The sequence below is a fragment of the Cynocephalus volans genome, chromosome 6, assembly GCF_027409185.1.
Source record: "Cynocephalus volans isolate mCynVol1 chromosome 6, mCynVol1.pri, whole genome shotgun sequence".
In the NCBI taxonomy this organism is placed as follows: Eukaryota; Metazoa; Chordata; class Mammalia; order Dermoptera; family Cynocephalidae; genus Cynocephalus; species Cynocephalus volans.
In genome coordinates, this window is record NC_084465.1 from 120,329,856 (window position 1) to 120,567,705 (window position 237,850).

Here is a 237,850-nt window from a genome sequence, read left to right on the forward strand (position 1 = left end):
CTTTCCCTTCAGAATGTGGCTGCAGTGTCACTCTTCACCAGCAGGTGCCTCCACCACACCAGCTCTCCCCCTGGGGCCAGAAACTTCAAACTGAGTACAAGCCAATGCTCTGCTTTTTCCACTCTCAAACTGATAACATTCTGTGGGAAAGGACACGGGGCACACAATTCCAGAATTGGTAGAGATGGCACCCACCCTCCAGAAGAGATGAAGTAATCTCACATGCAGTACACACCATACCAAAAAACCTTGAAAACTGCTTTATACTCTGAGACCCTGCAATTCTACTTCTAAAATGTTAACCTAGGGTAATAGGATAATTTCACAAAAACGTGTGAAGGAGATATCACATGGTTATTACACTGGAATTCTAGGAAGTCATCTTTAAAGTTTGTGTGTGTGTGTGTGTGTGTGTGTGTGTGTGTGCAAGTACAGAAAATAAAATTTCCAGTGAAAGAAATCCATAAGTAGTAGTAGACCTCTGGATCCAGAGGGCCTGACTTTGAATCCCAGCTCTTTTACTTATTAGTTGTGTGGACTTGAATAAACTAAACATCCCTGTGCTTGGAGTAATAATAGCACTTTTCTCATAGGATTATTGTGAAGATAAATGAGATTATGCATTCATAGTTCTGTATATTTGTTGTATGAAGCGTGGAGGGCTATAGAGTAATATGTATAGTTTGAATTTATGTTTGTAAGAAAAAATATACAAAGCTATTCATAGGCTTGGAACAAAACCTGGAAGTCTATATGCCAAAATGTTAATAGTATTTATCTCTGGCTAGTGGGATTTTAAACATTCAGCATATATTGCTTTTACGATTAGAAAAGATAATTCTACTTAAAATTAACTCTCAAGTTTGAGCATTTGGGTCAGTGTTTTATCCTTTAAATGTAGCATCTATAAGATCTGGCCCTATATGAAGCCAGAACTGGAGAGCTTGATTTGGGATCAGGGCACTGTTAACTTGAAGCTCCTTTGTCAGGAGAAAAGTTCCCCAGGTGTACTGCCAACTTCAGCTGCAAGACCCTGAGAACAGCTTGAAACTGTTGCTGGTTCCTTCCAGCCCAGCTAAGCTCCAAAACTGTGGGAGCTTACCTGCTGTTTACCTCTCGAGGCTGCAGTCCTGAGACAAAGCACATGCCTGCTTTGAATATGGATAGTTCTGGGATGGAGCTTCCACTCCACTCCTGAGTATCCTTGTGCAAGTCACTTAACCTCATTTGAGTCCATTTCCACAGCTGTATATAGTGACGAAATAACTACTTTTAAGGATTATTTGGAATTCATAGATTCATTTTGTGGAAAATGACATGATAGTGGGCTATGCATGAGTTATTTTCCCTCCCTGGGCCTGAGTTTCCTTACCTTTAAAATGAGGAAATTAGTACCTACTTCATAAGGTTGTTATGAGGAGTTAATTAGGGAAAGCCCAGATTAAGTGCTCAGTAAATGACAGGAGGAGCAGATTAGGGCTCCCTGTACCAAGAGCACGTCCCTTGCTACCAGGAATAGCCCAGGCCATTTCCTTCTCTTGGATGGGTAGGGCTGGAGCTTTCCTTCCCCCTGAGCACCAGTGCCAATGCCGAACTCTGCAGAGATGGGTCTGGCCCACAAGGCCTCTGAGACCTCAGTCTGCACACTCTGTTCTTTCGGCTAATGCTCCCACACCTTTTGGAGGCCAAAGCTGCCAACTTGGCCTCTTGCAAAACACACATTCCATTCATAAGTGCGTTTGTGCATTTTCCCTCCCACACCCTTCCAGGCAGCCAGTGCAGAGCTGCCAAGGCAGCTGCTGGAGAGGCAGATTCTCATTTGGGGGAAAAAGCAACCCCAAAGATTTTTACAGAACTCATGATTTAGGCTTTGAACATACTGTTCCCATTTTCTGCCCATAGTGAGGTTACTCAGAATACTCAACTGTTTGTTTTCATTTCCTTCATCCTGCTTTTTGTAAATAACCTCTTCCCTATTATAAAGGAAAACTCATTAATGGAAATTTGAAAAATCCAGAAAAATTAAATCACACCTAATCCTTCCACCCACAGTCAATGACTGCCAATATTTTACAGTCTTCTATCAAACTTTCCATAATTATTCAAAAGTGGAATTTTTAATAGCTGCATAATATTCCAATATTGATGTGTACCATAATTTCTAAAATAGTACTGTTTTTGACATTGGTTATTCCCAAATGATGCTGCCGATTATATCCTTGCACATACATCCTTAGGAAAAGTTCCTAAGTGAAATTATTGGGTTAAAGAGTATGAACATTTAAGGTTCTTTTAACTCCAGAAAGGCTTTCATCTGTTTGCTAGCATGGATTTGTTTCAAATCTTTGCCAATTTGATAGGTTAAAAAAGTTTTTCACTGTAGGTTTAGTTTCTTTTTATTTGAATACCCTTTAGATTGGCATCTGACTTTTTTTCCCAGAAGCTTTTTGGCCAATTATTTTTCTTTAGTATGTTGTCCATATCCTTTGCACATTTTCCTGTAGGGAAGACAAGTACCTTTCCATACTGAATTTTTAAGGGCTCTTTATGGAATGAATATAGTGTCAATTTGTCAATTATCGCAAAAATGTTTCTACTTTGCTTTTTACTTTAAGGTAAATAAGTTAGAAGTTTATTCTTTGAACTTAGAAAGTCCTAATTGATCCAGAGGTCAATTTAATATATACTGACAAGTTTATATATTTCTAATGATTTAATTTTTACTTATACTTTTATTCTTCGGAATTAACTTAGGCATATGTTAACTTTTCCTCAAATATTTAGATAAATTTACCCAATTATCTACTTACAAAATAATGGAGGATGCCTCCTTTATTATGTAAGTCCATGTATGTACTAGGGCTGTTATTTTTTCTTTCTCATCTTGCACTAGTATCATATTTTGTAGCTCTGTATTTTAATATACTAGCAATTTTAGCAGCATCACCCAGATAAGAACAGGGCCCATGGAGGGTGCCCATCAGCATGGATTACAAAACACTGTAGTAAAGATGTGTTGCTGCTGACTGCATTACTGCTGCTATATTGCCCTGGGACTTTCTCAGCACCCCTGAGGCAAGAGACTGAATCCGAGGTCAGAACATTACATAGAATATTAAACTCAGGTAGGAGCTGTAAGACAGAAGTCAAAGTGAAGGAAGGGAAGTGGAGAGGCTCCCTAACCTTTTCTCCCCAGGCAGACTAACCCTTTTTGTCAACTAGGTCAAAACCCAGAGCTAGAGGATGACGTCCAGAGCCAACCCAGCCATGTGCTTTGGCAACTGGAATTGAAAGTAGGGAAAAGGCCAGTGCTGAGGTGATTCTTCTGTACTCCTCTGGACCCTCAGCACCACCTTCAGTATCCCTTTCTTGTTAAAAAAAACTCCATCCCACATGGAATAAGCTCATCTGGTAATTGTGTGAGGCTGTTTGCCCCTTATCTAAGAACTGGATTTTGGCCTTGTAATCTGTACAGAACTCTTTGGATAGCTCCAGGCTCTACACAAGCACCCAAGTCAGTGTCCTCTACTCTGTTACTCCCCAGAACTGTGAGGCCCTGGCTGGCTCGATACCTCAGAAGGGCCAAAGCACAGAAGAAAAAGCCCAAGAGCCAGCTGTGGAATAAGTACATGTTTTGGACGTATACTTTTAAGTGGGGAAAAAAGTCACTCCAGAGATTTCCTTCCAGCTCCCATATGATCCCAACCTGCTAATAAGGGAGGAAGAGAGAAAAAATTCCAGTTAATGTAGGAAACCTAAGAAACCTCTCCCTGGCTAGAGAATGTAGCCATGACTCTCAAGCCCTTTGCAACTGAAAAGAAAAAGCATATCTAATCCTACCTCTGTACTTATTTTTAAGAGATACCAACATGAGGCTGGGAATCTTTGGGGAGGCCATTAAGGCCTCCATCAAAGAAATGAGTAAAATGGCTGGTCAGTAGCTTTCCTGAATATAAACAATAACTAGACAGAAAATACAAGAAAATAAGCTTAAGTGGTCTACCAAAATCAGACTTCTAGGATGTAAGCAGCTGAGGGGAGCCTCCTAACCCCCAATTTGGCACAGAGGGAAGTTAAGCCCCTAAGGGGTACAATGATTTGTGAAAGGCCATATATGACCCTGCCAATCCCCATCTGTTGTTCTCTGGATTCCCTGCATTACTCACATAACATCCTTTTGGGGAACCTTAAGAGAACTTATGACTGAGCACTTAGGTATCTTAGATGCTCTATAAAGCTTTTAAATCCTAACAATCTGATGGAAATAAGAGTCTCAATATTACAGAGGAGTAAAAAGAAACTTACGAGGCTCACTAACATGCTGAAGGTTATATAGCAGTGGCACTTACCAGTTAAAGCCAGGTTCAGCTTGTCTCCTTTGCCTGCATCACTGCCAGACAGATCTAGGGGTGCTGCATTTAACAAAGCGCTTAAAGTCACTTTTTATTCCTCGTGGGAATTCACATCAGTTGCTAAGCTATTTAGGTAGTGGCTCTATGAGGACTCCTTTGCTCTTTGCCTGTAAGTACTGGGCTCCCAAACGCCACTCCATTTAGCTTGGTGTATGGGAGATCAATACTCATCTTTGGAGTCTGGGGATCCTGTACTATCTGGATTACTTTCCAAAGCATAGGAATTGTTCAATATCATGTTTGTAGAGGCTCCCAGGGGGGTTAATCTTGCCCCAGAATAAAGTCACTGTTATCGTTTGTTTCTTCAGAAATGTCAATAGGCAAGTAAACAAATTTATTAAATTCAACAGCAGGTAACCTTCCAAATAAAAAAACATCAAAGGAAAAAAAAAGGGAGACATCCAAGACAAAAATGTGGGTAACAGTAAAGATATTCAAGGGGCCATTTGGAGAGTGCAACAGTGCAGAGAATACAAACAAAAGTATTAACTTCTATGAAATTTGTACAAACTCAAGAAACAGATACACTCGTCACAAACCAAGAGGGATCCACAAAGGTGGAGGGTCACGTGAGCAGTGGACTCATCACCTCGGCGGCTTAAGGCAGGGTACCTGCAGGACCAATTCATCCAAGCCCCATTTGCCTATTGCTTCAACTTCCCCCTTTGAAACTTAGGATCATATTCATTAGTGCAACAGGTAACAGCAAGTAATCGGACTGGGGACCAGGGTCAGAGGGAAGACACTTTTCCCAGAGAAAATGTATATACGTTGGGGGAAAAAAACCACAGCAGTTGCTGAATGGCTTCCTTTGGCAATATCCAAGACCTGTGTCGTAAGGAGTGGGGAAAGAAGGTGGGTGGTGGAATTAAGTATCTATGGGAGCAGGCCGGTTTTACATGAGAGGAATAGGGAAGACATGATACCCAGCACCTGAATCAGAAGCAGAAACCAACGGTTACTTAAAGCTATTTGAACCATTTTGGCTTCTGCAACTAGTGCTCAAGGAACAATTTATTTTGTCTTTCAAAAAGGGAAAAAAGCTGATCCTCCCTGACATGTACTCCTAGTCCAGGTTAATCTGGGCATATGCTGAGTTACAGCTTACCATGGGAATAAACTGTGAGGGGGGGTGAGTGGGAACCCCCTCTATATGTGACTCAGAAAATTTGTGGAATAAAAGGAGGATCAATGTCAGATGTCCTCAAATGATACCCTCCAATTAATACCCTTCAGTAGCTTTCATAGTCCTTTCAGCCATTTAAACAAGACATTGGTGGAATCCTCAAGGAAGACCTTTGTCAATTTACCAACATGTTCAAGTCATCACTAACCAAACATAAGAGACAAGAAAAATACCAAAGCAGGAAACGAAAAAATCTAACAGCAGCTTTCTTCTGGCCCTTACCTTATAATTGTATAATTATGGCGGCGTTTGGGCTTCACTGCAGTGAAGACTTGACTTGAAATATAGTAAACCAAACAGTCCTAAACAGAGATCTGTTTTGGTTTGTAAACTTTTAGACAAGTCTTCATCCCAGTTATTTCCCACCACCATTTCATACAATTTGGCATAGTATATTATTTATGAGGCCATCAAGTGAACTATATAAGGTCCCACACCCTGCAGCCTCCAGCACTGAGGACTGAATTTTGGCACCAGACCCTGGCAGATTAGTACTGCTTCAAAGACTGACTAATACTGTGTGGCTTAATCCTTCCTGCCCAAGAAGGCTAGTTTGCACCTTACTTTAGGGAAGTTTAATATTAAAAACACTACTTTGTACATTTTCAGTTGTATTTCCCCGGGCCTGGGGGTTTACTGACATTTAGATCTTCACCCAAATCTATACTTTTCTTATTCTCTTATCAGAAAGGCAGATATGGATTCCTGGACCCAACTCACACATGTGGGCACATCTGGCAGGATAAGGGGAGAGCTGCTGAGGCAATCAGCTGAGTTCATTACAGGAGGTGGGGTTAAGAATGATACATTTAAATTTGGCAAGGGCAGGGGAAAGAGCAATTCAATGAAGTAACACTTCATCTCATACCAGCTTTCTAACAAGTTGCTAAAGAAACACCACAGAAGCTCACAGACAAAGCCATTTGCCAAACCAAGCAATTTCCCAGCACATATATTCACTTTGTTGTAGTCACTCTCAGGTGTTGCCAACTTTAAAAGTAGCATCCACAGCCTGCCCCTCTCCACATCACCCTGGTGTTACACTGCTAAAGTGAGGGGTGCACTGGCTCACCTGAGGGGTGTGCATTTGGCCTCCACAGAATTACTGCTCACTCTTTAAGCAGCAATCCTATTTCTAGGTTGAGAGGAACAAGGCCTTCCATTTCCTAGAAGCATAACTGCAAGCCCTATACACACCTCACCCTGGATCCCTTTGCAGAAAAACTGCTTTTCCTGTGGTCATGAGTCAAGCACTGGCCCAGAGATACTGCAGAAGCTTGAAATCCTTGCTCAGCATCAGGGACTCGAACCTGTAAGGAACCTATTAAGTCCCCTCCCAAACTGCTCCCTTTCCTGATTATCCACTTGCATCTTTGTAACAAACAGATCATTAAAAATATAACGAATTTTTTAAATGGCTCTTTTGTGGGAGGTAGGGAAGTTGAATAATTAAAAAACAAAATAAAATCCACCCATTCTAGTACACTTAATTCATGGAATGCCTTCTTGTAAGCTGGGGAAGGACTCTAGTTCCTGCAGAATCCTCAGCTGCCTCCATCTTTTGGGCATGTCTCTTGCACACCGTCCTGATCTGGGATAGAAAGAACTTCCCTAGCGAGGAGCAGCCTGCCTTTTCCCTCACTGAACCTCTACCCAGTCCAGGATGAGGAAAAATGGGGGGTTGCAAACTGGCTGGGTGAGAAGGTAGTCTAAGACTTATTCTGGATACCCCAACTACAGTGAGCCCACAGAACCTGCTGGGGCCCCCATAGACTCTTATGCAAGAATCTTGTGTCTTATTTAGCTAGAACAAAGTCAGACATCTAGCCTAAGAGCCCCCTTCAGCTTCCCAGCAGTGTTGCTAACCTACTGAGGCTGATTTTAAACTTTCCTTTCTGCCCCTCTACAAGGGGCAAAACTATCAGATTTAAAAACAAAATTTAAAAAAAAAAAAAATCCATGCATGTTCCCTATGTCAATTATCAATTTTAGAAAGACACCAACTGCCAAAACTCCTCAATCATCTTTATAAAGATGGGAGCCCAGAGCTGTCAGTCTACTAATAAAGGAACTCAAAAAATGGAATTCCTGCCCAGGCTGAGAAACTTATACCTGGGGAGGAAATGGGCACAGTTAGGGGAGAAAATTCTAAACATTTAATAGATAAGCTCTCATTACCTCAAGAGTATAAATATTTTTTAAATTTTTATTTAAAATAATCCTTTTAATCTGTTCCAAAGTGTTGGAAGCTGAACTGTACAATTTCCTGCCATCGACCTTCCATTACAATTTTTTGAGGACATATTTTTTTAAGTGATAAAATAATGAGGACTCAGTACTGAAACCAGGTAGGACCAAAGTCAGCTCCTCAGGCGCCTGTGGCAGTTTTGCCAAAGCTGGCCTTAGGGAGTGAGCACGAGTGCGGGACGAGTCTGGGGAACTGGGCCCTCTCTTGTGAGGAAAGGGCTGAGCAAACTCGTGTTCTCTTTACTGAAAATGGTCCAAATTCAGATTCAAAAGCCTCCATCATGAAGTTCCCTGGCACTCTTCTTATACTTTATATATCGAAGGCAATTCCCTCTTTTATGGCCAGTTTTAGCAGGCAAAGAAACAAAGGAATATAGATACATATATGTGTATATATATATTTTATATAGGTAAAATATATACATATTTTATATATGTATATATACATATTTGGGGGTAGGGAAAGGAGAGGAGGGTCATGTAAACCTAAACAGTCATCACATTACCCCAAATGAGTCTAACATTAACAAAAAGGTAATAAATAACTCCTGGGGGTTAAGTGACAACATGGGTGCAGCAAGAAGGGAAAGGGCACACATTTAACTGTTAAATACACTTTGATATTTGTTTGGCAGAGTTCAGGCCAGCCCCAGGCTTCTGCACTTGCCAGACAAGTAAGGTGATGATACTCAAAGAAAGAAATTAAAAAAAAAAATTCAAGCAGAGCTCCATACCACAGTTTTCCTTCAAGTCAGGTGGCCGGCAGGCACAGTTTTCCGACCCCCAAGAACTGAAACTTTGGCTCCAAGGCAAATGGGGAAAAAAAAAAAAAGTATTTCCACTTACAACATGAAAATACAGAAACTTCATCAAAGAAAGAAAACTATCAAAGAAGTCTACTTCCAGCAAAACTGAGGTAGCACTGCTTTCTCTGCATTCAACGCTTAAGTGGTTCTCAATACAATGTGTTCTAAAAAAAAAAAAAATTGCTCACTTGACTGACAGGTGCAGCATGTTGGTGGATATACTCAACATGCAATAGGTCAAAGAAGGAATGAGCAAGTGAGGGGAATAAGGGTTTCGGATCAATTAGCTTTAAAGGGGGTTGTCACCAGACTACAAATGCTCTTGGCTGGCCTTGGCTCCCTCTCGAGAGCTCTAAATCATCTGGGATTAATGCAATATGGTTAACAGTTAACACTGCTATTCAAATCTGTGTAAATCCTTAAAAATAATTATCACAACCTAAATTCAACCATGTAAACAGCACTACACACAGTACAGACCTGCCCTGAAAAACAATATGCAAAACTGAGATCTGGCACAGGCATCATTTTTGTCATGTTAATTCAACCTAACAGTCCCACTCCCTCCCCACCCTGCTCTACACCCTCCCTCACCAAAAAAAATCTAATTTGTGCAAGAAATGGCAGGCTTATTCTATCTGAAGGCTTCAAAAAAAAGGTACACAACATGTAACCAGGTTCAAATATTTTGGGGGATCCCCCCCAAAAAGAAATAACCAAAATAACCAAAAAGTGAAGAAAGTGCCTAAAACATGATACAGCATTTTAGAGCCCTTTCAGATACAAGGCAGAGAAAGGTGTAAAGTAGAAAATATCTGGATCTTTAGTGATTTCCAGAGAGGTCCAACTCCTCGGCTGGCTGCAGGGCAGCGGGCAGAGTCTTGCTGCTGCTCCTGGGACAGAGCCACTAAGTCTGCTCATTGGGACACAAGCCCTCGGGCCCTGAGCTGGGTGCGCCTCTTCCGTCCCCCTCTCTCTGACGTCGCTGCATTTCCCACTCCACAAAGGTATCGAAGAGACTTGGCCAGGCCTCATCCTCACTGTAGTTGCTGAGGTCGGGGCCAATCACCTGAGTGAAGTTAAGGAACATGTTCCAAGTGTCCCTGGAGATACCTTTGATCCCCGAGGGGTTCTCTGTTAGGAAGTTTAGCCACTGGTCCAACACTGGAGGATTGTTTTGGGTAAAGACTAGTTTCCACAGGGCAATGGCTATTTCCCGATGCAGTGACCGCTGCCCTTCTTCGGAGTCCAGGCCAAACTGAAATGTAAACCGATAGAGATCCTTGAATTTATCCTCTTGTTTGGCTTCTGTTAAGAGGCTAGGGAACCGTGCACAGATCCCATCAATGCTGTCTGCACTTATTGCTTTGCAGCCATCAAAAAACTCCTTCCTGCAACAGGAAAGAGAGGGCACAATGAATAATTCTATATAATACCATCTACAAGAGGCAATATAGTGTAGTGATTAAGAACATGGCTTTGGGGCTGGACGGTCTGGATTTGAATCCCAGCTCCTCCACCAATTCGTCCTATCCCTTCGTCTGTCAAATGGTGAGAATGCCACCTTCCTTCACAGGTTCTAGTGAAGACTAAATGAGTTCATAAATGTAACCGTTTCTGGCAGTGCCTGGCACATGGTGGGCGGCAGGTAATGGCTCACTCATTTACTCAGTCATCTTCCCGAAGCTAGACTCACGCCTCCTGCCCCCTGCCCTGCTGCCCACTCTGCAAAGTGACGAAGCTGTACTCTTTCTCCTCCCAGACGGAGAGGATTCCTGCTTCCCTTCTGCTGCTCTATGGGTTGTTTGTTTTTGGTATATTTTTGGTGACTGCCAAGGGAGATTTTTGGAGCCAAAGATTCTGGATGAATGTGCATAACACTGCCACCAGAGATCAAAGTTCTGCGATTAAAAAACAAAAATTGTGTATGTATTTTTAACATCTGTACAGCACGTTCAGCTTACAACATGGTCTCACATGGCTCATCTTCCCAGGGACTGCTGTGTCCGCTGAAGAGGGGGGCATCTGAGGTCTGCAGGGCAACCTACTGGGGGGGCAGATAAACTAGAAATTGTACAGCTGGGTCTCAAAGTCAGTTCTTATTCATAACCCTGTGCTCTACAAACTGCACCTTGGGGTGACCCTGCCATGTCCTTGCCCACAAACGACCCCTACAGGGATGAAGGACTATATGACATGGACAACCACTGTTTAGTAACTGGGGCCAGCTGACCTTGTTGCACACAGGTTTGACTGAGGGCAACGTGCTCAGGGCTAGAAGGGGCCACTGGCTTCATGTTGTGACAGAGGCACATTCCCAGAGGCACTCACTGCATTGACACTTGCAGTGCCTGGCACATCATCAATAACTGCTGAGTGAGAGAGTGAACTGATAAGGGAGGGAGTGAGAGGAAACAGGTCAGGACAGCAGAGGCGCTGAGCAGCAGCCTGGCAACAGCAGTGCCCTGGATCACTCCTCATTTAACTTAAGGCAAAGCTGACCAGTGCCCAGTTACTCAGAAGCTGCCTGGTGATGCTACGGTACGCCTGAAATGTGACCTACGAATTAGGCAAAGGCTTTACTCTGCAAGAAGAAACCTGGGGTACACCTCAGAGCCAGATATGAAGCTTTATCAAAATGAAATGTCCAAGCCTTACCCTCCCCCCATTCCTATTCAGTAAGTCAGCTGGAGAGCCAAGTATATATTTTTTAAACCCTTAGGAGAGTCTAGGGGGGCTTCTGTGGATCAGAACCACAACTTATTAGCACAGAATATATAAGCTTTAGAGGAATTGGTCATAAAAAGAAAAAAAGACTTACCCCAAATCATAGGAAGCCAGCCCAGTACTCTAGCCTAGCTGGGCACCACTGCCCAGTGGTGTTCCCTTTCCTCCCTGCTCAGCTGGTGACATGAAGTACTGGTGACTAACCTGGTAAATTTGCACATGGTAGCAGCCTGGAACTTCCAAGCCAACAGCAGCACTCGAAATTCCGTGGGGTCGACACACAGATCACTGCAAAAGCGCTCCATGCCCTCCTCCAAAATTGCATCCTCCCGCTCGTCCTTATATCGCCTGAACAGTTCTTCCAATCTCTGCAAAGAAGACTCCTCAGCATTGGACTTGGATTCCCTCCCAGCATCTCCTGAGGATGTCGGCAGCTGGCAGGCCTCAGTGGCGGCCTCTGCCTTCTTGGTCCCATTGACGAGGATGTCCCCACCTGGTTTGCCACAGGGTGGCACCTGCTCCTCACGGTGACCTGCACCCCGCCTGCTGTGTGACTTGCTGCTGGGGTCGCGGTCTCCATTCTTGCTGCCTAGGGTCGATGAGGGATTCTTGCACTTGGTGACACACTGCCCCATGGTGCTGGTGGCCTGGCTTCTAGAGTGGCCCTCTCTGGATTGGATGCCCTCGCTGCCACTGGCCCATGTACCTCAGCATGCCATCAGTCAGAGGAGCCAGGCAACCTGAAGGAAATGAGAAAGCAGTCACCTCTGGACAGGGGAGATGGGGTGTGGACATCACCCTACAGGGACTGGGCACTGGTGCACCACTGCTTTAGTGAGCCAACAACGAACTGGGGAGATCCTCCGAGTTCACCATCTCCTCCCTGGTAAACCAGATCTATAACTTCACCTTGGGAATGCAGTGGCTAGGGCACATATGGAGAACCAATAAGGGAAATTCCTAAAATTCTTTAGGTAACATGGGTTACAAAGAGGCCAATTCATGTGCAGAACACATCAAAGACCAGAGTTCTGACAGAAATATTCCAGAGGAAATCTGTCCTGCCAACTCACCATCACATAAGAAAGTTACTTGGACTTGTGTTAAACCAAGAGGTGCAAATAAACAGTTTGTCTTCTGGTTCCTAAAGCCGACATTCTCACATTTTCTTTTAAAGAAGGATGATTAGGGAAAAGGGGTGGCCATATCCAAGACAGTCTCATAATGGCCTTACAGTGAGGTAAAGGATTTGCATTGTCAAGACTACAAGCAGGGGCCCAGCCAAAGAGCAAACTGAAATTCGTCTGTGATCTCTTCAGATTCTTCCTTTCTGAGCCTATCCCATCCCAGTAGGTGAAATAATGCTCTTTCTTCACCCTACTTCACACACCTGCAGAAGCCATCCACCAACTCCACGCCAAGCTTCCCAATCGAGGAGCTCATGTGTGTCCCTCCCTCTGGCCCTCAGCAAGGCTGCACACAGAATGTAAGCCAAGTTCATACTACACTTGACTGTTCCATAGGATGTACAGACTCATCTTCCAAATGGGTGTCCCCACTTCAAAAGAAGGGCTGATTTGCTCAAATACAATCTCTAATGGTAAGATAATTGCTAGATGAAAAAGAAAAATCTGAACTGATACATAAAACTCATCGTGGTGGTTTATTAATTACTTGTGTAATTAAAAAGTGTTTTTTAGTATAGTTTAAAGTCAACCAAAACAGCATGGTCCTGGCATAAAAACAGACACACTGATCAATGGAATAGAATAGAGAATCCAGAAATCAACCTACACACCCACAGCCATCTGATCTTTGACAAAGGCACCAAGCCTATATACACTGGGGAAGAGACTGCCTCTTCAGCAAATGGTGCTGGGATAACTGGATATCCATATGCAGGAGAATGAAACTAGACCCATACCTTTCACCATATCCTAAGTCAACTCGAAATGGATTAAAGAATTAAATACACACCCTGAAACAATAAAACTTCTTAAAGAAAACATAGGAGAAACACTTCAGGAAGTAGGACTGGACACAGACTTCATGAATACGACCCCAAAAGCATGGGCAACCAAAGGAAAAATAAACAAATGGGATTATATCAAACTAAAGAGCTTCTGCACAGCAAAAGAAACAATTAACAGAGTTAAAAGACAACCAACAGAGTGGGAGAAAATATTTGCAAAATATACATCTGACAAAGGATTAATATCCAGAATATACAAGGAACTCAAACAACTTTACAAGAAAAAACCAAGCAACCCAATTAAAAAATGGGCAAAAGAGCTAAGTAGGCATTTCTCTAAGGAAGATATACAAATGGCCAACAGACATATGAAAAAATGCTCAACATCACTCAGCATCCGGGAAATGCAAATCAAAACTACACTGAGATACCATCTCACCCCAGTTAGGATGGCTAAAATCCAAAAGACTCTGAACGATAAATGCTGGCGAGGTTGCGGAGAAAAAGGAACTCTCATACATTGTTGGTGGGACTGCAAAATAGTGCAGCCTCTATGGAAAATGGTATGGAGGTTCCTCAAACAATTGCAGATAGATCTACCATATGACATAGCTATCCCACTGCTGGGAATATACCCAGAGGAATGGAAATCATCAAGTCGAAGGTATACCTGTTCTCCAATGTTCATCGCAGCACTATTTACAATAGCTAAGAGTTGGAACAAGCCCAAATGTCCATCATCAGATGAGTGGATATGGAAAATGTGGTATATCTACATAATGGAATACTACTCTGCTATAAAAAAGAATGAAATACTGCCATTTGCAACAACATGGATGGACCTAGAGAGAATTATATTAAGTGAAACAAGTCAGGCACAGAAAGAGAAAAATCACGTTCTCACTTATTTGTGGGAGCTAAAAATAAATAAATAAATACACAAACAACCGGGGGTGGGGGGGGAAGAAGACACAACAATTATGATTCCTTGAAGTTGATACGACAAGCAAACAGAAAGGACATTGTTGGGAGGGAGGTTTCGGTAATGGACGACAATAATCAACCACATTGTATATTGACAAAATAAAATTTGGAAAAAAAAAAAATTACAATGATAAACTGATAATGTGATAGATATATTAATTAATTTGATGGAATCTTTCTACAATTTATACATAGAACAAAAACATCAAGCTGTACACAAAAATATACACAATTATGTCAATTAAAAAATAATTTAAAGGAAAAAAAAAGTGTTTTTTAATGAATTGCTAGAACTTTCTGAGCCAGAGATGAGGTTATTTCTCTAAGACCACTCTGTCTAGTCGGGACTCATTCTTACCTTCAAGTAGTTTGCTAGAAAATTCATTTCCAATTTAGTACTTGTAAAATCTGGCAGCTACTAGAAATGGCAGCCACTGAAATTATGTTGCTGATAGAAATGTGGACCAGGAGCCAGAAATGCAGTAGGAAAAGCAGACATCAGACAGTCAATGTCAGTCCACATGGGTCTCCTCAGCTCTAAGGTGCCTTTTAGGGACCAGCATAATTGAAACTCAAAGCTAATAGATGACTGGCAGTGGGGGAAAAGGTGGTTTTTATGAAAGGCTGGAACTTTAAACTTTACTTAAAAAACTCAGCTTCCTCTAAACAGTGCCTGAATAAACTGGGGTTATGTTCAGGAGGAATTCTCTCTAAGAGTAAGCTCTGAATGTACAACCGTAAAACAAAGAGCAGAATCATTCCTGTACTTACTGGAGACTAATCATATCAGGGTGTATCCCATTCTCCACCCTCAAAGAGAATAAAGGACAAAAAGACTTGTCCACACATGCCCTCAAAAGACCTGCAGTTTCACTTTGGCTTCAAAACACACTGAGACCCTTATAAGGGCTTTCGGTGTGGAAAATGACAGACCCAGGTAAGTTTTTTAAGTCTTTTTTTAGCTTTAGGAGTATAGCTAGTAAGCCAAAGCATAACCTATTAAAATTTAAAAGGCAAGGGGTTGATTCTTAGAAGACCATCATACAAAAGGGAAGCAAGTGTTGGGAGCTGAACTATCTCAAAACAAGAAGATACCATGTGGAGGGCTGGTTTCCAGATTTGTGTTTCTGAAGGTTGGAGTGCTGAAAGAAACAAAAGGCCCAAACTTACACAAACCCCACATGTTCAATGACTGGCAGCTCTAACTCCCAGGCACGCTGACTCACCAGGGTTTGCTGCTCAGCTGCTGCTGCTGAGGGAGGCCTGGGCATCCAGCAAGATAAGAGGATTTCCTGGCCTCCATCTAACCCACCTAACCAGTCCACTAAGCCCCCCCCCGCCCACTGGACGGACACTTCATTACAGCAGCTTCCTCCAAACCCTGGCACCACGGCCTTCAGGTAGGGACAGAACAGATGCGGCTCCCAAAGAGGCCCTGATCCCATTCACCCAACGGCCTCCACGTAAGAGCATCTTCTGATGACCTGACACACCAGAACCAGCTAGAACCTGAAGGCTTTAACATAACTAGCAGATGAGAAAAAGGGTGAAAACCAATGTTGACAGATGATCAATCAGCCATGTGCCAGAAGATCAAATCCTTCTTCTATTATGGTTTCTTTGAAATGCCCCCATTCCAGCTGAGTGTTGAGTGGCAGTCTCAGCCAGAAGAAAATATTTTCAGATCTGATGGTGAGAATGGCCCCTGATTACTCTGATTACTGCCCAGTGGGCTCCCTTCTTCTGTGCCTACCCTCTTCCCCAGGAAAATACTTTCACTCCCAGAACTTTCCCCAGGCTCAATCACAGTGCCCAGCCCTGTGTCCCAGGCTGGCAGCATTTCAAGTGTTTTAAAATTGAAAGTCTCCATGGACTCACTAGCTATTGGCTAATAGCTAATAATAGCAGTCATCAATTCTTGAGTACTTGATATGGTGCCAGGCACTATGCTAAGTACTTTAGAGACATTAACTTATATATCCTCACCACAAGCCCATTTAAAGACAGGAAAACTGAGGCTCCAAGTAAAGCAAGTTACCCAAGATTACATAACAAATGGAACCTAGTATGTCTGGCTCAACCATGACCTTTACCACTAGGCTGGACTGCTAGCCCACCCAGAGCACAGCGTCTAGGAATGGCACATGAGGAGATGAGCCGGAGTCCAGGAGTGACACCATGGCGGCCCAGAGCAACAAATCTTACCATCAGCCACTGGAAAGAGAACAACATGCGGTCTGTGCCCAGTGCTCGAGAGGGACATCCTATCCATGGCCCTCTTATAGACCAGCCCCGCCCCCACCATCCAGCCTCGCAGGAAGACCCTGGGCTCAGCCTCATCAGAGGAGGGGACTAGAATTAGTCCAGATGCCCTAAACCTGTGGTGTTTCAGTCCACCAGCATGGTTAAATGTTCCAGCTCTGAAATCAAGACCTAACTCTGCCACTTGCTAATTGTTTGACCCTAATGGAAACCTGAATTTCCTCAGTCTGCAAAATAAGCTGTTGTAAGGATTCAGGCAGGAAATGCAGATAAAGCGTATCTGGCACACATCCCCCCCACCCACAGAAAACACTTGATATTGTTATTAGCAATCAGGTAGTATATCTGGTTAGCCTGCTGGAAGCCCCAGCTTGTCCCATGTGAACAATGTGCTCCAGACCTGAGGCCCAGCCAGGACTCCCACCCCGGCCGGCCGTCAGTCATCAGCTGGAGTCTTGTTCAAAGACGGTTTCTTACACCACAGCTTCTTACACCACAGCGCTGACCCTACTCAAATGCACCACCATCCAGAACTACCTAGAGGATCAGACTCCACAGGACAGGATTTCCTTCTGATTGATTGTGAACAGAATCAAGCTGTGCCCCATGGACACTCTGAATTGCTGGTCACGCCCTGTCCCTAACCTGGGGCAGGCTTTTAGCCAGTTCCAGACTCCTTCCCCTTTCTGCTTAGTCCCAGCTCTGTAGGTTTGCAGAAAACAGGACTTCCAGCTTTCCTCTGGCTTAGATGTCCCAGGTAGTCCCCCTCCCTATCACTGCGATCTCTGAAGTGAAGCAGAATCCGGGTGGTACCAGCACCAAGTTTTCAACAGTAACAGAGCATTATTGCTAATGAATATCAGTTTGTATTTGTTAGAACATTACAATAGCTGTATATAAAAGCTCTGTGAAGTAATAACCCCCGTTTTACAGGAAAATAAATGGAGGCACACCAAAGGCAAGGACCTGATGTAGGAAGGGAGAAAACAGAGCACAGTAATTAGGAGGAAGAGCTGACAAGCCTGGATGTGAATCATGGCGATGGCACCAACTAACTGTAACTGTCAGCACGTAACTTTAAAATGTGGCAGCTGTACCTCAAAGGCCTGTGGGGTAGAGTAAGTGAGATAATCCATGTAAAACGCTCTGCTTAATACCTGGCTCATTGAAAGCATTTAGTAAGTGTTAGCCTCTCTAATAGTTATCATTATTATTATCACAAAGTTGGTGACAGAATCAAGCCTCCCTCTTTCTGGAGCAGTGCTCTTTGCAGAAGCCAGCCCAGCTCTCGCGTGGCATTCAGGGACGCCCAGCACCAGTTCTCCTCTTCCTAAGTAAGTGACTCTGCTCTCCAGCTTCAGCTAAGGGGCACAAATGGAATGAATGGAGCCAAGGACAAGGAGGGATAGGGAGAAAGGAAGGGCAGGAAGAAGAATAAAGGTGAAAAACCCGCACAAACTGAGGAAACCTACTTCTAAGCAGTTCAGGTGTTTACCTGAAAGATCAAAGACAGTAACTCTGCTCAGCTCTGCTAAACTTATGCTGGACCAAGATCAGCCTCCAGAGTTTCCCCCGCAACCTCACTTTCAAGTGCTTCTGGTGCCTTGCCTCCCGTCTCTGCACATCAGCCTCCAGACTCCCTCCTCTCCTGTGCCAGCCCTGGCTGCTGTTCCCAGGGAGGGCTTACCTGCCTGGCCCTGGCCCTGGCCCCGGAGCAGGCACGGCTGGGCCCAAAGGGCAATCCCAGAGGCTGCGGTCCTTGTGGATGCTCTAGCTCCACAGAAGGATCAGAGAGCCGCTCCTATTTCCTATGCAGGTCCGTGAAGTAACAACCAGCAAATGCCTGTCTTCTAGGGGCTTACTCTCACTCTCCTGCTGAGACAGAATTGCCTCTTAGGGAATCGAACTACCATGGTGGCCTAACCCACACTGAGACTCAGAGTGAATAGAGAAGGAAAAGGAGAGAGAAGTGTGAATTATTTATTGAAAGAAAGCTAGAGAGGGACCAAGGAAGTAAAACCAGCATTTGTGGAGCCTGGGGCTACACGCTTCCTATGCACCATCCCAAACAACAACCCTGAGAAATAGTTTGTTATGGCTTTTACAGATTAAGAAACTCAGGTTTTGTGACTACTAAGTAATGGGACTGGTAAATAAAACCAGTCTGTCAGACTTCCCATGGGAAGGTTTCACAGAGAAGGTAGGTCTCATTCTGTCCTTTAGTGACTATAAGCATGAAATGGAAGGAAGGAGGAAGAGGGCCAATATGGTGGGTCCGTGTTATGAATATATATTAATAACTATTTTATAAATAATTACATATATTTATTGAAGCAACTGACATGAATTTAATCCACTAGAACTCTATAAGGAAGATAATACAATCTTCACTTTACAGGGAGGAAGTGAATAGAGTTTAAGTTGGCCTGAGGTCACACAGCTGGTCTGTGAGGCAAAAGGGATTCAAATCCAGGCAGTCCAACTCTCCACTCTCTGTCACTGGCCTCATTACTGTGCTCTGCCATGATGTGTGCCAGGACCCCCCGCCCCCCCACCAGCACCAAGGAGATGATGACGCCCCAAGAAGAAAACATACTCATTAACACCCAAGTGTACTCCAGAGGCACCGAGTCAATACAAACAGAGTAAACTCCCAGGAAGCCTTCAGTTCTGGTCTGGGGTCCCCCTGAGCAACGTGGGCCCTTGAGCAAGTCACTTAACCTTTCTAAGTTTCTGTGACCCTAACATTAAAATGAGGGATCTGAATTAGTCTTTCCAAAGTCTAATATTCTGGGGCTACCTTCAGCTTTTTGGCATTCAAAGAAGCTGAAGTTCTAAATTTGCAACCCTTCTGAGGACAGACACTTTGCCTCCTTAGTTAAGTTTTCACACTTCCGCCCAAGCCTATCAGAGCCACAGGGAGGTTAGAAGTCCAAAAGAAGAGAGGAAGCAGAGCTACTCCAATTTGAACAAGGGGTGATAGATAACACTGGCTTTACAGCCTTCCCTCTCCTTAATCATCTTAGTTTGATCTCTGCAGGGTCACTAACGGGACCCTGACATATGGAGAGCAGATCAGAACGAGCTGGTTCTTTGTTGCAGCTCGTCAGGTCAGAAAGCCCACTCAGAAGAATGCTGTGTTGGCTACTGATGGGGAGCCTGTCACCCAAGGAACAGTCTTGAGAAATGAGGAACTAAAAACACAGGAGGCAGGTTCTAGCCAAGGCTGAATAGATGGTTCCCAGTGTTACTCTCTCCCACCAATCAACCAATTTACAACTATAAAATGCCACATCAGACAAGCTGGGGCTACTGGAGCTCAGGGGAAGAGGAGGAGAGACCTACGGAGTTAATGAAGGTGGGAGAAGCCACGATGAGAGAAAGAAAAACTGCTCTTGAGTGTTTTGGGCCACGGCCACTTTAAGGCTAGAACTGCTGAGTACATGGAGCAGGAGCCGGCAGAAGCTGCAGCTGTGCCCTTCACATGGAGTTACTTGGAGGCAGCAGGAGAGAAGAGGGCCTTGGCAGCCCCCAGGACAGCAAGACCACTAATAGGTTTCCCATGGACCCATGCACGAGTGAGGAGCCAGAACAACTGAAAAAAGGGAGCCGTTCAGAGGCTGGTGAGTCATTGCAAGGGACCAGCGCAGGGCCCGTCCCATGAGAAGTGTTTGGAGCACGGGCGGTGGGGGAGATGGGCCCACTGGGAGAACACTGGGACACAGCAAGGACAGCCGACCCGCCTCCCCATACGGCACAGGACCACTCAGAGGAGACTGGTCAGGAACGCAGTATTGCAGGGGGTGCAGTTTGATGAAAAAACTCAGGCCCAGATCAGAGATTCTACACAACACAGATCCACTGGGTCTCTGGAGAGCGGGAAGTACCTATAAGGTCAACCATTAAACCCTGTGCTACACAAAAAGCCTTCCCTAGGGAAACAGCAGCAAAGCAGCAATTTAGCTCAACCACACAGCTCAAGTGCTGGTTCCCACAGGAAGTTCCCCCGTTTTAGAAGTAAACAAAGGACAAAAAATTAGTTCCGGCCCAGGCACACCACCAGCACCTTGGGGCCTGCCTGGGAACTGGAGGCTTGGCGCCAGGGACCAGACCCCACTCCCACATCCAGGCTCACCATGCTAGCGCCTCAGGGCCTGCCCAGGGACCTGAGGCATGGAGAAAGGGACTGGACCACCCTCCCACAAGCAGGCACACCAAGTCAGCACCTTGGGGGCCTGCCCAGTGACCTGAAGCATGGTGCCAGGACCGGACCCTCCTCCCACAACCAGGCACACCGTGCCAGTGCCTCGAGGCCCACCTGGGGACCAGAGGCATGGAGAAGGGGACCAGACACACCCCACAACCAGGCACACCACCAGCACCAAGGAGCATACCAAAAACATCACCTCCATGTAGGTGGGCCATCACGGCCACCACAATAACCATGGCTGCCACAAAAGCCACTAGACACCACAACCACCATGCAGATGGTCCGCCAACCATTGGAGTGCATTGACACAAGGAGAGTCACTGGCAGAGATAAAGAAAAGAAGAGGATGTCTCTCTCCACAAAGCCCATTTCAGAGTGATGGAAGAAGCATCTGCTCTATGATAATATTGGGGGACCTGATCACACCTCTCAGCATTGGACAGATCATCTAGGCAACAAATTAACAGAGTAACCATTATTCTTTCAGAAGGAGAGAAGAAATCTAAGGTAATTAGAGGGGAGAAGGGGGAGGCTGTGGGGGAAAGGGAGAGAATGGACAAGGGGCATAAAGAATAATTACGATTTGTAACAATATATATGCTAGTAATATTGATTTGATCAACATATCTCAATGTTGAACCCCCAAAATATGTATAATCAATTGATTCAGTTTAAAAAAAAAAAAAAAACAGGAGGCAAATGCTGGCACCAAACAAGAGTGTCAGCAAGGCACTGAGATCTACTCTGAGACAACCTTGACCAAAGAGACCAATCCAATCCACTCCATTCCATTCGCATTTAGCCTATTCAGTAGCAGGGAACCACTGACAGATGCTGGTGTTCCTATATATCAGCAATATAGGAAACCCATCTTTTCAACTTTCACCTAAGCAGTCTGTAGAGCTAGCTGGGTGCACGTTTTCGTTTCCTACTATATACACCGAACACCCAAAGCCCAGAGAACAAGAGTACATGAACTCCTCAGACAGCTTTCCTACAGTTGCCAGAGGCTAAAACTGCTGTGCTGGGAGAAGCCATCCTCAGGGACAGTCTCAAGGCACGTCCACAAGAGCCCCTTGATCCCATCTGGCAGCCGCAGAATCTGAATGACCTGAGAAAAAGATGGAGAATGGGTGGTGTCCATTTGTAAGCTACTTCCTACAAAGTAAACTTGCAGAAGCTACAAGGAGAAAAGATTGAGGGAGTACCTTAAAAGCAGAGCCTCTGCTGTCACTTGGAACTCAAAAGATCACCTTTGAAGATTAGGTCTTACCCAGAGCTCCTTGGGAGGGGAAGCTATTCCCTCTGCCAAAGTAAACGAGACCCGTCTGCTTCTATTTTCATGCTTTTAAAAGACTTTTTGTCCTAAAATGTACTGCAGCAGCAAGCTAAGACAGCAGTTCCAGTTAGGGTTGTGTGAGAATACATGACTTTCTACATCAACCGATCTCAAAAGTGTAAAAGAAAAAAAGGGATAAAGGAAGGGAGAGAAAAAAGAGAAAAAAGAAAAATAAAATAAACCAACTGGTTATATTTCTGTAAAATAATCTTAGGTGACATGACTAAGACCATCCAGCTTAGCACAAAGTAATTTCTTTTCCTTTCAAAGTGTTCTCAACTGTCCCTTACCTTGCACACCTCAGAATACACCCAGTTGAGGCCTGAGGCCTGAAGCCAGTGAGGGCAGCTAAAACAAATACTACTTGCCAAATACAACAAAGCCAACAAACATGTACTGCGTTTTTGGTCCCTGGGATTCAGAACTCAGCTACACTTTTAATAACACATGACTCAAAATAACCAAAAAAGGGTTCTGTCATTTCACTGACCCACACTTGAAATATTTGTCATTATTGATCTGGGCAGGTATGACTACCCACTTCTGTGCAAAGGGGGAATCATTAAGGGACACCAGATTTCTAGGTTGGCTGCTCTTTTTGTTTCTGCACCAGCTTTTTCAGTGACTTTCCCTGTTTAAAACCAGAGGGCCACCTTAGACTTGTGCTCTGTGGTACCATAATAAAAATGGCATGGCTAGCAACACTCTTCATCTCTGGTTTTATGCTTGCAGTTTGTTTTGTTCCTTAGACAGAGCCTCCCTAGACCCCATTGGTTAGGCACTAATTCCCTGCTTCCAGTTATCACAGTTCACCCTGGAGGTTTACCTGATTGGTGCTGATTAGCCTTCAAACACCCAATTACCACATCAACTGCTCACTTTTTAGTCACCTTCTGAGGAATTCAGTAGTCAGCAACTGACTGAAAAATAGATGGAAAAATCTAATGTCATTTTTGACTAAGTAAAAGACAAGAAAGGAAATTGTCTTTTCAATTCAAACGAGTCAAAAGATGAGGAAGGGACTCAATATAAAAACGGTAAGTGACTGCATGCAAATGTCTTAAAGGAGTACCTGAATGAAAATATATAGGTGTGGTTTCTAAAGCCACACGGCCTCTAAGTAGGCCTCAGGTTCATCACATAGTAAGTAATCAATCTCTTAAGTTTTGCTAATTCTTAAAAAAAAAAAAAAAAAAAACACCTAAATCCATTAAGATCACATTTATCAGCTTTTTCCTAAAAGCCCATGATGGGGTCTGACTGCTAATGCATAGTAGACAGGAAGAGAAAGAGGGACAGAAAAGACCTGTACAATAAAAGAATTCCTGCTTTCAACCACATCAGTAACCTACTGAAAAGTGAGGCCACTCAGGCTTTCTTTCCTGCTGCCAAATTCAAAAGTACTACACAGTTATTTTGTGAAATTTAGAAAATATGGAGAAGCATAAAGAAAAAAACAGTCAACTAGTAATCCCACCCACCTACAATAAATATTTGAGTATATCCTTTCAGTCTTTTACATAAGCACATTCGCAGAGCACACACAAATATGTACACATATACATTATGCACAGGAACTTTTAAACAAAACTAAATGAATAGGATATTATACATTCTATTCAGCAATCTTTTCTACTGAACACTTTTTCATAAAAAAATCTTCCCCTCTTGTAAAATGTTTTTAAAAGAGCAGCAATTCAAAAGCAGTATTGGTATCACCACTAATGCTCCAGCTATGTCAAGTAACCCACAGACATTTATATCCTACTATTCAATCTGTTAAAAATTTGATTCTGCACTGCAGAGGGGAGCAAAGAGGTTGAGACTCTGTGTTAAAACATTTTTAACAGCCAGATAAGTCTTCCACTGAATGGGGGTTACACAATTTGTCAATTTAATCACTTATTGTTGGACATTTTCTTCCAATAGTTCACAAACAACACTGGATGGGTAATAAACAGAAAAATGCAGCTAAAACTCAGCACATTTATAATTATTTCCTGAGAACAAATTCCTAGAAGAGAAATCAATGGATCGAAAAATACACAAAAACAAAAAATTGTACATATAATCAATCCTACTTTCAAAAAAAGTAGTCAATTTATTTTGGCTGTGTGTTAAGAATGCATATTTCTCTCAACACCTTCCTGTAATATTTGCCAACTAATTCAATTCTTAAAAAAAAATAGCCTTACCAAAAACACATAAGACATTATATTTAAGGAAAAATATCAAACTGCCAAAGGATATAAGACAGGTAAAAGAGACCACTTGCTTCACTGTGAATCATATCAAAAAGGCTAACTAATCCAACCATTCTGGCTACAAAGATTTTCAGAAAGTGCTTGTTAAAGGATGGCAGGGGAGGGGGACAGCAGAGAAGAGATTACTAATATCATAAGGACATCTTTCAGTTACATCTGAATTTCCCCAATTTATTCTTTCAAAATAAGATTGATCTTCCCGCTACCTGCCCCTCCCCCAACAAAGAAAAAAATGATGCTCATCTTAAGGTCTAATGACTAATGAGGGTACTTTGAAAAGTTCATGGAAAAGTAGAATTAAAGGACAAAACAAATCCTTCCATGAACTTTTTGAAGTACCCTCACAGATCCTTACAAAAAGTTTAGCATTGGGGTAGAAGGGTCTGACCCAAGGACTAGCCAGAACCTGAGTGAACTGCATTCCAGGGGTCAAAAGACTCATTCAAAAGGGAACTGTAGAACCTCTGGAAATGGCCAGTGGGCTGGATTTAGCCCACAGACTTATCATATTGGCTTTTGAGCTACAGATTGGATCAAAGAATATTACTGTACGTAGCAGAGACTTGTCTGCCTCCTCAAGTATCTGGGCTCTTCTTCAGGTGACTCCCCAGTTCTCACCACAAGATTCTTCTCCCTCACTCTTGGCCACAGGGCTGGATGGAGTTTGTAATGGAATATATGACTCAGGCCCACCAAAGCCTCACATGCCCCTAGCTCCAATGACTGGATCAGGGACATGCAGGTGACCTAAGCCAGCCAGGATGAATCTCAGCACTGAAAACATAGGAGGTTGGAGATTCTATAGTAATCTTACCAGAAAGAGCCACCAGGGAAAATAACAATGACTATCAAAGGGTCACTGTGAGGATTAAATAGTCCTTTTTTATCAGATGGGTCTCAGCTCAAATGCATGTAGAACCCAAAAAGGAAATCACCAAGTGGTAAGCAGAGCCAAGAGACAAACAGAAACTTAGTTTTGAAGGTATTATTTGGACCCCGAATCCAACTGTCCCTAGAGTCAAGATCAAAGCCTGAACTTCACAGATATGTGAGCCAATAAATTCCCTTTTGCCTAAGCCTAATGTAAGATTTTCTGTCACAACTGAAAGAATCCCTACCAAGACACAGCTGTATCACTCAGACCTCTTCTATTCACAGGGCAAAGAAAGAAAAGATCTAATACCTAGACGTTCAGAATCATGATCTGGGATTAACTTACTAGGTCACAATTTCAACGCAATACATCACGGGAGGCCCCAGCTAAATGACAGGACCAATGATCCCCAGCTCACAAAAGCTGTCCAATTTCATTACAACTGGATGGACCATGAGGATGCTATTTAAAAGCTAAAAAAACCTTCCCAATTGTCAATTTTACAACCTCAGGCAGCCTGAAGTAGATATGACACGGAGTAGTTACAGCTGCTTTATTCTACTGTGTATATATTTTCTGTCATCTTCATGTTCCACAGGAGGAACCTCCTCCTAGCATTCAGACACCACGTGAAAAACTGTAGAGCAAGAGCTCCTGGAAGTCCTTCTTTGTGCAATTATAACATGATCAATCTTCCAGCTGAAACAGGTATTTGAACTAAACCACATCCTATGAAACTGAAAGACCAAATCTGACCAGAACTTGGCTATCCTCTAGGTTTCAATAACTACCACTGAAACAGCTCTTTGATTTTAAGTGCTGAAGAGGTTATTTAGAAAGTGTTCAGGTTTCAAAGATAGTGACAGGAACTACTCATGTTTGTGTGTCTATTAGAAATACACTCCTTGCAGGCTGAAACTTCAAACCCAAAGGGTTGGCTCTTGCTTTTTTTTTTTTAAACCATTACTTATTTTCACAAATGTTTATATGGCATGAAGCCCCAGGGTACACTAACATGTGTAAAGATAAGCAGAGAATTAAATCAAAAATAGGGCTCTATACCTGATGAAAGGCATTGTGGTATTGCAAAGTAAGACATCTAATGATTCCTGCCCAGTTCCTGCCCACTTCCCACCCACATGACCTACCAAAATTGCCACCTCCTAATGGCTATTGCAATGCCACCTATTAAAACTCTGCCCTAGCCGCTAAGTCCTAATTTAAGAAAAACGAATATGAGAAACTTTTAAAATAAGGCAACAGCACCATAAGCTCTTTTGGTCATCAGTATGTTTGAAAATCTAAACTGTACAAACACACAGACACACACACATACATACACACAAATTTTGCATCTAATGACAAGGGTCCACGGAATTACATGAAACTTTTCTGAACTGCCATCAGTGTTTGCCGGTGCTGCAGCCATATTCAATCTTGTCCGTCCCTCAAGGTGCAGCTGCACAGATACTGCAGCTCCTCCAGCAGCTCCAGCAGCTGTGCACCTTCTGGGAAGGACAGGACATGCTTTAGATGCAGCAGACTGACTGGGTTTGCCCAGCCCAGTCTGTCAGCTCTCCTGCATACACCTAACCACCCTCTACCTCAGTTTCCTCACCTTAAAATTAGGAAAATCAAAAGATCACTGTGAAGAATAAATGGCTCCTTCATATCAGATGGGTCTCAGTTCAAATGCTGAGATGAGTTCCCTGTCCCCCCAATCTAAGGGTCATTTCAATCTAATCCAGCACCACACTGTTTTATTTGTTCATAGTACATACCACTCTCTAAAATTCTTAGCTATGTGTTGACTTATTTGTTGTCTACTCCCCCTATTAGGAGGGATTGTATCCAATTCATCACTTTATCCTGTGCACCTAAGCTATGTGGCACACAGCAGTGTTTGGTAACTGTCTGCTGTTTGAGTAATCACCCATACTTAGTGAGCACTCACACTGTACAAGGCACTAGTCTATTGCTTTGAATGTATTAACTTGTGATTGAATACATGACGAATCTGTCATGCTTAAGCACTTTCCCTAGCACAGTTAGCACTCAATCAATGGTAGCTACTTAAACCAATTCTAATTATATGATGATGTTAACAAATACTCAACAGTGAAGGAAGCTGAGCCCTAAGGATACAGAATTCAATTTCATTTCTTAAGAGCTGGTTCTTAAGCTCCAATTTCTCCCAGACCTCTCCTCTGTCAGCACCTCACTGCCTTCAGAGGGAAGAGAAAAGAGGGAATTGTCTCATTGCTCTAATAACTCCCTACCTCGTCAGTTTCTCAGATAATGGGATACAAACACCGCTTCTCAGCTGGCCATATACAGCTCCATCTCATCACACTTTACAAGCTAATTTTCACCTCAAACACAGCCAAAGCCAGAATTTGGAGCTGAAACAGGGAGATGTTCAACCTATTTTGTCTCTTTTTGACCTGCAACTCAGTCACTTGGAAAAACTTCGCATTGTTAACAGAAATCACTTCTGCCTCTCCTTTTAGCAAAGATGTAAGACCAAGGGTTTATTGCAGCTATAGCCACACAGCATTCTAGGACGCCCCAGGGGCTCACCCATCAGGCGCACTCTAATGAAAAATCTTCAGGTGCTGGTCTGAACTGCTTTCTTCCCACCTCAATAAATAAAGGCATCATATTTAAGGTGTTTGGAGATGCAAGAGCAAAAGACGGCAACTTTTTTGAATACTGCATACTATTCATTTTAAACAGGAATTTAACTACTTTTTTTTTTTTTTTTTTTTTTTGGACAGCTGGCTGGTATCGGGATCTGAACCCTTGACCTTGGTGTTATAACACCACACTGTAACCAACTGAGCTAACTGGCCAGCATCAACTACTTAAAATACAAAGGACTCATGACTAGCTTAACATATTCTTGAAATATGTTATACTGCTGTGATATTTACTAAAATTCCTTTGATGACAGGGTGGTTTTTAACTCAGAGGGCTAAAACATGTACCCTGTCAAAAAGAGTAAGAGATATGGACAATAAGGTCCTCCATCTCTTTAGAACCACTGGAGACAATGGACTATGTTTCATATAACAGCAAGAAAAGGCCAAGAACTAAAGTCCAAATAGGGCCTCCAAAGCCAGGCATACTTGCCAAGAAAGCAAAGAGCAGATTCCACCTCTGCTGGCTGGCGGGCCCACACATTCTGCTTAACCATGTGAAATAGCCAGCTCGTGCTCTCCCTGCCCCCAGGCCCAGTTATGATATTTGGGGTGGAGAGAGAATAGCAACACCAGTGACTTTTCTAGGAGACTGTTTTATAAAAATAGAGCTTCCAATTTTAGGTCTAAAACTGAAAAGAAAAATAGCCAAAATTAGAAGTTTGTTTTAACACAATACATTGAAAATTACAAGTTTAAGTGCTGGTAGCTGGGGACGGGGATCACACCACCACATGACTTCTCAGTGAGTCATAAAAAATAGTACAGGCTTGTTTAACAGTGGACGTCTACGAGTGACAGAATTAAGAAGTCCGCTGTGTCAGATGATGGAAAACCAAACTGACACTCCTACTGCGTTTGTTTCAGCAGTGGCATGACTGACAAAAATGAACTGCGGCAGCAATTTACAAGACAGAAACATTAATACACCTTTTTTGAGGCTAGTCAAAGAGGAAATGTTTGAAACCCTGAGTATGACTCATTTTTCAGAAGTTAAATCAGTTTTAGAGGAGAAAAAACCTTCAAACTATTAATAAGTCAGTAACTGACACATTTCCGGATTTCTAAAACCCATTCTTGATTATCCTACCTTTGTATCAAAGCAAAAGCAAAATGCAGGCATTTAACAGCAAGTTGCTGTCCTTTCAGTTATGAGAATTACAAAAATTAATCTTTAGGCCCAGATGGATATTGTCATGATAATAAGATAATAAAGACCTCCCCAAAGGGCTTCTGGGTACCATAAATTATATAACAGACTCACTTCTACCAGGCAGTGAGGATTAACTCCTGTTCACCCAGGTTACACCTCAGTATCACTAACAGGCTTATCAAACTGAACAGTCATTATCTTCCACTGCTCAGCAAAAAGCGGTCATCTTTCTCACTGCACATCAGTTTGTTCACATCAACTACTCTTTACAAGAGAAATCAGCCTAACAATCTTAAAAACAACTTTAACAGATGTTTCTTCCACATCAAAAATTTTTTTTTAATAAAACTGAAAGGAAAACACCTCATTAATTTTTCCCTTACTGGTTCTTCTGACTGAATTTTGTTAAGTGTCTAATATGACATTATAGTAGACACTATATTATGTCTATTATGCACTCAAGCCTTGAATGCATTACACATTGTTTACTTCTATGAAACACAAACACCCATGGCTCCCAAGCAAACAAACATAACAAGTACATAAAGGAGAAAGGATGTTACTGTTTTAGTGACAGCACCTCAGATCGCAAGCTCCAAGAAGATAGAAAGTTTGTATGGTGACATAAAAAGGGTCAACTGGCACCTAAGAAACGCTTTCTACAGGATCAAATGAAAAATAAGCACCTACCTATGTATCTGGTGCACTACCAAAATCTACCTACATGCATAGTAGTGGCTACTTCTGCATAATAATGTCTACAAATACTTACCTAAGGTTTACTATGAGGGTACTTTCATGGAAAAATGGAACTAAAAGACAATACTAATTTTCCATGAACTTTTTGAAGACCCCCCTCATATATTTCAAACATTTTTACACATACCAACTATTCTAAAGATCTGACAATAATGCCCTAGGAGATAGGTATTATTATTATTATCACCATTTTGTATATGATAAACTGAGGAACACAGTATAAGTAACTTGCCTAAGGGCATGCAGCCAGTAAAGAGCAAAGCTGAAACTTGAACCGATATTTGACTCTTTCTCAAAATTCAGGATAATGATTTTCAAAGCTATTTTTTAAAAGTATGAAGATTTAAATTGCCTCTTTCAAAAAAGCATACTACAACAGAGTGGCTTTTTGTTTGTTTTAATGAGTGTTAAGTCTTTCAGTTACTGAAAAATGAGAGCTTGAACTAGACTAGTAGCTTTCAAATTTTAACTGCAACTTTCAGTGAAAAACACATTTTATATCTTGACCCATGAATACATGTTCAACTCCAAAGAAGTTTCATGAAGCAATATTCACCCTTACTTCTATGAGGCACTAGCTTTTATGCTATTTCTTTTTCTGTTTGTTTCATCTGGATTTTAATTGTTGGTTATAATCCACTAATGAGATATGTCCCATAGTTTAAAAATCTCAAGACCAAACTTGAAGGTTCCCTCCAATGTCTTTACTGTGCCAGACACAATGGTAGGCATTTTACAGTCATCATAGCTTTTAATCTCCACATCTACCCTAGGAGGTTGGTACTATTGTTAATCCTATTTTACAGATGAGGAAATAAAGTCAGAAATAAAGCAACTCAGACAAGTTCCTACTCTGTGACCGAGACAGGGGAACTCACCAAACATCCCATTGGCTCCCTCAGTTTCTTTCAGTCAGGTGGGGAAATGTGTCTACTTCTGGCCAGTGGGCTGTAGGCAGAAATGACACAATGAGCTGTAGGTAGATGTGATACGTATCATTCCCAGGCCTGAGCACAGAGCTGACAAATGACATCCCAGCCATCTTTTCCCCTGCCATAGTGAACCATGCTGGTGATCAACACAGTACAGATTTTACAGGATGAGCCTGAGTCTCTGAGTGACTGTATGGAGCAGAGCACTGTTAGGTCTACTGACCCATGTGGGACATGCAAGCAATAAACTTTTATCAGATTAAGCCAAACTTTGTAAATTCTAATCCCTGAATATCTACCCCTCTTCAGTAATTCTATAGTGACTGATTTAGTTCAGGCCCCTACCATCTTTATTACATTACCCTCACTAATGGTTTACCTGTTTCAGGGATTGCTCCCTCCAATCTCTCTTCCACACTGCCACTGGACTCATCTTTCTAGCACACTCACAGAACATGGGTATGCCATGCCCCTACTCTAAATAATCTAAATAATAATGGTTTCCTCTTCATCTATTGTATAAAATCCAAAATCAACAAGGAATACAAGGCCTTTCTTGATTTGGCCGCAGCTGCTGACATTATTCTCCCCTCTCATTCCAGGTTCCTCAAGCACGCTGAAATACCATGGCCTCTCATGTCTCCCTAGTGTTAGATACTGTTACCACTGCTCGGAATGCCTCCTCATTCCTCATTCTCTAGTCTTGCTCTTTCAAGCCTAGCTCAGATTTTCTTCCCACCGGCCTCCTCCCTACTGACAAAAAGCCTCTCTGCCTCTTGGCACCTTCATTTATAGCACTGATTTTACAACATTTTCTAATTGTTCTTGAGTCTGGTGTTCCTACCATACTGTAAGGTCCTTAAGAACAAGATCTACAACAGGCACTCGAATTTGTTGGAATGAATGGCTAGCAATATACAAACACATTTCTTCTTGAAACATCATGTATCCAATTCTAGGGTCAGTCCTTCAGAAAAATTCAGACTACACACACTTCACTTTGAATTCAACAGTGAGAGCATTAAATTTTGGAGACCGAAATTTTCTAGCTTACAAGACTGGTTTTCAGTTTCTGAAGTCCCCTATGAATGATCCACATTCCATCTGGGAAAGCTGGTCCCTTACTCATATATTTCTAGCTTGAAAACTACAAAGCCTGGTTCTTCTTAAGGAGAAAATATCCTTTATCTGTTTGGGAACTTTAAGCACTGTTAAAACTGTGCTTTTTAAAGTTTTCTTCTGTTAAGCTATTGTAATTGAAAGCTCTTTTGCTAAGCAGGCTGTGTCAGAAGTACTAAATGTGGGAGACCTTTAGAACTTTGTTGAGTTCTTTGCTGAGTGAATCAATTTAAGTAAAGATGCAAATCAGAAAGGGGAGGAGCTTAATTGCTCTAAGGGAGGGAAAAACCAAAAGGCAACTGGAGAGACTTTTACCTGTTGCATAACTTTTTCTTATCTCCTTCTGCTATGTCAAGCACAATGGTTGAGAATTGAAAACTTAGAAAAGCAAGCGCTCAGATAAATTAAGCAATTCCAGTTCTTTGAGAAGGGAGGTTTAAAGTCAGAGTTAAAGATTAAGTCTGATTAAATGTTTTTATTTATTTATTTATTTTACTTCAAGTTTCCTTGAAAGTTCTAGTTTCTAACATCTTGAAAGGGCTTTATTTTAGAAGTGAAAGGATTCTGGATGTACTGAAGCTACTCTACTATGAGACGACCACAATAAGCAGAGCTGGAAATATGTAAGAATGGCTTGAAAAGGTACTGAACTCTACCACTATGTTTGTACACCTTTCCTTTTGATCCTAAGTTACATATTATCTTTTTAAACATGTGGTCTTGAATGCTTATACTTTTATGGAGATTTTAATACCATGGGGATAATTATTTGTATCATTGGGAAAGAATAGTCTTCTTTTATGTGCTCTCATCTTTAAAAGCCCAAATGCTCAGGTGCCCACAAGAGTTCTTAACCAAGAAGCATCGATCCAATGGCAATTTCCCAAGAAGAGAAGGAAATAAACAACCTTACTCTAGCTTTGCAAAACCCGGTCTGTGGACCAAGTGCAAATGTCACAACCCCTGTCCATCCCCCTTCAGAATTATCCAGACTCATCAGCAATTATCTATAAACAATGACTAACTTCCACACCAAGGGAAATGGACTGTTTCAGAAACCTGACACCTACCCTGAGTTAGGTGGTCTTGTGATTTTTACATTCACAGAGAAAGGTAAGTTTGGTTAGAACTCAAAATCTGTTCAAAGGATGCTTGTTGCATGTCGTGAACTAGATCTTAGTGTGAATAGAGGTTTTTAATGCTGCAAACTATAGGCCTGTGTAGGAAAGGCTTTTTCCCTTTTCCAATGTGCCCAGTAACACAGGTCACAACCTCTCTCAAGAAACAAGACAGTATGAATGACAAAATCAAAATTTATAAAGTATGGGGACTTAAGGCATGGAACACTAGATCCCACCTCAGCTGGGAAACAGCCAAGAATTTCTCATTATTTGAGAAATACAATTTCTCATAATACAAGGTTTCTCTAGAAACCTTGTATTAAATTCTAAAAAGAAGAAGAAAAATCTTGGGGCTATATCATTGTCACCATTTTGCTCTACTTTAAACTAATCTTGACTAGTAACACTTCACGCAGAAAGATAATAGACTTGGAACCATCTTTAGAGAAGTTTTTTAAACTACAATTTGAAACATTAAACAGTTTATTACCAGATCCATGGCCCTTTATACTGTGTTAATTTAGAACAAGATCACTTGATAGATAATGAAAGATGACAGTGTTAAGATACACAGAGAATATCTAGGGACTACAGGTAATTAAGACTTATTAAAAAAAAAAAAAAAAACAAACAAAAAACTCAAGAAACCATAGCTACATTTGAAAGCAGCTTTCTCGGCTTCTACTGCTCAATAGAGATTTCAGTTTTACTCTCTGTTTTACTGAAAAAGAAATCACTTCCCCCAATACTCTATCATTTCTACCACTACTCATTTTCCTTCTCAAGACCTCCACTATGTTGAATATGAACAATATGACAGAAAGTGAAAAAAGATTTTAAGTACTCCCTGCACTGGTGTTTAACTTCATTTTAGGGCACATAACCACACTATCCTTATAAAGCAGTTATCAGCAAGAAGTGATGTACAGGTTAGCTCTTTAGATGGCACAGAACCTCATCCTTCCAGAGCCTTGAATGCAGGCACTGGCTTGGGTTCGAGAGAAGTGGTTAGGCTTTTTCTCCCTCCCCAACAGAACAAGGCAGACCCTAACTCCTACCATGGGGAGTCCCAACACCAGAGAGTGAAAGGAACTAAAGAGCAATCCAGGTGAGGGGGAAACTGCTAAAGGTGAAAGAGGAAACAATATTCTTCATTTTTTTCATTATTTAAAAAAAAAAAAAGCCACCACTACTGCCATCTACAATATTTTAAATTCTACACAACCCATTTATGGGTATTTTTGCCATGAATGCAGAAATAGAAATTTGTCAATATGCCTGGGTTAGGCAAATCTTAAAATCCAATTGAACTTGGACCTGCTTGACTGTGGCCATCACAACAAAGATTGCATTAGTAAGGGTGGCACTGCACTAGCATTATCAAGTCTTGGAACTTACAAATTTCAGACATTCCTATACCACCTTTGTGATTTTACCTATCCATTACTGTCCCAACCTACTGTTCACCTAATATTTTTCTTAAAAGCTTAAAAAAAATTATTATCTACTTTAGTATCATCCTAAGCTCCATTACCCATGTAGTCAAAGGTATGATATGCCAGTTATATTTCCATTAATACACAATAAAAAATAGAATTAGTAGATGAAAAATATTTATCATGTACCAATAAAAATCATCTCCCACTCCATCAGTGGTACAGAAAATACACCCTCCAGTGCTCTTTCAGCAGCACATATATGAAAAGTATATCCAGGTTAGCTCACCTGGTACAGCATGGTGCTGATAACACTAAAGTCAGGGGTTCAGATCCCCATAGTGGCCAACCACCCTCCCACCCCCAAAAAGTGTAACCAAAGCCACACTTTGAGAAATACTGATTTAGTCCTAAATTGTTTACGTCACAGTTAAGGAAACAGACTCAAAGGGGATGTGACCTGCTCAAGGACACAAAGCAACTGGTGGCAGTCTTGACTAGAATTGAGAGCTCGGTACACTGGTGCTCCCACTAGAGTAGACTCTCTAGACCAGTGAGCCACAGGGAGACTGAGAGATCAGCCTCAAAGGAGCTCACCAACAAGTGAATCTTAAGCAGTAAACCCTTTCTGCATGTAGACCTGGGCTTCTCACTTTCTCTGAGAACACATACAATATGGCACTTGCCAACTGACTCTCTCAATGATTATCTTGACTGGCTGAAATAAATCTGTTTCCTTCCCAAAGTCTCATATGATTTTGCCCAACTCAATAAACCTCAAGGCGTACAGCTTAAGACAAAAATGTCTCCTGGATCAGTTTTCCAATTTTTGATCCAACAGTATCCTACCCCCTGTCCTCATTACTATACTTGTACAGGGCTCTATACGGTTTCAGGAGGAAGATTTTCCATCTGGGCTTTAGAACAGCTTTGGAAACAGCCTGGAAGTTTCCATTACAGAGTCTGTATTTCCCAGATACCCAGAGGGCAAGTTTTATTTTCAAGTGATAGATAACTTGGTCTGTTGTATGCCTAGCAATGTTTTATACACTGTCCCAAATACTGACTATAAGAGGAGGTAAAATTATACAGTTCATAGCCCCTAGGGAGCTGCCAATCCAGGTAAGTTTAGCTATGTATGCCATGTAGTAACATAATAGCTAATGTTATTAAATGTTTATTTATATGCCAGGCATTGTGCCGTGTCCTCCAATCATACTATTGAATTCTCACTACTTACTGTATTACACACGCTATACATGACAGAACTGAAGCTGAGATAAATGGTTCATCTGACGTCAAATGGCAAGTGGATGGTAAAGTCCAGTCTCAAACCCAGACTATCTGACTCTAGAGCCTATGCTCTTAATCAATGCACTATGTATACCTAAACCTTTTTAAAAGTCATATTAAGAGGTAAGGTGAAGTCTGTATATCTGACTTCTCATTAAGTGAGCTTGTTTCTTGCACTAGGGAGGTAGAGCTACTACATCTGTAAAGTTCAAAAATACAGCACATTCTGGGAATGTCATTTCACAATTGACTGAGGGAGGAGTCTGCATCTTGTTATCTGAGGCTATTCAATTTGCAGTATCTGGACATCAAGAAACACCTGTCAAATAATAGTATGTGCACATTGCTAATTAGCACCCAAATCAACTTTAGGTAGCCTTATTCCATTATTACTTATAGGATACAAAACTAGAGTACCTATACTAATGTGGTATAATAAAAAATATATTTGGTTTTTGGCCCTGGTTACTGCCAGAGGTTCTAAAACCCTTGGAATTTTTGTGACTGACAGGAGTGTCTTTTGTTATTCATGAAGAGCTCCTTTGGACCACACTGAAGTTTATGTTAACAAAGTGACTTCAGGATGGGCCCTTAGACAGTTTCAAGGGAGGGGCTGCCCAAGCCAGAAAGACCAAACAGGTGATAGACTTCAAGCCCTACCTTCTGACCTCAGGGGAGGGGAGGGGTGGCTGTAGACAGAGTTCAATCACAAACGGCCAATAATTATGCCTACATGATGAAACCTCAATTAAAACTCCGAAACAAGGAGGCTGGGAGAGGTTCCGGGTTGGTGAACACATCAAGGTGCCAGGAGGGTGGTGCACTCACAAGGGGGCAGGGAAGCTCTGTGCCCCCACCTCATACCTTGCCTGCCCTATGCATCTCTCTCATTTGGCTCTTCCTGAATTACATCCTTTGTAACAAAACTGTAATCCTAAGTATCTTGCTTTCCTGAGTAAACCATGCTAGCACATTATTGAACCTGGCAGGAGGGGTGGTCAGGGGAAATTCCAAATTGTTGGTCTGCATGGCAAAGTTTGGGTAACCTAGGGACACCCAACACCCGCGGCTGGCATCTGAAGTGAGGCAATCTTGTGGAAATGAGTCATTAACATGTGGGGTCTGTGCTAACTCCAGACAGTATCACAACTAAATTGCTGGACACTCAGTTGCTGCCAGGGAACTGTTGGAAAGATATAATTAATAACCTCGGAAAAAGAGGCCCAAATCAAAACCAACTTCACTGATGCTTAGAAGCCACTTCCCTGCTTGATCTAATCATTAAATCTACGCTTGTCACTAATTCAGAGTACTGTGTACTGTCTTCCACACTAGTAGGTAATCAGGCCCTACAGAAAATCCACAAGTACCTGGAAGAATAAAAAAAGTTTTTTAAAAGAAGAAAGACTAAAGAATCAATTTGACCTGCTAAAGAGAACACGGGTGGTGTGGAAATGTGAAGTCAAAATTAACAGTTGTATTTGTGGGCTGGCTCATGGTTAGAGTGGTGCTGATAACATCAAAAGTCAAGGGTTCGGATCCCTGTACCTGGCCAGCAGCCAAAATATATATTTTAAAAAGTTTTAGTTGTGATTTATTTCACATTGATCATATTTCCCACAAGAGTCTTGAATTATCTCAATAGTTTACATGTAACTGTTTCCTTAGGATAGGGACATCGTTAGATGACAGTAGCCACCATCTAGTTCTCTTCATTATGTACTCTAACCCAAACTCTAGTGGACCCAGGCAACTACATTCCCTCGTGTTTACCAACTTTGGATTTGTCAAAATAAAGTTATAGATATCAAAAAAAAAAAGTTAGACCACCCCTCCATAAGCAGTGCATCATCACTGACTAGTCAATCTTGAAGACCAATCTGGTCAAATCAGCCACCATGTCCTTGTACTCACCCCTCTGCAGTAGAAATACACTTTCTAATCGAGAAGATGTGTTTGTGGTCAGGGCCACTGTGTTGCCTAACACCACAGGTCTCCAACCCCCACCCTGTGAATGGTGTTCCCTGGAGTTAGGCAATCTTGTGAGCCTGCTCCTTGTCTATCCAATCGTCCCCAGGAAGTGCCACTGTTAGCATTTTTTCCCAACAGGACCACTGACAGGCACTTCTTCTCTTCCTCTACACCTGGTGTACAATACCCCACCACCACCACTCTGCCCTCCCAAAGGCCTGCTCCCTTACAGTACTCCTCTCCCCACAACTGAGCAACCCATCTTAATGCTTCTGGAAAAGTCCTTGGATGTTTCTCTTTCATAAAGCAGAATTCTCCTTACCATAGGCACAAAGTATAACCAACTCTGAGAAAATGACTGAACAAGTCACTAGTTATTTCAAAGAAAAACTTATTTGCCAAGAGAAAAAGAACCATGGAAACATTCTTAAAAATGGACACAGAGCATTCACCATATCACTCCTCACTCCTGACTTCCACGTACTGAAAGAAAGAAAATGTCACTACAACTGGAAAAAATACTTGCTCTGAGGGCCTGAGACTTCCCGAAAGTCCCTGATCCTGCCTCCTAGGACCCACACTGTAGTGGTATTCCTAATCTCCCCCTCCTGTTGAAAGAGCACCCACTAGGTAGTTATCAAGTGGGTATAAAGCAAGTGTTTAGGAATACCTGGCTAGCTCAGGCAGTAGAGCATGAGACTCTTAAAGCAAGTGTTTTAGTTGAAGGCAAATTTGCTTCACAGATATTTTTTTAAAAAGGAATGTGTGTCCACTGCGGTTACTCCACAGAGCTGTTTGAAAGCTGTTCTGTCAATGGGTACACCTGGGTTTTCCTGTTCAGACTCCAGGGCAGGTCACTGGGAAAAGGAAGTATATGTTTCAGCATTTTGCACAAGCACTGTCTAAAGCATGCCCACTAGCTTATCTTAAGAACTTACAGCGATAAAGCCTCAACTCCTATTTGAATGTAATGTGGTCACTTTCAGAAATACTCTGAGAAAATGCCACTTCTCCTAGTAAATATCCATAACCTCTGCTATACCAGGAAGCCTATCATCCCATTACCCATTAATAACTTCACTTCGCATATGCTTCATTAGAAGGAGTCTGAAAGATTAATAGTGTGTGACAAAATGTTTGAGTAGAGAACCCAGGTATATAGAAGACCAAACACCAAGGATTCAATTAAACTCAAACTCAATCTGAGTGCCTAAACCAACTTGTTTGAGAGAGGTAGTATAACTGGGAAAACAAGAATTACTGTGCGGAGTAGGCCTGATTCTATTCCTGTAACCGCCTGTACCTTGCTCAATAGCTTTAAGCAAGTTTATTAACCTTTCTCAATTTCTGTTTTCCTACTAAAATCACTGCTTTTCGACCTGTCTTCGGCCTCAGAATGTTCTGTTCAACTGAAATCTTATGGGGAAGCCCAGTATAAGACATTATTCCAGTAACTTTTTGCAGAGTGAAGCAGTGGGGTGTAATGAAGAAAATAAGCAAAACCCCCTCATCCCTGCCACTCCAGAAATGGCCCCTCAGAGGGCTCCTTAAAGCCCAGCTTGAATAAAAACATCACACCAGATATTCTAAGGTTCTGCAAAGGTCTGACTTTTTCCTGGTTCTTCCTAAACTAGAGGAAGAAGAATTAACCACACTGCATTAATTGAATTAACTGCTATGACTTAAGTCTTGTTCAGAATCAAAATTACAGGTCACATACCAACCGATTTTATGCAAACACTGCATAGAGTCCAAACCCTTCATGAATGAAAGAGAGCTGTAAACAAACTCTGCTGCTTGATAGTGTGGAAACCATCTACCACTAAAATAAGGGGGCAGGTCTTCCTGATCACATTGTCTTCTGGAATGACAGGAAGAGATGAGGGCAATGGCAACAAGACGCTAAACACTCTCTGAAAATGAAAAGTCCTACACTATGCAGTGGTGCTATTTGAGATCCCCAGTCAGTGGTCAGAACTGGTCTGGACCTACAGTCCTCAATGACAGAATTATTTCCAGTTGTCAAAATCCACAGGTTGGGCTCTCCAGAAGAGCAGGGCAGAACAGGAACAAGGATGTTGCTTCCCAGTGCTATGCAATCTAAACTTCCATGCTGCAATTCAGCCCAATGGACACTCTTGAGCAAGCTAAGCTCTCAGGAAGGCAGGAGGAGTCATCAACTTGATGGCTGCCTTTCCACACAATCAGGATGGCATCCAGGCGCTGGGCATGGGTGACTTCTTTTGCCACAAGGGCTAATCACCACCTCAAGACTGATTTACTGAGCTTCCCTGTTCTCATGTTTGGTATTTAAATAAGGTCTCATTTGCACACTTCTTAAAGAAGATGATTTGGCATTTTCCCCCTTGACATCATCTACTTTCAGAATATCACTTCCAAGCTTTTCTCTCAGTATTTCAGTAAATTCATATAAGTTCTAATTTATAATTATTCACTAATTAAATGGTCAAGTGCTGTGGTAATCTCCTTTTCTCCCCTAAAAGAAACAGGACCTCCCAACACCTAGAAAAACAAACACAAGGACTAATGAAACTAGATTTGAAATGAGAGACACTAACTCAATTAACCCTGGTCCTTTGTGCAAAGAGCTTCCAGAACACTGTCCCAACATTTTGGAAGAACAGATCCTGGTTCACTGGTATCAACATCTTAAATAGACACAAAGAGGTAACTGTAAGTTATCAAGAGCTGGGGAAACAGGAGTTACCTCCTAATTACAATTGTTTCAATATGAGTTACCACTTCTTCACCTCAAAACAACTGGCAGCCAGTGTACAACTAATTCTCCTTACTGCAGCACATGTATCAAAACAGTACTGGGGTGGCCAGTTAACTCAGTTAAAGCACAGCCTACGAACACCAAGGTCATGGTTTCGGATCCCCATGCTGACCAGCTACCAAAAAAACCCAAACAAACCCAGTAGCAAAATCACATTAACTTTAAGTCACCTAATGCAGAATTGTACTTACCCACAATTCCAATAGCAAGTGGCATCAACTAGCTTTCTAGGTTGCCCACCTTTCAGAATTTGTCTAAAAGCCCACAAAGCTTAAGAAACAAATCCACTGGTACCCTAGGCCAGCTCAGCTCAAAGAATCCAAATTCACTTAGATTTGCGGATTCTTTCCTAGAACGCAATTAGTGACCAGTGTAGGAGTCAATGGCTTCTTCCTGTGTTCAAGTCCCCTCCTACCCATCCACCCCCTTTCAAAATTAGAAAAGAGCCACCAGTCTCCAAACTGGCTGATGAAATTTCAGCCTACAGGACATTTTCATATTTGAGTTATAATAAACCATTGAAATGAAGATGAATAGTAGACATCTTAATAACACATAAGATAGAGCATTTTATGCCCAGCATTAGCATACAAAGTCCAAAATCTTTAACATAGGCCAAAGCCAAATATATGTATCTCTCTCACTATTAACTAACTCTCCACTCCTTTGAGATATTCTTGGAGGGTGGAGGCTATTGTTTGCCTGGTCCTAGCTGGTCACTTTAGTCATTTGCTTGCTAACTAAAAGACCTTCTGTTTGGATTCAAGTCAGAATTCCATAATTCTATACCAGGCTCTACTTCATCCACTTCGTTACCTTCAGTATCCCAGGACTGCCCAGGAAGCTCTATTAAGTTGGTTCTGGGATTCATCTATAAGTATTAGTGGAGTACTAGAACCTAAAACAGGTGACAAGTCCTCAATTCTGATTTGCCTTTCCCAAACATTAAAAGGTTTTATTTAATATTTCTAATATTGAGTTTACTGCAAACAGCCCAAGCAACATTTAAGTCTCGCAATCGCCTGGTTCAAAGGGCCAATTCATTCAAAGAACACACTAGTCACTGTTGTAGGGTTCAAAAGAAGAAAAAAGCATATTCTTTCTGTTTCAGTCCACTGTGACATGGATAAAGAGGGCCAAATCAAGGAGGAGCCTTGATAGGGCCTCTTAAGTGGACAATCTGATCAAGGTGAGGCTGAAAAGCATCAGACTACTGGAGATGAACACCCCCAACAAAAGTAAAAGTAGGTTACATCCCTTGGTTACATGCCAGCCCAAAGATGCTGACACAGTGGAACTGAGCCCCACAATGGTCATTTATCTAATGTAAACCACTGAGTAAACTTTTAGCACCAACCTACATTTTAGCTGAGTGTTTAATATTAGTCACCAGGAGGACCAGACAAGAGTGGAACTATTGCAACATAAACTCTGCCTCCCTACAAAAAAAAACTTGAAATTTAGATCCTGATGGTCATCTTTGTAGACCAACAGGGGCATTTATTAACACTTGCCTAATTCTTCAACCACAGCTAGAAGCAAAGGAGGATTCATATGCTAGGACAAATTCATATCACGCAGTTTTAAATAGAAGCATATAAGACAAAATACCTTAAGGAAGAATGTGTGTCCTCAATTGAACATCCCGCTGAATTCTGAACACATAGCTCAAAGATTTATCTGCCAGAAAAAACCTAGATGACCACTGCCTCCTCCTCTCCCAATCGCAGCAGGGCGTCTTTTTTTATTATAGTACCTGCAAAAATAGTAAGTGATAGACCCTAGGAAAGAATTAATCAAAAAGGAGGACCACTTTCTATTTTCTTCTCCTTCTTGATCTAATTTTGCCTATTGTGAGCCCACCTCCACTTCTCTGACCTTGTCGTCTCTTTTCACTCTCCCCTTCGCTCACTAAGCTCTGGCTATTACTGCAGCATCCCTCCCCATCACCCCACCAGTCCCTAGAACTTGCCAAACTCATTCCAGCCAGTTTCTGCACTAGCTGTTCTCTGAACCTGGATGGCTCCTCCCCTCATCTCTGCAAGGCTGGGTCCTGTTTAACGTAAAGCTCAGCTTAAGTGTCACCTCCTCAGAAAGATCTTCTTTGACTGCATCCCAGTCACTTTCTATCCACACCACTCTTATTTTCTTTGGCACTTCATCAAAATCTAATTCATTTGCTTCTTTATTATCTCTCTCTGTCCCCACCCCACCACCCCCGCTGCAATGTAAACTGCAAAAGAGCATGGACCCTTTGCTTCTGTTCACCTTTGTACACCAGTGCCTGAAACACTGGCTACTATTTAGTTGCCAGTCAATAAATGTTTGTTAAATGAGTGAATTTTGGACTTTTTCATTCAATGGCAAACTAGGTTCCAAATCATTAAGGTGAGAACAGTAGTCATTCTTTTACTGCATTTCTGTGAAACATCTAAACACGCTGTTACTTGTACAATCAAGGCATAAATATTCTGTTTTATCAAGCCTGGAAGCCCTGACAAATAGGATGGAACTCTTCCCAACATGATGGTAATTCTAGCCATATGCATAGCAAGCTCAGTTACAGAGGGAGAGGATTTATGAACACTTTCTAATTAAAGGACCCCTAAAATTTAGGCACTATCTCTTAAAGTTCTTTAGAAAACAGTTTCAGATTCAACAAAGGATTTCCAAGAAATATTATCAACACCAAAATGACAATCATTACACTTCACTCTGAAATCCATATGACAGGCTGGAGGAGCACTACTTGGTGATTTTTTTTTAAACCAACAGAGTATCTATCAACAGAGACCTTCTTACCAATCATTCTTTGCTTTTTTTCCAAACAATTTTTTTTACACCCGTTATTGGCTTGTATTCTTCTTTAAAACAAAACTAAACAGATCACATTGTCTCACTTAAGACCACCTATCCACAAAGAATCAGCTAAATAAATAAGAATAAAAATAAGCACAAGTCTAATGTGTGTCACTGAGGACTCGTGTGCCAGACACACAAATGGGGAAAAAGATAAAAGAGCAACTGTCCAATTGGAGAAACAAAAAAGTAATATGGGGTTTTCTGTTCTCTGAAGTGCATCATGAAGTGTGGGTGGTGAGAAACACAAAAATACAGAATTAGCCTAACATTAAATCATTTCGGAAAGAGTTGACAACATGTAAACTTCTCACACAAAGTACTTAGAACAAGAGACTTTGCTACTTTGGCCATTTAGGATTCCTTGAAAGGGCTTTGGAATTCCAGTATCCATAAAAGAAAATGCTCATTATAATGAGGAGCTACCAAGCGTTGAGAGGTACTTGCAATGTGACACAGCCTGTAACTGAAGTATTACAAAGCTCGCAGTTAAGATCTAGGATAGAGGCTGAACACCAAATTCAAAAGAGGTAACCCAAGGTACTAAGTGCTATAAAGAAAACACACACACACACACACACACACACACACCACACACACACACACACACCACACACACACACACACACACACACACACACACACACCACACACACACACACACACACACACACACACACACACACACACACACACACACACACACACACACACACACACACACACGATTGCCCCTCGGCCACAGAGAATTAAAGTGGGAACGAGGAGAGTGGATGGGGGAAGACGAGGGGTGAGTGCGAGTGGAAAAAACAATACATTTGTCACCCCGTCCCACTTCCTATACGGGACACGGGCAGAGCCTCCAGCCCCATGACATCAGACACAGATGGCTATCGTTTACGGCAAAGGTGCACAGAAAGGCCTTCGTGTCTGAACCCCTAATTTCAGGGCTGTTAATGATTAAAGAGAAGGATGGGGGTAGGGAGGGAAACAAGGGCGGAGAGAGCTGGAGATTCACCCACCACCTCCTCATGGACTCCCACCTCACAGCGCTTACCCGGGACTTAAGACCAGAGCCTGCACCCCTCCGGGGCAGCTCCAGCCCCAGGCCCCCAGGCGCCGGCTTGGAGGGGTGCTGACGGCGGGAGGCGGGGACGGCAGGTAAGTTTTCCGAGCCCTGCGGCTGACACGCCACAGTGTCCCCTCACAGCCTCCTCTTCCAGAGGGATCGGTCCAGGCAAGGCGCTGATTTCCACTCCTCCCGCCACCCCCTTCTCCAAGGTACCCAACCCCCGCCCCTTCATCCTCAGTGCCCCCCCCTTTTTCCTCAACTCCCCCCCGCAAACTCACAGCTGCTCCAGAGGTTCCTCCAGTCAAACCCTTTCTGGAAACGACGGCGGCCCGGCGAGTCCAAACCACCTACCATCCCCGCTCGCGCTTCCAGGCACCCTATCCCCGCCGCCGCCGCCGCCTCTTCCTCCACCACTGCCACCGCCTCCTCCTCATCTGCGGCCCACCGGCGGCGGTCGCCCCGAAGCCCCGCCCCCCCATCTCCTCCTGCATCATCACTTCCGGTAACCCCGCTGGCCGCCGGCTCCAGGAGGGAGAATGGGAGCTGGGCGGGGAGGGAAGGGGCGGGTGATTGCGTCATGACGCACGCAAAGACGTACGAAGCCGTCGCCAAGTAAGGGCAAAGACCTACCACCGGGGAGGTGGGGCCGGGAGGAGCGGGGTTGGGCCACCTTTTTGACTGGAATGGCGGGGGGGCTATCAAAAGGGGTAAAGAGAAAACAGGGAGAGGACGAGGCGGGCTATATCGTTGGGTGCCGCCGAGAGTGAGGTAGCGTCTGAAGTGCTGGGACACTCGAGACTGCCCCTGACCTGGGACTAGTACTCCCACAGAGGCCCGCCCGGTGGTTTGGTCCGCTTGGCCTACCGGGCCCGCCCGAGTTCGTCGGCCGCAGCTCTGCGGGCTCCTGGCGCCGCCTCCTCCCGGCCCGCCGAGGGCCGCGGCGCTTCTGTGGGTGGGGGAAGGCAGGACTGACGCAGAGTGAGTGTAAGGGATGGAGACGCCGACTCCAGGCGCCGAGACTGGGGGAAGGCGTCGGCTCCCCGGGGGCGGGGGCGGGGTGGCCCCGTTGCTAGGAGACGCGCTTGTGTGACCCCAGCCGCCTGAGGGCGGCTCGGTGTTGTCGCCACTGGCTTCGGGAACCTGCTTCAGGGAAGTGGCCCGCGAGCCAGGAAGGGGAGGCCTAGTTTGGAGACGCTGAGGTGCGGTTTGGGGTCCATCTGAGACTTTTCTGAATCTTTCGGAGCCCCGAATGCAAATGGGAGGTGGGAGCAGCAGTTCCGGGGGCGAGGGGCGTCTGGCTGGGCAATGTCGACGTAAAGGAGGCCCCGAACAGGAACGGAGATTTTCTCGGACAGTGAGAACCAGCTTCGTAATTCCTTCGATCGGCAAACTTGAGGATAAAACGGAGGCCTTGCTCCTTAATTTGTTTTTATAGTGCAGGAGAGAGTTAACCAGTAAATCAATAAAGAAGATATCCGCAAGTGAGAAATGCCGCAAAGTCAGGGTGAAGTGGTAGAAGATGGGGGGAGGGCCACTCTAAATCGGGTGAGGCCGTTCAAAGGTGGCCACGATTTTGCGGGAATCCGAGAAGGGAGGGAAGATAGGAGATGAGCTTTCTAGGTGGAGCCAGTTGGAAACTTTTAAAGGTAGGGAACAGGAAAAGGCCATGTGGCTGGAGCACAAAGAACAAGGGTTAGAGTGGTCTTCGGTGAAGTTAGTAGCAGGGGCCTGATTCAGCAAAGCCTTTTAGCCCAATGCAAGGGTTTGGTTATTGCGTTACCGGAGGATTTTAAAAAGAAGGAGTGACTTGACCTGACTTACATTTTTAAGAAATCTCTCAGGCTGTTGGATAGAGAATGGTGGAAGTAGTCAGACCTGTTAGGAGGCTGTTGCAGTAGACCAAGGGAGAGGTGACAATAGTGTTGAAAAGAAAATGGAGAGAATTAGATTCTGAATATATTTTGGAGGTAGAGCTTGCAGGACTTGCTGCCGAATTGGATGTGAAGTGTGTGAGAGAGGGAGGAAACAAGGATGACTCCCTAAGGGAAAAGTTTGGAAGGGAATATCATTAGATTTCTTTTGAACATACTAAGTTTGATAAGTCTATTAATCCAAGTGAAGATGTCAAGAAGTTGAATATAAGTCATAATCGGATATAAGTCATAGAGATGATAAATATGGGGATTTATTCCTAGAGGGTGTAGATAAAAGAGGAAGGTCCGTAAACGTCTTAGGGCTTTTAATATTTAGAGATTACCCAGAGAAGGAAAAGACAGCAAAGGAGACTCTTGACACAGATAAGACCTCAAAGACAGAAGGAGGAGGACCCCTCAATATCCCTGAATAATGGAACCCACCCTAAAAATCAGTGATACTCATCCACCCAGTTACTGGGTTCTACTCATCCTCACTCAAACCTCTTCCCTCCCTTCCTCTCCCAGCTATCCATGCTTTTGGACTTTTGCACAAGTAATTCGTGTTCGTTATAGAAAACCTGACTTTTTCTGATAAATGTTCATTTACATGTCTGTCTCCCCCATGAACTACTTCTTCTTTGTGCCTTCCTGGCTCCTAGTATTGAGCCTTGTCGGTGCAGCCCAACATGTGGTTATAGCTGGGCAGGAACACCGTGTTCATAAGGTATCAGCCATGCAATTCAACAGCTTCTGACAAAGGGGCTTTTGTCCCTGCTGCTGCTGCCAACACCATCACAGTTATGGTCAATCTCAATATAGTGGAAAGGATATCAGAAAGAAGAATCAGGCCTGGGTTTCAATCTTGGATATCCTACTGACCAGCAGAGTGACCTTGAATAAGGCCCTTCTCTTTGAGCTGAAAGGGTTGGCGTAGATTAGAAGTTGCAAACTGGCAAGACAGATATTGCTTGTAAACATATTGTTTGGTCCACAGAGTGATTTAGATTTTTAATTTACTTGCCAACGTTTATAAATTGGATGCCAAAATCCAGATTTTTGGCTTCATTTGAAAAATCAGACAATCTGACAACACCAGCCTGAATTTCCTAGAAGTTCATACACAGCAACAGTCAGCAGCTTATGTTCCAAGTTTGTCAAAGGCCTCCTCTCCCTTCCACTACCTGGCTGACCCCTGTGGACATTTGGTTTGCAATTCTTGGTCTAGAGCAGTGCTGTCCATATGTAGCCACTAGGTATAGATGACTATTTAAATAAAATGAAAATTCAGTTTGTCAGACACACTAACCATATTTCAAGTGCCCAGTAGCTACATGTGGCCAGTGTCTACCCTATTAGACAGGGCAGATATAATATTTCCATCACAGAGTACTATTGGTCAGCACTGGGCTAGAGGAACTTGCGGGTATTCTGGGTACCTAATCATTCTCCACACATAAAAATGGACCGACAATCATAGCTGCTACTCTTAAGGAACTTTGTCTGGTAAGGACCTCTGGTGCCTCTACAGATGAGAAAATTTGCTCATTTAATAGTTGTTTGATAGATGGAGGGTACTTGGAAACAATTTTGAAGGCATGGACCCCTGCGCAGAGTGTGGTTATTTATCAGATATAGTCACATGTGGCCTTAACAGGGATACCTTCTGAGAAATGAGTCATTAGGCAATTTCATCATTCTTCAAACATAGATAGTATAGCCTACTGCACAACTAGGTTATATAGTACATCCTGTTGCTCTGGCCTCCACTGTATATGGATTCCATTATTTACGTGGTCCATGATGGACAGAAATGTTTTTATGTGCCTAGTTGCATCTAGGGTCAGATGCTAGAAAGCTCTAGCTATTTCTGGTACTGTAACCAAACCCTTTTGTTGGTTTCCTAATCCAGTTCCTTAGAAGATAATCACAAAGCAAGGTTTAAATTAGTGTTTTGTGTTCTCTGACTTCCCTAGCTGCTGTGAAGGGTTGAAGATCCTGGCTGGGGTGCTATGAATGACTGGTTGATCTTCAGCATTGGCTTTCTATTTTCAGCCCCTCCCACACATCTCTAACACCATCTCCTACTTCTAGTAACTGGTTTTCACCACCTCTAACTGACCCTTATCTTGCCTTTGTTTCTTAAAATATGCTGATAAGGAAACAGATACTTTCATTTCTTTCAAATTGAGGGACCCCCTACTTGATTTCCATTTAGAAATTCAATCGCTGAAGGGGAAAATCGCTTTGTGTCTATTGGTTGATAATATCCTGGTTCCAATAGCCTGATTGGAATTCCCCTGTGCAAGTATAATCTTGCTTATACCCCAGTGCTAGTATACTTGTGTATTTAGAATGGGTGTGCTTGCCTCCTATATCTTGTTTGGGATAGTTATTTTAAAAGTTTTTCAGACATCAATATTTTGTTTTTGCCCTGTGTTCTAAAAATTTCCCATGTTACAGGGCCTAACCTAATTTCTTTTTCCTTAGGTAAATAAAAACACAATCTACCCTCTTCTCCCTGCCCCCCATCTGTGACACACCATATTGTCACTTCTGTGTAAAAAGATGCTGTTTCAGAGAATAGTTGTGGTATGATTAAGTATACCACACAAGCATATCCTGAGATTCACAAAACAACGTGTAGTATTACACTTCCCTTTTTGGATTCTAGTAACCAAAAACTGAATCCAGAACAGGAAACAAGTCTGTGGTGTGTGTGTGTGTGTTGACTGGTGGAGGGGAGGGAACACAGAGGACCAGAGATGTGTAGGGCTCAGTTTGACTTGTAGGTTACTTGACTGAGGTAAGGATGATATTGTGTAGGATACGGATATACAACTAAAAAGTAGGGTGTATAACTGATCTCGGAGAAAAGTGCACTGAACAAGGAGTAGAGATAAAGGAAGAAAAATAGGAAGGGAAGCCTGGCCATGTCTTTGGTATTTCCAGTAAGAAGTATGTGCTGTGGTTTGAAGATAAGCGGTGCCTCCAACAGGGTTATTTACTCATACTGAGGAACAATGGCCCTGTACTATACAGGGATTATTAATGATCAGAGGGAAACAGCTTTAGGAAAATCCATTATTACCACAAAGCAATAAATTGCCAACTGGCCACACATTTCTTTTTCCTCCCCTGCAGACAAAGCTAGCATAGATAAAAGAGGACTCATTGTTCCTCCTCATTTCCTCCTATTCAGGTAATATTTGCCTTTGTTCACTCCCAGTGCTAAGTGATTTACATGGATTATCTCATGAATAATCCTTACAGCTCTTTGAAGAAGGTTCTGTTGTTACCCCATTTTACATTTTGAGAAACTGAGGCCTAGGAAGATTAATAATTTGCCCAGTGGGGTGGAGTCAGAATTCAAACCCATGTTTGTCTGCAGCCGGTACATTTATTTTTGTATTATAAGTGTAGAAAGACTAAATGCCTAAAACCAAGACAGGCATTCTTTACTCTGCTATCCAGGGCAAGAAAACCTGGTTAGTTTGGCATTATCAAGAGCATTTCGATTCCCTAGGGGCTTTCCAAATGACAAAAGCTTGAAATTGCAATTTTTTTTTTTTTTTTGGATTGTTTTTAACCTGTAATCATTGGATGCAGTGGACCTTATTCACCAAAAGAGTTGTTTTTTCAAGAAAAAGGTGTCAGAACTCCATTTTTCTGTATGTTTGGTTCTGAACTTCATAGAAACATTGTAAAGCATTTCAGTTCAGTGGACAAACCCTAGCTGATCTTAAAAGAACTTGAGAGGGCCAGCCCTTGGCTCACTCGGGAGAGTGTGGTGCTGATAACACTAAGGCCACGGGTTCGGATCCCATATAGGGATGGCCAGTTAGCTCACTGGGTGAGCATGGTGCTGACAACAACAAGTCAAGGGTTAAGATCCCCTTACTGGTCATCTTTAAAAAAAAAAAAAAACTCAAGAGAGGATTGCATCGTAGTTGTTTATCTTACACTGCCCACGACGGAACTGATAAGGCCTACCCCCCAAATAACACTGAGTCTTCAATCCTTTATCCTGACATCCACAGCTCTTAAACATCATCATAAAGGTTAATTAGTATTTTAAAGTGCTCTGGGATCTTCAGTCAGGAAACTTGGTCCAAATACCACCATGAGTATCTCAGGATGAGAATAGACATTACTAGTGATCATTCTGTGTGTGCCAGACTTAGGATTATAATTAATGTGACAGTCCCAAACCTATTCTCTGCACCCCCCTCCCCCCAGTGAAAGAAGAAAGGTAAGTCAAACAAGATTACAATACAGTAGAATGGATGCTATGATAGGGGTAAGCTAGAGGTGCCAGGAGTACACATAGGAGGGACACTGACCCAGTCTCAGTGTGAAAAAGGCGCCCCTTGAGAAGTGATGGAAGCCAGAGGATGAGAAGCAACAGATAGGCAGAGGAGAGATATTTCAGTTGTGTGAGTTAGGGGTTCCAGATCTAAGGAGATAGAGCAGCGGGACATGGGAGGGCCACCACTGGTGTACAGTGAGCACCTAAGACTGATTTCCTTTGGGTGGATTTCACCACAGCCAAAAATCATAAAGTACTTGGGAGAGAAATTTGACTATACCACAGTCATTAGTTCTGATGAAGAAAACAGATTCCACCTAGGGCAGGTCTTTCTTGAAAGAATGGAAAGGGGTCTTTCCCTTCACCTCCGGGGGCTTGAAGGTCAGAGTTAATTCCCCTTACCTTTTTCTGTCCTTTTGTTTGTACTGCAGTACTTTTTCTTCACAACATTTGGAATGTTGACATTCCTGAGACCGGAGTCATACTATTGTAAATTTCATCTGCAGAAAGGGAGTTTTCATCTCTGCCCTTAAACTCCTAAGTGCTCATGCTGTGCTGCTCTTTCTAAAGGTGGGGGGAAATTGTTCTAGAGGTGGGGAAAAAGGGTGAAGTGGATGAGGTCTCTAGTACTAGCACATCTTTCCACAGGTCTCCTGTGAAACTAGATCTAGACATTACCAAGTGCCTAGGTGTGCCATGTGGAGTAGGTTCGTAGAGCTGGGTCTCATACCCTTTTCAAACTTAACACTCAATGGTGAGTAGAAGGGATAGTTGGGTGTTTGGTGTTTTATTGGGGGGGGGGGCGTTTGTCAGTCTCCATTATTGACTCCAAAATAAAAATGGAAAAACTTGTGGACAAGGAAACAATTATCTAATTTGATTCTTGATCCTGACTCTCCTGTCAATTAAATGGCTTTAAGTAAGACTTGTTTTGCCATCTGTAAGAGTGGTGGAATCATAAGTAGTTATGGTATAGTTTGATATCCAGCACATTTTAAAAGATGTAAATCAGACCATGTTACTCCAATTTGCTTAAAGTCTGTCATTGGCTTCCTTTTGCTGTTACACTACAAACTCCTTTCCAAGGCCCACTCTCCCAACCTATGCTGGATTCTGTTGGCCGGTGCTTCCTCCCCCAAAGGCTCTTGCTGCACTGAGATTCATCTTTGAAGTCGATTCACACCTCAGAGCCTTTGATCTTGTTCCCTCTTCTTGCACCACCCTGCTCTTAACTCTTCCCGTTAATAGGCTCCTTCACACCATTCAGGACTCAGCTCAAATGTCACTGACCCCCTAAAGTAAAATAACTCCCACCTCTGCTCATTTGTATTATATTACTGTTTTATTCCTTCAGAGTACATATCACTCTCTGAAATGCTTTGTTTTCCTTGTATATATCATCTGCCTCTGCCACTGGAATATAAGCTTTAGGAAGTCAGGGGCCATGGCTGCATGTTTATCACTGTATCCCCACAACCGCATGTGTCTGGCACATGGTGGGCACTCAGTAAACATTGAGTTAATGAATGCATGGGTCCTTGGGAGGGAAGAGTAAGGCCTATAGGGTAGCAGTACTGCAATGAGCCCCTGCCCTGGTATCTCTTTTATGATGTCAGCTCCCTTTGGAGTCAGAGGGGACAGGGTTGCCACAGGGAATAGAAGGACAGAGCAGTCCAGCCAAGTGCACAGTCTGCTTTAAAGGTGTGTAGCATACTTATTGAGGAAGGGCAGTTGTAGGATGGGGCAGGGGCAGATGGTATATGGGAAATCTTGTCAAAAGACTTGTAATTCATATCAAGGTAACAAGAAAATTTGCTTCTTTTGCTTTTTCTATAGGAAGGGAACAGAATTGTTTAGTTCTCTTTGTCACAACTGGCTAAGCTCTTTTAGGAATCCACAACATAGAGATTGAACAGCTTATTTAGTGATTAAAAGCATAAGCTCTGACTCCAGATAGTCTGGCTTGAATCCTGGCCTTGCCCATTATTAGCATTGTGACCTTGGACAAGTTACCCAATCTCTTTTTGCATCAGGCTCCTCCTTTGTAAAATGGGGATAATAGTAGTATATACCTTATAGAATTGTGATGATTGTGAGAATTAATATATGTAAAGCACCAGTGGAGTGTCTGACACACAGTAAGTGCAAAGCAAATTAGGTCTTAATATTATTATTATTACTATAATAAACAAGACATAGTCCCTGGCCTCCAGGAATTCAGAGACTGGGAAGAAGACATGTAATGCAGTAACTGCGAAAGAGCAATAGCTGGCCATGATCGAAGCAGGGAAAAGGGTGCTCCAGGAAGCCTTGACAGTAAATAGGTGTCTACTTGGTGGGGTGGGATGGCTAGCAGAAAAGAGGCATTCTAAGTGAAAGGCTCAGCTAGGACAATCAGAGGCATGACTCAACAGGGTGCCTTAGAGCAGTAGCTGCCAAACCTCTGTCAGAAGCCACATCACAATTTTTGCTATTACTTACCTATATTTTAAACCAGTTTTAGAATTTTCATAATATATTTATTTAAAGGAAGCTCCATATCACAACAAAATCTAATTCACTCTAAACCATGTATTTGATGGGCTATTCTAATAGACATTAAAGTAATCACAACTAATAAAACATTTGTATTGTATGTCTGAAATCACCTCCCCAACCGATCTTTGGGACAACTTGTATTAGGGGAAACTTCTCCCAAGTATGAACAGAGGTCAAAACACAGTAGGAGCAACATCTCAGCTTTTTCTAAATGGCACAGGCCTGCAATAGTAGGTGCTGGGAAATGAATTTCACCCCAGCACATGTAAAAACCTGTGTTTATATACATGGGGTGTGATTTTTTAAAAAAGAGACCAGCTTCCAGTCACATTTCCTTCCAGGCACACCCCATATTTTCTTCATTCTGGGATTTGGGAGCTAGGAGGATAAAAAGGAGTAAAGAGTTTCAAGAAATGTTAATTCCAGAATAAACGCTGTAAAACTTTATGAAAATTCCTTAAGAGTAGACTTTGTGGCCAGTTGAGACTGCAGTTCAATTGTGGTCCTCAAGCATTGAATATTCCTGATGTTGCCATAGGAAAATCCCAGCAGACTGCATGGTATCAGATCAACCCTCCATACTAGTGAAGAAGGGAAAGGCTGCCTTAGTCTACTGTTAATTGTGAGAGATAATAGATAGCTTTAGAAGAATAAATGTATGTTTCAAGCCATTAAATCCATAAGGAAGAAAGCTCTGGGAAAAGGCAATTTTTCTAAATGAGTTGCTTTCTAGGAGCAAAGATGAAAATATAAACCAAACAGCAATATAAGACAAAGAGCTTTTAAAGTTTTTTTTGTATATATGGCTGATTCTGTTTCTAGAATCACAAACTCTAGCACAAGATCATTTTTCATTTATTCAGCAAACATTTATTGAATACTGATTATACACTTTTCTAGGTGCTGAGAGTTATGCAGCAAGTAAGGTAAATGTGGTTACTGTCCCCATAAAGATTAGAATGTATGGGGGAAGACAGGCATTAACAAACCATTGCTCGAGTGATGAGTGCTACAAAGAAGAAATATCAGGGAACGGGAAGATTCATCAGAGTCACTTGACCCAATGTGTGTGGTTGAGGGAAGGAGGAGGATTTTCTGAGCAACCGTGTTTTCACTGGGAACCGAAGGATTAGTAGGGGTTGGTCAGGTAAAAGGGAGGGGATCGGGAGAACATTCTAGAAAGAGGGAACAGTGTGGGTATGTGCCCTTAAGGAGCATAAAGAACTGAAAGAAATCTAGTAAGAAAAGAACAAAAGAAGCATTTTTCTTTCCTGTATTTATTTCATTTTTTGTTTTGTTTTGTTGGCTGGCCGATACAGGGATCTGAACCCTTGATCTATGGTGTTATCAACGCTGTAACCAACTGAGCTAACCGGCCAGCCCCAAAGAGAAGCATTTTTCTTTTCTTGCTTTTTCTCTCAAGAGTTGGAAGGAGGTGATGAGCTAGACTTGTTAATAGTATACAACGGTGAATACAGCTTTAGACCCTTCTCTGGGGCAATCTTCTGGGTCACCAGAAGTTGGAGAGGGAAACATCACTTAAATCCCTTTCAGGTTTAGTTTTCAAAACACTTAAACATTAATTAAAATGTTTTGAAAATAGTCCTGTTAAGTACCAATTGTTTGTACTGCTTGTTACCTTGAGTAACCTAATTGCAGGGCTTGCGTATCAGATTATGGTTTATGATCAGTTAGAGTTTGAAGCAGTGGTTCTTAGAAGGAAGCTAATTAAAGTCAGAGTTTGGAGAAGGTTGCTGCTGTCTGAATATGCCTGACCGTAGTAGGTTTTCTCAAGTGTCTCACTGTCAAGGAAGTTTGGTCTGTTAATGACAGGGAAGTGAGGCAATTATTAATAGTTGTTAGTTCCAGACTCCCTGCCCCTCAAAGGAACTGACTCACATATTTTCATATGAAACCATGGACTTTTAGGGAGAGCCAGAAACTCAGAAACCTGTTTTCTTACCAGGAAAAATGTCATCATCTCATCTGGGTTTTTATTACTATTAGCCACAAAGCATGATGTTCTCTCTTGTTTTTTATAGATTCCTTTTAAGCATTTTTTTCTATGAAGCATTATGGACTTCTGAATTGGTGTTGAATAAAACTTTGGTCCTTTAACCTTTGACCTAGGTGAAGTAGTGCTTTCAAGCTTTTCATCAAATGGTTCATTACTCGTTTCTCAAGAAATGTCACCAGAGTTAGGGTAAGCAGGAGGGGCAATCATTTTTGAAAGAGAAATTCTCTGTAAGGTAGATTCCTTGCAGGTACTTAGAATTCCTAGATAAACACCCCTCCTTCCAGCTCCCATCTGCATTCTTTAGTGGTTCTATTCCTTAAGTTCAGGACCACACAAAGTATATCATCTCCAGGTCTCATGCCTTTCCCTTGGGTTGGAAATGGATCATGTTCCCAAAGGGCAGTGAGCAGCCAGCCTACTTCCCGATCCTGGCGAGCCGGTTTGAGGAAAACCCAGGACTCATAATGAGGTGTCCAGGTGCCTGGCCCTTCTCCTTACTCACCAAATCTGTCCTCGTCTTCCCTGCCTGTCTTATTTAAGGCAGTACAATATTCATTATTTCTAAATCTTACTAATCACAATCCTCCAGTAGTGGGACGTTTTCTTCCCTATTTCCTGAGCTACTTTTACTTTATTTTATTTATTGTATTGTATTATTATATTTTAGTTTGCTGGCTGGTATAGGGATTGAGCCCCAGACCTTGGTGTTACCAGCACTATGCTGTAGCCAACTGAGTTAATCAGCTAGCTCCTGAATTTCTTTAGGATATAGAAAGGTAAATAGTAAAGAAATAGGCTGAAATTTCTACATGAGTTTTTTTTTTTTTTTAAGGAATTTTTTTTTTTTTTTGCTTATACTGTTAATGCCCATCAACAGAATAGACAAGCATATTGGGATATCTTTATCCAGTGGACTGAAGTGCAGCAGTGAGAATGTATGAACTAGAGCTATGTGTGACAGCATGAATGAATCTTACAAATATGATGGGCAAAAAAAGCGAGTTGCAGAATTTTAATATATAATAAGTTTCTAAACTTGCAAAGTAATACTATATAAAGTGTAGAGATATGCATGACAATGATAAATTCAGGATAGTGGATCCTTCTAGGAGAGAGAAAGAGAAATGTGATTTGGAAGGGGTACAATGGGGGTTTCAACTATATACATAATTTATTTTATAAGGTCTGTTGTGAATATATAGCTATTATTCTCTGTATCTTTTCTGTATCTGAAATACTTCATAATAAATATAACTTAAAGAGGTCAGGAATTTTATTTTTAAAAATACAGTTAGCTTTAGGGAATGTACTAAGGTCAGTTGTCATTTAGCCAAGTCCTCTGAAATTAAAACTGATATTTCACAGTAAAAACCCAGAGGGGCCACAGAGCTTCAGTCATCAGAAAGATTTTTAATTGTACTTATTGTATAGTTCTTATTGGACAAGACAGTAGACCAACAATTTTGAGAAATATTTTCAAAAAGTTTATGATGAACCAAAAAGAGAGGTTGCAACCTGACAGCGGCATCTGGGTGGTACTGAGCCTAGAGACTCATTTTGTTTGGCCTGCAGGGTACTCACATTTTCAAAAATAATGACAGCGTCTTTTTGAGATTTCATATGTTAAAAATCTGTACTGCTACCTATTCTTAAGCTATCAGGAAATCTGGCATCCCGAAGCCCTCATTTCTATATGGCAGCAGCTGGCTATAGCTGAGTAGCAGGTGTTCCTGTTCAAGGGGGCAGGTCCTGTCCAGTTGGCCACTGTCCCCATCCAGCCAGGTTCCCTCATTTATGTTACCTGCCTGGCCCCAGAGGCACTTGAGTTTGCAACCTGTGCATTATATTCCAGTTCTTTCTTAAGTAGATATTTCAGTTCTCCAAGATGTACCTTCTCTTGGGCACTCAGGTTAGTGAGATCATTTTACCAGAATACACACTAAAAGCATCATTTCTAAGGTATTCTGGTAAGACGGATTTAAAGAATAGTAAATGTGAATTTTGGTTTGCCACATTTGTAACAGTGGTCTCCATGGCAAACAACATGGCTGAGCAACCCTCAACTGTGCAGTGATGCACAAAGCTAGCTGAGAGCAAGCTGGTGTTCCTACTATGCTGTTCCAGCAATGCTCCCCAGCAGAGCTGTTTAGAAAGAGCAGTTATTTCTAAACTAATTAAAATCTTGATTTTAAAAAAAAATGTACGTCTGCCATCTGCCTAGTTGCCTACGGTCAAGTTGAATTTTTATGCAAATCGCCTCTCTTCTGTTTTGGTGAGTCTGAGATGACAACAGCAACACGACAAGAAGTTCTTGGCCTCTACCGCAGCATTTTCAGACTCGCGAGGAAATGGCAGGCGGCATCAGGGCAGACCGAAGACACCATCACAGAAAAACAGTACATACTAAATGAAGCTAGAACGCTGTTCCAGAAAAACAAAAATGTAAGTAGGCCCCATTTGCAAGGAGGAGAATAGTTTCTTGTGGTGCTTGTTCATTTCTTTTACATCCTAAAATAAGAGGACTGAACAGCACAAGTCACAGTGGCAGAGCGTGGGGCAGAAAGGGGCCGGGGCACAGCTTGGCTAGCTTGTGGAAAGTCTAGCCCAGCCTGTGTCTCTCTTCACTTGTTCCAGGTCTGAGTCCAGCCAATAAGTGGCTCAGTGTCCTCAGAAGACTCCATGAGCCAGGTGACATGAGTCAGGCCAATGAGACTTCTCAGAGGAGGAGCTGTCCCTCACATGCTGGGCCCATTGCTGGCCACTCCCATAGGAGGTGCACAGTGAAATGTTTTCTTCAGTTCACAACCTATTCAAAGCCTCCAAATATAAAGCCATTCAGTGGGAAGAGAATAGGATCAAGACACAGGGTTCTCTTTATAACTTAGCTTTGAACTCTACTCTCTTTGGCTAACAGAGTAAGGTTGCTCTTTGGGCTACAGAATTGGGTAAAAGGGTGCTTCCATTAGCTAGTTTAACAGAACTGCACACCCACACACCATGAAGCCAGATTTGGCCCATCCTGACAAACCATAAAGCATTAGCTGTTAGCTGCTTAGAAGACCTCCTGGCACTAAGCATGGACAGAGGCTTTCAGCCCATGACTTTTCTTTGGTCTCTTCTCATTGATCTTCTGGATTCAGTGCTGTCGCTGTTCCCCTCATGAAACTTCCCAACAATGTACCCTTACTACTTTTCCCTCTCTGACCTCTGACTCTGTCTCTTTTTGGCCCTGTCTTCTCCAATATCCTCCTGCCATCCATAGGTGACCTCTGAAGCTTAGCCCTCTGCGCTGAGGCCCATGTGACATGCAACCAACTTATGGTTTCAGCTCTCATATCTGAATATCCAGCCTTGGCCTCTGACAAGCCACTTGGAGGACCTCTCCACAGCATAATTGTCCAAAGCAGAACTCATTTGTCTACAAGAGCATTCCCCTTCCCAGCTTTCCTATTTCTGTCCTAGCTTCTATCACCATTCTCCATCTCTTTATTCTCATTCCTCATTCAACAAGTATTCGAGTGCCCACCATGTGCCAAACACTGGATTATATGTCATGGATAAAAAAGTGAACAGAACCAAGAGGGGATCCCTCAAAGATGTTCAGAGTTAGGTGGAAAGAAGTGTAAAATCACAATTGAGAGAAGTGCTACCAAAAAGTCCTCCTAATTTACAGTACCTTCCCCTTCTTGGGATCTCTGCAACCTTCCTGCTTTTTAAGACCAACTTGCTCGTGAAGTATCTTTCTACCTTCTGACCCTCCTCCAGCTTCTCCAAACTTTTTCTGCTCTTAGCGTAGACCATAGTTGCCACACTAGAGTGTATGTGCCCCATGATGTCCTTAAACAGCCCTCTGGAGAATGGACGTAAAATACCACAACTGCAGTTTCTACTTTTTATTTCATTCTTTAAAGTGTCTGTTTTATATACATTTATAATGAATTTATTAGCACATGTATATAGTTTATAAGTTAATGCATTTATAGATCAATATCAATATATATGGGAGCTGTGGGCTCAAGAGATTTTTTATTGAGAGGAGTAGGTGATCCAAAAGTGTGTAGACCCCTAAGTAGTTGTTCATGTTCTCTTCTTCTTTGTTTCATTTATGTTGGCATGGTCTTCCCAACTGGATTGTCAGTTCCTTAAGCACAAAGACCATGTCTTACACTTTTCTATTATATCCCATGGGACCTGCCTTGTAGTTGTCACTAAATTAATGAACATTTACAAATACTTTGATTCAATTGGGCTTCTCCAGGAAGTCTTTCTCAGTTTCTCTGCTCCTCTCAGCCCCATGATGGCCATCTATTCTGAATTACTATAGCTCTCTGTAGCAGTCACTGCCCTCATTGATTATATACCACTGTGCCTTTTCTGTAGCTTCATGTATCAGAGTTGTTCTGCCCAGGTAATAGCTTTAATAGGTGAAGACAGGGACGATGGCCCCACAGTTTCCAGCCTGGAGCTATGGATATCATAGTACGTGCCCAATAAGCCTTTGCAAGCATACCCACATGAGGACTACTCAAGACTGAGTTTTTGGTTGCAATAATCCTTCCTTTGCCTTTGCTTGGATTGGCCTGAGGGGTGAGCCAGAGGGAAGTGTATATGCCACTGATGGTACATGAGAGTCGTTGGGGGTGGGGAGAAGGAAGTACACAGGTTTTTAATTTTAAGATATGTAGTTATTTTAGCATGTATTAGAAAACAGAATGTCAGACCATAATTTCACTAATACTATTGCTTAGGAGAGAGTCTGTTGAAAGAAAAATTTTAATATTAGTATAGGTCATGTGTGGATATGACACAATCATGTAGGTAGCCCATGAATGACTGAATTTGGAGCACTCTAGCCGAAGCTTGTTTAGATGGACAGCTGGAGCCCCAGAAGCTCTAGCCCCCTTAACAATATCTTTGTCAGAGGCTTTTCCTTTCTGCCCAATCTTTCATGCAGGTGTAAGCAGTTTCTTTTAACTTCATTTGCTCTAAACAGCTTAATAATCCAGAGGTATCTCATGAATTACTCTGAACCCCAATGGGCAAATAGGAACATGGAAATCTACTCCCAATGTGGAGAGCAGAGCAGTAGCTTCTGAGAAGCACACAGGTCAGAAAGTTGAGCCTCTGCCCCAAGGGACTCAGCTGAGGTTCTCTGCATTGCTGTTCTTGGAACTCTTCCCCTCTGCTGCAAGAGGTACCACAGGACCCGAACATCCTTGGAATTTCCAACCCACATGGGCCCAGACTTTGCTGTGCATGTCATCTGGGGCTGATGCAATCCTAGTTCTGCTTTGAGGCCTACTTGCAAACTTGTAGCAGATCTGCAGTGTTGATTCATTTTCCATCCTCACAAGGAAGGAATTTCTCCCCTTCTACTTGGCTTTCTGTTTTTCAGAATGAGCTTTTCATTCCTTTGCTTGAAAATGGACTACCACAATTTGATTATTTTGGAATTTCAAAAGCCTTTTGTTCCCTTACTAGTGAGGATGGCAGTTTTCAGTTTAGAATAAGAAGTAAAAGAAAATAAATAAAATAGTTAGATCATTCCCCAATATCTTACTTGGGGGGTTTCTGCATAGTGCTTGCTGAAGAAATTGGGTTACGTTAAAGTTTAGTGAATATGGGGAGAGAGTGAAGAAGCACTCTCATTTAGTGTTGGTGGGAATATAATTTGTAAATTGTTGGTGGGAATATAAATTGGTGTAAACTCTAGAGGGTAACTTGGGAATATCTGTGATAATTAAAAATGCATTAATATATACCCTTTTTCCTAGCAGATCTCTCTCTAGGAATTCATCTTTTAGATTTATATGCATGTGGGACCAAAAAAAAATTTTCAGAGTGATCCATAGCAGATTTATAATGGTGAAAGACTGGAAATAACCTCAATGTCCATCAGTAGCAGATTGGTTAAATTATAATAAAGCCTTATGTTGGAATTTTGGATAGCTGTTGAAAAGAATATAGAGGGAATGTGTGAATATAGAAGGAGCTTTGAGTTATCTTAGTGAAAAAGCAAGGTTCAGAACAAAGCGAGCTATTGTTTGTGTAAGAAAAAAAACTAAGTCTCTATATACATGTGTGCTTATATGTGCATAGAATGTCCTTGGAAGGACACATACAAAACTGTTAGTTGTTGTCTCTGAGAAGGAGAACCAGGAAACAAGGGTAAGAGGGAGACTTAGGTTTTACATTATATACTTTTGTATTGTTTGAATTATTTTTACTGTGTGTTGCCTATTTCAACAAGTAAAAGTTAATCCACAGTAAATTTTAGTATTAAATTGCCTTTGATTTTTTAAATATCAATATTTAATTTACTGACTAATAAACTGAAAAAGTTTAAGAAAATGTACAGTACTTATACTTCACGTACCATTAGAAAGATGCTAACAGTCTCACTTCTTTTCCCCTTTTAATAGCTCACAGACCCAGACCTGATTAAACAGTGTATAGATGAATGCACAGCCAGGATTGAAATTGGACTGCATTACAGGATTCCTTATCCAAGGCCAGTAAGTGTGGCTCCAGTTAACAGGTGATGGGTACTTACCTCGTCAACCCGATTATTTCCAAGAATGTGTACGAGGAGGGCTAGTGTTTGCTGAGAAGCCTAGAGCTACTGTAGGAGGTGTGTTGGAATAAACTATCCTTGAATGCTGCCAGCCTATCACAACAAACTAAAATGTCAGTGAGTGCCCGATTTCTCCTACCTGTACAGCTTTTCCACTTATGGAAGGGAAAGCCAGCTCACATTTTATAGCTTTATCTTTTGACTTTCACCTTTTTTATGGAAATGTTTTTATTTTCCTTATTATAAAAGACAGGTTTGTTGTTACTAAAAGAATAAAGTCTAAACATTAAGGGAATGCATAAAGTAGAAAGTGAAATTGTCAAAAAATTTTCACCCTGTGGAAGTGACCATTGTAAATGTTTAGTTGGACCATACGAAATTGCTATTATTCAAGTCTTTGACTTACAAAAACAAATTTTATATTGTATTGGCTCAACCTAATAGTTTGGCAACATATCCTTTTTGTCGTTTTTTTGTACTCAACGTACAGACATTTTCTTTACATATATGGGATTCTGGGCATACTGGTTTTGTTTTTTCTTAATTTTTTTGTAAAGATGACTGGTGTAAGGGGATCTTAACCCTTGACTTGGTGTTGTCAGCACCACGCTCTCCCAAGTGAGCCACGGGGCCGGCCCTGGGCATACTGTTTTATTGCCTACTTATTTTACTTCAACTCTTCTGGACATCTTTTTGTATAGCTCTACCTCAGTCTTTTTTTCTTCTTCTTCTTCTTTTTGGTGGCTGTCTGGTAAGGGGATCTGAGCCCTTAACCTTGGGGTTATCAGCACTATGCTCTTCCAAATGAGCCACTGGCCTTCCCTACCTCAGTCTTTTTAAATGTTTGCATGGTATGCTCTCGTAAGAACGTGCCATTGCATGAGTCAGGTTCTTCAGAGAAACAGAACCAGTGTGATGGAGATATTTATCTAGATATATATGAACGGAGATTTATAATACGAGGAGCAGGCTCAAACAGTTTTGGAGGCTGAGAAGTTCCATGATCTTCTGTCTGCAAGCTGGAGACCCAGGAGAAAGCCAGTGGTGTAATTTAGTCTGAGTCCGAAGGCCTGAGGGCCAAGGGGGCCAGTGGTGGAAATCCCAGTCCAAGGACTGGAGAAGATGAGATGTTCCAGCTTAAACAGGCAAGCAGGAAGCAAAAGGGGCAAATTCTTCCTTCCTCTGCCTTTTTATTCTGTTCAGGCCCTCATCAGATTGGATGATGCCCACCCACTTGGAAAGGTGATCTTCTTTACCAAGTTTACTGATTCAAATGCTAATCTCATCCAGACACACCCAGAAATAATATTTAATCTGGGCACATAAAATTAACTATCACAGCCATAATTTAACCAGCTCTCTGTGAGTAGGCATTTAGGATGGTCTCACTTTTCCACTATGCACTGAACATCTCTGTTAACACACACTTTTTTCCTCCCCCTTCTTTGGACTCCCATGTTGCAGTATGATCTGTGATCATTTTTTCCCTCCATCAGGCAATATGGCAAAGAAGAGCACAAGCTCTGGAATCAGATAGATCTGGGCTCAAATCCTGGTTCTCCCACTCAATGTATAATCTTAAGTCACTTCTCTGAGCCTCCATTTTCTCATCTGTAAATATTGGAGTAATAATTCCTTATGAAATTATTGTAAGGATTAATGTGTACAAAGATTATAAAGATTAATGAGTCAATGTTGGCACTTAGCAGACAGCATGGTTTAGTAAATCCTCAATGAATATAAGCTGCTGCAGTGATTATGAATATGATTCTTAATATCATTATTCTTCTTATTCAGATTCATCTGCCTCCAATGGGCCTCACCCCACTACGAGGCCGGGGACTTCGAAGCCAGGAGAAACTGAGAAAACTTTCCAAACCAGTATATCTCAAGTCTCATGATGAAATTTCCTAATACAGAAGAAATTTAATTTCTGAGAATGATGAGCCAACTACGTCTTGAATGTAAACCAAATAACAAAACCCTTCTCTTTGATTAGGGGTAGATATTCAAATATCTTCTTAAGACCTCCAAAATTGGTCCTCACCCCATGACGTGTGCTTACACATCACTAGAGTTTGTCAAGGTCTTGCTGCCTGAATAGATGACATTAACTCTAGAGGTCATGAACCTTACATCCTCACTGAAGTCACCTTTGGAGACAAGCCTAAGGTGTATGGGAGGAAGGCTGAAGGGTGACAAAGGTTTTCATGGGAATGGCATTTGCCACACATGCCAGCTAATGCCAAGAACTTAGCCAGTTGCTACAAGTTCTTGTGGCTACTATAAAGCTATATAACACCCTCAGAACACATTTAGGACTTTTTTTTTTTTCAAGTTATTGCTTAACAGTGGGTGTTTTTTGTGTGTGTTTTTCTGGTTGTCTTTTGACCCTTCCTCTTTCCAGATAAACTCCCCTTAAAAAGCACATCACTGGACTGATCATGGTTTTTCATGGAAATTTTATGTGTGACCCATTCCTGTCTTAGTTAAATGCATGTTTACCTTATCTCAAAGCCTACAATCACTTAGGATCTGAAAAGCTCACTTGAAACTCATACTAAATTCATTATGAGTATCTTACCTTAACATAATAGAAAACTACCAGGTCCAAGCTGGCTTTCAAATTACGTCTAAACAGAAATGAGACAAATAGAGATGAAAACACAAAGGATTTATACCTCTGCCTGTGTGCAGAATGGTGAGAACCTTGTGGCAAGTATTTGTATATCAGTGTCATTCCCTCTTCTAAAGAGGATGTGCATCACCAATAAAGATAAATATCAATTTTGACCTCTCTGTATTCTTTTCCAAAATGGGTTAGTGACCCTCAGAAGCAGCAATTGAAACTTGCTTCTGTGAGCAGTAGCATCCTTTTACATGCCCAGGGTAAGTACTGCAGGGTTGGCAATGATGTGGAGAACAAATATGATACCCTATCCGTGAAGTAACAGCATATGTGTATTTAACACAAATGTGGCTATAGGCCTTTGGTAGAGAGAGACAGAAATTTAAATGGGCTAGTAGGTGTATTGGCCATTCATTGAGCACGTAGCCTAGCTTGAATGGGGTGATATGAATCTGCTGTTCTTTAGGCCACTGTCCTTGTAGCCCATCTCATTGTGGAAGCATCTCCCTGCCCAGAGGTGGTTCTGATGTTTAAAGTTAAGTATTTTCTGTGCAACAAAGGGCCTGTGAACTCAAGCCAACTACTTTATCTGGTGGTCAGTCAATGAAACAGTGATCTGTTCCTGCATTGGAGGAAAAATTGGCTGTGCTGGACCAAGTGAGGGATGGCTTGCCCATCTCTATCGTGTTCACTTTCTAAGTAACCTAAGGTATATAATGATGATGTACAATTTTTGCCTTGCTCTACTGAGTGTAGAAACCACCCTTCCTACCAGCCTCCTCCAAGATGGAAGTCCATCTAATTGCTAGCCAGTCTTTGAACATCTTCCACATGTCAGGAATCTTACCAAAATGTGAATTTTATATGCTTAGCCTCCTTTGCAAAGATGCGTATACTATTACACAAAAACATAATTGTCAGTTTACTGTCGGACCTTCCATGTAACCTATGCCTTGTGTTTAATAGCATTTTTCCCCATTTTCTCTTCAAGATGGTAAAATCCCCATCTTTAGTCTTAAAGGCAGAACTTAACCTTCCCTACATCCTCTTTCAGTGTAATTTTCTTCCAACACTGACAAAGACTGAATGTAACTGCTTATCCAACAGCTAGATTTTTAAAGAGCAAGGACTTTGTCTGATGTCATCTCCTGAGCTATTTATAGGCAGGGACTGCAGCTTCTCACCGAGTTGATCTCTGGCCATCTCTGCCCCAGGACTCCAGCCTCTAACTCCACAATTTCTGAAGAGCATATTGCTCTTTCGCAGGAAAAGACATTAATTACCACATTGGCCCCAATAGAAAAGGACAACAAATTTAGGGCAATCTTACTTTACAAAGTGGAGGAAATTTTTTAAATTACAGAAATTTAAATACATCATATGAAAACATTCTGTTCCTTGACCCCTGAGGAATGAGGCAGTCAGTCCCTGCCTCCTCAGCTTTTTGTTGCTGAAGCTAGAGTTAGATAACTGTAATTAAAATTCAATTGTTCTCTTAGCAGCCCCCTCACTGCCAGCTCTTTAACAGCTCGCAATGTGACTTACCTACCAGTCCAAGATTCAGGGATTTGGGATCCTGACCATCTTTCCATCTCACATGACAGACTAATTTGGAATAATAAGGCAGTTCCAGCTATCCTTATTCTTCAGCTATCTATACCTTATTTTTCCTCCATTGGAAAAAGTTGTTTTTCTTTCTTGAAAAAATAGCTGCTTAGCTACCTACTTTGAGCTGAAGGAGACTGGCTGCTCCTCACTGTCTCTTTATGGCCCCTGGCAAAATTTGGAGAGCTTCCCCTCGCACTTAATCTCTAGGATCACTTGGATGATTTACTGACCTCTGAATTCAGAGTTCTCAATCAGAATTTCATCGGCCCTATTATTGGCGCCATGAGGAAACTGAACCTGAAGTTTCTGGAATCTGTTTATTTGATTCTCAGAAGCTTTCCGCATTCCAGAAAAATCAAAGACCCCGAGTCAGGACATTTCTCCTAGTGAAGAAACAGAGAAGCCAAGCCAGACACATTAAGACTCTCCAACAGCCTTATGTCTTTGCTCAACTGCAGTGTGACCAGTGGATACCCTGAAAGAAACCGCTTAGAGCCAAAGGACTGTATGAGAGACTTAGTGAAGAAGTAATACATCGAGAATTTGGTTTTTATCTTCCTCAGGAGTCTTCCAGCTGGCCCTGGGGAGAAACAAGTGATTGAAATTTCTTGGACACAATTGTGTAGTTGGAGCTATAGATCTCTTCTAAGTTGCTACATCACAACATAGCCAAGTCCTTGGCAGCATGTGGCAGTGGAAAATGTCTGGGCTCAAGGGCCAGATGGACCTCAGCTCAAAACCTGGCTCTGCAAGGTAAACAATCTGGGTTAATTTAGGCAAGTTTCTTGATCTCCCTGAACCTCCGGAGGGAGAGAAAATCATGACCCCACACAGGATCAAGCAAGATATCTAAAGGCCTGGGCACAAACCCTGGCACACAGTCATGGAGGGATATTGGTTCTCTCATCTCCCCTTCTTGAAATTTCAGCACATTGAAACAGCTGTGGAACACTGGGTGACTTTTCTAAACCTCTGTTTTTACATTTGTAAAAAGGAGATAACGATAATACCTACTACAAAAGATTATTATGAGAAGTGCATTTTAAATATATTGTGAGCCTTAACAAAAGTGGCCCAAGCCTCTCTCAACCTCTGAGAAGCCTTGATGGTAGCCCATGTGGATAGACTAGAAAGAAGTGATTGAAAATCGGTGACAGTTACAGTAAAATAATAGGAAAAAATCAAAAAGCTACAAGGGTGCTTAGCCAAATGACAAAGCCTAGGTTGAAAAGTCCCACTGCCTGTGTTCAAACACTACTTTAGTAGCTCTCTGATTTGGGGGGTATTAGTTACCTTCTGTGTATCATGGTTTCTATAGCCATAAAGTGAGGATAATAATAATGTGACCTTACTGCTATGAAATAACCTGGCTCATAACAATTAATCTATTAATATAATTACCACCATCATTACTATCATCATGATGCCATGAGATTTTCAAATAAGGAAAGGTGGGTTGTAGTTGAGAATTAAATGCCTTTTATTTTCTGTTCTGAGACAAATGCCATCAGTTATCCAGCTGGCACAGTGAGGCTACCCCACGGTTTATCCAATGCTTCTGGAGCATGTCTGTTGGAAGCTCAATGGAGAGGACATAGTTGGTAGAGTGGCCTGTGGTGGAGAGGATGCCTCTCCGGGCACTCGTTTTGTAGACTGGACACACGTAAATGTTCTGATGTAGAAACAATGCACTCTTGCCAGGTTTCAGCCAAATAATGGGCAATTGGTCATAAAGGATTTTGGGGAGAGACTCCCCAATCTGCATCATTTTCCTGTCCCAACGGGCACCTTCTAAGAAGAGCCCTTTAATGTAGGCCCCATCTTCTGGGTTACTCTCCATGACCGTTTCTTGTGTGGTTACCTGGAAGAGTGGAAAGCTGTGAGTTCCATTGCCTACCATTTTCCTACATGAGGTAGCATTAAGAAATTGGAACCATCTGATACCTTAAGTACAACCCAGCTGCAATGTCTGACTCTCCAGGATGCATCTCCAAGGACAATGGAGCTTCTGTAATAATATTACTGCCTGCCATACATGGACCAGGTCTGACTCCTAGTCAGCATGCTGCCTTTATATATGGTAGGCACAAAGAATGTACTAAAGTAGGAGTCAGGAGGCCACATCACCTGTAACTAGCATAGTGACCTTGCATAATTTCTTCCCCTTCTGGACCTGGATCTATGAAGTGAGGGGTTTGATTCAATTCAGAGGCAGGCTGCTAAAACAGTTGTAGGGGTGGGAGGAAGAAAGCCTTTGTAGTTTATGTCAGTTTCTGTGGTGTAAAGACTCCCACTATGGTAGATTTCAGGATACCTTCTATTTAATATCTAGGTTATAAAATTCCTGAAAATGTAACAACTGGCTCTGGTGAGCTGGTATGAGTGAGCTCAAGCACACCACTATTTAGATTCAGAGGCAATGAACCCAAATCCTTTCAAGTAAATGTAGAAAATGGTCTAGTAATAGGAGAATAGGGAGCAGTGGGGATTATGGTGAACCAGAGAGTACAAGCTCTGTTTAAAATCATTCACCCCACACTGGCCAGCTGCCAAAAAAAAAATCATTCAAATTCTAATGGTTTTGTTATTGTGAATGCAATGTTCTTCTCATTTCTAAGTTCTTATTGCTAGAATAAAAAAGGCAATTTTTGTATATTTGACTAATATCCAGGCACCTTACAAATTCTATTCATTCTGATAGGTGTATTTTTAGTCTTTCAGGATTTCTATGTATACAATCATTTTAACATCAGTAAAGATAGTTTTATCTTTTTTCCAATGTTTATCCTCAGTTTTTTTTTTTATTGTATTCATTTTGGCTTAACATTGTCTTCAAAGGCCCATCAAGTTAAGTTAATTCATAAACTAAGACTTAGGGCAACCAGTTTTTGACCTTTGGACTAGATGATCTCAAAGGATCTTTCCATAGAATTAAACTTCTACAATAGTCCATCTTACCCCTCCTCTTCACTATTGGACATTCCTTTGACCTTACTCCAAGCAAAGGACCACCCAAGGGCATTAACATTCTTCTGAATGAAGAGTACACCACTTTGAACAGACAGCATGGGAGGATGCTTTCATCTTTCTTGATATAACAGTGGCAGAGTTTTCCTCTGGTAAGATCCTTTTTTATATACACAGAGACAAATCCTTGTGATTCCTCTGATTTCTGTAGAGAATACCTTTTGGAGCTACCGTAAGTCATGCTAAGTTCTTCATTTGTACCATCTCAGAAGCACCTGGACCTTAATACTCCCAAATGTTTGGACTTCTTATAAGGAAATGGGCCACATTGCCTTCTCTGGTGGCCCCTTGAGCTGGCCTAACCCAAAGTACCCCTACCTCAAACTCAAATCCAACGTGGTCAATGGGGATGGTGTATTTTCGGGCATAATTCTGAGAGACACCTGTCAAAAAAGACTGTGTGAAGTAGAATCCAGAGATCCAAAAGACCACAGGGGGACCCTTGTCAATCCATTCCTGGAGAACCAGAGAAGTAAAAATTCAAAATCAACAACACAGCAACGATAGTTCAAAGGCAGGTAATGTAAATAAGTCCCATAAAGAAATATGCTTTTTCCCATTTTTCTTTAAATAGATAGCCCTCTTACTTTAGCTTATCTTTTCCCAGTTTTTATGAGACTGACTACCTGCTACCTACTACGCAACAGGACGCCCTTGTTCCTAGTTTTTAAATAAGGGTACAAAGTAATATATTTCCACTTTAAGAAAAGCACAGGTGCGAGCTAGTGTCAGGGATCAATAGAGAGTGGTGGGGACTGCAGCAGTAGGGGATATGTTTCTTGTCTCAACTGAGCAGCAGGTATTCATTTCCAGCAATGGTTGCCATGCAAAAATGCAGGCCCATTGTTTCAGGTCTTCCACTGTTTGCAGGACAAACATCTCTGGATTTTTAGGTGTAAAAATCCAATGTTTACAAGCTAACTCAAAGTTTTTAAATTACCAGGCAGCCAAACCAAACATACGTATTTGCCAAATCTGGTACATAAGCCATCAGTCTGTGACATTTATTTTGGTTTCTACTCTTGCCTCCACAGACTATAACCTTTTCAAGGGCTGTGAAAGGTCTCCCTCCTGCCCCCAGCTCTGGGAAGACTGTTTCCAGGTGCTCTCTGGGATGCTGCGTGGCTATCCGCCCTACTCCTCCTGCCTCTAATCTGTCATTTCAGAACACCCTCTCCACCTGAATGAGCATGCCAGGTGACCAGTTATGCTGACTCTTAGGTACCTGAAAGAAGGCCAGGCGGGCCAGCAGGTCAGCTATGTAGCCCCCCAGGGGCTTCAGTGATGGGTAGGATTTGGCTGTCCACATGCCTGGCACTTTACCCATGAGCATGCTATTGAAGACTTCCTCCAGCTCTGAGGACATAAGGACCTGTCCTTTGATGGCTCGCCCAAGGTCAATGAGGCTTCTACGAACTACTTTCGTCAGCCTGCAAGAACAAAGGAGATGGTTGAGCTTGGCTCTCTGGTGGCCAGTCTACCCAGGAACACTGGCTCCAGTTCTCCTTTCACAACCCCCCCATAGCCTTGAAAGGTCAATAAGTGCACAATCATTAGTTGAGAAGAAAATTAAATCAACCATTACCTCAAGATAACTTTGATGTGTATCTTTCCAGATTTTTCTCTATGTAAACAGAATAAATTTGGGGGGTGGGGGAGGTGGTGGTATGGGGATCTGAACCCTTGACCTTGGTGTTATCAGCATCACACTCTAACCAAGTTAGTTAACTGGCCAACCCTTAAACACAAAATATTTTTAATGGGATCATACTATATTACCTTTTTTGTTATTTGTTCTTCTCTCTTAGTGTATAGGGAACATCTTTCCAATTCCATAAATAGAGACCTAAATCATCCTTTTTAGTGACTACCGAGTGTTCCATTTTATTTAACTACTCCCCTATTGTTGGAATATTATTTCTAGATTATTATTGTTGTAAGCAACATTGCCAGGAACATCCATCCGTATCAATCTTTGTGCGAATGTCTATTTTCCTTCTAAAAGAATTTCTGGCTCAAAGGGCATGCACAGTTTTAAGCCATTTAATCTATACTGCTAAAGTTGTTCTTTTTATAGACTGCAAGGTGCCCACCTGAGAAAAGGCAACCAAAGGGCAGCCTGGGAGATGCCACCTGCCTCTCTCTTTGTTCTGAATCCCAGCCAAGCCCAGAGGGAGTTCACCGGAGGATGCCAAATAATCTGCCACTAGAGAGAGCTTGTCATCCTAAAGACGTATGGAATCTTAACCAATTAAGCAGAAGAATGATCAAATGTAGGAAAGGGATTCCTGGATGTGTAACCACCAAACATTCATATCCAGAGGAATTTAAGGTTCAGATATCTGGTGCATGTGCTTGCTGAGGGTCAAGGGTCAAAGCTACCATCTGAGGGATTACACCACAGACCTCTGTTCCACCTAAAGACCTGATCGCAAATTGTTTCTCTCTTCTTGCAAGTATGAACTCTGCTAATCTCAAGGTTTTAGTACTCAAGGAAGCAACACTTTCCCCAGAAGACACAAAAGTGGTTCCCCTGAACTGGAAGCTGGACTGTCACCTAATCAATTTGGGCTCTTTATACCACTGGGCGAACAGGCAAAAAAAGGTAGAGGGCAGGGATGGTAGAGTATGACCTGAGCTGATTAATGGAATGGTATAGAGTATTGCCCAAGGTGATTAAAATCCTGACCATCATTAGGAAATAAGATTGTTGTTACCCTGTTCTCTTATATTATTACCACGACTAGTGGTAAAGGCTAATGAAGGTCCCTGCAACCACCAAGGAAGAGCTCCATTGGCCTTAGGAAAGAATGGGTAGCAGAGAAGGGAAGACATTGGGCCTGGTGTCTGATCAGACGAATGAGGACCACAGCCCTCTATGCCAAGGTGAGTTTTCTCATCTGTAACATGCTGGTAGAGGGATTAATAACTGTGCATATTTCAAAAGACTCTTGTGTGTTTTGAATGAGAACCATGCCTAGTGCTTGGAACCATATCTACCAATAAAACCAACTCAAATGACAACTTTTACTATTCGTTTGTGCTTAGTGTGAGTTTTAACCTGACTTTATAGATGTCACATAAATGAATGGGAGAGAATGAACAGGAGTGATATAACAGTGGCCCACACAAGCTGGGGAGGGCCCTGTTCACAGCTCTCCCTACAGGTGGGACAAACCACATCCTCTGCATGGCAACCCAAGTATCTCAGCTACTTGCCCATTAGATTCTACCCCTCATACTCCAACTCCCAGGCAAAATGATCCGGCCCACCTGTTGAATCTGATGATCTCCTGCCTTAGGACAGTATTCATGGATTCCTCATAGACCACGGGGTACAACTCCATGACCACTTCCAGGTTAAAGTCTTTGGGAAGCTTGGAGAGTATGTCCTGGGCCAGCTCCTCAACCACTTCCTTCAGTTGCAGGCAGTAAAGACATGCATGAGAAACAAGACCAAAGGCTGAGGCTTTGTCTGGGTAAACTTGAAGTAGTGAGCATCTGTCTCTTTAAACATGATCTATTAGACTTTCCTGGGAACTCTCCTACAGAAGCCAGTTCTACCTCATGGAGTGGGGGTAAAGGAGGGCACTCATCACCCCACCAGCCTCGGGGAGGGCATCACCTCTCAGCCCAGAGAGTAGAAATGCTGGACAATGAGGACCCTGTCCTCACACATGGGGCAAGGGTCTGAGGGCCAGGCAGGGGATTCCTGCTCAGTCAGGAAGCCCCAGGGCAGCACTGAACACTGCCAAATACCTTCTGTCTACAAGGTCACCTCTGGGTGAGACTCTCCCAAAGGCCTCAGAGCTGGCCCCATAGGACCAGCTCCTGGTGCAGATGTGACTCTCTAGGAAAAAGAAAAGCCCTGCGCTTAGCTGACTTGGGAGGGAGATAGGCCTAGAGGACTAAGGAGGAGTAGGACCCGGGTGTGGGAGAGACAGACAGCTCTGCCACCCTGTGGATCTAGGAGACCGGAATGTCACTTCTTTCCCTCTTCCCACCGTGAGGGCAAATTCCACCCTACACTGAAACACACCAACCTGGCTGGTTTCCCTTCCTACCAGTTACCACTTACGGCACTACAAACCAAATCAAGAAACCAGAGCAGCAAGGTCCATAGCTGGAAGGGGTGGAACACGAGATAGCTTGAAAGGTGGAGAAGTGAAGGAAAGGGTGGGAGAGATGGGGTGGTGGAGCCAGGAGACAGTGATGCTGGGTCTGGCTATGCCTCTGATTTTAGGAAGGACTTGAAGCCAGTCACTTCCTCTCTCGGGGTTTGTTTTCCTTTCATTTGCAGACTGAGGGTGGTAGACTGGGTCAGTGTTTCACAAAATGTGGACTGGCACCACTAGAGGTACCCAGATTTTAAGTGTCTCCAGGACACAGAACAAATAAGTTATTCTCTTTTCAAGTTTTGACCATCCTTCTCTTTTCATTCTTCTCAAATAGAAAGTCTCAGGTTGGTGCTAATTTACCAGTTCTGTAACACTTGTTGATCTTTTAACAGGAAGGCCTTAGTTCAGGGGCTTTGGCCAGCAACAACATCTGGGAAGAACTTAATAACTATTTAGCTTTCATTTTCTTTTTGTGCTTATTATGACTTTATGGAAATGATATTGGGTTTCCATTTTATGGTTCTGATGTGCAGTTTTTAAAAGAAATGTTTTTAAGAAAAATAGTTGGTTTAAAATTTGTAAATGTATGTAAATGTCATACATAAATCACCTATTATAGGTGATACGTGGATATAGTGAAATGTCGTAAGGGAATAGTTGACATTTTGGAAACACTGGTTCCCTTCCAGCTCTGTAAGTCTAGAGCACCCACTCCCTTCTTTGGGGGTGTGCTCAGTCCCCACTTTCTGCCTTCTTGGTCAACACCTACAATCCTGTGTGCCCACTGGATGGGAAACACCTATCCCAAGCTGGGTTACCTGGGGGGACTTGCCGCTCCCTCCCGACTGTCTAGGGAGGGTCAACATCACCCCTTGAAACAGTTGGTTGGTTTCCTGGTTGTCCTTGGTAATGTCAGCATTTTCGTGGAGGCCAAACACTTCTGGGTGGGCTGTGATGGGGAGGGTCCTGAGATACTCGATATAGGACTGGAAAAGAAATCTTTGGTTGACGTAAACACAGGGTCCCCGGGGTCCCACAGATGACTCAGGGCTTAGCTGGACCCAACCCAAACAGGAATCACACCGTGTGGTAGCACAGGCCCCACTCCCCACCCTCCCCCCACTCACAGCCAGGCTGGGTGAACACATCTCAAGCTCTTCCTCATATAGTTTTCTGGGGAGTATCTCCTCTCTCACCCCAGCTTCCTCTCTTCTCCCCCAGGAATCCTGGCTTTGGAGTCAGAACTGGGTTTGGATCCTAGCTTTGTCACAAACTAACTGTGTAACCTTGACCTAGTCATCTGATACCCCAGTATCCTTATCCGTAAACAAGAAGACAAATGAGGTCATAAAGGGATAAAACCCTGGCATGTAATGGTCATCAATAGAAGTAAGCTCCTTTTCATCCTTCCTCCAAATTTCTTGTTTTCATCTTCTCCTTCCATTTCCTTGTCTAGTTTTTCTGTCTCTCCTCTTTCACCACCTTCTGAACCTTTGTTTTCAGGTAGCAACTTCCAGCCTGTTCATTACCATGGCTTTATCTTAACCATCCTTCTCTCTCTCAACTCCTGTAGAAGAACCCTATATTTTGAAAGACCTTCTCTCCCAAATACCCAGCACTCATTCAACAGTAGCAATGTCTCTCTTGCAGACTTTTGGGAATATTGGAACTAGCTTATAGACCCCAGCCAGGAAGCGCACAGCTGCTCCTGGGATCTCCTTGGCTACACTGCAGCCCCATAGCCATATGGAGACTACTGAGCTCCTCCGAGGGAAAGAGGTAGGCTCCCTCCCTCACCCCTCACCTGGTAGGTGCCATGGGGAGGGATGTAGTAACTGTCTCCAGGAGCCAGGCGATAATGGTCCTGCTCGATTTCCTTACAGTAGAATGTGGACAGAAGGGACAGCAGGAGACGCCTGTCTTTGTCATCAGTCACTCTGCCTCCATAGTTACATTCCCCTGGGGACAACCGACAGAAGAAGAAGTTGAGCCCAGGGAAGGTCAATAATGAGCTTGGTCATCAACCTGAAATATGGGATTCTTCCAGCCAAGGAGCTCTGCTGGGACACAGGGTTGTTGAAGCCATACTTAGCATGGAATGAGAAGGCCTTTTTGGTATTAGGGTTGCTACAAAAATAATACATGTTCACCTTATTACAAATTAGAAAAGAAAGATAAACCAAAAGAAAAACAATACCATCACCAAGAATTCCACCAAAGATAACTATTAATATTTAGGCATCTTCCACACATTTTTTTTTGTTGTTGTACATATAGACATACTGTATACAGTCCTGAGTTCCAATTTTAGCTCTGTCACTTAATAGCAGTTTCTCATTGGTCAGAAAGCTGAGATAACTACAGTACCCAGCTGACAACACTGTGGTTAAGATTAATTTTTAGATTATGTTTATAAAGCATTTAGCATGATGCTTAGCATATAGAAATCATTCAATTAATTACAGCTATTACAAGTACATATACTTTAGAAAATTGAGATTACCTATATATACTGCTTTGGGATATGACTTTCCCCACCCCAGTACATCATCATTAACGTTATTCTATGACTTTCTGGTTTCTACACTCAGATTTATACGAAAAGAATTAGGTAATCCTTTGGAGTAGACATCACATCCAGATCATCAACCCCATAATGCATTTTGCAGATGGTCTAGATTTCAGAGTATTAGAGTATGTGGGTACACCCTGGTATTTGGTAGCTGGGGTTGACAGACTGGTCTACAAGGAGGAGACACATCTGTGTGTGAGGGTGTGTGTGAGTGTGTGTGTGTGTGTGTGTGTGTGTGTGTGTGTGCAAGGACTCCTCTGAAGGGTGGGCTCATTCCCAATTTTAACCATTCCAGGAAGAGGCAGGTCTACAGACAGGAAACAGGAGTAGGCAAGAGATGGACCTTTGATGTCTTAACACCCATGAGATTTGGGGATTGTTTATTACCTCAGCCTATCTTGCCTATCCTAACTGGCACAGTTGGAAAGTAACTATCCTCAAGCTGGCTGGCACAGGAGGGGCAGGGTGGTTTATGACTGGCAGGAAGTCACCTGCTAAGACCACATCCAAGGGCAATAGTGTGCTCATTCTATGGACTGAAGAGGAGTGCTGAGATATTCTTCCACATAGCCTGGAATGAAGAGAACATGGCTCACTTCTTTGGAGAAGTTCTTTCACAAAACTAAGATTTGCTGAACTCTTATTGTGTATCTACTTTGGTTTTGTTTTAGGGGATGTTGTACTGACAATCACTTTAAATCAGGATTTCTCAACCTTGGCACTATTAACATGTTGGACTGGATATTTCTGTGTTGTAGAAGCTGACTGTGCATTACAGGATGTTTATCAGCATCCCTGGCCTCTGTTTACTAGATGCTAGTAGGACTCCCTTTAGTTGTGACAACCAAAACGATCTCCAGACATTGCCAAATATCCACTGGGGGGCAAAATCAACCACAGTTGAGAACGACTGCTCTAAAGCCTCAGTCTCCTCAGCTCTAAAATGGGGTTACTAATATGAAACTCATAAGATAGCTGTGCAGCCTCAATGTATTGATCATGAGTGTAAAATGCTTGCCAGGTGCTTGGGAAAAGGATCCAGACAAACTCCTTAATACATGGAGCTGAGGAGGGAACTCATGTGTGATCTTGAAGATGCCCCAGTTTTCTACTGGGCTGCACTTTGATCTTTAGCCATGGTATTTCATTCATTTAACACATCTCTATTTCATCTGCCATCTCTGAGACTACACAGTGTGTTCCTTGAGGGCAGTGACCAAAGTTTATACATTTACATTCTTCCATATCATGTCCTAGTACATATTGGGAGACTAATAAAGGTTGCGGATGGATTGCTTTATTGAAGGTGTTCCCACCTCAGGATCACTCTGTCAGGAGTGTTCTCCTTCCTGCCGCTGCCCCCTTCCCCTGTTTCCTTTCCACTTGTAAAACCCTGACCCATCCCTCAAAACCCTCTCTTCCGCCTTCAGGAAGTTTTCCATGATCACCTTCACCTCCCGCCCCTGAAATTTGACCATTGTGCTGCCTTTCTACTTTATAAGTGCTTCTCGTGTTGAACTTATGACTATTGTCATTTATTTCTTTATATTTTCCTCCTTTTGTAGACTGTGAGACACTTAAGTGTAGGGATTATATCTTAACTTCATCTTTTTACAATATCCAGCACGATAACTAAAATTAGTAAGAGCTCAATGTTTGTTGAGTAAATGAATGAGTGAGTGAGTGAGTGAATGAATGAATGCAGACAAAAGCAGAAGAGCAGGAAGGTGGAATATGATACTGAAGGTTTACAGCAGCAAGCTCCTCCCAAAATACCTGTCAGGTATGTCAGAGCATCAAATGGCACCTCCTTGTAGTCACTGAGAAACATCTGTAACTGCCGCATACTAATCCTTAGGTCAGATTCGTTGAATTCATAAGGAATATTCCAACCTGCATGAGGCAGAGAGAATTAGATGCTTCAATGCTGAGAGCTCTTAATTTTCACTCAGAGATTGAGCTGGTGGAGTTAAGCATCGTTATGGATCAAGAGCCTCTTTTAGCCCCATGAATATCAAACACTGGGCCAACTATTAGCCTTGACATTTACTGCCAACGTGGGAACCATTCTGCCTGAAAAAACATCCATCCTAAAATCAATTTCCTTATGGATCTCCCCATTTGTTAAGGAAGACATTAACATCCTGGGATTTGTGGAATGAGAATTATTCAGCCTGGCTGGAATAATGTGGTAAGGCACAGAGCTCCAAAAATAACACTAAAGCATAGCTAGAGAGCAGCAGCTATGATTAGGCAACAAAACTAAGCTGGTTTTAAGAATTCCCTTCCTCATGCTCATGGGAAAAGTGGGTGGCCAGCCTTACAGAAACTGACACTTGCATTTCCAAGGGTGTAATGGAAAATGCCCACGGGGGCCAGACACGTGACGTAAATGTGTGAACTGGGCCCGGTGTAAGACAGCAGGGTATGCTGGGACCTGTGCTCAACAGAGGAGATTAATTTCTTCCTAAACATTCACATCAAATTAAAGATATAATAAAATAATGAGACGTGTGTGCTGGCAGATAAGCACAACTGGGCAGGTGGTTGTGAGCTGCATTGCTGCATGGATTTTTAGAGGTCTGGCATGGACAGGGGGAGAGTGGCAGTTGAGAAGGTGATGTTTAAACTGCAGGTGCAGAGGGATGTCCCCTTGGCTGCCTTGACCCTCCACCACTCAGTGGAAGAGTCAGGTGGTCTGTAGAGCTAGTTGGGCCCAGGGTGTGGAGGTAGAAGGAAAGGAAGAGAATGTTCAGAGAGAACCACTGAGGGGACAATTTGCCTCCTTATATAACCTAAAAGAACTGCTAAGAACACCCTGAGGGAGGTCATTTCAAGGCTACTGAACAGAACCAAAGGCAGCCCATAGGTGAAAGAAAGGTAATCCAACCTTAAAACCATTATGATATGGGATTTGTATTTAGCAGTTTGATGATCTGCTCTAACAAGATTATTAAGCTTCTCATAAGTTAGGCCATGGATAGGTTATGTTAATAAAGAAATGCATTGTTTTTCAATAAGAAGCACAGACAAATGTCCCAGGTGTATTTCTGTCTTTTGTTGTTATGCACATGTACAGAGATGCCTAAAATGTTATAAATCACCTGGTGACAACTCCCTGGAGAATGGTCATTGTGCCTAAAATAGGCAAACACGTGGCAAAGGGAAGAAGTCCAGTCCTCTCATTATCACATTACTACAGTAATTAGGGAACCTCTGATTTTGAAGCATCACCTCTCTCCCTGACATTGACATTGACCTAGACCTAGTTATAGGGTTGCCAGATTAAGCAAATAAAAATACAACACACTCAGTGGAATGTCCATTTTAGATAAATAACAAATTACATATAGTATAAGTATGCCCCAAATACCACATGGAACATACTTATACTGTGTTTACCAGCAACCCTATCTGAGTGGAAACTTGAACGCACACCTGTGCACACGCCTGTGTCTGTCTGTGATCCTTCCCCCAGGCAACCCAAGTGCACTGCCATGGCTTACCTAGGGGGCCAAAATTTCTCCTCTCTTGAACGACGGCGTGGAAAAAACAAAGGCCAAACAACAGCTTTTGCCACATCACTGCCTTTGCACAGCTTTGGAAAAACACGGGGTCTGAGATGGGATCATTGAGGTAGGAACGCAAAAGATTGGCCCGAAGCCCTTTGGGGGGCTCGTTAGTCATTTTGATCCCATTCTGGAGAATGCTGACCGGAAACTTCTCTGATGGATAGCTGGTTAGCCAGAGCCTGGAAGAACAACGAAACCAGCTGTCAAGAGCAACACGATAACAAAAAATAACAGCTACCATTTATTAAGCACAGCTAGATGCTAAACCCACACTAAGAATTTATTACATATTCTTTCATTCTCCTTAATCCTCACAGGCACCCCATGAGGAGGGATTTACTGTCCCCTTTTACCAGTGAGGAGATGGAGGCATGGAGCAGTCAGTTGGGCTTTTCAAGGACATACCATTTGGAAGTAGATGAACTGAGATGAGAACTTGGGACTCTGACTCCAAAGCTCCTGATCTTAACCCCCTCGCTCCCCGCTGGAGGACTTTATAAGCATCTATTATGGATAAAGCATCATAGGTGCAATCAAAGTGAGCAAAACCTTGTTTCTAGCTTCCAGGTACTTACGGCCTATTGCTAGGGGAGGAAATGGGGGCCAGGCAAGGGATAAAAGACAAGCAAACAGGATGCCATCATACAAGGCATTATAAAATCAAGACCCCAGGAAGGGAGCATGGACTGTGGGGGTCCATGAAAAGAAGAGTTTTCAATGCGTTGGAGGGAGCTAGGCAAACATCAGAGAGCAAATATCAGCAAACTATGGCTAGGGAGCTGAATCCGGCCCATTGCCTGTTTTTATAAGCAAAGTTTTATTGACACACAGCTATGCCCCTCATTTACACATTGTCTATTGCCGCTTTCACCCTGCAATAGCAGAGTTGAATAGCTGCATCAAAGACAACATACACACAAAAAATGGGAACATGTATAAAAGTGTTTAGAAGCAAATAAAATTTGTAATTTTACTACGAATAGGTTAACATTTTGGTGTATTGCATTACAGGCTCTTATTAATTTGTTTTTCCTACCCAAGCTCAAGTTACATACACACCATAGCATCCTGCTTGCTTGTTGGTTTGTTTGTTTGCCGGACATCAGGGAGATTTCCAGCAGGTGGATCTGGGGGTGGAAAGTCATTAGAGGCACAGGCTGAGTAACCATGTGGAGGAGAATGAGCTGGGGATATGGTCAGGCTTGACAGGCAGTTGGCTGTGGTCCAGGCACAGGGCTGGGAGGGGAACAAGGAGGCCATAAACTGGTGGCCGAAGACCTGACTTCAGCCTGCAGATGGGTGATATTTGGTTCATGCCATTTGAACCCACACAATGCTGAAACATTTTTGACACAGTTGCCAACTTTTAAAGATCTAGGGCTTTCTCTTAAAACTCTAGATTCTCACCTTCCTTTTAAAATCATCAGAAAGTCTGATCACAAGAAGCCTGCATTCCCGAATGGCAGCAGTTAGTAAGCATTTGGCAGTAACTACCCTTCTCTATAGAGCACGTGCTCCCAGTTAACCGCAGTCCCCACCGTTCCCTTTATGTCTGATGCTGAGGCCAGCTGCCCATGAGGGTGGTCGTTGTGCTGTGGAAGTGGACTATTTCTGTGTCCAATCCTCTTCACTCATTTATGTTACATGCCTGGCGCCTGTAAGCAATTGGGTTCATGACTTTTGGGCTAGGACCACGTTATAGTAGACCTTAAATGTGAACATAAATAATGTTTTCTTTACTGAGTGTGTCATTGGAGGTCAATGAATCCACTCACCATTCCAAACCCAGTAATGTTATTGAAACTAATAGACTTCCCTTAAACTCTCTATCCTTTTTGGAAGTCTTATATGAAAACAAACCAACTAGGGCCTAATCTGACTTTGTAAATAAGCACCAAACACTTTTCTATTTTCAGACAGACATGACTAAAATGAAAATAACCAGCAAGCTTTGTTGCCTAGAGCAGGGGTTGGTAAACTTTTCCTGTAAAGGAACAAATAATAAATATTTTAGATTTTGTAGGCCCATATGGTCTCTGTTGCAACTACTTGGAGCACAAAAGCAGCCACATGAGTAAGCATGGGTGTTCTTCAATAAAAACTTATTTCTGGACACTGAAATGTAAATTTCATCTAATTTTCATGTGTCATAAAATATTATTCTTCATTTTCAAACATACAAAAATTAGTAATAGAGTTTGGACATGTTGGCCTCCCACCAAATTCATGCAGAAATCTGATCCCCAGTGTGGCAAAGTTGGGAGCTGTTTGAGTCATGGGGGCCGATCCCTCATGAATGGATTAATGCTCTCCCTGGGGGAGGGGATAGTGAGTTCTCACTCTTTTAGTTCCCTCGAGAACTGGTTGTTTAAAAGACCCTGGTACCTCCCCTCTCTCTCTCTTGCTTCCTCTTGCCATGTGACCTTCTTGTACCCACTGGCTGCCTGCTGCTTTCCACCACGAATAGAAGCAGCCTGAGGCCCCACCAGTTGCAGCTGTCCCAGAATCATAAATCAAATAAACCTCTTTTCTTTATAAATTACCCAGTCTCAGGTATTTTGTTACAGCAACAAAAAATGGACTAGTACAATTAGCTTGCAAGCTGTACTGAAAATAATCAGAAGGCTAGATTCAACCCATGAGCTGTAGTGTGTTCACCCCTGGTCTGGAAGAACAGAATCCCTGAACATTTGAGTTGAAAGGGATTTTAAAGTCTGTCTGGTTCACCCCTAATCATTTTATGAATGTGAAAACTGAGACTCAGCCTCGATGGGCTTTAAAATTCATGAAAAACAAACAGTTGTTTCCAATGTTGATAAAAATTCCATGCAGCCCAAGAAATATAGGATAAAGGAATGACAAATGATTCCTGCACTACAAGTGGGATTCCCTTTTAGATGAATAATTTTAAAAAATCAGATGTGCTGACATCTAATCTACCTTTCCTTACACATCTTCCATCATCTCCCCCAACAACTTCTCACAACATGCACCCCAGAGTCGTAGAATAACTTTTCAGTATTCCCTTAATACACCTCTTTGCTTTCACAAAGGCTGTCCCTTCTGCCTGGAATGTCCTTCCTGGCACACTCCTATTCATCTTTCAAAACCCCAGGCCATTTTCAGTCCTCCAGGCCTTCCCCAACTTTCCCATCCCTTTTCTGTTCTCCATGACTCTTACTCAAACGAGTACAGCAGGTATTACACAGTATCAACATTGTTCATCCATGGTCTGCCTTCAGCTAGACCAGGAGCTTCTCAGGGTCAGGACAGGGTGTTGTTCACCTTTATATTTCCAGCCATCAGCATTTGTCTGGAAGTTGGGTCCCAGAGACAGGCAGCAGTGGGACAGCATCTCACCTGAATCTGATGTGGGTGCTGTCAGGAACAATCACCTCTTCGCAAATCTTCTCCAGCTCAGGCATCCAGCTTGTGGCCAGGTGGCAATTCTGTAAGACCACCCAGGTCCCATCTTTGATGGCACTGTTGATCATTTTGGCAGCAATAGGGCCTTGGCCTTGGCCAAGGGAGATGGTCTGTGTTCTGGTACCTCCCATACCAACATCATCAGCAAACTTCAGCAGGCCTGAGACCAAAAAGAAAAGGGGCTTTTGAGAGAGAACAGGCCAGCTAAGATCATATTAACAATAACAACATAATAGGAGAGGTTATATCAAAATTTTGGATTCAGGATATGGAATGGGGAGACGTCCAGCGAGGGAGGCAGAAGTTCCGCAGAGACCACATGCCCTGTGGGGCCACCGTCACACAATCTGGCAGATAGGCTTCACTGTCGCCACCCGGCTCCATTCCCAGCCCAGCCCACTGCGCACAGAGTGGGGAGACGTCCGGCAGGGGAGGCAGAGGCTCTGCAGAAACCACACACCCTGTGGGGCCACCACTGCGTGATCCAGCAGGTAGGCTTCACCACAGGCACCCGGCTCCATTCCCAGCCTGGCCTAGTGCGCTCGGAGCAGGGAGATGTCCGGCAGGGGAGGTGGGAACTCCATGGGACCACACTGCTGCCGCGTGATCCAGCAGCCCAGCCCAATGCATATGGAGCACAGAGTCGTCCAGCAAGGGAGATAGAAGCTCCATAGAGTCCACACACCCTGTGGGGGGGCCGCCGCCGCACGATCCAGCAGCAGGCAGGCTTCACCGCCACCACCCGGCTCCATCCCAAGCCTGGCCTAGCGTGCACAGAGCAGGGAGACATCCTGCAGGGGAAGGGGAAGCTCTGCAGAGACCACACACTCTGCGGTGCCTCGGCACATCCCAGCAGCCCAGGCCAGAGCACACGGAACAGGGAGAAGTCCAGCATGGGAGGTGGCAGCTCAGCAGAGACCACACACCCTACGGTACCGCCCGATGATTCAGCAGCCCAGCAGAGTCCAAGCTGACCAGAGAGGGGGCTCCACGGAGAGGCCCAAGACCCGAGGCAACCACACACACAAGGCACTAGTGGCCAACTGAATAGTTACTGAGGTAGCCATACCAAATTGGCAACAACAGCAACATCTTAGTCAGTCAATAGTCTCAAACCTGTGGACTGTGAAACCCTGCCACAATGAATAAACATCAAAGAAAAGATACCAGAAATACGAAAAATCAAGAAAGTACACCACCAAAGGATAATAACTATCAAGCTCTAGATCCTATAGAACAAGAAGCCCTTGAAATGACTGACAAGGAATTTCGAGTGATAATTCTAAGGAAACTGAATGAGATATAAGAAAACTCAGCTAGACATCATGATGAAATGAGGAAAAGTATACAGGATCTGAAAGAAGAAATATACAAGGAAATCAACACCCTGAAAAAAAATGTAGCAGAACTTGCCGAACTGAAGAAGTTATTCAGTGAAATAAAAAACACAATGGAGAGTTTAACCAGCAGGCTTGCAGAAGTTGAAGAGAGAACCTCTGAACTTGAAGATGGGCTGTTTGAAATAACACAAGCAGGCAAAAAAAAAAAAAAAAGAAAGAAAGAAAAAAGAATCAAAGGCATTGAAGAAAATCTGAGAGATATCAGACAACCTTAAGCGCTCAAATATCCAAGTCACAGGTATTCCAGAAGGGGAGGAAAAAGGAGATTGCATTGAAAATATATTCAACAAAATAGTGGCAGAAAACTTCCCAGGTATAGGAAAAATCACAGATCTTCAGATGCAGGAAGCTCAACGATCTCCAAACGTATTCTACCCAAAAAGGCCTTCTCCAAGACATGTTATAGTCAAATTGGCAAAACTCAAAGACAAAGAGAGAATCTTAAAAGCTGCAAGAGAGAAGCGTCAAATCACCTATAAGGGAGCCCCAATCAGGCTAACATCAGACTTTTCATCACAAACCCTAAAAGCCAGAAAGGAATGGCATGATATATTCAAAATACTAAAAGACAGAGATCGTCAGCCAAGAATACTCTACCCTGCAAGGCTATCCATCCGAAATGAAGGGCAAATAGAATATTTCTCAGACAAACAAAAACTGCGGGAGTTCACCACCACACGCCACCCTTACAAGAAATTCTCAAGGGAGTACTGGGTTTGGTTCTAGAAAAATAACTACCACTGCCATAAAAACCCAATAAAAATCAAAACCCACTAGTATAATAAAAATGGCATCCATAAAGAGAAAACAAACAAACAAAAAGGCTATCTACCACCTAAGGAACCAACAAACACAGAAACCAAACAGTAAATCAGAAAGCAAGGAACAAAAGACACCTAAGACAACCAAACAATAATCAATAAAATACTAGGAATAAATCAACACCTTTCAATAACAACTTTTAATGTAAAAGGCTTAAATTCCCCAGTCAAAAGACACAGACTGGCTGACTGGATTAAAAAGGAGGACCCAACTATATGCTGTCTTCAGGAGACTCACCACACCCATAAAGACTCACATAGACTGAGTGAAAGGATGGAAAAAGATTTACCATGCAAACAGAAAAGAAAAACGAGCTGGAGTAGCTATTCTTATATCTGACAAAATAGACTTTAAACTAAAAACCATAAAAAGAGACAATGAGGGACACTACTTAATGATAAAAGGACAGATGCATCAAGAAGACATAACAATCATAAATATGCACACACCCAATGTTGGAGCAGCCAGATTTGTAAATCAAACTCTATTAGACCTAAAGAAGGAAATAGACACTAATACCATAATAGCAGGGGACCTCAACACCCCACTGTCAATATTGGACAGATCATCTAGGCAAAGAATCAGCAGAGAAACACAAGATCTAAACAATACTCTAGACCAATTGGACTTGGCAGATATCTACAGAACATTCCATCCAACAACCTCAGAATATTCATTCTTCTCATCAGTACATGGATCATTCTCCAGGATAGATCACATATTAGGTCACAAATCCAGTCTCAACAAATTCAAAAAAATTGGAATTATCCCATGTATTTTCTCAGACCACAATGGATTAAAATTAGAAATCAATAACAAACGAAATTGTGGAAACTATACAAACACACGTTAATTAAACAGCATTCTACTTAATGACATATGGGTCCAAGAAGAAATCAAGCAGGAAATCAAAAAGTTTATTGAAACTAATGAAAACAATGATACATCATACCAAAACCTGTGGGATACTGCAAAAGCAGTATTGAGGGGAAAATTTATTGCATTAAATGCTCACTTCAGAAGAATAGAAAGATGGCAAGTGAACAACCTAACACTTCACCTTAAAGAACTAGAAAAACAAGAACAATCCAAACCTAAAGTTAGCAGACGGAAAGAAATCATTAAGATCAGAGCAGAACTGAATGAAATTGAAAACCAAAAAACAATTCAAAAGATCAACGAATCAAAAAGTTGGTTTTTTGAAAAGATAAATAAAATTGACAAACCATTAGCATGGCTAACAAAAAAAAGAAGAGAGAAGATTCAAATAACAAAAATTAGAAATGAAAAAGGCAATATTACAACTGATTTATCTGATATACAAGGAATCATTCGAGACTACTATGAACAACTATATGCCAACAAATTTGAAAATCTGGAGGAAATGGATAAATTTCTGGACACACACAAGCCCCCAAAACTGAGCCATGAAGACGTAGAAAATTTGAACAGACCAATGACAATAAAGGAGATTGAAGCTGTTATCAGAAGGCTCCCAACAAAGAAAAGCCCAGGACCAGATGGATTCACAGCAGAATTTTACCAAACATTCAAAGGGGAATTGACATCAATTCTTTACAAACTATTTCAAAAGATTGACACAGACGCAATCTCCCAAACTCATTCTATGAAGCAAACATCATCCTGATACCAAAACCAGGTAAAGATATAACCAAAAAAGAAAACTACAGGCCAATATCCTTGATGAATATAGATGCAAAAATCCTCACTAAAATACTAGCAAACAGAATACAGAAACACATACATAAAATTATTCACCACGATCAAGTGGGATTCATCCCAGGAATGCAAGGTTGGTTCAACATACGCAAATCAATAAATGTGATACACCATACTAATAAAGTCAAACACAAGGACCATATGATCATCTCTATAGATGCTGGAAAAGCATTTGATAAAGTTCAGCACTCATTCATGACAAAGACCCTCTATAAGTTAGGTATAGAGGGAAAGTATCTCAACATAATTAAAGCCATATATGATAAACCCACTGCCAATATCATCCTGAATGGGGAATAGCTGAAAGCTTTTCCTTTAAGAACAGGAACTAGACAAGGATGCCCACTCTCACCACTCCTATTCAATATAGTGTTGGAAGTACTAGCCAGAGCAATCAGAGAAGAGAAGGAAATAAAGGGCATCCAGACTGGAAAGAGGAAGTCAAACTGTCCCTGTTTGCAGATGACATGATCCTGTATATCAAACAGCCTAAAGCCTCTACAAAAAAACTCTTGGAGTTGATAAATGATTTCAGCACAGTAGCAGGATACAAAATCAACACACAAAAATCTGTAGCATTTCTATTCTCCAAGAGTGAACATGCAGAAAGAGAAATCAAGAAAGCCGGCCCATTTACAATAGCCACCAAAAAAATAAAATACTTAGGAATTGAGTTAACCGAGGATGTGTAAAATCTCTATAATGAGAACTACAAACCACTGCTGAGTGAAATTAGAGAGGATACAAGAAGATGGAAAGATATCCCATGCTCTTGGATTGGAAGAATCAACATAGTGAAAATGTCCATACTACCTGAAGTGATATACAAATTCAATGCAATCCCCATCAAAATTCCAATGATATTATTATCAGAAATGGAAAGAACTATCCAGACATTTATACGGAATAACAAAAGACCATGCATAGCCAAAGCAACCCTGAGCAAAAAAAAAATAAAGCTGGAGGCATAACAGTACCTGACTTTAAACTATAATACAAAGCTATAATAACCAAAACAGTATGGTACTGGCATAAAAACAGATATACTGATCAATGGAATAGAATAGCAATTCCAGAAATCAACCCACACACCTACAGCCATCTGATCTTTGACAAAGGCACCAAGCTTATACACTGGGGAAGAGACTGCCTCTTTAGCAAATGGTGCTGGGAGAACTCGATCTCAATATGCAGGAGAATGAAACTAGACCCATATCTTTCACCATACACTAAAGTCAACTCAAAATAGACTAAAGAATTAAATATACACCCTGAAACAATAAAACTTCTTAAAGAAAACATAGGAGAAACACTTCAGGAAATAGGACTGGACACAGACTTCATGAATATGACCTAAAAGCCCGTGCAACCAAAGGAAAAATAAAGAAATGGGATTATATCAAAGTAAAGAGCTTCTGCACAGCAAAAGAAACAATTAGCAGAGTTAAAAGACAACCAACAGAGTGGGAGAATATATTTGCAAAATATAAATCTGACAAAGGATTAATATCCAGAATATACAAGGAACTCAAACAACTTTACAAGAAAAAACCAAGCAACCCAATTAAAAAATGGGCAAAAGAGCTAAGTAGGCATTTCTCTAAGGAAGATATCCAAATGGCCAACAGACATATGAAAAAATGCTCAACATCACTCAGCATCCGGGAAATGCAAATCAAAACCACACTGAGATACCATCTCACCCCAGTTAGGATGGCTAAAATCCAAAAGACTCTGAACAATAAATGCTGGTGAGGTTGCGGAGAAAAAGGAACTCTCATACATTGTTGGTGGGACTGCAAAATGGTGCAGCCTCTATGGAAAATGGTATGGAGGTTCCTCAAACAATTGCAGATAGATCTACCATACGACCCAGCTATCCCACTGCTGGGAATATACCCAGAGGAATGGAAATCATCAAGTCGAAGGTATACCTGTTCCCCAATGTTTATTGCAGCACTATTTACCATAGCCAAGAGTTGGAACAAGCCCAAATGTCCATCATCGGATGAGTGGATACAGAAAATGTGGTACATCTACACAATGGAATACTACTCAGCTATAAAAACGAATGAAATACTGCCATTTGCAACAACATGGATGGACCTTGAGAGAATTATATTATGTGAAACGAGTCAGGCACAGAAAGAGAAATACCACATGTTCTCACTTACTGGTGGGAGATAAAAATAAATAAATAAAATCACACACACACACACACACACACACACACACACACACACACAAACCGGGGGGGGGGGGAGAAGTCATAACAACTACAATTCCTTGAAGTTGATACGACAAGCAAACAGAAAGGATATTGTTGGGTGGAAGAGGGGAGAGGGAGGAGGGAGGGAGGTTTCGGTAATGGGCCACAATAATCAACCACATTGTATATCGACAAAATAAAATTTTTAAAAAAATTTTGGATTCAGATACTCATTGGCTTCCATTAATTACAAAATAAACATCTCTCTGGGGAAGGTTTAGACGTCTGATAAGACAGTTGAACAAGCTACAATCAACTCCCCTTTTGGTCTAGACACATAGACATTCTTAACAAAAAATAATCAGTAAAAAAGAAATACAAAATATAATAAAATTCAGAATTCTATTAAAAAATACATGAATTTGGAACAAAACAAGTAAAACTTCTAGAAATGGATAGCTTACTCATTGAAGATAAAAACTCAAAGCACTGATTAAGAGAGCAGATTAGGTACTAAGAAAGAGAGAATCAGTGGAGAGTGAGGTCTGTAATCAGTGAACCACCTAGTAGTAATGAGCATTTCTGGCGTCCAGATTGTGGTCTTCAACCACCATTTCCTGTGAAAGAACTGGGGTTTCTTTGAATAACATTTGTTTCCAGGTCTAGGGCAGGAAATGTACAAGATGAGACTGGAATATACAGTAGTTCTAGGAGGCAAGAAAGCTGTCAAAATTTACTGGGGTTATGCAAAAAGACCCAGGCATGAAAGTACTCCCATAAGTTGAATAATTTGAGCATCAAAAAAATAATGATGGCATCAGAGTAAAACACCATAAATCTGAAATATCCAATATGTTGAAATTCATGCATTCACAATCGTACAAAAAATCTTATTGCTTCACTTTGGAGGTTACTAGAGCACCAGTTCAACATTCTCAATGCTGGTAAATAAGAAGAAAGAGCCAAGCATTTATTCCGCCTGTCCTGTTTCAACTACATTTGGAGTAAACCAAAGTGTCAGCAAAGGAAAATTCTTCTTTATAGAAGAGTTCCAGCTAATAAATGTGGAGGGAAGGACAGAATTAAAGTATCACCATTCTGTAGCCCCTTATGAAATAATGGATCTTGGTAATGATTTTCAAAAGCCAGTAAAACTATTAAAGTCAGTGGTTCCCAACATTGGCTGCATGGTGGAATTACCTGAAGAGCTTTGTAAAACACGATGCCTGGGTCTCACCCCAAATATTTTAATTTAATTGGTCTAGGGTGTGACCTATGCATTGAGATTTTTTTTCTTAAAGCTTCACAGGTGATTCCAATGTTGAGAACCATCACGTCAGGTGACAGGCTGATGGGAAACTTTATAAAGGAGAGGCTGGAGGAGTGGGGGCTGGCTCACGTTGTCAATGCCTGACCCCACTGGCCAGTCCTAATCAGAGAAGGAAAGACAGCCAGACAGTATGTGCCTCCTGTTGTGAGGCCCAAGAGGGACACAGCAACTATAAAGTTTCCTGTGAAATCATCCAAATCTGATCAAACTTCTCAAGTAGAGGGACCGGAATAGGCTAATTATGCCATCGGATGTAGCCAGCCCATCCTCTACCAGCAGATCATCAATTTATCATATTTATTTATCATCATCTGCTTTACCTGTCTTGGCTTCCCCCTAGTTTCTCTTTTATAAATCTGCCACATAAAGGGCACAGGGGTAAAAGCAAAAGTGCTAGAAAGGGGTCATGAATTGCTCCTTGGTGCTAACAGGAATCAGAAAGGGCACCAGTTTAGTTCAGCTCCTCCTCTGCCTTCCTTTGAGGGGCACAGGTGCCGGCTTTCTTTCTGGGTGAGGATACATGCCAAACCTCCCAGGTGTCACAGGAGAATGTCACTCCTGTCACTTGCATTTCTGGTACTCTTTCTTCATTCAGCAACAGAGAACACAAAAGTACTGGGATGCCCCAACAGAACAGAAAATGAATCTATTCCTGTCAACAACCCATACCCTTCCATATGCACAAATTATTTCTGGAAAGATACACAGAACTGGTAAGAGTGGTTACCTCTGGGAGGATGAGGGGCAAGATGCAGCTTACACTATCCCAGGCTTTCTCAACCTCAACACAATCGACATTCGAGTCCAGATTATCTCTTGTTGTGGGAGACTGTCCTGTGCGCTGCAGGGCACTGAGCAACACCCCTGGCTGTTTCTATCTTTCTGTAGGCAGTGGCACCCCCCTAGTTGCAAAACAAAAACATCTCCCCACATTGCCAAATATCCCCCGAGGGGCAAAAATCACTCCTGGTTGAGCCGCAATTCTATACCTTTTGGCCTCATTAGATTTTTTAAAAAACTACATGAAGCATTAATTATTCAAAAAATTAAAAATTAAAAAATTAAAGCAGCTATAGTCAGAGAAAAAAGTTTAAGACACAGGGGATAGACTAGCACCCAGCAAGCTAAATCCAGCCCTGGGCTTGGCTGTCATAAGGTTTTTAAGAAAAAATGTGAATGACTTATCAAGATTAAAAATGAGCAATTTCTGCATTTTTGGTTTCTCTCAAAAAATCCAATGATCTGGCAATTCTGGGCTCACATTCCCAGATGGCACAGTTTGTGGGTGCTGAGTGGCAGCCGCCCCAGCCCCACCTTTGCCTGTTAACTGCTGAGACCCCTGCTGCAAGGAGCATGCTCTTGTCACCCATCCCCGCACTGTGGGCTTACGTTCTTCACGCAACATTCTGTCCTCACCTGCCATTGGGTCTGCGCCTGGAGACAACACGAAAATCAATGGTGCGCAACAACTGGAATCCTTGTAGGATCCCTGGAGATCAAATGTCGGGGCTTCAATGTACACCTTTCCCATGTGTTCAGCAATAAACTCCCGAATGGCTGGGATCATTTTGTCAGGCCGCAAACATCGGAGGATCACCATCCTTTCCAGTCCTTGAAGGAACTTCCACGATCCAGGGAATTCCTCCTCATGGGGCCAGGCCGAGTCATAGATAAGTTTCCACTCAAGTGCATTTTGTTCCAAATGTTCCATCAGGCCTTTCAGTTTCGGTAAGGAGGATGCACGAACAACTTCCGACCACGCCTTCTCAGACAGCCATTCAGAAAGTGGGTTGGGGAAGGGGTTATCCAGGGCGATGCCTCCAGTTAGAAGGAAGTACCAAATTTCCTCATTGATTCGCTTTTTCTCTTTCATGATGCCGATGGTCAGGAGGAGAGAGAAGAGCAGCTTGTCCTTCTCAAACAGGGAGCGGCAGACATTGTTGTAGATGCTCAGGGTGAAATGCTCAATGATGTGCTCGATTCGCAGATCCAGGTCTTCGCTCTTCCTGCTGTGGGCCAGGGAATGCACGTACAGGCTGATGAACCACGTCAGGGAGTATTGGTACATGGGCTCGATGTTGGCCAGGTCAGAGATACAGAAGAAGATGGTGGCAGAGTGGACAGCTACTGGCTTGTAGCCCAGACGAGTCTCATCGATCTGTGTTTCTGTCATCGAAGCTATTTCCTGTTTTTCTGAGATTTCTTCAGAGAGCAGTTTGGAGGAGTACAAAACCTTGATGGCAGTTTCATCCTCAAGGATGTTGCCCTCGGACTTAGACAGGACCTCTAAGATCTTATCTTCAATTTCCTTCAGCTGCTTCTTGTTCTTGGCACTTTCTACAATCAACTTGTTCTTTTTCTCTTCCAGTTCTGGCTTCTCCTTGGCAGCCACAATGCCAAGGAGTTGATCTTGGAGACCCAATGGGGTGATCATGAAGTTGAGGAGACAGACTTTCACGGCGACCTCAGGGAGGTAATGAGGGTTCCTCAGACGGGTTGTTATGTACAACTTAAAATCCCTGGAGTATTCGAGGATATTTTCACCCAGCCTCATGTACTCAACCCCCTGCTGCTTGAATGTGGCCTTGAGCAAGATGGGTTCAATAAAGGCATCCAGCTCTTCTCCCACGTTTTCAAGTAAAACGGGGTTACCAAACTGCAGAGCGTTTTCCAGCACCCTCACGTAGTTGGCATCAGAGAACTTGATGACCGATAGTCTATTCGCTTTCTCCATGTTCTTGATCCACTTATTAGCCTGACCCTGAGGGTCAATCATTAAGGCCCAGCGTCTGGAATTGGACACAATGATGCCGTTGTCAATGGAGAAGGAGTCAATGGGGAGCCCAGCAATCTGCCAGGCGCGGATTTTTACGGGATCCCCTAAGGTATTGCTGAGACTGAAGTCACTGGAGCCTGGGATGACCTTGTCCTTACATTGGGCCAACCACTGGTTTTGGCACTGGGTCCGATAATCCACTGTAAAGGCACCCAGGTAAGCCACGGTCCCCGAGGACACCAACACATCTCCTGTCAGATTAGTATAGCGGATTCCCAGCTGGTGGGCAGCTCCTGTCCATCTGTCCTTCTCTCCCCCAAGACCACTGATCAGCTTCTCTGCCCTGATCAGCTTTTGGGAGCAGATTTCAATGTTTTCCTCCAAGGTCTTCTTCTTCATGTTCATCTCTTCAAAGTCGTCGTTCAAGGCCTGGAGACGGTCTTCCACCAGCTTCAGCTCCGATCGCTTCTGGTTCAACTTCTGCATCTGTACGTTCAGTTTCTCCTCGGCCTCCCTCAGCCGCTCCCGCTTGGGAGCCACCACCTTGGCCACGCGATCGTACACCTCCATGGCCCTCACCCACTTGCACAGACCCTCGCAGGCAGAAGACACGTTTTTAATGACAGCTGGCTGGAATTCTGGGTGATCGATAAACCTTTCCCGGATCCGCTTCATGATCGGTGGGGGGATGTTGTCTTTGTCATATGTCTTAAGACTCTCTAAAAATTTCAGATCTCCGAGAATCTTTCTTGACACCCCCCAGTAATCTTCTATCATCTTACCTATTCAGTATAAGAAACAGGATAACAAGCTGTAGTAAGACATTCTGGCTGAGATTTAAAATTCTGCAGTAGCTACTGCTTGTATTTGGAAAAAAAAATCTAAGCTCCTTGCCAGGGTCTGGGAGGCCCAGATGACCTTACCCATCTCATCTCTGCCTCGCTCCCCTGGACCTAGGTCATGAAGGACCCTCCTTCAAACCTGTCACTATCCCAAGTGCTTCCCTACCCTGAACCCGGGGCCTGTGCTGTAAATGGCACCCCTCTGGCCATTACACAGGCATCTAGGTTGGCCACTGACCAGACTTCAGGCTCCTCTGTCTCTCCCTTAGCATTTTCTTTTATCTCGCCTGATAGAAGGTCCATTTCCTTTATAGGATTTACTGCAATCTGTAATTTTTTGCTTACTTTCAGCTGTCTACCTCTCCCTCAAAGCTGTAAGCTCCTGCTGTGTTCACTAGAACCTGGCCCAGTGCCCCACACACAGTTACCAATAAATGCGGATTATCCCACTTATACATGGGGAGGGCAACAGGAGCCACAGCCATGGGCACGTGTTTGGAATATTCTTTTCCAAGTCTGGGAGGTAGGTTGGACGGAGCCCAATCAGTCCTTCTTGTGAGGAATGGTGTGAGTGAGTGACGGGGTGGTCTTGAGAGGAAGAGTGAGAGTCGGGGGAGACCTGTGGCCTGCCCAGAAATGTAGCCAGGCCCCTGTTCTCAGAACCCATCGTGCTGTGCTGATGACTGATCGAGTCCCAATCCCATCCCTGGACAATGCTCCTTTTGCGGATGAGCTGGAAAAAATTGGGGAGACTTTTTGGCTCACGGTAATTGCCAAACTCAGGCTAGTCAAAAAAGTTATACTTTGAGACATCATACTGGGTACCACCAATCAAATGTATCCCATTCTTAACTGTGAGCACAGCAACCTGCTGAACACTTCCCATGAAAGCTTTTGTGCCTTCTGGAAAACGATCTGCTTCATTTAAATTCAATGGCTCTTTTGCTCCATCCCAATATACGCACTAAATTCTATGGGTTGGGTGAGTAATATGCACACTTTAATTTTCATTTAGTGATGGGCTCTGTGCTGGTCATCAGTGATCCAAGATGAGAACTGACATTCTCGAGCTGACCGTGTTTTGGGTGTCTCTGCAGATGCCAAACCTGGCTGCCCCTGGGAATCACCCGGGAAGCTTTAAAAAATACCAGTGTGCAGGCTGCACCCCAGACCAATGAAAGAAAATCTCTAGGAGGGAGGCATGGGCCTCAGCTTTCTTTAAGCTCCCCAGGTAATTCTAGGACATAGCCGGGCTGCAGAAACACTGGCTAGCTCTTCCTTGCTCAGGACAACTTACTACCCCCAGCTGCCTCCCTAAAGGATTCTCTTGTAAAGTCCACTCCCTGCTTGGCCATTTCTGATTAACTTTGTGTCTTCTTCATGTGGTATTTGCCCTAAAACTTGCCAGAGAAGAGGGAATGTGAAGCAACAAAAAGCAGGAGCCAGAGGGTCCCAAATGAGGGATCAGGGATTTCTAACATCTCTGAAGGAATGAAGGAATAGTAGCATTGTTCCCAGGATGCAAGGGCTTGAAAGGCAGGAAATGGCACCGGAGTTGGTTTCAGAAGTCCTTGTTCAGTTCTGAGGCACTGGTCTTAATACAAGGTCCTACATCTAATTTGGATTTTAAGGAGAATGAATATTAACCGATAAATGCTTCCAGGCTCAGTTGTACAAGGATCTTTCCCTTCTCTCTCTGCTATTCCTTTCTCCCCATTTCTAAATCTCTGTGTCCTTCTCACTTTCTCCCTCTCTCTGTCTCTCTGTTCACTTTTCTTACCACTCTCTCTCTGTTTCTGTGTCTCTCTGTGTCTCTGTGACTCCACATGTGTGTCTCTGCATCTCTGTGTCTCTCGGGGTCTCCCTATCTCCATCTCTCCCTCTCTTAGCTTTTCATCCCTCAGTCTCTTTCTCTCTCTCTTTGTTTCTTTTTTGCTGGACAGTACAGGGATTGAACCCTGGATGTCGATTTTATCAGCACCGTGCTCTGGCCAGCTAAGCTCACCGGACAGCCCTCACTTTGTCTTTCTCTGGCTGTCTCTTTCCGCTCTCTCTCCCCTGCTCTCATTCTCTCTGTCACTCACACACGACTGTGTGTATTTGCTCCACACCAGGCCTTTAGTCTGCCTGACCTTCATTTTGGTAATGGTTTGCGCCTGCACTAAGCATCTTCACTAAGCTCAGCTTCACCTACAGATACCGGCTGATGGAGAGCAAAGAGGCTGGTGAAGTTCAAGAGACTGCTTGGTGCATAAACACATCCTGCATCTTTCTTAATTCTTCCAGCCTCCACCATCTTGCCTGCAGGCCTGGGGCGGGGCTAGGCTGGGGCAGGCTCAGGGTGGGGTGGGGGTTACCGGAGCCACTAGGGTCTGGCTTCCTCTCTGGCTTCAGCCCTTTCATGACACAGATGCTCTCCATGACCAGCTTGACAGGGCCTGGTGGGTTCTGCATCGCCTTCACCAGTGAGATGTCGCTGGGGTTCAGGGTGTCCAGCGCAGCGAGTGCCGCCTCAAGCGCCGGCATCGCCTCGGCCAGGTCCCCCTCACACTCGTTCTGCAGAGACAGAATGGCTGAGTTCCCGGTGCCTGGCATGCTGTGGCGAGACCGAGCTCCGCTCCTGGGTGAAGCAGAGGGAGTGGGAAGAGGTGCCTCCTGCCCAGATGCCATTTAAGGACAGTAACTCCTCCTGGAGCTTTGTACTCGAGGGTGGCCGTGACCCTTGACTGACAACAGGAGTGCAGGTGTGGCCTTTGGGGGCTGTGGTTTGGATGTCCTGGACATTTGAGTGTTCACCTTGTTTGTGATCATAAAAAATTAAGCTTTTGTTTTTTAACAAATTCCCAAGAGATCAATGAAGTGAGCGACTTCACACCCATTGATCAGGGATGGGTTGAGGGATGGGGTAGAGGATGAGGCTTAAGTGTCGAGTGACGGATGGGAAGAGGGTAAGGGCAAGTGTAGGGAAGATATGAGGCATGCGGGGTGGGAGAAGGTCGGGATAGGGTGAGAGTCCTGAGTGTATTGTACCCCCTCAGAGACAGGGCTGGGGTGAAGCTCAGGAACAGGGGAGAGTTTAAGGCAATATAAGGATGAGTAATAGGCATAGAGAGCAGAGCAGGGAAAGGAGTCAGAGATAGGAGAGAATTCAGGGAAAATGAGACGGTGTGTGTTTTATCCATGATTTGTTATTTTAAACATAAAATCAATACAATGGAATATTATTCATCCATGTAAAGAAAGAAGTACTGAAACCTGCTACAACCTGCATGACCCTGGAAATCATTGTAAGTGAAAGAAGCCAGACACAAAAGGCTACCTGTTATATGATTCCATTTACATGAAATGTGCAGAACAGGCAAATCCAAAGAGGCAGAAAGCAGGTTAGTGGTTGCCAGGTGCTGGGGGAGGGAGAGTGATTGCTAATGGGTGTGGGTTTCTTTCTGGGGTGATGAAAATATTCTAGAATTAGGCAGTGGTGATGGTTGCATAACTTTGTGAATAGACAAAACCACCAAATTGCACAATTGAAAAGGGTGAATATTAAAGCTATGTGAATTACATCTAAAGAAAGCTTAACATCATAGGATTTTAGGACTGGGATGGACCTTACAAATTAGTTAGCAACCCATTTACCAGATTCCACACACACACGCAAATGTTCCAAGAGGTAAAATGAGTTAGCTAAGCTCATACAGCTGGTTACAATCCTCTGTTAGTCCCACAAGTTCAAGGAGTGATCACATAGCCATGATGGAAGTGGAACTGCACAAGAGAGCATCGATTCCTAGACTACCTGAAGCACCATGCACTGAAGTCTTTGCATCCCACAGGTTTATTGTGACAGGCAGACAAAACAAAGGTTGTTGTACTTTTGTTTTGGGGGGGAAAAAAAGCCATGATAGAAATCACAATTACACCATGATGGCAATGACATAAATCTATCCATGTGTGTGGACAGGGACTAAGACTAGGAGGAAACTACTAATTAAAAGCGAAAATTGAAAAGGTGTCAAAATCAAGTTTTAAAAAAAATTTCATATGCATCATAACCACATTTGTTTTTATGATGAAAACATAATTAACAATAGCCCCTGTGTCTTAGCAATGCAAGGAGTAGCAGGACTGCTTGAGAGGCATGGAGCATGGGGCACTCCGATGAAATGTATTCAGACCTCCAGTAATTCTGCACTATCTACTGTCCTCATTAGGGGGAAAATAAATGATTCACTAGCTTGAAAAGAATTGACCAACATAAGCAAACTGTTGTACTTGTGAATCAAGTGTTTGAGACCTGGCTCTTTCTCTTCCAGTATGGCTCTGTCTGCACTGCTGAGCCCCTGCTATGCATCAGACACTGTACTGGGTGCTCTCCCATGTTATGTCATTTCTAGAGGAGCGAGGAGATTAGGGAAAATCAGCAGTCCTCTGGAAGGTTCAGGAAGGGATCCTGGTCCACACAAAAGCCTCAGGGCAACTGCAGAGTAAACACAGGTTTCTTCTCCGGTCTGGACAGTGTCCTCCACCTCCTGACTCACCTCCAAAGTGTCACTCCCAGGATTGGGGATGGGATGGCAGAGCATTAAACCTCACCCTTTGCACCGAAACCCGAGGTGGCAGTTTATTGCCTGGGAATGGGTGTGGTGGGAAGTCCTGGGTCATCTCATAAACCTCATGCCCTTGCTCACCTCCCTTCTGCTCTAGCAAGTGGCTGTTTCCCCTGACATTCCAGAGCCGAATCCTGGGTGTGATGTTCCTCTCCCTCATGGTCCCCACACAGTGAAAGGCTCGCCTTGATTGCACAGGCAAGTCCCCTTGGTGTAGGTCAAAGAACAATGTTTTGGAGAGGAGCTAACATTATGCTCTGACACATGCTACAAACTTGACAAGATCTCTCTGTACTCCCACTTCATGCTCGTAGATGAGGAAACTGAGGCTAGGAAGGGGCAGAGCAAAAATTGAGCCTGGACATGCCTGATTCTAGTGTAGAACCATGAAAGAGTTGCAAATTCATATGCCTTCAGGGGCAGCATCTATCCGACACCGCTGATGTGTGCAAACCACGAATGCAGGTCCAATGTCACCAGAATCCCTGATTTTTTTTTTTTTAAGAAAAGCTGAAAATTTAGAACTTTTATGTAAAATTCCCTGATGTTTTAAAGTTGATACTATTTCTGATTCGTAAAATGTACTGGCTACCAGTTTGCAACTTCTGGAACAACAGTCAAATGTGAGGGCTTTGGAGTCAAAGAGCTCTGGGTTTGAGTCAGATTCTGTCACCTGATAGCTGTGTGACCTTGGACAAGTCATTTGAGTTCTTGTACCATGATTTCCTCATCCATAAAGTGGTGATAAGACCATTTGCCTTGTACAGCTATGAGGATAATAAAAGTTAGTGCAGATCAAATAGAAAAGAATACAATCTCCATGAGAGAAAGGATTTTGTCAGTCTCGTTTGTTTGTATTTCCCCACTGCCTGGAAAAGTGCCAACATGTAGTACGTGTTCAATACATACTTGTTAGATGAAGGAATACCAGAGAAATCACCATGGTGCTGGTAGCTATTTTTAGCATCTTGCCTTAGAATGGCAAATCACCTGCTAGATCATGGTTCTTGGTGCCTGGTGGTCACTGTCTTTGATGGTTTCCATTTGACTCCTGTCTGTGCCACTGGAACTATAAGTGAACAAACCTCCATAATCTAGAGTATTCAGTGTGTGACTCTCAGATCAGGGATCAGGCCCTAAGGAAATCTATCACAGACCAGGTTTCAGGACTCATGAGAGAAAAGCCAGTCTGGAAGGCCTGTTTCAAGAAAATATCCCAAATCTATTTGTGATAGAAGCCAGATACAGGCTGCTTCTTGCTCAAACCCTTGTTTGAGGATTAGTCAAAAGAATTTTCTAATTACTAAGTGGGGGTATAAGGCCAAGTATCTTAAGCTAAGTGCTGTGAACCTTGGATTCTAATCCTACTAACTAGCTCTCAAAAGTCATTTTACCACTGAACCTCAATGTCATCAGCCCTCAGATTTTGATACCTGTCATTCCTAAGTCTCAAGGTAGTTGTAACACTTAAATGGAATTGTGTACTCCACAGTGCTTTGGGAAGTATATAACATCACATCAATGTTAGGCAGATTTTCTTCTAATATCTGGATGTAAGTCAAGCCCTTCCCAGGACTACTTCTTCTTTGGTACAAGAATCACCTTCAACTGGAGTCTTCTAGGTTCAACATTCTGTCATTTGAGAAATATTTGTTCTATACTTACAACACACCAGGCACAACTGAGCAAAAATGTGATGGAGGTGAAGGAGATAGCCGTGTGGGTGTTAAAGAAAGAGATTCTGGGCAGAGAGAGCAGCCAGTGCAAAGGCCCTGGGGTGTGTGGGAGCGTGCCTTGTGTTTATTTAAGGAATAGCCACAGCAGAGTGAATGAGGGGAAAGTAGTAAGAGATGAGGTCAGATCACGTTGGTCTTATGAGTCAGATGGAGAATACCTGGAAAACAATAGCGCTTCCTGGAGAGAGCCAGGCATCTGAAGGACTCACTTCATCACTTACTAGCTACGTGATGATGGGAAAGTCACCTGCTCTTTCTGAGCCTCCTTTTTCTCATCTGCAAGATGGGCATGACTACGTCCACTCTGTGGGACTAGTTCCCTCCCTTTCCTCTCAGATCTTCATACCTTGATTGCTTGAGAAATGGCGGCAGCAGCATTGGCTTCTTTTTCATCTGCCTGCACCAGAAGTTTCTTGGCATCAGCTTCTTTTGTCTCCTCTTCAATTTTCACCATCATCTTGGCAGTCTCCTCGGAGGTGAGGATGAGTTGAGGTTGGAGGGCAGTCAGTTCTACTTGCATAACTGCCACCTAACAAAGAGACAGCAGTGGGAGGAATCCAGGGTCAGCTGAGTCAATGCCGAAAATGGCAAAGTGGGCAGGGATTGAAATGATTCTCCATCCCACAACGTGTGCAGGAAACATGTACTAATGATTTTGACACGGCCTTGGCTGTGTGTTTACTGGCTGGTGTTTCTCTCTTTCAGCTTTCTGCACTTCGTTATTGAGTTCATGCTATGTGCTGCAGTTATCCAGTATCGTGCTAGGCACTAGACATACACAGGTAAACTAAAATTTAAAAAATAGGAAGGTTCCTTTCTCATTGAGCAACCCCTGCTGGAGGCAGGGAGAGATAGACCAAATGCAAGTCAAGAAGTTTCTAGAAATAGTTACATTCTTTGAGGCTGTAAAGGAAACATACACAGCTTAGATACCTGGGACAGAAGGAACTTTCAAGGCTATTTTTTCTAACAGTGCTGTGGACTGAATGTTTGTGTCCCCCGCAAAATGTATAGGTTGAAGCCTAATTCCCAATCCAATCATATTTAGAAGTGGGTCCTTTTGAAGTAATTAGGATTAGATGAGGTCATGAGGTTGGGACCCATGATGGGATAAATGACCCTATAAAAAGAGGAAGAAACATGAGATCTGTCTCTTTCCACCATATGAGGACACAGCAAGAAGGGGGCTGTCTTCAAACCAGGAAGAGAGCCCCCACCAGACACTGGAGCTGCTGGTGCCTTGATCTTGGACTTCCAGACTCCAGAACTGTGAGAAGTAAAGGTTTGTTGTTGAAGCCACCTAGACTATGGTGTCTCATTATAGCAGCTTGGGCTGACTAAGACAAACAGTCTGATGTCTCCTAATGCATTCCTGCTGAGTGTTTTCCAGTCTCTGTTTGAATACCTCTAATGACAGGGAGCTCACCACTTCTCAGGTGAGTTACACCATTTTTCAGATAACTAAACCCATTAGATTTTCCTGACAAAGAGCTAGAATTTATCCCCATGCAGTTTTCACCCTCTGGTCCTGATTCTGCCTTCTAAGGCAGCTCAGACATACAGGATTGGATTTCAAGAATTGGAGAGGACTTTCACGACCTTGCACCTACTGTTCCAGCAAGCCCGTGTGACAGAGCACACTGTACTGGCCTGGCTGGAAACAAGGCTCTGGAGTTATGCACATCTGAGCTTCAGTTTTGGCCCAACTGCTTGCCAGGCTATGTGGCCACAGGCGAGTCACATGGCCTCTCCGTGTCTTGGTTTCTGTGTGTAACATGGAGATGACAACACTCTTTTCCTCACACACAGCACCAGGCATGTGGCAGGGCTCAAGGAATGTTAACTGGCACCACTATTCTCTTTTCTGATCTAGACTGTCTCAGGTCCTTTTGCTGCTCTTCAAACAACACGGTTTGCTCACCCTTATGTGGACACACTTGAGTTTTCATCACCTCTCTAAAAGCCAAGTACCCCGAGTTGGACCCAGCACCCCCATGAACAGAGTAATGAAGGACACCTGTGACGTTCTCTCCCACCCCCATGTTGCAGTATTCATGTTCCTGTTCACAATAAGGGGTCAACTTCTGTAAATCAATCAATTTCCTCAGTGCTTTATTGGTGCTGAAAATCCACCTCTTAATATAGCTCTCAGTTTAGATAGTCTGTCAAGAAGCTCCAAGCACAAATCAATTAATAACTCATATGCCAGGCACTTTGCTAAGGCCCATCCTTATGCCAGCTCATTTAAACTTTATAACACCTCTATGTAGTAAAAACTGTTATTGTCACTTTTTATAGAGGAGGAGTATGAGGCCCAAAGTGGTGAAATAATGACACATTCATGGCTATACAGCTGGTAAGTTGTAGAGCTGAAATTTGAGCCCAAGTCTGTCCCCATAAAGCCCTGCTCTTAACCACTGCCTTATTCCACCTAGTTCCCCACAAAGGTCAGGGGCGTGAGGCACTCGCCCTGGGCACAAAATTTAAGGGGGCATCAAAATACTCAGTCCTTAAGATAATTGTTTATTGCAGTATTTTAAGAATCAAAAATTAATGCCACAAATTCATAATAAACAAAATATCAAAATCTTAAATAAAGACAGGATCCCACAGGGCAGGGATTAGGGTAAGGCCAGTGAGGTGAGCCCTGCAAATGCAGGCCAGATCCTGTCTTCATGTGGTTTCCTCCCAAATTCTGCACCTGAACGAGTGCCCCACCTCATCTGCCTCATCCTGGGTCTCTTCGTCCCCATTCTATTTTGGCAGTGCTCACCTGTGAAGCTGCAAAATCAAGTTTCTGCAAGCCTGTCAGGTAGCGATTCCTCATCATATCCACCTCTTGCCTCTTGCTGTTCAGGAGCGTCTTGAAGGTTAGAATCAGTTCCAGGTAGGAGGTGGGGGTAACATAGTTGTGTCTGCGAAGCGTGTTGTAATAATCAACTGACAGTTTCTTCACGCTCTCCTGAAAATATTTGCACATGGAGACGACCCTGCCGAGGGCATGAAGGCAGTTAGGCAGGACCCCAGCTTCCTCCAGGAAGATCTAGCACAACTTTGGTTACAGATGTGAGGGCGTGAGAAGCCACGTACTGACTATGATCCACTACAATCCAAAATTCTCTGAAGACAAGTCAATAGAGCCAAGGTAGAGAAAGATGAGGGAGGTATATAATCTTACTGGAAAGATCTATGATCAAATAATTTCTATCTCGGATCTGTTTGATGATTTACCAGAGCTTAAGCAAGAGTTTCCTAGCCTTTGGCAGTCTGGAGAAACCTCCTGACTTCCCAAAACAATGTCTCAAAATGCATAAAATAAAATACATAGGAACCAAGAAAACCAATTATACTGAAGTAGACTTTGCAAAATATTTTTAATAGATGTGCTTCCTTATTGCTGCTTTGAATCAGGGGTCAACAAACTTTTTCTGGAAAGGGTCACATAATAAATATGTGGCCTTTGTGGGCCACATGGTGTCTGTTGTAACTACTTAACTCTTCTGCAGTCATGTAAAACCAGCCATAGACAGTATGTAAACAAATGGGCATGGCTGTGTTCCAATAAAACTTTATTTACAAAAACAGTCGTAAATTGGACTTGGTTTATGGACCACAGTTTGCCAACTTCTGCTTTAAATAATAAGATTGGGCAGCAGGTTGAAAAACCACCCTAATTCTGAAGGAAATGATATATTGAAGTATCTGTAATGGCTGAATGAGTTATGAAAATAACTGTGATTCTTACTGGTAACAGTCACAGGCCCTGCTAATAATACTGCTGTATATTGCCTACATTTATCATTGAAAGAAATGCAAAATACCAGTTGGATATCAGTGGAAACGAAGATGTGATTTTTCCTCATTCATATTCACTGTCCCACTGAATTCTATGCATGAGCCTGTGGACCCAGGTTAAGAGTTCTCTGGTCTAGAGAATAAAGTTCGAAATTCTTGAAATGGAACTTAAGGCCATCAATACTCTGACCCTTGCCTACTTCTTCATTTTTCATTAATTCATTTAATAAAACAGTGATGGAGTTTGGATGTGTTGTCCCCTCCAAAACTCATGTGGAAATTTGATCTCCAATGTGGCAGTGTTGGAAACTGATTGAGTCATGGGGGCGGATCCCTCTTGAATGGATTAATGCTCTCCCTGGGGGACGGGGGAGTAATGACTGAGTTCTTGCTCTATTAGTTCCCTTGGGAGCTCATTGTTTAAAAAGACCCTGGCACCTTCTCTATCTCTCTTGCTTCCTCTCTCTTGCTTCCTGTCGCCATGTGATCTGCTGTTCCCGCCGGCTGCCTACCACTTTCCACCATGAGTAGAAGCAGCCTGAGGCCCATGCCAAATGCAGCTGTCCCAGAGTCATAAGCTAAATAAACCTCTGTCCTTTATAAATTACCCAGTCTCAGGTAATTCTGTTATAGCAACACAAAACGGACTAAAACAAACAGTAATTGAACCTACTATGTACCAGGCATCTGCTAGGCACTAAGGATACAGAAGTAGATAAGACAGTTGATTGTTCCCTGCCTTCATGGGGCACCTAGGATGACTGACAGTCTCATCTCTTCCCTTACTCTAGCCAAAATTAAGCGTTTCTCTGTCTCTCTTTCTGTGTATCTGTGCTTTATACATAAAAGAGTAAGTATTATTCACTCTCACAGGAACCGATTTTCATCTCCTTGGCAGCAATATCGTTCCTGTTGAGAACACAAGTTCTAAGACTTCTGACGTAGCTATATCGTCATATCTAGGTCCTCGTAGCTAGGACAATGGGGCATCTCCAGGACAATGCTGAACAATAACATTTTATTCTTTTTCAGCAAAGGTGCTTTATTAAATATCTATATAAGTGCGATCCAATTTAAAAATATAAGACATTTGCTATATGTAAATTGAGAAATCTTTAAAACAATAACAAAAATAGAGCCAGCATCCAGATTTTCAATTTGGAGTTTTGAGGGTACTAAAATGCAGCTAATGCTTACTCTGTGCGAATGTTGTCATCGAGCTCCACATCTTCTAGAAACTTATTGGCCACCAATTCCAGGGCATCCGTGGGCCAGGACTGGAACCAATCAATTGTACAGCAATTGATGAGTGAAGGGAACATCCGCAGGCGGTTCCGGAAGGAGTCCCCAATTGGACTCATGGCTAATGAAAAGTAGACCTTGTTAATTCCCTTCCTCCAAGGCAGGGAGGCCCAATGGGGCAGGTAGGTATTTCCAAGGATTCTGAAGACATAAGTCGGGTGTGTGTGTCATGTTTCCTGTTGGTGTTCCAGGGATGTAAACATGAATAGCCATGACAGGTGTTTGGGAAGCTTGGGAGAATCATGGGGTATTTTCATTTAACTTTGTGATGGGATCTCAGTATATTACAATTACCTACTAACTGGTCTTCCATACACACTATTGTCCCTTCTGCATCCTTCGGGTCACTTAGCCAGAGTGGCTTGAGCCCTCTGCTCTATTTCTGCTGACTCTAAGATAAATGGGAGCCATGGATGCCCCATACACAGTTACTCACAGAAGTTGCTGTGGGGTGTGAGGTTGTTTCTGACCCCATCTGCATCAAACATCCAAGTTTGAATTCTACACCCCAAACTTCATTCATTGTTTATTTAGACTCAGTGTGGTAGGAGGAAGTCTGATGTACAGGTGGAAGTGTATGGTCAGTGAGGCTGAAGAACAGAAAGAAAAGGAGAGGTCTGGTTCGAGATAAGGGCAGAGACAGTCTGGCTGGTGGCCTTATAAGACCACAGGTTAGGAATTTTGGTCCTTATCCTAATGGAGAGTAATTTAAGTGTTTTAATTTGTGTGTGTACATGCACACATGCAATGATCATATCTGCAATACGTGAAAAAAATGATCCTGGCTCAATATAACAGAAAGGTCTGGAATGGGAAAGAGTAGAGACAGAACAGTTACAAGGTTGGAGGTGAGGTCTGGGTGAGATGACAGCAGCTTAGCTCATGTGAAGGTGGAGGAGATGGAGTTAAGAGGGTGGAGATGAGAGACAGTCAGGAGGTAAAAATTGAGAGAAGTATTAAACGCAGCTCCTAGGTTTCTGGATAGATTGGAGATGCCCTGCACATTGCTCTGTGCAAGGGCAATATGCTAAAATGTGTTCTTTTTCAGAGGAGAATTCAGAGAATTGAAGAGAGTGGAACAGGTTTATTAAAACAGTTTTTCAGGAGAATGGGAAATGTTGCCAGAGGAACTCCAGGCTCTGACTTCTGGCTGGTGCTTTGACTGGATCAACCCTGGAATCATTTAAGGGGATTGGGTATCGGGCACTCAGAAGACCTAGAAAGATCCAGAGGAAAAAGGGCAGAGGAAAAAGGGAAAACTGAGTCTTACCAAGGACAATGTGAAGGTTCTTTTTCACCCTCTCAATAAAGAAGTTATACATAGAAAGAGGAGTGACTTCAATCTTGTCTCTTTCTGTCCTGGCTGCTGATTGCATCTTCTCCACAATGTCAGCCTTCTCGTCAGCTGGGAAGATGTTGGGCACATCACCTGTGTTCAGAAGCATGTTGATGTCCTCCACAAATGACTCATCTTTGATCTGGTTATCAGTGAAGAGGAACACAGTGCTCTTAGTGGCCACGCCAACCTGCAGCATGATCTTCTTTAGGTCCTCCCGCCAGTCATTACTGGTGTAGTTCTTAGTGATCTCGATCTGGTACAGCTCGTATGAGTTCATGAATGTGGAAAGTTTGGTGGCACTCTGCCGTCCACTGCCCCCAATGCCCACCAGGAGCAAGTGGCCTTTGTTCTGCTTCAGGACCCTGCAGATCCTGGAGATGTGCTCAATGGCAAACTTGAACATGACCAAGGACATGGGGGCCTTGCTGATGTTGTTGAACTCTTCCAGGTAGTACTCCATGACCACTGTGAGCTGCTTCAGGTCAGTGATCTCATCATAGATTTTTGGGTCACTTTCTGGCTTGAAGAAATCTCCAAAGAAGAGGCTACGGATGTTATCATCCACGATCTTTCCAGTGGGTGACAAGTGGATGAGCACCTGCGAGAAAGATAAGTTTCAGCTGGGCATTCAGCCAGTGGCCTAACCAGAGGAAGTGGGAGGTGCAGAGGGAGGGAGCAGGAGATGTGCTTGTTTCCTTCGAGCACATCCTTCAAGTCATGGTTAATTAATAGTTTTTAAGTAAACCAATGTCATATGTGGATCTGATGGCTATAAAGGCTTGATGAAAAGGACATTAGAGAAAGAGCATGAAAGTGAGGGTCAGTCTGTTTACTAAGCGGTTAAGAGGTGGTCAGATCATAAGGTTCCCAGAGAAGGCACTGGAAGAATGACAAAATTTCCATGTGCTTGCTCTTTCACCAAGTAGAAGTTCAGGCACTACTTCTGGTCCCTGCTTTGTGCCTAGAGCAGGACCGTTCTAGAAGCTTCCTTTTCCTGACATTAGAAGCACTTCTGCACTTGGACTCTGGAGGTGACATGGACACCTCTGCAATTTTTCTGTAGAACAATCACAGCTTCTTAGCAATGGAAATGGAACCAGATGACACAAATATATAGGTTTAAAATGACTCCTTTTACATCACAATGGAAAAGAGAAAATATCCACAAGTGGGAGACCATGGCAATCTTTCACTTGGGCTCAGGGCCTCAGTCATACCATAAAAATTTGTGGTTCATTTCTCAACTCATAAATTAATTGACCCTAAAGTGCATTTTAAGTTAATTATAAATAAGTAGCATCTTATATTAAACTACTTTGAATGGATTCAAACTTTATGTTTACATAGAAGTGAAGTAAAATTGGACCAAGTAAAATATCACCAAATCAAACAACTAGTTGATAATACTGTTTCCCAAGATTTAGAGAGCAGAGCTGTGTTTCCATTGCGAAGGGAACCTGAAATCTGAGACAAATGTGATCAAACACTTGGGATCATTTCTGAGGTCAAATAGTCACAGAGTCTGGCTTACCTTCTCTACACTCTGCTTGAAGCAATTGGAGGTGGTTTCCTTCACCATGTTGAAGAAGACCTGTCTGTCCTCCTTGTCAACCAGACGGTCATAGAAGACCCGATATACCTCATGAATCCAAAGCCGGATAAATTTTTCTACATCCTAAAAATCCAGAGTTAATTATCTGAATGAATGGAAGGTGATGCCTGAAGTGCTAGTTCTCAAGTAGGACCTAAATCCTGGTGTTGATGTGAGGATTAGATGAGAGAATGCTTATAAAATACTTAGCATGATAACTAACATAGACTAAATGCTCAGTAAAAGTTAGCTATTACCACTATACCCCCAGCCAAGGACATTGCTGAATGATGTTGGTAACAGAAGTGGTAGTGGCTGACCTGCAGGTGGGTGTGAGGGCAGAGAAGCACCCCTTGGATCACCCGTGAGAAGTCTCGCAGGTTAAAGACATAATGTGACTTGGAGGGAGTTGGCAGGAAATTCTCCACCGCAGCTCTATAAATCGTCTTAGTAGCTTGTACCAGCATCTTTCCGTACCTTGGGAGGAGAGGAGACACACCCATCAAGGAAGGGCCAGAACTGAGAACCCCCAGGCCAACTTCTGGGAAGATGCCAGAACTTCTTACCTTAGGAACATCACATCAAACCCTTTCCCAAAGTGCCAGTCGACGATAGAACCGAAAATCTTGGTTAGAATTTCATCCTCAAAGGCACTGATGGAAATGATATTCAGATGGCGAGTGAATCGTCCTGGAAAACACACACACACGTGAGTGTGCACACACACACACTTCCTGGACCGAGCGACCCTGGGAGACAGGAGAGTTGAGTTCTGTCTGTCTTCACGTTCTAGAGCTATGCTGTCCAGTATGGCAGCCTTTAGCCACAAGTAGCTATTTAAACTTTAATTACTTAACATTAGAGATGGATTTCCTCAGTCTCACTAGCCACATTACAAATGCTTAAGAGCCACGTGTGGCTAGTGGCTACTGTGTTGCTCAGCGGATACAGAACATGTCAGTGATCACACAGGCTCTATCAACAGCACTAATACAACGTTCAGGACTGTTTTGGACAGGTAAAGGTAATACACTGTCATCGTAAAACAGTCAAGCAGTTCAGAAATACCTTTGTAGAAAGTGAGTATCTTCTTATTTCATTACCTTCCATGCAACTAATCCATTCTCCCTCTGCCCAGGTTTACCATTATCAGTCTGGTATCCTTAGAGCTATCTGTCTATGTATATTAGATATCTAGATCTATATATCTATACTATATATATCAGCTTTATTAATATCTCAATAACTCACTTACCATACAATTCATTCACTTAAAGTACACAATTCAATGAGTTTTAATACATTCAGAGTTGTGCAACCATTACCACAATTTTAGAACATTTTAATCACCCCAAAAAGAAATCCTGCATCCATTAGCAGGCACTCCCCATTTTCTCACAGTCCTTAGCAACTAATCTCTATAGATTTGCCTGCATATGTGTTTTTCTGTTTTTTTATAAAAAGACATCTTCTTATAAAGTAAAATATAGATACAGAAAACCACACAAAACAAATGTATAATTTAGTGAATCATTATAAGGTTAATACCCTTACATCTGCCACTCAGATGCAAGGGTGGGATGGAACTTGGCAGCCCTCCCCAGAAGCGTCTCCCCACATATCCCAGTCCAGTCATTGCTCTCTCCCTTTTTCCCTCCAAAAGTTACCACTATCCTTACTTTAATAATCATTGCTGTCTTGCACATTTCTTTATGGCTTTAATCACCCAAGTATTTATTCCTAGACACCAGAGTTTAATCCTGCCAATTAAAATGTTTAAATATGTTTTTCAAGTATCTTTTAATCTATAGGTTTCTCTCTCCATTCCTTTCCTTTAGCTTTTATCTGCTGAAAATCTGGGCTGTTTGACCTGCAGAGTTTTCATAGTGAGGACTTTGTTGATTACACACTCATGGTGCACTTTATCATGTTCCTCTGTCCTCTGTATTTCCTACAAATTTGTAGCTAAATTCAGAGACTTGTTCAGATTCTCAGGTCCATCTCGTTGGCCAAACTACAGGCGGTGGTATGTTCTTTCATTGGAAGGCACCTGGTGTTTCTCCTTTTGTGATGTTGGTAGCTACTGATGCTCAATGGCTAGGTCCATTAATTCACCGGGGATCGCAAAATGGAGATATTCTGAGTCATTTCTTTTTAACTTATTGGCTGGAATATTTTAATAAAGAGACACTTTCCACCATCTGCTATTCGGTTAAAAGGTGATACGCCTCATATAAAAAAGTCAGGATAAATGCTTGATTGTTTCCCATTTAAGTTTTCAGGATAATTGGTTCCCTATCATCCTCTGAAGATGATCAACTATTATTATTATAATAGATTCCTGGATTAACATATAGTTTTATAAATTTCATTCCACTGAAATTACTACTATTATTGACATTCAAATTTCCCCATTTTTGGCCAGTGAGAGCCTCTTTCTGTTGGCAACCAAGTCCTTTTGACATGACTCTAGTGGTCTTCGTAGGGGGAACCAGACCTGTGACTCTGGGGTTATAAGGCTGTGCTCTAACCAACTGAGCTAACTGGCCAGCCCTTCTCCCCTGTTTCTGAGTAGGTAAAAGTCCTGCACTTTGACTTCTCTTCCCAAGTGGGCCACCACACTTAGCAGTGAGCACTCGTTGACTGCTTTGGGTTCTACCTTTCTCAAGTCTGTAAGACATTCCATTACTTCCCTCTCTTGCACAGATCAGAAAACATGCAGGTCTCATAGCTCTCAGTGGTTGGTTCCCACCCATTTGTATTTTGGAGTTTGTGGGGATACCCCACAAACTAACTTTGTTGTAAATGTTGTTTACAGGTTTTTGGTTTTGATACCTGGTTGCTCTGTCTTTATGTGGGGATTTGGGAAGATTCAAAAACTTTGTTGTCATTGCTGTTGCCGTTTCCTCAAATTTTTTTCCAAAGTTTGTATGTGTATATATATATATATAAACTTACATATACCATATGTAAACATTATGTGTGTAAAAAAATACGTGTAGTTTGTATGTGTATATACCACCTACATATATAGATACACTGCCACATGTATGTTTTGCTTTTTTAAAAAAGTAGTAGAGTAATATTTTATACATTGTTGGTCTGGAACCATTGGTAACTGTGTGAACTTGAAGAAGTTACTTAACCTTTTGATGATAAGGGATAATAATAGCACTTAATGTTTCTTACGCTTGCTCAGTGTTACCAAACCCAGATCTGTCTGCTGCCAATCCATGCTCTCAAACACTACACTGTACTGCCTTGAGCCTGTCTTCCTATCTTGGCTCTGACTGCTGTAGCTGGCCTGGCAATCAGCTAGGCTGCTGGTTTTGTGCTGAACACAGTTTCATTAAATATCAACATCAGACATGAGCACTCCAGGACTGTGATGAAATAAGATAGGAGCAAGACTGATCTGCAACCATAAAAATGACCAAACGTCCTTACTCTTAGCTAATATGAGTCTCTGCTTTTCTACCAAGTGACAACTCTAGCCCCTCATTCCTCCTGCCTCCTAGGTAAAAATTATTAAGATACTCACCCATGAGATTGTTCCCACTTCCTGAGAGTACCCAACTCAGAATCGTTAAGCCTTCCCTCAAGTGACATAGCACAAGACCATTTAGCTCCCTTTCACCAGGCACTCCCATGGCTCTCCATAGTATGCAGATACCCCTGCTGCAGTAAATTAATACACTTAATTTCACTTGGGCACTGGGCTTCGTTATAGGGTCTTTTCAAAAATCAAATTTGTGACACAGCTTGAGAGCTGTCAATTGCTGTGCAAATGGCAGTTATCACTATTTTTATGGTGTGTGCTGGAAACAGATATTCCCTTTTGAATGGCTAAGTCTTAATAAGAGAAAAGTAATATACCAAACTCTTCTCCCCGGTGACAGAGGTATTGAATTTATAGAAGGTAGGTACTGAGATCCTGCTGTATTCAAACCCAAGGCAAAAACACTCTTTGACTCTATACTTGAAGTAAAATGTGATGATTTGAGTTTCCAAATGAGATCACCTTGTCCACTTTCCTTATTTTTGCAGAGAAGAAAGCTGAGTGCCAGACAGGAGAGGTTTGTCCAAGGGTACAGAATCCAAATCTGGAAATGCTATGAAAATTTTTTTAAACCAATATTGTATATTAAAGTAAAAGTAGATACCTATAGAACTGGATGGACCAAGTGGTAACTGAAGCAAGATATATTCCTGAACTGCTAGATGATAGGGGAAAAATCCTATTATTTATTTATTTGCTATTATTAGTAGTATTAATTGTAGGCCACTTTGGGTTAGGTGTTCTATCTCTGGCAACCCGAAGAATTATAACAAGTACAGCAGGTGACTCTGTCATGCACCCCTAGCTGAGGACCTCTGATCGAGCTGCCCTCTGGGGACACATGTTGGCCACACCGAACTCTCCTTTTCATGCGAGAGTCTGTTTCTCTGGGCCCTAGTCGAAGACTTCTCACATCTTCTTTTTGTCTTCCCATCCTGTTTTAAAAAATTCCCACATGAAGTCTGGAGCAAACTCAAGCCCTCTGTGGTAGCCTAAACATACTTGTGCCCTGAGCTTCACCAGGACAGAGAGACCTGCACCAGCCCTGTGCTCGTGAGGGTCCCAGCTCTGCTGGGCATGGGGGAGGAATATGCCGTCTCCTTCACATACCAGTAATGTCATTCCTTCCTCCCCCAGGGGGGCCCATGGCTGTCACAAGCAGCACATCCACGATGTCCAGCTTGTTTGTGTCTTTCTTGTCAAACCAGTAACCGTGGTCAATCCATTGCCTCAAGAGCTCGATGGGGGGCTGGGCCCCATACACCTCTTTGGCTGGCATGTTGAGGTCATCTGGGAAAAGAAGCCACACATCATAAGTACATGGGATCCTCCGCTCGTCCAGAAAGTCACAGAAGACAGTTCCCTTTGTGGGAGAAGACATACCCCGTTGTCCCATTCCCACTCCAGGCAGGGCTTAGTCAGTGGACTTCCTGACCAGATGGGAAGGGGTTTTCCTGGGTTCTGGGCTTTCCTGACTCATTGAGATCTCTGCCTGTTATGACATGAGGACTCATGGATTGGCAACAACAAACAGGCATTTTTTCCCCCATTTACCTCAACCAAAACATATACTGGTTGTCTACTGTGTGTCAGATGTTTTGTTAATTGCTGGGGATACGATGGTGAGGAAGACAGGCAAGCTCTCAGCCAACAGAGCATTAATTTGGCCAGCAGGGCAGCAAGATGTTGAACTAGGGTCTTTGAGGAGCAAAATCAAGATAGCAAGAATATCCCTGCATGGCATTTTCCCACTTGCATATGGCTCAGTCCTGGCACATGGGAGGCACCCAGTAAAATGGAGGCTCTTTTAAGTTTTCTTTGGCAAACATTAATTATATGCTCAGTGTGTGTCAGGTCACACTCTAGGAGCTTTACAGACTTTATTTTATCTAATCCAAGTAATGATTTTGTAAGAAAGAGAGTATCACCTCTATGTTAAAGGTAAGGAACTGAGAGTCAGGGAGGTTAAGTCACAATATATCCAGGGTTAAAAAGTAAGCTTTGAAGCCGGATCTATTTGGCTGCAAAGCTTAAACTGTGTTCGGATATATCATGAAAATAGGGAAGGAGAGTGAGATAGAGGAAAGGAATGAGGGAGGAAAAGAGCAATGAAATAAATTAAAATAGGATCCCTGCCTTTAAGAAGTTGATGTTAGTTGACAAATGTCTAAATACTTGCAATGTTTACTATTCTTCTTTTTTTTTTTTTTTAAAGATGACCAGTAGAGGGATCTTAACCCTTGACTTGGTGTTTGTCAGCACCACGCTCTCCCAAGTGAGCCACGGGCCGGCCCCTGCTATGTTTACTATATATTCACAAGTTACAAAGACAGGGCATGAGAGAATCCAGAAGAATGGGGCATGACTACTATTAAATGAGACCTCTGAATCAACAGTGATGGAGAGAAAAATGTGATACATATTGGCACCCAGAAACCATGTTTGGGTCATGCTCCAGAACTTTCTAGATGTTTGGTCCTACACAGGGAATTTAACCTTCTAGAGCCTCAGTTAACTGCTAGTGAAATGATAATGATGGTTAATAACCATACAAGGTTGAGGCTCAGACGAAATAAACAAGCAAGTGCTTTGTACACATGCAAAGTCCTGGGAAAATTCAATGTGCTTATTTCACAAATATTTATTTAGCAAATTAGGATCCTTCATTTACTAATAACATATTTCTCTGACACAAAATGGAATAAGGGGCTTAACATGCAGTGTGTGCTGCTTTTGGAGATGCCAGAGGGTAGACACCACAATTCCCTTCTAGAACTACTTCTCACTATACGTGGAAGGAGAGAGGTTACTAAATTATATATGTATATATACATTTTTTTTTTCTTTTTTTAAAGATGACTGGTAAGGGGATCTTAACCCTTGAGTTGGTGTTTTCAGCACCACACTCTCCCAGGTGAGCCACGGGCGGGCCCTAAATTATATTAACCAGAAATATTTTATCTCCTAGAGAGAGTAAAAGGACTGTACCATGGCCCTACGAAGGGAAGTTCTAGTTTGCTGAAGATTGGGGTGGAAGAACACGATGGTGTCCAGACCCCAGGCCAGTGCCTTACCCACAAACACCACTGCTTTCTTCCCTATGGGAGGCCCGAAAAGGCCCTTCCGCCGTCGATCCAACTTGGACATGATGATATCCTGGGTCTGATTGGCTGAGGTTCTGGCAGAGAAATTGATGCAGTTGGGCAGGTAGGTATCTTTGGGAAGGTGAAGGAGGAAGTTGTTGGTGATGGCTGATTTTCCAGTGCCAGTGGGACCCACGAACAGCATCGGAATCTCATGGTCAAGGCAGGTTTTCAAGAAGAAGGACTGCCGGGCTGTCTCCATCGTGGGGATGATGAGTTCTGAGACCTACACCACAAAGACATGGGAGACTCTTGGTCTTGGGCCAGAAGGCTGGATCTTGGCATTCAAAAGACCTTGGTTTGAATTCTAGCTCCATCTCTTACTATCTCTATGACTGAGTCAGTATTTAACCTCTCCAGGGGCCTCAGTTCCTTCATTCGTGAAATGAGGATAATAACGGCACCTAGTTCACAGAGCTGGTTTAAGGCTTAAATGACACCACGCGTGTAAAGGTGGGCATTATTGTCCCTGTTTTGTAGAAGAGGAAACTGAGGTCCAGAGCTCTTCTGTGACTTGTCTGAGTAACACACCAAGTAAGTGAAAATTCAGAGATTTGAATTTCAATTTGTCTGATTCTAAAGTCTACCTTCTTAACTACTGAGCGGTTGTATTGTAAACAACAATTACAGTATGAATCAGTCTATAGTCACTGTTCTCTGAGATCACTGTTCTGAACCATCCTGTATCCTTGTCCCAGGTAAGGTCCACCTCCCATATGCTATCTGTACCGCTGGCTAGAGGGTTTATGTGTGACCCTGGGCCCCCATTCCCTGTGCTTTTTCCTGATCTGCTTCTCTCAACATGCACATCCTTGGTTCTAAAACCCACCCCCACCTAATTCCTTCCTTTTCCAGTGTGGGGATCAAGCATATTCTTCATGGTACTCAGATCCTGATTGGACTCTGAGGGCTTGGGTTTTGGGTTCCTGGAATCCCCGATGCTTTTGGTAGAACACCTTACCTTAGCTTGGCTTCTGTGAGCCAGACTCTGTCATCAGCCGTTTGGCTATGTCAAGTCTCTCCATGGGGTTAGGGGAGGGGGCAGGAATATTATATCATATGATGAAGTCTCCTTGAATGTCTAGGCTGAAAGGGACCAGTGAACTTGGGGACACTGTGTTGTGTAACTCCAGGGAGTACCGTTCACACTGTGCTTCAGGTAAATGGTGCCCTTAAAGCAAAATTAGAGCATAACGCAAACGGTGCCATCTGGTTCTGTTGCACTAGGAGGGTCTTTGTAGACAAAGGCTTGGCTTCTTTGGTAAATAACTCGATCAAAGGAAGAAGGGCAGATGGAGCAAGAGAATCAAAGAGAAGAAGAGAATTAACAGGTGTTGAGCTGTGTATGTTTTGCGTGTATTACCCCCTGCAGTCTTCCCAGTAACCCTCTGAGGCAGGTGTATAATAACACAGATGGAAAAACTGAGGCTCCAAGAAACTGGCTAACTTGTCCAAAGCCACATAACCAGTAAGTGATGCTGAATGCAGAAGCAGGTTCAAGATGTCTATTTTGCTACCAAGACTGGGAATTTAAAGCAAGTTGGGTTTCATAGATTTTTATTTTCAGGGACTAGGACAACTGTTTGACGAGGGAAAAATTCCCAGTAGAACTGAAAACATTTTGTCCTCACAATCCAATCACCTCTCTAAGGCCCCACCTTTCAATTACCATATGTATTTCCTACCCTCAACAGTTATAGTGGGAATTAAGCTTTTAATATATGAACTTTTGGGAGACACAATTCAATCAATCCACAGCACTAATGTAAGATGTTATCAATCGAGAAACTAGGTGTGAGGTACACAGGAACTCTCTGTACCTGCCTTGGACTCTGCATAAATTCAGCAAGATTTCAAATCCTTGGAGTTCAGGTGACTAAGTTCTTTAAGAAGAATCTCAGTACTTTTTTTTTTTTTTTTTTTTTACAACACCCAGCCCCCAGGGTGTGTCTTGAAGTCAGTGCCCATTCGCCTTGCTGAGTCATCCTCATGCAGCTGTGGTCCTGCTGTCAGTATTCCCACCTTCCCATCTACTGTGCACCTCTCCACCCAGAGCCTGAACGGTCTGCAATCACTCCAGAAAGATAAATTATGTCCACTAGACTCTACTAACAGAGGCATAAAAGTGCACATCTGGAAAATTTTTCCACAAGGATTGAAATGAGCCAAAGTTGTATGTGAATCATCTGCTAATCAGAAAACCTACTAATCAGAACCTGCTTTTCTGAGAATTCTGATCAAGGAAATCTTTCTCTGAGGATTTTAAAGATCCTCTTTGGTTTGGATGTCTTAGAGGCAGACTGATGACTCCCTGGTATTGTCGATATTGGTAATAATCAGAATAGCAGCAAACATTGTTCTGTCCCCCAGGATGTGTCATGCGTTCACGCATACCACGTTCAGTCTTTGCAACCATCCATTAAATGATTTTTCTTCCATTTTATTGTTGAGTAAACTGAGGCAGAGAAAGTGAAGGCTGAGTAAGGAAACTGGGTCTCTCTGATTCTAAAGTTCATGTTTTTGAATGTTCAATCCAGCTCGTGCTTGAATCTTTTTCCAAAGAATGCTCTTAAAAATGCTTACACAGAACCATTAATTCCTCCACCCGGGAGAATATTTGAGTAATCCTGAAAACCAGAGTTTCATGGTCAATGCTTCTGTTTTACCTTCGCACCGGCGGGGATAATTTCCTCCTCTTTGGTGATATAGTCTGTCCATGTGTCCCAATGTCCACTACCTTGTTTGAGGAAATAAAAATCATAGATGCTTCCTGGACCCAAAGAAACATAACAGGTCATTAGCACACCAAGGGCTTACATTTCACATTTGAGGTATTAACTACCTCAGTGATAGGTATTCAAAAATGTGTAACTACCAGTACTGGAATAGTTGTGGTGAAACTTACACATTGCTGGTAACTGTATAAACTGGAATAACACTTTTTAAAGAGTAATGACTTTATTATTTGTATAAAAATGATAGGTGTTAATTATACAGATTATTAATTAATTATTTTTAATAATGTAAACAGCAAATATTAAACTAGAACAAAAAAAAGGTAATAAATCACTCCAAATCTCACATGCAGAAATAACTTTGATGGTAATCCTTCCAGCCCTCTTTCTATGCACACAAACATACTGAAGATGGAAGGACAGGTAGATGAGGGAAGAATTTGGTAAGAATGAGATCATTGACATATACCATTTTAAAATAAATATGTTAAATTTAATTTTTACCTAGATCTAGCAGAAGGAAAGGAGACCAAAACAAAAATGGAAGGACCTGCTGAATTCCTGATGCATCACTGTTCACTACACTGGTTCCGAAAAGATGCTTCTTAATTAAAAAAAATAATTTAAGCCTTTAAGGAGTTAACGTCATGCCTTTTAAAAAAATCATTCCATTCAATTTTGTTATTGCATTTTTAACTTTTTACCGTGAAAAAAATTTTTAAATATGCAAAAGTAAGAAGAATAGATAATAAACCATCATGTACCCATTATCCAGTTTCAACAATTATCAACGTTTTGCAATTCTTTCCTCGTCCATTTCCCCACCACCGTATTCATTTCCCTCCTTCCTTCCTTTCTTCCATCCATCCTCCCTTCTTCCTTCCTTCTTTTTTTTTTTCTGATCTGGAGTATTTTAAAGCAAATCCTGACATCACATCATCATATTTGTAAATACATATGTAATTCAATTTTAGACCAATTTCATGGATTCCTTTACGAATTACGAGGTGATTAACTCTCCCTCTTCTTTCCACTTGTCCTCCTCTGGCTCCTTTTGCTGTAGCTGATGATACAACTTTTACTTTGTCAGGGTTTGTAACATTCATAATTTGGTCTGCAACCATAATTCCCCCATTCCTTACTCTTAGGTCTGTATTTAAATAAATTCAATGCTCACTCAGGCCTTTTGACACAGACCATTTAAGAGTTCTTTATTTTGATTCATCTCTTAGTTGGCTTATAAAGAAGGGGCTTACAGGCACTCAATTCTCTCAGTTCTTGCGTGTTTGAGAATGTCTGCCTGCTACTCTTGTATTTTAACAGCGACGTAGCTGAGAGTAATATTCATGTCACGTTTTTCTTTCCCTTCAAAGTTTGCAGACATTGCTCTATCTTATCTTCTTGCATTTTAAGTTGCTGTACAGAAGCTGCGGCTGTGAGCTATTTCTCCCTTAGTGACTTTTCCCCCTATCTAGTTGCCTCATGGAATTTTATCCTGGAAATCCAATAATTTAATCAGGTTGTATCTTTTGGTCAATTATTCTATATCAGTTTTTTGAAACATAGCATACTCTCATAATTTGTAGAAACAGTTCTTCCTTTTAAGAAAAATGTGTGCATTTATATCTTTGGATATATTGTCTATTCTATTTATTGGGTTTCCTACTGAAGGAATTAGCATAGTTTGGTTTCCATATCATATTCTCTGATTGTGTTAATGTCTTTGTCTTTTTCTTATACAGTATGTGTAATTATCTCAAATCTTTCCTCAAAGCCATTTATTAGATGTCTAGCCTTCTATACTTTATTCTTGCTGACTCTTATTACTTATTAGATCATTAATGGAATTATTGGGTTTTCAACTTGTTTCTTTGGTTCTTCAGTCCCTCTATTCCTCTAATTCTGTAATATTATCACCTTATCTATAAACTTTCTACAACTTTATTGACATATAATTCACATACCATATAATTCAACCATCAAGCGTGCAATTCAGTGGTTTACTCAAAATATATGTTTATGTTAAAATATTAATATTCACAGAGTTGTGAAATCATTACCACAATCAATTTTAGGACTTTTCATTACACCAAAAAGAACCCTCGTACACCTTAGCCATCACCCCCCAAATCCTTCCTCCCCCAGCAGTAGGCAACCACTAATCTACTTTCTGTCTCTATAGATTTGCCTGTTCTGTACCTTTCATATGAATGGTATCATATAATATGTGTTCTTCTGTGACTAGCTTCTCTTATGTTTTTAAGGTTTATCTATGTTGTAGCACGTATCAAGTACTTTATTTCTTTTTATTGCTGAATCATTTTCCATTGTATGGATATTTTACCTAACCATGTATCCATTGGTGGACATCTGGATTATGTTTAACTTTTGAGGAACTGCCAGATGCCTGTTTCCAAAACTGCTGCACCATTTTACTCTCCCTTTGCAGAATGTGAGGGTTCCAATTATCTTATGCTGTCGCCAACACCTGCTTCCATTTTTTTAATGATACCCACCCTAGTTATTGTGGAGTAGTACCTCATTGTGGTTTCAATTTGCATTTCTCTGATGACTAATAACACTGAGCATCTTATATACTTATTGGCCCTTTTTATATCTTCTTTGGAGAACTGTCTATTCTGATTCTTTGCCCATTTTAAAATTGTGTTGTCTTTTTATTATTGACTTGTAATATTTTCATATATTCCAGATATAAATCCCTTATAAGATATATAATTTGTAAAAAATTTTACCTATTCTGTGGGTTGTCTTTTCACTTGATATTGTTCTTTGAAGCACAAAAATTTTTAATTTTACCGATGTCTAGTTTGTCAGTTTTTTTCTTTTGTTGCTTGTGCTTTTGGTGTTCTAAGAAACCATTGCCTATTCCAAGGTCATAAAAATTTGCACCTGTGTTTTCTTCTAAGAGTTTTATAATTTTAGCTCCTATATTTATGTCTTTGATCTATTTTGAGTTGATTTTTGACTATGGTGTGAGGTAGAGTTCCAAATTTATCCTTTCACAGGTATATATTCAGTTGTTCTAGCACCATTTGTTGAATCTTGGCACCATTGTGAAAAATCAAGTCACCATAAATGTGAAAGCTTTTCCTGGACTCTCAGTTCTATTCAATTAATTGATATATCTATCCTTTTGTCAGCATATCATACTATTCATCTATGAACTTCAAAAAAATTAAATTCCAATTACTACTAAATTCTTTCAACAGGAATAGCTTTTGTTTCTTGGGTCGTGTTTTCTATCAGATTCTCTCTCCCTCTCTCTGATGTCTGCACAATTACCATACCATTTTTGCTCTGATATAACTGGGTGAATTCTTCTTGACATCTTTCCCAGTGTTATCTGGGGCCAGCTTTTCCTACCTACTTTCTTGGCCACAATTCCGGGATTGGTGTGTGGCTTTCTTTTCTGTAGCCTCAGGCTACAAAAGTTGGGTAATGGGAAACACTCAGTTGTCCTTGCTGGGAAATCTGAACTCTGCACACTCTCTCTGACATTTGGCCAACTTTTCTGAACCATGGGCCCATCCCACTCCCATCCCAGCTACCTACATGCCCCACCCCTGCAAGATTCAGCTCACATCCCTACTCAGCCTAGGGTCTGGAAGATGCAAACCCTGGTAGTTTTTCCCACCCCTACTAAAATCCTTCAGCATTATCAGGCACTTCCATGATTAAGGGTTTCTCTTTTTTGCAGCTGCAAAGCCACCATCATAGTCCACTTTTCTCCACATTGGGGATGACCAGGGAGAACTCTCAGAATCTGGCAACTCACCTCCTTTCCTCTCTGCATCCCTCTTGTCAGGAGAGTGGGGTGGCAGGTTCTGAGTTGGGAAATGTACCATACCAGAATCTTTTGTTTCTCTCCCTGTGCACCACTTTTTAATGTTTAAGGAATTAAGCTGTAATTCTTTCTTTGGTTGTTGCTGGAGAATTTTAGGATTAAAACATTTTTATTTAATTTTATTGGGTATTAAAGAAGGGAGCTTCTGTTATCCTACGTCACTCTGCAACTTTACTTAAAAGTCAATCCATACAACATTTTTAGAAAGCAATCTGCCACTATGCTTACAGAGCTACAAAAATGTTCTCTACTCTAAGTCAGAAATCCCATTTGTGGGAATTTATCATAAGGAACTAAGTCACAATGAAAATAATCTGTACACATGAGCATACAACACCATCTGTGATAGCAAAGAAATAACTTACATGTCCTGTGCTAGTAACCAGTAAAAATTCTAAGACAGATGGAATATTTTTCATTCATTAAAATAATGGTTGTGTAAACTAAGTATTAACATAGAAAATGCTTTTAAGAAACAATGGCAGATGAAAATAGAATAAAAAATGGAATATATACCATTATGGCAACTATGTAAAAAGATGAATGCAGGTGAACAAGCAAGGGAAAATATTTTTTGAAAACTGACATACCTGTGATAGGATGGTATGAACAAAGAGATGCTTTTTGATCATTTTTCTTTAATAGACTTAAATTGCTTTTACAGTAAAAAAGGGAACACGGAAAGCATAAGTCAGTAAAGTGTTTTTCCCCCTTCCCTTGCTGATGTTGAGCTAGAGCTTATTGGGGACTTCATTCAGGAACATTTAGGCCAGAGAGAAAAGATTTAACTGAGTAAAAGTGGATTTACCAGCTGTGTGACCTTGGCCAAGGTTGCCTTTTGCACATATGTAAAATGGGTCTGATTTTATGTTGAGCTTAGAAAAATCACTGTAGAGAGTAAACAAGATACACATACCTAGCATTTAGCATAGCACATAGAAAGGCAGGAGGTAACATTTAGATCTAGTCTCTTTGATTCTCACCAGAGTAATATCTCCTGTTCTCTCTGCGTTGTGATTATGACTATAACTCAGATTCTGGTCAGGGTGCAAGGGTGGAAAGGAGAGAATAGCAGAAATCCAGGAAGACATATAACTTCTATTTCCTCTGACTACACCCCACCCAGATCTGTTTTCCTCTCCTCCACTTGGAGAATAAGGTGAACTTCTCAACTGAGAAGTGAATGACTTTTCAAAGGGCACACAATACATGGGTAAAAAAGAGAAATTTAGCACTTTCTAGACAAATAAATCCCTGGATTGACAAATAAGGATCTATGTCAGATGGTGTGAACCCAACCTTGAGAGGATCTCCCAAAGTTCTGCTTGCTTTCTTTAATGTACGCTCCCCGATGTAGTTCCTCCAGCATTTATTTGAGATATTTATTTATGCCATGTCTCCTAGATCATGAAAAGTCCAGAAAATAATGTTCCATGAAATCAGGGATGGCCTTTCTGGAGCTCTCAACATTAGAATTTTAATCCTGAGCCTTTGTGCAAAGGCTAAAAAGGCATGTTAATCTTTTAAAGATGGTTATAAGAAAGTACAATCAAAGCTGGACACAAGAGGCCACATTTTACATAATTCCATGAATGAGTGTATGAAATGTCCAGAAAAGGCAAATCTATAGAGAGTAGATTAGTGGTTGACTGCGGCTGAGAATGGGAACAGATACTAATTAAAAATAGGCACCAAGCATCTTATTGGGGTGATGAAAATGTTCTAAAACTGGACTATGGTGATGGTTGCACAACTAGGTAAATGTACTAAAACCCACTGATTTGTACAGTTAAATGTGTAAATTTTATGGTATGTAAATTATATCTCCATGAAATTGTTATATATATAAGAAAGCATATTCAGCACTTAAAAACATAACATACCTTTTGATTCAAATGGGCTCTGGCTAGGAGCTTCCCAGTTTCCCTCTAAGATAATTACAAAGGCACAGGAGAAGAAAAAAGGAATGATGTTGCTGAAAACAAAAGCTAAAAGGATCTGGGCAGAATCTCTTCTAATTAGAAAGCAGATGAGCTGGATTGAGAAATCTTCAAAAGATTGCATGAGGAAAGACAGACAAATCTGCAGGGTCCCTCCCCAGTGGCCGCCTGGAGACTCAGGCTGCATAGTGCACAGAAAATCAGTCAGCCGTTCATCAGCCAGCCAGGTGCTGATCTGGGAGGACTGTCTCATCATCTTTTCACCCCCCTTGGTAGGCCATCTTTCTAGAGCTGAGAGGGTAGCAATGAGTAAGAAGGAGGTGATCGTGGCTCCTTAAATTCAGTGAGGTGTGACCCTCCAAAGAGAAGAGCCACGGAGCCCCTCTGCTGATGACACAAATAGAAAAGGCTGCTTTCAACAGACCGCATTAGTTGATCACATGTGGTCACTGGGTCTTGCCATCCCATTGCTCCTTCATCTAGAGCAGAGTTCACAGTGTTTGGTTCACCGTAAAGGTGTTCTATGAATATTATTTACTTGGATGAATTCCAAAAGCAGTAAGGATTTTGAAAACTAGCAGGAAGAGAGAAGTATATGTTTACCATGAAGATAAAAGTAAAGCTTAACTTTCCATGGACATGTCCATGTTGGTCACTTGTGTCGTTTCAGTCTTACCAACAGTCTTTTCTGAACCAAACCTACTTTTAAGTAGAGTAGCTGCTGTGAAAGAAGATAAATGAAGAAGCCAGTGTGCAGTGCATGCTGAGAATGATGGTCTCTCTAATGCCACATTGGCTGAGTAGGACACGGAGGCAGGAGATGAGGCCATCACAGCAGACAGAAGACATTACGGGGGAAAGTGGGAGCTGTGCTCATCGCTGGGGGAATGAAGGATGTCGTCACAAACTGGACCAAGATTGGGGTCAAGGGCAACTCATGTCCCATCTCTGTGGACACAGAGCATGAACAGATTGATCTAAAAAGATGAGGAAAGCAGAAGACAACATGTGGAACCTGTGAGAAAATACTGCAATGTACGGGAACATGACATGGAGATTAGCCTGAAGAATATGTCTCTGAAACTTGTTTAATGTGGGATTTTAAACCAAATTTACTCAGTAAGGTACAGAAATACATCAAAGTAGAAAGGGAAAGCTTTAAGGAGAAAACAGACTGAGATGTAAAGGCACAACGAGATACAAAGTGAGATGAACGATGTAACAGAGATGATGATGATGGCAGCAATAAAAATTGCTAGTATTTATTTAACACTGTCTACATGCTATGCTTTATTCTAAGTATTTTTTAATCCTCACAAGAACAACACCATGAATGTGTTCTATTATTGCCCCCATTTGATAACTGAGGAAACTGAGAGGGGTTAAGAGAGTTCCTTAAGTTCACCAACTAGTTAGTGCTGGAGCCAGGATTTGAACTCTGACATTTTATTCCATGGCTTCTGCTTTTAATCTTTACACTAAGAAAGAATGGCAAGGAAACAAAAGAAACAAAAGCAGAACTGAAATCAGTTAAGGTAGTAAAGAGAATAGCTGCAGTTGTACATGGCTGATACTAAAATGAAAAGACTGGGCTGGCCGGTTAGCTCACTTGGGAGAGCATGGTGCTGTTGACACCAAGGTCAAGGGTTCAGATCCCCTTATTGGCCAGTGGCAAAACAAAACAAAACAAAACAAAACAAAACAAAACAAAACCCAACAAAAAATGAAAAGATCACCTAGAAAGGGCAAAAACACAAAAACAAGGAAAGAGGAAATGATAGATATGGAAGCCAAAGAATAAAATCTTTCTTTGCTGACTGAAAGGTAAATCTTATGTTATGTATATCTCACCATAATAAAAAAACAAACAAAATCTTCCAAACCAAGAAAAAAAAATGAATATGCCACTATCTAACTAATGAATTGATACAGGGCCTCCATGCAGTCACCTGACAGATGACCATGCATCACGTGAAGTGTGCCAGGCATGCAGGGGAAAGGTGTGTGGGTTGGGGAGCAGTGACACCTGCTTCATTGTTCTGTTATTGTGACAAATTTTAAAAAAGAAAAAAATTTCAAACACATGGAAACACTAGAAGCATTGTACAGTTAACATATGTGTACCTGCCTCCTACATTTTACCATTAGCTTTTTACTTCTTTTATTACATACCTACTCATCCTCTATCCATCCATTAATCCATCTTTTTGTTTGAACATTTCAAAATAGATTGTAAACATCTATATACTTCCCCATGAATAGGGTTCAGTATTTGTTTATGTGCTTTTTTCTTTTGATATAAAACTTACATACAATGGAGTGCAGCATACATTCACTAAGTTTTGGCACATACACGTATCTGTGTAGCCCAGATCACTCTTAATACATGACACATTACTATCAGCCCTGGAAGTTCTCTCATGGTCCTTCATATCTTTTTTTTACAATCACAAAAAACTATTTGGAAGGTATTTACAGTATGATCTTTTTTTATGTATAGAAATATAGAAAAAACAAAAGAAAAAACATAAAAAGTGATATTTCTAGATAGCGGGATTACCATTGATTTTAATTTTCTTCTATTCCCTTCTCTGTATTTTCTGAATTTGGGTAATTTTTGCAAAAATAAAGCTGTCATATCATTTTTTTCTTAATTGAAAAAGCAGTTAAATATCCCCTAAGACCCTGCCTTTAGGACCATCTATCTCTTACATACATGGGCTAGCTCTGAAGAAGTGGACCCGTCTAGGAAAGCTACAAAATCTTCCTTGGCTTTTGTAAAGGGCTTATGTGGTTCACACATTCTGGTTGGGTTTAAAACACATGATTCAAACTATTATAGTAGGAAATAACAAACAGGTACTAAATTACCTCTTTCTGGAAAGATGTTGTTTTTGGTGAGTTTGACACTTTTGGGCCTTGGGTGGTTATCATCCATGCCCGTGATCAGGTTGCGGAAAAACAGATCAAATTTCTTTCTGCAGTCCGCGTTGATGGTGCCAGCCACGGTCCACACCAAGGAAAAGAGGAATAGTCCTTGCAGCCAGAGGAAGATCTGTTGACTTGACAGACCTTCAAATAATTCAGTTTCCTCCTCTTCTATTTCCCTTATTTCATCTAAAAGTGATAAAAGAGAACCTCAGGACAAGGTGCAGAATGCCACAGGTGAAAGATGTGAACTGGCTGGTTTTGTCTACGAAGCGCCTGGGGCGGCAGGTGATAATGGCTGAGTGCCCATCACCTGCCAGATCCTTTAGCACATACATTTTTTTTTTCCATTAAGGTAAAATATACATAACGTAAAACTTACTATCTTAACCATTTTTAAAGGTACAGTTCAGTGGTATTAAGCACATTTGTACTGTTGTGCAACCACCACCATCATCAATCTCTGGAACTCTTTTCATCTTGCAGAATTGAAGCTCTGTACCCATTAAACAATAAGTCCCCATTTTCCTACTCCCCAATCCCCTGGAAACCAGCATTCTATTTTCTGTCCCTATGATTTTGACTACTCTAGGTACATCATAGATGTAAAATCATATAGTCATTTTGTGACTGACCTATTACACTTAGCATAATGTCTTCAGGGTTCATCCACAGTGTGGCACGCGTCAGAATTTCCTTTCTTTTTAAGGCTGAATAATAGTCTATCATACGATTAGAACACATTTTGTTTATCCATTCATCCATTGATAGACGCTTGGGTTGCTTCCATATTTTGCCTATGGTGAATAAGTTTGCTATGAATATGGGTGAATAAATATCTGAGTCCCTGCTTTTGATTCTTTTGGGTATATACTCAGAAGTGAAAATGCTGGATCATATGGTTAGTCTACGCTTACTTTTTTGAGGAACCACTAAACTATTTTCCATAGCAGCATTCCCACCAACAGTGCACAAGTATTTCTCCACATTCTTGCCAACACTTTATTTCTTTTATTTTTTTATGGTAGCCATTCTAATAGGTGTGATGTGGTATCTCTTTATGATTGCAATTTGCATTTCCCTAACGATTAGTGATGTTGAACCTCTTTTTATGTGCTTATTGGCCATTTGTATATCTTCTTTGGAGATATGTCTTTCTCATTTTTGAATTGTGTTCTTTGTATTTTTGTTGCTAAATTTTAGGGGTTCTCTATATACTCTGAATATTAATCCTTTAATAAATATATGATTTGCAAATCTTTTCTCCCATTCTGTGTGGTTTGCCTTTCTCCTCTGTTTTTTTTTTTTTTTTTTGCCTTTCTCCTCTGTTGATAGTGTCTTTCGATGCACAAACATTTTTGATTTTGATGAAGTCTAATTTGTCTTTATGTTGTTGCCTGTGCCTTTGGTATCATACCAATAAATCACTGCCAAATCCAGTGTTGTGAGCTTTTGCCTTACATTTTCTTCTTAAAGCTTTTTATTAAAACTACAATGTTTTAGATCTCATGTTTAGATTTTTCATCCATTTTGAGTTAATTTTTGTGTGTGGTATTAGGTAAAGGTCCGACTTCATTCTTCTGCATGTGGATATCCAATTTTCCCAGCACCATTTGTTGAAAATATTGTCCTTTCCCCACTGAACTGTCTTGACACTCTTGTCAAAAAAAAAAAAAACTTGATTATATACGTGAGGACTTATTTCTGTGCTCTCCATTCCACTGGTTATATATCAGTCTATGCCAGTACCCTACTCTCGAGTACTACAGCTTTTAGTAAGATTTTAAGTCTGGAAGTGTGAGTCCTCCAGCTCTTTGGCTATTTGGGCTCCCTTGTGATTCCATATGAATTTTAGAATAGATTTTTCTACTTCTGCAAAAAATGTCATTGGGATTTGATTTGGATTACATTGAACCTGTTGATGGCTTTGGGAAGTATTGACATCTTAACAATATTGTCTTCCAATGCATGAACATGGGATATCTTTCCATGTATTTACATCTTTAATTTTTTTCAGCAGTGTTTTATAGTTTTCATCATAGAAGTCTTTCACCTTCTTGGTTAAGTTAATTCCTACATATTTTATTCTATGTGATGCTGTTGTAGATGGCATTGTTTTCTTGATTTCCTTTTCAAATGCTCATTGTTAGTGTATAGAAATGGAAGTGATTTTCATATATTGATTTTGTATACTAACACTGCTGAATTCATTTATTAGTTCTACACTTTTGTGTGTGTGTAATCTTTAGGCTTTTCTATCTAAAAGATCATCGCGTCTGCAAACAGATAATTTTACTTCTTTTTTTCCAATTTGAATTCCTTTCATTTCTTTTATCTTGCCTAATGACTCTCACTACAACTTCTGGTGTTATGTTTAATGGAGGTGGTGAAAGTGAGCATCTTTGCCTTGTTCCTGACCTAAGAAGACAAGCTTTCAGTCTTTTGTGATCGAATATGTCTGCGGTGGGTGTTTTATATACGGCTTTTATCACATTGAGGTAGTTTCTTCCCATTCCTAGTTCATCAAATGTTTTTAATCAAAAAGGTGTTGAGTTTTGTCAAATCCTTTTTCTGCATCAATAGAGATGATTGTGTTATTTTTTCTTTATTATGTTAATGTGCTATATTACATTGATTGATTTTCATATGTTAAACCATCTTTGCATACAGGAATGCATCCAACTTGGTCATGAGGTATAATCTTTTTAATATGCTGCTAAATTTGGTTTGCTAGTTTGGGGTTTTTTTTTTTGTTTGGTTTTTTTTTTTTTCCTTTTTGAGGATTTTTGCATCAATGTTTATAAGGGATTTTGGTCTACAGGTTTTTGTTTTGTTTTGATTTGTCATGTGTCTTACAGAGTCTTTGGCTTTGGTATCAGGGCAATGCTGCTCATAGAGAATGTGTTAGGAAGTGTTCCCTCTTCAAGTTTTTGGAAAAGTTTGAGAAGGATTTAAACATTTGGTAGTATTCACCAGTGAAACTGTCAGGTGCAGGGCCTTTCTTTTATAGAAGATTTTTAATTACTGCTGCAGTATCTTTACTAGTTATAGGTTTATTCAGATTTTCTGTTTCTTCATGATTCAATCTTGGTAGGTTTTATCATTCTAGGAATCTGTGCACTTCATCTAGTTTATCCAATTTGTTGACATGCAATTGTTCATAGTACTCTCTTATAAATCCTTTTTATTTCTGTAGAATTGGTAGTAACATTCCCATTTTTATATCTGATTTTAATAATTTGAGTCTTCTCTCAGTTTATCTAGGTAAATGTCAATTTTGTTAATCTTTTTATGAAACAACTTTTGGTTTTGTTAATTTTCTCTATCACTTATTTACACTCTAACCTTTATTATTTCCTTTCTTCTGTTAGCTTTGGGTTTAGTTTGTTCTTTTTCTAGTTCCTTAAGTTGTGCAGTTAGGTTGTGGATTTGAGATCTTTCTCTTTTTTACTGTAAGCATTTAAAGCTATAAATTTCCTCTGTAGCATTGCTTTTGCTATGCCCCATAAGTTTTTGGTATGTTGTGTTTTCACTTTTCATTCATCTCCAAGTACTTTCTAATTTCCCTTGTGATTTCTTCTTTGACTCATGAGTTGTTTAAGAGTATGTTATTTCACTTTCACAAAAATTGGGAATTTTCCAGTTTTTCTTCTGTTATAGATTTCTAATCTCATTTCACTGTGGTCAGAGAAGATACTTTGTATGACATCTGTCTTTCTAAATCTATTGAGACAATTTGCGGAATAACATATAACATAACATCTTAAGTACACATGAGAAAAGTGTGCATTCTGTTGTTGTTAGGCAGAGTGTTCTGTACATGTCTACTAGATCTAGTTGGTTTATTGGGTTGTTCAAATCCTCTGTTCTCACTTATCTTCTGTCCAGGTGTGTGTTCTATCCATTACTGACAGTGTGGCTTTGAAGTCTTCAATTACTGTAGAACTAACTGTCTATTTCTCTCCCCAATTCTGTCAATTTTTGTTTCATATATTTTGGTGGTCTGTTATTAGGTGTGTAAATGTAATTGTTATATCTTTTTGCTCTATTGAATCTTCTATTAATATATAATTCCTTCTTTGTCCCTTATAACCTTTTTTGATTTAAAGTCTATTTTGTCTGATATTTTCTGATATTGGCATACCTACCCCAGTTCTCTTTTTTTTACTATTTGTATGGAGTATCTTTTTCTATCCCTTCACTTTCATCCGACTTGTGTCTTTATATCTAAAGTGAGTCTCTTGTGCACAGCATAGAGTAGAATCATGTTATTATTTTAAAAAATCTATTTGGCCAATCTTTGCCTTTTGATTGGAGAGTTTAATTCATTTACATTTATATATATTTAAAGTATTACTGATAAGAAGGGTCGTACTTCTGACATTTCTCTATTTGTTGTCTTATTGCTTTTTTTGTCCCTTATTTCCTGCATTGCAATCTTCTTTTTTGTTTGGTTGAATTTTTGTAGTAAAACATTTTAATTCCCTTTTCATTTCTTTTTGTGTATATTTTATAGCTATTTTCTTAATGGTTATCATAAGGATTACATTTAACATCCTAAAGTTATAACACTTTAATTTGAATTTATTTCAGCTTTAGTTCAATAACAAACAAAATTTCTGTTCCTGTACAGCCTTGTCCACACCCTCTTTCAGCTCTTGATGTCACAACATTATGTCTTTATCCATTGTGTATCCATAAACATAGACTAATAATTGTTTTTTAATGAATTAATCTCTTAAATTATGTAGAAAACAAAAAGTGAAGGTATAAACTGAAGTTACAACAATACTAGCTTTTATCATTGCCTATGTATTTACCTTTACTGAGCTCTGTCTTTCTTCATATAGCTTCAAGTTACTATCAGGAATCTTTTCACTTCAATCTGTAGGACTCCTGTTAGCATTTCCTGCAGAGCAAAACTAATGGTAATAAATGAACTTACTTAGTTAAATTTATCTGGTAATGTCTTAATTTCTCCCTCACTTTTGTAGGACCGTTTTGCCGGTTATACAATTCTTGGTTGACAGTTTTTTCTTTCAGTACTTTGAATATATTAGCTCACTGCCTTCTGTCCTCCAGGATTCTAATGAGAAATTTGCAGAAAATCTTACTGAGGATTCCTTGTATGTTGAGTCACTTCTCTCTCATTGCTTTCAAGATTCTCTTTGTCTTTGGCTATCAACAGTTTGATTATAATGTGTCTTGGTGTAAGTTTCTTTTAATTCCTGCCACTTGAAGTTTATGGAGCTTCTCGGATGTTCATATTCACATTTTTCATCAAATCTGGGTTTTCAGCTATTATTTCTTCAAATACTTTTTCTGCCCTTTCTCTCTCTCTCATCTCTCTGAGATTCCAACAGTGTGTGTGTTGGTCTACTTGACAGTGTCTGGAAGATCTCTTAGGCTCTGTTCACTTTTCTAAAATCTTTTTTATTTCTGTTCCTCAGACTTGATAATTTCAATTGTTATATCTTTAAGTTCACTATTTCTTTTTTTTTTTTTTCTATTTCAAAGGCTCAAATCTGCCTTTGAATCCTCTAGTGACTTTATCATTTCAGTCATTGTAGTTTTCAGCTCCAGAATTTCTTTTTGGTTTCTTTTTAGGTTTTCTATCTCATTACTGATATTTCCATTTTGTTCATACATCATTTTCTTGACTTTCTACATGTCATGTTTAGTTCTCTGAGCATTTTAAAAGACAGAGGTGTTAAAGTCTTTGTCTACTGGTCCACCGTCTGTTTTTTCTCTAGGACAGTTTCTGTCAGTTTAGTTTTTTTCTTTGAATGAATTACTCTTTCCTGTTCCTTTTACACTCTGTGACTTTTTTTTTCTTCTGAAAACTGGACATTTGAATCTATCATTCAACATGGTAACTTTCAAAATCAGATTTTCCCTCCTTCCATAGGGTTTGCTATGTTGTTTTTGTTGTTTGATTGTTGTCAGCTTTTCTGTTCTGGGGATTAGCTTGAGATGTAAGCTTAAGGTCCTCTCAGATTTTTTCTGAGGTCACACCTTTCCTTGGCCATCTGTGGTGCTTTTCTAAATTCTCATGTATATGTGATTGTTTCTAAATGTCCTGGTCCTTAAATGTCTGGTTCCCAAAAGTGGAAAAATAGAAAAAGAGGAACAAAAGGTGCTGGACCTTTAAATTTCCCAGAAGTTGCTTCATCTTGAGGTGGTGGTGCTTGTAATCATGGGGAGAAGGACTGCAACAATGGCTGCCTGCTTCTGCATCTATACCTCTACAGTCAGAAGCAGCAAATGGTAATCAGAACACAGATCCTTGATCTTTGGAGGACAGGGTCCTTATTGCCCACCCTGGCTCCCACAAGCAGTGTGCAAGCTGCTCCTAGAACACAGGCAGGGCTGCCTATTTCAGCACTGAGGGCTGGAGGAAGTGTAGCTGCTAACATACTAAAAGTTGAAATTGACCAAAATTAACTTAATTCTCTGATAGTTGTAAGCCTTGGAATAGACCCCAGAATTCCAAAATAGTTACACCAGGCAGATTCTGCCAATACAATTGTTGTCTAGATGAGAAGACAGGCTCCTAGTACTTCCTCCTTTGGCTTCTTTCTAGAATATTCTCTAGCCACATACATTTTATTTAACTTTTATTTTTTAGCTGCCAGCACAAACATCAAGATGAGAAGACAGGCTCCTGGTGCTTCCTGCTTTGGCTTCTTCCCAGAATATTCTCTATCCACAAAAATTTTATTTAACTTATGTAACAACTTATGAAAGGGGCGCAGTTATCTCCATTTTATAGATGAGTCAATTAATGTTCAGAAAGGCCACAGGTCACATATCTTGGATGTAGTAAAGCTAGGATTTGAATCTAAACCTGGCTCCAAGCTCTTTACCATTTCACCAGTGCTTTTCAAAATTTAATGTGCACACAAATTACCCAGGGACTTGTAAAAATGCAGATTCTGATTCAGTTGATCTGGAGCAGGGCCCAATATCCTCCTTTTCTATTGAACTCTCAGGTGATTCCAATGTTTCTGGTCCTTGCTCTTTGAAAAGCAAGACAGTACAGTACACTTTCCTCATCCAGGAAAGAGGATAAGCCCAAGAAAAAAACTGAGAATTGGATAAAATTTATCTTCCAAATGCTCTCCCTACCCTTTTAGCACTCCTTCTCCTCCCATGAGACACTTTTTTCTACCTATGCTATCCATAGTTGCCCAGGAATCTGCTGCAGTGCATCATCTGGGTCTTCCAGCCTTAGTCAGTCCCTATGGTCTTTCTGCTCCTTCTCCTCTCAGCAGCACATAAAGGTACTTGATGTTACTCTACAGTAACAATGAGCACCCCTAGTGCATATATCTTGGTTCCTAAATCCTACTCTTCAATATAAAAAGCCAGGGCTCCTTAGAGAAGTGGTTAATTACAGGGCTAAGCCAAAGGAAATGCAAGATGAGCCTGGTGCCAGAAAATAAGAACATACTTGAAAAAGGATGGGCTTACTGAAAGGAAACAGGAGCCAACATAAAGGAGCTATCAATGGCCAAAGCTAATTGAGCAACAAAGTAAATTATTATAACATTGTATTATAACCTATAGAATAAAATAAATATCCATGAGTCCATACTTTGATCAATAAACAATAAGTAAACAAATAGGGAAGAGAAGCATTTATTCCTTACAGAAAAAGTCTAATTAGTAAATGTAGAAGAAATAGAAATAGAAAATTACCATTAGCCAAACACCACCATAATAATTGTTATAGGCAAGATGCACCAATGGATGCTAAAATCAGTGGGTGTAAGTTTGAGGAAAAATAGAGTATTTGCATTTTCCAAGAATCTTCCCCCAAGATATTTACTAAATGTAAAGGGAAAAAAATAGTAACATGACAGTGAAGAAATGTGACTCTGACCAAAGTTAACTTTGTTTAGGGCCTCCACTGGTAATAAGACATATACATCATCACTTCTGTGGTATTCTTGCTAAAAACGTATAACCTCAATCTAATGATAAGAAAACATGAAGTAAAGTTAAATTGAAAGGCATTCTGTGAAATAAGTGGCCAGTACTTATCAAGTGGCAAGGTTGTCAAAGACAAGAAAAGACTGAGGAATTAGAGGAGACTGTGGAGAAGCAACAATTAAATGTGATGTGGCATTTCAAGTCAGATCCTGGAACAGAAAAAGGAGATATGCTTATGTAGCCAAGCACAGAAAGAGAAATACTGCATGTCCTCATGCATAAGTGAGAGCAGAGAAGGAAGGAAGGAAGGAAGGAAGGAAGGAAGGAAGGAAGGGAAAGAAAAGAAAAGAAAAGAAAGACCACAATAATATGTGGAACTTTCAGAAGGAGAGAACAGACCTATGGTTATTAGAGGTGGGAAAGGGGGAGCGGGAAGGGGTTAGGGTGAAATTGAGTAAGGGACAAAAATAATAATTATGATTTATAATGATAAACATACTAATAATATTGATTTGATCATCATATTTTGCACACAAATACTGATAGTCAACTCTGTACCCCATAAATATGTATAATCAATTGTTTCAATTAAAAAATAGTAGCATAAATACTCATACAATACCTTCCCAAAGCATTTGTTCAATAAACAATTATTCAAGCTGAATAAAGAAAAAAGTAAAGAAAAAAGAAAAGGGACATTTGCAGAAAAACTGATGCAACTCAAATAAAGTCTATAGTTTAGTTAGTAGTATTGTACCAATAGTGATTTCCTTGTTCTGATAATTGCACCATAAGATGTTAACATTAAAGAAAGCAAGGTGAAGGGTTTATGTGACTCTGCACTCTTTTTGCAACTTTTCTGTAAGTGTAAAATTATTTCAAAATAAAAGGCTAAAAAATGTATTTAGCATTCCTTACCTCAAGACCTTGTTAATCATAGCTATAATGTTCTTGCATTTTAACACTCATAGAGTAAAAATTTAGAGCTCTGAAATCAGATACATGTGTATTCAAACCTAGTCCCCAGTTGTTAGTGTCATGTGCATTAGAACACTCCTGAGAAATTTCATAGCTATAGATTTGGAAAGGCAAGAGATGAGGTCACTGGGGACCAGTAAGTCCATTTCTCATGCTGGTGCCTTCTTTCCTGAGATACTACACAAGGACAATAGATGGGGCTTAGAAAAATATGCAAAATTTACAAATAATAATGCAAATATATGGTATTGTATGCAATTGGTGTGCTTCTGAAAAAATTGCCTCCAAATTTATTTTTTCATTTTGGTGGCTTGCCTGTACAGGGATCCAAACCCTTGACCTTCGTGTTATAACACCATGTTTTAACCAATTGAGCTAACTAGTCAGCCCTTAATATTTGAAAATCAAATAGTTTTTAGAAATTTTCCACTTAACTGTTGACCATGTTACATTTTTAATCTATACCTTCAATGCCTTTGGAAGAAATGGGCTGACAAAACATGTCCATGTACCAGAAGTTGTAAAGATTCATCTTGAGTTTAAATTATGTGCCATCTTGAAAATGAAATAGCATCCAATAAAAGTTCTTCAAATGGACACAACTATTGTCATTTCCAGTAGAATTCAGTGAAATTCGATACGCATGAAATTTGATTTATGTTATAGATATATCTGATTGTACCTTGGGAAGTACATAAATCATAGAACCATTGGTTTAAACGTCCTGAAGAAGTTTCCTAGTTTTGGAGACTAATGTTTTTAGTTCCCTTATAGTGTATCTATGTGTTTTGTGAATTCAGATTTTGTAACGTAAATTTTGTTAACATGTGCAAACTTCTAATATATTTTTTTCAGAATATTTTTCTTTCTGTATCATCTAAATTCATCTCCCTCTGGGATGTCCCTGTGAGATAAAGAGGGACAGGAATTATTATTACTCCCATTGCATGGATGAGAAACCTTAGACTGACTAAGGATGAGGTAATTTACAAAAGAACACCCCCAAAACTCAATGTCAGATCAATGTTAAATACAGACTCTTTCTACCAACTCTACTATCTATACTCCAAAGGCTTGCTTGTTCTAGACCAAACAGCTAGTCTCATTATAATTCAAGAGGGACAAAATGGGGGTAGGGACAAAAGAAATAGCCAAGGCATAGCCAAGCCCCATGTAGCTTAAGAACCACGGGTAGCACTTACCAAGTAGAGAGGAATACAGTCTCATCATTGAGAAGGCAAGGTGGATGGGAGATGTTTGCACCACAAATTTACAGTGCAGGCGACCAAAATCCAGGCAGGGCTGGACAAGCCACATGAACATGTCATTGACCTGGGAGTAGAAAGCTATGTAAGATTTGGACACATGATAAGAAACTGAGCTGAAGATCAAGAGCTTGATTACCTCGGGAAGCTGTAGATATAGGTAAGATTGCAGATTACTTCTGAGTGTAGGTGCATTGGAGAAAACCCACAGGCACCAAGACCCCTGCTCCAGTTTCCTCCTGAATGGTCCTAAGACTGTGCAGCCCACAGACCATGCTGATTCGGTTTCCCAACCCCATTCCACTGTCCAGAGCTGGATACTGAGAGAGGCGTGGAGATTCTCTAGGCTGGCTATAGGACACACAAAGTAGGTTTAAGACCCAGCGACTGTATATGACTTTACAAATGACTGTTAGACATTTGTAAGTTGGGACTCTCGTATAAAGTGGGGCCATAGAAAGAGCAGAGCTAGGTCTGGGGCTCATTTCAGAAAGCCAGCATATGTGCGTGTGTATTTATATGCTTATTTGGGGGTATATTGATTTTTGTTTCTTGTCTCTGCTCCCAACCCATTTACTCTTTTAAAAAAATTACTTGACTCACTTTTCTCTTCATATTTCAGTGTTTTTCCCTTTTGTTATGCTTTGTTCATGATTCTCACTGTACATTATGTTGAGTTTTGTTTTTTATTTTTGGAAATAGGCAGGCCATTACTAAATACATACATATAGATGTGTAGATATGTGAGTATATATGTGTGTATACATGCATTTATATGCATATGTACTCATGGATATATGGTATATTCATTCAGGCAACAAGTACTTATTGAGCATCTACTGACTGCACTGCAGTCGTGCTGGGTATAAACAATGGACAAGGTTGGCAAAGCCCCTGCCCGTGGTGCTTACAGTCTGAGGGGCAGAGAAGACAGACAATAAATTTCTAAACAAGCAAGAAAATAAAATACTTATAGATCATGAAAAGTACCAGCAGGAAGCAAATTACAATGGAGAATAGAAAGGGTTTAAATAGGGTGGTCAGGGAAGTCTTCTTGGAGGAGGAGCCCTTTATGCTGAGACCTGGATGACAGGGGTGAGACACCCATGAGACAAATTGGGGCGAGACTCCAGGAATAGGAATCAAAAGCTCAAAACCCTTGAAATGGTGAAACCTGGGTTTCTGTTGGAATGAAAACAAGATAGGAGGTCTGGAGGGTAATTAGCTGAGTCTGAGGGAAAGCGTAGGCAGTGAGCTTGCAGAGGCAGGCAAGGCTGGATCACATGTCCCATAGGCCCCAATAGGCAGTTAGACTTTGTGCTAAGGACATTGGGATGTCCCCAAAGGCCTTTAGATGTATGGGGAGTTGGCAGCTATCAGCGTGTGCACACACATGTGTGTGTGTAGAATGGTCCCTGAAAGTGCATGTGGGTATGAATTTGCATAAATGCATATGTTTATATATATTATACATGTATGTAAGTGGTAACAGACATGGGAGCGTCCTACGTAATCCCCTAGAGTGTTTCCACAGTGGGAACAGAGCCCGACTCTGACTCTTCTTGGTGTCCTCAGTGCGATGCTTTCCTTAGGCTCTCTATTAGTGCAGGGGCGGGTAGAAGGCACCAGAGCCCCTTCCCCTTCCTGCTTCCCTGGTCTGAGTGTGCGGTCAGGAACCTGCCATGCCTGAACTTTCCCACCTCTTTTAGGAAGGGAAGAAGGGAACAGTCACTTGTAGTAGCTACAGTGAAAATATGTCAAACTGGTTCGAACTCCCTAGCAGCAGAAGGTCTGCAGTACAGGTCACAGGCACCGGGAGTGGCAGCACAGAGAGGAAGCCAGCTCTTCCCAACTTGGTCCATCTCCAGAGCCGCGTCTAGAGACATTTCTGCTAGTGGGCAATGGGGAAAGGGGTGACTTTCCAGCCACCCCTGCTGAAGAATGCTCCTCAGCACCAGGATTCTCCATGGGAGAGCTGAGGAGTGGTGGATAAGATGGAAGAGGAGGGAGAAGTGACCGCACCACTCTACCCCCACCACGTGGAGACAGCTGGAAAAATGGTGGCCAGCCAGGAAACAAGGTGATTGGGGACAGGTAGGGAATTCCCTGCCCCTTCTTGTCTCCTGGAAAACTGAAGGTGAAGATGTGTCCAGAGGGCCCTTGAAATGACAAGTAGGGAGATTGAGGGGAGGGGAGAAGAAAGGGGCCCGAGGGTTTCACCAATTCCTTGTGCTCCTCAGTGAGGCTGGAGGGCAGGGTGTCCATGTACGAATCCTTTAGGGGCTTCCAGCCCAGCTGATGGGGCTCCATGTAGATCATCCCACACCTGGAAGCACAAACAGAGGCCAGGCTAGGTGCTCCCTCATGTGTACTAGCACCAGCTAACATTTAGCAGCATCTGCTGCACATCGGGCACCATGCTAGGCCTTAATGGATCTTGACAATAACCTTCATCTAACCACGTGGTTTCCCTTATCCTATTCCCCTGGGTTTCCCCACCTCACGTCACATAGCATGTTAAATCTTGTGTTCACCAGCCCCTTGATTTCTTTCATTCTTACATAGTTTTATAGCATTTCTGTTTGTTTCTAAAATGTATATATATTTTTTATTTTAGTCATTTTTAACAATTTATATGGGGTACCATGTTGTAGGTAATATTTGGGGCTTACTTTTATAATAATATTGCTAAGGTTTTTGTCCTTAATGTATTTACTAAGGTTTATCCATATAATTGCACATCAGTACAGTTCATTTGTTTTGAGTGCTATATATAAATCTTATAATTTCTGACTATATTATACTTTTATTAATTCACTCTTGTTAATGGGCATTTAGGCTGTTTCCAAGTGTTGGTTATTGTTGGTTGTGCCACAGTGAGTATTATTGAACAGCTCTCCTATTTCTCATGGGCAAAATCTTCTTTTGGGTATGTACTTAGGAGCAGAATTGCTGGGTCATGGGCATGTGAAGTTCCAACTTTAGGAGATAATGTCAAACTGTTTTTCAAAGTGCTTGCTTGATTTTAGATACCCACCAGCAGTGTGGATTGAGGACTAATTTTATGATGAATGTAAGTGAACAACAAATAATATAGGTGATCTTCTAAGGCTTAATCACACTTGTGGATTTTTAGAGCTTTCTTTCTGGCTTAGGGTTAGTGGGGCCACACCTGTCCCCAGGGTACCAGTGCAAGCTGACTTACCTGCTCACAGTGGCTGGAGAGGCCTGCTCAAGGTCAGCCGGCTCGAAGATCAGACTCATCTTGGGGCTCATCTGGATAATCTCTCCACTCATTAAACACAGCTAAAAGTGCAAAGCAGAGGAGTGGAGAGGGGGCAAAGGGGTTATATTCCATCTGCAAGTGAAAGGCCCCAGTAGAGACGAAGCTTGTTTGAATACATTCCATAAATATTTCTTGAGCACCTACTAGGCACCAGGCACTGTTCTAGGTGCATAGAAAAAAACAGACCGGAGGGGAGGGAGGTTGGGGAGAGGTTGGGTGGAGGACATGGGGAGTAACTGCAAATTGTGGTAATGGGCATGCTGATAGCATTGATCTGATCATCACATCATGGGCACAGGTGGTGATGGTCAGCTTTGTACCCCACAAATATGCATAATCAATAATAAAAAACAGACAAAAATCCCTGTCCTCTTGAGGTTTATATTCAGCTGGGAGGAGACAGATGATAAACAAAATATACAGTACAAGGGCTCTTCAAAAAGTTTGTGGAAGGTTTGTATTATCTTTTAATTCCATTTTCCCATGAACTTTTTGTAGTTCCCTCATATATAAAATGATGAAAAGTGATTAGGAGGAAAATGAAGTAGAAGAGGGGGTTGGAAGACGCTCAGTCATGGCAGGGTGAGCTGCAATATTGAATAGGGAGGTCAGAAAATCCACTGAATCGCACCTTAGATGAAGAATCAAGAAGTTATCAGACATGCCATGTTTCAAGGGCCTGTCCTCAGTGTTTAATGTAGAACTTCCGTTCACGTTCTCACCCTGTTTTATTTGCTCAAGTCTCTCACAAAAGACTCCTTTAAATCCCCTGCAACATGGAATAATCTATGGATGGAGTGACAAGATCTCTCCATAAATCCCTTTTGAAATGGAATGAGAGACCATCAGAAGTGCTAGTGTTCAGCAGGCACAGTCCTGTAGAAAGTCATGCAAATATATAGGACAGGCTTGGAATATACACTCAGTCAAGGGCACTGCTTTCCATTTGCCAATATGGGTTCAAGTGAGATGTTTAAGTCATAAGACGAGGCCTGAGGCTTTGCTCTCAGGGGAGAAGAGGAGACATCATCGATCCTTGCTGTTCATCCCAACTGTGGTTAAAAAATTCCTTGCCATTGTGTGGCCCACATCAAACACATCTTGGAACAGGTTCCTGCACGTATCCCCAGGAAAGTCACAGCTATTATGGGGTGGACACCTGCAGCCCTGTCATCTCTGAATATCAAGAAAAGTAGAATAGACCCAAACCTGTGACTGTAATTTTATGTACACCCAGAGCAGAGAAGAACCATTAGGAAATTCACCAATTATGACTCTCTTTATACTTCTAATCTTAAGACCAACTAATACATTTATACTATTAGTTTATATAATATATTCTGTATCGTGTAATAAAACATTTCTATTTTTATATGTTATACAGTCAAAATTATGCATATGCTATAATTAGTGTAGGTATATAATTTGGATAATTAGGCATTCCATTGTAAAGCATGAGTCACTCTTAGTCTTGTGACATTTAAATACAGTTTGGAAATATATTTTGATTTGATAATGACATATTCCATGTAGGAACTCTTCCTTGAAATGGTAATAAATTTTATTTTATTTCATTTTAACAAATAGTTATATGGCACTTGGTATATGCTGGGCACTATTATAAGCAGTTTGCAAATATTAATTTGTTTAATTTTTCTAACAACATTATGAGGTAGACACTATTATCCCCATTTCACCAGTGATGAAGTTGAGGCATTGAGAGACTGCTTGGCATGTCTGAAGTTAAACAGCTGGTAAGTAGCAGCACCAGGATTTGAACCCCGTCTGTTTGGCTCCAGAGTCCAAGCTCTTTAGCTATCATGTTGACCATGACAGAATGTATTTTCCACAGATCACTACAACAAAACCTCCCATCCCACAGGCACTTTTTCTTTTTTTCTTTTAAAAGATGACCAGTAAGGGGATCTTAACCCTTGACTTGGTGTTGTCAGCACCACGCTCTCCCAAGCGAGCTAACCGGCCATCCCTGTATAGAGATCCGAACCCTTGGCCTTGGTGTTATCAACACCATTCTCTCCCAAGTAAGTCATGGGCCAGGCCCCACAGGCACTTTTTCAATGTGACCTTTCCCACCTCCATCAAGAGACAGATTCTATTTCTCTACTCCCTCGAATCTGGCTGGGCCGTGTGACTTCTTTGACCAACAGAATCCAGAAAAAGTGATACTGTGTTAGTTCCAAGCAAAGTCCTTCATTTCTTGGAAACTTCCAGCTCCTGCCTCTTGCAGGTCAGCCACACATAAGAAGTGCCACTACCTAGAGACCACCAAGTGAGAAGCCCAAGCCATGTGGAGTAGCCTAGAAGATGAGGTGCTATGGGGTGAGGGTGGGGGCAAAAAAAAAATGAATCCCTGACACTGAGTGAAGAAGCCATCTGGGAAATGAGTCCTCCAGCCTCAGCTGCCCCAGATGACAGCATGAGAATTATAGACAGATTGCCCAGCTGAGCCCTTTCAAAATTCCTACTCCATAAATCATGAGAAAAATAAATGGATGTTTTAAGTTATTAAGTACAGCAATAGATAACCAAAACATGGCCTGTATATTAGGTACCATGTACGTGCCATCTCATTTAATTATCAATAACCCTCTTTTATCATCACCTTTTTACAAACGAGGAAGCCGAGGTTCAGGGAAGTTTTGTAACTTGCCCAATACAACACAGCTCATTGCTGAAGCTAGGAGTCCAATCCGATGCCAGCACCAAGGCTTTTAACCACTATACAACATGGTCTCTAGCTTAGCTTACTGACTACAAGTACAAACAGAAGCATAACTCATGAATTCGTAACTGTTATTTTCTTGTGGGGCATTTATTCTTAGTGTAATAAATGTATATCTTTACATAGTTTTGATTAATTACTCACTTCAATAAAAGAGTTTATATCTCACCCATGTAAAAGTTAATTTCAGACTCAACAGCTACCTTTTTATTGTCATCCAGAACAGTGTTCATATTTTCAATCCAAACAGCATCCACTGGTCCATCAAATATAATCCACTTGCGGTCATCAGATATTGAAGACGCTTGCTCCCGGAAAGCATTTGCGAGGACACCATCCGTCCACTCGTGGCTCACTTGGTCAAAGCACCCATACAGCTGCGCCATTGTGATGGCCTTGGGGTTGATGATCTTGTACTCCACGGCAAACTCCTCCATCTGGTTGGCTGGGCAAGAAGGTCCAACATGAGTTACAAAGGCTCTGACGAGACCAGGATGTTAAACAAAATATAATGCCACCTCAAAGACTAACCAACCTTTGTGAACATGCTATCCAAGGAGAGTCCTAATAAAATGTGTGCTCAGTCCTTATAAAGATCGAGATATTTGGATAGGCAATGCTTAAATTTCTGTGTTATTATAGACACCGTACTTTCTTCCGAGCCTCAATTCAAACAGGGCAAATATGCCAGTCAGATCCAGGACTAAAGAAATCTGACAGTGCTTAAAAGAACTTAAGCAGGGCAGTAAAGCCATATTACCAGCCTTCTTTATGATCTGGCTCTCATGGCCCCCTAAGAACCTTGGCTCTGACTTGAGATGAGACAACAGCTGACAGATAAAAGGGTTCTAGAAAATGATGACTTTTCTCTATCTGGAGGGCTAGTTTAGCCCTGAAACCTCTTTATTGACTGCTCAATAAGTGTCATTTGCCCCTGTGAAATGCACACTTTTGGAGTTCTAGGACTCAACCAAGTGATGGACAGCACAGCACATGTATTTAATAATACAAAATGAAGATACTTTTACATGATCCTTCAAAGTAAGGAAAAGCTGGAGTGTGTGAAACATAAACTAAATAAAGATCGATTCCTGCCGAATTTGAGGCAAAGACAGTGGGATACCCTCTTTTTTCCTCATTTAGTTTCTTAAACTATATCCAAATGACAAAATCATTACTTAAATTTGAAATGCCCAAATTAGTTGTTAAGGCTGAGACAGTCCTCAGAACAAAACCTCAAAAATCCAACAGCAACTCAATTATCAAATGTTGTTAGAAAAAATCTTTAAATGAAGTACTTGAAGCAATTATGTACACCCATGCACAACAAGATACTGCTTTTCAAAACCTCAGTCTTGCATTTTACTGAAAAAATCCACACACAATAAACATGGCTTCCATTTGTTGTGTAGGCACTGTGCTAGGTTTTTTACTTGTGTACTCTCTCTTAATTTTCACAACAATCCCATTTTACAGCTGGGAAAACAGAGAATAAGAAAAGTTTAGTCATTTGCTCAAGGTCTGAGTCTGATTCGAAAATGTGAGTTCTTAGCCTGTACCTTAAAAGGAAAGAAAGAAGGGAGGAAAAAAGAAAAAGAGAAGGAAAGAAAAAAGGGAAAAAAAAGAAACCATGCAATAATTTGCTTTTAGGCTAATTTTCTTTAAGCCAATGACAGGAATTTTTCTGTCATTGGGGAACCTTTGGAGAAGCCACTGTTCTGCATTTGAGAAAATTCCTCCAGCCTTAATGACGTGCATACAAAATCCCATGTTAGAAGCCCCCACCCCCACCCTTTATTTTCTGCCTGCAGACATCTGTGAGCTATGTTCTATTTCTAGCTCTGATGTCATGATTCGGGGCTGGCAAAACTAACAGCCTGGCATTATCTCCACGGAGCCAGCCAACTGAGTGGGCAGTCCTGTCCTTCCTGGAAGCCAGGGATGTGAGATTTACCTGCATATAAATCACCCAGAGCTGCGGCCAACACTTTATAAGCAGAAGTCTTGCCACCCATGGGGTCTCCGACAATCATATAGCCATGTCTTACCAACATCATCTCGTAGATCTGGGAGAAGACATTGTATAAAAAATTAATTATTGCAAACCTCCCCACAACGCAAGTCAGTCAGAAGTCAATGAGGAATGAGGGGTCGAAGGGACTCTCACAGGGGACTATAGTTCACCAGAGGTAGAAAATGACCTATTGTTTAAATATCTTTTGGAGGAATGAGTATATGCGTGTGTCTCATATTATCTAAGGGATGGGAACTACTACCTGCTTTGCACCTACCAATGTACTATCAAGCCATCATCCCAATTACTTCACGTAATCTACTCAGGTATCATTAATTACCTTTTACAGGTGGAAACACTGAGTCCAAGAGAGGTTAAGTAACTTGCCCACGCTCATCAGTGGAGAAGTCAGGATTTGAACACAGGGCCGACTAACATCAATGCCTCTAATCTTTTCACTAAACCATTACCATTCACTTTTAAAAAGCAAATTGTGTTTCTATGGGAAACTTCCTTTCTCAAGGCCTAACTGCTGTTCTGACTTGACTGCAACTCTCAGTAGATAAAAATGTATTTTCTGAGCCAGGCTCCACACTGTGAAATATAAATGACCTCCTGTGCTATTTTATCCTCTGCCCTTGAGAATCCACAGCTCTATAGAAGCCCATTTCTTGAATGTTCTGATTGTTTCTCTCTGTGACATTGGCCCAGGATAATTCAAATGCAAATGCTTTGGTCATTTATATTTATGTAAAATTTTATGCTCTCTCTCTCTAGACTGAGTCCCTCAGAGAAGGGGAATACATGAAGCTTTTTATTTTGAAGATTAAGTTCTTATTATTTTTCACCCTGGAGGTGAGCAGTAATGAGGGTCTAAATGAAGGCAGTGACAATGGACAAATGTCATGCAGAAAATGTTTGTTAAGCATCTACAGGCTACTGTTCCATGTGTTGTCAACAGAGCACAGAACAAAACAGCAAAATTCCCAATCTTCAAGTAAGGCTTATAATCAAATACGTTGGAAAACCATTTCAGATTGAATAAAGACGAAAGGAGTTGACCTTGTATCAGAAATAAGGGAGAGGGAGTTGGCAGTTAGCTCAGTTGGTAAGTGTGGTGTTGTAACATCAAGGGTTCGGATCCCTGTATAGGCCACTGCCCCCCTCCCCGAAAACACCAAAAACCAAAAAAACATAAAGATAAGAAAAAAAAAAAAAACCCATCGATCATTCAATATCCTCTCACCTTCCCCCTCACATATCTTGAAATATCAAGTTACTGATATACAAAAGGGCAAGTAGCTCCAAATACCCTGTTGTTGAAAATATTACCTCGTTTTTGAAGAAAAATGTTAAGAGTGAAATGCAGGTGTGGAGTGCATGGTGCTCTCTGTACAATTCTATTTTTTCTGCATGTTTAAAATTTTTCATAGTAAAATACTAGAAATAAAAGCTCACACCTAGTTAAAGAATAGTTCATCTGTAAAATCCTGATGAATAAATTGGGGGTTGACATTGGGTTAAATGCATTGTGTAAAACTAATTCACTTGGAGATATAATAGAGAAAAAAAATCAATACTTTACCACAAGGCAGTCTGATTTCAGACTCCAGAGACCTGGGTTCCTACCTCGACCTTCACTTTTAACTAACAGGGTGACTTTGGGAAACAGTGGTGCCAGTGATGCTAACAATGACTGTGGACATGGTGGGGTTGATAATGATACAGTATCAGGCATTTTATCCAGCACTTTATAAATGTGTTCTCTCAAAATTCCTGTATTTCCCTCCCTTTTACAGATGAGGAAACTGAGGCTCAGAGAGTTGAACTAATTTGTCTGATATCTCACAGCAAAAAGCTGATAGGAGTGATTGAGTGTTTTTTTGTTTAGTTTTGTTTTTAAACCTCCATCTCTACTCAGGCACCTCTGATTGCGATCTGTTCCGTTTCAATCTGCCATAAATCTTAAATTTCTGGCTCTAGCAAACAGTAAAGCAGGCACATTTATATGGGTACAGGAACCAACCTGGATAATTTTCCCAATAAACCAAGGTACTGGCTGGAGTTTCATCTTTTTGATGTTCTCAGTCAGCACTTCCATAAAAACTTTGTAATCTGGCTTTGGAAGAACAACTCCAGGAAACAAATCTGATATAATTCCCTGTTAAGAAGAATTCAAGAGAAGGTGGAAAGGATGAAGTATTAGACATGTGAGCTCAATATTCTCCTAAAATGAGATCTATAGACAGCAGAAGTCTTTGAAAAATTCCAAACCTCACTTTTCCTGCATCAAAACTCACCCCAAATTACAGACGTCAACACTATCTGTAAAACATGATTTCCCTCCCAAATAATTTAAAAAGCCAGCAAATATTTAATGAGTTGGTATTATCTTCCAGTAGTGTACTAGGAATGAATGAGATAGACATGGTTTCTGTTTTTGTGGAGCTCACAGCCTGGTAAGGAAAATAGGCTTCAAATTAATTACTAAAGGAAGCTAATTAAATTGGGTAAAAACACCTGTCCAAACATAACAGCAAATATTATCCTATCAATAAACCACTTTTATTAAGATCGGGACTTAGGGATGTTTGCTATCACCACTATGATCTAACAATTGGGAAGGGGATATCAGGGAACAAGGTTGCTGGTTGGAGAAGAGAGAGGAGTCAGGAGATGGAAGAGGATCTGTAGAAGGTGCCAGAGAAAACATTCCACCTTTAGAAGTGGAGCCTTGGTCCTTGACCAAGGTCTCAAACCAATGCATACCTCAAAAAGAGGGACATCCTGAGCTAAGAACTTGGCCAGGTTGACATCAAGCAAGGCCCGGAGCAGCAAGACACTTTCATCCTCTTCTGGATACTTGAGCTTCAGGTTGCCTGCAGCAGTGAGCACAGACTTGACAGCGCGCATGCCGTAGTCATAGTGATGCTGGGACGACAGTTGTTCCGAGCACAGGCGGTAGGTCGCGACAATCTTCTGGGCAAGACTGGGAGGGCAAAGACATGTCTTCAGATCCCCAGGGAGGACCACATCCTGCTCAGCAGACATCCCCAACATCCCTGTTCCCTGCCCCTTCAGAAACCAGGCTTGCCCATGGACGTGATGGAGAAGCCCTATCATTTGAAGGTCTTTTACTAATGTGACCCTGATGAGCTAAGGAAGCATCGTAATGCTCTTTCAAAGTTAGGCTGAAAAAAAGCAAACACATACATATGTATAACATGTACTGTATATGAAACAATATGTTATATGCTCTCATGTGTATGTATGAATGTGTGGACACACACGCAAGTTAGGGAAATACACATCAAACTACTGATGGTGATTCCTGGACATTGGCACTAAGGGTTACTGAAGGGAAACTCCCCTTCACTTCTGTAAATTACAATGTTTTTCAGTGTCCATTTTATTTCTTTAATTAAAAAAGAAATCCAAAATTTAATACAGTTGACTCTCCATATCCGTGAGTTCCACATCCATGGTTTCAATCAACCATGAGTCAAAAATATTAAATAAACTAAAACACAATACAGCAATAAAAAATAATGCAAATAAAAAACCAATATAGTGTAGCAATTATTTACACAGCATTTACACTGTATTAGGTATTATAAGTAACCTAGAGATGATTTAAAGTACACAGAGGATGAGCGTATGTTACAGTACTATGCCGTATTATCCAGGCGTCTTGAGCATCTTGGATTTTGGTATCCGCAGGGGGTCCTGGAACAAATCCTCCATGGACACTGATGGATGACTACATACTTACCATGTGACACATGTACACTCATGTGCACTGCCATTTCTTATTCTTCCTGCACACACTTGCCAGCCTGCCAGACAGTCAGGGGAGGCCACACTTCCGAGTTCTAGCCAGGGGAGTGTGAATGTGAATGACATGTGTCATGTGCAGGGCTGGCCTGCAGAGAGCTCCTACGTGAGCTCCTCCACACCACGTGTTGTAGCCATGAGACGCAAGTAACCTGGGCCCCTGAACCTTCCCGTGGGGGAGAACTGCCTCTGATCACAAACACCTACTTCAGACTCACAGTGAGTGAAAAATAAACATTTGTTATGCTAAGTCATTTGGGATTTGGGGATCAGGGTGACCCTAACTATATACACATTCCTCTTATGGAAATCCTCTTTACAAAACTGATTTACTTTAAAAACATAGACTTTGTCTGTTTCACTCACCAGCACCTAGCACAGAGTTGGGCATAAGGCAGGTGGTTCAATAAAGGTTTGACAATTGAATAAATAAATTGAATGGGCAAATCAATGTAATCCAGACCTACTATAGAAAAAACAAGGTGAACCTCATGTGACTGAGGCAGTCTCTTGGCCCAAGAAGGGTGACACATTCTATTGAGAATTTCTGCAGCCCTTCTGGGTGTCACAAACAAGGACACCCAGGCCACAAAGGCACTAAGGGCCTTGTGCAGGCATCTGTTGTAACAAAAACATCAACAGATTATGGCCAAGATGATGAAGACGACAAATGTTAATCGGGAACAGACCAATAAAAACAACAGTTTTACAATGACTTTTCATAATTCTTTGTGAATGTGATATGTGTATGTGTGTACACACACACGCACATGAAGACACTGATCTTTGTGTGTGTGTGTGTGTGTATGTGTGTGTCTTGGAAAACCGGATAATACTAGAATGAGAGAAACCCAGTGGACTGGACTGAATAAATGTTATGTTGACAATAATTTAATTGTAAATTGCATTGAATTTTCCTCTTTGATCTTGGAATAATTTCAGATGTTCTACAGTCTTGCCTTAAACCATTTAGTAATGTGGGTGTGATGTGTTAGAGCCAGGGCTGGGGAGGAGATGAGCAGCCACTTTCTTCAATAGAAGTCCAGGTGTATGTGAACAGAGGTGAGGCACTTTCTTGGCAATCTGAGCTGTTTCCTGGTCAGGAATGGGGTCAGGACCAAGGCCAGGGCTCCCTGTGCTCTCAGATCAGCCTGTGAGTGGGAACAAGTTCCTCAAGTTTCTTCTTTTCTTCCAATGGGCGACCCACCTTGAGCGCACCTCACAAAAAGCCTCTCTTTAAGGGGCTTTAGAACCCACTGGAAAACCAGTGTAGCATACCTTCTGGAGTCCAGAAATCCCATAGAGTAGAGGGAGATCTCTCCAATGAGTGCATAATCTGGCACCATCATGGCCACTGTCCGGAACAAGGCCTGGAAAAGAAAGAGCCGATCAGAGCCTCAACAGCGAGTACTGGGGAAGGCACACCCACACAGGCAAAGGGAAGGGGAATGGCCAATCAGCCAATGGCCAGACAGTCAAGGAAAGGAGGGCTGGAGGACAAGCTGATGCAGGGGGACCATCTTCAATGGATAGAACCACTGCTCAACTAATCTCACCACTGGCCCTGTCCAGGTACACACTGTCACGCTGGGTCCCCCAAAGGTTGTGTGGAGGACTTTTGTGCTGGTATCCTTTGCTGAATGAGGACATCTCATAGCATCAATCAATTGTTGGGGCTCTCTGGTGCTCAATATGGGCACCAGAAGTCATTTGGGAATACAGGACCAATGCGCATCAGGAGAATCCTGCAGTTAGGCAGATCTCAATTCAAGTTCTTGTTCTGCTACCTACTAGTTGTGGGCAAGTTGCCTACCCCTCTAGACCTCAGTTCTTTCATCTCAAAATGGCCTAACAATATTACCCTCTTCGTGTAGTTATCATGAGAACAAATGGTTGTTGTAAGCCGAGTGCTTACAGAAGTATGGGGCAGACGGTGAATGCTCAATAAACATCTGCTATTGTATTATTATCCAAGATCTTAGAGAAATGACTTGCCTGAGTCATGCAGTTAGCTAGAGGTAGAACTGGGGCTAGAACCGAGGCTTGCTAACACCAACCCCTGGTGCTTTCTACTATACCACACTGTCCTGAAAGCTCCTTGTGCAGATCTAACACGGTTGTTGGCTGGAACAGGTGCAGGGGGGAGTTACAACAGCTGGGCAGTAAAAAATGAGAAAGGTGGGTCCAAATTCTACGTCAGCACCCACTGGCCTATGCTGACCTAGCGAGGAGGAGCCACTGGATCTCCCTGACTCTTTTTTATCCTCAGAGAGAAGTGGTCTGTCTGAATAAGATTCCAGGGCAGCAATCAGAATGCATTTCCAGCAGTTGGAGTACCGTGCACTAAATTAAGAGGATGTGGTGTAGCTGGGTCTCTCTGATCTCTTCCACCCAAGCGGATGGGCAATAAATTAGAATAAAACCTGTAAGAAGCAGGCTTGGAAGTCTCCCTCTGCTCACTCTTTTCATGCTGTGGAGGGGGCAGATGTTCCTCATACAGGAGGAGACCCAGCCATCCTGTACACCTTTCTTTTTCGTTCCATGGAAGCAGAGTGCCAAGATCATCTAGGGCATCCTCCTTTGAAGGTGACCTGGTTGGCTCTCTCTCTTCCTTCAGAAGCACTTTCCTTCTTCCACCAGTGGTAGGACTAATGGGTATTGCCTTGGCTGTAGCTCAGGCCAGCTCAGAAACAGGCACTGGAGACAGATGTGCACTCTTGCTCTCTCTCTCTAGTTGGAACAGCTTGCTTTGGTTAAACTGCTAAGACTTAACCAGCTTAGTAATGAAGGAAAAGCTCTACGTAGCCCAGCCAAAGTTTACCAGAGTTCTCTGTATTGAAATTTTGTGCTCTCTTGTAAGTATATCAATTTTGTTTGGCCTATAGTGATTTTTCTTTTTTTGTATTGAGCCAGAATCTAAAAATGAGGAGATTTCATGTAAAAATCCATGTTTCTGGCTTCTTTCGAACAAATGAGAAGATCTGACAATTTCTGCTTGGCAACAGTAGGCTGGAGCTAAGATAAAGCTCTTTCCTCTGGTGGGACATTCACCAGTGTCCCGACCATGCCTACTTTGCTTCTCTGTTTTATATTACCTGTCTGACCCTGTAGACAATCGAAATAGTGATCTTGTTCTAGGGTTCATTGTTTTCCACCTGCCGTTGGTCATTACGTATGGATTCCCCTCTCCCACGAGACTTTGTTGGGGAGGAGGCTGCATTCTAGAGCCAAGTACTGTCTGACCACCACTGACACTCCACTATACTTCTCGTAGCTGAAAAATGCCACCTACCCTATTGTTGGGCTTCTCTGCAAGGCCCCCAGAAGTTTCTCTACTATAAAGTACACCCAGCATTTATACATGTTAACATTTACCTTGAGATTATCTGGCAGCTCAGCCCTGCCAGCATACCCAGGGTTCATGGTGATAAAGACAGCACAGGTTGGGTTCAGAGAGAGCTCGGTGCCTTCAAAGATGAACATCTTTAGCTTCCGGATAATGGCTTGTTGAATGCAGAGGATCTGCTGAGCTACCACAGACAGCACTTCTACCTGGGGTGAGAACGCCCGTTTGATGTGAGCTCCAGCTCCTGACAGCCACCCCACTTTGCCAGAGTCCCCTTCACTTAGCAAGGAAAGAATCCAGTCACCTGAGAACCAGACCTCTTGAGAACCAGACCTTTACATTCAAAATTAAGGGCAAGATTTGGGGTTTCGGTAAAGAAAAAGAAAATAGGTGTGTGTGTGTGTGTGTGTGTGTGTGTGTGTGTGTGTGTGTGTGTGTGTGTGTGTGAATAGTTTCCATAGTATTTCATCTTTGTTTCATCACTTAGCATAGTGCCATAGGTATTCAGTGTTCACTGGTTCAAACTGCATGTTTACATTTCCTGATCTCCATTTCCCACCCAAACAGAATGAATCACACACTCCTGTGATACCTTTTTGTACCACCACTACAGACTTCTATCATGTTCTATTTGTTTCATTTAATTTCTATTTCCCCTTACTAGATTGTAACAATCTAGATGGCAAGCCCATGTCTAACTCATCTTTGTATCACAAACATATGCAAAGTACTCAATGTATAGTAGCTGCTCAATAAATTTTGGACTGGGTGAGTGAATGAAACAATGTGACGGGGAGGTAGGGCTATGTCTATAAACCACAGATTTTGCCTTCTTGGGCTGCTTTTGTTTAGTTCACTGAGTATCTCCTCTGTGCCATCGAGGAGACATAAGTCCCTGTCTTTAAGGAGCTGAGAACCCAGAAAAAGGCCCCTCCACGTCCAACCCCTCTGTTCTGTAGCCTAGAAGCAGAATTACCTCAATCCTGTTGAACTCATCAAAGCAGGCCCATGCTCCAGCCTGGGCTAGCCCCTTGAAGAACTTCCCCATGGCTTTGTAATCCAATCCATCTGAGCAGTTGAAGACCACACACTAGAGAGAGGGAGGATGTGGGTGGCATTCAGGATGGATTCCATCATATCTGAATTACCCAGTGCCCATTAGTAGGGGTGACGCTCCTCTCTTCCTGTTCTGCTGGAGGATCTGGGGCCCACTCTACTTGTTTTTTTTTTTCTTTTTTTGTCTTTTTGTGACCCGGCCGCACTGCGCTCAGCCAGTGAGCAGCGCACCGGCCATCCTTTTATAGGATCCAAACCTGCGGGCGGGAGCACTGCTGCGCTCCCAGCGCCGCACTCTCCCAAGTGCGCCATGGGGTCGGCCCCACTCTACTTGTTACACAAAACTGTCTTGAACTTCATGGTTACTTTCCTGGATAGGGGTCTACGGAGAGCAAGGAAAAGAGGTGGACATAGACGGCATTACCCTACCTGCTTAGCCAAAGCTTTGGCCAGATCTTTGGTGGTTTCTGTCTTGCCTGTCCCAGCTGGACCTTCTGGAGCTCCTCCAAGGTTCAGCTTCAAAGCTCCCATCAGTGTCCTAAGGGAAAGAAAACAGAAACTTACTGCCTGAGGCCTAAGACACAGAAAAGAAACTGGCTTTTTGTTTATTTTGACTCATGCAAATAGATTAAAATTTCTCCCTGATTATATGACCGATGCATTGTCATTGTAAAAAGTTCTGTTTTACCAAGCATTGTAAGCTCAGAGCCTGGCACAGAGCCTGGCACATAGGTGGCACCCATAAACATTTGTTTGAATATATATACATACATAAATGAATCAAATAAGAGTAAAAAATACTCATAAACTCCAACATTCCAGAGATTACCAGTGCTAATGGAATGGCGAAAATAAATATATTTCTCCTACTAGATTATGAACTCGTGAGTTCAGGAATCATTCGATTCAGTTCCACATCCTCAGCAAACTAATACAGTGCCTGGCATGTAGTAGATGCAAGATAAATGTTAGAAATGAATGATGTGGTAACTGTGGCTTCTTGGTGTGAATCTCTATAATTTCGGTTAACATGCTATTGTCTAATCGTCTGAAAATGCCTCCTTCCCCCATTAGATTTAGGGTTCCTCGAGGTCATGAATGATACATAGGGAAGTTACAGAAGTGGTTGTTGAGTAATGAGTGGAAGAAATTAATGAATGAAGAGCAAAAATCACAGAACACAGAAAACACGCGATTGAAGATTCTGAAAGGAAAAAGCACTCTCAATATTATTTTTGTAATCTAAAAAAATTCCACTGTAAGGAGATATACAAAAGCAAAGAAAACCTAAACATCGCAAAATCGACAAGTTCACTCATTCCAGATTTCTAATATGATAAGTTCTAAAGAAAGCGTCAAGCACTTTGCTGAGCACAGAATGACCTTAGTTTTTCACGGGACTGGCTTGCAGAGCATGGCGAGTCCTTGTCTGGGTCCTTGGCCTCGCTCCTTGTCTATTTCTTGGCCACGGGACCTCCAGGCAACATCGTGATTCCTGCCATTGGAGAGTTTTCTACTCAACTATCATGTCATTTTCATGGATATGCACCAACTTCCAGCTTGTTGGTTCAGAGGTATTAATTAGCACTAGGATTCCTCCTGGGTTCTTATTTCAAGCCTAAAGGGCTAGTTTCCATACCCATCTGAGGAGACCATGATGACTAGGGGCAAAATTCTAAAATCTGAGAATCTAAAATGTAGAGGGTGAAGGTAATGAACCCAAGACGCCCCTAGCCTTTCTCCCCAGAGTCTTTTCCATTCCTCTCAGGTCTGGGAGCCCCAGTGTTCACCTGTAGCAGCGGTCAGTGAGGGGTGTAATCACCAGCCGGGGGGAGTTTCCCAGGTACTCATAGCCATAGAGGGCTTCCGTGGTTATCATCCGCACGTGCACATCCTTTGCCTCCCAGTAGTAGCGCAGCTGTGAGATCCACTGGAAATCATTCAGATCAGAGACCCTGTCCTCGGATAACTTGGCTACCACATCGCGAGCTGTTGGGCCACAGACGCAGAAACACACACATACAGAACCATCAGAATTCTCCCATCTCCAGAGACTCCTCAAGTTGGAAGATGACGTTATCAAGACCATCTCTCACTCTCCATAAAATGTTAGGCTCAACTACCCTCCTTCCTGTACTTCCTACCTGGAGGCAGCCACATCTGTCAAAGCTAGTCTTTGCTTCTTCCAAGGAGCCAGGTAGGGAGTCTGCTGCATCTCAGACAGTACAGTAGAGGTATTAAATGTGCATCCTCTGAAACCAGACTGTCTGGTTCAAATTCTGGTTACACCACTAACTAGCTGTGTGACTTTGGGCAAGTTACTCAACCTCTCTGTCCCTCAGTTACATAATCTGTAAAATGGGGATAACATAGTATCTACCTTGTAGGGTTATTATGAGGATTAAGTAAATATATATATATATATAATATATATGTATATTCATACACACTCATAGAGAGATAGGTGATAGAGAGATAGAACTGTGTCTGGCATGTAAAAACATTATATAAGTACTGTCTTCTGTTATCATCTCCAAAGTCTTAGAGGACTGACTCGAGGGCTTTGCAATATGTAGTTACCCCAAATGCTGTCATATCCCCAATACAACCCTTTGGCCCTGTTCCAGGCCCCTCTAAGATGTCCTAAGAGAATGCTATCAGCTTAGTCTGTTATTTGTGGTTAGATGTATTCTTTCCAGCTGGGGGCTTGAGAAACCAGCCAGGAGATATGTTACTAACTTTTCTCTTTTCTCTCCTAGGATTGTGAACCCACTTTAATTTTCTCACAGTGACAGGAAGCTGAAGTTGAAGAGTGGACACAGTTTTATGAAACTCATTAATTATTTTCTTAGGTAACTCACAGGGTGAGAGCAATTGAGATCCAGAGCTAGGGCAGCAGGCTGGAAATTATAGTCTCAGAAACGTTAACTTTGAAAAGGGACGTTTCTGTACGTCTGCTCCCTTTTCATGAGAGAAGTCTTTATTCCAGTGAAATCCCAAACCCTGCAAAGCAGAGTCCCTGAAGATTATAACAACAGCTCCTCCTTACTTCCTGAGGAGTTTAATTCCCCTTAGGATTCTCAAGAGAACTCACAGAGCGGTAGCAAGAATAGGGGGGCTACATGAGAGATCTAAGAAGAAAGCGACTCAAGGGATTGAGTTAGGGATGCCTTCACTGTGCAGTGTGCGCGCGTGTGCATGCACACACGTGTGTATGTGTATGTGTTTGTGTTTGTGAACCCAACTACTCCGGGGTGCCCTGGGCAGTAACCACACCTGTACTTACCAGCTGGGTACATGGCCATATAAACAGCACATTCTCCCTTCTCTCTGCCTAATTTTACCCTAGTCTGTCTAGATGAAATCAGATTTAAATGAGCATCAACCTTGAGGGGAATAAGATGCCATGAAATGCCAGGAGGAAGCTGGGTGTGTGAGCAAGAGACACGTTGTTCTCAGGCAATCAGCCTGGTCCAGCCCTAGTTTCCTTGGTGATGATAGAGTGTGGGGGTGGAGGTGGTTTGTTTTACACCCCAGTTCTTTCTCCTCCTCCTCTTCTTCCTCCTCCTTTTTTTTTTTCATTTAAGGAGGAGCTGGAATCCATCCTCTCTCACCTCCCGCTCCCTGCACTGCTGCCCATTTCCAGTCCTGTGGGTTTGGAATCAGACAGACATAGGAGCTTCTGCTACTTCCTAGCAAGTTACTAACCTCTCTAAGCCTCAGGCTCTTAATCTGTGAAAGGTATATGAAAAGGAGATAGTGTATGTCAAGAGCTTAGCACTAAGCTTGGCACCTAGTGAGTATTCAAAAATAATAGCTATGGTTAATCCAAGGAAAGCAGAAATGGCTTTGGCCTTTGGGTCTCTGTAAGAGCCCTCCTTGGAGGGTTCCTAGAAATAATGATGGGGATGGGAGGTTAAAACATAACACGGAGATACACAGAGTCCTTCAGCTCTGGCTTCTCTCTTTACACCCCCTTCTGACTCTCAGTTGGAGAAGCCTCTCCCTGATGGGGCAGGAAACCCTGAATCGTTCCATCCTGCCTGCTCTTCCTCGATGGTGAGTAATGCCAGGGGAAGTCTCCCTATTTACCATGGACATCGATGACCGTGAGGGCCCCAAGGGTGAGGCGAGCTCCGCTGCTCAGCTTCCCTCGCACCAGCTGGACAATCACTGCAATCTGATCATTGCTCTTTTTCAGGAAATCCTGGAGGGGCAGAGGAAGGGACGGTTGGTTAAATTGGATCCTCCTCTGGTCATCCCCCTCTCAGGGAGTGGCTCCATCGACCATCAGATGGCACAAACCAGACTCCTGGCTGTCATCCCTCAAATCTTCCTTTCCATCATCCCCAGCCATTAACCTCTAGATGAATTTCAATCGCTTCATGCTTTTTATGATATTGTGGAAAAGGCAAAACTAGGGACAGAAAATATTCGTAGTTGCCAGAGCCTTAGAGTACAGAAAGGGGTTGACTACAAGGGGCGTGAGGGAATTTTCGGGTGGTGTGGAACTGTTCTGTATTTTGATTGTGATGGTGCTTACATGATTGTATGTGTTTGTCAAAACTCAGAACTCTATGTTAAAAAGGATAAATTTTACTGCATGTAAATTATACAGTAAACCAGAATAAAAAAAAAATCTGAAATTTCTTCTGATTGAAGGGGACAAAGGAGATGTGACAATGACATGCAGCGTGTAATCTCAGACTGGGTCCTGCATTGACCAAAAAGACGTTTAGTGGGGCAAATGGCCAATTTTAAATTAGTTAATTTAAAAGGTCTATAGATTAGATCATAATAGTGTTTCAGTGTTGATTTCCTGATTTGGATAACTGTACTGTGGTTATGTAAGATGGTAATATCTGGGGAATCTGGATGAAGAAAATATGGGAATTCTTTATTTTTGCATTATTTGTAAGCCTGATATTATTTCAAAATGAAAAGGTAAAAAATAAAAATAAATTTTAAAAAGGAATAATGTGAGACCACCTAGGTTCAAATCCCACCTTCCCCACTTTCTAGCCATGTGGTTCTGGGCAAATGAGTTTTGAGCCTCTGAGCCTCAGTCTCCTGGTCGGTCAATTCTAGATCATTGCAGTTGCCTCTACAAGCTGTTTTGATGATTAAACGAGACAGTACACGTGAACCACTTGGCCCAATGTCTGATGTGAGTAAAGCATCCAGGAAACAGTAAATTAATAAATTGTTATTAATAATAAAGTGCCTGGCACATAGCAAATAAAAAGTCTCTCCATTCCTCCCCATCTGCCCTGGGGTGTCTATAAAGCCCTTAGTGATGGAGCTGCTCCTCATATCTCTGTCAATCAGGCCCCTTTCACAGCTGTTCTGGACTGAAGTGCCCTCAGTTGCTGGAACGCACCATCCTCTTCATCTCGACTCCTGCACATCCCAGTTCCTCTCTTTGCAACATCCTTCCTCCTAGTCTCTGCTTCGCTAATCCCTACTCATATTTTAGGTCTGTTAAGACACTACTTTTCTGGGAAATCTTCCTCAATCCTAACCTGTCCACACTCCTGGATCCCTGGTCTTTTCTTATCACAGTTCTGTAAAAGAGCCTTTTTATCTCCCCCACTAGACTATATATCATTGAAAACTGAGACTGTGTCTGTCTCGTTCACCTCTAATTCCCTTTGCCAAGTGGCATAGTCCCAGCACAGAGCAGATGCCAAACAAAATATCTGTCAAATAAATAATGAGCGGATTAATGAATGGGTGATTGTCCTGTGCTGATACCTGTAGGACGCTGAGGCTTGTCACTCAGTGTGCATGCACTCCAGGGTGGTTTGTGACAGGCAACATTCTCACTATCCACAGGGGGGAAAACTGCAGAGACCTAGCCACAAAAGTCAGAAGTTTTTCGAGTTTCTGAAGTTTGAAATGATGTCCATGAAAGCAGTTTGCAAGGACCAAGTGCAATCCAACTATTAGGAATTATCAATATGGCATCTGTATAAATTTGAACCTTGGTCAAATATTAATGTTCTAATTTTAACGTATAAAGCAAAATGTAGTAAATTAAAATATTCCAGTTCACAGCCAATCCTCTATAGAGGAATAATAAGAGGTCTGATGAGATAATCACAGGAAGTTATATCATGGTAGAAAGGTTGGGAATGGAGTTGCCCTTCACTCATTCAACAAATATTTATTGAGCACCTAGTATGTGCTCAGCACTGCATTAATCCCTGGAGATGTAACAGTGAGCAGAACAGACATGGCCTCTTTCCTGTAGGGTGTACAGCCTAGCTTCTAAGTACTGGACAATATACTGGTATCTTGTTTAACTCTCCCCATAATAGTACAATTTAGGGTACAACTTCTTGCATTTTATGGGCAAGGAGACAAACTCAGGTTAAGTAAATTGCTCATGGTTATACAACCGACAAGTGGATGTGTCAGATTTGAACTCACGTCCATCCAGGTCTTGCACTCTTAAGCACTGGCATCAATTGACTGGAAATACACGTTTGGATCTGAGGATAGGCAGGCACGTGAGCACACTTTAGGAGTAGGGGTGGTTAGAAGGGGGCAGTTGTGGAGGAAGAGAGGAAAGCAGTGGTCCCTTGAACTAGGAAGAAGACAAGGGGCCTCTACTGGTGGAATTCTGCCAGGCTGACCCCTGGAAACAAAGGCTGATAAGACTTAGGATCCTGCAGCCTAGAAGTTCTGCCTGGGAAGAACTGTGAGAGGTCTTACACTATAAAACTCCAGGACGTCCCCAATTCCATATTCTTATCCGACTGTCCTCATGAGTCCTGATGCCAGGGACCCAAATAATTTTTGTTTAGAAAACGAAACATGGCTACTCTAATTATATGTCATTCAAATCCTATTTGGTGCTTGGATCTCCTCTGCAAGCTTCATGGCAGGCTACTTACCAGTAGGGTATTTTCGATCAGAGCTTCGGATACCTCCTGGGTCCAAAAGATGGAGGAGACACAGATAACCACCTGGCCAGGCCACTGCAAGACCCAGTGATTACGAGGGACCTGGGAAAGTGCAGCGGGTCTTGTTAGAGGGTCAGTTCATTGCGTGTGATTTAAACTGACTTTCTAAAAACATGCTCCACCATCTCACTCCCACAACAAAAAATCCTCCCCCACCCTCAGAAGTTACAAGGTTTGACATCTCTGGGATTACTGATTTATGGCTTTCTCCCTGAATTTTATGAAAAAGAAAAAAAATCAACCATCTCATCAACTCTTTGCATTTTTTCATGCTTTCATCCAGTGACTTTTTACATAGCTATAATGGAGGTGGCATTCAGAGAGTATTCATAACTACTCTTTGTTTGCACACAACACTGCAGTGCTGTGCCACCATTTCTTAGCTGTGTCCCCTCACCCCCCTTTTTTCTTAAACTGTAGATCAGAAATGGGCAAACTATGACCCAAGACCAAGTCTGGCCATGCCTGTTTTTGTAAATAAGGCTGTGCTGGAACACAGCCATGCCTGTCATTTGCATGTCGTCTATGTCTCTTTTGTGCTACGAGGGTAAAAGTAAAGAGATGTGATGGGAGTGTGACCCACAGAGCTGGAAATACTTACTATCTGGCTCTTTACAAAAAAAGTTTGCTGATTTTTGCTATAGATTCAATTGCATAAAATAACTTTGCAGTGGTAGGAGTTTCTCTTTCATTTTTGATTTAGAATATATCATAGGAAAAAGGATTGGCCTTTCATTTACAATACAAATACTACTGCAAGGGACAGTAGGGTCAGTCCCCAATACTTTAGCATGAAGGTATTCTGTTTGATGGAAGGGTTACTATGAATGGGGGATGGGGAGACAAACTAAGAAAAGGCACGTGAAATTGAGGGGACTACATTTAGAGTCTGCAAACATGAAGCTTGCTAGAGTCTGGCTAAAGAGTCATTGGGACAGGTTCTTTTCTCTTAGGCCTTATGTCATACCTGTTTCCCTTAAACCTTTGGGAGTTTAATGAGTTACACCACTCGGGGCATATGTGATGTACATAGCTGCTTAATTGGAAGGGGCTCTAAATAGACCTCATGCCATTAGTTCCATTTGACAGAGAGTACTGGCCTGTAGTAACCAGAGGTTCTAGCTAACCCTCTTCTCTTATATCACCTGCTTCAATTGCAAATGTTTCTTCAGAAGTATGTTCATTGCCCCAGGATTTACAGGTAAAGGAAACAGAGGCACAGAGGGGTGGGTTTTGGTAGAAGGCAGAGTGGCCAATTGAACGAATCCATTTAACTTTCTCCCCAAAGTTCCCTTTACTGCACCAACACCCTGGCATGTGTACCTCGATTCTCATTTACCTTGGCATATGCTTCAATTCCAAGTCCAATAACGTCCCGCAAACTGACAAACATCATCTGCTCCACCTGCTGGAGCCACTTTTCCACCATGCCCTGTGGGGCAAGAGAGACACAGGCAGCCTAAGCCAGAGGGAGGGGCTGTGGGCAGAGCCCAGCTTTCTCTCTGGACAGGGCTGGAGGGAGGCCAAAGATCTGGCATCTCTTCAAGCCCATATTCTTTAACTATTTGCTTGACATTCATTTACTGTATTCCCAGAAGTGTATGCCTCCTAAAGGGGCAAGCGGGGATTTTTAACATGCATTTCTCTCATGTCATTTTCTGAAACAGACAACTTCTCAGGAGGCAAAAGAAACATTACTATTTCAGTTAATAAAATGAATTGCTCCTTTTTAATGAACAGTTCTGATTCATGCATTATTCCAGTGGTTCCCAAATTTTCTGTATATTGGAATCATCTAGAGATATTAAAAAAATAAAGATGCCTGAATCCCACTGCTGGGCTTTCTGATTTAATTGGTAGGGGCTGTTCCATGCCAGGCAATCTAGAACTACAGTCCAAATGCTTAACCAATAGGCACTCTGCCTCTCTCCAGTTTTCTCTGTTATGGAGAAAAGAACCAAAAAATGGGTAAGGGGAGTTACTTTGGCATTAGCTGGGTAGATTTTCTGTGTGAATGGAACAGTTTCTTTCTCTGAGCTGATCATGCCTACAATTTCCAGACTGTCAGTAAATTCCAGCTTGGCAATTCCTTCAAAGCACTTCTTCAAGTGCGGCTGCACTCGGAGGGGGTCCTTTGTCTCAGACAAGATCTCCAGCAGCTCATCATTTGACAGGAAGAAGAATCTATTTCAAAGTAAAGGAGGATGGTAATTGGAAACTTTTTTGAGAACTTAACAAGGTAACACGCCCCAACAGGCAGCTCACACCCAGGTGAGTACTAGCTATGTCCTAGGGTTTTCTCTAAGGCTCACTCTCCTTTACCATTTTTAAAATCTGGGCATAGAGAGTAAAGATGGTTTTGACTCTGAGAGCAAGAGAAAAGATGAAAACTGGTATATATGAGTTTAATATGATTGGAGGGTGGGGTGCTACCAGTTGAAAGGAGCCTGGTTAGAGCAGTCCTTAACTTAAGCTGCACTTTGGAATTACCTGCGGAGCTTATAAAAATTTCCAGTGCCAAAGCTCCACTGCCGAGAGATTCTAATATAATTGATCTGGGGCTGGGGCTGGGGAAATTTGTATTTTTTTAAATTCCAGGTGATTCTAATGTGTAGTCAGTGTTGAGAACCACTGGGGAGGACAAGGAGAAAGAGATGACTTCCTTCTCTCCAGGTATTCCAGAAAATGTTACAGGTGTGATAGAAAAAAGTACAAGTTAATAATGAACATATTTCCATGCAGAAGCCTCTACTGTCTTTTAAATTAGAGATAATAAGCATTAGGTTTGGGGAGGACCGCTTAAAATGGTGCCACGCAAAGATATTCAAAATGGTGATTCCCACTCTAGGGGACTTCCTCGTAAACTAAAAAGACAAAGGAACCCATAACTGCAACAGAACTGCATGCCATCTGTCCCCTCTGAAACCCTACTTTACATACTAAGGGAACCAATAATTGCAAACCTAAAAATCACCTAATTAAGATAAGGCCTCAACAACTCCCATTGGATATTTCATTTAACTCCTCATTAACATAAGCTATGGCCAATCAGAACAACACAACTCACCATAAGAAGAAATATAAGCCCAGCCCCGGGGGGTGGGGGGGAGGGCAGGCTAGGTCTTGTGCCCGTGCCTGCCACATGCTGCCAGTGCAGGCCTCCATGCTGCTGCCTGCGTGAATAAAGCCTTTCATGCCTAATTTCTTGTCTTGGTACCAGTCTTTGCTAATTGCCAACCTTTCAATAAGATGACTTTATCTCTTGCTCAGGCCCTAAAAGCAGCAGCAACAAACCTTCAAAAATGTTCAAGGTACAGACCTCTACTCTGACCATCAGGCTGAAAGTTCTAGAATGGAGGGACTGTGCAATTATGGCCTTCACCGAATATGGTGGATTACAAAAATGGCCACAATATTTACAGCTCCTCTCATCAAGTAGTGAGTCTATTCTCACATCTCTTGAAAGTGAGCTCGCTCTGTGTCTAGCTTTGGCCAATAGGATGTTGTGGATATGAGTTTGTGCAAGTTCCAGGCTCAGATATCTGGAGTCCTTGATGCTTCCACTCTTGATGATCTTAGGAACCCTGTGTCCACCACCACGTGAATAAACCCAGACTAGCTTTCTGGAGGATAAAAGATGTGTGGCCCAACTATTCCTGTTGCCCCAACCCATGGAAGCCAACCACCAGACAAGTGATTGAGGCCATCGGCTGCCAGCTCACTGCAGTTATATGAATGAGCCCCATGAGACCAGAAAAACCATCCAGCTGAGCCCAGCCCAATCTGCCAAGCCACAGAATTGTGGGTTAAATAAATGGTTGTTGTTTTAAGCTTCTAAAGTTTGGGGTGGTTTGTTATGCAGCACAGCAAACTAATACACTGTATTTGCAGTGTTGAGCATGTAGGAAGAGTTCAATAATTATTTGTTGGCTGACTGACTAATCAATATCTAATGAGGATGTCAATTTCTCCCACTCCTAAGTGAAATTCAAACAGGTGAGCTTTATAGATTTCCATTGCCTCTATCTCCATTATGTGTGGTAACAAATAAGGCTCAATTGTTACAGAGTAATGACAGTTAATATGTTTGTAAAATTTAAAATTAAAATCATTACTTAGTGCTCTGTATTTTCAAGATAAAATTAATTTAAATTATGTGACTACCAATAACAAAGTTTGCTGAGAGTGTTTAATTTTATTTCATAAGAATGCATTAAAAAAATTGAGATCTTCATGTGTGCGCATGTGCATGTGTGTTTAACTTAGAGAGAAAATGTGGCTCAGATAGATCAAATGACCGAGTATCTTATCCAGACTTCTTGGGTTTGAATTCCAGCTTGGCCATTAACCAGTGTTGTGCCTTTGGGCAAACTACCGTCTTCTCATTTATAAACTGGGGTTAATAACAATGCTCCCAACTTCATAGAATTACTGTGAGGATTCAGTAAATTAAGAAGTGCAAAGCACGTAGAGCAGTGTCCTAGAGTAAGGTAAGTGCTGCATTAGTGTTGGCTATTATCCATATTTTTATTAGGAATAACAGTAGTTGGTACAGAACTAGAAACCCAAACCTCAGGGGTTCCCCATGTTTAATCTTTTCCCAAGTTTTGGGCTTCCAAATCAGGGTTTCTTCAACTATTTGTGCTATATTTGTGTTGTAATAGAGAAGCCAGTACTCACATGTGGCTATTTACATTAAAAAATTAATATTAAATAAATAAAAAGTTGCTTTCTCTGTCACACTAGCCACATTTATTTATTTATTTATCAGAGCTGACTGGTACAGGGATTGAAATCTGGACCGTGGTGTTATCAGCACCACACTCTAACCAACGCAGCTAAGCAGCCAGCGCCACAGTAACCACGTTTAAAGTGCTCGATACCCACATGTGGCTAATGGCTACTGTATTGGACAGCACAAACATAGAACATTCCTGTTATTGCAGAAAGTTCTACTGGACAAAGCTGCACTGAATAGATACCAAGGACATTACTGAATTCCACACAAACCACTTTATTTATTTATCTGTTTCTGGTGGAGAGCAGGGAACTAATTTTCTCTCCCTATAAAGGAATATTAAAATTTACTTTTCTTAAAGGCAAATTAGGATGAAACCAACATCTTAATCAGAGTCAAATAACATGGAACGACCATCCACAATGAACTAGATATGGATGTGTTTTCAGGAGTCAGGACCCTCCTTTCTGGAACTAGCCCTCTAAAACTACCTTGACTTTTATGCAGAAGAACACTGGTTCTGGTGGCAAAAAAGAATCAAATATTTACAAACATACCTACCAGAAACTGTAAAATTTGACAGCAGAAAAAAAAAAAAGTTAGCTGACATTTCTTAAACACATAGTCTAGGGACTAAATGTTTTAAATGCATTAGCTCACTGATCTGCACCACAAATGTATGAAGTAGGGGCGATATGCCAGTTTCACAGTGGAGAACCTCAGGTTCTGATAGACTTGCTGCAGGTCTGAAGACTAATAAGTGGAAAAGCTGGGACTCCAAATGAGGTCTGTTTAACTCCACAGGCCAGGCTCTTAGTCATGACTACTATACTCCTTTAACTGGGGGAAGCAACAATGTTGGGTGGCCAAAGTGTGAATTTGATCCTCACTGGTGTTTGTTCAAAGTCACTCTAAATAATAAACACGAAGACATGCCTCATTCCTGAAAGCTGTCTCTTGGGGGATAGAGAACTAGGAAAGAAAATGGAATAGATTGATCAAAGCCAGCTCTCAGCATGAAAAATGTAATTCTCCCTGTATATGAGTCAAGAGGGTAATTTCAAATAAAAGAATAATAATACTTGATACCTGGGGAAAAAGAGTCTCTTCTTCTCCAAGTAATCATTCAGCCCCTTCTGGATGTCCTCCAGCAGCAGGTTGGCTTCTTGAAGCTTCTCACTCATTCGTGGCTGGTCAGCTGCCACCAGAACCCTGTTGTCTTTCACCTGGGTTCCATCAAAGAAGGTGAGAGTCATTGTGGGCTTCCCAAGTTCTAAGACTGGTCATTATAATGAATGTGTGACTAGCCCATCAACTAATGATAACGCCTGCCCAACTAACTGCCTCCTAATCCCCTCCTACTTCCACAGGGTGACTGCTCACATAACGTGACCTTGTTCCATTGGTCGTGGTTGACTGGGCAGGGCTTGGGCATCCGAAACCAACTGAGCCAATTATAGTTTAAATTCTGGTAATTTAGAATTCAGACCTTGACATTCTGTACTAGTCTGGGATGGACCCTCGAATGAGGGGGCTTAGGAGCTGTGTGAGGATCACCTCCCACTGTGTGACTGTGCAGCAGGGCAAGCCAGTTTTCAGACAGAGATTGAAGCAGGCATGAGAGGAGTGGAAGAAATCAGAGCACAGAAAGAGCACTCTGGGAGTTCCTGAGAGGTTTCTGGGTTCTAGATCCATCCTTTATGAGGCCTGGGTTCCATGAGACATCTATTTTGTCTTCTTGTTTGAGCTACTCTGAGTGGGTTTCTGGAACTTGCCACCAAAGAACCTTAACAAATGTAAAATTGGTTCCACTGGCTGGATAATATACATGTCCATTTATCTCACTCCTGAAAACAAGCAGGCAGGTAAATTCTCGAGACAAATTCGTTCTGTGTCCCAATTTGAATGCACTTGACTTAAAACAGGAGAAAGTTATGGCCTCTTAATAGATGCCTCTGGTTGCCTTGTACACCCAGTGGACTTATCCTTCAAGGCTTGGTTCCAATGTCACCTGCTTTGGAGGCCTTCCTTGACACTCCCAGGTAAGTAAATCACTCTTCTGTATTCTAAATGCTATTTATACGTGTTTCTGTTATCGCTCTTACTCATCTAAGTCTGTCTCCTCACAAGACAGTGAATTCTATGAAGGCAGAAATCATATTCTTGCTATCTTCAGGTATTTTCCACCTCCTAGAACAATGCCTGGTCATCATAAGTAGTGAATAAAAATTTGTTAAATAACTGAGCAAGTGAATGTGAATAATTGCTTGAATTCTCAGTTTATCAAAAATGTTATTGTATTATCCTATAGCAAATAAAGTCTCCTACCTCATTAGAAATGGTAGCTAAATAACACCACCTGCTAATAATTACCTCTAGGGAGGCAGGATTTCAAAAGGCTTCTACTTTCTATGTTTCATGTTTCTCCGTTTGAATTTTCAATAACTAATACGTTTTGATTTTATAAAAAAATTTAAAATATCAAATTTGCAAAAATTCAGTTTGCTTACAAGTTTTAAGGAGTATGACTACAACACACAATGACCAACATCTGTGTGGCTCCCGCATTCCTTGCTGGTGAGATGTGCTGGGGGATGTCCTAAGAACTTACTGCTTGGGACATGAGTGATTTCCAGTAACTATCAACTATGCCAAATTTCCTGCCCTCTTCTGGCATTTGTGCTATGATATCCTCTGAACTGAAGATCGGTTCCAGGTACAGCCAGGTGGTTTGGCATTTCAACCAGGCATCCAGATTTTCCTGCACGCGAACGAGTTTTTCTTCCCATTTCTGTGAATTAAGAATTTCATATCTGAATCATTAACCTGCCCCTCTGCCTGAACAAATGGATGGATTCATTCATTTATTCACTTTTTAAACTAGCAGTTATTGAGTGCCCCCCATATCCTGGTCACTGTCCCCAAGCAATGTGGATACAACGATGAATGAACAGATAAGAGCCCTTGCCTTCATGGGGCTCACGTTCTAGTGGAATAATAATAATAATAGCTGTTGTAATGTTTATTCTACGACAAGCAATAGTCGGAGTTCTTCACATATATGAGACCAATTTAATCCAACAGCCTTAAGAGGTAGACATTATTACAAATTTCACCTTACAGATGCACAACAGTTCATGTAACTTGCTAAAGGTCAGTCAACTAGTCAGAGCAGTGCCAGAATTTGAACGCAGGAAGTCTGCTTCAGAGTGTGTGCCACAACCTATGCCACTTTTACAAACAATGAGCATAGGAGGCCAAACCCCCACCCTCATGCAGTCACATTCCAGATTACTACAGCCCATAAGATTTTTTCCAAATGTGTGTTCGTTTAGTGCATTCAAATCTCACCTTCTCTTTTGTCAGACTGTTGCAAAGGCCCAGCGTGCCATACACTTACTTGGATGGTTATTGCTTTTAGTCTTGTGTTATTTTTTCTACCCCAATAGAAGGTGAATTTCTTTGTTAACTGAACTTGAAAAGCTTCCCCCTCCTCTGAAAAACCCAGAGCGAATGGGACACCACCAAACACTCAACCTCATTTCCGCTTACCCGGCATTCTGCTTCTATTGGCTTGATGAATGCGGAGCCACACATGGTCTGGGTCTTTATCGTGTGATCATCGAGGAGCAGTTGAATGTCGTCAACTGCACACAAAATGCTTGTATCCTGCAAATAAAGATGCCCTGCCCTGTCAAAATCACAAGACCCCCATTTTTTCATGCTGATCCCTAAAGACCTCACAGCTCAGAACTCTACTCCAGGGGGATCAGGAATCTATGTCTTGCAGAGATTTCTATTTTCTTCCTTGATAATGTTCTTAAAGACATTTATTTCCCACCTCTTTTGCAGAAATCAAACACATTCTGAGCCCAGACCTGCAACTAGAATCTGCTGGGGAAGATTCACCCATAGGTGGGAGGATCACCTGCCAATCTGACTGGTCAGGCCTAGACCTGCAATTAACAAACTGTGTGCTGTGACACCCTGGCACTGCAGCCAACTCAGAGTAAATAATTGTGGTTATTTAAATATAAAATACACATATCATTTTTTCTTTCAATTTATAGTTTTGTTTGTTTTTCAAACATCTGCTAAGTTGATATGACATAAATCCTTATTAAGTTGTTTGGACCTAATGATGGATCTTGGATGCAGCCGGCACCACTTCCGATGCAGCTGGTGCCACCTTGGACATGGCTGCGCCATCTTGGACATGGCTGCATCATCTTGGACGCTACTGGCATCAATATCTGCTACTGGCAGATATTGAGCACAAAATGGCTGCCAGTCTTTACCCTACCTGGTGGCTTTCTTAGACAAAGAAACTCTTCTACTCCTGCCTAGAGGTACCTCCTGTCTTGATTACGTCAGCCCTACCCAGCACACCAGCACCAATCGTTGGCCTTACCTTACATACCACCACCACCTCCGCCTGCATTTTTCGTGCCCACCAGCCCATATAAGGCCCATGCACTCCCTCTAGGGCCGCTGCAGGCCATTCTGAGCACAGCCTGGCAGATTTTTCTTCCTTTAATAAAGCTTGAACGATACCCGGCGTTTCAGCTCACTTTCTTTCACTAATTACTTCATAAACAATTTCTTTTGGCCAAGAAGCATCATGAAAAAAGTTCTTAGACATAAAAGGAACTGTTTACCCAGAAAGTCTGGGAACTTCTGTCCTATGTGTTTACTAGGTAGTATTTTACTCGTGAGTAAGGTTACTGTGCCTTACAGGTCAGACCCTGCAGATGGCACTTTCCCAGATGATGAGGGTCTGTCCCCCAGGGCAGGTTGGTCTTCCTCACTCTGTTTTCACTTCTTTCAAGCCTACATCTGGGGGCTAAATTGGCCCTAGAACATATTCTCTCATCTACCTCTACCATAGCTCTGCATTGGGAAGCTGTCCAGCTACTGATAAAGGGATATCTTGATTCCCCTTTTGGTGTTGATCCTTGTCTATGGCTACTTCAGTCAAAAACTCTGACAAGCAGCCAGGTATAGCTGAGCCATTCCCGAGTCCCCTAGCTTAACTCCTCCTTCCAGCTTCCCAGTCCCTGTAGCAATATCTAATCCAATCAGTTCATGTAGCACCGAGCTTCTGGGACCCATGGTGGCCTGGACTTGCTGGGAGAGGCCCAGGAGCAAGCTCGTGTGCCCCCAGTTCTTCTCCCTCCCACTGGCTCATGTATAGTTCTGTTGGGGCTCAGAACACAATGCCCCAAAGCACGGTGCCTTGACTTGCTGAGGACATCGGAAGGCCTCAGACGTGAGATCTTTCTGACCTTCTCCCACCCTCTTTCCTACTATTCTCTTTACTCCCCTAAGGCAGACCATAGAAATTAGAATTCCTCTTCCCAGGGTGGGTCATAGAAACTAGAACTCTTTTTCCTCAAAGTGAGCCATGAAACCTTAGAAATATTACTCTAATCTTTCCCCACTTTCTGTGTAGGAGCTGGCCATCGAGAAATTCTCTGACCTACCTTGTCTGATAGTAGGTCATTAGACCCTCATTCCAGAGGGGTCCTGCCCTGTACCTGGGAAAAAGGATTGCCACAAAGACAGGCCAAGAAGAATAAGAACAGACAGGCCTTGATGGATTTCCCCCCTCAGTCTAGTACCATTAGATCATACCCTATTTCCAATCACATTTCTACATTCTTCATCGACCCTAAGTACAAAATTAGGCAGTTTTCCTTTGGTCTTTTAGTCTTCATTTCTGAAGGCTCCCATGTCACATAAAACTTTGATGAAGTAAATGTGTTATTCTTTTCTCTTGTTAACCTGTCTTTTGTTATAGGGGAGCTGGCCATGACCCTTATGACGGCTGAGGAAAGGTATCACAGCTTTCTACCCGTACAGTTCTTATCCAAGTGAAATCAAGGCATTAGGACTATTGAGAGGGGAAAGAAATCACAAAAGGACAACATGCAGCCGGGAGCAGGAGGAAGGTGTGGGATCCTTTAGGGATTTGGTTCTCAATCCACATTGCACGTTAGAAAAACCAGGGTGCCCAGGCACTCTGGGGCTGCAGGAGCCAGGAAGAATCGACTAGGATTTTGTTAAGCGTCCCAGGTGATTCTACTGTGCAGCCAAAGTTGGAAGCACTGTTTTAAGAGCCAGTGGTCTGCAGCATGTGAATATCAGCCTGTTGCCTCCACAATTTACAGCTCATCCAGAGCAGCATGCCCATCCTGACCCCAGGCCCCGTCCCAAGAGCAAGCCAGACCCTAGAGACAGCTGAGCAAACTCTTCAGGTTTATGTGCCTCCATGTGCTCTGTACAAACTAAAGTGTTCTCCACAAATGACAGGGAAAAGAAAGAAATCTACACCTTTGCTTTTCAAAATGTGGCCAATATTACCTGGAGCTCATTAAAACCACAGACCCTTAGGCCCCACCCCAGACCTGCTGCATCAGAACCCTTCCTTAACAAGATCTCCAGGCGATTCCTGCACATATTAACATTCTAGAAGCGCTAGGCATTGTCCACCCCAGGTATGCTTCTGGGGAGCTTTGGAAAAGTACTTAAGCCTGCGCCCTCCCTGGGAGATGCTAATTCAGGAGGCTTGCTCAGTTCCTTTGCACTGAGAAAGCTCCTTGCTCGGAATCAAAAGGCCTTTCTGATTTGAAAATGCATCCTTCCAGCAATGCCTGAGAAGAAAGATGCCTGGCACAGAAGGCAGACAGAAGGAAACAGTGAAGACGCTGGGAATTATTCCTCTGTCAGTTCTGTTGCCATCCTGAATGAATCACCTCTGTCATCTGCATAATAAATGGAGCTGCTTTCAGGGGGCTGCGTTTGGACCGAGACTCACAGTGTCCCTGTACTTCACGAAGCTGAACGTCGTGTTAACCCAGTCTAACTTCATTTTCTCCAAGTTTTTCTCCAGAGAATATTCCTTACTGGCGGCTGCACTGATGGGCTCCAGCCTGAAGAGAGAACACAGCAACAGCAACAGGAGACACAGGAAACACGTCAAAGGAGAAATTTAGCTCAGTCTTAAGAGAATTTCAAAAAGCCCTTAATTTTACCAAAATGGCTACTATCCTACTGCCAGCTACTTCCAACGTTTTGCAGGATTTCTCACCTTCAGCACTATTGATTTTCTGGGCTGTGTTATGTGTTGAATATTCCCTGCCCCAATTCCTACATTGAAGTTCTAACCCACAGTACCTCAAAACCTGACTTGTTGGAGACAAGGTCTCTTAAGAGGTAATTGAATTAGAATGAGGTCATGAGGGTGGGCCCTAACTCAAAATGATTGGTGTCCTTATAAGAAGAGATTGGGACACAGACACACAGAGAGACGACCATGTGAATGCTCAGGAAGAAGATGGCTGTCTGTAAGCCAAGGAGAGAGGCTCAGAAGAAATTGACCCTGCCAACAACTTGGTCTTGGACTTCAAGCCTCCAGAATTATGAAAAAATTAATTCCTGTCGTTTCAGCCACCCAGTGTGTGGTAATTTGTAATAGCAGCTTTAGCAAACTAACACAAGCTGGATAATTCTTTGTCATGGGGCGCTGTCCTTGTGCATGGTAGGATATCTAGCAGTGTCCTTAGCCTCCACCCACCAGACGCCAATAGCAGTGTCCCCCATCCCACTCCTGGACTACACATCAATTCCCCTTAATCTGGTGTCTTTTTCTCCTCAGCTATGTGCCTTCTTCCCTCTCCTTGTCAGAAGGAGCAATAGAACTGGTCTTGTGTACTCAAGTAGGGCCAACTATCTAGGGCTGAGACCCCTCATTTAGCCTCATGAAGGGAGGCAGACAAGGCACAGATAATCCCAAACAGTGACTGATCAAGACCTCAGCAGCATGGCCTTTGGAAGACAACCAAAATGAGCGTGCCTATAGGGAATAATTAGTAAAGGCAGGTGCCAACCCAGGAGGGCATGAGACAAGGAGCCACAGAGCCTAGCACTGGCCGTGTGGTGATGGCCAAGTCACCTGACTGGCCTCATGTCCCCATCTGCCACCTCACAGAGTTGCTGGTGTAATTAAATAAGACCAAATGTTCCCCATGCCTTATGAACTACCCTAGGGTATGACTTAAAAATGCGAATGATGGCACAGGGGATGTATTAATCAGTTTGGGAATCCATGAAGTATTTCGAGAATTGACCTCAATGTTCTAGAGAAGCTCACTGCCCATGCGCTGGGATAAAGCTGCATCAACTATGGTGTGAATGGATACAGGGACCATCGCACCTCACTGATAGGTAGTGGCTGCGTACCTCGACTTTACATCAGTTCAGGTTACATGCCTTATCTCGTAATCCTCACAATAACTCTAATCACCTAGCTACGTCCCATTTTACAAATAAAGAGACCAAGGCACACAGAGGTTATAACTTGGCCAAGGGTCACCACGTCTGGATTTGTCACAGTTGAGCATACTTGCATGGAAAACGGAAGAGTAGCTGTATATTTAATTTGCTCAGTCTTTGTCTTCTGAGCTGGGTTTGTTTTTTAGGCCATGAAGGGTAATGGTTAAGATTGTGGTCAGCTTGCCTGGATTCAGTTACTTAACCTCTCTAATTCTCAGTTTATTTCCTTATCTGTAAAATGAGAATAACATTAGCTACAGCACGAGATTGTTGTGATGGATAAATGTGTTCATGTATGTACAATGCTCGGTGCGGCATGTATTCAATAGCTGGTGTCTTTTGGAAGAATCTTATTGGGGGGAAATGAGGCCCTTTAATCGAAACCTGGTAGAAATGTGTGGGTGTCTAGGCCTGCTCCTCAATGAGGGACAGTATTGGTGGGTGTTGGGGCACATCAGAGCACTCAGGTGGCAGAGATATGAGGCCAATCTCACCATCGTGGGAACTGACAGACACTTATGGTCCCTGCAAAGGGATGAGCCTTACTTTTCAATAAATTTGCTGAATCCATATTCCAGCATATTTGAGAGGCAAGTCGTTTCCGTGGGCTTTATTTCATAGCCAACAATCTCACTGATCTGCAAAGAAAAGAGGAAAACAAGTGTTTATCATCCACGGTAGCACTGTCCAACAGAACTTCCTGTGATGATGGAAATGTTCTTTATCTGTGCTGTCTAGAACAGCAGCCATGGCCACATGTGGCTGCTGAGAGCTGGAAATGTGGCTAGTGTGACCGAGGAACTGATTTTAAAATTTTATTTAATTTTAGTTAATTTACATTTAATTAAACAGCCCCATGTAGCTAGAGGCTATTGACTTGGACAGTGTGGGTTTAAGGGCTCAGGAGGTGGCCTAGAGCCCAGGCTGCATTAAATCTCATTTACCCAGAAGTGTGTGAACACCTTGAGGGCTGGGACCAGGTCTACCTTGTTTTCGTCCTCCCAGGGCTTCGTGCAAAGCCTGATCTGTGCTAGAAGCTGCAGTAAGCATTTGCTGAATAAAAGAGGAAGTCATGAGCACACGGGACAAGGAGACCCCCAAATTCTGTGATCTGAGGATGTTGGGCAGGAGGAAGGGCTCTCCCTTCAAAATATCTCCTTTTCCATGTCAGTGTGCCTACTCATTAGAAATCCCACATCCTCTGGTGTAAATACTACCCCAGGCTTACCTCTTAGGTACAAATATCCCTGAGAAAAGTCTTAAGTTAGGGCTCTGATGGCTTTTGAAAACTTCTCAGGAACTAAAAGATCTGGGCAGTATGAGGGTCCTGTGTGCTGAAGAGGAGAATGGGGACTGATGGGGAACGGGGCTCTGTGAAAAACCTCACCTACTGTTCAGTTTTGTCTCTGTCAGCCCCGAGGGATTAAAGAATGCCAGAGCAAGAAGGGGCATGAGGGCCATGTCATGTTCTGTCTTACTTGGCCCTGTGTCCCTGGGGCCTGGCATCTAGTGGGCATGGGTAAATATTCACAGCGTGAAAGCATGAATAAACCAACTAACTCAAATGGCTTCCAGTCTTGTTCTGAGGACATCTGGAGGACCACTAAGGTAACAGAAATAAAAAAGGAATCCACATTGACTGAGGGCTTCCTGAGTAGTGAGCACTGTTTCATTTTCACGTGATGAGGAAGGTACTAACGTGTTATTATCCCCCCTCTATATATAAGGAAACTGAGACAGAGAAATTAAGTATCCTGGCCAAGACCACCCAGGTAATAAATGGAAGAATTGGGATTTGGATCTGATTCTGACTTCCAAGATCTTATCTGTCACATGCTAGTGTTTCTCACGGGTCTTCTATTACAGTGTGTACATACATAGTGCATAACTCTAGAAAGCACAACCCATGCTGTAGTGCACAGAAGCAGCATTCCCTGGAGTTGTGTAGGGTGCAACCTGCACAACTGTTCCTGGTGGCCTGTGCTCCCATATATTCTCCAATACCTGAAAGCACCATCTAGAACAACACACAAACTACCTCCAGGATTAAATGACACAGCTATGTAAAGTACTTGCCATAGTACTTGGCTCATAGTAAGGACTCAGAAATTGATAGGTTTGTTTTTTAAATTGCTTTTGTTAATTACAGAGAATGACAAAGCATCCGATTCTCTAATTCCAAGAGCCTAGACCTACGCTGTCCAATATGTAGCCCCTTGTGGCCAATGAGCCCTTGAAATGTGGCTAGTCTAAACTGAGATGCACTGTAAGTGTAAAAACACTCCATATTCTGAAGATTCAGTATGAAAAATGGAATGCGAAATATCATATTAACATTTTTATATCAGTTACATAAATAAATGATAATATTTTGGATATATTTGGTAAGTAAAATATATTCACAAAATCTACTTCTCATTTCCTTTTACTTTTTAAAATGTGGCTACTGGAAACTTTAAAATCACACATAAGGCTCATATTATATTTCTAATGGACAGCACTATCCTAGTCCTAGAGGGCCAGCCTGGGTACAGATAAGCGCAGTTTCTCCCTGAGGTCAAATGTTACCCTGTTCCATTTTGTTTTAAACCACAGTGGTAACTGCTTTGCCGACTTCTGTAAAGTCTGTGCCCTAAACATAGGGCACTAATTTTTCCTGCTTCAGTTTTGGTAAATGGCCAGAAACCTCAGCACAGCCACTGCATGACCTCAGAAGATCCATCTTCCAGCCCTGACAGCTACAGGTGGCTTAGCCTTAGAGCCCCTGCCAGAGCCAGCATCTGTGCTGATGGATCTCCTGAGTTACGCATGAGGGCAGAGAAGGGCTTTCCCAGGCCTGGAGCCATCATTGGGGTGGCTTGTGGTATGACCTACACTGCAGGCAAGAGCAGCCCTGAGTGTATGTGGTGGCCTTTGTACTTTCTGAGCCCACCTTTTAGCTGCTCTGCCCAATGACCTCCCACTGTAGGGGCTCATTCCTCAGGAGCCTCCGTTCTGGGGCTGTGCTACACTCTTACCTACGGTTAACTGGCCCTGCTGACCTCTCCCTCCCTTTGCCCTGATATTTCTTGCCTTCTTTTCAACTTTCTAGGCTGAAGCAAACAGATCTGGGTTCCAACTCCCTGCCTATCCCCAGCCTAGACACGCATACGAACTAGTCACATGACAACTTACTTAATCTCTCCAAGTCTCAGTTTTCCTACCTGTGAAATGGGGATAATAATAGTCCCTACTTTGAAGGGTTGTTAGGGGGATAAAATGAGAGAACCAAATAAAGTGTGCAGCACAGTACTTAGCACATAATTGGCACTCAGTACGTTTTAGCTATTATTCTTATTATTTTACTGTAATTCTAAGGAATACTTTTTCCAATCTACCCATCTAAGGGGTCTACAAATGAGACTTTGGAGTGTCTAGCAATGGTTGAGATTTTTAAAGTGCCCACGTGTGAGAATAGCATCATCATAGAGGAGGCAACAGGTGGGGGCATATAGCTTTTCCCCCTGGGCATTCTTTAAATGCCATTGATGGGGACACTTTTCATAGTGTCATCTCATGAAGAAACTTGGCTCCACCAGAGGCCGCCTGTCCACCTTGCCTCCCCAACCCCCTAAGTGGGTCAAAGTTCTAACTAACCTAGGTCCGTAGGGAGAGGCCCCTATGAGCACCAAGTCAGGGCAGCTGTCCTCTGCATACCCCTCTGCAGGGGCATTTCAAGACCAGAAGTCTACTCAGATGATCTCTCCCCTGTCTTCATTTGCAACACCCCACCCTTCAGTTAGGTCTCGAGTCTAGAGGCTTCCTGGAAGATTGAAAGTAGATCCTCCCTACAGAAAAATCCTAAATCTCCCATGTATCAAGGCCATTGTCTTCCTAGGGAGATCAAATACTCCCAGCCACAGGGCAATGGGCTTCATTCTCTTGAAGGTAATGCATGTGTTGTTAGACTGGATCCTTCCACAGACAGAGTCCTCAGTCCTGTACATGGTTCTGAGAGTGAATTCCAGCCAGGTCAGAGAAGAATCTGCCCATGGAAAGCCATTCTCATTTCCACCTCCACACACAGCAACTCCCTGGTAGAGGATGCTTCAAGGCCAGTGCTAGCCCTTGAATGTGACAACTATTTTAGAAACACAGTGAGTTTTCTTTTTTCTGCCTACTGTTCACACCACACTTATCACCCTCACACTTGGTTGCTTATAAAAATCCCAACTATTTTTAGGGAGACTATTTATTATTCTCATTCATAGGCTCGAAGGGCTGAAAGAAGAGGTGCAAAATTATTTCTGAACACAGCCTGTTTGACAATGAAAGTCCACACCAAAGTCAGCCTGAGCAGGAATCGTCTGGCATTATTAGCAGCCACCTGGAAAAGATGTGACTTTCCTTTTTGTGTATCTTTCTTTTTTGTGTATCCTGGGTCATAGAAGAAATCAAGGCACTGTCTCTGTAATTTAACACACTTATCACCCTGTAGGACCTCCAGCAGCCATTGGATTAAGAAAGCAGACAGAAGACCGCCCCGTGGTCACTGGCTGGAACAATATTCACCAGCAGTGGGGTCCCAAAGAAAGTCAACCTGTTTGTGAGGCAGGTAGTTCATGGCATATCCCACCCTTCCCTTCCTTTAGAAGGATATCACTCCCACTACTATCCCTTTGGCCTCCTATAGATTCTCCTTTCAGGAAAGAGAAGCCTGACCCAGTAATGTTTCCTGCCTTCCAGAGGGCTACCAGGACCAGGTACGATGGGGCTGCCTGGGGGCGGGCAGTGATAGGAACCTGCTGCCAGTGCCGGTCTTTCATTCCTGGGTTGCAGGAAATGCTGAGGATGGGAAGGTGTTGTTTGAACTTATCGATCTTGATTTTCATATTCTCTGCTAAGCGCCTGGGTGCAGGCACATCAGCTAAGGTCTTGATCAGTTTATATGTCGTCCTCCACATGTTTCCTATCTGCTCCGCGATTTCCTCAGCATTCAGTAAAAAGAGGGGTCCTGAAATAGAGAAGATGTGGTAAAGGAAGGGTCAGATATCAAGTAGATGTTAGTTATGCATAGTTTTCATTTCCTGAACTTAGAATTGTGCCTGTCATGTGGATAGTGGAACAAGCACAGGCTTTGGGGTTGGGTCTGGATCTGAAAGCTCCCCTTAGCCAGTGAAACCTTGGGTATGTTACTGGACTTTTCTAAGCCTCAAGAGTATCACCTGTGACACAGGGTTGATAATGAATACCTTGGAGGGTGATGTGAAAACCAGGTGAGATAACAGGAGTGAAGTGGCTAACATAATGGAGGTGCAGTTAGGGTATCGATTGCTACTATTGGTTTTGACGCTGTTATAGTAGTATCAAAAGTTGTTCCACAAATGCTGTGAACTATTAGCAATTGGGGAATGTGACGAATAGGAGATGGGAGCTTTCTGTACAGTTCTGGTAACTTTTATGTAAGCTTGCAGTTATTTAAGAATAGATTATTTAAAAAGTGAAAAAATGACAGCTCATTTTTTAAAAAGTGCTCTAAAACATTCATTTCTCATCTTTTTCTTTTATGGAAAATCTTTGGCATTTGGATTTCAGCCAAAGTCTTTCATGCTGCTGCTTCCCCTCGGATATTTCAAATTAGTATTAACTCTTGCATCATGAGGTTGGTAATTTACTCAAAAACATTTTTCTTTCAGGGCTGCTGAGACTAAATAATTTATTATTTAATAACTTTCATTAATTTAACATGCTTCATCAACCTGACATTTTTGTTGGGTAATCAAAAATTAAAATTTTAGGAAAAGAAAAACAAATGTGAGTATTTTCCACAATCCAGGAAATATTATAGGTGCTGGACTAGCAAGAAAAGTGCCTGCATGATAGGTGAGCAGCCTCTACTAGGGAGGGTTTGGCTGAGTTATCACAGTGACTTTACCAGCAGGATGAGTGTATCGGGCGAGGCTAACGCCTCATTATTTCCACTGCTACCTGTGAGAGAGAGGCACAAAGTGACTTGCCTGGGTTATTTGCACTCAATCAGGCTAAGAGAAGACACAACACTTCTCAGTCCTGAGGGAAGTAAGCAAGATAATTCCTGGATTTTAGAAACTGCTCTCTGAAAAGCAGGTATGAATTCTCTTATTCACATGCCTTGGTAGCTTCTCACCTCATAACTTAGAGCAAGACCACATTATGGAATTCCAACGCTGATCTTATAAGATGAGATAGCAGTCAGCTCAGTCTACATTCAGATATGGAGGCTGGAGGAAATTTCCACTGAGGTCCTTTCCAGCTCGGACATTCTAGAGTTCTGAGTAACATTGCTGAAGTCACCATTAAGGTCAGTACTCTTCAGCCCCATGAATGTGAACAGAGAACAACTTCTAAGCAAAGAGGCGATGTGAGACCATGCATTTAAGCACATCTGCCTTTTCTAATTCCCACTAAATGATCAAAGGCAGATAATAAAAGGAAAAACACGCATCTTTACTGGAAGCTAGAGAAGATGCCATCCAAGTGTGAGCCACTGGGAGAAATTTCTGTAGGATATTCACAGTGGTTTTCCAAGTTTAGCAGATATCAGAACTTCCAGGAGAGCTTGTTAAAATGCAGATCCGGGTGAGAGCTCAAGATTTTTTATTTCTAACACATTCCCAGGTGCTGTCAATGCTCCCAGGACCATACCTTGAAAGCCAACTGCAAGGGAGAAGTGGGAGGACACTCACTAGGAATCCCATTGCCAAACTCACTGCTTATCCATGGAGAGAAGTATGTCAAGCAAAGAAGAAGCACTGTGAAAGCTGATTTTAACAAAGGCAGTTTGGTCGCTTAACAGAATACTCTGCCCAACATCAGCAGAATACACATTCTTTTTATTGCAAATAGAACACTTACCAAGATAGACCATATTCTAAGTTATACAACAAACCTCAACAAAATATTTTTTGTTTTTTATTTATTTAATTTTTAAAACTTTTTATTATTTATTATTAGCATATTCATTATTACAAATTATGGTTTTTCTTTATGCTCTATACCCAACCTATCACTTCCCAAACCCCCTATTTTCCTCCCCCCATCTCTAGTATCATTAACAAATTTAAAATAATTAAAATTATGCATGGTATATTCTGTGAACATAATGGAATTAAATTAGAAATAATCATAAAAACATAACAAGAAAATCTCCAATCACTCAAAAATTAAAGAACACAGTTCTAAATAATACATGGGTCAAAGAGGAAGTCTCAATGGGAATAAAAAATATCTTAAATTGAACATAATTTGTAGGGTGCAACTTTAGAGGAGAAATTTATAGCATTAAAAAAAGAGAAAGTTCTCAAATAAATCATTCAAGTGTCTGCCATTAGAAACTAGAAAAAGAAGAGCAAAACAACCCAAAGCAAGCAGAAGGAAAGAAATAATAAGAAGAACAGAAATTAATGACATTGAAAGCAAAAATAATAGAGAAAAATTATTAAAACTAAAAACTGTTTCTTTGAAAAATAAAATTGATAAGCCTTAAAAAAAGAGAAACTTCTAGCAAGATTGGCAAAGAAAAAGAGAAGATGTCATCTATCAGTATCAGAAATAAATGATGGGATATCACTAGTGACTCCTCAGACATTAAAAGGATAATAAGGGCTGGCCAGTTAGCTCAGTTGGTTAGAGTGTGGTGTTATAACACCAAGGTCAAGGGTTTGGATCCCCGAACAGGTCAGCTGCCAAAAAAAAGAATGTTTTAAAAAAGGATAATAAGGAAATGGTATAAACAACCTATGTACAGGAATTAAATCACTTAGATAAAATGAAACAATTCTTTAAAAACTACAAACTTCCAAAACTCACTCAAGATAAAATGGACAACCTGAATAGTCTTATAACTATTGAAGAAATTGAATTTATAGTTTAAAAACTTCCTAAACATGGAAACCTGAGAATTAGATGGTTTCACTGGAAAATTCTACTAAACAATAAAAGAAAAATCACAACAAAACCTGTACAATCTCTTCTAAAAACAGAAAAGGAGAAAACATGTCCCAAATTATTGTAACAGGTCACCATTACCCTGATGCCAAAACCAGACAAAGACATTACAAGAAAAGAAAACTATGGGCAAATATTCCTCATGAACACAGACACTAAAATTCTCAACAAATGTTAGGCATGCAAACTGAACCCAGCAATATATAAAATGAATAATACACGGCCAACTAGCGATTATCGTAGGAGTGCAAGTCTGGTTTAATATCTGAAAATCAATGTAATACACCATATTAACAATGTAAAGATATATAGGTGGCAGATAAGTATATGAAAGATGCTCAATATCATTGTAGGAACTACAAATTAAAACAACAGTGAGATGATACTACACATCTGTTAGAATGGCCAAAATCCAGAACACTGACAATACTGAATGCTGGCAAGGATGTGGAGTAACAGGAACTCGCATTCATTCCTCATGGGAATGCAAAATGGTACAGACACTTTGAAAGACAGCTTGGGTGTTTCTTACAAAACTGAACATACCGTTACCATATGACACAGCAATTGAGCTCCATGGTATTTACCTAAATGAGTTGAAAACTTATGTCCACACAAAACCTTGAACTTGATTTTTATAGCAGCTTTCTTCATAATTGCCAAAACTTGGAAGCAATCAAGATGTCCTTCAGCAGGTGAATGGATAAGTAAATGTGATACATCCAGACAATGGAACACTATTTAGTACTAAAAAGAAAGGAGCTACTGAGTCACAAAAAGACATGGAGGAAACTTAAGTGAAAGAAGCCAATCTGAAAAGGCTACATGCTGTATGACTACAACTGTATCATGTTCTGGAAAAGGCAAAACTATGGAGGAAGTAAATAGATCAGGGGCTGCCAAAGGTTACGGGGGAGGGATGGAGAGAGGAGTATATAGAGCAGAGGATTTTTAGGGCAGTGAACCTATTCTGTATAGTACTATTACGGTGGGTACAAGCGGTATACATTTATCAAAACCTGGAGAACATACAACACCAAGAATGAACTCTAATGTGAACTGTGGATTTGGGGTGACAATGATGTGCCACTGTAAGTTCTATAGCAACAAAGATACCACTCTGGTGCTTGATGGTGAGATAGTGGGGAAGGCCTAGTGCAGGCAGGGGATGTATGGGAACTCTCTGCATTTTCTGCTCAATTTTGCTGAGAACCTAAATATGCTCTAAGAAAATAAAATCTAAAAAAAAATTTTTTAAAGGAATAGAAGAAAGCTCTCAAATCAGGGTAGATTGGTTCCTGAAAGAAGAGGAATGACACTGCACCCCTCCCCTTACTGCTCCAAACACAAAGAAGTAATACAGAAAATGCAAAAAGAAGATATTTTAAATGTAGTCTCTGAAGCAAGATAATGATCTCCTTGGACGCAATTGATTTCGGCTCTTGGGTGCTAGAGGTGATCCACAGGTGATGGGTTCCCTGAACCAGGTTCATTGCTGGAAATGAGGGCTGGGCTGGTGTTCCTCGCCCACCCCACCCATGAGGGGATAACTTCTGTAGCTACTATCTGAGGCTAAGCCTCATGTGAGAAAGGAGGAAACCCTCACAGTCCTGAGATCCAGCTGACCTGACCAAGGTCCTGAGCAAGGCTGCCAAGAATGCAGGGACTGGATGATGATGATGATGATAATAATAATAATAATAATAAACTGTATTTCTGTATACTAGCAAAGGCCAAGTAGAAACTAAAATTTAAAAACATATATCATTTATAACTTCAAAAAAAGAAATACTTATGTATAAATTTAGTGAAACATGTACAGAATCTTTATGTTGAAACCTACAAAATGCTGATAAAAAGAAGTCAAAGAAGATCTAAATAATTGAAGAGATGTACAGTGCCCATGGACTGGAAGACTCAATGTAGTATAGATCTCAATTCTTTCTAGACTGATCTATAGATTTAACACATTTCAAATCAAAATCCCAGCACAGTTTCTTTCTTTTTCTTTTTTTTTTTTTCACGTATTTGATTCTCAAATTTATATGGAAAGACAAAGGTACAAAAATAAAATAAATTTGCAAAGAACAATGAAGGTGGAGGAATCACACAATCTGATTTTAAGGCTTCTTGTTAAACTTTACTTTTCAAGATGATGTGGTATCAGTGAAGGGCTAGACGCATAGATCAATGGAATAGAATAGACAGTCAAGAATCAACTCATGCTTATGGAAAATTCCACTATAAGACTTCCTAAAGGACTGTTGGATAATATGCATCAAAATGTAAAATTTTCATGATAGTATTTTCAACAATTGTTCCAGTTGCTCGAACAATTAGATATCCATATGCAAAAGAATAAACTTGAACTAAACCTCATACTTTATAAAAGTTAACTTGAAATGGACCATAGATCTAAATGCAAAACACAAAACTATAAAACTTCTAGAAGAAAATATAGGAGAACATCTTCATGACTAGGGTTAGGCTCAGAGTTCTCAGAGATGACACCAAAAGCACAAATCATGAAAGAAAATTGGACTTTATGAAAATTAAAAACTTTTTGTCTATGAAAGACACCATTAAGAGAATAAAAAGACAAGCTACAGACCTGAAGAAAATATTTACCAATAACACGTCTGACAAAGGACTTGCATCCAAAGTATATTTAAGAGGACAAACAACCCAATTAAACAAATGGGTAAAAGACTTAAATAGACATTTCACCAAGGAGGGTATACCAACAGCAAGTAAGCATATTAAAAGGTGTTCAATATTGTTAGTCACTAGGGAAATGCCAATTAAAACCATGATCAGATCCACAGCCTTCTATGACAAAGGCTTGGTCTTGGATGCTAAATGGTACAGCTACTATGGAAAACATGAATTTGGCATTTTCTTATGAAGTTATACATATGCTTTAAATATAACCCAGCAATCCAGTCCTGGGCATTTACCCTAGAGAAATGAAAACTTGCGTTCACACAAAAACTAGGAGGAATGTTTATAGAAGCTCTACTTATAACAGCCTGAAACCGGAAACAACACAAATCTCCATCAGTGGATGAATAGTTAAACTGGTACATAGGGAGTACTACTCAGCAATAAAAAAGAAAGACATATTGATACATCCAACAACTTGGATGAATCTCAAAGACAGTATGCTCAGTGAAAGAAGCAGTTTCAAAAGATCGCACCCTGTATCATCCCATTTACATGAGAGTCTCAAAAATACACAACTATAGCAGCAATGAAGAGATCAATAGTTGCCAGTATTAACGACCAGGGAGAGGGTGCGACTACAAAGGAATACTACAAGGGAATTTATTGATGTGATGAAACTGTTCTGTTTCTGATTCTGATGGTGGTTCTACAAGTATAAATCTACACGTGTTAAAATTCATAGATCTATATGTATTCCCCAAATGTCAATTTTTCTGTATATAAATTAAAAAAATAAAATGTAAAATATTTAAAAAATACAATATCTACTTCTAATAAAAACACTTGGTAAATTATAAATACTTCCTTAACATCACAAAATTTGTACCTCAAACCAACAAAAAGCATCATGTTTAAAGGTCACACTGGAAGAATTCCCATTAAAATCAGAACTAAAACAAAGGTGGCCATTCTTACCACTATACTTTATTTTTGAGGTGCTATCAACACAGAGAAGTGAATTTAAAAATGAGTATGAATATGATTTTTAAAATAACACAAAATATTCTAATTGTATAGATATGATTGAGTACCCAATTAAGAGCATCAACTGAAATATTATTCAAAATTGAAAATTATTTAAATAGCGGACTTTAGTGACACTCCAGCAGAAAAAATAGGAACACATGTGAATAGGCTTTTATAAAACAAGGAATTCAACTGCCATTAACATTCAACTTCAGTGGTAATAAAAGGAAAGAATACTTTTTACAAATGAAAAGAAGATACCATTTTAAACATCAAATTGGCAAAAAAGTTTTCAAAGTTATTATTTCCCAAGTTTGTTGAGAGTGTGAGGAATGGGCACTCTTAATCAATGTTAGAAGAAGAATATAACTTTTCTGGAAGACAGTAACAATAATAAAAGCATTTTTTAACATCTTAGTAATTTTCATAACATAGTCTTTGATCTAGCCACTTCACTTTTAGGAATTCATCCTAACAAAATAATCATAGTTGTATCCAGAAAATTGGCAATAAAGATGTGCATATCAGTTGTGTTTATAAAACTGAAGTCCTAGAAATGAGGTAAAGGCTCAATCCTAAGGGTCTCTGATATTGTCCTCTGCTCTTAAAGACTGCTCCACAGGTGACGTCATTCATGGCTTTATTTGGAATTTACACATCAATTATTTCCCAGTATAAATCAACCCCCCCAAATCTCTCTCTTAAAATCCACACTGATACATTCAACTGTTAATAAGCATTTTCATTTGAACGTTTGCAGACACCTCAAACTCAGTCTATTCAAGCTGGTATTTTTTTTTCCCCCAACGAATGTGTCACTTCTCTTGTTCAGGGATGGGAACATCTACACTGAATTGCCTGAGCCAGTAGTATGGAAGTCACCCCAGGTTCCTCCCTGTCCCTCACTGCTCCTCATTCCGCGTTAGACCAATCATTAAGTCCTGTTGATTCTACCTCCTCAGTACCTCTTCAGACTCCAGAGCCAAGCAAATGTCTACGGCACTCTGGCCTTTCTTGAAGCAGCGCCACAGAGAAACTGCCATTTTATCCTCCTGTCACCTGCCTCTCTGAGTCACTGCCCAATCCATGGCTCTGGGTAGCTGTCTATTCTATTTTACCCTGGAAACAGGACTGGTTTTTTGCTTCCCACCTTCCATTGTTATTATCACATCAGAAAATTTTGACTGTGGCTGCCTTAATCCAGAGTCTCAGAATCTGATGAAAAGTCCAGCCAGAATCTGAAGTGCGAATCCCATGTTAGAACTGGCTGGGTGCATACTCTACCCCGTCCCCATTCTGTCCCTGCAGAGTGAGACAACAGCATACCATTCATCCACTCCTCTGACTTGGTGCTGAACTCATAGGCCGTCACCCACAGCTGCTCGTAAGGCACTTTATTGGTCAACAACGTTTGCAGAAGAGGGAAGGTACTTTTCTCCTTTTCCAGCAGCTCTTCCTCCTTATTGATCAACTGCAGGACAAAAGGGGGTGCTGGTTATTGGGTGGGTGGTTCTCTTGAACCCTACAAGCCACCATGGCAAATTCCTCAGTGTCTCAAAAACCAAGTAGAGGAAGATGCTCATTCATCTGGAGAGTAAGAGAGGAAAATGAAGGTGGGCTCAAACAAGACTTTCGCTCTGCTCCCTGCAAGGGCCTTGGCAGCTGAGGTCTGGCTGGTCGAAAGTGCAGGATGATTTGCTACTTGCTCTACTGTCTTTGCTTCCCTTTACCCTAGTCCCATTTCCATTTTCATAACTTTTGTAGGTACTTCAGCTGTTCATATGATGCCACCTTCTTACACTGACCTGTCTCAAAGGTAACAACTTTAATGGTTAAAGAACTTACCAGCTGACCTTTGAGGAAAGTTATTTAGCTTCTCCAAGCCTTAGTTCTCCCACTTTAAATAGGAATAATTGGAGATGATAATAATGCCTAACCCAAAGGTGTGCTACAGGCATCAAGCAAGATATCGCATATGAAGCCCTTTGCACATTGCTGAGCACATAATTAAAGCTCAGTATATGTGAAGAGTTATCCTATTATAATTTCTTCTTTGTGTACTCAATGAATAACAAAAAATTTGGTTTTAAAGGAGGGGTGTGAAAAACGGTAGTTGAAAGTATTAATGAAATAACTGGTCAATTAATCGATCAATCCATCAATACTATCCACCTGACAGGTGCTAGTAGGAAAATACAAAACCAAGGACGAGAAGCAACAGACCCGTAATAAGCCCCCATCCCAGGACCTCAAACCTCAAATTCCACCAGCGCCCGGTCGAGGTTCTTTGAAAGCTCATTGAGCTTTTCCACATTGCTCTTCATTTCTTCTGTAATCATCACTTCACGCTTCCTAAAAGCTTCCAGTTCCTTGCTGTAGCCCTCGAGTTTCGACTCAAATTCTGAGCCCCTGAAAGTAAAGACAGTCAGGTCACATTTGGCCTTTTCGTTCTCTTCACTTACAAGATATTGGCATTGCTCACCGTATACAAGCCTGAGGAGAATTTGATCTTCCGGTTCCTGCAAATCCCACCACCCCCAACTCTCTGTCTATGTCTATGTGTATGTCTGTCTGTGTCTATGTCTATGTCTATATGTGTATGTGTATGTGCATGTGCGTGTGCATGTGCATGTGCATGTGCATGTGCATGTGCATGTGTATGTGCATGTGCATGTGTATGTGTATGTGTATGTGTATGTGCATATGTATGTGTATGTGTATGTGTGTGTGTATGTGCATATGTATGTGTATGTCTGTCTATGTGTATGTGTATGTCTATGTGTATGTGTATGTCTATGTGTATGTCTATGTGTATGTCTATGTGTATGTGTATGTCTATGTGTATGTGTATGTCTATGTGTATGTGCATATGTATGTGTATGTCTGTCTATGTGTATGTGTATGTGTATGTGTATGTCTATGTGTATGTGTATGTCTGTCTATGTCTATGTCTATGTCTATGTCTATGTCTATGTCTATGTCTATGTCTATGTCTATATCTATGTCTGTGTCTATGTCTACGTCTACGTCTGTGTCTATGTCTGTGTCTATCTTTATCTCTATTTCTCTATCTAAAAATAAAGAGGAAAAAATAAGTTAACTACCTATAATCCCACCTCTCAGGGATGGGGCTGCTGTGAGCCTATTGGTGACTAAACATTTTCAGATATTTTCCTATACAGGTAAATATATATAACATGTATGTATGGATATACATGTTGTTTATTCGTTCAGCCATTAGGTACTTATTTTTGAGTAGCTAACACATTCCAGAACTTCTCTAGGTATCAGGAATTTACTTGTTAAGTATGTTATTAAGCTCCCTACCATCATGAAACTTGTATTTTAGTTGGGGGAGACTTAGACAAAAAACATGGACGGATGGATCAATCCATAAATAGGATTAAGATGAAATGAGGTATTTTTGAGAGTGATGAATGCTCTGAAAAGAATAAAACAGGGCAGAATGACTGGCAGATAAAAGTGGAGGACTACATCAGCTAGAGTGATCAGGGGAGACTGTTCCCAAGACTTATCTACTTCATTAATATTATCATCAAAGCAGGTCTCAGATTTACTTCTCCCTTTTCCTAACAAGGTAGAATAATACAGTGTTACATGGACAGGGTCTGGAGCCAGACAGGCTAGGTTCAAATTCCTCCTTTTCCACTTAGTAGCTATGTGGCCTTGGACAAGTCACTTAGACTCTTGATGCCTCAGTTATATGAAATGGGGATAGAAAAAGTACCTACTTGATAGTTAAAACTGACAACAACAAAAATGCTCGGAATTGAGCCTGGTGCATAATAATTACTATACAAGTGTTTGCTCACATTTGCTAGAATGTAAATTCTATAAATGCAGTTTTTCTCTCCTTAATTCCTTGTTGTATCTTCAGCACTTAGAAGAGTGTCTGGTACATAGCAAGAAATCAATATTCACTGAATAAATAAGAGATTTTGTTACTGAGAGCAGCTATAGTGACAGTCCAAAAAGTGGCTATTATCTTAAGAATACTTTTTAAAAATTGGTTATGAATATTCATGAGATACAAAGCTGATTGTCATCCCTCGTGCCCAAGATGTGAAAGCCAGATCCATACTGGCAGCATGCCCATTACCACAAATTGCGTTTGTACCCCATGTCTCCCACCCAATTATCCCCAACATCCCTCCCCCACCCCCACCCCCACCCCCTTTCCCCCCATTCTGCTTTGTAACCCAAGGTATGTTCTCTCCCTGTGTAAGCCCAACGCACCACTGTGGTCTTTCTTTCTTTCCTTCTTTCTCCCTTAGCTCCCACTTATGAGTGAGCACATGTGGTGTTTATCCCTCTGTGCTTTGCTTATTTTACTCAACGTAAGTTTCTCCAGGCTCATCCATGTTGTTGCAAATGGAAGAATTTCATTCTTTCTTATGGCTGAATAGTATTCCATAGTGTATATATACCACAGTTTCCTTATCCAATCATCCATCGATGGACATTTAGGTTGGTTCCATGTCTTGGCTACTGTAAACAGAGCTGTGATGAACATGGGAGTGCAGATACCTCTTCGACATGATGATTTCCATTCCTCTGGGTACATACCCAGAAGTGGGATTTCTGGATCATATGGAAGATATATCTGTAGCTGTTTAAGAAACCTCCATACTGTTTTCAATAGTGGTTATACTAATTTACAGTCCCACCAACAGTGCAGCAGCACTCCCTTCTCTCCACACCCTCACCAGCATTTGTTATTCACCATCTTCTTTATTATAGCCAGTCTAACTGGGGTGAAATGATATCGCAACGTAATTTTAATTTGCATTTCCCTGACGACTAGTGATGTTGAGCATTTTTTCATGTACCTGTTGGCCATTGTATGTCTTCCTTTGAAAAATATCTATTCAGCTCCTTTGCCCATTTTTTAATTGGGGTATTTGGATTTTTACTGTGTAATTGCCTAAGTTCCTTGTATATTATAGATATTAATCCCTTGTCAGAAGCATAGTTAGCAAAAATTCTCTCCCACTCTGTAGGTTGTCGTTTCATTCTGTTGGTTGTTTCCTTTGCTGTGCAGAAGCTTTTTATTTTGATATAGTCCCATTTGTTTACTTTTTCTCTTGCTGTTTGTGCTTTCAGGCTCATGTTCATAAAGCCTGTGCCCAGACTTAGTTCTTGAATTGTTTCACCTATATTTTCCCTTAGTAATTTTACAGTTTCAGGTCTTATACTTAAGTCTTTAATCCATTGAGTTGGTTTTAGTATATAGTAAGAGATGCATATCTCGTTTCATTCTTCTGCATATGGAAATCCAATTTTCCCAGCACCACTTATTAAAGAGGCAGTCTTTTCCCCAGTGTAGATTTTTGTTGCCTTTGTCTGATATCAGATGGCTGTAAGCCTGAAGGGTGATTTCTGGGTTCTCAATTCTGCCCCACTGGTCTGAGTGTCTATTTTTAGGTCAGTACCATGCTGTTTTTTACAATAGCTTTGTAGTATAATTTGAAGTCAGGTACTGTTATGCCTCTGGCCTTGCTTTTTTTGCTCAGGATTGCTTTGGCTATTCCAGGTCTTTTGTTATTCCATATGAAAGTAAAGATTGTTTTTTCATTTCTGTGAAAAATGTCATTGGTATTTTGATGGGGATTGCATTGAATCTATAGATCGCTTTGGGTAGTATAGACATTTTTGCAATGTTAGTTCTTCCAATCCAAGAGCATGGAATATCTTTCCATCTTTTTGTGTCTTCTTTAATTCTTTCAGAAGTGGTTTGTAATTCTCATTGTAGAGGTCTTTCACCTCCTTGGTTAAATTGATCTCTAGGTACCATATTTTTATGGTGACAATTTTAAATGGGCTTAATTTCTTTATTTCTCTTTCTGTTAATTCATTATTTGAGTATATAAATGCTACTGATTTGGGGGCATTTATTTTGTATCCTGCAATGTTACTGAAGTTATTAACCAGCTCTAGGAGTTTTTTGATAGAATCCTTAGGTTTTTCTATATATAGTATCATGTCATCTGCAAATAGAGACAGTTTGACTTCATCTTTTCCAATCTGGATTCCCTTTATTTCTTTCTCTTGCCTGATTGCTCTGGCTAGTACCTCCAATACTACATTAAATAGAAGTGGTGAGAGTGGGCATCCTTGTCTTGCTCTTATTCTTAAGGGAAAGGTCCTCAGTTTTTCCCCATTCAGAATGATACTGGCTGTGGGCTTGCCATAGATGGCTTTTATTGTGTTGAGATAATTTCCTTCTATACCTAATTTGTTGAGAGTCTTTATCATGAAGGGATGTCGAATTTTGTTAAATGCTTTTTCAGCATCTATTGAGATAATCATATGGTCTTTGTCCTTGATTTTGTTGATGTGGTTTTTCACACTTATTGATTTTCATATGTTGAACCATCCTTGCATCCCTGCGATGAATCCCACTTGATCATGGTGTATAATTTTTTTTAATGTGTTACTGTATTCTGATTGCTAATATTTTGTTGAGGATTTTTGCATCTATGTTCATCAAGGATATTGGCCTGTAATTTTCTTTTTTTATTGTGTCTTTATTTGGTTTTGGTATTAGAGTTATGTTGGCTTAATAGAATGAGTTTGGGAGAGCAGCTTCTGCTTCGACTTTTTGGAATAGTTTGAGGAGAATTGGTATTAACTCCTCTTTAAGTATTTGATAGAATTCGGCTGTAAAGCCATCTAGACCTGGACTTTTCTCTGTTGGAAGATCACTGATTACCACTTTAATCTTATTGCTTGTTATTGGTCTGTTCAGGTTTTCTATCTCTTCTTGGTTCAGTCTGGGTAGTTTGTGTGTGTCTAGAAACTTATCTGTATCTTCCAGATTTTCATATTTGTTGTCATCCAGTTTATAATAGTCTCTAATGGTTCTTCATATTTCTGTGGTGTCAGATATAATGTCTCCCTTTCATTTCTGATTTTTGTTATTTGTATCTTCTCTCTTCCTTTTTTTTTTGTTAACCTAGCTAATGGTTTGTCTATTTTATTTATCTTCTCAAAAAACCAACCTTTTGTTTTGTTGATCTTTTCTATTGGTTTTTTTTGTCTCTATTTCATTTAGTTCTGCTCTGATCTTAATTATTTCTTTCTGTCTACTACATTTAGGTTTGGATTGTTGTTGTTTTTCAAGCTCTTTGAGGCATAGCATTAGATCGTTTATTTGAAGTCTTTCCATTCTTTTGATGTAAACATTTACTGCAATAAATATGCCTCTTAGTACTGCTTTTGTAGTATCCCACAGGTTTCGGTATGATGTATTTTTATTTTCATTAGTTTCTAGAAATTTTTTTATTTCCTTTTAAATTTCTTCTTGGATCCAAAGGTTGTTCAGGAGTCTATTGTTTAGTTTTCATGTATTTGTATAATTTCCAGAGCTTTGCTTATTATTAATTTCCAGTTTTAGTCCATTGTGGCCTGAAAAGATACATGGAATGATTTCAATTTTTTAAAATTTGCTGAGACTAGATTTGCGACCTACTATGTGGTCTGTCCTAGAGAATGTTCCATGAGCTGATGAGAAGAAAGTATATTCTTTAGTTGTTGGGTGAAATGTTCTGTATATATCTGCCAGGTCCAGTTGGTCTAAGGTACAGATTAAATCCTGTGTCTCTTTGTTGATTTGCTGCCTGGAAGATCTGACCCATACTGAGAGGGGGTATTCAGATCACCCAGTATTAATGTATTAGGGCCTATTTCTTTCTTTAGGTCTAAGGGTGTTTGCTTTATATATCTGGGTACTCCAGTATTGGGTGCATATATATTTATGATTGTTATGTCCTGTAGCTGGATAGATCCTTTTATCATTATATAGTGGCCTACTTTGTCTTTTTTTATGTTTTTTGGTTTAAAGTCTACTTTGTCTGATATAAGAATAACTACTCCTGCTCATTTTTGGTTTCCATCTGCATGGTATATCTTTTTCCATCCCTTCACTTTTAGTCTGTGTGTGTCTCTACAGGTGAGGTGGGTCTCCTGAAGACAGCATATACTTGGGTATAGCTTTTTAATCCAATCAGTCAGTCTGTGTCTTTTGGATGGGGAGTTTAATCCATTCACATTTAGGGTAGTTATTGACAAGTATTGGTTAATTCCTGTCATTTAATTGCTTTTTGTTTAGATGATTTAAATATCTTTTGATTATTACCCCCCCGTTTTACTTTTCTTCTTCAATGTTAGCTGGAAATTTAATGTGGCATCATTTAGCTTCTTTCTCTTTCTTGTTGACATTTTTGTTTTAATGGTAGGTTTTGCTCTTGTGCATTTGAGATAGTGATCATCACTGTTCAGATTCCAGATGAAGGACTCCCTTGAGAATTTCTTGCAGGGCTGGACATGTGGTGGTGAACTCCCACAACGTGTTTTTGTCTGGGAAATACACTATTTCTCCCACATTTCTCAAGGAGAACCTTGCTGGGTAAAGAATTCTTGGCTGGCAATGTTTTTCTTTTAGTATGTTGAATATATCATTGCACTTTCTTCTGGCCTGTAGAGTTTCAGTTGAGGAGTCTGCTGTTAGTCTAATGGGGGTTCCCCTATAGGTGACTTGACTCTTTTATCTTGTTGCTTTTAGAATTCTCTGTCTTTGAGCTTTGCAAATTTAACTATAATGTGTCTTGGGGAGGATCTTTTTGGATTGAATCTGTTTGGGGACTTTTGAGCTTCCAGGATCTGAAGGTCTGTATCTCTCCCTACACCTGGGAAGTTTTCTGTTACTATTTCCTTGAATAGGTTTTCAACACATTTTCCTTTCTCCTCCCCTTCTGGAATACCCACAATTTGGATGATAGAGCACTTGAAGTTGTCTGCTATCTCTCCTATATTTTCCTCATTATTTTTAATTATTTTTTCCTTTTCTTTGTCTGCCTGCAAAAGACCATCTTTGAGATCTGAAATTCTTTCTTTTACTTGTTCTACCCTGCTCCTCAAGCTCTCTGTTGTGTTTTTATTTCATTGAGTGAAGCCTTCATTTCTAGTTCTGCTGCACTCTTTTTAAAGGTATTAATCTCTGTGGATTTCCTCCTTCTTATTCTGGATATTTTTTCTTGTTTCATTGTGTTCTCTAATTGAGTCTTCTTTTATTTCTTCAAGTTTTCTTAAGATCAAGGCTCAGAATTCTTTTTCAGACATTTCAAGGATTCCCTGTTCCATGGAGCCTGAAATTTGAGCATTACTGTATTCCTTTGGTGGTGTCATATCTTCTTGTTTATCTGTAGTTCTAGTATTTTTTCATTGATGTTTGGTCATTTGTTAGAGAGTTTGCTTCTTCTACTACACTGAAATTGGCTATGAAGATACAGATTTATTCCTCTGTTTGCAGGCTTTATTGGTGACTCTTCTTGTATCAGTGTAGTCAAGTGAGCAGCAGGTTTCCTATAGAGTGGCCCTGGCTGATACTGTGGTGGTGAATGGTTCTTGCTTGAGAGTAGGTGTGGTAGTGGCTATATTACACCACCTTGGGTCCTGTTCCAGAATCTGTGGCCATAGAATGAGCCACTCGTCTCACCTCTTGGCAGGGCATGCCATGGAGGGATGGCACTTCCTTCAAGAATATTTAATCCTGTTATGGCAATTTTAATGTGTGGGTTTTTTGTTTTTTGTTTTGTTTTTGTTTTCTTAAAAGTAATTTAACAGAGTTAATTTTCAAGTGGCTTGATTCAGGCTTTGTTTCTAATTACGTGGTATGGTAAGCACCTATGATATGGTTCCTAATGATCCTCACTTCCTGGTATTCACACCCTTGTATAATGGCTCCCGTTGAGTTTGGAGTAGACCTAGTAACTCACTTCTAAAAAATAGAGTAACAAATAGAATATGGCATAAGGGATGGGATGCCACTTCTGTAATTAGGTTACAAAAAGACTGCTTCTATCCTGCTTGCTCACTTGTTCTCTCAGTTTCTGTCTTGCTCTGGGGGAAGCCAGCTGCCACATTGTGAGCTACCCCACAGTGAGATCCATGAGGCCAGGAATGGAGGCAGTTTCTGGCTGAAAGACTCGAAAAACTCCTATTCTCAGTTGTGTGAGCGAGCCTGTATCCTCACCATGTTGAGCCCTCAGATGAGACTGCAGCCTTGGCTGACATTCTGACTGCAACCTCACAAAAGACCTTGGGCCAGAGGCACCCAGCTAAGCTGCACCTGGATTTCTGATCCACAGAAACTGTGAGGTAACAAATTTTGCTGTTTTAAGCTTCTGTGTTTTGGGATGATTTGTTATGCTGCAATAGATAACTAATACACACTATTATATAATTTTTGTTTTTTAGGATTTTTTCAAGGAGCTGGCTGGTTAGCTCAGTTGGATAGAGGGTCACCTTATAACACCAAGGTCAAGGGTTAAGATCCCCATGCTGGCCAGCTGCCAAAAAAAAAAAAAAAAAACCCAAAACAAAAAAAAACATGACAAAAAAAGAACTTTTTTGAGTTCTAAAATGTGGCCAGTTTTTATAGTGTTCCATGGACATTTAAAAATAATAGTCATTTTCCATTGCAGGGTAGAAGGTTATATACATGTATAAATATATGGTTTACATATGTATATCTTTCATATATATACACACATAAATGTATGTTTATATGTATTTGACAAATCAAGATTTTTAATTATTTACTTTCATTATCTTCTTATTCCAGTTTTGCTTTATTCATTTATTTATCTGTTTATTCATGTTATTTAGGGCTGATGGCTGCTTTAACTTTTTTTCACCCACCTAAGTAGCCATCTTTGAACCACTAAAGGTTTTGCCCTGACTGACTATATCTGATATTAATATCGCCAAGTCTGTTTTCTTTCTCTTTGTATTTGCATGCTGTAGTCTTGCCCACAGACAAGCCTAGGTTTTCCCTGCTGCCCTTTAGAGTAGGATTTCAGGAACAAGATTAGATCAGTTGCAAGATTAAATCAATTATTAGAAATTGACAGGAAATATAGAGGACAGAAGAACATGTTAAATGACACCACAAGGGTATAATCAGTAAAGTATAGATCTGCAGACAAATGACCCAGTTTCTTTAATAAATAAACTGCAAAGAAAAAATATAGGAAATGGAGGGGAAATCTACAGATTAAAAGAAATTTAAGACATGTCAACCAATTGCAATGCTGTAGAAATTATTTGGATTCTGATTCCAGGAAGCAAAACATAAAAAGAAAAAAATAATTAGATCGTTTTGGTCCCCAGATTAAAATTTTTCAATGACTTTTTATTGTACTCAGAAAGGAATTCAAACTGATCACTACAATGTCAAGGGTCTGACCCTGTAAGTCTACAACCCTATTGTATAGTCTTCCCCCCTTGGACCACCACCCATGGACCCCGCTACCCTCTCCCTCTCCACATCTTCACGTAACCAGCTCCTTCTCGTCCTTCAAGTCTTATCTGAAGTGAGCCCTTCCCATTGAATTGCCCATTGAACACAATCACTAAATCTGTTCCCTGTCCATTCCCTTCATAGAGCTCCTGTATTTATCCACTTTGTCTTCCATCTCCACACTCGACTGTAATGTGCACAAGGATAGGGACTGTGTTACTCTTGTCCTCTGTATCCTCAGAGCAGAGGAATGAGACAGGAGCACAAAAGGTAAGCAGGGAAGGCGGCTCCGGCCATCCTCTCCTTCTCCTCATCATTTTCTACCAAGGTCTTAAGGATTCGATATAGGGCACCTAAGAGGTGGCTTGCCTTTGCTTCCTTCTGCCTCCATTCCTCTTCTAAGCTTTTGTCTTTGTTTTGTAATATGCTGTAATTTTAATTAGTTTTAGAGAATATCCTTGGTGTGAAAAGGGTTTATTCATTTACTCACCAGAACAGTGAGCACCTACTGTATGCAAGGCACTGCATTCTGTCTACTTCCTTAAGGCTTGGGTGAAACACAATCCCAGGTGCTCTCCCTAAGACATCTTCCCTTCGTCCTCCGAGATGCCAAAGTGTTTCCCCTGCACTCTCATGGCAGAGAGCAGCTCACATCCCAGGCTTTCCACCATGATGCCCATATCACTTCCAGGACCATGGAACCTACCACCGAGTTGGACAAAATGGGGGAGGAGGGGGCAAAGCTAACTTTTCTCCTGTTGTCCACATGCTTAGGTGCTGCTGGGTGCCTTTTCACTTCATTGCTACTCTTTTTGAAGCTCCAAATACTGTGCTCATATACAAGGTGAAAGCTCTGATAAAAGTAGTATTGAATTCTTCCCAGAGGGCAATGGTATATAAGCTCAGTGATTACCTTAAAATATTACTATTATTTTATTATTGTTTTTAATTTCTTTTAGTTGCTTAGCATATTATAGTTTCTGAAGTACTTTCATGTTGTGTGTGTATATATATGTACATATATGTGTATATATATTCCATATAATAATATAATCATCAGTAAATGGTAGGCACTCAGGAAATTAGGTTGGGTAAATAAGTTGTACTACTGGGACCACTCAGAGTCTAAGGGAGAATAATGTAGGAATTTTTTTTTAACTTTAATTGACACATTGTAATTGTACATGTTTTATGGGGTATAGTCTGATGTTTTGATACATACATATGTCCTATAATGATCAGGTCAGGGTAGTTAATGTAACCCTCACTTCATGCATTTATCATTTCTTTGTGATGAAAACATTCAAAAGCCTCTCTTCTAGCTATTATGTAATATACAAAAGTTAACTGTTAACGGTAGTCACCCTACTGTGCCATAGAACATCAGAACTTATTTTTTCTATCCAGTTGTAATTTTGTACCCATTGGTTGTAGGAATTTAAAGATGGTGGATTGCTCAGAATTCTGGCAGGAAATAGAATTCACTCTGATATATAAAGACACTTTAATGAAGGGATGTGGGTGGGGATAAAGAAAAAAATAGCGGGTAGTGAGGTACCCAGAGACTAGCCTCAGAGGCCAGAGGAGGCAATGAGAGCTGGAAACATGGAGGAGCAGGCTTGTCACCCAGGGGGATGCAGCCAGGCAGGGAGGGGGAGGAGAAAAAGCCCTCCGGTCCCTCTCCAACCTCCTGCAGCACTCTCCATTGGCAGAGCCCCATCTGGACCCAGCATACAAGGGTACCAGAGGCTGCAGACTGGGTGTCAGCCTTCCAGACACACGATGGGAAGAAAATGGACTGGGGACAGCACATGGAGAATGATTGGCATCAAAGCCAAAAATTAATGTGGGGTGGGAAAATAAGGTCAAGTTTCTTAAACAGGATTGTTTCCGCGGAAGACAGATGAATACAGAAGTATGGCTCAGCCTTCCTCACTGGCTGTTCTCAGGGTTAATGCAAAATGATGAACATGAGGATTGAGTAAAGGTTCACCAAGGTGGGCTGAACCCAGGCTGCCTCGCTGGGCCTTCTCCAGAGCCGCTCCTCTGCTGGCCTCTGATGTTAAGGCCTCAGGAACCAGCTGATGGAATCCAGCTGCCAGTCACCCTCAGAAAGAAGCCTGGCACTTCTGTCACCACAAGTGACACTTGTTCCCATTTCTCCAGAGCCAACCCTCCTCCTCTTCAGCAGCACTGACTGTCTCCAAGCAGCCTTGCAGTAATGCTCTAAAAGCATGCTTGCAAACCAGTGGTTTGGAAGCGAGGAGGCATTTTTCTTTCTAAAGAGGTCATTGTTAAAAGGGAGAAAGAAGCTGACAGTTTTTGGATGCCTGTCATGTGCACAATGTGCACCTAGGTGCACCTCGGATCATCTCATTTCCTCCTTCAGCACAATGAGGTAGGCTCATAATGTCCCATTTTCCAGATGAGGCACACTGAGGCTCAAAAAGATGAAGAAGCTTGCTCCTGTTCATTCATCTAAGTCACAAAAAAATAGGTTTGCCTCCTCATTGGGCATACACATCAGTTCCATGGGGGAGGCTGTGTGTGTGGGTAGACATTTGAGAAATATTTGTACTTTCTGTTCAATTTCACTGTGAATCTAAAACTGCTTGTAAACATAGTCGGTTCATTTAAAAAGAAATCAGTTCCATCCATGAGGCTACATTCTGGGCTCTGGGGAGGGACAGTTTTCACTTAGGGGAAGGGAAGAGAAGCTGTAGGAAGAAACACACACATACATACACTTTTTCACACCCCCTGGGGAGCAGACCTGAGCTGTATTTTCAAGGTAACAACTATATGGCTTTGCCCTTCAGCCCAAGTTCCTATTCTTTGCAGAAATCCCTACTTTTATCTGCCCTTTCCTTTCTTGTAAGTATGTGTAGGGATTATGACAGCTACTATTGGGCAGTGGGAGTTTCCTGTGGGAAGGGGACAGGGTAACTGGTATAGACCTGCAGTTCATAATCAGTGTGTACAAGCTGGAGTGTGTGTGTGTTTACCCTGTGCATCACATTTGGCCCACTTCATGTGACATTGTTGGATTTTTCTGTACATCTGTATTTTCTCTGTCACTGGATTAAAATCATTATTTATCAGCCAAACACACTTACAAGTCTACAGTATAGCACATTGTTAAAATCCATAATAAATACAGGTTAAATTGACAAATAAAGAATGAATAAACGATAACAGCCACATTAGCACTGAACAAGAGCAGCTGCAAAATAGGCAATTTCTCAGCCTCCTACTGTGCCTTTATCAGCCCTGTCTTGATGTCTCACAGATCTGTGTTCTCCACTGCAAGACTAACAATTTTGCTATTATTGTAGAAGCCGTTATTACATGCCACTATTTTTGCCTTTTTCTCTTTGCACTGCCAAATCCCAATTATTCAAGGCAGGGAGGGAAGACATTGGCGGGGGTTTCTACCAGTGGAGCTTAAAGAGAACATCCCTCAGTGAGAAGCGAGAGGAAACTCCTTCACCAAACATCCTCAGCCTTCACCCACACATGGTTGTGGGGGGCTCTAGACAGAACTGGGACCCTGCAGCGTGGGTTATGAATCCTCCTCTTATTTCCAAAACAGCCCCAGACTTTCCCTGTACCTTTTAATGAGGTCCATCTCTGCCTGATCCCTCTTATTAAGGAGCAGGTTTCGGCTGTTTTCGAAGATATCTTCAATCTGTTCTGGCCAGAGGAACAAAGTGCTGTTCAATTTGATGTCCTCTTCTGCAAAACACATACAGTCTGCTCCAGGACACTGCTCAGCTTGGGTCAGGATGCGGGGAACTCATTCAGCAGAACAAGAGGTCCACAGAGGTAAGTATGGGAATGGCAGTGAGTGGAAGGCCCATTACGGATGAACAATAGCCGACATTTATTGAGCATGTGCCAGGTTCCGGCTAGAAAGTAGATGTATTATCATCCGTTTTTTTTACAGATGGGATTCAAAACAGTTAAGCCAAGTGGTCAAAGTTACACTGCCAGAAGTCAGCAGGGCAGAGTTTGAATCTAGGTCTAATGAACTCCTAAGTCTACACTCTAACCACTCTGCTTTATTGCCTTCCCAGCCTAGGTCTGAGTAGAGTCAAAAACCTGGGTTGAAGTTATGGTTCACATTTCAAACTATTCCATCTCATCTGAGTCTCAGTTTCCCTTTGGTTAAACAGCAGTAATAGTATCAATGCCAGAGGCCCTGCCTGTCTATGGCTCTGGTCAATTAAAATGCCCTGGGTTTCCTTGTGAATTTAGGAGTCAGAGACCACGGTGAGAGAATCTAGTATGTATACACACAGTCAAGGGGCACAGCTCATGAACATGTGGGTGGATGGTCAGGGGACCATTTTTCATTCCTAGTCCCATCTATTCCTCCCATCAACACCTCAAAAGGTGAACACCATGTAATTAAATGGCTTGCGGACAGCATACTGACTTTTCCTTCAGAACCTGGTCCTCACTTCAAAACTCTAATTTGACCCAATAAATCTTCAAGGAACCCTGGCCATTTCTTCACTTTTAAGATATGAAGGAGCATGAAAGAAAGTATCCTGGTCTCCTCAAAGGTGGGATCGTATTAAGATTATAAATGAGTGAAATCCACCCACTTATAAAAAGTATTCTGCATGTGGAAGTGACTTTTCCAGGGACACCAGACACAAAATGCCAAGACATACATCTAAGAGCTAGAGGTTAAGTCTCTAGATTTGTCTTCTTTTTGTTTAACAAGATTCCCTTTGACTTAAATTTCTTCTATGACTGAGAGTGTGGAATTAGTGTTTCTAATACATCAGGGCACTTGAAAAGCAGGTATCCCAATATTTAGTGGTGGGATTACTATAACTCTCCTTCCCTCCAACTTCTTATCCCTAAAAATATAAATATAGAATATTTTTATATCTCATATATAAATGCAAAAATATAACATATACCTATAAATTTACATGTGCATATATGGCATTAGACTTACGGGGCAAGTCTGCATAGTCCATCAGGAACTCCAGCCGTTCAGCTGCATCTCTAAGTTGCCTCCTGAGTTTGAACACAGTGACATTGCTGGATTTTTTTAAGTATTCACTGAGGAGTACCAGTTCCTCGGTATTGGCAGGAACCTCACTGACTTTGTCTGCGATGGTGTTGTACTGATTACAGATGCTGCAGAGAAAGAAACAGCCATCATCATCACCATCTAAAATGACTTTCTCGTGAGACTCATCAAGCTACACAGACATAATTTCTACTTGGAAACTATAGTTACGGTCTCTAACTTTTCTCTACCTGCAAATCCTTAATGGGTGATATTCACATGCACACCACACTCCAGGAATAATTACGGTAGTAATGCTAACAATATCCGACATGTGTTATGCTCTTATGAAGTGCCATGGCCCATTCTAATCATTTACATATACTAACTCATTTGATGCTCACAACAACTCCAGGAGGTAGATACTATTATTATCTACACTTTCTAGTGGAAGAAAGTCAGTCTGAGCAACATCCAAAGCAATATGGTGTACAGGTGTCAGAGCCAAGATCTGAACCTGGGTTAATTGACTCTAAGGCTCATACTCATAACCAATAAAGCATACTACCTCTCATGGGTAGAATACAGATTAAGACTACAACAGCAACAAGAACACCACCAAAAACAACAACAACCCCTCACATTTTATGTTAAAGTAGAGCACTAAATTAATTTGTGATCACTGCTTTTAACAATACACCAGCAAGTTTATCCTCATGTGTTTGTTGCAGGTAATTCCTGGCAGCAGAGAGAAAGTTACACTCAACCTCTGGAATCACTAGATCACTAACTACCCACTTTTCAAAACAAGACTGTGAAAAATGATGTTATTATAGAAATAATTTGAATATGCTCTAATTCATATAAAAGCAAATGAGCGACAGTCATCGGCCTTTTTAACCATAATCAGAAACAAATTATCTGCAGTACATCCATGCCTACTATAGAGAGGCCCTCAACAAATGTTAGCAATACCAGCTATTACAATTTTTATTATTATTAATTGATCATTATATGTTGATGGTCATACCCCACAGATAAAAAACACTCCTATGTTTTCAGTCCTCAGTATTCCATCTTAGTGTATGGAGACCCCTCCATAACAAAGTTAATTATATTGAACAGAAGAGAAGATGATTAAAACAACTTTGCTCATTGCTGGAAGGCTCAAGTGGTGGTCATTTTCCCATTCTCCAGCTGGCATGCAGAATTACGATACCTGGTATTGGTGTCTCGGTTTACATCCACTTGGAATTGAATCAGACGGTCTTTAAGATTTTGGGCTCGTTCACAAAGATCATAATTTAGGGTCATGGCGTCAAGGCAGAACATGGCTAAAGGCACAGTAAGGTGCATGGATGCAATTTCATTTCTCCGTTTTTTTATGGCATTAATCCTCTGTAGAAAGGAGTACATGAAATAGCTTCATTTGCCTTGTAGCCTCGACCCATTTGCCCCCAGCCACACCCCATCAACCCTAGTCCGATGCTGAGCACAGTATTTACACTAACAAAACACACTGGCTACTCATTGGATCGTCAGCAGCACATCATCAAGGCATGAAATATCAAGCGGCATCTCCTACCGTCACAAAATCCTCGATTTCATGACTTTCTTTCAGGAATGCAGTGATGTTTTGCTCGGCGGAGTTATCCAATAGGTCATCGTACTTTTTGTATACATTTAAATATCTTCCATATTGAAGAGCATAAAGTCAACGCAAATAAAGGGCACCGCATCGGATGAGTCAGAGAGGCAAATGAAGACATAAAAAATTAGCTCAGACCAGGAAAGAGAAATACCATGTAGCAAAAGGTGCATTGAACTGGGAATTCAGAATTTTGGCTTCAAATTCCAATTTTGCTACTTCCAAGCTACATGAACTTAGACAAGATATTTTACTTTCTCAAAGATCAGGGTCTTCAATTTTAAGTGGAAATGATAATTAACATCTCATAGGATTGTTGTAAAGTTTAACTGTAATAAAGTATGCATAAGGCAATTAATACTATGCCTGACATAGAGTGAATTGTCCAGTGAATATTACATATCCCATGAGGGATATATTCCACGACCCCCAGCAGATTCCTGAAACCACAGATAGTACCAAACCCGATATATACTATGTTTTTTTCCCTATACATTCATACCTATGATAAGGTTTAATCGATAAATTAGGCATAGTAAAAGATTAACACAATAACTACTAATAAAATAGAACCATTATAACAATATACTGTAATAAAAGTTATGAGAATGTAGTCTCTCTCTCTCTCCCAAAATATCTTAATATTTTTTGGACCACAGTTGACCACAGATAACTGAAACTGGAAAGGGAAACCAGAAATGAGGGGGTTGGCTGCAGTCCCTATCCCCCTTTCCAGCTCCAAATTCTATATCTAAATTGTAAGATGAAAATTTGGAACTAACAAGAGTAAAATATGTTAAATAAAATTAAGTTTCTCTCTGTCTGTTATCAGATCATGCAAAAATGGCTGGACAGATTTCCCTGAAATTGGATAATGTGTTTGAGGTAATCTGACACAAGACGAATTTGAATTAAAGATGATACTGAACGAGCAGAATTAACTTTGTGGGGCCCAGTGGGACACTTCCAAGAGGTGGCCAGTGCTTCAAAGACTCTGAACCTGAGAAGCAAACAGAAGTCCGTGGAGCTGTCAGTTCAGAAAGGCAAACTGTATGTATAAGACTCGAGGAACAGAGAAAACAGGGGTTTCAAATAGAAGTCCTCCAATCAAATTCTCGAGGGGAGGCTTCCAAATATGAAGCCATGATTTTCAGACCTGGTTAGCAGTTGTTCTCAATTGGGGGAGATTTTGCCCCACAGGGGACATTTGGCCATGTCTAGAGACATTTTTGGTTGTCACAACTGGGGGGTTTCCACTGGCATCTACTGGTAGCAGCCAGGTATGCTGCTAAACATCCTACCATGCACAGGACAGCCCCCCACTATGGAATTCTTGGTTAAAAATGTCAACAGAGCCACAGTCAGAAAAACCCTGGATTAGGGTAACTATATATCTTGGTTTGCCTGGGACAGTTCAGGTTTGCACCTGTTGTCTCATGGTAAATGCTGATAACACCCCTCTAACTCTTAAAGTGTCTCAGTTTGGAAGCTTCATTATATGATCACCCTAAACTAGTGACTGCTCACATGAACAGCTGTGAGATGTTCTACAGTGGGATCATTGAAGGGCATGGCCTATGGATTCAGACAACTGGTCCTCAATCCCTTAATGCAAAAAGCTCTGAAAAGAGAAAGGTGCTTGAAAACTCAGTTAGTAGCAAAAGCTGGCTTAAGCTGGTATGAGGTTATCTTTGTGACTATTCATAGGTGTCACTGCAGAAATATCAATGCTTATCCACAGACCTCACACAAGCTGCAGCATAATATGTGATATATGAATTATGCTACTTTTCAAAAGTCCAGAAATTTTAAAATGCCAATCTTGACCCACAGCCTTCAGATAATGGAGTTGGACCTGTAATTGAATTTGAGTCTTGGCTGTCCTATTTATTTGCTGGGCAACATTGGGAAAGTCACAGTTTCCTCATCTGTGAAGTGGGGATGAATAGTAATACCATGAAGTATTGGCTATTGTTATTATATATGTGTTTCAGGCATGTGGGAACAGGGATAGCTTGACTGATGATAGTTAAAAACTCTACAGACTACAGTTGAATTCACTGAAATAAAGCAGAACAGAGTGCAACTTAACAACAACAACTCTAAACCAATGTCAAAAGGCTAACTAATAAAGTTACGCCAAACCAACTTACTTGTGGGGGCCAACTTGATTCTTCTGAAATACCTTGAAAGTTTGATTCACAAAATCAGAAACAAGTTTTTCTTCAGTGTCAACGGTTCTAAGGATCAGATTATATCTTTTCAATTCTGGGAACAGGATAGACTCCACCTAAAGAGTAGAAACCACTTTTGGATTTTGCAAGGCATCCACAAGACACAAGAAGGAAGATGGTATCAAAATGCAAAAATCTGCTGCAATTGACTCATTTCCAGGGACACCAGCTACGTTTTTACTCTGTTTCTTCTTGGATGGTGCTGGAATCATCCTGAGGTTCCCTCTACTTCTATTTTCTCTCCTCTCCTTCTTTCCTGGGTAACTCATCTTTCAAATCCCTGCTCCCTCCAAGTCTCATATTCTTAGAGAGTCCTCCCTGGGTCCCCAGTGGATGTTGGGTTTCCCTGTTTAAAGTTCACTCTCTGAACTTTTTCCTGCTTGGCACTTATCACACTTGTAATTAAATGAATGTGTACTGAGTTCTTCTAGATTTGTCATGGAATATCAATACTAGAAGGGTCTGGACTGTATTTGACTTCTTCACTACTATATCCCCAAGGCCTAGCAAGAACTTGACACTTAGTAAGTGCTTAGTAAATGTTGTTCAGACATGGGTTCTAATTCTGACTCTGCCAATAACTGACAATATGACCTCAGGTAAACTACTTCTCCTCTCTGAGTGTCCCTTTTCTCATCTGTAAAAAAGAAAAGACATACTAGATTATCCTCTCAGCTCAGAAAAAAGAAAATCTATGGCTTTATGATCACAAGACACAAAGAGTATCTTTTCTGAGAATTCCAACTCTCTAACTTCTTAATACGTGTGTGTCTCTGAGAGCGTTCTCATTCGCATGACTCATGCAGGCTGCAAAGTCCCTGCTGGTGACCCGTGGCCTTCCACCCCCTCCCTGCTAAGAAAATTTCGGGCCAGCCCGTGGCTCACTTGGGAGAATGTGATACTGATAACACTAAGTCAAAGTTAAGATCCCCTTACCGGTCATTTTTTTTTTTTTTTTAAAAAGAAAGCTTCCAGTGACTGGTCTTCAGACTGCTTTATTGAGTCACAGGAGTTACTTGCTTTTGATAAGAATGTATCAATTTAGAAAGAGGGAGAAGCAAGTGTGAATGATCTTTGTCTTCTCTGGCCAACCCAAAGGTTTCTAAACCAGTGGAGGAACGTCTTTGCTGTGCCTGTGCTGCAGACAGTGGCTGAAAGCAAGATGGTGGAGGGACTGGCACTGGTCAACCATTTGCATATGAAACAGTTTAGGCAGCAAATTGGGGGCCCCAGGCAAAAGATCACCTGTGGGCAAGATGACTGTCTCTTGGGAAGAAGCTGTCAATGGAAAGAGGAAGAAACACCTCTTGGTGCCCTTTCAGTGTGGCTGGTTCTCCCATGCCCTAGAGAGCAGCCTGTGAAACTGAGTCACCAACAGTGTCCCTTCTGGGCAACTGTCACTGTCTGCTTATCCCCCTGGCTCTCTGATCCTGAACTCCTCGGTTCTGTCACCACGCTCAATGCTCATGCCTGAGCACTTCTCTGACGTTGGCATTCCTGGCACTTTGAATGAGAAAATTCTCCCATCAGAAGAGAGACTGGTCCTAGCGGCCCCTTTCCACAATTACATTTATACATACTTTTACACTTAATTTATACATATTTTTTTCTTGTTTATGAAGGTAATGCACCAACATGGCTGAAAATGCTGATTTAAATTTTACCTATTACATTTTTAGTTTTATAAAACTCTTTCTTTATTTCATCCAGCTTCATGTTATTTCTGCCTCTCATCCACCTCTTTTTATCTCAGTCACTATTGAAGCATGCTCATCTTCCATGGTTGTATTGCTAAGACAAATGATTTTTAATATTTACTTTGGTTTCCTTCAGTAACTCTTTCTCACAAATACAAGGGTACTTCAAAGAGTTCATAGAAAGATTCATATTTTAATTCTATTTCTCCAGGAATTTTTTGAAGTACTCTACTTTCCTTCTACACTTTGAATGCTATTTATTCTGTTTTTAAGTCTTTTGCTGACTTTCTCCCCAACTTTAAAATTCAAATTTAACCATACATAAGGCAGGACTGGGAGGAGATGGGTGTACTGTCCACCCACTGCTGTTCTTGGATTTTTGTTTTAGGTGTTGCTGTGGTTTGAATGTCCCCCTAAGCTCATGTTGGAACTTAACCACCAATATGGTGGTGGAAGGTGTGGACTTTAAGAGGTGATTGGATCACAAGGACTGTGCCCTTGTGAATCTATTGATCCATTCATGGAGTAATGTGTTGATAGTCTAATAGGTGGTCTGGGCATGGTTCTGATGCATTTATAAGAAGAGAAAGTGAGGTTAGTTCTCTCTTGCTCAGCCCATTCTCTCCATATGATACCGTGGTCACTAAAGGACTCTGTAGAGAGTTCCCACCCAGAAGAAGGCTCTCACCAGATGTGTTCCCTGGATCTTGGACTTCCCAGCCTCCAAAGCTGTAAGAAATAAGCCTTTTTTTCTTTACACATTACCCAGTTTCAGGAATTCCATTACAACCAACAGAAACAGACTACTACAGATGTTCAACCTGAGGGATCACATTCTTTTCAATTCTTACTACCCAGGTTAGACATAAAACAGTCTAAAGGGTTCAGGGAGGAAGCCAGTGCTGTGGGCATCACTAGATGGAGAGATCAGAGCTCATGCTGTCTTCTCTCATTGTCTGGTAGACTCATCAACACTCCCTTGGGCCTAGCTTTCAAACCTGGTACAAACCGTCACCTATGACTATGTCTTCTTGGCAGTACAATCCATGAAATCTAGTATGCCCCTGCTGGGCTGTTGGCAGCAGCAGCCACATGAGGTCTGGCTCTCCCAGCCCAGCTGCTGCAAATATTGCCTATCAACAGCAGTGAAGCAGAACTCGAGTGGTGTGTGTTTTATCTGTCCGCAAGCCCCACATTTATCCCTGCAAATTACAGGGTCTTTTCTTCCATTTCCTTCCTGGGGATATTGGTTGTGGGAGAGCTGCTCACTGTTTCTTCCCCTTCCGCACACCCAGTTTTTATGTTAACTGAACTTGGTTGGGTTCAAAATTCCAAGTGCAGAGCTCTCCGGTGAAATCCACTGAAGCATTTGGCTTCATTGCTTCCCTATAAACCTCAACTCTAGTCTTAAGCTCTTAGAACCCGCTAAGAACAGAACTGTAAAGAGAAGAGTGCTCACAAGTGTCCAAGCATACGCACTTTACAGAGAGAGTGAGAGGGGGAGAGAGAAAAACAGCAAACCCCACAGATCCCTTCCTCATGGGAGACTGGATGGACCCTCTTACCACTGACCATCCAGAGAGAATCAGAAGACAGAGCTAAAAAGAGTCACATCCTTGTGATTGACCCCAACTAGCAGAAAAAGTTTGCTAATAAGTGTCTAGAATTTGATGAGTAACTCTGTCCCGGAAAGGAAATTGGAAAGGGCTTGGGCCAGGAAGGAAAAGGTTATTCTCTACTCTAGTAGCCTACAGGGGCTAACAAACAAAAAACCAAACAAATGAAACTTCAAAATGAAATACAGCTTTACAAAATTTTTTGGCAAGTTCATGGCAATTGATCCATAATAAATTATTAACCCAGGTTAATGGATATGGCTTGGAACACAACCGCCCTTTTGGAGCAGGCGTCACGGAGGGAACTACACTCTCTCACAAGTAACTCTTAACACCCTTGTTAGAAGGAAAATTTTGTGCTGCATGAACATTTCTTTATGGTCCAAGTCATCTTTCTGGGGCCACAGGGTGTACTCAGGATATATCCAAAGTGAAACTCCTCTAACTGAATATCACATCAACTGTGTCTTGTACAAACAACCATTTAAAATATATTTTATCCAGTAAGTGAATAAAAATACAAATGAATGATTAAATGTATACTATACCTTGGGGATCCCATTAGATTTCTTAATAATTTCCAAGAAAGAGTTGTGTATTAATTCCCAGCAGCCATCAAAAGATGGATTAAAGACAATAACAGGTTCATCGACTTCAAGTTTGATCATGATTAGCTGAGGTATAAAGAACTGCATCTCTTGGTAGGGCTCCTTGAAGTCATTTCCTTCCTTCAGGAGACATAAGGTATGGCAACTGTCACAAAATTGGGCCTTCCAAAATCAAGGGAGTGAGTCTTATGCATTCACAGTGCCACTTGAACACCAGGAAAGAAAATGAAGGGTACCACGTACTGTTCATGTCTGAAATATGGGCTGGACACAGCTTACCCACCCTGAGCCTGTGCTCTCTCCCATCCTCAAAGCCTTTATTCATTATTATTTACTTTGCTTGGTAGTTTCTGCACCCTAACTTCTAAATCCTTCCCATCCTCCAAAATTCAACTCAAAAATCCCCTCCTCTGGGAAGTCTCCCTGCTCCCCAGCTGGATATTATCTCCTGCACTTCTGAACCTCTGTATTTCCACTTCTTTCATGGTATTTTATCTTTCTCTCTTGCAGGGACCTATATGCACATCTGATCGTCTCTACTTGAAACCTGAGGTCAGGATCTATGACTGATCTATCTCTCTCCTTCAAAATATCCATGACAGCATTTAGCCCACAATAGGTGCTCAGTAAAAATTTTTTGACTGGATCCAAAAGTATAAATGGTTATATGTACACCTCAAATACAGTTGCTACTGAGCAGATAGCCTATTTCAGACACTCAAAATGTCAACCTTTCTACAACAGAAGTATTGATGTAGAGTTATGTCTATTTTCCTATAGAAGTTACTAACACAAGTAATTTTAGAGATGTCTAGATCTTTTTAAGGATGATTGATAAACATGTTAAACATCTACTGTGTATCAAGTGCCTATAAATTCCCCTCTTTTTCAGACATGTGAAGATTTTACATTTCCCTTTGTGTGGAATTTTAGAGTGAGATTCATTTCCACATCTGGGTTTCTTCTGCTTGTAAAGTCGATGATTACAACGACATCTACAGATTGGTTCTCTTTAGAGCGCTGACACTGCAGTCAACATTCAGCAGGATTGTCTTCTACATTTTTTGAGCAAAGGGCCAACTGTTCACCTTTACTTCCCCTGGAAAACTTAGCCTTCTGTAACCAGGCAATTTTTAATTTTTTATTATTCTTTTTAAGGTAAAATGTGCACATGGTATAAAATTCAAGACTCTTCCTTGATCCCTAGGCTATCTAAATTTAGGGGATGCTATGATGCTTTGAAAACTAGGACTTAGTGTTTTTACTTTTTATGTCAACTTTACTGAAGTGGTTACATGAAGAAAAGTTACTAATTAGGTCAACAAAGCCTTTTGTCTTTAGAGGTGTCCCTTTCAAAGATCAAAGAACAAGAGTCAACATCTGAGAAGATTACACACAACACTCCCTAGATATCAAGCCGAAGACTGATACAAATATTTTTCAACTCCTTCTTTGTAAAAGAGAAGATGAAAAAGTGATCCCTCCCCACTGAACTGTAAGAAGTATGTTATAGTTAATGCAATTAAAACAAAAATTCTTAACTTCTTTGCTTCTGTAAGTTTTACCAATATAATAGTGGGTGATCATCTCAAGAAAGCTTACTGTGTATTTTAAGAAACCATGTTCATAAACTAATAATCACCTGATGTGTGTGCACATCAAGAATTTTACCGTTTGGCCTGGCTTCCAGCTGAGGACATATAACAGGACTTCAAAAAGGTCATGGAAAGATTCATATTATCTTTTGGTTCTGTTTTTCCACGAACTTTCTGAAGTACCTTTTTACCCAATGGTATCCTAGTTCTAACCAGGTTGATTCCCCTCAAAAGGGCTGACTGCAGGTCCCCTACATACCTTGTGTATCATGAAAAAGGAAACGAGGTCCTCGAGGGACTTAATGACCAACTCCCTGAGCTGGAGTGACATGAAGGATGCAACAGAAGCAAAATATTCTTCAATGTTTCGCGAGGAATCGTAGTCGCTCTTGGGAGCAAAATGGACCCACTGTTCCTTCCTGGAGACAAAAAGCTGGGCACAGGTGGTGATCCACCTGTGGAGACATGAAGGCATCCTTGTAAGAAGCTCTTCTGAGCTCTGAGAAGTCCTCTCAGCCGTCCCCTGCACTCTGTGACGAGGCAGATGGGCCCCCTTCCCACTAAGCAGCCTTATGCATCAGCACTTTCATATTATGGGCCACCTCTCCTGCCAGCACCCTTTTCCTGGGAAGAAAGTAACAAGATTTGAATTGAGAGACAGTCCTTTCATGAGCAATACCCAAATGGACAGGGGTGGCACATCCTGCTGAAAGAGTCCACAGTGTTTTCATTAGAATCAGAGATTGGGGTGAAGGGGCATAGGATCTGGAACATTCTGCCCAACTCCTCTCTCTGGTAGGTGGCTGGCGCCTGAGCCAGACTTTGTAGGGGGGAAAGATAGAAAGAGGAGAAAAGGAAGAAAACTGGGAGGAGAAGCTGCAGTGAAAGAAGGATGGCAGTAGGAAGTCAGCCAACTGTGCAGTCCCCAGCTGGGAACCAGATTTTATTTCAGAGAGTTCTGGTCCATAGGAGGCTGGAACACAGCCCCACACCAAGGCCGGATACTGACTTGTCCAGGAGAACGTGGCGCGCCTCCTCGCAGTGTCTCTGGATCACTTCCCGATATTCGTGAGGCTGCAGAGGCAATTTTCCTGCCAGTAATTCCGCTGTTCGAACAAACCTGAGGTCTCTGAATCTGCCAAAAGAGAGGGAGAAACTCTCTAAGCTAACGGAACCCTGGCAACACGGAACCTGTGAAAGCCAAAGAGGAGCTGATCTTCCACTGTGGATTCAGGCGCTTCCGAGCCTCACCTTTATTCTCTCAGCACACTGCAGCGGATAAACATAAATTTCAGAGATTCCTGACTGCTGATGTGGCCCCGGTGGTGACAGTATATGCGCCAGTCACTTTTCCTCCTGCATCTGTGCTGCTTTTCAAGCAGAAAAGCAATGGAATGTACAACCTCATTGCTACAGGCCATCTGTTGTCAGTGGATCCAGACAGAATGGTCATCAAGAGAGTTGCTCTCAGTGGTCATCCTTTCAAAATTTTTACTAAGATGGCAGTAGTGCGTTACATGTTCTTCAACAGAGAGGATGTGCTGTGGTTTAAACCAGTGGAACTGAGAACAAAGTGGGGCCGCAGGGGACACATCAAGGAGCCTGTGGGTACCCATGGCCACATGAAGTGCAGTTTTGATGGGAAGCTAAAATCTCGGGACACAGTACTGATGAACCTCTATAAACACGTTTTCCCCAAATGGACTTACGATCCATATGTACCAGAACCAGTACATTGGATGAAAAGCGAGATTTCTTCAACAGTGCTTGAAGTGGACATGGAGTAACTAATTCAAAGGGATTCTGTTTTACTGGTGCCGGTTAGCGCTGTGGGGATGGGAGCCTATAGGCTGTGATTGGGCAAAGTCTGTATTTTCTACTTTAGCCTGTAAGTCTGCTACCCTTTTTTGTAAGAGACTTCTTGGCCTTGATGAGGTGTCTCAGTTGAGTATGGAAGTTTTTCTACTACTTAGTCCAATACATCCACTCTCCATTAGGATTTTGATAACTGTTTTAAGAGGGGAAGATGGAGAGTTGACAGTGACTAGGAAACCAAATTACCAAGTATCTAACAACACTGTATCCCATTCTCTTTTCATAAATTAAACAGAAACAGATTGATAAAAATAAATAAATAAATAAATAAAATAAAATACCCCTAAAAACAAGTACTGTGGGACAGGTGCAAAGGGTGTCTGTTTTCATTTTTCAGTGGGAAGAGACTTAGGTAGAGCAAAATTAAACCTGAGAGTCTACACAGGGAGTGCTCGGTTCAGAAGAACTCTTGCAGAGGAGATAAATGAGTCGCCCCTACAGGTGTCTACTGAGCCTACTGTGTGCCTCGCTCTGGGGCACTGGTCAGGGAGTGGGGCTTTGACACCTCTGGGTATTTGGCTGGCTGGGAATGTGGACTAACAGGCAAGTCAAAGTTCTTTGCAACAGTGAAAACACAGAGGACAGGGTCGAGCAAAGCACTGTCTCCACTGTCCAGTGAGTTTCACCCGAACCTCAGTGTGGCCTCTGGGTGGGCCACTGAAGACAACTTGGGGTACTGCTTGGGCGTGAACCCAAGACACCTGTGACCTGCCTCTTCCAGCCCACTAACTCCTGCCACTGCGTGGGTGAAGAAAGGCCAGCCAGTGAGAAGAAATGAGAGTTCTCCCCACTACCAGGGGGATCCTTTTAAAATCTGAGTCAGATCATGTCACTCTGCTCATAGCCCTCCAGTGACTTCCCAATTCATAGTCAAAGCCAGAGTTCTGACTGGGGCCACAAGACCCTCCACAGCCTGTGCCCTCTCCCTTGCTCCTCGTCCTCCCCGTCTTCTGTCTGACCTCCTCTCCTGCCACTCCCAAACTCACTCTGCTCCAGACACACTCACCTCATTACTGTGCCCAGTGCGCCACCGCTTGGTCCTTTGTGCTGGCTGTTCCCAATGCCTATAGAGCTCATCTGCCCCAAATCCCCAGGCTGACTCCCCCCTGGTTCAAGTCTGCCTCACATGTCACCTCGACATTGTATGTGTGGTCGCGTGAGTTGCACCCTGCCCGAGGGGCCAGAATGAGGGGGTACTCTGTCCGCCAAGCAGTGCACTCTGGTGTTAGGCCGTGTCCATCCCAGGAGGGGTTAGGGTGGGTGGGAGGCTTTTCAGATTCAGATTAAAGCGTCTTATTGGATAGCATTCCCACCACACCCCCCACAAACCACACTCCATCCCCATTGCTCATGGCACCTGTCACCTTCTAACACACCATATCAGTTATTTTTCTGTTATATTTATTGTCTGTCTAACCTCTAGAAAAATGAACTCATTGCTATATCTACAGCACCAAAACAATGCTCAGCACATACCGGGACCCACCACCTATTTGTTGAATGAACAAATGAATGAATGAATGAAAGAATGAAAAAATAAACGTCTTAACTGTTTGGGAGGCAAGAGAGAGAGGAGCCTTTGGACCTAACAGATATACTTATTTCTGCTCTCACGCTTGAGTAATACCTTCTGGAACTACTGATACTGGACAACTCCAGGGGTAGAAGTAGGATAGTGAGGATGCACAGGGAAGGTGGGAAGTAGCAGAGCACTCCTCCCAGCCTGGCCAAGGTCCCCTCACTCGGGTTTTTTCTTTCTTTCCTCCTATCAATCCATCAGACTTGGTAGCGAGATGTTGGTCAACCAAGGATGTGGCTGTCCAGTGCTGTTGAACAGTTACAGAGGGACAATTCATACTGTATTCTGTGTGAATGGTGCCCCCTGGAGTTGTGCAACATGGCAGTCCTGTAGGAGGAAAGAGAACTGGAAAAGTGCTGTCTGCAAGTTCACGGACCACTTCTTCTATCCATGCTGATGCCACCCCACTGGGAGGCACAGGACAGCTCAGCCCAAGGCCTTTATGAAGGCAGCTTTGATGAGAAGGCAGAGCTCTGACCTACAACCATGATGTGTTCCCCTGTAGGCAACAACACAACTCACCCTGGGGGCACCAGGATGGACACAGCATCCCTTAGCGCAATGTCTTACACGATGTGGGCACTCAGTGAATGTTTGCTGAATGAACCAACGAATCTCCTGCTTTCTCCCATGACACTCTTGCCTTTGCCTAGTTCTCCCAGGTCTATGGATGTCCTGCCCTTTGCCACACTCCCCAAGGCCTCCTTTAGCTCATGGTCCACCAATTCTCTTTCTGGTGTCTGTTCCATTCATTTATAAATCATCACTGCTTGTCTCCTCCCAAACTAGATCTTTGCCTGGCTTCTTAGCTCATCTTAGTTCTTGCCTCTCATTTCCATCACCCGCGTTAATTACCCAACAGGCACTGTTCCCCATCCCCCCAAACCCCGTGGCCTGCACTTCCAGTCATTTTGTGGTGTTGGTGAACTTAGTCTTTGTCTTGTGGGGACAGGCTCAGAGCTCAGAACACTGCTAGGGAGGTCAGAACTCCGAGGACCTCCTGTGCCATGTGTTTGGTATCTGCCCTCTTGTGGTCCTTGTCACCACTCGATAATTCTGGTACTCATCTTAACTGAATCCTACACACTTCCCACATTGGCCACACCAGATTTTCTATTCTTCCTCAGACCACAGCCCTCATTCCACCTCCAAACCCCCGCCCCCCCTTCACTGATCACTAAGACATCTCAGAATTTTTTAAGCTAAATTGTGCACATCACAAAAGAAAATTGCTCTGTATCATTTCCTTAACCACTCTTTCTCATTGCAAAAATTGCTGATTTTTTGGGTTCACCTGACAAAAACCTTCTAAATAATTTTGGTTCTCTTTGGTGCATTTGTTGCCTGCATGATCTTCTTCAGGGAACCATGAAAACCAAGTGGTAAGAATTTTTTCTTCTGAATAGAAGCTGTAAGTTCAATACTTTGCTATCTTCACCTCATGATCAAATTAAACTCAGGAGTACATGATCATCTGTTTTCTTCTCAGCACTGGGCTTCTGGCAATGAGAACATTTACTGAGTTCTTATTAATTTATAAGTTAATTAATTTGTTTTGAAGCCACAAACATGCTTGTATTTAAAGAAATCTTTTTGTTTATTGAACAACTACTACGTGCCAAGTGCTATTCTACGCACTTTACCCAACAACCCCATGAGATAGGTATTGTTATTATTGCCATTTTGTATATTAAAGAATCAGGGCCACAGAAGGATTGACTTCCCCCCAAATTGCACAGGTGATTACGATCGGAGCAAGAACCAGAACCCAGGCAATCTAGTTCCAGAGCCCATTCTATAGAGTACTACTTTCTACATTTTTGTCTAGTTAGAAAATTACTTTTTTTTCAGTGTCCTCACTGGCACCTCCAATACCTTAGATAACCGAATTCAGTTAAAGAAGTCAATGTGGTTATTTCTTATCATTGGTGGGCTCTGTCCCCGGTTGACTTCACCTTCAGTTTCCTTTTAAAATAGAAGTAAAACTAAGAATGAGAAAAACAAGTAGGCTGTTTAAGCCACAAGACTCCTTTAAGACTAAATATATTCAAAGCTAGAGATCCTCCCCACCCCAAAAAAATACATGAGCTGCTGATAAACTCAGCCAATTAAAATTAAGTGAACATATTTGCTTCCAATTTCTCTGATGAAGGCCCAGTTGGTGGAGGCTCATCGTTTCATTAGCCTGACCTTTCAGTGAACTCTGGAGTTTTCACTCTCTCCCCAGGATTTGTACCCCTTCTTGAGGGGCCTGTAAAAAACCCACAGTCTTCCCCCATGCCAGTACCACTGATAAACGAATAAACAAAATGCTGTATAGCAGCCACACAATGGATCATTATTTAGCCATAGAAAGGAATGTGGTACGGACACATGCTTCAACGTGGATGAAGGTTGAAAATATTGTTCAGTAGAAGAAGACAGACATAAAACGCCACACACTGTATGATCCCATCTATTGAAATGTCCAGAATAGGCAAGTCCATAGAGACAGAAAACAGATCAGTGTTTGCCAGGGGCTGAGAGGAAGGAGAAATGGGGGCTGAATGCTGGTGGGTAGGGGTTTCTATTAGGCCTCGTGGCCAGCTTAGCATCAGCACAGCCAGGTTAAGCAACTTTCCCCTTTCTTCCCCTCCCCTTTCCCTTTTCTACTCCTGGGAACTGAGCAGCAAAATTCCTCTCCTGGGAAGGGGCAAACATGACCATTATCATCAAAGGAACATCTTGTGGGCTATGGAGCAGGCTTTGGGCTGGGGCGCTTTGCACTGATACAGTAGCGACACTAATTAGAAGCCTATGTCCTGACCGACCAGGTGTTAGCAGACTACAAGTGCTGGGTCACCTTGTATACCACTGATTTCGAAATGGCCCGTTACTCTGCAAGAACCCTCAAAGGCTTATAAACCCCTGCTTTCTTTTGTTCGGGGGAACTGATCTGAATCAGTCTCCCCTCCACGTTAGTGGAATAAAGCTTTTTGGTTAAAACAGCACCTGGCTCAGGTCTCTCTTCCTTTTCTCTGTCTCACAGAACCTAACAATTTCATCATGAGATGATGAAAATATTCTCTAATTAGTGGTGAGGGTTGCACAAATTTGTGCATATACTAAAAGCTACTGCATTGTGCACTTTAAAAAGGTAAATTTTACGGAATGTGAATTATATCTCAATTTTAAAAAATGAAAGAGAGGGAAAAAGTGACTCTGCCTCCTCTGGACTTGTACACTTCCTGTGGCCAATTGAGTCATCGATTATTATAACTGAGAGACCACAGCTTGCTAGCCCTGTGCTGGCACTGAGTTATGTAAAAGAGTAAGACCCAAGCCGTATACATCTCACAGGGCAGAGAGAGACAAGTAACCATACAGTTATAACTTAGGGTGATAAGTGTCATAATGGAGGTAATGGTGAATTAACACTGGCTGGGTACCTACGTTACATCCGGCACTGTTCCAAGTACACAGTACATATTAAGCTATTTATTCCTCCTGTCAACCCTATGAGGTAGGAACTCTTATTAGCCCAAAGCAAGGCACACAGAAGTGATGCCACACACCCTTATCAGCCAGGAACCAGCAGAGCTAGATTTTGGACCTGAACAGGCTGGCTCTAGGTCTGTGCTCTTCACCAGTACACCCCAGTGCTCACAGACAGACACCAGGTGCTCCGGGAGCACAGAGGGGCCACTTGCACCTGCGTGGAGGGCTGCCACTTGCAATTCATCTGCACTTCTGGTCTAGGATGTCTGTTCATCTCACTTCACCAGGAGGGCAGGGCTCCTCCCACCATGCACAGTACAACGGGCTTGCTTGTGTGCAGAAGCAGTGCAGAAAGGAGGGAAAGGAGGGAGGACGAGGGGTTCTTACTCTGCAAACCACAGTTCTTTCAGGCTGAGCATCATGGGGTTCACTGTGTGCAGGTGTTCCTTGTTCCACTTCTTGGCGCTCCTGCAGACATTGTGCCAGGGCACGGGGGCCCGGATCACTCTTTGACGGAACAGGCGGGGGATGCTTGCGATGAAGAGCCTTTTCCTCTCCATCGGGTCCATGAGGATGTAATCAACTGTAACCAACAGGCAAATGCACTGTTACTAAGTAGGGACCTGGAACACCCTGTGCTCCCAGCCTCTGTGCGTTTACCCGGGACAGGCCCCCTCATTTGCAAGGCCATGGGTGTAACTCAGCTGGGGAAGTTTCACTCTGTTGGGTGTGTTTTCTTTCTAAGGGTATTTTAGGGGAAGAAGGAACGTAGCTTCACAGTTGGGAGCACTTAGAACCTGGGGCTGAGTCCTGTTAGGATATCCAGCGTCATGCATGACAGTGAACTAGTATTTGCTAAATTACTAGTCATTATTGATTTCTCACACCACAATAGTTACAACAAAAAAATCAACAATAAATAGTAACAGATACTTAAACGAATGGAAATTTACAGACCAAATATTTAACGTGCTAAGGAAAGAAACACTGGTAAAAGCTTCATAGAGGAAGTAACATTTGTGCTGGGTCATAAAGAACAAGGGTTTGTTCCACAGGAAAAGAGGATAAAGTGCTGGGGGCAGGGGGCAGCATGGAGGGGTGTGCGCCGTCGCTTTTGCTGACTGCTCAAGGACCTGTGAGCTACACTGTGGCAGAAATAGCAGGTGTAAGTCCTTAAGTTAAAGGTGGTAGGACTGGAGAAGTAGGTTGGAGCTGGAATTGAAGGACTCCACAAGTTTATTCCTAGGAGCATGGTTGTATGTTGTGGTAGACAAGGGGCCATTACACTGACACCATTAGAAAGATAGTTAGGAAAATAAAAATAACTAGACAACTTGGTGAAGAGAGCTGTTGTGCAGAGACCACAGCAAGGTGGGGATGTAATGGGATCAGCCCTCCCTGTTGATGTTTTTCTCACATTACTTATTATGTATTACTGATTATGTAATATCTCCCAGTGACCTGGTGTGTGCACAAGACACTGGGCTAAGCATAAAGGGGAACCAGGATCAATAATTTGTGCTCCACCACCAAAGAGCTCACAGTTTAACAAAAGACCCAAGACCCATGAGAAATGAAATGTGCCCATGCTACGCAGCAGCAGGGAAATTCCAAAGCGGAGATGAGAAGTGCTGTGAGGGCAGAGAATGGACTGACCGCTGAGGGTTGCACAGAAAGAAAAAACACTTGAGAGAAACATAGATCTTGCACTAGATTTGCAAGTTTGAGGAGGCCCTTTGCTACTCAAGGTGTTGCCCCACTGTCTATCGCATCTGAATCACATGGAAAGATGTTAGAAATGTGGAATCTCAGGCCTCACCCCAGATTCAGATCTACTGAATCAGAATGTGCATTTTAAGGAGATCCCCAGGTTACATGCATGCATGTGGTTAAAGTGTGGGAAGCGTTGATGCAGACATTAGTGATGGGTGCAGGAGGGAAGAAGCATTTGAACTGAAGATTAGATGATGTTTCTGACATTTCAGCGAAACCAGGATGGCAACTGATCAAGTGAGAGGACAGAGGTGCTCTCCACATGGGACCACTGCCCCGCTTACGCCCAGCCTCACCGATGCTTTTCATGAGGCTGCTGTAGTAGTCATTCTCCTTCTCCTCCACGAGGGTGACCATCAGGGGTTCCAGGAGGGGACTGGTCAGCAGCGTGCTAGAAATCAGCTTTGAAATCCGGACCATCACTTCGTTCTCCTCAGGGGCAATCATGTCTTTTTGGATTCCATGGGTCAAATAGTAATAGTATCTCTTCCATAAACAAACCACCAACAAGAAAAGGATGGCGATTGGATAACTGTGTCCACCTGTCCCACCCCTCAGCTGCCGGGGGACCCCGTACACACAGCGCCACCCTCCCCCTTCTCTTGCTGCAGTCACGCGTTCTGGGACGGTCACTTCACACCCCTTGCCATGAACAAGGTCACTGGAAGGTGTTCCCCAGAACTCCCGAGGATTCAACCAAAGCCAGAGAGGTTTCAGTGGGGTGTAAGGGATGGCTTATCAAATGCCACACCGATAGGAACAGTGGGACGAGTACAGAGGCCAGGGATCGAGGTGGCATTCCTGGTGACCTTTACAGGAGGAATGGCGAGCTTCTAAAATGGACTCAAATACCTCACCCTTCTGAACAGCAGTGATCCCTACAAAGCACATGGATCCTGCAGCTTGTAGCTGTCAGTGGGGGAAAATATCCCCAAAGTCTGAGTAAGGTAGGATAATTTTTCTAATCGGACCATGGGCTTTTTAGTTTGGAAAGCAACATAGACATACAAACTAAACAGAAATGGCAAATGTGATCTGGTGACTTCAGGAAGTTTTGTTTATTGAGGGCTTGCCTCTAAGCAGCTGGATGGCTGAGCGGCTCTGGGGATGAGTAGTTTCAGAAGGAGGGACGTCCTACGTGTGGGGAAAGGGTTTGAAATCAGCTTTGAGTATCAGTGCCGACTGTCTGTGGTCAGAAGGGGCTGCTCTGATAACCGCAGCTTACCTCTCTGCAGACCTTATGGAAGCAGCTCATACAGGGCAGCACTGCCAAACCTCCCTGATTTAAGAACTTCCTGGGTGGGGGATGAGAGGGTAGGGCTCTCATTAAAATTCAGATTCCTAAGCCACTCCCCAGGCTGTTGGGGGTTTTAACAAGCACCCAGGTGATTCTTCAAGCAAGTTTGAAAAATGCTGTGTAGCTCTTAAGAGCACAGAGATTTGGGTATCAGCTAGACCTGGTTCAAGTCCTGGTTTTGTCTCTTACTGCTTAATCTTGAGCAAGTTGCTTAATAATGGGCATAATCACAGGACCCAGGTCTTGAATGGGATTGAGCAGCCGGAGCATTTAGCCAGTTTTGCCAATTGCACCTACCCAGTCACTGCGAGTTTTTATTATTATTTTTTTATTATACACTATAAACCTGCAAGCTATTTGCTCTAAAGCTTTATTCTTCTTTTAAGATAGGGGGTGGAAACTCAAATGCCTATCTGGAGCCAGGCAGGTAATGTTAATAAGTGAAAGTTGGCTGGACATAAGAAAATATGGGGATTGTGAGAAACTAGAAAATGTATTTCTCATCTAAAGGAGGTAGCTACTGCTCAGCTTCTAATATTTTAGTTTTTTCAAGAGAGGTTGGAAATCTAGCTTATGTGAAATTTCCATCCTTTTCAAAACACATCTACAGGCCCAATTCAGCCTATAGTAGGGTTGCCAGATAAAATACAGGACACATTGGGATATACCTATGTCAAAAATTATGAATTGTTTATCTGACATTCAAATTTAACTGAGTGTCTGGTTGTTTTGTTTTTCAAAATCTGGCAGCCGTAGCCTACAGGCCATCATTCTGCAGCCTACGTTCTAAGAGGACACAAAGGCACCAATTTCCAAGACTTATTAGAGCAGAGAACTCTCTCTCTCTCTCTATCTCTCTCTCTCTCACACACACACACACACACACATCCTCATTCAGTAGTCTGTCATGCGGTCTGGACTGTGGTATTTTTAAAACACTCTCCAGGTGATTCTGCTGTTCTTCCCCAGTTTGGAATCAGTGGGACCCCAAGAAAAATCCTTAGCAAACTGAGGGAAACAGGACACTGAGGATGTACCTCCAGGTCTGATTCAGATGGTCTGCTTTCTTTACTTTCTACTTCCATCTCCTGCTGTAACATCACGTCAATCTGCTGTTCTGGACTCATCGGTCTGCTTCCCGGGAGGGTGAAAGAGATCTTCTCCTTCCTCAAGGGTGAGGGGGCCGAGGCATTGCAGGCTGACTTGGTCCTGAAAAGTAGACACAGCTCAGTCCTTCGCGCTTGGTTATCTGCGGAGGTGCCGCGGTGTCAGGCCTACTTTCTCCAACCCGATGAGTGTGGGTCTGCAAGAGAAGACTCTCTTCTCTGTGTCATCCACTGGCGTGCGTGTGTACTTCAGACATGACCCTAACTGCTGAACACCTCAGAGGTATGTTAGCACCAGTTTTGCTTGTTTATTTTTGTTTATAGCCTTAAAAAAATTTTGGATTAAGGTGCCTGGTGGAGAAAAGCATGAGTCACTCTGTGTCTGGGAATGGTTTAAAGCCAAGAAGCAAAGCATGGCTTTAATGAGACCACAACCTTCCTGGTTCAGCCCAGTGTCCTGCATTCTCTGGTGCCCACAGTGATACCTTACCCAGTGGGATTCTCTTTGTCTCTGGAGAACTTCATTTTCTTCTTGTTGGGCTCTGATGAACTTTTAGTTGCTGGAAGAGTGAAGAAGAAAGACGTGAGTAAAGGGGCCATTCTCTGTCCACAGGGACAGGACTCTTGGGACAGTCTAGGAGCACACTCAAGGGAGTGGACACAGAGTGGTGGCACAAGGCAGAAGATGTGGGCCCTGGTCCCTAAACAGCAGTTGTGTTCTTTCTAAACATCAGTCGTAATATGTCCCTTTAAATAGACTCAGGCTTTTAAACTTAATGCATTTATTTTTAAAGGAAATTTTATGTGATTGTTACAAATAGAAAAACTAGTATCATTTGCAATAAATATAAAGTGACTATAAAAAATTTCAATAAGTAATACAAAAACTATCTTATTAAACTTTAGCTAGATACTGTTACTTGGTAAGACCTCCAGCCTGAGGAAATTAATAAGTAACAGAAGTGTTTAAGACATGCTAGTATTAAATTGACACTTTTTGAGGGAATCACAAAAATTGAAGACTCCAAGTTAAGATGTATTCTGAGTTCACACTTTGAGTTTCTCAATATACTCAACACAACAATAATAGACAAAATACTCTCTAAAAATTAAAAAGGCATTGCATTGTTCAACACGATACTCTTCTGTGTGAGCCAGAAATACATACAATGTGAAATAAAAGTCATAAACTTGGCTTCAGGGTACAGAAGCAGGTAGAAGTAGTCAGGAGTTTGACACCTGAAGAGTAACAGAATCCCAAACACACCACAACGTGCGGAACTGGAACTGGTCTCAGAGCACAAAGCCAGGACTGAAGCAAGGCCTTGCTACCCATGAACACAGGCTGAAAAGGCAGCAGCGTCATCAAGAGATAAAGCGCCTGTGTCCTCAACTCACATGGCAGCTACAGAAAACACAGAAAGGCCTGTGATGGCTGGCCAAGCCTCACACTGTCTCAGGACCCAGACCCATGAGATGTCCAAATATCATCTAGGATAGAAGCCCCAAGCCACGAGTGTAAGACCTCTGGGAGAATCTGGGGTCCTAAGAAGCCAGATGAAAGTATAAGAAAAAAACACTGGATTAAGAAGGGTGAGCCAAAGGAGAACACACTGTATGATTACATGCACCTATGACAACAAGCAAAACTGATCTCTGGTGACAGAAATCAGAAAGTGGTTACTCTGGGGTGGGACAGGGTGGGGTAGGAGAGAGAGATGGTTGGAGAGGAGAAGCAGGGAACTTTCTCTCGTGGTGGAAACGCCCGATATCTTGTCTGAGTGGTGGCTCTACAGTATAAACAATCGTCGAAACTCACTGAACTGAACACTTAAGATCTGTACATTTTATTGTGTGTGAATTATACCTCAATAAAAAATGGGGTGGGGGAGAGATGCATCAAGAAGAGGAAAAAACCCTCAAATAAGCCTGTAAACTGGAATCTCAGAACCCATGAGGAAAACCAATATTAAGAAAGATAACCAATAAACTCAACAATTGACGGATAGATTCACAACATGGACATTACACAGCAATACCAATATTGCTCCAAAATAAATGTTTAAGATCCTCAAAGTACAACTGTATTTTAATGAGTAAAAACAAGAAATCAACTCAAGCAAGGACCTGAACAATAGATAACAGTGCCTGTTCTAAAGACAGCACCTTAGCAGTTTATGCTCAAAGACTCTGGCTTCGCTGAAAATTCTTGTGACAATTAAATCTGGAGGCATTCTTCACAGATACTAACAATTTTGGAAATACAAAATGGGAAAAATGTAATCTTCGAATTAACTACTATTTAAGAAAAGTTCTAAATAATGACTGCTATGGACTAAATGTTTATGTCTACTCCAAATCATAAGTTGAAACCTAATCCCCAATGTCATGGCATTTGGAGGTGAGAGCTCTGCCTTCATGCATGAGATTGTGACCTTATGAAATAGACCCCAGAGCTGGCTGGTTTTCTCAGTTAGTTAGCACATAGTGTTATAAAACCAAGGTCGAAAGTTTGGATCCCTGTACTTGCCAGTCACAAATTAAAAAAAAAAAAGACCCCAGAGAGATCCTTCACCCCTCCCCCCATGTGAGCACACAACCAGAAGACAAAGGTCTACAAACCAGGAAAAGGGCCTCCACCAAACACGGAATCTGCCATAATCTTGACCTTGAACTTCTCAACCTCCAGAACTGTGAGAAATAAATTTCTGTTGTTCATGAGTCACTCAGTTCATGGTACTTTGTTATAACAGCCCAAATGAACTATGATAATAACACTGAAATTAGCAGTGAGAGCAGCAAACTTAAGTTTCTAGGTATCGTGATCTGAACATATGTGTATTTAATGTTTGCTGCACATGCTTGAAGCAGGAACATGTGAAGACAGCATCCTAGAGACTGTACATGTGTATTGAATAAAAATAACACTGATGAGAACCACTTGGGAAAAAAATCCTCTACATGATACTGGAAGGGATATAACTATAAGAATAGCATAAGAAGTTGGAAGTGGTCAGGAAGATGGCCAACTAGAAGGAGACATCACTCGTCTCTCCCACAAAGACGGAGAATGCGTCTAGAGCGCAATTATACTTGGATGAGAAAAACGAAAGGAGGGAGAGCTGGAATGCACCAAGGGAGTAGTGGAAGCATTGGTGAGTGCAGAAACTCACGATAACCACAAAGAGAACGGAAAAATCCTCAGCCATCAACACCCCACTCCCCAATCCAGAGTGATTGGGGATTCAGGAGGAGTTTTTGCCTGCAGGAATGTGAGAGAATTGGCAGCCCAACCCAGGGAAAGCTGACACAACCCTTGCGGCCATGTACTTGGTATTGGGGACCACTGCAGGCATGCATGACTGTGTTAGTCTGGGGAGGCATGCATGTGGAGCTGTTCCCAGACTGCTGTGGCAAGCCTGGGACCGGGATCAACCTTTGGCTTTGGCACTTTGCTCTGGGAATGGATGGTTCAGGGCAGTGAGGGTGCCACCACCAGGATGGAGTGAGTCAGTGGACACACCCTCAAGACTAGAAAACAGCTTATTCAGGTCTGGTGCCTGTTGCCAGTGACTCTGCCTATGTTGGTGGGATGACTGCACAATACTTATAGCTGTAAGGAGGGAGAGGGGAACACATATGCCTCTGTCAGAGGTGGCTCTGTGGCCATGCACCTGCTGCTGGGAACTCCTGGTGGCACACCAGACTGAACTGACCCAGAGAGGGAAATGCAGTCAATCGCTCCCACCCTCCATGCCCCAGGCTTCTGTAGCAGTTCCAAATTTGAGATTGGCCTCAACACCCGAGACCATTTCTCTTTGGTCCCTGCAGAGGCCACTCCCCTGTGGCCACATCTTTGCACTGGCTTGCCCACACCTGCGTCCAAGTGGTGTCCTGCTCTCTGGGAACAGCTGGTCCAGTGTAGCGAGGGTGTGACCTTCAGGACATGGGAGGTCAGCATGCACACTTTATAGAGTCAGAAAACCACCTAATTGGGAAGCCTAGCCTCTGCTGGCAACCCCACCTTCTTTGGTGAAGTGCCCTTGCAATTTGTGCAGCCATGGAGAGGTGGTGGGGGACTTGTGAACCTCTCTTGGGCACAGACACACACCCGCAGCACTAGTTAGTCTATGGGCTGTCCACCCCAGCAAGGGGGCTTTAGAGGGATCCAGCATCTTTCTCAGGGGCACAGCAGCCCACCCACAACCCCAGCGGCCTCATGTGGAACAGCCCACCCCAGCTGAGGAGATTCAGAGTGTTCCAGTAATGCTGTTAGGGTCAGAGAGGCCTGTCTACAACCACAGCAGCCTCTCCCAGAGTGGCCACACCAGCTGAACAGCTACAGAGGGACCCAGCATCCATCTTGGGGTGAAGGTTCCCACCCAAAACTACTAATACCTCTCCCAGAGTACCCCACTTTAACAGTGGTGCTGCATACCATCTCAGTGTCCTTCCTCAGAGTACAGAACGCCACACACAAATCCAGCAGCCCAACTCAATGTTGCCAACTCCAACAGTGAAGTTAAAGAGTATCATCTCAACAACTTCCCTGGGGGTACAGGGCTCTGCCAGAGCTCCAGTGAAACCATTGAGTCACCCATTCTAGCTGAGGGGCTACTGAGCACCCCATTATCCCCCTCAAAGCCTAAGGTCCTAATCCCAACCCCTAGTAACCCTGCCCAGGGTTATCCAATTAAGCTGAGGAATTTCAGATCACCCCAGAGCACCTATCAGGGTCACGAGACACTAGCCAGGGTGCCAGCAAGACTGCTAAGGGTCACTCTCCTCATCCAAGTAGTAATGGGGCATCCAAGCACTTCTAAGAACCCAAGATCTCACCCACAACTTCAATGTATACCTCACTTCAGCAAGAAACTGAATGCAAGAAACCGAATGCCCCAGTGCCCAGGCCATGGAGGCACTCACAGACAACTTTCATGTTGAATATGATTGAAGTAACCACACAGAAACTACACTACTGCATCTACTCAGAACCAAAACTAAAACACCCTACTCTACAGTCAATATAAAGCACATCTGTAGGAGGAAGTCTCTCTCCTAAAAAGCTATTCTTGAGTATTTGAAGAAGCAACTGCTCAACCAGATAACCACACATCAATTTTGGTATACTAGAAATATGAAAAGAACAAGAAAATGCGAAACTCCCAAAGAAATACACTAATTCTCCATTACCAGACCCCAAACAGCAAGAAACCTATAAAATGACTGAAAGAAATTTCAAATAACAATCTTAAGGAAACTCAATGAGATACAAGAAAACTCAGATAGAATGAAATGAAAAAAAAAAAAAAAAAACCCAGGCTGAAGGAGAAACTCTACAAAGAGATAAATACCTCAAAAAAGAACATAGCAGAATGTGTGAAACTGAAGGATTCATTAAATGAGATTTTAAAAATACAACTAAGAGCTTAAGCAACAGGCTAGAACAAGCAGAAAAAAAATTTCTGACCTTGAAGACAAGCTTTTTGACATAACCCAGACAGACAAAAAAAACCCCATTTTTAAAAAAACTATGAAGAAAACCTGTGGGAGCTGTCAGAGAATCTGAAACATACAAACATCCCAATTATGGATGTTCTGGAAGGGGAGGAGAAAGCAAAAAGCATTATAAACCTATTCAATGAAATAATAGAGGAAAATTTCCCAGGTTTTGGGAGAGATATGAACTTCCAAATCTAAGAGGCTCAAAGATCCCCAAACAGATTCAATCCAAAAAGTCCTCTCTGCAACATATTGTAGTCAGAGCATCAAAAAGCAAAGACAAAGAGAGAATCCTCAAAACATCAATAGAAAAGCATCACGTCACCTATAAGAGAGCTCCCATCAGACTAACATCAGATTTCTCAGCAGAAACCATACAGGCCAGGAGACAATGAAATGATATATTCAAAGTACTAAAAGAGAAAAAGCTGCCAGCCAAGTATACTATACCCAGAAAGGCTATCCTTCAGAAATGAAGGAGAAATAGCATATTTTCCAGACAAACAAAAACTGTGGGAGTTCACAAACACACAACCAGTCCTTCAAGAAATCTTCAAGGCAGTCTTCCATTTGGAGTCCCAAAAATGATAATCACTATGATGAATACACAAGAAAGAACAAAACTCAATAGTAAGGGAAATATGCAAATGGGAAAGAGAAAGAAACCATACCTTACAACTTCAAATAAACCAGCAAACACTGACAACAAACAACAAAAGGGAAAGAAAGAAACAAAAGATATTTAAAACAACCACACAAAAATCAATAAAATGCCAAGGAGTAAGACAATACCTGTGAATAACAACCCCAAACATAAGTGGATTGAATTCTACACTCAAGAGACATACACTGGCTGATTGGATTAAAAAACTAGACCCATCTATATGCTGACTACAAGAAACTCACCTCACTTGAAAAGACTAAAAGTAAAGCGGTGGAAAAAGATATACCACACAATGAAAACCAAACACAAGGAGGAGGAGGTATTCTAATATCGGATAAAATAGACTTCAAACTAAAAACTACAAGAAGAGACTAAGAAAGCCATTACATAATGATAAAGGGATCTATCCAGTGAGAGGATATAACAATCATGAATATATATGCACCCAACACTGGAACACCCGGGTATATAAAGCAAACACTATTAGACTTAAAAAGAGAAATAGACCCCCAAGACAATAAAAGTTCCCCTACTTCAACACTTAACACAGGACAGATCATCTAGGCAACAAATCAACAGAGAAACACAGGATTTAAACTACACTTTAGACAAATTAGACTTGGCAGTCATCTACAGAACATTTCATCCAAGAGCTACAGAATATACATTTTTCTCATCAGCACATGAAATATTCTCCAGGATAGACCACATGGTAGGTCACAAATCAAGACTCAAAAAACCTTTAAAAATTGAAATCATTTCAAGTATATTTTCAGACCACAATGGATTAAAACTAGAAATCAATAAGCAAAACTTTGAAAACTGTACAAATACATAGAAATTAAATAACATACTCCTGAATGACCTGTGGATCCAAGGAGAAGTTAAACAGGAAATCAAAAAATTTTTTTTCAAAACTAAGGAAAATAAAGACCCATCTTACCAACACCTATGGCATACTGCAAAAGCAGTACTAAGAGAAAAGTTTATTGCAACAATTGCTTCTATCAAAAGAATAGAAAGACTTCAAATAAACAACCTAATGTTACATCTCAGAGAACTAGAAAACAAGAACAATACAACCCCAAAATCAGTAGATGTAAAGAAATAATTAAAATCAGAGCAGAACTAACAATTGATTAGAGACCAACAATAGATACAAGAGGTAAATGAAACAAAATGTTGGGTTTTTTTAGAAGGTAAATAGATAAACCATTAGCTAGTCTAACTGAAAAAAGAAAGAGAAGAACCAAATAACAAAAATCCAAAATGAAAAAGGAGACATTAAAACCAATGTCACAGAAATAAAAAGAATCATTAGAGACTATTATGAACAACCATATGTCAACGAATTAGAAAACCTGGAGGAAATGGATAAATCTCTGGAGACATACAAACTACCAAGACTGAACCAAGAAGAAATAGAAAACTTGAACAGACCAATAACAAGCAATGAGATTGAAGTAATAATCAGCAGTCTCCTGACAAAGAAAAGTCTAGGACTGGATGGCTTCACTGCTGAATTCTACCTAACATTTAAAGAAGAACTAATACCAATCCTTTTCTATCTGTTCCAAAAAATTGAAATAGAGGCCATTCTCCCAAACTCATTCTATGAGGTCAGCATCACCCTGATACCAAAATCAAAGATACAACAAAAGAGGAAAACTATATAATGATGAATATAGAAGCAAATCCTTAAGAAAAAATTAGCAGACAGTATACAACAGCACATCAAAAAGATTATACATCATGATCAAGTGGGATGAATCAATGATGCAAAGATGATTCAATATACCCAAATCAATAAACGTGATATGCCACATCAACAAAATCAAGGACAAATATCACATGATCATCCCAATAGATGCAGAAAATGCATTTGACAAAATTCAATATCCCTTCATGTTAAAGACTCTCAACAAATTAGAAGGAGAGTATCTCAACACAATAAAAGCCATATATGACAAAAACCCACCTCCAATATCATCCTGAATGGGGAAAAGCTGAAAGCTTTTCCTTTAAGAACAGGAACAAGAAAAGAATGCCCACTCTCACCACTCCTATTTAATATAATATTGGAAGTACTAACTAGAGCAATCAGGCAAGAAAAAGATAAAGGGCATCCAAATTGGAAGAGATGAAGTCAAATTGTCCATGTTTGCAGATGACATGATCCTGTATATAGAAAAACTTAAATACTCTACAGAAAAACTCTTAGAGCTGATTAAAGAATTCAGTAAAGCTGCAGGACACAAAATCAAGACACAAAAATCAGTAGCATTTTAATACTCCAACAACAAACTAGCAGGAAAAGAAATCAACAAAGCAAGACCATTTACAATAGCTACCAAAAAAATAAAAAGCCAGGAATCAATTTAACCAAAGAGATGAAAGATATTGACAATGAGAACTACAAATCACTGCTGAAAGAAATCAAAGAGCACACCTAAACATGGAAAGGCATTCCACGTTCATGGATTGGAAAAATTAACACTGTGAAAATGTCCATACTACCCAAAGTGATCTACAGATTCAATGTGATTCCATCAAAATACCAATGACAGAAATAGAAAAAACAATCTTAACATTCATATGGAACAAAAAAAGACCCCAAAAAGGCAAAGCAATCTTGAACAACAACAACAAAGTAAAGCCAGAGGCATTACCCTACCAGACTTCAAATTATACTTCAAAGCTATAGTAACCAAAACTGCATGGTCCTGGCAGAAGAACAGACACACAGACCAATGGAAAAGAAAAGAAAACCCAGAAATCAATCCATGTACTTAGAGCCAACTTATCTTAGACAAAGTCACCAAGAACCTACACTGGGGAAAGGACAGCCTCTTCAATAAATGGGATGGAAAACAGGATATCCATTAGTAGAAGAATGAAATTAGACCCATACCTCTTGCCATATGCCAAAATCAACTCAAAATGGAGTAAAGACTTAACTATAAGACCTGAAACTATAAAACTCCTAAAAGAAAACATGGGGGAAACACTTCAGGATGTAAGACTGGGCAAAGACTTTATGAATAAGACCCCAAAAGCACAGGCAACAAAAAGAAAAGTAAACAAATGGGATTATATTAAAGTAAAAATCTTTCACACAGCAAAGGGAACAATCAACAGTGTGAAAAGACAACCAACAGAATGGAAGAAAGTACTTCCAGACTATTCATCTGACAAGGGATTAATATCCAAAATGTATGAGGAATTCAAACAACTTCACAGTAAAGAGATTTTAAATAATCTGATTTTAAAATCAGATTATTTAAATGGGTGAAGGAGCTGAATAGGCATTTGTAAAAGGAAGATATAGAAATGATCAAGAGGTACATGAAAAAATGCCCAACATCACTAATCATCAGGGAAATGCAAATCAAAATCACATTGAGATATCATCTCACCCCAGTTAGACTGGCTATTATCAAAAAGACAGAGAATAACAAATGTTGGAGAGGACGCGGATAAAGAGGAACCCTTTTACACTGTTGGTGGGACTGTAATTGGTACAGCCATTACGGAAAACGTTATGGAGGTTTCTCAGACAACTACAGATAGAACTATCATATGATCCAATAATCCCACTGCTAGGTACATACCCAGGGAAATGGAAGTCATCATGTTGAAGGGATGCCTGCACTCCCATGTTTATTGCAGCTCTACTTACAATAGCCAAGAGTTGGAATCAACCTAAATGTCCATCGATGAATGACTGGGTAAGTAAATTGCAGTATATATACACAATGAAATACTACTCTGCCATAAAAAAGAATGAAATTCTGCCTTTCACAGCAACATGCATGAGCTTGGACATAATTCTGATAACTGAAATAAGCCAGGCACAGAAAGAGAAATGTCCTCTGCTGTTAAGTGGAAGCTAAAAAATAAACAGATTTAAAAAAAGAAAGAAAGAAAGAAAACAATAATAATACATTGAAGTTGTAGAAGGAGATAACAGAGGTGGGAAAGGAGGAGGCGGAGGGGGGTTAGGCAGTAATTGGTTAATGGACACAAAGAATGATTACATTTTGTAATGATGAATAATCTAATTATCCTGACTTGATCATCACATATTGTACACAAGTGTTGACAGTGAACTCTGTACTCCACAAATATGTATAATCAATTGTGTTTCAATAATAAAAAAAGAATAAAATAAGAAATTGAAGGGGGGAGGTGGAAACCACAATTAGAACTCATTAGAAAATCTGAAAATGAAAAGATAGTGTCATTAAAACAAAACACTTGTGAGATATGATAAACTCAAGACTGAACAGTGTTGAATTGAAAATTAGTGAATTGAAACATATAATTCAGGAATTCACCCAGATATAGCATAGAGAGAAAAATGAAAAATATAAAAATGAGTTTGAGATAGAGATCAGATTGAGAAATTCCAACATATGTCAAACAAAAAATTATTAAAGAACATCCTTAAGCAGACATATGTGCATTTGGTGGAATTAAAGTAATACATACAGAGTTCTATGGTAAGCAGCTTCCAAAGTGGCCTGCAAAGATCCCCACCTCCTAGTGTCATGACTTTGTGTAATCCCCGCCCCTTCACTGTAGGCTGAACCTGGTGACTCACTTCTAATACAGAGAATACAGAAAAAGTGATAGGATGTCACTTCAGAGATTAAGTTCCAAAACCGACTGTGGTTTCTGTCTTCCTGGATCTCTCTCTCCTGCTCTCTCCCTAGCTCCCTCTGCTGGAAGCTGGAAGCCATGTTGAGAGCCGCCCTATGGAGAAGCCCACGTGGCAAGAAACTGTCTCTGGCCAGCAGCTAGTAAGGATCTGAGGACACGAGGAAGCTGGAGGAGGATCCTTCCCAGGTTGCTTTTAGATGACTGTGGGCCTGCTGACACTTTGATGGCGTGTTGTGAGAGAACCTGAGCCAGAACCACCCAGTTAAGTCATGCCCAGATTCCTGACCCACAGAAACTATGAGGTAATAAATAGTGGTTGCTTTAAGCCACAAAGTTTTGGGGTAATTTGTTATGCAGCAATTAACAGCACAAGTACACAGAACAGTGTTTGGAATATATGTGAGTGGTCCATAAATGTTAGCTGTTACAATCATTTCCATTTCATAGTTGAGGAGAGTGAGTCTCTACAAAGTTATCCAAAGTGAGCTGCAGCAAGAGGTGAGCCAGGACTAGAACCCAGGAGCACAAGTTTCACTCCAAAGCCCCAGTCTGCCACAAGTACCTGACGGCAGCCCCTGACTGGTCCTGTCCCTAGGGACATTGATGGAGACCGGCTGGTAGACCCTCAGCAGGTCTTTCAGCTTCAGGTCTTGGGCCATCAGGGAGTAGTTGTTGGCAATGGAGTCGCTGGGTCCACGGTGGTGGTGCTGCTCTTTGAAGGGCGCGGCCAGGGTCCACGATGTGCGTTGCATCAAGGGGGGATAAAAGCTGTGTGACATGACAGTCTGAAAGGGGAGAGATGCAGAGTGAGACTTGGTGAGAGACATCTCTCGGTGAGCCTGGGTTCCGCTCACACTAGGACTCAATGCGAGTCCCACGTGCCTCATGCTGTCATTCTACCTTTTGCACACGCAGGGGAGATGCTTTCTGAACAGGCACTGCTTGAGCTTGTCTGAGCGCTGAGAGCATGATCTCCGATGGTAAGGACAGTGGCTGGCTCTCAAAAGGAACTTTGCGAGTCAGGTGATTTACATCTCTCGCTTTATTCCTTATGGACAGGGCTATAGGGTATAATTTCTCTCATTTTACAATTGAAAGTGCAGGAGTTCAGAGACTTTAAAGAACATGGCAGGTGAGTGGAAGGCCAGATTCCAGCTCACTTCTGTATGACTGCACAGCCCTTCCTCCCACACTGCTGTGGTCTCTCCTGGTGGCAAAAGCAACCATAGCCACTGATGAGTCTGACTGTTCATCCCCGACTGGTACCTGCTAAATACCTAGAGAGGCAGGGCATGTTCTTCACCTGTCACCCTCGACAGAAGGGCTTGCAGCCAGCTGAGCCTACCTGATAGAGTTCAGATGGTTCCTCATCAACCGAAGCAGGCAGAGGAGGCAGCTCTGGTCTCCTCTGGGAGTGGCTCATGTGATGTATTGAGTCACTTTTGGCAAACTGTGGGAGATGGGAACAAAGCACTCTTTAGGAATTAGGAAAGGTTTCCAAGTCTCCGAGGCTGGTAAGGAGTAAAGAGGTCCCTTTAGGCACAGAGTTTGGCCCACAGAACACCCTTCTCACACCATCCATTATGTATGTTTCATTTTTAATCATCGATCTACCTCATCTCCAGCGTCTCCTCTTTGCCTCTCCTTCCTCCCTGAGAATAGCCCACATTCTGAGGACATCCCCAGCTGCCCTACCCTGGGGTGTGATTAAAAGGAGGGTGACTATAAAAAATTGACTCACACACTTCACAAATGCAAAGTTCCAAGTGGAACTCTGCTCAGGCAATGGCACTGCGTTTCATGTGTGTTTAACGTACACATAAGTGACTCTGTGCCTCCTGTGAAAAGAAAACACATTGTCTCAACAGCGTCGGTGTTTCAGTGTACCATGCCACTCAGTGCATGTGCACTTGTCAGTGAGCCTCGGCAGGTGTGAATTTGTGGCTTCTAGGTCACTCGGTTGCCAGGTGCCCCTCCCTCTCTCCTGAGTGGAGCTGGAAGGGATTGTGGCCTAACGACGTTGCATGTATTTTTGTCTTGAAACTCTGCCCCTGCATGCAAGACAACCACCTCACTCGGGGCTGTGATGGAGAAACCACAGTTCATTCCCACACTGCTCTGCAGAATTTGAGGGGTATTCAAGGGATATTTTGGCTCTCTGTGATTTTCACCTTAGGCAATAACTTTGGGCTTAACTCCCACGTAAGATGAGACATTAATGTATCAATTTGATTTATTTGGGTCGGCAAATTATGTCATGAAGGTAATGGGTAGGGGTTGCAGAGGGGCATATGACTCAGCTATTAGCCATGCTCCCGCCCTCCCCGCCCCCTGCTCCAACCAACCCCTCATTGCTGACTCAAATTAACTTCTAATATCTTCCCTGGAGCACCAACCTCATTAAACAACAACAACAGCAATAATACCTACCATTATTCCAAGTTGCTATGCGCCAGGCACTGTACAACCTTATGAGATTTTTTATACCAACATTCTGGCTGAAGAAACTAAGGCTCAGAGAGGATAGGTAACACATCCCAGCCCATAATTAGGTCAACTTATCTTCTAAGTCAGTAGCTTTTATTTATTTTTTATTTTTTTAAGTCAGTGGCTTTTAAATACACATCATTCTTCATTGCAACACATTGGAATCAGCAAGTATCATTTACATGGGGAATCACTCTTGGAAGATTATGGACCTTGAAATTCAACAAAAACAAATGCAAATCCATAAACGAAGATGTATACTGAGCCTGGATCTTTAAAAACATAAAATAGGTTCACTGATCTAATGTTCTAATTCAGAGGTTCTCAAAAATTGTGGCATATCAGATTCACCCACGGAACTTTATTAAAAGTAGGGATGATGTTTGAGCCCCACCTCAAACATAATGTGTGTGAGAACCACTGACCCTGTTGTTTTCATCTTACAGAACTTGCTATGTTGATCTAAAAGACTGCGTCTGCCTTTCTGCTTTTGACCTCAATTTCGAGGATCTGAAAATTGACCAATCATCTCCAAGAGCCCCCTCTTTCTCTACTGAAATTAATACCAGATCTGCACTGATGAGATGAAGCAAATGGAAAAATCCCAGCATCCATCTGAATGGCACCGAGTCATCCAAAGCTGGGACCATACCATCCACAGAGGATTTTGGCAGCAGGACGTCATTTGTGATTTCTTTCAGGATCCCGGATGGAGGACATATACCAATTGATAAGTTAGGGCTGTTTGTATTTCATCTTTGCAAGCAAGAAGGTTTTGTGATCAGTGGAAAATTTTCCTTTGGCCTAGCTTTTAAATCTGTTGCAAATAAAAATCTTCATTAAAAGAGCAACAAGCGAACACACAGAATTTGGACAACTTGAGTAAGTTACTGCAAGAGTGGGAATGAGTGAGTAAATCAAAATCCTCTGAAATTCTGCAGTCGAGGAGGGTGTTGACATCATTCATGCTTCTGTTCAGTGTGGGGTAAGCCTTGCTTCAGCCCTGACACCTACTGGGAAGTCACTCCTCCCACCAGAAGCGGAATACACAGCCCTGTGCACACAACCGACTCTCCTGCAGTTAAAGTCCATGCTGTACAGTGTGGCTGACCCCACCTGTGGCCTCAGGACATGGCGTGTGACACAGGTCTGACAATCAGAGTACTCCATCCTCCCAGACATAGTGACAGGTTCAGGGATAAGCATGTGCCCCAAGCTGGGTTGATCAGAGTATTTCCTGATGCTTTCAGTAGAGCTATTGAGAAAGAGGCATGATCTTTTCATTAGGGTCATGAACTGTGAGGATGTTTATGACTAGAGCTCCCAACAGCCATAATTGCCTTATGTGGGGGAAAGTCTGCCTTAGAATAAAGCCAATATAGAAGAAAGCAGAGCCACCAGAAAAAGAAAGACAGACTCTCAATGACATCAGCTGAACTCCTGGATCTAACTTGGACCTCTCGGTTACTTGAGCCCATAGATTCTTTTGGGTTTGAGACAGATTAAATTATATTGATGTTCTTTCACAGTGAGAAGTTGTCACCCCAGGGATAGACACAGGGACAGCTGAGTCAATAACAGAATGCTCAGAAGCCATTCCTGAGATAATAAAGAAATCAAACCATGAGCATTTTGCAGCACACAATGAAGAGATGCAGAATCTCTATGAAAACAAATTAAACTTTGAGCTACTTCCTGGGCACAGATAAGACATATGAAAAGAGTCATAAATACCATGATAGCAGAAAACATCTCAGTCATGGAACAGGAACACATAGGACACACGCAAGATCAGCAGATCTAGAGATCAATTCCAGAATAGAGCAAAAAGAGTTTTCTTGACCATACCTGGCTAAGAATTCTCTGTGGTGCCTTCAAAAGGAGGAGATGGAGATTCTTATATGAACTACTTGGCTATGCAAAATGGTTTGTTAAAAACATTAATGCTTAAGTCTTCTACTTGGTAAATTGCAGGGAGTTTTCATTTCAGGGCCTGGGCTCATTATTATCACAAATCTATTTTGATTTTATAAAGTTTCTATTTAAAATGCTCCTCTGGCACTTCAATGTATGGTGACATCATGGGTCTTGGCTTTTACAACTAAGATTCTGGCATCCAGATTGGGTATTACTTTCAGGCAGCTTATTTCTGATTACACATGATGTCTGCATGTCCTTCATGGAAGCAATTCCGAATGCTCGTTGGAGGACCTGCTACACCAGAATCATTTGGGTCTTAGCTAAAAATACAGATTCCTGTGCCCCACCCCAAATCTTCTAGATCAGAATCATTGGGGGCAGGAAATAAGACCATGTTTTTAGGATGTTCCCCAGAATATTCTGGTGTGCAGCTAGAGTCGGGAACTGCTGGCTGAAATATGTGTTTTAGTGGCCTTGGAAGGGAGGAAAAGGAACAACAGGTGTCTATTCTTGAATTCTCACAGCAGGTCTTGAAGATGCCTGAAAGTTTAATTCACAAAAATCATGTTTGAAAGCACACATCATAAAAATGGAGTGAACACACTTGTTCAGTCAAAGGAATCTAACATGCAATTATCTGTGATCAGAACATCCTCCTTCCCATGTTGAAAATACAAGTGAAAAAAGAGACATGCCTTGAAATTCACACCTACCTTCTGAGATGCACAATCCGTTTTACTCATGGCGTCCACTCTAATTGTACCTATTAAGAAAATGAACAAGAAGCTCTCAGCTTCTGCAGGGACGCTCTGAAATTCACACTTCCTTACAGCATAATGGGGGTGACACCAACAATGGAACTTTCCAGACGTTCTGAAAGCTTTGTTCACAGGGCCACCTCTTTGAGGTCATAGGCTTCAGTGCTCTGAGGAGTCCCTGGTAGAAGAGGAGAAAAAGGGAAGCTAGAGAACGAGGGTCAGCACTGAGCTTCTTGTGGGCTTTTTGCTCCTGTCCCTGCTCCCGTGATGGCCACGCTTCCTTTCCCTTGAGTGGCTACTCTCTTGGGACTTTTCCAGGAACACATCGAGTTCACCATTGCAGAAGAAAAACTGAAGCAGAGTTACACATTAATATAGAGAAGAGGGAG

At 41.8% G+C, this 237,850-nt stretch overlaps 3 protein-coding genes and 1 non-coding gene across 15 annotated transcripts; 2 read left to right on the forward strand and 2 right to left on the reverse strand.

Annotated features, from left to right (window-relative positions):
* Positions 1–4,725: 4,725 nt before the first annotated feature.
* DCUN1D3 (defective in cullin neddylation 1 domain containing 3) lies at positions 4,726–44,927 on the reverse strand. Of its 5 annotated transcripts, XM_063099481.1 has the most exons (5): positions 44,776–44,927; positions 30,773–30,842; positions 22,972–23,065; positions 11,583–12,118; positions 4,726–10,042 (listed from the first exon to the last, which is right to left on the reverse strand). In XM_063099481.1, exons 4-5 carry the CDS (start codon positions 12,011–12,013, stop codon positions 9,559–9,561), a joined length of 915 nt encoding a protein of 304 aa, XP_062955551.1. In that variant the 5' UTR covers positions 12,014–12,118; positions 22,972–23,065; positions 30,773–30,842; positions 44,776–44,927; the 3' UTR covers positions 4,726–9,558. The 5 variants fall into 5 exon arrangements, with proteins under 5 accessions (XP_062955551.1, XP_062955549.1, XP_062955552.1 ...); XM_063099479.1 differs by lacking the exon at positions 22,972–23,065; XM_063099482.1 differs by lacking the exons at positions 22,972–23,065; positions 44,776–44,927 and adding an exon at positions 44,483–44,664.
* LYRM1 (LYR motif containing 1) lies at positions 44,512–64,641 on the forward strand. Of its 8 annotated transcripts, none has more exons than XM_063099489.1 (4): positions 44,512–44,586; positions 57,496–57,716; positions 61,697–61,789; positions 63,646–64,641. In XM_063099489.1, exons 2-4 carry the CDS (start codon positions 57,558–57,560, stop codon positions 63,760–63,762), a joined length of 369 nt encoding a protein of 122 aa, XP_062955559.1. In that variant the 5' UTR covers positions 44,512–44,586; positions 57,496–57,557; the 3' UTR covers positions 63,763–64,641. The 8 variants fall into 8 exon arrangements, with proteins under 8 accessions (XP_062955559.1, XP_062955557.1, XP_062955563.1 ...); XM_063099487.1 differs by lacking the exon at positions 44,512–44,586 and adding an exon at positions 45,192–45,265; XM_063099493.1 differs by lacking the exon at positions 44,512–44,586 and adding an exon at positions 45,284–45,475 and having other exon boundaries at positions 61,697–61,785; positions 63,646–63,729.
* A 2,951-nt stretch (positions 64,642–67,592) lies between these two features.
* DNAH3 (dynein axonemal heavy chain 3) lies at positions 67,593–237,446 on the reverse strand. Its single transcript, XM_063099804.1, has 61 exons — positions 237,417–237,446; positions 233,642–233,746; positions 232,853–233,081; positions 221,959–222,028; positions 221,400–221,571; positions 219,362–219,551; positions 217,680–217,875; positions 211,371–211,496; positions 210,621–210,816; positions 208,707–208,886; positions 204,765–204,901; positions 202,549–202,654; positions 202,183–202,361; positions 200,907–201,091; positions 199,546–199,669; positions 186,867–187,020; positions 185,938–186,082; positions 177,738–177,949; positions 173,503–173,594; positions 171,440–171,554; positions 168,175–168,291; positions 167,234–167,413; positions 165,712–165,848; positions 161,867–162,068; positions 161,224–161,316; positions 159,816–159,926; positions 157,009–157,123; positions 154,707–154,905; positions 153,346–153,454; positions 152,837–152,950; positions 151,890–152,066; positions 149,793–149,884; positions 147,450–147,669; positions 146,707–146,841; positions 144,621–144,732; positions 142,870–143,111; positions 139,843–139,943; positions 138,858–138,963; positions 136,575–136,704; positions 126,403–126,648; positions 117,658–117,761; positions 114,923–115,217; positions 112,959–113,138; positions 108,856–108,979; positions 108,610–108,766; positions 108,230–108,373; positions 106,630–107,296; positions 105,255–105,420; positions 103,036–103,252; positions 100,609–100,791; positions 96,277–96,475; positions 91,718–93,859; positions 82,735–82,960; positions 79,309–79,553; positions 77,579–77,695; positions 75,035–75,189; positions 74,049–74,216; positions 72,386–72,528; positions 70,338–70,542; positions 69,431–69,568; positions 67,593–67,946 (listed from the first exon to the last, which is right to left on the reverse strand). The coding sequence occupies exons 1-61, from the start codon at positions 237,444–237,446 to the stop codon at positions 67,593–67,595; spliced, it is 12,210 nt and encodes a 4,069-aa protein (XP_062955874.1).
* On the forward strand, positions 125,126–125,199 carry TRNAN-GUU (transfer RNA asparagine (anticodon GUU)). Its single transcript has one exon. It is a non-coding gene; the product is annotated as a tRNA-Asn (tRNA).
* Positions 237,447–237,850: the final 404 nt, after the last annotated feature.

Coding starts and splice junctions, on each gene's coding strand:
- DCUN1D3 (XM_063099484.1), bottom strand. CDS start 12,013: ATGGGGCAGTGTGTCACCAAGTGCAAGAATCCCTCATCGACCCTAGGC. Junction 10,043..11,582: donor ACCATGTGCAAATTTACCAG/GTTAGTCACCAG, acceptor TTCCTGTTGCAG/GAAGGAGTTTTTTGATGGCT.
- LYRM1 (XM_063099489.1), top strand. CDS start 57,558: ATGACAACAGCAACACGACAAGAAGTTCTTGGCCTCTACCGCAGCATT. Junction 57,717..61,696: donor TGTTCCAGAAAAACAAAAAT/GTAAGTAGGCCC, acceptor CCCTTTTAATAG/CTCACAGACCCAGACCTGAT. Junction 61,790..63,645: donor GGATTCCTTATCCAAGGCCA/GTAAGTGTGGCT, acceptor CTTCTTATTCAG/ATTCATCTGCCTCCAATGGG.
- DNAH3 (XM_063099804.1), bottom strand. CDS start 237,446: ATGAGTAAAACGGATTGTGCATCTCAGAAG. Junction 233,082..233,641: donor AACCATCTGAACTCTATCAG/GTAGGCTCAGCT, acceptor CTCCCCTTTCAG/ACTGTCATGTCACACAGCTT. Junction 162,069..165,711: donor AAGAGACTCTTTTTCCCCAG/GTATCAAGTATT, acceptor ACTTTGAAATAG/ATTCTTCTTCCTGTCAAATG.